The 262,725-nt window shown below is 45.1% G+C and overlaps 2 protein-coding genes and 1 long non-coding RNA gene across 6 annotated transcripts; 2 read left to right on the forward strand and 1 right to left on the reverse strand.

Annotated features, from left to right (window-relative positions):
• The first annotated feature begins 11,443 nt into the window (after positions 1-11,443).
• LOC137536113 (uncharacterized) lies at positions 11,444-14,105 on the forward strand. The gene is made up of 2 exons (XR_011024523.1): positions 11,444-11,763; positions 14,002-14,105. It is a non-coding gene; the product is annotated as an uncharacterized lncRNA (long non-coding RNA).
• Positions 14,106-89,251: 75,146 nt separating this feature from the next.
• On the forward strand, positions 89,252-174,642 carry ANXA11 (annexin A11). Its single transcript, XM_068255461.1, has 15 exons — positions 89,252-89,346; positions 137,403-137,482; positions 140,987-141,078; positions 143,306-143,800; positions 146,537-146,621; positions 149,483-149,577; positions 151,689-151,802; positions 151,888-151,978; positions 153,910-153,989; positions 155,528-155,584; positions 156,200-156,293; positions 162,898-162,993; positions 169,672-169,730; positions 172,007-172,129; positions 172,724-174,642. Exons 2-15 carry the CDS (start codon positions 137,431-137,433, stop codon positions 172,781-172,783), a joined length of 1,593 nt encoding a protein of 530 aa, XP_068111562.1. The 5' UTR covers positions 89,252-89,346; positions 137,403-137,430; the 3' UTR covers positions 172,784-174,642.
• A 3,878-nt stretch (positions 174,643-178,520) lies between these two features.
• PLAC9 (placenta associated 9) lies at positions 178,521-243,147 on the reverse strand. Of its 4 annotated transcripts, none has more exons than XR_011024312.1 (5): positions 242,942-243,147; positions 224,428-224,519; positions 195,525-195,648; positions 179,833-179,911; positions 178,521-178,703 (listed from the first exon to the last, which is right to left on the reverse strand). XR_011024312.1 is itself a non-coding variant. In XM_068255462.1 (5 exons), exons 1-4 carry the CDS (start codon positions 243,000-243,002, stop codon positions 179,892-179,894), a joined length of 297 nt encoding a protein of 98 aa, XP_068111563.1. In that variant the 5' UTR covers positions 243,003-243,147; the 3' UTR covers positions 178,521-178,703; positions 179,867-179,891. The 4 variants fall into 4 exon arrangements, 2 of the variants coding, with proteins under 2 accessions (XP_068111563.1, XP_068111564.1); XR_011024313.1 differs by having other exon boundaries at positions 179,823-179,911; XM_068255462.1 differs by having other exon boundaries at positions 179,867-179,911.
• Between the last annotated feature and the right edge of the window lie 19,578 nt (positions 243,148-262,725).

The following is a 262,725-nucleotide window of genomic DNA, read 5'->3' on the forward strand; positions in this document are numbered from 1 at the left end:
CCTGCCCGCCGGAGACAAAGCTCTTACCTCTGTAGAGGAATTCTTTAAAGCTATGGCAGTAATTTACGACGATTCGGACCTTGCTTCGACTTCTGAGTGGAAGCTCAAGCTTTTGCGTCAAGGAGAAGGTCCGGTCGAAGATTACGCGGCCGAGTTTAGGAGGTGGTCAGTTACGGCCAGGTGGGACACCTATGCCCTATTAGATCGTTTCTTGTCAGGACTGTCCGATGAGGTCTCTGATTTGATGTTAAGCCAGCCCGAGCCCAGAACAGTCGATGAGGCCATCTCAGCGGCCATCCGAATCGACCGCAGGCTGCGCTACCAAAAACAGACCAGGGGTAGTTCCCGTGTCAGAGGGGTATCTTACACTACGGTCCCAGTGACTCCACCTCCTACTATTTCACCTTCTCCCGTCTTGCCTCCATCCGAGCCGATACAGATTGCTCGGTCAAAATTGACCCAGGTAGAGCGAAGACGGAGAATGACCGAACAGCTGTGTCTGTACTGTGCTGAAGGGGGGCATATAGTACAGAACTGCCCTAACAAGCCGGGAAGATGCTACCGTTTAGGAGTGGTAGGGGGTAGCACCCTAGGTGCCCGGCTCATACCCTTAAACGAAAAACGTTTGCTCCTTCCCTATATGATTACATGGGGGGACAAATCTGAAGCCACAGAAGCCTTTGTTGATTCAGGCTCCGCAGCTAACTTTATGAGTTCAGAGTTCGCAGAAAAGTTGGGCATTCCGCTCACCTCAGTAACCTATCCAGGTTACTGCTGTGGACGACTCCCCGCTGCAAAGGGACCGTCCGCTGTCTCAGACACCAGAGGTGGAAGTCACTATTGGGGTTCTGCATAACGAAAGTCTAAGTTTCTTTGTATTACACATGACCACCTCCACAATTGTTTTGGGAATGCCCTGGCTGCAGCTCCATTCGCCACAGATTAATTGGGCTACAGGACAATTAACTAGTTGGTCAGACTTCTGTTCCCAACAGTGTCTAGGGAAGGTGACTTTAGGTCAGACCAAGTTGCATGTGGAGGGGGTTCCCGAGCAATACTCCGAGTTCTCGGATGTATTCTGTCCCAAGGCTGCTGACAAGTTACCTCCTCATCGCCCTTTCGATTGCCCCATCGATCTCCGTGCCGGTTGTATGCCCCCTAGGGGTCACCTGTATAATTTGTCCGGACCAGAGAAAATAGCGATGCAGGAGTACATTCGTGACAATTTAGCCAAAGGGTTTATTCGCCCCTCCCGGTCGCCTGCAGGGGCCGGGTTCTTTTTTGTTAAGAAAAAAGACGGAGGGCTGCGACCATGCATCGACTACCGTGGCCTTAATAAAATCACGGTGAAGAATCGTTATCCGTTACCATTGATAGACGATTTATTTACGCAAGTCACGAACGCTAAGATCTTTTCAAAATTAGATCTGAGGGGTGCATACAACCTGGTCCGCATTAGAAAGGGTGATGAATGGAAGACGGCCTTCAACACTCCCGACGGGCATTACGAGTACTTAGTGATGCCCTTCGGGTTGTGCAATGCGCCAGCCGTCTTTCAAGAATTAATCAACGAGGTATTCAGGGAGGTGTTGGGTAGATTTGTACTAGTATACCTGGAAGATATACTAATCTATTCCAACAACCTCCCCGAGCACAGGGTCCACGTTAAATTCGTGTTGGACAAATTGAGGCAAAATATGCTGTAAGCCAAGGTGGAGAAATGTATTTTCGAGGTGACCACTGTCACATTTTTAGGGTATGTGATCTCCACCTCAGGCCTGTCAATGGATCCTGCCAAGGTCACAGCTGTCCTGGAATGGCCACAGCCAGTGGGGTTGAAGCCCCTGCAAAGATTTTTAGGTTTTGCAAATTACTATAGGAGGTTCATAAAGGGATACTCCACGATGATTGCCCCTCTTACCAGTCTCACAAAAAAGGGGGCAGATACCAACCACTGGTCTCCTGAGGCTGTGGCAGCTTTTTCTCACTTGAAAAAATTGTTTTGCTCTGCACCCATATTGAGACACGTAGACACCTCTTACCCATTCATTGTGGAGGTTGATGCCTCGGAAGTTGGAGTAGGGGCTGTGCTGTCTCAACGCTCTGGGCTGCAGGGGAGGTTGCACCCGTGTGCCTATTTCTCTCGGAGGTTTTCACCGGCAGAGAAAAACTACGACATAGGCAACCGGGAACTTCTGGCCATTAAATTGGCATTTGAAGAATGGCGCCACTGGTTAGAAGGGGCAGAACACACGATTACGGTGTATACTGATCACAAGAATCTGGAATACATCGAGGGGGCTAAGAGACTAAGTCCCCGACAGGCCCGTTGGTCGTTATTTTTTACGAGGTTCAGATTTATTATCACATATACTCCAGGCACCAAAACATCAAGGCAGATGCCCTGTCCAGATGTTTCGAATTAGAGACAGCACAGCCCCCCGCTCCTGAGTCCATCATCCCGCAGAGGCTGGTGTTAGCAGCCACAGAGACCTGGGAGGATTGGACAAAGGTTTTGGGTCCCTTTCAGCAGGATGTCCCTGAGGGAAAACCGAAGGGGTCTTGTTTATCCCACTGTTTTTTCGTCTTCAGGTCTTACAAATGTTTCACGCCCATAAGAGTGCTGGTCACCCTGGTGCTGCCAGAACGCAGGATCTGATTGCCAGGTGTGCTTGGTGGCCTTCTATGGCAACAGACTGCAAGGAATATGTCAGGGAATGTGCGGTATGTGCCAAAAGTAAACCCTCCCGGCAGGCACCTGTCGGTACCTTACAGCCTTTACCCGCCCCGAGTGAACCATGGACCCACTTGTCCATGGATTTTGTGGGTGAGCTCCCCAGGTCTGAAGGCATGTCGGTCATTTGGGTGGTAGTCGACCGCTTCAGCAAAATGGCCCATTTCGTGCCTTTGAAAGGACTCCCCTCGGCCCAAGAATTGGCTGACCTATTCATCGTCCACATTTTCCGGCTGCACGGCATTCCGGAGAACATTGTGTCCGATCGGGGAGTCCAATTTATCTCTAAATTCTGGAGGGCATTTTGCCACCAAATGGGCATGAAGCTGTCTTTCTCGTCAGGCTACCACCCACAGACGAATGGGCAGACTGAACGAATTAATCAGTCTTTAGAACAGTTTTTAAGATGTTACGTTGCGGAGGCACAGAATGACTGGGTGAAGTTTCTGGCTTTTGCAGAATTTGCGCAGAATAATTTAAAGAGTTCTTCTTCTGGTTTTTCCCCGTTCCAGATTGTGACAGGGAGGTCACCCAAGTTCTCCCCTTTGCCAGTTGCCTCTTCTCCGTTCCCAGCGCTGGAGGATTGGCAGAGGTCACTCAGGGACAATTGGGGAATTGTTAGAGATAATTTGCAGAAAGCGTTCCAAAGTCAAAAGGGTCAAGCGGACAAGAGACGTTCCATGGAATGGAAGTTTCAGCCAGGGGATTTAGTCTGGGTGTCCACACGTCACTTGACCCTGAAGCAGCCTTCTGCCAAACTGGGCCCCAGGTTTGTGGGTCCGTTTTCTGTGACCAAAAATATCAACAACGTCACTTATACCGTTGATCTCCCCGCCAGCATGCGTGGGGTGAGATCATTTCACGTATCCCTGCTCAAACCTGCAGTCCATGTGGGCCCTACTCCTCCTCCTCCTCCTGTCCTGGTGGATAGTCATCCTGAGTTCGAAATAGAGAAAATTTTGGACTCTCGCATTGTCCAGAACTCGGTACAGTATCTGGTACACTGGAAGGGATATGGCATTGAGGAGAGACAGTGGGTACCGGGGACTCGCATGCATGCGGATGAGTTGAGGAAAGAGTTTCATGCCTTACACCCCGAGAAGCCTGGTAGGAGTTGTCCGGAGTCCACTCCTCGGGGGGGGGGGGGGGGGGGGGGGTACTGTGATGAAACGCGGAAAAGCCGCTGTCTCTCAAGGCGAGGCGGCTGTTTCCGCGTCCAGCATGGCGTCACAACGCGGAAAAAATGCCGCATGCCGCTTAGGCAGAGCGGCGGAATCCGCATCGAAGGCGGCTCCCGCACTCAGTTCACTGGATACATTGCAAGACAGTACTGGTGTGGCTGGGACTGATAGTCCACCAAGATTCAGACTTACACGCGCGCGAGCACAGAGGCAGAGTTTAAATAGCAGTTAGAAGGGTGTCGGCTGACCAGCTGGGTCAGCTGACAAATTCCACTGCTCTCATTGGACCAGCAATTAGGGAGGTCCTGGAAAGGTCCTAGAGTATATATACTGCTGGTTGTTCACTTGCTCTTTGTCTGGCGTGCGATCACATATGTGGAAGCACCCAGATCCGTAGTCAGATCCGCAAGTGTGCCGGGACCAGCTGGAGCTGTAATCCTACACTTAGCTAGATTTTGTTGATAGCTTAAAGTACTAGTTTGATTGTGATTATTTGTTATGACTTTTGCCTGCCTTGACTACCCTTCTGAACTCTGATCCTGTACCTCGATATTTCTGATACTCTGTTGCCGAACCCCGGCTCGTTCCTTGACTCTGCTTCTGCCTCCTGATTTTGTACCCCGATATATCTGATACCCCGTTGCTGAACCCTGCCTGTACTTTGACTCCGCCTTTGCCTCCTGATCTTGTACTTTATCTGTCCGTGTGTGTACGACTTGGCTTGTCCGACCTCGAGAGCCGACCTTACTGTTAGAGGCGGTTCCTCGCTCTGTTAGTGATCCTTCCTCCTGAAGGTTACTTCCAGTCTGTCCTTCCTACTGTCAGTCTGACTCCTCCCGTCTTGGAGAGCTCAGGTCTGCGGAAGGAATCTGTGCAGTACTCCTTGCCGCACTGAGGCCTAGTCCTCTAAGTGTTACTGTTACACCCAACACTACACTCTACTCAGGTGAACAGAGGTTAGCTAGTATATCGGATTATCAGTGATACTGCAGATCACGTATAATCTGGTATACATCTGTATTCCCAGTGATTCTGCAGATCACTGGTAATCAGATCCTCTCTGTGCTTCACCGATCGTTACACCTGGCTTTTAATTTAGCTGTAGGGATAACAGTTGTGCCTGGATGAGTAAATCTGTGAATGCATTTGTTTGAACATTTGCATGTGAGTGTGCGAAGGGTTAATTGATTTTTGCTGTTTCTAGCCACACCCCCTTCAGCACCTCCCTTTCCCTAAAAATTTATTTAATGTCCTAACTAGAGGCGATGTGCCTGGATATATGTATGTTTCTTCTACAGTGCAGTCGCTCGCTCTGAACTTCCTGATTCTCAGATCAGACAGGAAGTAGGAAGTAGTAATAGTAGTAGTAACAGAGCGGCAGCACTCTAGAGGAGACAGATGGGCTCTGTCTGACGGGACCTCTATTGCTTGGATCGCAATAGGTGAATGTGAGTCATCTGGTGCTGTCATTCTCCCCCGCTGCGGCTGCCTTCTCTGCTGTACTATCGTATTCACTGGAATGGAGGCTGCATGGTGGCTGTCTAGTTTGGGAGGAAATCGGTTGTTCGGTGGTGGGGGTGGTTATGTAATTCTGTCTGGGGAACGGCTTCCGGATTGGCAGTGTCCAAAGCTTTCTGCTATTGCCAGGCTGGAGATGCAGGGGGAAAGTGCTGCTGCTGTGATATCTTGCGCCCTCTTCACAGGGGTGCCCCAGCCCCTGAGTGCAAATGTCCCAGACATTCATCTCTCTCTCTGCATTTTGCCGCTGCTATTCCCTGCATTGTGCACCCACAGAGGAAAGCGGGCTGTTGCCCATAGCAACCAGGAGCTCGGCTGCCCCGGTGTATGCGGCATGTTGCTGTGCAGCTGCATCTTCTGATTCTATTACGACATGATGGGGGGGCAAATCAGTTACTTTGCTTAGGGCCCCATTTAGCCTTAATCCGGCTCTGCTCCACGCTGTGCACCATCCTCCAACACTTCCTATCTCACTGTGGAAATTCCAGCTGTGAAGCAGGGAGTGGCAGTTGGATGAAGCACAGTGCGGCACACCATAGCTAGAGGGCCCCATCCAGGTAAATTAACTCTCTCTGCAGCAGTCCCCTCCTCGGACACAAGTGGGTACCGTTTGGCTTCTCACAGAACTGTGCTCGCTCATCCATAATACGTCCAAAAAATTGAATTATTTTTTAAAATCATTTTTTAGGTTTTGTCTAAAGCCTGAGAACACAGAAGCATGACAGACTTTTTCTTTAAGTGTTTTCTTTATTCTTCCAAAAATCAGGAGAAGATTAGGATATCATGCAAATACACTACCGTAAATAATGCAAGCTCTGAAGATATTGTTCACATAATGCTGGAACATGGCTGAGGCATTACAAGGGCCTGTCTCCACTCATCTGTTTTTTCCTGTGCATCAGTTTTCCGTCATGAGTTGTCTGACAGTGCTGCATTGCTGTCAATTGTTTTTCTACATGTGAAAAATGCATTCAAGTGTGAAGTAGCCCATTTATTAACATTGTTTTTCAGTTTTCCTGTGCAGAAAATGCACAGAAAAATTGATGAGTGGAGACAGGCTCTTAAAGAGAAACTCCGACCAAGAATTTAGCTTTATCCCAATCAGTAGCTGATACCCCCTTTTACATGACAAATCTATTGCATTTCACAAACAGACCATCAGGGGGCGCTGTATGACTGATTTTGTGCTGAAACCCCTCCCACAAGAGGCTCTGGTACTGCGGTACTTTTGGCAGTTTGTTACAATGTAACAAGGCTCACAGACAGGAAATGGCTGTTTACAGCTGTCTGTTAAAGCCAGAACAGCTAGAAACAGCTACATAACCTGCCCACAGTAAAAATGTCACAATGTAATACATGTCAGAATGTGAATCTGGGAGAGGAAAGATTTTACAATGAGCAAACACTGACTAAATCATGTATACATAATTATTGTAAAAATGAAGCACTTTTTTTATTACATTATTTTCACTGGAGTTCCTCTTTAATAACATAATGGTATATTCAATTACCCAAGTTTTGTTTGAAGGGGGGGTTTCCATTCATCTTCCCATTTTCTTACAAAGTTGTACACTTTCCAGAGCTTAAGCTTGTTTTGTATGAGATATATTTGAAATTATGGAATATACAGTTCAAACTATGAAATTAGATTTACACAAACATTCCTATAGTACAGCCCTGGCATAAACTGAGAGCTAACTGTAGGCTATTGCACGGAAGCAGTAGATTTGGGCGCATGAGACAAGTGGACAAAAAGGGCGCCGCATTCACTTCCATTATAAATATCGTTTAATGGGCGCCGAACAGGGAAAAAAAGGCGCCGGAGATTATTAACGTTTTAACAAAGGCGCCCGGAAATTTTTAAGGATTTATAACTATGTTTGTGATGATTTAACTTTACAAAATGAGCCCTGTGACGAATAACGTTTATGAAGATACTAAATCACTATTTCTAAAACATTTCTAAAACATTATTATCCACCCAAAAAAATTATTTACATTTTTTTTATTTACATTTTTATTTATTAATGTCTGTAAAACATTATTATCCATAGGGGTCTTAGGTTTAGGCACCACCAGGGGGGGGTCTTAGGTTTAGGCACCAACAGGGGGGTCTTAGGTTTAGGCACCAACAGGGGTGGTCTTTAGGTTTAGGCACCAACTGGGGGGGTCTTTAGGTTTAGGCACCAACAGGGGCGGTCTTAGGTTTAGGCACCAACAGGGGGGTCTTAGGTTTAGGCACCAACAGGGGGGTCTTAGGTTTAGGCACCAACTGGGGGGTCTAGGTTTAGGCACCAACTGGGGGGTCTTAAGGTTTACGCACCAACAGGGGGGTCTTAGGTTTAGGCACAACAGGGGGGTCTTAGGTTTAGGCACCAAACAGGGGGGGTCTTAGGTTTAGGCACCAACAGGGGGGTCTTAGGTTTAGGCACCATTAGGGGGTCTAGGGGTTAGGGATAGGTACAGAGAGGGTTTTTTAATAAACGTAAATATAAGTTTCACTTTACAAACAGGGAAGATTAACGTTTTAAGAATTGCCGATCTCATACACATTATTTAGTGATTTATAAATTCTTAAAACACTAATTTGTAAACGAAATTCTACACAATATTTCTATAAACGATATTTCCATTTAACGTTTATACCACGCGCCCTTTTTTCCCCGACGCCCTTTTCGTACGTACGCTATTGCACTTAGGTTTTGCATTCAGGCCAGGCAGGAAGCCAATACCTTGTGTTGTAATTTTGCAAGGGTGTCATCACTCAAGGGTGCCCCCTGGCTGCACAATCTCTAAACATCACACCGACATGAAGGGAAAGATACAGTAGTCCTAAATGCATAATACTGCTTTCCTGTATTACTATCAATGTTGTTTTTTTACTTTGTACTATTTTATAGGAGTTATAGAAAATCATCTCCATCTTAGTTTTGGCCTTTTCTGATTTACTCAAGTACTCAGGGCAAATGAAAATCATGTTATCTTGTAAATCTGGTCTTTTGTTTGTTAAAGCCCTTGACAATAATTAAGTACTTAGTGGGCTCTGTGCTGACTAGTACAGTCTGTAACTCTCACCCCTTTTCTCTAGCCCCCCCCACCCCCCCCCCCACCACCACCAACCACCACCACCACAAAAATACACGCATATTCACATGCACACACACACACATTTTTCTTCATAGTTCAATAGTCACAGAGTCGATGTACTCGGATTGAGCGAAAGCTCTAGCTGCCGACTGGCCGCATCATACACCTGACCTGAAAGGGGGTGGAGTGCAACACAGTGTCCAACGGGGAACAGCTGATAACCGGTGGGGAGTGGTAAGAAATACCCTTGAAAGTATTTAAAGACACTGGCTGTAATGTGCATTGTGACTGTTGGTCTCTGAGGAAGCGGAAGTGCCGCGAAACGGCTGTTAGGCCATCACATTTTTGCTGCTTGTAGTTAGCATTACCGGAGTATATACAGTACATTGTTCCAACCAGTGGACTCATGTAGGTATGTCAGGTGTAAAAGGAAATTAGCATTTTTTATTTTATTTTTATCTAAGAAGAAAGAACAGCAAGTAAAAGTGTAGAGGGAAAACATGAAGGAAAGAGAACAAACATAAGAGAAAGAAGAGGGGGTCCGCACATTACGATCTATGATAAGGCCGTCACCCAAAGGGTCATGAATTTAAAAATTAAGACAGATGCTTAGTCAATGTCCGCATTCAAAAATAGGTAGAGCACAATAATAAAACATAAGTTATTTCCCTTAGGGCAATATATATAACAATATAATTATATCGTTTGTTCTGGATTTTTCATGAGCTGGCAGATGTTCTCTTTTTATAGATATCCAAACTTAATAAGATTCAATATTTGAGGTAGTACTCTAGATAGCCACAAGATGGCGGATAGCTAATTGTATATACTGATCAATTGCCAGATAGCTGTTATGATATCTTTATAATATTTTTACCCTTTTCCTTACGTTGATTTAATCTTCCACTTCTATTTTCTTTAGTTCTTATGGATTGGCAATCTGGCGGGAAGTCTATTAATTTACAGATATATGTGACTCTTCAGCCGCAATTCAGAGATGCCTACGTCATGACTTCCTTTCTATCACCTTATAGCGGGGTAATGCAGCAGTGTGGACAGCTATTGAGGGTCTTCAAACCTGATTTAAGAAGACCCCTTAGTATTATGGGGCAGACCACAAAGGCATTCTTGTATTAAATGAAAATAAAGTGTGTTCTTGCATACTGTGTGCTATTTTTAATTTAAACTTTTTGCAGAAAAGAATAAATAAAAACCTCCTAGGGTGATGAATATTTGGAAGACACCTAATTAAAATAAGCTTCTATGGTCCATTATAATTCAACCGCAGAGTTGCATGTACCTATGTGTGGTACCTAGGTGGAGATTGGCTACTTGTTCTTGACATGAACACAAACACAGGTACTCTGCAAAGGGGGGGGGGGGGGGGGGGGAGGGGGGAGGGGAATGGATTATCTCTCCTCCATCCTGCAGAGCAACTTCTGAGTCCACTAATCCCTCCCACCACCCCTTTATGTCAAGAGCTGTGTGGCCAGATATTGTTAGGCTTCACACTGCCTTGCTAAGTTGTTCTGGCAACACCATCCTGTATGTGGGAATGGTTAAAAGAGGCTTTAAAGCAGGGGGTACTATCTTTTCTTTATTTTTAAACTAACATTTAGGCTAATTTCAAATATGCTGTGGTTTGATTGTTGTCCTGCAGCAGGAGAGCCAGCTGCAGGACAATCACACTGCACCGCTTCCTGTTTAAATCACCCTGTGGCAGAGTGCGCCGACAAGGTGATTTGTGTTGCTCTGGTCCCCACTCAGTGATGTGCTCCCGCTAGACAGGAAGACTTTCACTAGATTTTGAATGATTGGCGCATGTGCGCCACACTGCTACTGCAACAATCTAAATAGATTGTTGCAGTACCATTGACTTCAATGCAATTGCATGTCCCCGGTACCGTTTTTACCCCTCGGCAACACACTGCATTGCCTCTGCATCATTGAAAGCACTTCTGTTGCATTGTGTTGCACCGCGGGTACTGTGGCCAGTCTCATAGAGACGAGCTGTGACAGGGAAGTGGCGGAGGGCAGTACCGCTACGGGAGGCAACGCGACATGTGTGAAAGGGGCTTGCTAAAAATGTGGGTAGTGAACCAGCAGATGAGAAGTGCTGAAGAAAACATGCTAAAAGTATTAGAAATCACCCACCAATATGGCTGAAAATAACATCCTAATACTAAAGCTAGTGCGTTTAGCGCACCAAGTAAGTTTGAATTTCCTTAAAGAGAACCTGAACTGAAAATAAAAAGTCAAAATAATTATACACAGGTCATACTTACCTCCCATGTAGTCTACTCATCAATCTCTTTCTCCTTTCCTGCGTCACATTTGTGCACTGTGATCAATGGAATTCTCTGTCCTCCATTTTAAAAATGGCCGTTACCCCATAACAGCTTCCTGGTCAGCACACATGGACATTACCTTGCGCATTCAGTTGTAACTGACAGCTGCTGATATATAACTGACAGTAACTGGTATATTTTAGTTCTGACAAAATCTTGTCAGAACTGGAAGGGATCATTGTTAGAAGAAAAGTGAGCTTCTGAGAGGAACTGACAGCGAGGTAAGTATGTAATATTCATTTGCAGGTACATCATGTGTTTATTTTAAATAATTTTACTCGCTTCAGGTTCCCTTTAAGTCTCACATGCATGACATATGTAGTTGGGTGGTCCAGTAAACTGTATGCAATGAAGGATGATAGTGTATTCACTTGTAGCAAGTTTTTATGCACTTGGAATTGCATCAGGCCTAAAAACTGCTCCAGCTTGTTGGAAATTAAAATAAGAAATATCTTTTGCAATCAAAATCAAATGTGTTTGGCTTTTGCAATCAATCAGCTAATCTATTTTTTTTAGCAGCATACAGGAGAGAAGCTGATTGGCTGCTGCTGTTGGGGTGGAGGGAAGATTAAACTGTCATCCAGTAACGGTTATTTCAGAGGCAATTCATGACCATGCTGCACAATTTTCTAGTTTATGCTGCGGCTTTGCTGTCCATATCCTATTTTCCTGTCCCATTGGATGATGCTGACATAATGACTTTTAATATTTCCACATTCCCAGCACCAGCTGAGATGGAGGTAGTCATTACAGATCAAAAAGATGAATGCAGAACCAAACGTTTCTATGTCCTGATGATGGTGATGATAGTACTACAGTATATACAGACTGTAGTGAATGCCTTCTTACACAGAAATCTATATTCTTACAGAAATCCTTTATTTAACGCCTAAAGGTGAGCATTACAGAAAAATATCAAAGAATGAATAGACTACCCTGTTAAAAGGTTTTCGGTGTATAGATAAAATGTAGCATCATACTTTACTAGGTTTTTATATTAACTTTATTACTTACCTAGGTGTTAGTCTACTTGAGGGGACCCAGCGGAAAATCTCATAGAACAATGGGCACTCTGTGCTACCAAGCGCTACTTTATGGAGCCAGCAGGAAACACTATTCACTTCACCAAGCAAATAGGTTTAGTAAAGTTTCATGAGTGGAGACAATAGCTTAAGAAGGCTGCATGCCCGAAGCCCAATGGCCAAAGGTCATGGAGTGCAGTTTTACAGTGTTTCCTGCTGAGTCCCCTATTTCTTAGAAACTAGTGGACGCGACCAAATTGCCATGAGCAGTTGGTCTGAGGCTTCTCACTGGGTAACCTCAACTAGATTAGCTCCCTTACCTGAAAGTTTTAGCAGTGATGGTAGCACCACTGGGAGGCAGGAAATTTGGGCGCCTGTGGCTAATGGACTATTTGTGTGTAAGTGCCTGATGTGAGTATGTCAGATAAAGAGAATGCAGGGTATTGACAGCAGACAAGTACATAGAAAACCGGGCAACCACTGATCAGGCTAGAGAAAATAATTTATGCCTGCTTCTGCTGGGTACAGGATCCACCTTTGCACCTCCAGACAACTAGGAGCCACAAACAAACCACTTCATTTCTAGTTAACTAGAGAATAAGACTATGAGTAATGTTATACAAAGAGGTGCCCAAAAGCATTTAAGCAACACCTACCTCCCATGAGGAATAATAATAATAATAATTGCAGTATTTGTATAGCACCTTTCTCCTGTCGGATTCAAAGCTCTTGCGAGGCAGCCACTACTCAGTAGGCAGTAGCAGTGTTAGGGAGACTTGCCCAAGAAACTCCTTACTGAAATAGGTGCTGGCTTACTGAACAGGCAGAGCCGAGATTTGAACCCAGGTCGCCTGTGTCAGAGGCAGAGCCCTTAACCATTACACTTTCCAACCACTGTAAGGACTGTATTGCACTTACAATGTGTTTGATTTAGGAATACCACTTTATCGGTGCATTTAATTGATACAGCACAACAAATAGGCAGACAAATTCAAACAAATGTATTACAATAAATAAAAAAAAAAGTTCATATCACGCAATAGGCCAAACCAGTTCATAAAAGTATCTTGTCTGTTTGGTTTGTTTAGCGGAGGTAGTATGTTTTATTCATTTTATAAAGTTGTTTTAGCATGTATGCTTAATTCTTGCGTAATATCCTCAACAAACACTTTAGTAGGTAGCAACGGGTATTTTAAATCTTAAGAGAACACAGAGGCATGTTCTGTGCATAATTACATGCCTCTGTGTCTCTTGCCGCCTCTAGTACCCTCGGGGTCTGCTAAGCTTCCGATTGGAGGAAGCAAAAATGTTAGCTGCTGTAAAGTGGACCCCCCCCCAAAAAAATATACTCTTTAAGAGAACCCGAGGCGGGTATTTTATATCTTAAGAGAACATAGCTGCCCGCCTCCGTGTGCTTCCTCCAATCGGAAGCTAAGCTTCCGATTGGAGGAAGCACACGGAGGGGGCAGTGGCGGGGACAGAGCAATTATTGACAGGCTAGAGGTAAATAGAAGGCTAGCAACAAGGAGATTGTCACTAGCCTGGTGGTTTTTTTTTGGGGGGGGGGGCTCAGCAGATCCCGAGGGGGACTAGAAGCGACAATACAGAGGCACAGAGGCATGTAATTATGCACAGAACATGCCTCTGTGTTCTGTTAAGATATAAAATACCCGCCTCGGGTTCTCTTTAAGGGTATATATTTTTTTTTTTTATTTATTTATTTTTTTAGATATGTTTCAGCTTTTCTAGCTCCTGATTTAAAAGCAAACAACACTTACACCCAAGAAGATGCTGTCACAAATTGCAATATTTCAGAGGAATTTGTGCATATGGCAGCTGTTACCAATAATACATTGTGTCACATTTTGCATCAGGCCTCAGTGGAGTTTAGCTATGGCTCAAAGAGAAAGAGCAAAAGTGTGGCCTCTTGCCCTCAACTACCAGCACATACTGGGACGATTATAAGCTTATACAACAAGGCAATATTCAGTCATCCACCAGAATTTACTGATCTGGCTTCAATAAAGAGAAATCCATGTCATTTTTACTCATTGCCTCACTTTAGACAATGAATTGCTCTTTACATAATTGTTTTCTCTGTACACATTTAGGGATTTTCCTTGGATTTCATCAATAGAAGATGACCAAGTGGTGGCTTGAGCATGCTCCTTTTGTGTCTGTCACAGGAAAACGATTAAACATAATTTGAATTCAATTTTCTTGTTTTGCTCAATGTTTTATGTGGACATTTTAAAGTGTACTAACAGGCATAATACGAAGGTAGAAGAGAACTGAGACAGTGATTAGTTTATGCACGGTTCTACAATGCTGTATTGACACTTAAAGGACAAATATCAAAGTTAACTAAAATTCTAAATGCCACATACAGTATATATATACAGTAATTACTAGCAAATAGCAATACAAAGGCTTTTTTTCTTTTCATTTTTTTATGTGAAGAAAATATGACCTTTACAGAGAACAGTTTTCACTGTGGGCATTACTATGGAGGACTGTGTCCAGCACATCCAGCATACGGAAACAGTCCTCACTGTCTGTAATCCTGTGACTAGAATTTCCTCAGAATGATAGGATGCAGAAATATGGCATCAATATAGTTTGTATATAACTCAACAGCTGTTCCTATGTCCCTGTCGGCCTCACACAGTCTAAAGTAAACAGAGTTTACAGCTAGGAAGAGCTCATTCTGAATGGTGGGTGTAAGCATGCAAAAACAGGTATAATGTACAGGCCATTCACTTCGGATCCTTTCTCTGTTGCTGAAAAATCTCTCAGCTGTTCTCCTATGATCTGTGATAAAACAGTGTGTGTGGGCAGGGCATAAACAAACAGTAAATTATTCCTCTGTGAACAGTGACAGAGAAGTGGCACCTATCTACATGGTACAGCTCTGGCCTGACGCCGACTTTGTTACAAAAAAGTTGATACACAAGTTTTTATTATCACACAGGCTGTGATCAGAGACTTCTGAAAAGCTTTCTATAGTTGCTGGCTAAAAGCTCTATAGGTATGAAGGGCTTACAGAATTACAGTTTCTTTGATAGTTCCACTTTAATCAGTGGTGTAGCAATATGTGATGCAAGGTTATGATCACACAAGTCCCCTGGACCTGAGGGATACACATAGGGCCCTCCTCCTGCCACTTCTTTATCTCTTTATTAGTGCTGTAGTGGTAATGACCCCCTATATATGTGCTTTTATTAGTAGTAATTATTAGAATTTAACACTACTTTTCCTCTGGTTACATCTCTCTCCCATAGGGGCTGTCCTTGGAAAGCCAGTACTGGTGCATTGTACCGTATATCCTGTGATTATTGTATATGCTGGTAGGGGGGCCAAATGTACAATTTACAATGGGGCCCATGGCTCTACTACTGCTACCACTGCCCTTATTTTTATAATATGATTTGAGCAGAAAATTAGCCAGGTATGCTGGCATTAAAGAGGAACTCCAGTGAAAATAATGTAATAGAAAAAGTGCTTCATTTTTACAATAATTATGTATGAATGATTTAGTCAGTGCTTGCTCATTGTAAAATCTTTGAAATCCCTGATTTACATTCAAAGCTTGTCCGTTTGTTCAAACTACCACCTCCTACTCTTCAAACACCACGAAACTACAATATCAGATCAGAAACCATATAACCTGTACATCTAGATACGTTATCTACATCATCTCCTGTCCCTGTCACCTCCAGTACGTGGGCCGCACAACCCAACCAGCACGGAGTCGAATTGGACAACATAAAAGAAACATACTTAAGAATTTCCCCCTGCACAGTGTATCTAGACACTTTGGCACCCATCACAATAATGACCCCAGCCTTTTCCAAATCACTCTTATTGAATGCATAAATCAATCACAACCGGATGCTTTCGATAAACTTAGAGTGCGAGAAATGTTCTGGATCCAAATGTTGAGGACCCTCGTTCCCGAAGGCCTCAATGAAATTCTTGAGAAAATACACTAAGCATAAATCATATCTATAACAATATATAAATTTTTTTTTTTTATCACGGTCGCCTCTTTTATCATCCTTGTTAGTTTTTACTACTTATATGTATTTTTTGCTGATTATTGATATTAGCCTACATTGTGTTTTTTACTTCTACCCCTTACAGAATACCACGCTAATGTCTGTTTTTAATACTACATAGATACCCATCAATAATTTTTATCCTTTGTGTGCCACGACATATTGCGTTTATCTTAAATCCCCTAAAGAATGGGGTTCTATAATACCAGCATTGCTAGGTTTGTTATCCCTCTATTGAACAATTTTATCAATGTGTTTTTCGGTTGTACTTTTATTGTGTGCAAAAGATTTATTAATACAAAACAAAATGCTGTTTTATATGTTGCCCACTAGATGGCACCAAAGTCCAGTTTCCCATATACATATATATATATACAAATCATTATCCCCCTACACCCACGCACTTAAAGAAAATACTGTTTAATAGAACATCAGCTGAGTATAGTCTTCACACTCATTTATTGTCCATAATCAGTTTTTTTCTCCCCTTAACAGTAAGTCCGCAGCCCAGCCAGATTTGCCCAACACCAACATGGCGGAGGGAGACCCGACGCATGCGCAGTATAAACGCGTGACGTCAGAAGGGCTTCCTCCGCCGACACGAATACTACCTTCAGGCTTACGTCAACAATACGCGTCCACATCCCGCACAGGACATCATCTACATGCGACGGCATGGTCGCATGAGTCAGGTGATCCCGCGAGGCGGGAAAATAGATGCCAGCCCCCGCACCCTGATTGGCTGATGAGCACCACACTGACACTTTTAAACAGCAAACCCGGGACACCATGGCAACGAGGCGCCAGGTGTTACCCGGACGTATTGCTGGTAAGTGGATCACATTAAGCTACACATATGATACGCTCTTAATAGGTGACACAATGTTCCTCTTCATGCTGCTCTCACTGAGACCCTGACGCTATGCTCCTTTATGCCTCTCCCCCTAACCTTACAGTCAGATCAACATTGCGCATATCACCTTTCCACCTATTTTGTGTCCCTTACACACACACCCCATTGGAATACTCGTCCCCCCCCCCCCCCTTTAGTTTTCCCCATCTTGCCCTGTATACACATATTCTCCCCTATATATATATATATATATATATATATGTATATTCCCCCATCCACACACATTTACTTTTTATCTTTTATTTTTATTACACACATCAGTATATCCCCACTTTACTCTGGGCCCCTCCTGCCCTCTCACTTGTTTAAACACCCACTTTTCCATTACAGCATAATAGCTTACATTGAGTGTTGCAAGCATTACTGCAATTTTTGAATATTTTGTGTATATATGTGTCTATCACCTCACACTTGTTTAATTTACATATGCATATGTCCGAGATCATATACCAATTGTGCCTCTTGTCCCCAGTTGTATGTACTCCGTTTGTTATTGCCTGAGGAAGCGGGTTTTACCTGCGAAACGCGTTGCGACTACCCCCCGGAGTGTACCAATAAATCTTTTTACTTCTGAATACACAGCTTGTTGTGTCTGCTTGTGGGAGGTAAGTCCACCACTGCCTCCTAAGCAATTCTTTTAAACCTTTTAATTACTGTTTTTACTCTTTTGGCGCCTCTGTTCTCGTTACGTTATACTTAACCACCCTGGCGTTCTGATTAAATCGCCAGGGTGGCTGCGGGAGGGTTTTTTTTAAATAAAAAAAAAACTATTTCATGCAGCCAACTGAAAGTTGGCTGCATGAAAGCCCACTAGAGGGCGCTCCGGAGGCGATCTTCCGATCGCCTCCGGCGCCCAGAATAAACAAGGAAGGCCGCAATGAGCGGCCTTCCTTGTTTTGCTTATATCGTCGCCATAGCGACGAGCGGAGTGACGTCATCGACGTCAGCCGACGTCCTGACGTCAGCCGCCTCCGATCCAGCCCTTAGCGCTGGCCGGAACTTTTTGTTCCGGCTGCGCAGGGCTCAGGCGGCTAGGGGGGCCCTCTTTCGCCGCTGCTCGCGGCGAATCGCCGCTCTGGCGATCAGGCAGCACACGCGGCTGGCAAAGTGCCGGCTGCGTGTGCTGCACTTTATTTGATAAAAATCGGCCCAGCAGGGCCTGAGCGGCAGCCTCCGGCGGTGATGGACGAGCTGAGCTCGTCCAGACCGCTCAGGAGGTTAATATCCACCCTTGGTGGAGGGGGATACCCCAAAAATCTTTTTCCTGTCTACAGAGAGCGACTTCTTATTCCTGAGTGAGGACAGGCTAAATTCCTCACCTGCCCATACAGTGGTTGCCTGGAGGTAACCCTGGTTTGTGAGTATATCACTGTACTCTTCTACATTTACCCATTGTCTTAACCTACTACACTATATTTGGCTCTCGGTTCTTCTTTTTACATATATCCATACAAGCCTGATTTACATTCTGACATTTATCACATGGTGACATTTTTACTGCTGGCAGGTGATGCAGCTACTGCTTGCTCTTTTGGCAGTTGGAAACAGCTGTAAACAGCTATTTCCCACAATGCAACAAGCTTCACAGACAGGAAACTGCCAAGACCATGGTCCTCAGAGTTTCTTGTGGGAGGGGTTTCACCACAATTTCATCCATACAGAGCCCCCTGATGATCCGTCTACTGATTGGGATGAAGTTCAATTCTTGGCCACAGTTTCTCTTTAAATGGAAGCACTAGCATGCACTAGATTTCATGGTAGAACTGTTCTACAATATGGCATGACTAACATGGCTGACAAACATGCAAGATGTAATCAGCAACAAACAGAACATACTAGAAACCAGAAGAATAAGGTTATACTGCTGTAGTTTAGACTAGTCTACTCATGAATTGGTGTAAACCAGCAATCATTTGCATCAAAATGGAATTCACTTATAATTACCAAATGTTTTCGGCCTGTTTTTAGACCTGGTCTAAAAATGTTTGGTAATTCTGACATGAACTTTGAATTCACAAAAGTGAAAGTGGGCATGTTCAGTCAGTATTTCCCGACAGAGAGTAGACCAGCTTGTCCCTGTTGGGAAGTTAGATTTGTCAGGAAAAATAAGCCTAAAGGTGGATACACACATCAGATACGTTTTTGGAAAATGAAAGATCACAGACCAATTTTACCCCCTTCCATGTAGTATGAGAGCATATTCTACACCAGTGGTCCTCAAACTAAGGCCCACGGGCCGAATGCGCCCCCCTGAGGCTTTTTTAGCGGCCCCCACACACAAAAGAGGTGACAGGGGTGTGGGGGATTGTATTTCAGTCTTCTGGGAAAGGTGGGTACTGGGTAGAGGGGATGACTTGTAACAAGCATAATAACATACATTTTGGTCAGTGCTATGCAGGAATATTATGGTTACTTTGGGAAGGGGAAAAAGAGGGCTGCACTGCATATGTTTCTACAGAGATTGTATGTGTATGGGTGAGATTGTGCTGCAGGCTTTGTCAGGCCATGGCTCACATATGACTGGCTATGTTAGGGTCACGATATCTGCACATGCCATGTAGGTGGCATAATAACTGCACTTACTGTGTTGGGGGGCGTAACATCTACTCTGGTTAAATGGGAGACATGAGGGCTGCCCATGTTAATAGGTGCGATCTACAATACCTAGGTTCAATGTAACGTTTTTCTACATCATTTTATGTATACTCAAGTATATACTTAAAGGAATACTGTAGGGGGTCGGGGAAAATAAGTTGAACTTACCCAGGGCTTCTAATGGTCCCCCACAGACATCCTGTGCCACGCAGCCACTCACCGATGCTCCGGCCCTGCCTCTGGTTCCCTCTGTCCTCGCTCCCACTGACGTCACCAGGAGTGTACTGCTAGGGCGCAGACCATAGTGGGCCTGCGCAGTACGCTCCTGGTGACATCAGCGGGAGCGAGGACACGGCAACGCAGGCGCAGTGGTTTTCAGACTTTAAAGTCTGAAATTCCAGAAGTGAACTGGAGGCGGGGCCGGAGCATCGGTGAGTGGCTGCGCTGGCACAGGATGTCTGCGGGGGACCATTAGAAGCCCCGGGTAAGTTCAACTCCTTTTCTCCCGACCCCCCTACAGTATTCCTTTAAGTATGTTGACCCAGCCCTCGGCCTAAAAAGTTTGGGGACCCTGCTCTACACAGTCTATTCTATTGAGCTGAACTCCCCATCAGATTAAAATCTTGATGAGATGCTGCACACAAAGATGCTGTACACATGCAACAGATCAGATCAGTATCTGCAAAAGATCAGTATCTGCAAATTGCGTTCATAGTCTATGATATCTGCAGATCATCATACACACTTTGTTTAACGGACATTCATCTGCAGATCAGATCACCAGGATGGATCTTCAGATCTGCAGATGATTGTCTGATCTGCAGATGCATGTCTGTTAAACAAGGTGTGTATGAGATCTGTAGATATCATAGACTATGAATGCAATTTGCAGGAACTAATCTTTTGCAGGAACTGATCTTTTGCAGATACTGATCTTTTGCCTGTGTACAGCATCTCTGTGTGCAGCATCTTGCAAAGATTTTTATCTGATGGGGAGTTCAGCTCAATAGAATAGACTGTGTATGTATGCTCTCATACTACATGGAAGGGGGTAAAATTGGTCTGTGATGTACCATTTTCCAAAGACTTTTATCTGATGTGTGTAATTAGCTTAATTGTAACAGAATCAATTTCATATTACATAAAGTGCAACACAAATAGTGAACTTTACAACCATAAAACACTTTTTAAAAAAAAAAAACCCACAAAAAAATAAATAAAAGTTAGTATAGGTTTAAGTGTCTCTGCTGCTAACATCCAGAGATTTACTGTGCAAGTTCATTTGGGAGAATACTGCATGAATCTGTATTTACCGAATACTTTAGACTAGGGCTGCTCAAATCCAGATCCGGGAGATACCCGGATAGTTTCTATCTGGATATCTCCCAGTAAAACTGTGCGGGGTGGGCGGGGAGTCAATCTTACCTGTCTGACGTCTTCTTCGTCTGTCCCTCAGCGCATCCACGCGCGTCAAGTGATTACAAGCACTTCCTCCTTCAACCCGGAAGTAGGTGTTTGTAATCACTTGACCGCCGCTTGGACTGCATCGTGGGAGGTGCCGAGGGACGAACTGAAGAAGACGTCAGACAGGTAAGATTGATTCCCCCGCCCACCCCGCACAGGTAACTGGGAGATATCCGGATAGAACTATCCGGATGTCTCCCGGATCCGGATTTGAGCAGCCCTGCTTTAGACTACCTTACCAACTGGTTTTAGACCTATTTTACCGAATGTCACTCAGATTTGCATTAGTGAATTTAAAAATAAGCACAGAAAAACCGCATGAGGTATTTTACCAAACCGTTTTGATTTACCAAACAGCCCTTAGTGAATTGAGGCCATATCTCAATACTAAATTCTCCTATAGATTCTCCTATGAACCTCCAGACTAAAAATCTACTCAGCAGCACTGAAAAGGCTTGGTGTTTCTTTAACAGTTTCACAGCATCAGAATTTTGTTTTTCTTACCCAAGCGTTATTTTTAGCTGCACAGAAGAAAACTGCTCAGGCATTTTTCCCCTGATGCTGTGCAAAGTATGATGGGATTTCTGACGTTGTTGTTCTCCTCCAGCCGTTTTGGTTCAAATTTTTAATTTTTTTTATTTTGGATTTGAAGTCTAGCGCGCGCAGCTGGGAGGGGTAATCAGGAGACCGGACAGTTGGAACTGTCTCATGTTCCCTGTCACCTCCTTTCAACCAAAAAGACGGCTGCCCTCATGAAAAAGATGGCTGCCCCCATGAAATCACAAACATTTGCCTGTTCTTTTAAAACAGGGTGGGTAAGAGATTATATTACCTATCTATTTTAATTAACATAACTAATGTAACTTAATGACAGAATTTTTTTTAGGCTGAAGTTCCCCTTTAATGCTGGGGATACACGGTACACTTCTGTACCGTGTATCGACCAGCTGATCCGGCCAGCTGATAATATTCAGCTGGCCCGATCAAGCCGCGACTCCCGCCCGCTCGATCCCCGGCGGATGGTGGACGAGCGGGGACGCGGCGGGCACACTGCGGGGGTCGATCCGGTGGCTAATTGGCCGCTGGATCGACCCGTGTATGCCCAGCATAAGGCTGGATTGGCTGACAATCTGACACATAGGCTGGATTTCCACTGGCGTGCCGCGTACATTTCCAAATTGGACGCGGCTCCCATGCTAATGCAAATTCGCTTTCAAATCGCAACGCACAGCTATGGGGATTTAGATGTGTTGTGTGGAAAACTGCAGCAGGCAGTGATGAAAATTTGGTGCAGCACGGTGGTGTAGCTGGTAGCACTCTTGCCTTGCAGTGCTGGCTGCAACCCAACCAGGCCACTATCTATGCAAATAGTAATACAAAGGCTTTTTTTCATCTTTTCATGTTTTATGTGAAGAAAATATGAAATTTACAGAGAACAGTTTTAACTATGGGCATTACTATGGAGGACTGTGTCCAGCACATCCAGCATACGGAAACAAACTTTACTAGCAGTAATCCTTTGAGTAAAAAAAGTGGCGTACCTAGGGAATATGACACCCGGTGCTAATTATTTACGCCCCCCCCCCCAAAAAAAGGAAAAACATTTTTTTTGATGGGAGGGAGGGTTGACAGGTTGGTGGTGGAGAGTTTGTTGCTGCAAATTTTGGGGTATTTTGGGGGAGAAGGAGTCATCAGGAAGTGGACCGAGCTGACTGTTAATCTCTGTACTCTATACAGTGCTGCAGAAGATGTCAGTGCTATATAAATACACAATAATAATATGGTAGGACATTAGACTATGGCTATGTTACAATTAGATTGTGGGGACATACGAACGAGGGGGATGCACAGGAGGAGAGGGAATAAAAAGAGCCTGGTGGGAGAGGAGAAATGGCAGGAAGACCTTTCACCAGGACTGCAGACATCACCAGTGCTGTTTGGCAGGGACATGCTGTTAAAAGAAGTCACTAAAATCTGAAGAGAGGAAAGGGTCATGGGGAAGACAACATAGTGGGAGGGGGAGCTGGGAAAAGAGATAAAATTACTTGCAATCAAGCTAATCTAAATTGCCTGGAGCTTGCTTGTCTGCTCACTACAGAAGTCGGCGGTCAACACCTGTATCACTGGCTTCTGCAACAGCAGACTGCCCTGCATCATTGATTAATTACTCTGATCAGGACTCTGATCAGGATAAATAATCAATAGTCCAGGGCACCTTGGTATTACAGCAGCCAGTGCACATGGCTACTAATGACAGGCAACTTCTGAAGCACTAAACACATCCTGCCACCTCTCCATGCTAATGTCCCTGCTGCAGCACAGCAATCATTCTCTCTACTCACCCTGCTGCTCTGCACATTCACTCGCTGCAAGCTGTGTACAGCGAGCGAGAGACACATTGCCCATGAGACAGGAAAGGGGAGGGGTACTACATCTAGTGCAGGAAGTAGTACAGTCCCCTGCACTGCCTGCTGATATTTCCTGAATGTTGCCCAAACTATAAGAAAAGGTCCCAGGTTGAAGAACACAGTGGTTGAGCACCACAGCGGCACCCAAAGCCATGGCTACACCTGGTGCTGTGAGCACCTGCAGCCCTATGGTAGGTACCCCACTGGAGTAAAATGAGTTCAGAATGTAACATCAGCTGCAGCTCTGTGTCCCCGAACCTGTGTCTCACCCTCTCTGCCTTGCAGGCTAAAGTAAACAGTTTACAACCAGGGAGATCACATTCTGAATGGGGGGAGGGGGGGGCATCCAAGTAGGAAAAAGTACAGGTCCTTCTTTTCAGATCCTTCTCTGTATCTAAAAAAAACCCTCAGCTGTTTTCATGTGATCTGTGAGAAAGTAGGCAGCGCAGAAACAAAATGTTAACCATTCCTCTGTGAATGCCTCTAGCATCGACGCTGACACAAATTGTTACAAACAGCTGGTAAACAAGGCATTTCTTTCACTCTGGCTGTGATGAGAGACCTCTGAAAAGCTTTCTATTTGTGCTGGCTAAAAGCTCTATAGGTACCATAGGTGGGGTTTACAGAAGAACAATTTCTTTGATAGATGTTCTTTAAAGGAGTCATCAGGGCAAAAGTAATAAAATAAGTGCTACTTACCGGGGGCTTCCTCCAGCCCCAAGCTCCCAGCATGTCCCTCGCCGCAGCTCTCCCCGCAGCCGTTTGCCGCAGCTCCGTCCCAATCCCCGGCGATGACGTCAAGGCGACCTCCAGGTCGGCCTGTACTGCGCCAGCGCGAGCGGCGCTGTCAATCACCACCACGTGGGGCGGAGCGGACTGCGTAGTCCGCTCTGGCCCACATGGCTGTGATTGACAGCACCAATCTCGCAGGTGCAGTACAGGCCGACCTGGAGGTCGCCCTGACGTCATCGCCGGGGATTGGGACGGAGCTGCGGCGAGGGACATGCTGGGAGCTTGGGGCTGGACAGAAGCCCCCGGTAAGTAGCACTTATTTTATTAATTTTGCCCTGATGACTCCTTTAAGGATTTCTATAGAAATGAAGTAAGTGCTGCCTGATCCTAATGACTTTTTGTCTCAGTGGGAGCCCATATCAGTTCAGGGGTACCAGCAGAGAGCTGTCGCTGATTGATCTCAGTCTGACAATTGATCAGATGAGTTTAAAAGCTCAGGGGCAGAATTATAAATTGCAGATTCCATTTCCTCAGTACATTCGCAGAGAGTTTGTTAGGAATTCCCCATCTGGTCATGTTTATAAAGGCATTTCCAAAACACGGACTCAGTTCCAACCTTTGGTTTTGCAAAATCTTCCACTGTATTTTAACATTTTTTTTTTATTCCTCTGTGTCTTCAATCTTCATTTTTTAAATTATATTGTTTGATTCCAGTCTCTTATATACATTGCTGAATTATGTCCAGGGCCCCAGTACTTTTCTGTTCTCTCATGAGTTACCACTCCTTAGCCAGCTCTTATCTTGGGGTTAATTCAGTACACATCTCTGAAGCCATGAAAGTCTGCTTTAAAGAGTCTGAAGCGAGAACAAATCTCGCTTCAGACCTCATAGATAGCAGGGGCATGTGTGCCTCTGCTAAAACGCCGCTATCCCGCGGCTTAACAGGGGTCCCTTCACCCCCAAATCCCCTCGGTGCAGCGGGGGAGCGCTTCCTGGTTGGGGCAGGGCTAACCGCCGCAGCCCTGCCCCACGCATGTCTGTCAGCGCGTATCTCCGCCTCTCCCCCGCCCCTCTCAGTCTTCCTTCACTGAGAGGGGCGGGGGAGAGGCGGCGATGCGCCACTGATAGACGCGACTGGAGGCAGGGCTGCAGCCGTTAGCCCTGCCTCCAGGAAAAGAAAACACACGACCAAGTTTGCGACCAATGCTTGCGGGGGTAGGTTTGGGGGTGAAGGGACCCCCGTTTAGCCGTGGGATAGTGGCGTTTTAGCAGGGGCACACATGCCCCTGCTAACTATGAGCTCTGAAGCGAGATTTATTCTCGCTTCAGAGTCTCTTTAATTCCTATTTTGTTGCCTCTACTTTATCTCTAAATTCAAAGATTTCACAACTATGAGAAAAGTTTTAATTTATTACCTTATTATTACATGAATTAACAATGTGCATAAGTTGTGCATAAATCAACAACAACAGAAAGATTCATGAACTGTTTACAGAAGCTATTTTTGCATGATTTAGAGACCAAGTTAAGATTTGTAGACATCTGATGTTTGGCTCCTCCTTTTAGTGCTTTTTATTAATGTGCTCATTATTATTCTGACCCCTAATTTAGTGATTCTTTTTTATAGTACCCTCTATTATAGTCTGCTCTCTCATACTTCCCTCAAACCCCCACAATGGGGAAAAATACCAAGGAACCCCTGCAGAGTACTCAAGAATCCCTAGGGTTCCAGGGAACTCTGGTTGAAAAAGTCTGTGCTAGTGGGTTCCAGGCTTAATAACAAAAAACACAACAGCCTGCTCCTTTCCCCCAAAGAACCCTGTCCACGTCAGTCATGGGGACATGGCTCCAAAACAAAAGGCTGCTCCAAATGTTGTGGGCTTATTGCATTGTGGGAAATAACAGCTGCTTACAGCTGGGTCCAACTACCAAAAAAGCAAGCAGCATCTCCTTCCTCTTACATCACCTGCCAGCAGTAAAAATGTCACCATGTGGTAAATGAATGTCAGAATGGAAATCAGGGAGAGGAAAGATTCTACAATGGGAAAACACTAACTAAATCATTTATATATAATTATTGTAAAAATGAAGCAATGTTTTTTATTACATAATTTTCCCTGGAGTTCCTCTTTAACCACTTGAGAACCACAGTGTTAAACCCCCCTAAAAACTAGGCCATTTTTGGCTTAATTGGCCACTGCAGCATTAAGGGCCGCACAACTCAGCACACAAGTGACCCCCCCCCCCTTTTCTCCCCACCAACAGAGCTTCCTGTTGGTGGGGTCCGATCTCAACAACCCAATAACACCCCCCCCCCCCCCCCCCCGGGTTTTTTTTTTGTTTTTTTTAAATATGTATATTCTTTTTTTAAATTAAATTTACGTATTTATTTATTATAATTTTTTCACTTACTCCCTCCCCCCAGCCAATCAGTGATGGCGATCGGCTGTCAGAGGCTTCAGCCTATGAGAGACGATCGCTCTCCTGTGTCGCAGTGCTGTACAAGCTAATTTGCCGGCGGCTTTGCCGTCTATCAGTCTCCGAGCGGCGACCCCCTGCTGGGAGACTAAAGGCGAATCGGAGCTCCGCCTACCAAGCGGAGATGTGCGCGCAATCTCCTGCAAAACAAGCCCCAAGGATTTTACGCCGATCGGCGTTAGGCGGTCCTGGGACTGCCGCCACAGCCACGCCCAGCGGCGTGACATGGTCGGCAACAAGTTAAGATTTAAATAGTAATCTGTGGGTAGCTATATATTCACTACATAACAAATTTCATCATATTTCAGCTAAAACCACATTACACTGTACTTAATTGCATCTGTTGCTCTGCGTGCTTTTGTACCGGCAATGTATCAGCTTACCATCACTACCCTGTATGACCCACCACTGATGCACATGAGATTTTCCACCATTCCTAGTCATGATCCTAATCATTTTTTTGCATTGAAATTGATTGAGCTTGTATCGAAATCAGATTCACAATTTGTTTGCTAATCTACTGCCAACAATTCACATTTTCACATAAGGCAAATTTTGCATTGAAGTCTATGGCCCAGGTTTTCTCCTTCATTGCGTTTTGATTCTGTTTTTACAGGGCAGGGGAAACAGCACCCCAATGAACCTAGACTCTGCCTGTCAGGTTTTTATTGTTTCTGTTCTGCCCTCATTGGGAAGAAAAACCCTTGCTTTCTGTTCTAGTGACAGTAGGGCCAGGGCCGGAATACCGACCAGGCAACAAAAGCAGTCGCTTTCAGAGTCAAAGGGGCCAAATCAGCACATAAACCAGCCCTCGCCATCCTGTCAGCGGTGGCTGGATGGTATAGTTAAAGGGACTCTGAGCAGTGCAGTAACTATGGAAAGATGCATATCATTTTAAAGCTCTCTTTCTCCTCTTTCCAATGATATATACATTGTCGCCCTATGCCTTTTAGTTTTCGCTATTTTCGTGATCGAAATCGCGGCCACGGCAATTTCGATCGCGAAAATGGCGAAAACTAAAAGGTGTAGGGTGGCAGTTATCATTGGAAAGGGGAGAAAGAGAGCTTCAAAATGATATGCATCTTTCCATAGTCACATTGTATTACACAGGACGACTTTTCTCCTAAGTCGGCAGCTCGATTCAATGCAATGAAATATAAGGAACCCAGGGGGATATAATTACAAACATCATGCTGGTAGGTGTGAGGTTGTAATTAATTAGTTGTGGGTATGCTTAAAGGCATACCCACAGGCACTGCTCGGAGTCCCTTTAAGGGTTCTGCCTCTGACACAGGAGACCAGGGTTCGAATCTTGGCTCTGCCTGTTCAGTAAGCCAGCACCTATTCAAGTAGGAGACCTTAGGCAAGTCTCTCTAACACTGCTACTGCCTATAGGGCGTGTCCTAGTGGCTGCAGCTCTGGCGCTTTGAGTCTGCCAGGAGAAAAGCACAATATAAATGTTATTTGTCTTGTCAAATGATGCCGTGCGGCTGCCTTCTCTGCTGGATTATCGTATTCACTGGGATGGAGGCTGCATGGTGGCTGTCTAGTTTGTGAGGAAATCGGTTGTTCGGTGGTGGGGGTGGGGGTGGTTATGTAATTCTGTCTGGGGAACGGCTTCCGGTTTGGCGGTGTCCAGAGCTTTCTGCTATTGCCAGGCTGGAGATGCAGGGGGAAAGTGCTACTGCTGTGATATCTGGCATCCTCTTCACAGGGGTGCCCCAGCCCGAGTGCAAATGGCCCAGCCATTCACTTCTCACTCTGCATTTTGCCGCTGCTATTCCCTGCATTGTGCACCCACAGAGGAAAGCGGGCTGTTGCCCATAGCAACCAGTAGCTCGGCTTGCCCCTGTGTGTGTGGCATGTTGCTGTGCAGCTGCATCTTCTGATTCTATTACGACATGATGGGGGGCCCAAATCAGTTACTCTGCTTAGGGCCCCATTTAGCCTTAATCCGGCTCTGAGTAGGGCATTAGGGCATCATTGCAGATTGTGCATATTACTTCCTGTTACCCTTCCTGAAGTCTGTTCTGAATACTGACATAATATATCCGCATATCAAAATGAGATTGACCGCATCTGCAAATGGTGCAAGGAGAACAAAACTGTACTTAATGCGGAGAAAACAGTGGACTTGGTTGTGGACTTCAGGAAACGCCCTCCTGCACCCTCCCCCCCCCCCCCCCCTCATCACCATTGAGGGATCTGAGGTCCCCAGAGTGTGAAGTGTTCGGTTCATAGGCACCACTATTACAAATGATCTGCGGTAGGGGAGAACACCAACTTAACCCAGAAGAAGGCTCGACAAAGGCCATTCTTCCTGAGACAAATGAGGAACTTTAGCATGCCCCGGGAACTGTTGACTTGTTTCCATACCACCACCATCGAGTCCATCCTCTGCTCCTCTATTGTTGTCTGGTACACAGACACATCCGCAAGAGATCGTCCCAAACTTCAAAGAGTCGTCAACATGACGGAGAGAATCATCGGATCACCCCTGCCCCCTCTGGACTTCCTTCACACCACCCAGCTGAGTTTCAGGGCAAACAAGATTCTGAATGACCCCTCCCCCCGACAGGCACTTTTTCAACCGCCTCCCCTCTCGTCGCTGCCTTAGAACTGGCTTGATCCGTGAGCACCAGGCACTCGGCTAAGGGAATCTAAAAGACACTGACTCAGATGAAATGATCGAAGAATTATTTGTGACCTAACAGTGGTCACTGTAGAAACGAATCAATCAATTATCAAAATACACTTTCCTTGCACATCAAAGGTCAAATAACACAATCTTCTGGTCTTGACTGCTGGTGCACTGGTAAAAGCTGCGGAAGGAAACGGTTAGTTGCACAGAAATTATAGTGAGCTACAATAGGTCTTCTCATACAACAATCAACCACTTTACAGCATATAGAATTCACAGCACCGATGTTGGACGTGGGCTGGGGATAGGACTGGTCTACTGAGCAATTCAGACCTGTATTGGATCAGTTCTCAGTCTCTCGCAACTAAGTTAAAGTTCTATTGCTCAGCAAAACCTTGGGGGAAAACTCGTGACAGTTCCCAATAGGGTACTGAGTAATTCACAGTTCGTTGGTTGGTCCAATCAGGACATTCACCTTGCTCCAAGATCTTATAGACTCTTTAGGTTGTATTTGTAGCACTCAATACACTCTCCTCAGAATACCTCCCCTTTAGATTGGGCTTCCCAAAACAACAAACAAAATAAAAGATAAAGCAAATAATCAAAAAGGGTTAAAGTAAACTAAAGATAAATAAAATAAAATATAAAGTGACCGATGCACCCCTTTATACCATCAACACCGGGAACAGTAAATTCGGGCGCCTGAGGCTAGTGGACAAATCGGGCGCCGCCAATCACTCCTATAATAAATATCGTTTAATGGGCGCCCGATAGGAAAAAAGGGCGCTGGAGAAAAATAACGTTTTAAAAGCGGCGCCCGGAGACTTAATGTTTTATTACTGCTTCTCATGATTACACATTATTTAATGATTTATACATTTTTAAATATTATTTTTAAACGAAAAACAGTACAATATTTTTTTTCAAACATTATTTTTAAACGAAAAACAGTACATTTTTTTTTTTTTTTTTTTTTACATTATTTTTAAACGAAAAAACCAACAGGGGGGTCTTAGGTTTAGGCACCAACAGGGGGGTCTTAGGTTTAGGCACCAACAGGGGGTCTTAGGTTTAGGCACTAACAGGGGGGTCTTAGGTTTAGGCACCAACAGGGGGGTCTTAGGTTTAGGCACTAACAGGGGGGTCTAGGGGTTAGGGGTAGGTACAGGGAGGGTTACTTAGGCACCAACAGGGGGGGTCTTAGGTTTAGGCATCAACAGGGGGGTCTAGGGGTTAGGGGTAGGTACAGGGAGGGTTACTTAGTAATTTTTTTTTTAAACGTTATTATACGTTTCAGTATTTAAACGAAAGATTAACGTTTTTACAATTGCCGATTTAATGCACATTATTTAATGATTTATAACTTTAAAAAACATTAATTTTAAACGAAATACAGTACAATACATTTTTAAACGTTATCCATGCTTATCGTTAAAAACCCGGCGCCCTTTTTTCCCAGCGCCCCTTTTTAACGTACGCATCAACACCTTCCCACTATAATAGGACTACTAATCCTATGTATGGTTTTCCTTTTGCAGTTGCATGTTTTCTTATTTGATTGCCTGGTTTCCGTGCATGAAGCCAATATACGTTTTGATGCTATTTGCTTAATTTATGTTTTCTTTTGCAATAAACCTTTGTTATTTTTTCCTTATTCCTGGTCTGAGTCTTGGTGTATTTCCACATTAGTGACAAACCTGCATTTCTTGCAATTCCTATGCACTGCATGTGATGTTTTATGTTACCAGTGCAGAGGTATCGTAACAATGGCTTAGGGTTGTCCCACAGGCCTGTACTCATCTGTCTGTGGCCTCTGGTATGGCTCAGGTGTGGGCAAGGTCTGCCTCCTCCGGCCTCAGTCTGTCCAACCTGCTGCCGCTGTCCTTACTGGTATGCACTGGTCTCTCTATGGCCACTGGGTCCCCTCCTACTGTCCGGGCGACTGCTACGGCCTCTCTGTGTCATCTCCTGCCCGCTCCGCACCACCAGCTCCTGGCATAAGTCCTTCTCTCTCTCCTCTCTGGCGTGCTCCCTCTCATCTCAACCTGTTCCCTCCGGCTACATCCTGGTCTCTCCGCCCCTTGAGCCTGCGCAGTAGCTCCCTGACTGGCCACGTTGGGTTTCTGGAAAGTTCCAGCAAATTCCCCTAATTTGCATATTGGATCACTTAGCAACAGTCTATGCGACCTGTCTTATTTTTATTGTCCCATCACATGTATGAAGATACACAGTCAGACCTGCATAGGCCGACGATCGTTTCGGGGCCACTCAGGGTCCTCCATGACGACAGTGTTTGATAGAAGCCTTGGGGCCCGGCACCAGCCTACCCACTGACGTGAGTGCGGTCTTTGTTTCATATGCGACCTGTCTGACGCTTACTCTCCCTCCCATGCAGAGCCGGGACAAGGTCCTCCAGCACCCAAGGCTAAGACACCAAAGTGCCCCCCTCCATCCCTCCACCCCAGCCATCACACACTGATTGCTATTAGACTAAGAGGCACCCCAGGGCCACCAACACCTTAATCTCTAGTTATCTGGCTTGTAGTCACTTCCATGCATCTCCTTTTCTTATTTCTTTCTGCTTCAAACACAATTAGGAATGACAGCTGAATGAATTGTGCGCCCCCTCCTACACTGCGCCCTGAGGCTGGAGCCTCTCCAGCCTATGCCTCGGCCCGACCCTGCTCCCATGCGCCTATTGGGTTCCATAGGCCTAGATACTCAGGGCTGCCATGTTGTGCCCATTTTTCAGAAGGCAAATCTGCAATAATATTTTGTAACCTTTTGGGGGTTGCAGAACCATCTCCACCAGAACCAACAGGCATAGGAACTATTTCTTCCCTCAGGCCGTCCTACTCCTGAACTCATTCACCCTCACAGGCATAGCCGGCCTTTGACCTGAGCGACCGCAGTGGTCGCTCAGGGCGCCGGCTTGCAGAGGGGCGCATGTGATGTGCATTCAACTGCCCTGGTGCCACTGGGGGTGATAGGGCGACGATTCCGGGAACCTATTGCTGAGTCTGTGTGAGCTATGCGTACCAGTAGCGCCACCACTCGCTCACAGGCGATGTCTGCGCTGCACACTAATCAGAGAGAGACCTGCTTGTCACTCCTGACTCCTGGCCATCTTCTGTCCGAAGCTATAACCATCACCATAAAAAAAATAGATGGAATACAGTTGGGTATATCAAACTTGGAGAAGGACTCAATGCCAAGCCGCGGCAGCTAAAGCTAACAAAATTTTGAGATGCATTAAAAGGGAAATAAAAACTCGAGATGCTAGCATAATATTGCCCCTGTTTAACTCTCTAGTAAGGCCACATCTGGAATATGGAATTCAGTTCTGGGCACCACATTACAGGAAAGATATTGCAGTCTTAGAGCAGGTGCAGAGACGAGCAACAAAATTGATACATGGGATGGAAGGTCTCACTTACCAAGAAAGGTTAGATAAACTGGGTTTATTTAGCCAGCCTGGCGGTGTGGACAAGCTCAGCTCGCCCATTACCGCCGGAGGCTGCCGTTTAGGCCCTGCTGGGCCGATTTTCATCAAATAAAAAGGAGCACACGCAGCCGGCACTTTGCCAGCCGCGTGTGCTACCTAATCGCCGCCGCAGCGCGGCAATGCAGTGCGTGCAGCTGCAAAAGTGCAAAAGAGGGTCCCCCAGCCGCCCGAGCCCAGCAGCGACCAAACAGTTCCGGCCAGCGCTAAGGGCTGGATCGGAGGCGGCTGACGTCCATGATGTCACTCCGCTCGTCGCCATGGCGACAAGGAAAGCAAAACAAGAAGGGCCGCTCATCACGGCCTTTCTTGTTACTTCTGATCGCCGGAGGCCGGAGGCGATCAGAAGTACGCATTAGCAGCGCCCTCTAGTGGGCTTTCATGCATCCAACTTTCAGTTGGCTGCATGCAATAGTTGTTTTTTTTTTTATAAAAAAAAAACGGCCGATCTTAATAGAACGCCAGGCTGGTTAGTCTAGAGAAAAGACACCTTAGAGGGGATCTAATTAACATGTATAAATACATCAGAGGGCAATATAAAAGCTTGGCGGATGAGCTTTTTGTCCCTAGGCCTTCTCAAAGGACTAAAGGACATGATCTGTGCATGGAGGAAAAAGTTTTAGCCATTTATTTAGGAAAGGGTTCTTTACAGTAAGAGTGATTAAGATGTGGAATGTATTGCCACAGGAAGTCGTTATGGCAAACTCTATATCTGCATTTAAAGGGGGCTTAGATGCTTTCCTTGTGTTGAAAGACATCCATGGCTACAATTACTAGGTAATGCCTAATGATGTTGATCCAGGGATTTTATCTGATTGCCATCTGAAGTCGGGAAGGAATTTCTTCCCATTTGGGGATAATTGGACCATGCCCTGTAAGGGTTTTTCGCCTTCCTCTGGATCAACAGGGATATGTGAGGGAGCAGGCTGGAGTTGTACTTTGTTCTCTGGTTGAACTCGATGGACGTATGTCTTTTTTCCACCCAAATAACTATGTAACTATGTAACTATGTGCATAATAAAAATTACAGCATAGGGACCTAAAAGGAAATAAACATTTTATTTAGCTTCTTAAAGCAGACCTGAACTCAGAAGAACCTCCTCTCTGTTCTAAAAGATAACCAAAAGCATAATAACCTTTAAAGAAAAAACATTGTTTTGTTACAGCTGATACACATCCTGCAATAAATCTGTAGTGCGTGTACTTTCTGCTTCCATGGAAGCAGATATAGGCTTAACATCCTGTGTTTACAAATTAGCTGCTCTGCCGAGGAAGCCCAGATTCCTGAGCTGACACAGCTGAGGGATCAAATTACACTTGTGATTAGTCACAGATGAGGGGGAATTAGACAGGCTAAACTATTTAACCTATTTTGGTTCCTGGACGTAGAAACTACGTCCAGGAACCATGCGCGCTACCGCGGCCGCTCCCTGCCCGCGGTTCGTTAGCCAGGCAATCAGTGAATCGGGCTATGGGGCCCGATCACTGATTCCTCTCCCCCGCTGAAAAAGCGACAGCTTCTCTCGGAAGCTTCGCTTTTTCTGGCTGTAACGTACCCCATGCGTCGCTCTAAGCGTGTGTTACACGCTTAGAGTGACGTCATGTAAACAAACTCATGGCCGCCATCTTGTGGCCAAAAAGTAAAACTACAACTAAAAGTAAAAAAAATAAAATTCAAACACACATTTACATTATAAATCACTTGTTTACATCCCACCCTCCTAAAACTACCCAAATAAAATGTTTAATATTAAAAAAAAAACATTACAATAAAAAAAACAAAAAGCATGTAAATATTTACACAAGGGTATAAACTTTTTAAATATCAATGTAAAGATGAAATACTTCTATATTTTTTTATTTTAAACTTGTAAATAGTGATAGATGCAAAACGGAAAAAATGCACCTTTATTTTCAAATAAAATATTGTCGCCATACATTGTGATAGGGACATAATTTTAACGGTGTAATAACCGGGACATATGGGCAAATACAATACCTGAGTTTTAATTATGGAGGCATGTATTATTTTAAAACTATAATGGCTGAAAACTGAGAAATAATGAATTGCTTCCGTTTTTTTCTTATTCTTGCCGTTAAAATACATTTACAGTAAAGTGGCTCTTAGCAAAATGTATCCCCCAAAGAAAGCCTAATTGGTGGTGGAAAAAACAAGATATAGATCAGTTCATTGTAATAAGTAGTGATAAAGTTATTGGCTAATGAATGGGAGGTGAACATTTCTCAAGTGAAAATGACGGAACCCGAATGGGTTAAATCAGGGGTCTCAAACGCAACTTACCTAGTGGGCCGCAGGAGGCAAAGACAGGATGAGGCTGGGCCGCATAAGGAATTTCACAATCGCGGCGCATCGCCGCCTCTGCCCGCCCGTCTCACTCCTCCTTCACAGAGAGGGGCGGGGAGAGGCGGCGATCCGTGCGGCGATTGACGTCAGGAGGGGCAGAGCTGAAGCTGAAAGCTCTGCCCCTTCCAGGAAATGGCGGCGGATTGCCCCCCGGGCGATTTGGGGGCTCTGCAGCCCTCGTTTAACGGCGGGGATGCAGCAGATTACTTGGGAGCACTGAAGTGAACTATAAGGAAGCTTTTGCCGGCGAGGGCCACAAAATATTGTATCGAGGGCCGCAAATGGCCCCTGGGCCGCGAGTTTGAGACCCCTGGGTTAAATACATACAGGGTACATTTCTCTATGTTTTCCTTCTGTCCTGTGCAAGAATTCAGGTCCACTCTAAGCCACTCATATAACTCTTAAAATCATAGCTGCAGTAATATTCAGAAACGTCTCCACCCTCTATAATCCACTGTTTGGGTGCCAGGACAACAAGTCAAAAAGAATACCTGTCTACATGCGCTTGCCTACAAGATACAGACTAGGGATTGTACTCACTTATGTATAGCTGCTTTGTGATATGGGATCTACAGTATTTCCTTTGGGGATGGGGTTAGCATCCATATCTGGACATACAGCTACCCCTGGACACAGGCCAATATTTAACCTGCTGAATGTAACGGCCATTCATAGCAGGGCTGGTGAATTTTAATTTTGAAACAAATTGCAGCAATCCCATGTCCAGTGCAGTGTTGTTGTTGGCAGGTAAAATATTTTTTCTCCATAAAGACTAACTGTTCAGGATCATGTCTGATATATATATATGTATAGTTATCCGGTACTGATGGGGCTCGGCTGATGATGCCGGATAAGTGTGCCTTCTGATTGCTTGAGACTTATTGTTAAAAATAGGCCTAGCTAATACAGTGCTATACCCCATTCTATATACATGCCATGCTATATACATCTGTACTTAAAGTTAAAATATAGTAATTTAAAGCAGATCCAAGATGAGAAACTAACTATAACAAGTAACTTGTCTATATATCTTATCTAAAGTTTAGATAGTTTACACAGCTGCAAACATCTTCAAAAGTTTATGATGTATTATTCCTGTGACACAATGAGGGCAGACATTTTCTGTTTGTCACATTGTCACAGGCTGAGTGCTGGAGATGCTACCAGCTTGCCTGTGTGTAAATTCAGTCCCCTCTTCTCCTCACTCCTACCCTCTGCTTCTGAAATCAATGGCTAGTAACCTCCTCCTCCTCCTGCCCAGACTGAGCTCCCATAAGCCCTTGCTACAGTGCCAAGGCTCTTTGAAAATTAGAGTATTAAAACAAAACAAAGAAAGTATTTGGCTTGAGAAATGCCCTGTAAACTATATGAAAGGAATACAATTATGCAATGAGTAAATGTTTATCTCGGATCCACTTTAATGTATATTGACCTTGGAGGAGCCGTGAAACCCAGACCACAGTGGTAAACTCCCCTAAAGACCAGGCTCTTTTTTTCATAATTGGCCACTGCAGCTTTAAGGCCAAGCTGCAGGGCCGCACAACACAGCACACGAGTGATTCCCCCCCCCTCCTTTTCTCCCCACCAACAGAGCTCTCTGTTGGTGGGGTCTGATCACCCCCCCTTGTGTTTATTTATTTTTCAATAAATATTGATGTTGTTGTTTTTTTTAAATTCTATTTATCTATCTTTATGTTTTTCTTAATCCTCTCATTTCCCCCAGCCGGCCAATCACTGCGATCGGCTGTCATAGGCTTCTGCCTATGAGAGCTGATAGCTCTCTTGTCCTCCAGGGGGACAGCTGGTCGCAGCGCTGTACTGTGTAAATAGACGATCACGCCGTCTAACAGTCTCCCGAGCGACAATAGCCGCTCGGAGACTGATGACGGGGCAGAGGTCCGCCCCCCAAGAAGGAGATGTGCGCGCACCCTGCGCGCGATCTCCTTCAGTAGCCGGCTCCAGGACCTGACGCCAATTGGCGTGGAGCGGTCTTAGAGTAGTTAAAGGACAGGTCCAAGAAAAAAAAAACCAGGATCTTCTTACCCGGGGCTTCCTCTAGCCCCAGGCAGCCGAAAGATCTCTCGATAGAACCGCCAGTGTCCCGGGGTACCCCGCCTGTTGGTGGCCCGGAAGCAGAAGATGCTGACCTGGCAAGGTCGGCATCTGCAACGGATGGGACACCGGAGCTGCAGCAAGGGACGTACCGGGTGCCGGGGATGGAGGAAGCCCCGGATAAGTCATTTTTTTGGGGTTTTTTTGTTGGATCTGTCCTTCAAGCACAGCAGAGCCAAGAAACCGCATAAGAAGTCAGCTTTTGCCACAGTGAGCACTGTACTGTGGACCATTTGTGCTGGCTGGTTGGGGTGAGGCATGTATTAAAAAAAACAAAAAAAAACCCGATATATATATATATATATATATATATATATATATATATATATATATATATATATATACTTACTGTATATATAGCCTATGCATGCCTGAACAGTTAACTCTGGGCATCTGTTTGCCCAGCATGTTCACATTTCACACTATAGCCCTGGCACTTATTTTTAGGCTCACATTATTGGTGGTGAGTCATGTGATCATCGAACCTGAAATAACCCATGGGCCATACTTAGTTCAGACATTTATTAGGACTTCCTCTATAGTGTGCTTGAAAAAAAAAAAATAGATGCAGCTATATTTACATTGTTGAGACAGCAACAGAAGAAAAAAACCCTGAAATAAAAAAAGTAAAATAAGGTAGAAATTTTAAATGAACTAATGGTTGTAAGGGTTGCATAAACTTTGTTAATTCGATTGGACCTTTACTATGACAAAAACAAATACATTTTTTGTAGATTTCTAAAGGGAATTCTCTAGCATGAGCAAGTCATAGAGATGGTACTGCACTCAACATTATGCTAGGAGAGCTCACTTCATTCAGTGGCATTGCTATAAATGTTCTATCCAAAATCATACATATAAATGAGCAATTTTCAGTGTGGAGACGAATGACACATGCCCTGATGCAGCTGTGGGACAACGTGGATACCAGATGGCATGTCTAACAACCGTTTCATACTCTGCACATCTTCAGAATCTTTGTTTACTCTTTGAACTGTATCTATTGAACTCTGTACTAGAGCAGGCAGCAGTTATGGGTCTGACACATTGCCCAGCTCCATGCCCACATGTACAGGGGTTGTACAAAATAATGGAAACACCTTGAAAATCAACAAAATATATTTTAATATGGTGTAGGGCCACCTTTTGCAGCAATTACAGCCTCAATTCTCCAAGGTATTCATTCATACAAATTGAGGATTGTTTCCAAAGGTATTTTAGCCCATTCTTCAGTTAAAACACCCCCCAGTTCTTTTAGAGACTATGGCGGCGGAAATCGACTTTTTACTTGAATATCTAAAGACGACCATAAATGCTAAATAATGTTGAGGTCTGGGAATTGTGGTGGCCAGATGAGATGCTCAACTTCATTAGAATGTTCCTTGTGCCATTTTTTAACAATTCTAGCTGTATGGATTGGGGCATTATCATCTTGAAAGATGACATTCCCCTCCGGAAGCAGTTCTTGAACCATAGGATGAACTTGGTCGCCCAAAATTCCTAAATAGTTTCGGATGTTAATTCTTCCATTAAAGGAAATCATTGGCCTGGCGGATTTACAAGAAATAGCACCCCAGAACATCACAGAACCCCCACCATGTTTTACGGTTGGGAGAAGGCATTCCGGATGAAATGTTTCTTTCGGCTGTCTCCAAATGTACACTCGGCCGGATGTCGGAAATAAGGTAAACGATGATTCGTCAGAGAAAATCACATTTTTCCACTGCTCGAGGGAGCACACGTGTGCCCTTACTAGGAAACCACGTAGGGTGTGCATGTATGCAGAGACGGAGTCCCAGAAGCCAGCAGGGGACAAGCGGAGGCCGCAGGGAGGTAATGTATACATTTGCATGGGGGGGGGGGCATTTACATCAGACGGGACAGCGTTTGGGGTTTCATCGTACTCATCCATCGTCGGGAAATTGCATGCCGTACTGCAGGGCACCCAATCAAGAAATATCTTGTAGCTTGCGTGATCGAGAATGCGACCATAAATTGGTTGCATTGTCGGTCGGGCCTGCACTTGGCGGCACCGATTTTAATCCAATTTGATTATAATAATTGAATTGGATGGTCGATTGGCCACCAAGTTGCCTGGTGTATGGCCACCTTAAGACACCCCTGACCATAAGATGCACCTACAGTAAATTTAGAGGGCAAAAACCAGGGTTAAAAATATACTAAGCCTGGTGCGTCCATGGTGCAGGGGTGTCTTGTGGAGCTTCTCGCCCCCAAGCTCCTGAGTGCAGTGACAAAAGGCAGGGATTGCACTGTAAGCTTAGTGCGCTAAGAATATCACCTCTCCAAAACAAGCTTTTTTTTTTTTTTAACCCATTTTATATCAATGCTATATTAATAAAATGAAGGACAGAACAGTTTGCTAGAAATAAGAGGTAATTGTCCACTGTGAGTGTGTGTGGGAGTTTATAATGAACTGTTTTCACATCATACAGAAAGATAGTCTCCCCTCTACGATATGCAGCTGTAAGATTTACTGGCTGCTCATGGCGGCAGAACGCCGAGACCCACGCTGAGGCTCAAGCCTCTGGGTCTCGGCCTGCCTCTGACATCACTGGAGAGCATGGCCCTCAGCTCCCATTGGATAAGAGGTGGATGCGCACTCAGTACGCGCTCCACCCCTGTAAACAATTACCACACGTTTCAGCTGATCTGCTGACACGCTCTCTGTGGATTGGTCACTTTGGTTTCCTTTAGTTCTGATTGGTTTAGTGCTAGTATAAATGTAAGGTGAGTGCCCTCAGTTATCGCCCATGATAGCCAATGCTGGGCTTGTTGCTGAGATTGTGCTCACACCAAGTGCTTGTCTTGCTGAATACTTGTGCCTGTCTCTTGTCTAAGCTTCTTCTAGATTGGATACCCGTTACCGCCCCGGCTTGTACCTGACCACGCTTCTGTATTGGATACCTTGTTACCGACCCAGCTTGTTGAAAGAATTTGCATGAACGCTGCCTGCATTGACCCTGGCCTGATTGACCTTGCATCTGTCTAGTGATTACTTCAGCCATTCCCTGTTACCTTGCCTTCGTCTGGATTGCTCCAGTCTACAGGCCTCAGGTGACTATTCAGTATACTGGATTACATTGCATTACTGTGTTTGCTGTTTTCTGTCTGCCAGTCTGTATGCTACATCTGCCTGCAGGGTATTGTAGTTTGTATTAGGCAGGAGCTTTCACAGGTGTTAGGGCTGGGTTATGTGTCAGCCATATGGGCATACAGTCTGACTCATAGCAGGTGACCAGGAAAGCCTGACAGTATCACGGGCCAAGTATCCCCTAATCAATGGAGACTAACAGGGGATCTCTACCATGGAGGACTTGCAACTAAAAATACTGCTCCTAACAGGGTCTGTTAATGCCCTCACTGAACAAGTTTCTGCTCAACAACAACAATTGACTCAACTGACCAATGCCATACCACGTACTGAGTTGTCTGTAACTGCTTCTGATCAATCAACTCTACCTGCTCCTTTGCTAAGATTTCCTATGGATCCTAAAATGCCTATACCCGAGAAATTTCCTGGCGCCTGATCTCAATTCAGCAATTTCATGAATAACTGTTTAACATATTTCAAAGTACGCTTTTAATCCTCTGGTTCAGAATCTCAAAAAGTGTCATTTATCATATACTTATTACAAGGAGATCCGCAGTCCTGGGCCTATGGCATACCACCTGAGCATAAAGCTTTATCTTCAGTGGAAAACATGTTTAGAGCCATGTCTGTATGATACTCTGATCCTGATGTTACCTCTACTGCAATTCAGAAGTTAAGAAACTTGCGACAAGGTCGCCGAACAGTAGAGGAATATGCCACAGAGTTTAAGCGGTGGGCTGTCTCAACTAATTGGAATGACTCTGCTCTCATGGATGAATTTCTGTTTGGACTTTCTGATACCATAAATGATATCCTTGTCAGTCATCCAGTACCTGCTTCTCTTGAAGTTGCTATTACTTTGGCAATTGGTGTTGATAGACGTGTCAGATAACGTCGCCAAAGGCGGCCTCATATATCATTTCCTGCTATCGTTCCTTCCAGTAATGCTACAACTTCTACTAAAGAACCGATGACTCTAGGTTTTTCAAAACTTTCACTAGCAGAAAAGAACCAGAGAAAGTCTGAGAAATTGTGCTTTTATTGTGGAGAACCTGGGCATGTTGTCCAATCTTGTCCTAACAAAGTCAGGAAGCCGGAAAATGCCAACGCTTAGCTGGAGTGGAGAGAATCCAGTTAAGCAATCAGAGTTTCTCTCCAGAGAAAGACCTCATTATGTTACCAGTTTCTATACTCAAAGTAGAAATTTTGTATAATTGCCAGGCCTTAATTGATTGTGGGGCTGTGGGCTACGTCATAGACATTTCTCGAGCGGAAACATTATCCATTCAGACAACTGTAGTGTCTGAATCGATACGCATTAGTGCAGTTGATAATACTTTGTTACAGCAAGGTCAAAGGTTAAGAATAACCAATGAAGTCACCTTACAGGTAGAGTCTTTACATTTTGAAGTCATGGAGTTTTACTGTTTGCGTTTACCTTCTTATCCAATCATTCTTGGGTTACCATGGTTAAGAAAACATAACCCAGTGTTTGATTGGTCTTCTGGTCAGCTGACTAGTTGGTCTATCCATTGACCTTGCATCTGTCTAGTGATTACTTCAGCCATTCCCTGTTACCTTGTCTTCGTCTGGATTGCTCCAGTCTACAGGCCTCAGGTGACTATTCAGTATACTGGATTACATTGCATTACTGTGTTTGCTGTTTTCTGTCTGCTAGTCTGTATGCTACATCTGCCTGCAGGGTATTGTAGTTTGTATTAGGCAGGAGCTTTCACAGGTGTTAGGGCTGGGTTATATGTCAGTCATATAGGCATACAGTCTGACTCATAGCAGGTGACCAGGAAAGCCTGACAGTATCACGGGCCAAGTATCCCCTAATCAAAGGAGACTAATGGGGTCTCTACCATGGAGGACTTGCAACTAAAAATACTGCTCCTAACAGGGTCTGTTAATGCCCTCACTGAACAAGTTTCTGCTCAACAACAACAATTGACTCAATTGACCAATGCCATACCACGTACTGAGTTGTCTGTAACTGCTTCTGATCAATCAACTCTACCTGCTCCTTTGCTAAGAGTTCCTATGGATCCTAAAATGCCTATACCGGAGAAATTTCCTGGCGCTTGATCTCAGTTCAGCATTTTCATGAATAACTGTTTAACATATTTCAAAGTACGTTTTTAATCCTCTAGTTCAGAATCTCAAAAAGTGTCATTTTTTATATCCTTATTACAAGGAGATCCGCAGTCCTGGGCCTATGACATACCACCTGAGCATGCTTTATCTTCAGTGGAAAACTTGTTTAAAGCCATGTCTGTATGATACTCTGATCCTGATGTTACCTCTACTGCAGTTCAGAAGTACCTTCTTATCCAATCATTTTTGGGTTACCATGATTAAGAAAACATAACCCAGTGTTTGATTGGTCTTCTGTTCAGCTGACCAGGGCCGGTGCTACCATTAAGGCAAAGGAGGCAGCTGCCCCAGGGCCCCAGAGCGTGTAGGGGCCCCCAGTGGCTACAAGAGGAAAAAAAAATTTTCAAATCGGCCTTATAGTTTTTGAGAAAATCGATTTTAAAGTTTCAAAGGAAAAAAAATACACATTTAAAAACCTGCCGACTTTAATGGTTAATAGCAAATCCAAATTAAATGCTAGAAACCCTAAATTTGCAGGATATGTTAACCTCTTGACGACCAGCTAACGCCGATTGGCGTAAACTGGTCGTCTGCGGGTTACCATGGAAACGGCCGCTTGATCGAGCGGCCTTTCAATGTCAGTTCACGTAGGGTGTCTCCGTGAACAGCCGAAGAGCCGCCGATCGCGGCTCGCCGGCAAAATGTAAACACGCGGGGAAGAAATCTCCGCTGTTTATATCACACGGCGCTGCTGCGCAGCAGCGCCGTGACGTAGATCGGCGATCCCCGGCCTCTGATTGGCCGGGGATCGCCGGCATCTGATAGGCAGAAGCCTATCCTATCAGGCGCAGGATGGAATGCCATCCTGCGCCGCTCACAGGGGGAGGGAAGGGGAAGGAGGCCAGGAAGCGCTGCGGAGGGGGGCTTTGAAGAGCCCCCCCCCGCAAGCGCAAGCAGCCGGCGGCGATCAGACCCCCCCCCCCCAGCAGGACATCCCCCTAGTGGGGAAAAAAGGGGGGTAGTCTGATCGCCCTGCTGCACTCCTGATTGGTGCTGCGGGCTGTAGAGCCCACGCAGCACCGATCACTGGAACTTACCCTGGTCGTCAAGTGGTTAAGGAGATCATTAGGAATAAGAGAAAAAAACAATTTTTCAAAAAGACCTTATAGTTTTTGAGAAAATCGATTTTAAAGTTTCGAAGGAAAAAAGTATACTTTGCGTTAAATGTCACTTTTAGTAGCAAACCTGACGGTAGTGTAATTTTACACGCATCAAACGAAAGCGCAATAAATTTCCTGACGGGGTTTCCAGGGGGTCCATACGCAGCTGCAGCCCTTTGGCCAGGGATCGCTATACAGCCGCAATATGGATGTATGAAGATCCCTGGCATTTTTTCCTATTTTCCCAAAAAAAATTTTATGTTTAGAGTGTGGGAATTTTTTTTTTTTTTAATTATGTGGGCTTCCCCCTCCTGAAACTTTTTAACCCCCTGTCCCCCATGCAGGCTGGGATAGCCAGAATGTGGAGCTCCGACCGATTGGGACTTCACACCCTGTTATACCAGCTGCAAAAAAGGTTCCCTAATGCCGATTTTTGTTCCGGGGTATATGTTGGTGGGGCCCCCCAGGTTTATTTTGCCTTGGGGCCCCATTGTTGCTTAAACCGGCTTTGCTACTTGGTCTATGCAGTGTAATGTTGAATGTTTACAAAAAGTGGTTTTAAGTTGTACTAAACTCATTGATTATAAACTGCCTAATGCTTACCAGGAATTTAGACAATCTAAATAACCCAAAATGGGGTCTTAACAGAGATATCTAGGGCAAGATTAAAGGAAGGTCGAGCCAGGTTCCAGTGCCTGAGTGCACTCATGACAATTTTATTAGGTTTGGACAATTTCGGGATCATTCTGGGATTAGGAGAGGAAATCATTGTAGACAAATGAAAAGGCGCAATAGATTTTGCTTCAAATTGACTCCAAATAGGAGGCTGGGTCACAGCTCTCCAATCAAGCAATTGAGGAAGTCTAGCAGCAAGGGGATAACTCCATAGATTGGGTAAACCAATTCCTCCAGATAGTTTATGTGTGTAAACTAGCCCTAACCGGGGTGGGGGTGGGGGGGGGGGCTATTATTCCAAATAAAATGGTTTATCTTAGCTTGGATAGGAGTGAGCTGTGATTTAGTAAGGGGGGTTGGAAGATATCTAAAGTAATATCTAAAGTAATATCAAACTTTAGACAACAGAACCATCTTACAGGCCAGATATGCAGCAGTTGCATGACTGCGAAGAAGGGGAGGGTCTCAGCGTGCATCAGTGGGGTGGATGAGGATCGGAGAAGCCTCCGAATCATCCAGAACATTGCTTTCCAACTGACTGCCTGCGGACCACATCCGGCCTGCCAGGCCTACTGCCAGGTCTGCTAGCCACCAGCTCTGTGTTGTATGTGTCTTTCTCGCCTCCAAGATCCCTTAAGGCAGAGCGGCAGTGGCGTGATCTTAGCCAACAGTAGGATGGCTGCAATGGGTCCATAGATGATGCAGAGTGATACACACTCCAACCGCATCACCCAGAACTTATTACTGGCCGTCTCAGCCAAAGCTGCTAAGGAAATTGAAGACTGGAGATCGGTGCTGGAAGTGTCAATACACAGGTGAACAGATTAACAAGACTGACATTAGGAATATCGGAGGGAGGAGATGCTCATTTTATTAAAGGGAAACTGTGTGGAAACTGCTGCCAGATCATGTGTACTTTGTGCGGAAACTGCTGCAATGTTATTTGTATTTTGGGGGTAAACACTACCAGATTATGTGCATTATGTTGGGGGGATTAAGGGATGGCTGGACTAGTTAGAACTTTATTAATTGAGGTTGGCTCTACATTATGTAGTGTGAAAAAGATTTGGCCCTTCATACCAGTGAAGGTGGACAGCACTGGTCCAGAGGTACATAAGTATCATAGGTATCATAGGTTTGCTTTGAGAACAAAACAAAATGTTTTTAGCTATGGAGCCCAGAGACTTGTACTTTTAATACTAATAGAAAGCATAGCTACTGGATAATGTAAAAGATTGCATAAACGATTTTCCTTACATTTTAGTTCATTTAATTTAGAAGTAACACATCAGTTGCAGCTGTTAGTAAGGACTCCGGCTGGGAGCACACTTGTCTGTGCAGAAAACCATGAGTCTTCTTTCATGTGTCTTTCTGCATTTTTCTCTGAGCTTTTCTTTTTTTTTAATATGTTTGTGGGTGCATGTAACATTTGTGTTTTACATGCGTATGCATTTTGCTTTTTTTTTCTTTACAATCTGCCCTGTCAACTATTGAAAAAATACAGTATCATATTTTTCTTTATAAATCGCATGTGAAACTCATGCGTTTTTGTGACCCTATAGGAAAGCACTGTAGGCAAATTGCATGTGATTCGCATGCAGTATCTGTGAAGAACCAACATGCTGTGCAATTCGCAATGTCATTTGCAGAGAGCTGCAATTTGCAATGCGGCCCAAAGACTCTCATTAAGTGTGATTTCACAAGGGGGTTTCCACTCTACGGCAAAATGCACATGATTCAAACAAGTGTGTTCCCAGCCTCACTTGATAAAGTTTTTTAGTTTTGATTAGTAGTAACCCAATCTGAAGGTGCCCATAGACACCCTAGCATAGTTCAGATGTAAGCTGCTCGACTTCATGAACTTATAGAGGGGAAGAGGACCACAAATACCACTAATGCCAGCTAACTAAGGCAGAGTCCCCAACCCTGTCCTCATGGCCCACCAGCATTACATGTTTTGCAGGAAACCACAAACATGCACAAGTGGGGTAATTAGTGATGCAGCAGAGCTGATTAACTACTGTGAATTTCTGCAAAACATGCAGTGCTGATAGGCCTTTAGGACAGGGTTGGGGCAAGTAAAAGTGGTTGTCTAAAGGTGGTTATACTTGTTTCAATAGTAGCCCAATTATAGTAATTATCAATAATCTCATGATAGTATTCAATAATTAACATTACATGTTTCACCTATGCTTTCTTTCTGCCCTGCCATCTTAGGGCCCGTTCTCACTGGGGCCATTACTGCAAAATACCGAATCGCTAGCGCTTTTTAAAGCGCTACCACAATACTAGTTGTATGGCAGTGATCTCATTGCCACCAATCGTCTGCGATTCGTGATTAGTGGCAATTGCAAAACGTGGTACATGCAGCATTTTTCCGCGATTCTAGAGCGATCTAGAGTGATCGCGATTAGAATGCTAAAAAGCGCTAAAGCACTAATCGCAATCACTCAAAAATGTGTGAGAGTGTACAGTGATTATACTGGTAAAATTATCAGAGCAAAACTCTAGCGTTAAGTGCTATGGTTTTGCGTTTGCCAGTGTGAATGGGCCCTTAGGATATAATTGTAATGTGCCTAACACATGGCAGTAACATTTACTGATTTACTGTATTTGAGATGTTATGTTATTTGTAGAATGATATTGCTTGATTATACAATATTTATGTAAATGAAGTGAATTAAATATATGCTGTATGTAACAATATTGTTGCCAATAATGACAGATGTATGAGGATCAGGCAGCGAGGAATCCAGGCAGATTTGATAAAGTTCATGCAAGTCCATATGCAATGTTATTCAACAGGCAGTGAAGGCTCCAGGCAAGGAGAGAGTTCATGCAAGGATCACATGCAAGGTCTGGGTTGCCTCTTTCTTTTTAATGTTTTCTCTTTTTTAATATGTATGCTCTATTTGCTTATTTGACAATTAATAAAAGTTTTTGATATTTTTCTAAAAAAGTTTGATTTGTTTTTTGCTTGGAGCATATGACCCGCCTTTTGCACCTCCTACATTTCTTTTTTTGTTTGAATCTTCGGGCGGTGCGATGCTCCAACTAATTAACTATTTACTGTGACCGGTCTTTGATCCACAGGGGGCAATACCCTACTTGTGTGGGCTAATTGGGACTAAGTCCCTGGATCTTTGCCCGGGTCTGCGGTCTGGTTGGTGGACTATTGGCGTGGGCATGCTGCGCTGGGACGCGCTGGTGTCGCAGGTGGAGAGGGATTGTTCCCAATCGCGGGGTGATAGAGAGGCCCATCAATTGATAAATGGGGGTTTCAGAAAGCTTACTAAGCTATATGAAAAAAAGTCCAGATTGTATTGGAATCTCAAATATAACAAAAAATACTTAGATGATCATTTTGCTCCTATGTGGTTACGCTTTCAGGTGTTCCCCCATAGAAGCAATATCTCACAGGAGTTTAAGGAGAAATGGGAATCAAATTTTGAAACATGTGCAGAGGTATGTCTGGCCTTGATGAGCGAGCTGGATGGAGGTGACCTGGCCTCAGTTGAAAAAGAAATTGTGAGGGTTAGTGGGTCTTTGGAGGCATTTCGGGAGGACCCACTGTACAAAAAACGAAATGAGGAATTAGAGAACCACATAAAAAAATTTAACAAGGGGTTGATTGTCCAACGGGATCAGAAATTGGTGAGAGATAAAACCGCCTACAAGATAGGGACTGCATATAGGTGGGGTGTGAGAAAGCAGGCTCCTAAACCGAGGGGAGGTAGACCAGGGGCCCAACCAGTGGAAACTCCGAATCAGCCTCCATATATAGAGGCTGATATTGTTGAGTCTGACTCATCGGTTAGCGGCATAAGTTCAGCCAGTTCGGCTAATACAGATCCCAAAAAGAATACCAATAAAGATCATTACACACGATCAAGGGCGGAGAAAAGTCAACCGAAAAAAGTGGATAAGGTAACTAAAAGGGGCCAAGGATGTGGTGGTGGAGGGGGGAGGGGGGAGGCAGGCGAGTCCCAAGCATCGCCCGGGGCAACGGGTGGCCTTGGGACGCTATCTTCTGCGTCCTCGTCCTCCTCTTTGAACTTGTAGACCCCACCTTTGGTGGGGGTCAGCAATTTATCTCCAAAAAGGTAGAGGTGTTGAATCCTGTTGGTGCCTCTGGAGTCCCACAGATAATTAATCTCACTGGCGAAATTTTACCCAATACTGTAACACAGATTCTGGGGAGAGGTCTAGGATTTTGCCCCACCAATAATATCGATGTGTTCAAAACAATTGTTGATTTGCACATGTTTGGGAGACGCATCCTTATGCAGTTTTTGAGACATGATTCTAGGAGGAGGGTCGCCCCCGATCCAGCCGCTCGTGAATGGTCTGACAATGACCTTGTGGCACTACGTAATCTGTTTGAATTACAAGATGAGGGGAACACTGGAGAGGAGGAGACATGGTCATGCCCTCCTCCACCTGGTGGCTATCATCCCCAACTACAAGAGTTTGGTTTATTTAATAGATCAAGGAGGTTCCCCCCGTTCACCTTGTGTCCGAACCTCAAGACATTTATCTCGGTTGTTGAGAAGGATTTGAGGGGTGTGGGTGGGGGGGTTGTGGGGCACAGCAATCTAAACGACGAAGAAGTATCTGTGCTGGCTGAATTGTCAGCACAGAATCGGTGGACTATTAAACCCGCCGACAAAGGCGGTAATGTGGTGGTCATGACCACCTTGGCATATAGGGAGATGTGTCTAGATATCCTCGGGGTGCGGGAGTGCTATGTGGGGGTTTCCCCGTCGAGGGCTGCACGTTGCCAGAGGGAACTTTTTTCCATCATTGACGACGCTGTGAAGCGTGATGTCATTGATGATGATGTAGGGACGTTTTTGAAGGTTGCAGATCCGATCACTCCCACATTCTACGCACTCCCTAAAGTGCATAAGAATCTGACTAAACCACCGGGGCGACCTATCGTCTCCGGACGTGGTTCTTTAACCGAAAAAGTAAGTGTTTATATTGATCGACATCTGCAGCCTCACGTTAAGTCCCTCCCCTCATACACGCGGGACACCCTGCACCTCCTCCAGATCTTGGATGGGATGCAGGTGCCTGTGGGGACGTTGCTTGTGGCCCTCGATGTGGAGGCCCTCTACTCGAGCATCCCGCACAACCTGGGGATTGACGCAGTCGACCTATTTTTGAGTGAACTTGGGTTGCAACATGTGCCTCACAATCTCTTCCTCTCGTCCCTCTTACGATTTCTATTACACAACAATATTTTTGTGTTTGAAGAGTCCCACTACCTCCAGGTGCAGGGCGCGGCGATGGGCACTACATGTGCTCCGTCTTACGCGAACCTGTACCTGGGGGCGTGGGAACGTGCCGTATTTTCGGATGATGGACTCTCGAGGTATCTGTGCCACGTTTTAACGTGGCACAGATACATTGATGACATCTTCGTTCTTTGGACAGGGGGTGTGAATCTGTTGCAGGAATTCGTGGTTCGTTTGAACACGAATGATCGCAATTTGAGATTCACAATGCAATGGAGTGCACTGAGCATTCCATTCTTGGATATAAGGGTAGGCATTGATGGACGGGGGTACCTCTCTACCCAACTCTATCGTAAGGATACCTCCACAAATTCATTACTACGGGCCGATAGCTTCCACCCTGATCACACGATCAGGGGGATTCCTATGGGTCAATATCTTCGTCTACGTCATAACTGCTCAGAGACTACAGATTTTAAGAGAGAGGCAGATGATCTCCGGGCACGGTTTCATGCACGGGGATATCGAGACAAACATCTTAAACGGGCATATCAACGGGCCCATGCGAGCAGCAGGGACACTTTACTCGGGTCGTCGGGAAATGCGAAACAAGGATCAGAAGTCCTCAGATTTTGTACCCAATTTTGTGTTCAACACACATCAATTCAACGCATAATTGATCGTCATTGGCACATTTTAACTAATGATCCTAAACTTGCCGGATTTGTCCCCGACAAACCCCAAATCGTTTTTCGCGGGGCACCGTCGTTGCGGGATAAATTGGTTGCGAGCCACTTTCGTGGCACTAACAGCACACACCAACATTGTAAAGCCCTAGGGACGTACACGTGCGGGGGTTGCACTATGTGCCGTTATATTCGAGTTGGAAAAACAGCGATGCTTCCCAATGGGAGGTGTTGGAACTTGTCACATTTTGTGAACTGTGGGACGATGCTGGTGGTGTACCTTCTGACATGCCCCTGTGGGGCGTTTTATGTCGGCAAGACGAAACGCGATTTAAGATCTCGCATGTCGGAACACATCACCAGCATCACCACAAAAAATCCTTCGGTTATCCCTACACCAGTGGCTCGGCATTTCAAAACGGCACATGGTGGTAACCCGTCGGGGATACGATTCATTGGTTTGGATCGCATCCATCGGACGATCCGGGGGGGTAATAGTGATCGCCTGCTGCTCCAAAGAGAGTCCAGATGGATCTTTGACCTACGGGCCACGGATCCTCCTGGACTGAATGAAAGCAATAGTTATTCCTCCTTTTTACCTGTTTAGTTCTGCGGCCCCTTTGTGTGACCTTAGCGATTCTCTGGACCTTTCCTCTCCACCGTGCGGCATGCTGGCGTTTGCCGGTGTGGTGTTCCCTTGTACAATTGATCCCAGTGTATTAAAGGTTTTTTCCTCTGTAAAGAAATATTGATTTCTTACTTTATTGAGATGGGGACTGTTTGAGTGCAGTTTCCCCATTGATTTTTTACTGGGATTTGTGAATCCACCAAAGTATTAATATATATGTATTTCTTATTCTTTATTTACACACACTCCCTGTGAGTCATTTAATGAGCATTTGTCTTGCGTTTATGGGCGGCATGACGACCGCTGCACTCCTCCATGAGGATGGTTGGGTCTGTTAGTCCCACATCCTCCTCATTTGACATCATGCCCCCTCCTGTGTGGGGGTTGAGTGGGAGATGTGTGCTGTGCGTCTGTGCGCTATGTGTTGCATGGTTTGTATGGCCGTGTCTGTCGCTGGGTGACGCGCCCGCCCCCCCTGCCCTCTTAGTGGATGTGGGCTTCTGCCTCCCTCCCTTCTCCTGATGGAGGATTGGGCCGTATGGGGCGGGCGCTTTGCATTGCGATTGGCCGGCCTAAGTATTTCTGGGCTGTTCGGGGACGAACGTGATGACTGTGCCACGCCCCCTTTGAGAAAGCCGGAAGTCCGGCGAAACATGTCAGGAACGCGTGGCTTGGCGTCCTGAGGCCGCTTTTACCCACCTCTAATGCCGATCTGCATCACCCGACTGAACCTCCCTTGGTTGGACATTTCCTTGCTGTTTGCACGCTGCACCATGCCTCTCTGGTCCCTAGTGTGACCTTACCCATGCAAACCGTTTGGCAACTTTGACAGAGCAAAGGGAGTCTGGCTCTGTTCACTGTGTCTGCCCCAGGCTGCATCTGACCTTGGAACTGTTTGCTGCAATATGGATTCAAGCTGAGCTGAGAGGACATTCAACACAGGGTATCGTATGAACGGCATATGTTCATTTGGACAAATCATCCATGTCCATGTATAGCTCTTGCATAGGCTGACTCTGCTTGCTGCCTTTTGCTTATGTCCATATAGACTCTGCTGTGCTTTGGCTTTGTTCACAACTGTACACCAACATATACCTACGCTTTTTGGAACTGTGGCTTGCATCACGGAGACAGGGGGACGCCCCTGTTCTTGTATCTCCCTCTTGCTTATATGGCTGTTGTGCATTGCTGAACTTTGATTTATTTATCCTGAGTTCCTCACCACACTCAAGGTTCCAGCTGGGGACACCAGACTCAAAATTACATGCTAGGTTTCCCCCCCTTTGCATGAGATATCAACTGAGCAAGTGCATGTGTTCTAATCGGCTGGCCAGGTGTGAATGTGTAGTGGGCGTGAGGTTGGGTATGGCTGATGGTGGGATGGCGGCCACTGGGTTGCCTCTTTCTTTTTAATGTTTTCTCTTTTTTAATATGTATGCTCTATTTGCTTATTTGACAATTAATAAAAGTTTTTGATATTTTTCTAAAAAAGTTTGATTTGTTTTTTGCTTGGAGCATATGACCCGCCTTTTGCACCTCCTACATTTCTTTTTTTGTCTGTATGTAACAATATTGTTGCCAATAATGACAGATGTATGAGGATCAGGCAGCGAGGAATCCAGGCAGATTTGATAAAGTTCATGCAAGTCCATATGCAATGTTATTCAACAGGCAGTGAAGGCTCCAGGCAAGGAGAGAGTTCATGCAAGGATCACATGCAAGGTTATTCAATATGCAAGGATTAGTTCAGGCTTACTTAGAGTGTCCAGTAACTTAGCAAAGGTCTGTCCAGGCAGCAAGCAATGGTTATCCAGGAAACAAGGCAGAGGTCAGTTCAGGCAGCAGGCAAGGGTTATCCAAGAAACAAGGCAGAGGTCGGTCCAGGTAGCAGGCAAGGGTTATCCAGGAAACAAGGCAGAGGTCCATCTAGGCAGCAGGCAAGGGTTATCCAAGAAACAAGGCAGAGGTCGGTCCAGGCAGCAGGCAAGGGTTATCCAAGAAACAAAGCAAGGGTTAATTACAGCAGACAGGAATCGTAAATACAAGCCAAAGTTCAAGATCCAGTAATATAAATAAGTGAGTGTGCACCCAGCAACTAGCCAAAGCTATGTTTATCATGAGCGATGACTGGGAGCACTCTGCAGGTTTAAATACAACTTTCAACCAATCAGTGGCCGGCCACACTCCGTACATCCATCTACACAGCGTTCAGCCTTCCTAGGTGTCCGCTGTAACATCAGCTGACACCGTGTTGTCAGCTGACTATTGCTTACAATTGCGGAGGGCGTATTGCGAATGTGTCCTCCGAATATCAGCCTGTACGGTTTGTGCCTCAGCAGTGACGTAATCAATGGGGAACAAGAGCCGAGACCCGGAACTGACGGATTCTGCCCGGGTCTCAGCGGAAACTTCAGGAGCAGGTGAGTTCCTTATAAATATATAGGCAACCTTCAATTACAGATTCCATTCCAGGAGGTTACTTTTAAGTTAAAGTTGCTTGTAAGTCATGTGTCCATGGGTTTCAGGTGCAGAGACTACTTCTGTAGAGTGGTGTTTGTCACAAGAGCCCCACTGGCCGTGAACACGCAAAACCGTCCGATCCGATTCTAGCACACAGATTGAGAGCTATGGACGCAATCTGCGTAGAATTGGCGGAGTTTGAGCGTCACGACGCAGTAGGGAGCCTGTGAGGTTACGAAAATACACTTTTACTCCAACCCAGGGGTAGATTTGCCACCATCTCTGTTTTCTATCAGCCCAGAGAAAACTGCTAACTGGCTATAGACCTGTGAAACAAACAACCGGTTAAAACTGTGCAATTCCTATCTATCTATCAAAACAGTAGCGTCCCTTCGGAAGTTTAGGTCTCGTCTGTGTATACTGAATAGAAGGTTTTACTGAGAGGTAAAGACCTTTTAAAAAGCCTTTATTTGTTACAATATAAATAATTAATATATACAGACAATCGTGAACAATTAAACGATGAGAGACAGTGATAACACAGTACATAAAAGAAAAAGGGATAAAAAGAACGAATACTTATGATTCTGTGGAAAGTCCGTTCGGGAAAAGACAAAGTTCCTTTGTTGCAGTTAGTTCGCAATATGGCCGAACCACATGGCCGTTGCTCCGCCTGCAAGATGGCCACTGCTATTTCCCCAAGCAGTGGCAGTCTTTTCGGTATGATGGAAAGTGGGGGAATTGGCTGGGGGTCCTCATGCAATCAGTTTTGAGCACTGACATTTCTGGGCGGAGTCTCAAGCTCAGCCCAGGGGCGTGTCAGGCAGTGAGTTCTCAGGGGAGGAACTTCCAGCCATCCACAAAATATGTCCAATTTCATACCCCGCCGGGGTTTTGTCGCACATGCAAACCGATTTCATATTCAGATTGGGCTGAGAATACACGTTCATAGGACATCAAACTTGCAATATTTGGGGCGCACGGGGACCCCATTATTCATATCTCAGCCCCTGCTCGGGTTACCTGGCTATGTCTAGTATCACCATATTCTACAGAATTAGGGAAACAAAATTATGTAATTTTCATATTCCTCCCATGGATGGTATTTGCAAAATGTGACAAAGTTATCAACACCATGCATTCCATACTCAGTTTAGTCGGTGCCGTCAAGACTGGGAGGAATGTAGGTGTCAATAGACCTCATGCTGTGCTAGCTTCCCCTGTTGAATAGACTCTGTTGGTATTTCAGCTCTGCCCAATTAGCACATTAGTGTCACCAGAGCTTTTCCGGGAGCCTTAACAGGATTTCTTGCTAAACCAGGTTGCTTTAGCCATATGCTAACGCAGGCCCATTCAGCCCTCATGGCAAAAGGGGGGGGGGAAGGCAGGAAGGAAAAACTTCTATTTTAAAAATAAAGAATGTCAGTTTTCCGATCACGGTTGCGATCGGACAATCGGCCGCGAATCCTCGGACGACTGGGCGTCGCCCGGCGTCACACCTCCCCCTTCCCGAGCTCTGCTCAGGGAGGTGTCAACAGGACGCCTTCCGTAGCAGCTATTGGCGCTGTTGGGTCGGGTTCCCCCTGACACCGCGACAGCCCATCAGCGTTTTGGTGTCGGCTGCCTGCTTTGTGTTGGATCGTAAAGTCGTACTGCTGCAATGACAGGCTCCACCGTAGGAGCTTGCCGTTGGTTCCAGCAGTACGGTTTAGCCAACTCAGGGGATTGTGATCAGTGACGATCGTGAAGGAGCGGCCGTACAGATACGACTGCAGTTTCTGTAGGGCCCACACGATCGCCAGGCACTCCTTTTCAGTTGTGGAGTAGGCTACCTCTCGGGGCAGGAGCTTCCGGCTCAGGTAGAGGATAGGGTGTTCATCCCCCTTTCCATCCACCTGGCTGAGGACTGCGCCGAGACCGTAGTCAGAGGCATCGGTTTGCACCACAAACCGACGACTGAAGTCTGGGGCCTGAAGCACAGGGGCGCTTGCGAGGGCCTGCTTCAAGGCCTGGAAGGCATTCTCGCAAGCGGGGGTCCAGCTAACAACCTTGGGGTGCTTCTTGCTAGTGGCATCGGTCAGGGGCTTCGCCAGTGTACTATAGGCGGGAACAAATTTCCTATAGTAGCCGGCGGTCCCCAGGAACGCCTGGACCTGCTTTTTCGTGATAGGTCGAGGCCATGCCAGGATGGCGTCCACCTTTCCCGTGTCAGGTTTCAGGGTGTTACCCCCCACCCGGTGACCTAAGTACTGCACCTCGGTCATGCCAATCTGACACTTACTCGGTTTAACCGTCAGATTGGCCATGGCCAGCCTCTCTAGTACCTGGGACAGGTGTTTGAGGTGTTCTTCCCAGGTGGGGCTGAACACCGCAATGTCATCCAGATACGCTACAGCGAACCCTTGCATTCCCTCTAGCAGGTCGTTCACGGCCCGCTGAAACGTGGCGGGGGCGTTCTTCATCCCAAAGGGCATCATCGTGAACTCGAAGAGGCCGAAAGGGGTGATGAAGGCCGACTTTTGCCTCGCGTCAGGTGCAAGTGGTATCTGCCAATACCCCCGGCTCAGATCCATGATTGATAGGTACCTGGCTGATGCCAGTGTATCTAGCAGCTCATCAATGCGAGGCATGGGGTAGGCGTCTGTAGTGGTGATGGCGTTCAGTTTCCTGTAGTCTACGCAGAACCGAGTTGTCTGGTCCTTCTTGGGGACCAGGACAACAGGGGCTGCCCAGGCACTACTGGACTTTTGAACCACCCCTAACTCCAGCATCTCCCTCACCTCTTTCTGCATGTCCGCCTGTACCTCGGGAGAGACACGGTAAGCGGATTGCCTGATGGGGGGATGGGTACCTGTATCTACCCCATGCACCGCCATACTGGTCCGCCCCGGGATACCGGAGAAGGTGTGCTGGTACTGGCCCAGCACCTTCTGTAACTGCTCTTGCTGGGCTGAGGCGAGCTGTGGATTGACGTTTAGATCGCCGTCCACATCTCGTACGTCAGCCAGCAGGTCTAACAGGGGGTCTGCCTCTCCCTGCTCTAACCGGCTGCACACTGGCAGCGCATACTGGGTCCTGTCATGGTGGGCCTTCAGCATGTTTACATGAAAGCTCTTCTGCTTCCTGCCCCCCATGTTCACTAGATACGTCAGAGGGTTTAACCGCTGCACTACAGTAAAAGGCCCCTCCCAGGCTGCTTGCAGCTTGTTCTGCCTCACGGGAAGAAGGGCATATACCTTGTCACCCACATCAAATGACCGCTCTCCAGCAGTGCGGTCATACCATGCTTTTTGTTTGGCCTGAGCCTGGGCCAGGTTGTTGGTCACTACTGCGGACAGGGACTCCATTTTGTCCCTGAACTTGAGGACGTAATCGACCACGGAGACATCAGTGGGGTCGCCCTTGCCCTCCCATGTCTCCCGCATCAATTGTAAGGGTCCTCGGACATTCCTCCCATACAGGAGTTCAAACGGGGAAAACCCGGTTGACTCCTGCGGCACCTCCCTGTACGCAAACAACAGATGAGGCAGGTATCGTTCCCAGTCCCCACCTTGCGACTCAACAAACGTGGTCAGCATTTGCTTCAGCGTCCCGTTGAACCGTTCACACAGTCCATTGGTCTGCGGGTGGTAGGGACTGGAGACAATGTGCGTCATGTGTATCTTTTTGCACAGGGCCTCCATGAGTTCGGACATAAACTGGGATCCCTGATCGGAGAGCATCTCCGCAGGGAACCCGACTCGGGAGAAAATGTTAAGTAGCGCGTCTGCTACCTTGTCCGCCCTCAGGGAGGAAAGCGCCATGGCCTCAGGATAGCGGGTGGCGTAATCCACCACCGTCAGGATGTACCTTTTGCCACTGCTGCTGGGAGTGGGCAATGGTCCAATTATGTCGACTGCCACTCTGTGAAAGGGCTCACCTATGATTGGCAGTGGACACAAGGGAGCCTTGCGGGGGTTCCCAGCCCGTTTTACCTTTTGGCAAACAGTACATGAGCGGCAATAGTTGGTCACATCGATCCGCATCCTGGGCCAGTAGAAATGACCCTGGATACGGTCAAGTGTCTTGTGGATTCCCAAGTGCCCTGCCAGGGGAATGTCATGTGCGGACTTCAGCACATGCCCCCGGAAGGCACTGGGTACCACAAGCAACTTGGTACCCACACTTGTTTCACCTTCGGTGGGCTGTACAGGCTCGCTGTACAGCTTACCACCTTCCCAATATACCTTGAAGGTATCTTCATTCGTGAGGGGCTCCGAAGCCTGCCTTCTGAGTGCCTCGAGGCTAGGGTCAGTCTGGAGTGCTTGCACAAATGCAGCACTCTCGCTCTCAGCCAGCTGGCCCGTGGCATATGCAGTTAGTGGCTGAAGGCTACCATCCCTGTGGTCAGAGGAGGGGGAGGAGGCCGGAACCTCTTCCACCTGCTCTGAGCCCAGGTTCTGAGCAGCGCGGCTGCGTGTTACTGCCAGTACAGGTACACCTTCAGACTGGCACATACTGGCATTACTCACATCCTGGCTGCATGCATGAATTACAGTGACAGGTACAACAACATTTTCATCACAAACAATCGGTATATCAAACACAGGTACCTGTGACACAGGTACTATTGGACTCGGTACCCCTGGACTGGGCACATTCAACCCACCTCCCCCCTGTTCTTGCCCCTTGGTGCAAAGTACCTTAGTGTGGGCGGAGAGTCCGTCTCCCTCCTGGCAGTCTGAGGGGCTTGGGGCAGGTTCATAATAGGACACAAGCTTGCCCAGGTCGGTCCCCAACAAAACTGGGACCGGCAGTTGGTCCAGGACCCCAACAACCTTCTCTTGAACCCCCACCCCCCAATCGATGGACACCGAGCCTGGGGAATGCGAGAAAGAGTGCCCCCCACTCCAGTGAGGGTAAGGTAGTTGTCAGGGAGGATATTTTCCGTCGGGACCAGGTGCGCACGCACCAGGGTGACATCCGCTCCAGTCTCCTCGGAGGCGTGGGTTCAGATCCCACCACTGCCACCACTGTCACAAGAGCCCCACTGGCCGTGAACACGCAAAACCGTCCGATCCGATTCTAGCACACAGATTGAGAGCTATGGACGCAATCTGCGTAGAATTGGCGGAGTTTGAGCGTCACGACGCAGTAGGGAGCCTGTGAGGTTACGAAAATACACTTTTACTCCAACCCAGGGGTAGATTTGCCACCATCTCTGTTTTCTATCAGCCCAGAGAAAACTGCTAACTGGCTATAGACCTGTGAAACAAACAACCGGTTAAAACTGTGCAATTCCTATCTATCTATCAAAACAGTAGCGTCCCTTCGGAAGTTTAGGTCTCGTCTGTGTATACTGAATAGAAGGTTTTACTGAGAGGTAAAGACCTTTTAAAAAGCCTTTATTTGTTACAATATAAATAATTAATATATACAGACAATCGTGAACAATTAAACGATGAGAGACAGTGATAACACAGTACATAAAAGAAAAAGGGATAAAAAGAACGAATACTTATGATTCTGTGGAAAGTCCGTTCGGGAAAAGACAAAGTTCCTTTGTTGCAGTTAGTTCGCAATATGGCCGAACCACATGGCCGTTGCTCCGCCTGCAAGATGGCCACTGCTATTTCCCCAAGCAGTGGCAGTCTTTTCGGTATGATGGAAAGTGGGGGAATTGGCTGGGGGTCCTCATGCAATCAGTTTTGAGCACTGACATTTCTGGGCGGAGTCTCAAGCTCAGCCCAGGGGCGTGTCAGGCAGTGAGTTCTCAGGGGAGGAACTTCCAGCCATCCACAAAATATGTCCAATTTCATACCCCGCCGGGGTTTTGTCGCACATGCAAACCGATTTCATATTCAGATTGGGCTGAGAATACACGTTCATAGGACATCAAACTTGCAATATTTGGGGCGCACGGGGACCCCATTATTCATATCTCAGCCCCTGCTCGGGTTACCTGGCTATGTCTAGTATCACCATATTCTACAGAATTAGGGAAACAAAATTATGTAATTTTCATATTCCTCCCATGGATGGTATTTGCAAAATGTGACAAAGTTATCAACACCATGCATTCCATACTCAGTTTAGTCGGTGCCGTCAAGACTGGGAGGAATGTAGGTGTCAATAGACCTCATGCTGTGCTAGCTTCCCCTGTTGAATAGACTCTGTTGGTATTTCAGCTCTGCCCAATTAGCACATTAGTGTCACCAGAGCTTTTCCGGGAGCCTTAACAGGATTTCTTGCTAAACCAGGTTGCTTTAGCCATATGCTAACGCAGGCCCATTCAGCCCTCATGGCAAAAGGGGGGGGGGGGGGAAGGCAGGAAGGAAAAACTTCTATTTTAAAAATAAAGAATGTCAGTTTTCCGATCACGGTTGCGATCGGACAATCGGCCGCGAATCCTCGGACGACTGGGCGTCGCCCGGCGTCACAGTGTTGTCACCCCATTTACGGTACAGACATACATAAATGGGTGGCAAAGCTGGATTTATACTTTTTTACACCATAGGCCAACTTTCTTGTGGCTCCACTTCCATTCCCACCTCCCATTCGTACAGCAGCTCCTCTCTGTTCGGTTCAGATGCCTTCAGTGTTGCTTCCTATTAGTAGACTCCCTTTTCCATTTTCAGCCTTCTCTTGCATATGCAGAAAACCCTCCTCCATATCCAGCTGCCTCCTTGGGCAGCAGCTGCCGAAGGCTTGGGCCTTTGTGGTTTTTCCAGAAAATCTGGCCCTGAGACTATTCCATCACTTTTATGCTGAAATTCAGGTATGTGGGGGTGCACTGGGCATGGGGGGCTCTGGGTGCTCAAACACCCCCGCCCTTTGTGTGACCCACTACTCTAGGCCCTTCCACCAGACCTCCTCCTTATTATGAGTGTGGAGTCTGTAGTGTGGACTGGACTGGGGTGTTGCAGCATACTAGCAGAAAGTAACTTATACTCACTGGTCGTTCGCAGATGCAGGGACCAAGGCAGCACAGGTGCCAACAAGTAGGAAGTTCCTCTAAACTTGGCTTCTCCATGGCAACCGTGCGCCGTGCATGTCTCGTAGCATTGTTGCCATCCTGATGTCATTACAACGGAGGCATAACTACCAAGGAGACAGAAAAGAGGAGGGGGTAATATGCGGCCACTGGTGACAGATCCAACTGACTGACACACCATTAAATGCAGTCAGTGCCTTTGTGACTGAATATGTGTGTCAAGCGAGAGGGGCTCAGAATTGGGACACTGGGAGAGTCGGGGAGGGGGGGGGGGGGGGCGGGGTAAGGTCACGGGTCACATGACACTGCAGGGCAAGGGGGTTGTGGAGAAGGTCCCCCACCACTTGTTGGTACTACTGTGCATTTCGGGGGGCACGGGGCCTTTTTAAAATTTGAGCACCCCCCACTTAAAGGGGTGCTATGTTGAAAAATGGTAAAATTTAAAATACGTGCAAACATAAACAAATAACAAGTACGGTACGTGTTTTTCCAGTGTAAAATGAGCCATAAATTACTTTTCTCCTATGTTGCTGTCACTTACAGTAGGTAGTAGAAATCTGACAGAAGCGACAGGTTTTGGACTAGTCCATCTCTTCATGGGGGTATGCTCAGGGATTTATTTATTTTCAAAAGCACTTAGTGAATGGCATTTGCTCTGTCCAACTGCCAAAAAACTGTGTAGTGAGTAGAGATGTTAGTAAACTGTTTGCTAGCGAATCTCTATGGTGAAATCCTACTTCCGGGTCGTTATGACCCGGAGTAGTATGGCTGCGCTGGGCCAGCTGTGCGTGTCTTTGATTGTGCGCCTGTTGCCGGACACTCTCTGCGCATGAGCGTGACGTCACTAATGACATCACGCACATGCGCAGAAAGTGCCCAGCAACAGGCGCAGAATCAAGGATGCACTCCGCCGGCCCAGCGCAGCCGTACTACTCTGGGTCATAGCAACACAGAAGTAGTACAGGGTGAGGGCGGGGTTCGCTGACATCTCTAGTAGTGAGCAGGGAAGCTGGCTAGCATCGCTTTTTAAATCCTTTTTGGGCAATATCTTATCTACAGTGGCTTGCAAATGTATTCGGCCCCCTTGAAGTTTTCCACATTTTGTCACATTACTGCCACAAACATGAATCAATTTTAATGGAATTCCGCATGAAAAACCAATACAAAGTGGTGTACAGGTGAGAAGTGGAACGAAAATCATACATGATTCCAAACATTTTTTTTACAAATAAATAACTGCAAAGTGGGGTGTGCGTAATTATTCAGCCCCCTGATTCACCTTTTGCTGCAATTACAGCTGCCAGTCTATTAGGGTATGTCTCTACCAGCGTTGCCCATCTAGAGACTGAAATCCTTGCCCATTCTTCTTTGCAAAACAGCTCCAGTTCAGTCAGATTAGATGGACAGCGTTTGTGAACAGCAGTTTTCAGATCTTGCCACAGATTTTCGATTGGATTTAGATCTGGGCTTTGACTGGGCCATTCTAACACATGGATATGTTTTGTTTTAAACCATTCCATTGTTGCCCTGGCTTTATGTTTAGGGTAGTTGTCCTGCTGGAAGGTGTACCTCTGCCCCAGTCTCAAGTCCTTTGCAGACTCCAAGAGGTTTTCTTGCAAGATTGCCCTGTATTTGGCTCCATCCATCTTCCCATCAACTCTAACCAGCTTCCCTGACCCTGCTGAAGAGACGCACCCCCAGATCATGATACTGCCACCACCATATTTGACAGTGGGGATGGTGTGTTCAGAGTGATGTGCAGTGTTAGTTTTCCGCCACACATAGTGTTTTGCGTTTTGGCCAAAAAGTTCCATTTTGGTCTCATCTGACCAGAGCACCTTCTTCCACATGTTTTCTGTGTCCCCCACATGGCTTGTGGCAAGCTGCAAATGGGACTTCTTATGCTTTTCTGTTAACAATGGCTTTCTTCTTGCCACTCTTCCATAAAGGCCAATTTTGTGCAGTGCATGGCTAATAGTTGTCCTATGGACAGATTCCCCCACCTGAGCTGTAGATCTCTGTAGTTCATCCAGAGTCCCGATGGTCATCTGGACTGCATTTCTGATCAGCGCTCGCCTTGTTCGGCCTGTGAGTTTAGGTGGATGGTCTTGTCTTGGTAGGTTTACAGTTGTGCTATACTCCTTCCATTTCTGAATGATCACTTGAACAGTGCTCCGTGGGATGTTCAAGGCTTTGGAAGTCTTTTTGTAGCCCTAAGCCTGCTTTAAATTTCTCAATAACTTTATCCCTGACCTGTCTGGTGTGTTCTTTGGACTTTATAGTGTTGTTGCTCCCAATATTCTCTTAGACAACCTCTGAGGTCGTCACAGAGCAGTTGTATTTGTACTAACATTAGATTACACACAGGTGCACTCTATTTAGTCATTAGCACTCATCAGGCAATGTCTAAGGGCAACTGACTGAACTCAGACCAAAGGGGGCTGAATAATTACGCACACACTACTTTGCAGTTATTGATTTGTAAAAAATGTTTGGAATCATGTATGATTTTCGTTCCACTTCTCACGTGTACACCACTGTATTGGTCTTTCACGTGGAATTCCAATAAATTTGATTCATGTTTGTGGCAGTAATGTGACAAAATGTGGAAAACTTCAAGGGGGCCGAATACTTTTGCAAGCCACTGTATAAAGAATAAAAGCCTTGCTGAGAATCCCCCATGAAGAGTTGGACTAGTCCAAAACCTGTTGCCTCTGCATGGCCCTGCTGTAATCTGATTGAAAACTATTAATAAATTAATTAGCCATAGGCCTCTTGCACACTACATGCAATTCCAAATGTTTTTATACGATCCGATATTTTATTCCGATTAAAAAACTTGGCAGCATGCAGTCCTTTTTTTAATTGGAATCAAAAATCGGATTGTATAAAAAATCGGAATCACATGTAGTGTGCAAGAGGCCTTAGTTTGATTTCAAGTTTTAGATTCAGGCACATTAATATAATCATAATGAAATTACTAAATTAATAGTTGTACTTGAATAAAAATAAATATACAAGAACAGTACCTAGTATATATATATATACCAGAACAGTATATCACACTAGAGCCACTTGTCAGCATTTTTCTGTAAATGCATTCGCGTACCAATGCATACTATAACGCAAACCAAAGGGCCCTAACTCATTCCTTCAGTAAACCGATTTTTGAAAGCAAATGTGTCCTGCATTACTTCCAATCAAACCGTAGGTGGTGCTATTTATCTTTTTTTGGCAATGATGGCATTAATTCACTAGAGCATCCATGCATAGTTTTTTTTTCATGTATATACAGTATATATATATTTATATATTTAGAGAATCTGTTTTGCTGACTATGTACACCAAATGGATAGCTATTATGCCTTGGGTTGCAGTGTATAGTCTTGATCGAGTGCCTTCCAGTACATTTTATCTGCATGGAGTTTGCAAGGTGTGTGACAGAGTGCTGATAACTAAGTAGAGATGGCCCGAACCTCCGATTTTCCGGGTTCGCAAACCTCCCGCGAAAGTTCGGTTCGCGCAAACTTTCACGAACCGCAATAGACTTTAGTGGGGAGGCAAACTTTGAAAACTAGAAAAATTTATGCTGGCCACAAAAGTGATGGAAAAGATGTTTCCTGGGGTCTAACACCTGGAGGGGGGCATGGCAGAGTGGGATACACGCAAAAAGTCCCCGGGAAAATCCGGATTGGACACAAAGCAGCGTTTTAAGGGCAGAAATCACATTGAATGCTAAATTGCAGGCCTAAATTGCTTTAAAACATCTTGCATGTGTATACATCAATCAGGGAGTGTAATTAGAGTACTGCTTCACACTGACACACCAAACTCACTGTGTAATGCACCGCAAACAGCTGTTTGCAGGGGCAAACTCAGGATTTTGAAGGAGAGGATTCCTGAAAGGTCTCCATCAACCACACACAATACAGTATTAATATGGTAGGACATCATGCCAAGTACACGCAATTTCCCATCCAACTGACAGGATCTGACAATTATTTCCTAAATGTCCGATCTGATACCGATAGACAACTGGATTGATTAGGAGCAGTTTGGATACAGATAATAATGAGGACAGCCAACATTGCTAATGAAGGGGAAAGTGAAGCATTCTCCCAGCAGGAGGTGGAAGCTGGGCTGTGCTCATACCTGACTTAAGTTCCCCAGAGCTGCTCCATTCTGAGCTACAGGATGCTTGCAGATATTCTGTTGTCTCAACTTGTGCCTGTCCCCAGACACTGCACCGCCCCTGGTCTGAGGGGGGATTCTGGGCAGCTGTAATCCCCCCCTGCATTTGCCTATGGTTTGCGTAGTGCCGGCCATGCTAGATTGGTGCGCACCATGGTCAGAGTGCAGGCCGTGGTGGTTTTCAAGCCCATATGGTCGCCCGGCTGTGGTAGCTCAATGATAGAACAACAGTGACTGCCCAGCTGATCAAATTTGGTCTGTCCACAATGAAGCAACGACCTTATTATCTTTGGTGTGCCACCCCCCGAAACACTCATATAGCCGGCGGTCATTGCTTCATTGTGATACGCAAGCCCCTTTACCGAGGCAAGGTAAGGATCATGAAGGGGAATGGGCACATGTACATGCCTTTTGTTTTGTTGTTGCAGCTGCAGTGCAGCCAGAAAAATTAGGCAGGCATGTACATGCACCAGAAAAATTATTATAGCAGCCGCTGCTAGCAGCGGCCTTAAAAATTCAGGAATCCGCCTGGAGTCCTGGACCCTGTTGGTGGTGGCAGAGAAGGCATTCAAGCAGCCTGTAGGCAGAGATGCTGTGTGGGGAGCGCCTTAGTCTTGGAGCAGGCAGCCAGTCACACGGCGTGCAGACAGAGATGCTGTGTGTGGGGACTGACTTAGTCTTTGGGCGGGCAGTAGCCCTCCGGGATCCATGCCTCATTCATTTTGATAAAGGTGAGGTACTGAACACTTTTGTGACTTAGGCGACTTCTCTTCTCAGTGACAATGCCTCCAGCTGCGCTGAAGGTCCTTTCTGACAGGACACTTAAGGCAGGGCAAGACAGAAGTTGGATGGCAAATTGGGACAGCTCTGGCCACAGGTCAAGCATGTGCACCCAGTAGTCCAAGGGTTCATCGCTGCTCACAGTGTCTACATCCACACTTAATGCCAGGTAGTCGGCTACCTGCCGGTCCAGGCGTTGGTGGAAGGTGGATCCGGAAGCGCTAAGGTAAGGCGTTGGACTAAGGAATGTCCGCATGTCCGACATCACCATGAGATCACTGGAGCGTCCTGTCCTTGCCTGCGTGGACATGGGAGAAGGATTACTGGCAGTGGTACCTTTATTGCATTGTGCTGTGACATCATCCTTGAACGCATTGTAAAACATAGTTGCCAGCTTGTTCTGCATGTGCTGCATCCTTTCTGCCTTCTGGTGAGTTGGTAACATGTCCGGCACTTTGTGCCTATACCGAGGGTCTAGTAGCGTGGCCACCCAGTACAGCTCATTCCCCTTGAGTTTTTTTTATACGGGGGTCCCTCAACAGGCTGAACAGCATGAAAGAAGACATCTGCACAAAGTTGGGTGCAGACGTACTATCCATCTCCTCTTGCTCTTCGTCAGTGACGTCAGGTAAGTCCTCCTCCTCCCCCCAGCCACGAATAATACTACAGGGACGTCGAGCAGCACAAGCCCCCTGCGACGTCTGCTGCGGTTGTTCTTCTGCCGCCCCCTCCTCCTCCTCCAAAGAAACACCTTCCTCATCATCCAAGTCTGATTCCTCTTCCCCACACGACTCTTTCACCTCCTCCCCCCTCTGTGCTGCTGCAGGTGTTTAGGAAACATCTGATTCTGATGTAAATTGCTCCCACAACTGTTCCTGCCATAACTGTTCCTCTTCACGCTCCTCCACAGCTTGATCCACCACTCTACACATGGCACGCTCCAGGAAGTAAGCGTATGGGATCAAGTCGCTGATGGTGCCTTCACTGCGACTCACCAGGTTGGTCACCTCCTCAAACGGCCGCATGAGCCTGCATGCATTTTGCATCAGTGTCCAGTTCGGGGGCAAGAACATCCCCATCTCCCCAGATTGTGTCCTTCTACTGTAATTGTACAGGTACTGGGTCATGGCTTTCTCGCAGGCGAGAGAACATGACCAGGGTCGAATTCCAGCGAGTCGGGCTATCACATATCAAGCATCTCATCGGCAAGTTGTTTCTCCGCTGAATGCCCGCAAAGCGTGCCATGGTCGTGTAAGACTGCCTGAAATGCCCACACCACTTCCTGGCCTGCTTCAGGACGTCCTCTAAGCCTGGGTACTTGGACACAAATCTTTGAATGACTAGATTCAGCACATGTGCCATGCAGGGTACATGTGTCCGCTTTCTCAAATTCAACGCGGAAATGAGATTGCTGCCGTTGTCACACACCACGTTGCCGATCTCCAGCTGGTGCGGGGTCAGCCACTGATCCACCTGTTTGTTAAGAGCAGCCAGGAGAGCTGGTCCAGTGTGACTCTCCGCTTTGAGGCAAGACATGTCTAATATGGCGTGACACCGTCGTACCTGGCATGCAGCATAGGCCCTGGGGAGATGGGGCTGTGTAGCTGGAGAGGAAATCGCAGCACCAGTAGAGTTGAAGTGCCACTCAGCCAAGGAGAAGGAGGAGGATAACAGCAAAGAGGATGTAGCAGGAGGAGAGGAGGTGGCAGGAGGCCTGCCTGCAAGCCGTGGAGGTGTCACAAGTTGGTCCGCTGCACAGCCACGTACTCCGTGCTTGCCATCGGTCACCAGGTTGACCCAATGGGCTGTGTACGTTATGTACCTGCCCTGACCGTGCTTGGCAGACCAGACATCCGTGGTCAGGTGGACCCTTCACCCAACGCTGTGTGCCAGAGATGACACCACTTGCCTCTCAACTTCACGGTGCAGTTTAGGTATCACCTTTTTAGAAAAATAATTGCGGCCTGGTATCTTCCACTGCGGTGTCCCAATGGCCACAAATTTACGGAAAGCCCGAGTCCACCAGCTTGTATGGTAACAGCTGGCGAGCTAACAGTTCCGCCACGCCAGCTGTCAGACGCCGGGCAAGGGGGTGACTGGCAGAAATTGGCTTCTTCCGCTCAAAGATTTCCTTCACGGACACCTGGCTGCTGTGGGCAAAGGAGCAGGAACTGCTCAAGGTCTGAGGCGGAGTGGAGGAGGGTGGCTGTGAAGGTGCAAGGGAAAAAGCGGCTAAAGATGCTGCACCTGAAGGAGGAAGAGGAGAAGGTGGGTGGCTTTTCTTTTGTGTGCTGCTTTTGCTCAGGTGCCTTTCCCATTGCAGTTTGTGCCTTTTCTCCATGTGCCTTCGTAAGGCACTTGTCCCTACATGAGTGTTGGCCTTTCCACGGCTCAATTTTTGGAGGCAGAGAGAACAGATGGCATTGCTCCGATATGAGGCAGATACATTAAAAAATGTCCAAACCGCTAAGCCCCCTGGGGTGATGGCACTATGGTGGCATCAGCAGCTGACATTGAAAGGCATGTTGGCTGGCTGTACATAGGTGGCGATACATGGCGCCGGACACTGCCACCAGCTGTTTCTGACGACGAGCTCCCCCTGCTTCTTTCAGGAACTTGTCTACTCCTACTCCTCTCTGACTCCCCCTCTGAACTGTCCCCTTGGTCATCTTGTCTATTAGGAACCCATGTGGTCATCATAATCATCCTGCCCAGCTTTGCTTGCCTCAGACACTGTCAAAACTGCACCAACAGCAGGTACTTCATCATCCTCCTCCTCACACATTACGTCCATAGTGTCGCCGCTTAACTCAGACATATGAGGTGGTGTAACTTGCTTAGCGCCTTCATCTGGTTGTAACAATAATGGCTGTGAATCAGTTAATTCCCCACCAATTAATTCCTGCGAAGTGTCAAATGCAACGGATGTGGTGCTTGTAGTAGTGCTGGTGGCTGCGGAAGATTAGGTGTTCTGTGTTAAATAGTCAACCACGTCCTGATAATCTTGGGAGTTGATGGGACGTGCCTTCTTCTGAGCACTGTACTTTGGGCCAGGGCCACACGAAATAACATCAACGCGACTTCGCACAGACCTGCCGGGTGACTTCCTCTGGGTTTCCCTCTACCTCTGCCTGTTTTGTCCATTGTGTTCATATCGGGGGGAATGAAGTGAAAGGTATGCACTGACTTGACTAATACAATGTGCAGTCACACAGGTGCAGTTAACAGGTATGCACGGAGTGGTATATCACACTGCGTGCACTTACGTAGGTAGGTGGGTGCACTAAACACAACAGGTAGGTATATGCAGTGATGAGGTGGGTGCACTGAACACAACAGGTAGGTATATGCAGTGATGGGTGTGACGCTTATTCAGACAAAACGCAATTGCGGTCGGTTTGCGAGCGACACAAATCATTAAACCGAGATGTGATGTGTAATCTCCCTCTGACTAGGAACAGCTGGGAGGTTTGGTCTTTGCTGAGAGAATCCCTGTAAAAGCCCTGGGGGGAGGTGTTAATTAGCTTGGACAATGCTTGTGTCCAAGAAGAATGTTTACTTTTAATTACCTCAGAGAGATGTCCATAGTCACCAAATGGTGAGCCTATTCAAAGGACACTTCCCTTACAGCAGGAGGTCTATTCAAAACCTGCTTTCCCACAGACTCCATGGCACCAATGGAGGGCAGATCTGAATGCATGTGTTGGATGATTTCTTGTCGTTATATGGAGACCGTGTATCGCACAGCTATGAAATTCATATAGTCTTATTCGTTAAAGTCTGTCCAACGTGCTGATATAACATTCATGGCAATATCTCATCCAGTTATTGCGGTATGAATCTTCTCAGAAACCTGACCCGCTGCCCTAGTCATGTCTGATATCATATTAATCTGTATTGTCCAACAAGTATGAATCTGCTATCCACCTAAATATGACATGTATTGTTTATGAGTTACGGCATTTTATAAGTTTAAGCCTAAATCTCTCCCCAAGGACTTGAACTGTGATTGGTTAGTAATTCAGAGGGGGCAGGCACGGCCACACCCCCGAGCCAGCTTCATCAAAAGCACATTGCCAGCAGGCAGACCTCAGTCCTCCAAATTCCATCTGTATGAGAGCCTGTCTGCTGCTAGCCAGAGGACATGTGGTTAGCGGCCATCTTGTTTGGACTTTGCTCTGGAACTGAAACAAAAGAACTTTGTTACTAACTGAACTGAATTGAAACCAGGAACTTTATGATTTTCCCAGAAAGGACATCTTTCCATGAATTAAGTATTTTCTCCCTTTTATTTTCATACTGTGTTATCCTTTGTCTCCATAATTGTTGACGTTAACGATTTTCTGTATTTATTAATTATTTATATTGCATTAATAAACCGACGCTATCGTCAGTTGTTTGTTCAGCTACCCTATTATTACAGAAACTGAACCCAGACTTCTGGAGAGACGCTACTTTTGTTGCTAGCTAGACAGAATAGAGTGTGTTTAAACGTTTTTATTTGTAGATCTAGGCTCAGCCAGTCAGTGAGTTCCTCTGTCTCAGAAAACAGAGGTGGTGGCAGTTATACCCTGAAATAGTGTGTAATTCGTAATTACCGTAACCCACAGGCTCCCTTCTGGTCGGTCTGCTGCCCAAATTCCAGGGGTTTCGGCGCACCGATCGCAACCACAGCTTGCATGGTCTGTGTGCTGAAACCAATTGGAAGGCAATTGGCGGTCCGGCCACGAGGGGTCCTGTGACAATGGGTATTACAATGTGCACCTGTCACACACAGACAGGTAACGGACAGGCACAATGACACTGCATGCGCTCAACTCATGTAGGTAGGTGGGTGGGTGCACTGTGAACAACAGGTAGGTAGGTATATGCAGTGATGGGTATTACGAAGTGCACCTGTCACACACAGACAGGTAGCGGACAGGCACAGTGACACTGCGTGCACTCAACTCACGTAGGTAGGTGGGTGCACTGTGAACAGGTAGGTACAGTTGTGTTCAAATTTATTCAACTCCCACTGAAATGGAGTGTTTTGGCCAGTTTGACATTGATTTTGATCATTTCAGTCATCTTGTTTACAATCAAATCAAAGAGGCACTTGTAAGTCAGACAAATATAACATAACATTTATAATGAAATAACTACAAATGTATTTTCTGTGCTCACATCCTTAACAGTTTTATTCAACCCCCCCAGTGACATTCATTCTTTGTACTTAGTACAACATCCTTTTCCAGTTATAACAGCTTTTAAACGTGAAGCATAGCTTGACACAAGTGTCTTGCAGCGATCCATGGGCCATGATCCATGTGCCCAAACAGTTCTAATTTTGTTTGATCAGTCCCCAGAACACTATCCCAAAACTTTTGTGGTAGTGTTCTGTGGACTGATGAAACAAAATTAGAACAGTTTGGGCCCATGGATCAACGCTATGTTTGGAGGAGGAAGAACAAGGCCTATGAAGAAAAGAACACCTTGCCTACTGTGAAGCATGGCGGGGGGTCAATCATGCTTTGGGGCTGTTTTGCTTCTACAGGTACAGGGAAGCTTCAGCGTGTGCAAGATACAATGAATTCTCTTCAGTACCAGGAGATATTGGAAGAAAATGTGATGCAGTCCATCACAAACCTGAGACTTGGGAGACGTTGGACCTTTCAACAGGACAATGATCTCAAGCATACCTCCAAGTCCACTAGAGCATGGTTGCAGATTAAAGGCTGGAACATTTTGGAGTGGCCATCGCAGTCACCAGACTTAAATCTGATTGAGAACCTCTGGTGGGACTTAAACAAAGCAGTTGCAGCGCGCAAGCCTAAGAATGGCACTGAACTGGAGGCTTTTGCCCATGAACAATGGGCTAAGATACCCGTAGATCACTGCAAGACACTTATGTCAAGCTATGCTTTACGTTTAAAAGCTGTTATAACTGGAAAAGGATGTTGTACTAAGTACTAAGAATGAATGTCACTTGGGGTTGAATAAAACTGATAATGATGTGAGCACAGAAAAGACATTTGTGGTTATTTCATTATTTTTATTGTTATTATTTATTGTATTTATAAAGCGCTAACATATTACGCAGCATGTTATGTTATATTTGTAGTAGATATATGCAGTACTGGGTATTACAATGTGCACCTGTCACACACAGACATGTAGCGGAAAGGCACAGTGACACTCCGTGCGCTCAACTCACATAGGTAGATGGGTGCACTGTGAACAACAGGTAGATAGGTATATGAAGTGATGGGTGTCACAGGAGCCCTAGTGGTCAGACCGCAAATTGCCTTCCAATCGGTTTCAGCACACAGACCATGCAAGCTTTGGTCGCGATCTTTGCGCAGAAACCGACAGAAATTTGGGCAGCAGCCCGACCAGAAGGGAGCCTGTGGGGTTACGGAAATACAACTTACACACTATTTCAGGGTATATCTGCCACCACTGGTATGGGCCAGTGGACCCTACCGACTGACTGACTGATCCTGCAAATAAAACGGTTAAAACATGCTGTATTCTGTCTAGATATCAACAATAGTAGTAGCGTCTCTCCAGAGACCTGGGATCAGTTTCTGTGTATGGCTGAATAGCAGGGTAGCTGAATAAACAAAAGACGTTTGAACGTCGTTTATTAATGCAAGATAAATAATTAATATATACAGACAATTAATAAAATCAACAATTATTGAAACATTAATAGCCAGTATGAAATAAAAAAGGAGAAAATACTTTGGGTTTGTGGAAATATGTCCGTTCTGGGAAAACTTGTAGAGTTCCTTTTGTTCAGTTTCAGCAAAGTTCAAAGTCCAAACAAAATGGCTACCACTTGTTCCTCAAAGTGGTAGCAGCTTTCAGGAAGGTGGAAAAATGGAGGAATGAGGGCCCGCCTGCCGGCCATGTGCTTTTAATGAAGCTGGTTTGGGGGTGTGGCAATGCCGGCCCCCTCTGAGTTACCAACCAATGACAGTTCATTCCCTCTGAGAGATTTTAGGGCTAAACTTATAAAATGCCGTAACTCATGAACGATACATGTCATATTTAGGGGGATAGCAGATTCATACTTGTCGGAAAATACCGATTAATATGACATCAGACATGGCTAGGGCAGCGGGTCAGGTTCCTGAGCAGATTCATACCGCAATAACCGGACGGGCTATGGCGATGAATTTCATATCAGCACGTGGGGCAGACTTTAACGAATAAGACTATATGAATTTTATAGCTGTGCAATATACGGTCTCCATTTAATAGGTAAGAAACCCTATCCCACAGGTTTTCATATCTGCCTTGTCGGTGCCGCTCCGACTGCTTTGTCATGGCCCCCTGGAGAGCCAGTTTCCTGGTTCTTTTCATGGGGCCATCTGGCTGTGGGGGGAAAGGAGCTGGTCCCTGCAGGGAATCTGGCCACGTGCGACATTCCTGAGGGGTGAGGCATTCCTGAGGGGTGAGGGGAATGCTTTGCTCACAGGGGAACAGATATCTGGATTAAAAAAAACCCACAAAAGTGTCGTTTTCTGATCGCTTGCACGACTGCACAGATCCGACAGGGAGTGATCAGGAAATCGACTGTGAATTCTCTAGATTCACCTGCGTTTTTTCACGGCTGTTCCGTGACACCTCCCTTTCCTGATGCTGAGCAGGGGTTGTCAGCAAGACATCCTCCGTAGCAGCCATTGGCCATAGTTCCCCCTGACACCGGGACAGCCCATCAGCGTTCCGGTGTCGGCTGCCCGCTTTGTGTCGTCCAACCTGGCTGACGGGTCTCGAGCTGCCGGCACGGCAGGAAAACCCATTGGAGCCTGCGGCTCGGTTCCCCGAGACAGGTCGCAGTCTGCTACCCTCAGGTTTGACCCGACATGGATCGTTCTGGACATGGCGTTTGCGCCACTGCGTTCGGATGGGGCGTCTGCCAGGACTGCTGTCAACGGGCAGTAGGTTGGTTAAGTCAACAGCCAGCCCCCGCAGGGTTTCCCTGCTAAGTGGCTGTGGACCTAAGGGAACCCCGCGGGAATCACTGGACCTTCCCAGCTCCTGACAGATGGCACATGCTTTGCAGTAGTTTGCTACATCCCTGTTCATCCTGGGCCAATAAAACTGTCTCCGAATACAGGCAAGTGTCTTGCGGACACCAGAGTGTCCTGTCAGGGAATTATCATGTGCGGATTTCAGCACATGTCCCCTGAGCGCACTCGGGACCACAAGCCATTTGGTATTCGCCTGCGGCTTACCTGTAGGGGGCTGTGCAGACTCGCTGTACAGTCTCTGTAAAGCGGCCCCGTCTGCGAGGGACTCAGAGGCTTGCTGCCTGAGCACCTCCAGGCTTGGGTCCCTTTGTAGTGCTGCTGTGAGTACGCTGTCAGTTTCAGCCAACTTGCTCATGTCACACAAGGCCAGCGGCTGAAAGGTCTCATCCCTGCGGTCAGAGGAGGGGGAGGAGGCCGGAACCCCCTCCACCCGTTCTCAGCTCGGGTTCTGAGCAGTACTGTTAGCACAGGTATACCTTCAGAATGGCACAGACTGGCATTACTCAAATCATCGTTGCAGGCATTAATGACAGTGACAGGCCTAGACACATTTTCATTACAGACCGTTTGTACATTAAACACAGGTACAGTTACATTTTCATCACAACAGACAGTTTGTACATCAAACTCAGGTGCCTTTGAAGCAAGAACTATTGAACCGGGTACCCTTGAACTGGGCACATTCATCCCACCTCCCCCTGGTGCTCCCCCAAGTGTATAAAGTACCTGGTGGTGGGTGGAGAGTCCGTCTCCTTCCGTGAGCGACAAGGCGGTCGTGGCAAGTTCGTAGTAGGACACAAGCTTGCCCAAATCAGTCCCCAGCAACACAGGGACTGGGAGATCGTTCACAACCCCAACAACTCTTTCTTGGACACCTACTCCCCAGTCGAGCTTCACTCTCGTGTGGGCTATGTGTAAAAGGGTGCCCTCTACTCCAGTAAGGGCAAGGGATCGGCTGGAGCTGATGCTCTCCTTTGGCACAAGGTGTGAGTGAACTAACGTGATGTCAGCTCCGGTGTCTCGGAATCCGGTGAAAACTTTGTCGTTCACTCTAACAGGCTGCTGCTGGTCGGTTCGGTCGCGGATTTCCTTTCCGCGGGCAAACAGAACAAAATCTGATGATCCAGGCTGTGGTTCGCTGGCGGGTTGCCTCTACTGTGGGTGAGGTACAGGTGATGCAGATGATCCAGGTGCTGGTGGTGTCTGTCTCCGCTCCGGACAGTCGAATTTCATGTGTCCGGGCTGGCGGCAGTAGTGACAGGTGACCTCTCCAGGGGCTGCAGGCCTGGGTGCAGCAGCTGCGCTGGGTGGCCTCTGTGGCTGACGGCTCACAGAGGCAGGAAAGTCTGTATTGGGCTGACCTCCTCTCCAGCTGGATGGGACAGTTCTGCGTGTATCAGACACCCGGGTAGTGGTAAAGGTCTCAGCGAGGTCTGCAGCAACAGTTGCTGAGGCAGGCTTGCGCTCCAGCGCAAACTGTCGTACATCAGCAGGGCAAATGTTCAGAAATTGTTCTAGGGCTATCAAGTGCTCCAGGACACCATAAGACCCTTTGGTGAGGCCTAGAGTCCACTGGCGGAGTGTGGTGAGCAAGCTGCTGACCACATCTCGGTAAGAATCAGAAGACTTTTTATGCCAGGACCTGAACTTTTTGCGATAGGCTTCGGGCGTCTGCTGGTATTTGGTAATGATAGCGTCTTTTATAGCGGCATAATCATTATCTTTTTCCGCAGGCAACTCCGCGAAAGCATCAAGTGCTTTGTAGCGCAGCAAAGGTGTCAGATGTCTGACCCACTGGTCTTGGGACAGACGATACTGACGGCATGCTTTTTCAAAAGATCGCAAAAACAAGTCAATGTCAGTGTCTTTTTCAATATTAGCAAATTTAAATTTTGCACTTACGGGTGATGCAGTTCCCTCAGCAGGGAGGCTGGGCGGTGAACTCCGACTGGCCTGTTGCACTTTTGCCATGTTTAGCTCATGCTGTCGTTGGAGCTCCTGTTCCGTAGCAGCCGCTTGCCGCTCCTGTTCCTCCCGCGTTTGGCGCTCTTCTCGTGCTTCTGCAGATTGGCGCTCCTCACGCATGTACTGCAGGTACTTGTCCAGGTCCGTCTCCATCAGCTGTCGTAATGCCTGCTGCATTAGCGGATCAGAACAAACGGACAGTCCAGTACTGGCCGGTTCCGGGCGAGTACTCTCAGGGACTCTGAGATGGGGGACCAAACTGACAGTCTCCTGCGTAACTGTTGCCGCATTGCCCGCAGGTTGCTCAACCTCTGTACGCTCAGGTTCTTCAGTCTCTGCCTCCCCTCGACGTGAGTCAGATGGGCTGGTATCCACTTCGGCGGACACTCCTGGCTCCCGCAGTTGCTGGGTATCCCATCTGGACAAGTCTGCTATCAGGTCCCGTTTTTTCTTGCGGAGGATGTCAATGCCCCTCGCTTTGCAAAGATTTTCCAGGTCTGCTAGGCACATGTTCTGGTAGTTCCCGGACATTTCCATGCCAAATAAAATAAAACTTTTGGGGAGGGGTACTGGCTACACAGTCTCTCTGTATATATAAAAAATATATTGCCTTCCAGCTACACCAAAGAATTAGTTCGTTTCTTGAGAGTGACAGGACCTTCTTTCTCTCCGGGCGATTCTCCGGGCGACAAAAATAATTATTGTTCTGGTTTCTTTCCTATGTTACCTTGACACTAGCTTGCTCTGATGTTAAGGGCTTACACAGATTATAACTGGCAGTTTATCTATTAGGCTGTTTGCCTATTGGTTAAATGTTTGCATGTTTTTGTATATTTTTCTATATATTGCTGAGGGGTAGTAGTAATTGATTCTCTTATGAGCCTTCGGGATAATTGTTTTACTGTAAGACTGGGGTGAATGTAATTTTGTATGCTGCTCTGCACATCCCTTTCCTCTGGCATAAATTTCCCCACAAAATGCAATCAGATTGGCAGCATATTTCCCCACAAAATGCAATCAGATTGGTAGCATATTTCCCCACAAAATGCAATCAGATTGGCATCAGATTTCCCCACAAAATGCAATCAGATTGGCATCAGATTTCCCCACAAAATGCAACCAGATTGGCAGCATATTTCCCCACAAAATGCGATCAGATTGGCAGCATATTTTGCCACAAAATGCGATCAGATTGGCAGCAGATTTCCGCACAAAATGCGATCAGATTGGCAGCATATTTCCCCACAAAATGCGCTCAGATTGGCAGCATATTTCCCTACAAAATGCATTTTGATTGGCAGCCGGAATACAGCCATAATTACCCAACTACCGTCAAATTTCCCCCATGCTGCAGCTGCTGAAATGTACATATTTACAGCCCCCCCTCGTTCTCCCTCATGCTGCTGCTGCTGCCACCGCTAACACACCTCACATTGGCGGCGAACAGGAGATAGGAGCCAGCCAGACCGGCGCATTGCAGCCGCACGGTGAATTCAAATGCAGGAAGTGACATCATCGGTCACGTCCAGCATTTAAAATCCCCCGCATGGTTGCTATGTGCCGGTCTGGCTGGCTCCTTTCCCCTGTTCGCCGCCAATCTGAGATGTGTTAGAGGCAGCAGCAGCAAGAGGATGGGGGGGAGGGGCTGTAAATATGTACATTACAGCAGCCGCAGCATGAGGGGAAGGGGTTTAAAAAAATAAAAAAGTCTTCTAAGCTCTGGGGACTCGGGGGGCTTTGTAGCTCTGCCACTGCATGGAGCAGGCGGCAGGGGGGCCGCAGCAGGAGGCCTGGCGGGCCGCCAGTTGGACAGCACTGTTAAAGTGTTATAGCGATTCCTAGTGGGTCCCAGGCCTAAGTGTAGGATGCACTGAATGATATCAATTAATCCAGATACTCCTGCTTTAAAAAAAAAAAAGAAAAAAAAACAAACAACTAACATCTCACAGTATAGCTGCTGTTAGGGCTTTACAAGGAAGAGATGTGACAGACAGCTGTGAAAGAGAACTTTAATTCAGTTATGTGGCGAATATAACAACACATACAGAACAAGCTGACAGTTCATCCACCAGTCTCGCAGCTTTGCATTTTTAGAGTTTTAGAAGTGCTATCAACTGCTAAGGGCCTGTTTCCACTACATGCAGATTGTGCAGAAAAACTGACTCCAATGAATGCCTATGGTTCTGTTTCCACTAAACACGATTTTTCTGATGCAGATTTTCCCATAGGGATTCATTGTAGTCAGTTTTTCTGCATCCATTCTGCATCCAATCTGCGTGTAGTGGAAACAGGCCCTAATTATTTGCTACGACAGTTTTGCACTATTCTACCTGTACAACCTTTTCAGAAATGCATGCAAAATTTCCTCTCAGAACACATGCAGATTACAATTGTGATGAAATAGGTTGGACATACGAAGAAAAAACTGTCCTAATTGCTTTGATAAACTTGGCCCAGTGACTTTTAGGCTTTGTTCACATCTAAAATCGAAAAGCCTGACGCCAGCCTACGATTTTGTACAAAGCGTTTTGTAAGCGCGTTTACGGAGCAATTCCGTTTTTTCACTTCCTAAAGTCAGTCAACTCCTTCACCCGGAAATGAATAAATACAATGGGCCTGATTCACAAAGCGGTGCTAACAGTTAGCACCCTGGTGAAAAGCCCTTTATCACGCCTAAACTCTGTTTAGGCATGATAAGTTTAGGTGTGATAAGTTTAGGCATGATAAGTTTAGGTGTGATACGTTTTTAGGCGTGATAAGTTTAAGCACCAACTGGGTTAGCACCGCAGTGCACAGCTGATCAAACGTTTTGCGCTAGCAAAGTCTGGTGCACTTTGCATAGAGTTTTTAATGGCGCTGCTTTGCGTGCGGGACTTTGCATGCGATCTAAACTTATCTAAACTTAGCATGCCTAAACGTATCATGCCTAAACTGAGTTTAGGCATGATAAAAATGGTTATCACGCCTAAAGTCTCTAACTGGGTTAGCACCGCTTTGTGAATCGAGCCCAATGTATTTATAAAAGTGTGAACACAATCGCCAGATAAAGTGATGTGTGAGCGTTTTCCTATACCTTCCATTGTAGCAAAATCGCCCAGAAAATGGTACATGCGGCTCTTTGCTGAGCGGAAAGCGGACGAAACACGCTGATATGAACTATTCCATAAGGATTCATTGCACTAGCGATTTCAGGGTGCTTTTAAAAATCGTGCCGCTCAAAAAAGAATGCAAAACGCCCTAGGTGTGAACAAGTCCCATTGTCCGCCAGTGGGGATCGAGCGGGCGGGGATCGAGCGGGGTCATCGTATCTGCTGAATATTATCAGCTCCTGCCATCAGCTGCTCAATACATGGTACAGAAACATACCCAGGGACGGATCTAGACCAAGTTTCGCCTGGGGCAAGGTCAGATTTTGGCGCCTAAAGGTCAGGTTTTGGCACCTAAACTGCCATTCATTTTGCCGCCTTTTTAAGAATTCAACAAACTGCGCCTGGGGCAAGAGACCCGCTTGCCCCCCCCTAGATCCGTCCCTGAACATACCGTGTATCCCCAGCATAACACTGCTATTTGGTCTGTCCATAGCTTCTAAAGCTGTGTACACACACGGTGTAAGTATTTGGACAACAAAAGATGCACTACTAATTGGCAGATAATCTTTGTAAAAAAAGTTTACTAAAGATCTCCAAAGATGGCAACAAAAGACATTTGTCTTTTCAATCTTTCACATCTATCCTGACATGTCTCGGTAAGTATCTCATCTTTTGTCCTAATGCTAGGTACACACAATGCAATTTTCTGGCAGATTTTCCTGCCAGATCGATTATTTTCAACATGTCCAATCTGAATTTCAATCGTTTTTTTTAAATATTTTTTTTTTATTAGTTTTCATAGAACTGAATGAAAAAGATGTTGGAAATAATCGACCTGGCAGGTAAATCTGCCAGAAAATTGTATGGTGTGTACCTAGCAGTAAGTTTGCTTTAAAGCCAATGTCAATTAAAATAGAAAAAAAAGATACCTATGGAGAGGGAAGGATCTGGGTCCTATAGAGCCTTCCTGTTTCCTCGGTCCAGCCCTGTCACTTTGTTGTTCCAATCTGCTGCCATGGGAGGCTTCGGAAGTCTTCAGAAACCAAGATACTCCAGGCAGGGCCGGGACGACACAGAGGCCCGAGAGGCTGCAGCCTCTGAGCGGCAGGTCATGATGGGGCGCTTTCAAAGACATTCCAATCCTCAGGCAGTTAAGGGAAAAAAAAAGTTTTTCCCCTTTCCTGTGAGAGACAGCTAAGGGAGGGGAGATAAAAAGCTCTTTGCACAGTTGTTCTGAAAGAGTGCACCTAATAAGGAGTCATACATAGTTTAGACAGTAAGATTGGTAGACAGTTCCTTGTTTGTTCTTTTAACTCTTCTTCGCTGACTTCTGTCAGTGATGTCATCCAGCTGCTCCCCCAGGAAGCCGCTCAGTCAAGCATGGCTGGCTGATAGAGAATGGAATTCTAACAAGGAGGCTAAAGGTATGTTTGGTGTGTGTGCATGTGAGAGAGCAGCCCTGCGCTCTTCCTCCATCCTGTACCTGTGCTCTGGACGTCAGGGAGACGGGCTGTAAAGGCTTCTGTGCTTCTCCCTACCGCCCTTCACTCCCAGTACTAATAAGGACCTGGACTTACAGAAATGACCTGCAGTGTCCTAATGCTGCCATGCTAGAGTAAAGGCAGCCATACATCTAGAGATGATGGGCAGATTTCACCAAGCAACAAATCTCTCTCTTATCCAATCTGATTAAAGAGAGATCTGTCAGGTGCCCATACACCTCAGACCAATTCCCCATCGATTTTAGCATGACATCTCTTGGGAATCAGACGAGTCCCCTGCTTCTGCTGTATCCGCTGCCACCCCCTAGTGTATAAATGTGCCCCCCAGTGTGTATTTATACATAACCTGTCCCGTGTTGCCCACCGTGCTGTGCCCATACGTCTTCCGCTCCTCCATTTGCGTTTCACACGCAATGGAACAGGAAGAAGCTGAAGACAGGACAGGTAATGTATAAATGCACACATGGGGGCACATTTATACATTTGGGGGAACAGCACCAGGGGTTTTGTCGCATCAATCACTCGCACCACTTTACAAAGTACATAGTCGTGTCACTGACTGTCCTCTGATGAGCTCACTTTCTAATCTGTGCCATAGTCATAATCTAATCTCCTACCATATTATTATTATGTATTTATAAATCACTGACATCTTCTGCAGCACATTACAGAGTACATAGTCATGTCACTGACTGTCCTCAGAGGAGCTCACAATCAAATCCTACCATACTTATAGTCTAATGTCCTACCATATTAATATTATGTATTTATATAGCACTGACATCTTCTGCAGCACTTTAGGCCTCGTTTCCACTATCGCGAATCCGCATGCGTCTTGCGTATGCGGATTCGCATAGACAATATAAGTGAATGGGCCTGTTTCCACGTATGCGTCTGCGGGAGCGTTTTATTGTGCAGAGAAAATCTGCACGGAACACCCTGCAGAATTCGCCTGCGTGTGGAATGCAGGCGAATCGCACACAATGCATTTAATAGGGAAATCGCATGCGTTTTCCCCATGCGTTTTTTGCCGCGAATTCGCATAGGTACCAATGTAAATTCACACAGGCAGTGACATGGTTAAAATCGCATATACCCTCACCTATGCGAATTCGCATGCGAATTCGCGTCAAAAACCGCATGCGGAATCGCATCCGCATGCGATTTCATCAGCGGTGGAATCCAGGCGATTCTGCACCGCAATAGTGGAAACGAGCCCTTCCAGGGTACATAGTCATGTCATTGACTGTCCTCAGAGGCGCTCACAAACTAATCCTACCATACTCATAGTCTAATACCCTACAATATTACTATTATGTATTTATATAGTACTGACATCTTCTGCAGCACTGTAGAGAGTACATAGTCATGTCACTGACTGTCCTCAGAGGAGCTCACAATCTAATCCCTGCCATAGTCATAGACTAATATTTTCACTCTAGGATTGTTTGGGGGAAACCAGTTGACTCGTATGTTTTTGTACCAGTATGTTTTGAAGATGTAGGAGAATATGAAGCATCTGAATGAAATCTGGGGGCACTTATACCCGGCTTCCTATATTTGGGGGAACCTATACCTGGAGTGATACTGAGGGCCCCTATACCTGTACCTGGCTACCTAACCAGGGGGCACCTATACCTGGCTACCTAAAACTCATAGCAAAAAAAGACTTCAAGTGATCTCCAGTACTGTGATGATTACTGTATGTGTGCCAAATGCAGTCCTGTGGAGCAGCTCACTTTGTACACCAGCCCGTAAAGAGGAACAATAACTGAGATGTGGCCGATGAAGGGGGGGGGGGGGGTGCACTTGGGCAACTCAGCCTCTGTTGGTGATAGACCTTGTCCCGGCCCTGACTCCAGAAGACAGACAGCTCTGTGCTGCACATACGTGAGCACGTGCTAACGCAGGTATAGTACAGAGCCGCCCGTCTTCAAGAGCATGCGGCAGGGGCGTTTCTAGGGTCCTTGGAGATTGGGGGCATCTGTGGGCACCAAATGGGTGTGGCCATGAGGTGAGTGGGCGTGGCCATGGGTGGGGCCAAATGTACATGAACTTAGCAGCGATGTAAGCTACAGATAACGGGTCTGCCCATCGAAATATTGGATAGAGCCCCCTGTCCTTTATTTAGATAATTTACAATCAGTATAGGCATAGATCAAAGATGTATACGCACATACAATTTTGATTGGTCAATCACTGACCACCAATTTTACCACCCCCGTGCAGTAAGTGGGCCAACAGACAATGAATTTTATGAACAGAGCTAAAATTGGCTAATCAAAATTGTATGTGTGTACCAGGCTTTACAACTAATACTGTACATACTGAAAGTAGCAGGGATCAGCATACAATACAGCTGGTTTACAATCAGTAAAGGCACAGAGTAACACCTTACACTGTACACACTGGAGGTAAATCAGCACACAGTGCAAGCACTAGAGAACAGCGTATACTGTACACACTGTAGGCTGCAGAATTCAGAACACTGCAGCTAGCGTGCCAAAAATCTAAGGATCACGTTGTGCGGCGCGCTTATCGCGCTGCACCGAAAAATGTATGGGCCATGAACCAGAATGTAGGTGTGGTAACGGGTGGAGACACATTTACATGTACCTAGCAATGGTGGGACATTAGATTAGGACAGTGGTGGCGACCCTTTTGGAGGCAGAGTGCCCAAACTGCAACCCAAAAGTCACTTATCTATCGCAAAGTGGCAACAACAATTTAAACTAATTACTGTACAAACGTTTTAACTCATACATGAACATTATGGAAAATCCAAGTTGAAAATAAACTGTGAAGATAAACAATTTCATCCATCCTACTCCTGAAAAATGTATTCAATTGTTTAGAACCTCCCAGTTTTATTTTCTGTTTTAAAAAGCTAAAAAAGTAGTTTTAATGCTATTGTCTCATATGATAAGGATTCAGCTTTTCCCATAGTCTCGCAGTTAGCAATCAAGTGACCCCCAACAAGACAAATTCAGCAATCATGAGGCCCCCAACAAGAAAAAATCAGCAATTGTGAGGCCCCTGACATGACAAATTCAGCAATCGTGAGGCCCCCGACATGACAAATTCAGCAATCGTGAGGCCCCCGACATGACAAATTCAGCAATCGTGAGGCCCCCAACATGACAAATTCAGCAATCATGAGGCCCCCAACATGACAAATTCAGCAATCATGAGGCCCCCAACAAATCATGAGGGCCCCAACAAGACAAATTTAGCAATCATGAGGCCTCCAACAAATCATAAGGCTCCCAACAAGACAAATTCAGCAGTCACGAGGCACATAAATAGACAGCATTTCACATAAATAGGCAGAATGCCCCCCTAATATGGTAGCCCCCCAAGTTAGGTAGTGAGTGACAGGGACCCCCAGGTTAGCTAGTGAGTGACAGGCGCCTCCAGTTAGGTAGTGAGCGACAGGGACCCCAGTTAGTGAGTGACAGGGACCCCCGATAGTGAGTGACAGGGACCCCCGTTAGCTAGTGAGTGACAGGGACCCCCGATAGATAGTGAGTGACAGGGACCCCCGTTAGCTAGTGAGTGACAGGGACTCCCGTTAGCTAGTGAGTGCCAGGGACCCCAGTTAGTGAGTGCCAGGGACCCCCATTAGCTAGTGAGTGACAGGGACCCCCGATAGTGAGTGACAGGGACCCCCGATAGATAGTGACAGGGCCCCAGTTAGTGAGTGACAGGGACCCCAGTTAGTGAGTGACAGGGACCCCCGATAGTGAGTGACAGGGACCCCCGTTAGCTAGTGAGTGACAGGGACCCCCGATAGATAGTGACAGGGACCCCAGTTAGTGAGTGACAGGGACCCCAGTTAGTGAGTGACAGGGACCCCCGTTAGCTAGTGAGTGACACGGACCCCCGTTAGCTAGTGAGTGACAGGGACCCCCGTTAGCTAGTGAGTGACAGGGACCTCCGATAGATAGTGAGTGACAGGGACCCCCGATAGATAGTGAGTGACAGGGACCCCCGTTAGCTAGTGAGTGACAGGGACCCCCGTTAGCTAGTGAGTGACAGGGACCCCAGTTAGTGAGTGCCAGGGACCCCCATTAGCTAGTGAGTGACAGGGACCCCCGATAGTGAGTGACAGAGACCCCCGATAGATAGTGACAGGGACCCCAGTTAGTGAGTGACAGGGACCCCAGTTAGCTAGTGAGTGACAGGGACCCCCGATAGTGAGTGACAGGGACCCCCGTTAGCTAGTGAGTGACAGGGACCCCCGATAAATAGTGAGTGACAGGGACGCCCGTTAGCTAGTGAGTGACAGGGACCTCAGTTAGTGAGTGCCAGGGACCCCCGTTAGCTAGTGAGTGACAGGGACCCCCGATAGTGAGTGACAGGGACCCCCGATAGTGAGTGACAGGGACCCCCGATAGATAGTGACAGGGACCCCAGTTAGTAAGTGACAGGGACCTCAGTTAGTGAGTGACAGGGACCCCAGTTAGCTAGTGAGTGACAGGGACCCCCGATAGTGAGTGACAGGGACCCCCGATAGATAGTGACAGGGACCCCAGTTAGTGAGTGACAGGGACCCCCGTTAGCTAGTGAGTGACAGGGACCCCCGATAGATAGTGAGTGATAGGGACCCCCGAAAGATAGTGAGTGACAGGGACTCCCGTTAGCTAGTGAGTGACAGGAACCCCCGTTAGCTAGTGAGTGACAGGGACCCCCGATAGTGAGTGACAGGGACCCCCGATAGTGAGTGACAGGGACCCCCGATAGATAGTGACAGGGACCCCAGTTAGTGAGTGACAGGGACCCCAGTTAGCTAGTGAGTGACAGGGACCCCCGATAGTGAGTGATAGGGACCCCCGTTAGCTAGTGAGTGGCAGGGACCCCGATAGATAGTGAGTGACAGGGACCCCGTTAGGTAGTGAGTGACAGGCTCGCCCCCTCCCTTACCTCGCAGCCAGCAGATCTCGATCAGCGCCGCGGGCGACCCGACCAGATAGAGCGGGCGCCGGACGCACCACGCTGTATATGCGGAAGTGATGTCACTTCCGCATATCAGCGGTGTACGCTACCTCCTAGCGCCCGCTGTATCTGGTCGCCCGCTGATCGAGGTCTGAAGCTCTGGCCGCGGGGTCAGCCGGGGGGGGGGGCAGCGGAGGCCAGGAGGGGACAGAGGGGGCCAGGAGGGGACAGCGAGCAGTGCCGGGCACCCCTGGGGAAGAGAACCGTGGCACCCTAGGACAGATTGGGGGCACGTGCCCCCCAAAATAGGCCTAGCGACGCCCCTGGCATGCGGATTCCCTGAAGCCTCCCGTAGGGGCACAGAGCAGTATTTGACCAATCGCGTGAACACTCCTAACAGGGGGGACAGCGCTGGACAAGGGGACCAAGAGAGGCACTGACGGCACTCTAGGACTCAGAGTCTTTCCTCTCCATAGGTATTTTTTTTTCAATTCGGTTACATTCACTTTAAAGTGTACCAGAGACGAGTAAACTTAACTTTCCTCCAGCCCCATCCGCATGGATCGCTCTCACGCTGCCATCCTCAGTCCCTCTTCTGTATTAGGGCCCGTAACTTCTGCCAGTCGCGGCCAGTCTGAGCATGCACAGTGCGCTCCCTCCAATGGAGAATATTACAGCGCCTGCGCAGTACAATTCTTCACCGGAGAGAGTGTTCTCCATCGGAGAGAGCGCACTGCGCATGCTCAGACTGGCCGGAGTTACGGCACCCCGTACCAGCATGGCCGGCCTTTGACCTGAGCGACTGGAGCGGTCGCTCAGGGCGCCGGTGCTGTGCTGTGATGTTGATGTGCATTCAACTGGCCCTGACCGCATTTGTACCTGCTGGCTGTGGCTGCGGGCTCTGGGTTCATCTGTGGCTGCTGGGAGTGGTAGCTCCGCCCCCTGGTGCCACTGGGGTGATGGGGACGAAGACTCCAGGAACCGGCTGCTGCTTCTTGCTGAGTCTGTGTGAGCCGTGCATACAAGTAGCACCGCCCCTCGCTCACAAGCGATGTCTGCACTGCGCACTGATCCGAGAGAGACCTGCTTGTCACTCCTGACTTCTGCCCATCTTCTGTCCCCAGCTACAAGCAGAAAAGTAAGATTTCCCAACTGCCTACCGGTTGGGGAAGGGGGGGGGGGGGGGGGGATTAAGTGCCTATATACGCTAAAGGGTTGACCTGCTTGAATACTATACTCTATTTATCTGCCTTTAGCTACACTAAAAGGGGGATATGTTTATATATACTAAAAGGGGGGGATATGTCTATATACACTAAAGAGGGGGGGGGGATCTGCTTATATACACCAAAAGGGATCTGCCTATATACACTAAAGGGGGGATCTGCCTATATACACTAAAGGGGATCTTGCACATGGGCCTGTGTGTGGGTGTGTGTGTGTGTGCGTGCGTGCGTTAGTGATGGGAATTCCGGCTCTTCTCAGAGAATCGGCTCTTCTGAATCGGCTCCCATTAAAGAGCCGGCTCTTACGGCTCTGAATCGGCTCTTAATTAAATATCACTAGACACCACTCAGAATCGGAGTAAAAGCCCCGCTCCCGTCTCCATGACAACTTCAGACTGCTTCTCTGACTGGGGCAATACCTCCTGCTACTGCTCCGCCCCATACACTCCTACAAGCTGCAAGAGGAGGACTACAACTCCCAGAATGCTTCAGCGCCCTTTATTACAGAGCAAAGCAGAGCTAAAAAGGGCGGCTGAGGCATCGGCTCTTCTCAGAGTGAGCATCGGCTCCTCTGATTCACTTCAAAGAGCCGGCTCGTTCGCGAACGACCCATCACTAGCGTGCGTGCACGCGCATGAAGAGGATACATGGGGGGGGGGGGGGGAGATGTGCCAAAATCTGGTTACGCTCAGGGCGCTGTGAAACCTACCTAAGGCTGGCCCTGCATACCAGAGCCAGCAAAGGCTGAGGACAGTGGGGTGGGAGCGATCCATGCAGGGCCGGGCCGAGGCATAGGCTGGAGAGGCTCCAGCCTCAGGGCGCAGTGTAGGAGGGGGCGCACAATTCATTCAGCTGTCATCACTAATTGTGTATTAAGCAGAAAGAAATAAGAAAAGGGGATACATAGCAGTGACTGCAAGCCAGATAACTAGATATTAAGGTGTTGGGGAAGTTGTGGGCCCTGTGGCCCTCTTAGTCTACCAGTAATCAGCGTGTGACAGCTGGGGTGGGAGGGATGGAGGGGCGCACTTTGGTGCGTCAGCCTTGGGTGCTGGAGGACCTTGTCCCTGCTCTGGATCCATGCAGATGGGGCTGGAGGCAGTCCCAGATATATAAAACATTTAAGTTTACTTGTCTCTAAATTAAAGCTACAAACACCCAACTACATTGCTACACTCTTAGTTCCCTATTATCACCTATGCTCAGTGGCGTAGCTAAGGAGCTGCGGGCCCCGATGCAAGTTTTGCAATGGGGCCCCCCCAAGCACTCTATACATAACAATTGATACGGCGCACCAAAAACCTGCCAATGGCAACTACAGTGTCAGAGGTGCAAGAAGGGGATGGGGGACAGTTTGTTAATAATTACCATTATTCAAAGCATCTATAGAAGTGATTATTATGAGCACAGGACCAATAGAGAGCTAATACTGTAGTTGAGGGTGGGCCTTTCGGGGCCCCTCTGGCCTAAGGGCCCCGATGCGGTCGCTACCTCTGCACCCCCTATTGCTACGCCCCTGCCTATGCTGCAATGCCTACAGGTGAGATTGGTGCGGCGGACAGGACTTGCACATATTTTCCATGTTGTCACACAAATCACCTGTCACAGTCCAAGTCCATTCATCCCTTCCCTCACATGAGCATTAGTGTTGTCCGGATCATGAACGATTCGGATCTTTGATCCGAATCTATTTTATGAGTCGATCATCCGAATCATCAAAATGAACGATTCGGATCGCAAAAGGGGCGGGACCAGGAGCGACACGCCCCCTCTCAGCGGGCAGCGGGGCCCTGGAAGCAGGGATCGCTCTGTTGGATGGGAGGCAGCCTTGCAGGGAGACAGGTAGATGAGAGAGAGGGGACATGGGTGCCACTGCCAGATATGTGTAGAGCTACTAGAGCACACATACTGGCTGAAACGTGCTGCACATTATAGGCTGTCTGTTCCGTAGTGCTGCACAGTGATCACATTGGAAGCTTTTGGCTCAGCACAGCTCAGTAACTTTGCAGACACTGTGATTGAAAGGCAATATAATCCTCCTGCACTCGGCACTAAACAGCTGCACTTATCTTCTGGGAATGCTTTCTTTCACTGTGCGACCTTTTCTTTCAAAGTGTACAGATGAACATATAGGTGAAATATATGTAAAGCATATGACTTCAGCATGTGGGTATTATTGTGCAAACATTTCTGCTCTCTGCTCGTCCCTCCTCCCTTCTCTGTCCACTCCCTGCCCTCTGTCCATCTTCTCCCCTTCTCTGTGTGTCCACTCCCTCCCCTTCTCCTGTCCACAGACCTGTCCTGCTGTTCATTTCACCCCCGAATGCTTCGGTAGTAAAATGATCCGAGATTCGGATCAAAGATCCGGATCTCTTCAATGATCCGATTCGAATCATCCGGATCATTGAAAAGATCCGAACTTCCCATCTCTAATGAGCATGTGTCATGTACGTACGTGTACAGGGTGTGTGTTGTGTGAGGCGGGACTGGTTGTGGCAGGGAGAGAGGGAGGGGCGGGCTGTGACAGGGAAGGAGGGGGGCGGCCTGAGGGAGGGAATTCTGCAGCGTGTGTAAGTGCAGCGCAGGAGGAGGGAGGGTACTAGAGATGGGAAGTTCGGATCTTTTCAATGATCCGGATGATTCGAATCGGATCATTGCAGAGATCCGGATCTTTGATCCGAATCTCGGATCATTTTACTACCGGAAGCATTCGGGGGTGAAATGAACAGCAGGACAGGTCTGTGGACAGGAGAAGGAGAGGGGGGTGGACACACAGAGAAGGGGAGAAGATGGACAGAGGGCAGGGAGTGGACAGAGAAGGGAGGAGGGACGAGCAGAAATGTTTGCACGTAATACCCACATGCTGAAGTCATATGCTTTACATATATTTCACCTATATGCTCATCTGTACACTTTGAAAGAAAAGGTCGCACAGTGAAAGACAGCATTCCCAGAAGATAAGTGCAGCTGTTTAGTGCCGAGTGCAGGAGGATTATATTGCCTTTCAATCACACTGTCTGCAAAGTTACTGAGCTGTGCTGAGCCAAAAGCTTCCAATGTGTTCACTGTGCAGCACTACGGAACAGCCAGCCTATAATGGGCAGCACGTTATAGCCAGTATGTGTGCTCTACACATATCTGGCAGTGGCACCCATGTCCCGTCTCTCTCATCTACCTGTCTCCCTGCAAGGCTGCCTCCCATCCAACAGAGCGATCCCTGCTTCCAGGACCCCGCTGCCCGCTGAGAGGGGGCGTGTCGCTCCTAGCCCCGCCCCTTTTGCGATCCGAATCGTTCATTTTGATGATTCGGATGATCGACTCATAAAATAGATTCGGATCAAAGATCCGAATCGTTCATGATCCGGACAACACTAGAGGGTACTCAAGCTGCAGGGCTGGGGCTGGTTAGACGACGCTGCACACTGACAGTAGTAGTCTCCAGGATCAGGTATGTATTCGCTATTTACGTGCGTGTAGTTGACTGTATAATATGTATTCTTTGGCGTGGTAATCATCCTAGCTAGTTCTTCCTAGAAAGCTATAGCGTAAAGTCACAGTGCTGATATGAAGTGACTCTGGGGAGGTGAGGAAGTGGAGTAACAGCAAGCCAAGCTCTGTATATGGACTGGCTGTGTCTTGCGCTGGGTTGCTATTGGCCAGTGCTGATTGTCACACGCTGCTGTATTTGGAATTCAGATAAAGAAAGTGTAAAGTCCTACGTTATTTATATACAGTAGAAAGTGGAGCTGTCGTCTTGCTTCCCTGTTTAGGGGCAGACTGTGCCAGGTTGCTCTGCGCAGCCCCTCTGCTAGGTTTACCCCAGTGCTGTGAAGTACTTGTAGTTATGTTGGATTAGGGCCATATCTCTTCACACCCACCCAGTTGAAACTGTTTATCGCAAAGGCAGCTCCTTCTGACTTTCTGGGTGAAAGCCTTGCTTTCCTGCCTTCCTTTTTACATTCACTTCTAAACTTGGGGAGGAAGAGGAAGTACGTAGCGTACTTTGCTTATCACTCCAATGATGGATACGGTATTTGAGTGGGTTGGACAGCGCACTGGTCTTAAAGGTGCCAATTAATGGTACAATTTTTTTATTTTTTTTTGTGGCAGATTTTTATTTTTGATAAGATCATTTAGATTTTAAGAAAATATTGTATTCCATTGATCCATACCACTAAAGAGTCCAACTTGCAGTAATATCATCTACACCAATTATGATCATATCTATGGAAAAATCCACCATGCAGAAGAATCATTTCTTTAGGCCTCTTTCACAGTGGGACGGTGCATTTGATGCATAATGTGCCCCTAATGCAACGCACTGAAAGACATATAACTTGGATGTTATAGTACATTCTTTAGCCTTGCGTTTGGTGCGCCATTTTCGTCGCACAGTGATGGAATGTAAATGGCGCATGCGTTACATAAAGAAAAATTACTGAGCATGTGCAACACACACAACACAGCAGATTTATTGATAAGCACACAGCATGCAGCACTTTCTAAATATTGCTACACGTTACACACAACGCAACGTGTGCACTGTGAATGTTGCACAGACTTAGTATTGGTGTGTGTGTTAATCCACGTTAAAACATTTTCTGACGTGCGACTTTAATGTCGCACTGTGAAAGAGGCCTTAAAGGAAACTATTGTTAATGCTATTACTCAGGATTGACTGGACTCATTTAACTTCTGTTTTTATACAGTATGATCTGAATAATCTTTATAAAAAATGATTGTTTGCTAAAAAGTATATAGTTAATTGGTACTTTAAAGGGGAACTGAAGTAAGAGGTATACGGAGGCTGCCATATTTATTTAATTTTAATCAATACCAGTTGCCTGGCAGCCCTGCTGATCCTCTGCCTCTAATACTATTAGCCATTGCCCCTGAACAAGCATGCAGCAGATCCGGCGTTTCAGACTTTAAAGTCAGATCTGACAAGACTAGCTGCATGCTTGTTTCTGGTCTTATTCAGAAACTACTTCAGAGAAATACACCAGCAGGGCTGCCAGGCAACTGGTATTGATTTAAAAGGAAATAAATACGGCAGCCTCCGTATACCTCTTACTTCAGTTCCCCTTTTAATGCTAGGTACACATGATGGAGTTTCCTGTCAGTTCGACAGGCAATCTGATGGGAAGTTGCTGTGTGTGTGTGTGTGTGTGTGTGTGTGTGTGTGTGTGTGTGTGTGTGTGTGTGTGTACATGTCCAAACTGCTCCTGATTGATAATGGGATAGATTTTTTTAGATCATTAACCTGCTGAGCGGTCTGGACGAGCTCAGCTCGTCCAGCACCGCCGGAGCCTGCCGCTCAGGCCCTGCTGGGCCGATTTGGCTCAAATAAAAAGCAGCACATGCAGCCGGCACTTTGCCAGCCGCGTGTGCTACCTGATCGTCGCTGCTGCGCGGCGATCCGCTGCATGCAGCGGCGAAAGAGGGTCCCCCCAGCCGCCTGAGCCCTGCGCAGCCGGAACAAAAAGTTCCGGCCAGCGCTAAGGGCTGGATCGAAGGCGGCTGACGTCAGGACGTCCATGACGTCACTCCGCTCGTCGCCATGGCGACAAGGTAAGCGAAACACGGAAGGCCGCTCATTGCGGCCTTCCGTGTTACTTCTGGCCGCCGGAGGCGATCAGAAGAACGCATCCGGAGCGCCCTCTAGTGGGCTTTCATGCAGCCAACTTTCAGTTGGCTGCATGAAATAGTTTTTTTTTTTTTTATTAAAAAAAAAACCCTCCCGCAGCCTACCTGGCGATCTTAATAGAACGCCAGGGAGGTTAATTCACAAAGTCGATCCTGTTATCCATCGTAAGCAGATTCGATAAGTCAGGAATTTGCACTGAGCGTACCTAGCATAAGGTGCTCATACACTGGCAGATGGTTAGCAGATTGATCTATTATGCTGGGGATACATGGTACGTTTCTGTACTGTGTATCGACCAGCTGATCCGGCCAGCTGATAATATTCAGCTGGCCCGATCAAGCCGCTCGACCTGCGCCCGCTCGATTCCCGCCGGCGGACAATGGCAGGGAATCGAGTGGCTGATAAGGACCACCGGTGGGGACGAGCGCGAATCGATACGCGGGATGCGGCTGGAGTCGATCCGGCGGCTAATCGGCCCATCTATGCCCAGCATTACAGTGTTGTGCACACAGATTTCCTTATCACACAGGAGAGGGGATGCTTCCTCTTTCTGTCTTTTATTTCGTGTCTCCTGAAGTGTGAACAGCAGAGTGTATTGTGGATACGAGACCTACAAAGTCATGGTATACATCACCCTCTAAGTTGATATGTAGTTTGTGGCCATTCACTTCAAGATTTCTCTTGTCTGTGGCCATGTTGTGTCCCTGGACATTTTCCGTGTGGATGACGATAGGATGTCTGCTAACCAGGAAGCTCATGTCTCCATGGTAATTGATGCTGGACAATACAATTGTACTTGACATATAAATATAGTTTATCTGGTGTCCCCCAGAGTGCATTAAAATGTGAAATGGATCCTCTATGTAGGGGGTCTAACCATTGCAGCTTTGTGCCTTCCACAGGTGTGTAAAATATTGATGTTATCTCCGGTCTGCCAAAACAAGCTAGCAGGAATTTGGATGCATGAGTTCTTGATGCTGGGGATTCGAAAAAGAAAAATTTTTTTACATACCTGGGGCTTCCTCCAGCCCCCTTCAGGCTATTTGGTCTTCCTCCGCTGCCTGTATCTTCCGCTACAGGTCTTGGTAATTTGACCAGTCGGCGCAGTCCGGGCGTGCGCGCTCCCCTGGCGACGAGAGTACATGCAGCCAGGCTGCTCATGCGCACTATGCCCCTACTGCCTGAAGTACTGAGACCTGTAGCAGAAGCTCCAGGTGGAGGAGGACGGCGAGGGACCGATTAGCCTGGAGGAAGCCCCAAGTATGCATACTTGCCGCGGTATACTACAGTCTGTGCATGGTAATCATGGGGGGGGCACAGTGGCGAGGGTAGGATGGGGCGGTGGTTTAACATACTCTCATACCTATGGGCGCTGTTACAGTGGATGGAACGCAAGAACAAAAATAAGTCTCTGGATAGTGCAGAGGCTTCTCCGATCCTCCTTGAGCCCTCCACTTCTGCATCCACTGAAAATATGTAACAAGAGCTTATCAAATATGCTGTTGTGGCCACCCTCCCATCCGTGTATGAGTGCATCCGTACTGGGCATTCTGGAGTACAGTCTACACCTGCCCAGATGAACGAAGCTGCCTGTGCATGGCTTTACCTCTGTGCGTGAGGCGCTTCATTCTACTGGGCATGTGTGTCTGTACACAAGAATGTGGATTATGGATACTGTACTTAGACAGGAAGGTGGGCAAAATGTAGAAGAGCCTTTCACAGCAGTGGTGGACCATTCATTGGATGTCCCAATACTTAAAGGAAACCAGAGCTCAAAAAAAAAAAAAAAATGTATACATACCTGTATTCTTCCTGCTTCCTCTAGCCCCATAAGCTCAGATCAATTCCATGCCGCCGTCCTACGCTGTCTGCAGCTTCTGTACCATGTCCCATCACTTGTCAGTCGCAGCCAGTCTGGCGTAAGAGAAGTGTGCTCTTTGCGTATCTCTCCAGCAGCGGCTGCAGACAGCGGAGGACGGAGCCATGGGAGCGATCCGAGCTTATGGGGCTGGAGGAAGCCCCAGGTATGTATAAAACTTTTTTTTTTTTCTTTTCTTGAGCTCTGGTACACTTTAAGTACAGTATTGAACTTTTACAGTTTCTTTCCTCTCAGGTTTGCTTTAACAATTTTAGTATGTGCAGACAGAATACAATTTATACTGTAAGGCTGCTTTCACAGTAAGATGTTACAGACGCACATTAGTGCAGCCTGTAACGCAACCCACCGCACAGCAATGAAAAATCAATGGGCTGTTCACAGTGCCCACGTTGCGTTGTAACGCAGCAAGTTAAAAGAAAGTGCTGCATGCTGTGCGTTATACCCGGCTAAGCCGCGTTAGCCTGTTTGCACATGCTCAGTGATGTTGGAGGAGGAGGTCTCCCCTCCTCCGCGGCCAGCCACATGGCTAATTAATATTCACTGCACTGTGACGTGCAGTGTTTACTTCTTGGAGCCGCCGCTCTGTGCGGCGATTGGCTGGCAGGCACCATGAGATGCAGATCACGTGGTCTCCGCATCGCACAGCACAAAAAAAGGCGCACCTAGAGCTGCATAACACCAGCACCACCAGGCGTTGCGTTAGGGGCACGTTATGCGACCTATAACGTCCCCTAAAACACAACGTCCTGGTTGGAGAGAAGCCTTAGTAAAGACCGCCTTACTTATACATATGAGTTTATGCAGTAGCTGCTTCTAAGACATCTATCAAAAAGAAGGGACTATGGTTTAGTTTAAAATTTTCACTCTGCAGCCAGTACTGTGCACAGAGCTGTATCGGCATGGGTGTGACTGGCTGTATAAGATTGTTGTAGGTTTGTTATATCCTTCACATTTATGTAATAGTAATTTGTTTGTGTCCAGTTCAGCTATAGTTCACGCCTTGCTGTAGTTGTTTCACAAAAGAACTTGTGTTACAATAGCAACAAGTTTAGAGGCCTACACCAGAGTATACTATACTCCCATGTGCTGACTTTGCTGGCAGTGCAAATGTTAAATATGTTGCGCTTTCATTGCATGTCAGTTCATTGCCTGTAATGCAAATAACGTTTTCTTTTCTGCTCAGGGTTGGGTGTAGCTGAGTTTTAAAAGGTGCTTTTATGACCTCACAGGAGGATTTTCCAGACTGAGAGGAAAGTTGACCTAGAAGCCATTTTTTTCCCTCTTAATTCATCCAAATATAGCATGGTGGCCTAACAGAGCTCACAGTGTACTGAGAAGTGGTTGATTTCCTGTGACTAGCTTGTCACAGCATTGTGGGGAGCCAGGCGGGAATGCGGGGGAAGAGACAGAATCAAGTTAGGACAGGTATGAAGCTGATTTCACTGCCGGAAGGGCAGTTATTTTCTGTGCAATAATTGGAGCATTACAGACCAGCTTGCACAAAGATGATATCTTACACGGTTTGCCTGGCTTAAACTTCTTGTACTTTGCACTTTTAAAGTAAACATACATTTGAGATAAAATACATTATATTTATATAATTTATTTTAATTCTTTTTTTAATTTATTTTTTTAATATGGGTTAGATTTGATAAAGAAAAGGACTTCAACAAGCATCAAGGAGATCAATGATTGACCAAAATGTCACCAGATTGGGCATGCTCCCTCTTATGGTAGAGCGTGTGAAGGCTGACCTTGTAGCATTCGTTCCCTTCCTGTGTGGTATATGCGAGATAAAAAAAAAATTAAAAAAAATTTTAGGAATGAAAACAAAATTGCCAATCCGGCAGGCTTATTGGGCTCCTTATGAGTTTAGCACGACTGAAGTGCATTTGGCTAATCCAGTCAGAAACCTCTTATTTGCATGCTTGTTTAAGGTCTATGGCTAGAAAATATTTGGTTGGTCACCATTAAGTAATTGGCGGCTGATATCGCGAGTGATAAAACCCTCGGCTGCTATCCCTCCCAAATGTTGTATGTATGTCGCCTGTGCATTAAAATACTTTACCTGTCATGGTGCCTGCTAGTGTCTGCCTTCCGCATTTCCGGGACTATTGGCATATAGCACCAATGTGCTAAAATCCCGGCAGTCATGGGGAAGATGGCAATATGGAAGTACAGTGGGACAGGTAAAGTATCTTAATGAACTAGCACAGGAGGACAGATGAAACATTTTGGGGAGACCTTTCTGGGAGTGGCGAAGTGGCGTCACAAGGCCAATTCCTGAAACATTTCATGCTAAAATCTATTGGGAATCGGTCTGTGGTTTATGGCAACCAGCAAATCTCCCTCTGAACAGATTTGATCAGAGAGAGATTGGTCGATCGGTCACCAAATTCAATTGGTGTATGGCCACTTTTAGAGGCAGAGGATCAGCAGAAAAGCCAGGCAGTTTTCATTGTTTAAAAGAAAATGTCAGCCTCTATATTTCTCTTACTTCAGGTGTGCTTTAAAGGGGAACTTTAGCCTAAACAAACATACTGTCATTAAGTTACATTAGTTATGTTAATTAAAACAGGTAATATAATCTCTTACCCACCCTTTTTTAAAAGAACAGGCATGTTTGTGATTTCATGGGGCAGCCATCATTTTCATGGGGTCAGCCATCTTTTTGGTTGAAAGCAGGTGACTGGGAACATGAGACACAGTTATAACTGTCCTGTGTCCTGATCACCCTTCCCAGCTGTGCACACTGGGCTTCAAATCTCAAATTCAAAAAAACTAAATAAAACAACACATTTGCACCAAAACAGCAGAACGAGAACATCAGAAATCCTATCATGCTTTGCACAGCATCAGGGGGAAAATGCCCGGGCAGTTTTCTTCTGTGCAGCTAAAAATGAGGCTTGGGTAAGAAAAACAAAGTTCTGATGCTGTGAAACTGTTAAAGAAACACCAAGCCTTTTCAGTGCTGTTGAGTAGATTTTTAGTCTGGAGCTTTACTTTAAGTGAAGGCTGTTAGCTGAGGTGGGCAGTATAGCGCCCAGATACTTTTATCTATCTATCTATCTCCGCCCATTTATCCTTCAGTTTCCATAGCAAAAGCAATTTTTGCCTACCTTTATTGCCCATTCACACTAGAAGTGCCTTTGATTAGCCTTTTTTTTTATCACTCCCATTCACTTTCATAAAAAAATTGCTGCGATATCGCGTACGCTAAAATCGAAGCAATTTTTCCTGCGAATTTTAGTAAAGTGAATAGGAGTGATTTTAAAAAACGCTTATCAATCGCAAAAAATGCTCAGAAAAGCGCTTCTAGTGTGAATGGGCCCTTAGGGCCTGTTCATACTTGCTGCGTTTGTAGAACGCGTATAAATTCAAAGAAACGCAAGTTGAAAAGCGCATGCGTTTTTCTTGCGTTTGAATGCATTTTCTATTGCGTTTTGCACAAACACGTGACCCAGAGGAAAAAAAAGAATTATGGGAACCGCAGAGGAAAACGGACGCTAAAAACGCAATAGTACGCGTTTTTGATACGCGGCCATAGACTTTCATTGCGTCAGTTTCTATGCGTATCGCACAGAACTGCGTGCAGCAATGCGGATAAGAAACGTATGCGTCTCATACGCATACATGTGTACTAGCCCATTCAAAAGCATTAGGAGCCGTTTCTATGCGTTTTTGGTACCAGTACGCGTTCCCTGAAAACGGCTAGGAACGCATATAGTGTGAACAGGCCCTTAGGCCTGGAACCCACTGAAATCCGCAAATTCAAAACGCAACCGCTAGCGTTTTGTCTGAGCGGTTTGCAAGCGGATTCATGGGCGTTTTCGGTCGCGTTTTGCAACAGTGTAATTTTTTGCTCAGCGGTTGTGTAGCGTTTTGTGTTTCGCGTTTTTATCCTGATTGGTCCTGTGAATTATTTTTAATTTTGTTAGTGTGCTGAACGGCAAAACGCTAGCAAAACCGCTCAGTTTAGGTTTTGCTGAGCGTTTCCGCTAGCGTTTCAATACTTAACATTGAAGCACTAACGCTCCCAAAATGCTGCATGTCCTGCGTTTGCGTTTCTGGGAAACGCAAACGCTCCTGTGGAAGTTGCCCCATCCATTAACATCAGCTGAGCGTTTTGGCAAAACGCTAGCGTATCGCAGCGCTGCCAAAATGCTCAAAAAAACGCTCTTGTGGGTTCCAGCCCTTAGAGCTTGTTTCCGCTAAGGGTGATTCCCTGCATACAAATTAGGCTGTATCCAAATTCGTATGCAGGGGAAAAAACGGATGGGCGGCAGCATTTTATTTCATTTATTGTATTTATAAAGCGCCAACATATTACACAGCATTTTATCACACCACGCCTGTACATTTGTGCATGGCTTGGCAAGAGGGATTCTGATGCATACTCTTATCTGAACAAGCCTGTTGGCACCATTGGGAATGGGGCTGTGGGCTTTAAAGCTATTCAGTGGAACACTTGCACCTGGGGATGGTGCTGGAACCACTGGCCAAATAGAGCACCAGGAAGACTCCATGCTATCCAGAGCCTTTTCTCTACTTGGGTAAATATCAACCCAAGAGTGAGTTTGCATAGTTATGGTTATTTTTAATTATCTCATTCTCATACAAATTTAAAGCTAAACTGAGACAAGGGGGTAAAATAATTCATACTAACCTGTGGTTTCTTCCAGCCCCATTAACCCCATTGCCTCCCTCACCGTCCTCCCGGGTGCCTCCTTTAGCCCGGTATTGGCCCCGGTAATCCACTTTCAGTTGCGTCACTTGTACAGAAGGGCCCAACTGACGCAACTGAAGGCAGAATACTGGGACCTATAGCAGGTGAACAGAGGCAACAGTGGTCTTGGGGCCGAAGGAAGCCCCAGGTTATTAGGGCTTTTTACCCCCCCCCCCCCCCCTTTGTCTCAGGTTCTCTTTTAAAGCAAACCTCTGTGGTGTTTAGGGGAGAAATTTAGATCTACCTACTACAGAGCTTTCCAGCGATGGAACCCCCCAAAGCACGCAGCCAAGCCCTTGGAAAAGGACGAGCATGACCGCATTGTGCAGGCGCAGGACAGCTCGCGCCTGTGCAATACCACGGAACTGCTGCTCAGGCTCAGCAGGTACACTTAAAGGACAACTGAAGTGAGAAGAATATGGAGGCTGCCATATTTATTTCCTTTTGAAAAATACCAGTTGCCTGACAGCCCTGCTATTTGGCTGCCGTAGTGTCTGAATCACACCAGAAACAAGCATGCAGCTAATCTTGTCAGATTTGACAATAATGTCAAAGGGCTGGTGCACACCGAGCGGCTTTTTCAGCGTTTCTGCAGCCGCTTGCGGGTGCGGATACGCTTGGTCAATGTATCTCAATGGGGTGGTTCACACCAGAGCGGGAGGCGTTTTGCAGTAATGCATACTCCCGGGGTGAGGCATTTTTTGGATTGCGGATGTGTGCAATTTTGGGTACCCGGAGTCTGAGTTGGAGTCTGATTTCATAAACTGAGGAGTCGAAGTTGTATGATTTTTGTACAAATTCCACAGGCCTGGTAAGTATTAGAAGTATCTGAGGAGTCAGAGCAATTTTGGGTACCCGGAGATGGAGTCGGTGGTTTCATAAACTTTGGAGTCGGAAGATTTTTGTACCGACTCCACAGCCTTGATTGTTACCTCATGTACACATTTATCTCACCATTCTTCAGGTATACTCGCACTTACATTCCTGGAGCTTTCTTTAATGGGTATTTGAAGTTATGTTCTACAACTGATTCAGTCAGCTTTCTGACTGCTGCAGTTTTAGCACACAGGATTGAAATTGAAATCGGGCAGAATGTCATTATTTTTATTGCTTGCAGTTCTGTGCTCTTAATTCCAGGCTGTTTGTTTGTATAGAGACAGCTGTCCCAGTAGCTGGACTACAAAGGGAATTGGGCCAAAGGTTACTGTCTATAATGACTGCTATAAGTGAAGCAAGGGCAATTACACCCTCTCCACACATACATCACTCATATCTGGATAGTATAATTTTTTATTTATTTGTTTTTTTTTGGCTTCCTGTAACAACTGCTTTTCACTGTAGTTGACCAAGCGAATAAAACGTTACCGTACTTTTAGCTACCCTCAATTTTTACATGCCACTGTAATCCATTTTTTTGAGGTGGGGGGGGGGGGGGGGGGTTAGTGGTTTGGTGGCTAATGAAAGCGTGACATGACAGCAGCCATGAATATGTTACATGCCAGGAGGAGATGAACACGTGAGTTGCATGGCAAATTCAGCCTTGGCTGTCACTCTCCATCTACTGCTTTTTTTTTTTTTTTTTTTTTTTTTTTTTTTTTTTTTTTTTTTCTTCCCTGTGGCTTCACTGTTCTTGTATTCCTGCCTCCTTTTCTTTTTTTCTTTACCCCAACACTGAATAGTGCTGCATTAATAGTAACATTCCCAGAGAGACTCTCTTAAGCCCTGCATGCACGCTAGAGAATTAAGTGTGTATGGCCGCTACCTGTTCTTGTATGGCTATGCGTTCTTGCATAGGAATAGAACACTTTGCTAGCCTGCAGGGTAACAACTTGTCTGTCAGCCTTGGCCCAGCCATGTCACCTGAGGGGTCAACTACCGATCCCCAAACAGGTAACATGCCTCGCATCTTTAGACATGTGTCCTGCCCATAGACTTGACTTCACTGACCAGCACAGCCATATGCATAACTTAGGCCCAGTTCACACTGCACAGATGGAAAAACTGATCCGTGGGAAATTCATGGCTGTGTTCTTTGGCAGAATTGTGAGTGAGCCCACTCCCTTGGAGGAGAAGCAGCCCCACACATGAATGGGCTCAGGATGCTTTACTTTTGGCATAAGGCAGGGCTGATGGTACCTTTCACTTTTGGGCTATCGGGCAAAATGTTTGCCTCCCTGTGCACAGATGCACTCACACCTGCCTGTCCTGAGCAAGCTCTGCACTGGTGGCCCCCTATTCATGCAGCTGAATCATCTTTTGGAGGTGGTCCTAGTGCTTGTTGGACTTGGGCATTCCAAAGCCTTCTTTACGACAATTGAACATCCCCTCTCCTTGAAGTTCTTTATGATCTGATGTATGGTTGAGTTAGATGATATTCTAATTCACTCAGCATGATAGAATGAACTCCAGCCTTGTTCTGGTCAACACTCTCTCACCTGTGTTAGCGAGAATATCACTGAAATGATCTCAGCAGCTTTTGGTGGCACGGCTGAAATGCAGAGAAATTATTGGGATTAAAAGACCACTGTAGTGAGAAGAATATGGAGGGAGCGATAATTATATCCTTGTAAACAATACCAATTGCCTGGCAGCCCTGCTGATCTATATGGCTGCAGTAATGTCTGAATAACACCTGAAACAAGCATGCAGCTAATCTTGTCAGATCTGACAATGTCAAACACCTGATCTGCTGCATGCTTTTTCAGGGTCTGGCTAAAAGTATTAGAGGCAGAGGATCAGCAGGACAGCCAGGCAACTAGCATTGCTTAAAAGGAAATAAATATGGCAGCCTTCATATCCTTCTAACTTCAGTTGTCCATTAAGTTGATTTTTATGGCAAAGAAGGACTTTGCAGTTAATTTCATCACTCTTCATAACTTTCTGTAGTAGATGCAAATCGGCATCTTAAAAACTGAAGCAGTACACTTTGTGAAAACCTGTGTCAGTCTCAGAACTTTTGGCCATGACTGGACCATTGCTTAGGTTTATTATGCTGAGTTCACACTTGATTGCAAAAAATGCATCACATTTTTTTTTTTTTTTTGCACATGCTTCTTTCTCTGTTTTTGCATTAAAAAAGCACTCTTTAGGCTGCTCTACAATACATAATCGGAAAATTCACACATTGGGCTCTATTCACAAAGCATTATCGCATTCGGTAATGCTGAAAACAGCTGATATTACGGATCACCTTCCCAAGTTACAATTCACTAAAGCTATCTCCGCACAGAAAATCACAGTTCCCGACTAGTGAGGTAGATTACCGACTTGTGTGGTAATTACCTCAGAAAATTTCAATTCACAAAGATTTGCGCATGTCATTTACCGGCCAAAAGTGTGTGTGTGGGGTTTTTTTTTTTTTCCCCAGCTCACAGCAGCCGTTAACTGTCTCTTATGTGTGGTGGATTTGACAGACAGCCTTTGGGGAGAGCCAGGCAGCCAATAGGGAGCTACACAGCCTGCTTCTCACTGTGATTGGATGCGACAGGGATGTTGGTGGGTCTTTGAGGCAGGCAACACACTTAACCTTCCTGGCGGTATAAAAAATTCCGCCAGGAGGCAGCGCAGCATTTTTTTTTTCTTATATCATGTAGCGAGCCCAGGGCTCGCTAAATGATAGCCGCTGCTCAGCGGCATCCCCCCGCCCGCTACGATCGCCTTTGGCGATCTCCGATCAGGAAATCCCGTTCAAAGAACGGGATTTCCTGGAGGGCTTCCCCGTCGCCATGGCAACGGGGCGGGATGACGTCACCGACGTCGGGCCGTCATTGGGAGTCCCGAACCACCCCTCAGCGCTGCCTGGCACTGATTGGCCAGGCAGCGCACGGGGTCTGGGGGGGTGAGGCGCGCGACGGATAGCGGCGATCGAGCGCGGGGCGGTGGCGGTCGGTGTGTTGACGCAGCTAGCAAAGTGCTAGCTGCGTGCAGCAAAAAAAAATTAAACAAATCGGCCCAGCAGGGCCGGAGAAAACCTTGGGGTTACCGCCAAGGAGGTTAACTGTTTTCTGCACAGAAAAACTGAGAACTCATGTTAACCACTTGAGGACTGCGGGCTTTACCCCTCTTAAAGGGGAACTGAAGAGAGAGGTATATGGAGGCTGCCATGTTTTTTTCCTATTAAGCAATACCAGTTGCCTGGCAGCCCTGCTGATCCTCTGTCAGGATACTATTAGCCATAGCCCCTGAACAAGCATGCAGCAGATCAGGTATTTCAGACTTTAAAGTCAGATCTGACAAGACTAGCTGCATGCTTGTTTCTGGTGTTATTCAGATACTACTGCAGAGAAATAGACCAGCAGGGCTGCCAGGCAACTGGTATTGATTAAAAGGAAATAAATATGGCAGCCTCCGTATACCTCTTACTTCAGTTCCCCTTTAAGGACCAGACCCTTTTTTTTCCATTCAGACCACTGCAGCTTTCACGGTTTATTGCTCGCTCATACAACCTACCTAAATGAATTTTGGCTTCTTTTCTTGTCACTAATAAAGCTTTCTTTTGGTGCTATTTGATTGCTGCTGCGATTTTAACTTTTTATTATATTCATCAAAAAAGACATGAATTTTGTCAAAAAAATGATTTTTTTTTTTAACTTTCTGTGCTGACATTTTTCAAATAAAGTAAAATTTCTGTATACATGCAGCACAAAAATGTGGACAAACATGTTTTTGATAAAAAAAAAACAAAAAAAAACAATTCAGCCTATATTTATTGGTTTGGGTAAAAGTTATAGCGTTTACAAACTATGGTGCAAAAAGTGAATTTTCCCATTTTCCAGCAACTCTGACTTTTCTGACCCCTTGTCATGTTTCATGAGGGGCTAGAATTCCAGGATAGTATAAATACCCCCTAAATGACCCTATTTTGGAAAGAAGACATCCCAAAGTGTATTTTTTACACATACCCATGCTGGGTGGGAGAAATCTCTCTGTAAATGGACAATTGTGGGTGTAAAAAATCAAAGAATTGTCATTTACAGAGAGATTTCTCCCACCCAGCATGGGTATGTGTAAAAATACACCCCAAAACACATTATACTACTTCTCCTGAGTACGGCGATACCATATGTGTGACACTTTTTTGCAGCCTAGGTGCGCTAAGGGGCCCAACGTCCTATTCACAGGTCATTTTGAGGCATTTGTTTTCTAGACTACTCCTCACGGTTTAGGGCCCCTAAAATGCCAGGGCAGTATAGGAACCCCACAAGTGATCCCATTTTAGAAAGAAGACACCCCAAGGTATTCCGTTAGGTGTATGGCGAGTTCATAGAAGATTTTATTTTTTTCACAAGTTAGTGAAAAATTACAATTTGTGAAAAAAACAATAAAAATCAATTTCCGCTAACTTTTGACAAAAAATAAAATCTTCTATGAACTTGTCATACACCTAACAGAATACCTTGGGGTGTCTTTTTTTCTAAAATGGGGTCACTTGTGGGGTTCCTATACCGCCCTGGCATTTTAGGGGCCCAAAACCGTTAGTAGTCTGGAAACCAAATGTCTCAAAATGACTGTTCAGGGGTATAAGCATCTGCAAATTTTGATGACAGGTGGTCTATGAGGGGGCGAATTTTGTGGAACCGGTCATAAGCAGGGTGGCCTTTTAGATGACAGGTTGTATTGGGCCTGATCTGATGGATTGGCGTGCTAGGGGGGTGACAGGAGGTGATTGATGGGTGTCTCAGGGGGCGGTTAGAGGGGAAAATAGATGCAATCAATGCACTGGGGAGGTGATCGGAAGGGGGTCTGAGGGTTTGGCCGAGTGATCAGGAGCCCAGACGGGGCAAATTAGGGCCTGATCTGATGGGTAGGTGTGACAGGAGGTGATTGATGGGTGTCTCAAGGTGTGATTAGAGGGGGGGAATAGATGCAAACAATGCACTGACAAGGTGATCAGGGCTGGGGTCTGAGGGCGTTCTGAGGGTGTGGGCGGGTGATTGAGTGCCCTAGGGGCAGATAGGGATCTAATCTGATGGGTAGCAGTGACAGGGGGTAATTGATGGGTAATTAGTGGGTGTTTAGGGTAGAGAACAGATGTAAACAATGCACTTGGGAGATGATCTGATGTCGGATCTGTGGGCGATCTATTGGTGTGGGTGGGTGATCAGATTGCCCGCAAGGGGCAGGTTAGGGGCTGATTGATGGGTGGCAGTGACAGGGAGTGATTGACGGGTAATCAGGGGGGATAGTTGCATACAGTACACAGGGGGGGGGGGTCTGGGGAGAATCTGAGGGGTGGGGGTGATCAGGAGGGAGCAGGGGGCAGTTTAGGGCATTAAAAAAATAGCGTTTACAGATAGTGACAGGGAGTGATTGATGGGTGATTGGGGGGGCGATTGGGTGCAAACAGTGTTCTGGGGGGTGGGCAGGGGGGGGTCTGAGGGGTGCTGTGGCCGATCAGGGGGCGGGGGGGGGAATCAGTGTGCTTGGGTGCAGACTAGGGTGGCTGCAGCCTGCCCTGGTGGTCCCTTGGACACTGGGACCACCAGGGCAGGAGGCAGCCTGTATAATACACTTTGTATACATTACAAAGTGTATTATACACTTTGTATACGGCGATCTGGGTGCTAGTAACCCGCCGGCGCTTCCGAACGGCCGGCGGGTTACAGCGCGAGGGGGGCGGAGCCAGTCGGCGGTGGCTGATTGCGTCACGAATGACGAGATCCATGCCCGTACAAGGACCGCCGCCAATTGTACATGCGGCGGTCCTTGCGGGATCCACTTGCCGGCCGCCTCTGTACAGTGGGCGGTCGGCAAGTGGTTAATCAATGGGCTAGTTCACACTTAATGTTTTTTGCGCGCAGAAAAAAAAACTTGACATTCTGCATGATGACACATTTTGTCAGTTTTCTCTATCAAGCACATCAGCTGCTGTGACAAAACACACGTGTTTTCCTGCCTGGAACCACACTTGGTGTGTAGAAAAACGCGTGCAGAAAACTGAGGGCTAGTTTCCACTATTGCAGTGCGGAATCGCCTGGATTCCACCGCTGATGAAATCGCATGCGGATGCAATTCCCCATGCGTTTTTTGCCGCGAATTCGCATAGGTGAGGGTATATGCGATTTTTTTAACCATGTCAATGCCTGTGTGAATTTACATTGGTACCTATGCGAATTCGCGGCAAAAAACGCATGGAAAAACGCATGCGATTTCCCTATTAAATACATTGCATGCGGCTCTTTTGTGCGTTTTTTTTTTTTTTCACCGCTGAAAAAAACACACCTCAACAACGCTACAGTGGAAACAGGCCCATCCACTTGCATTACATGTGCGAAACCACATGCGGATTTGCGATAGTGGAAACAAGCCCTGAAAAACAAGTGTGTTCCCTGCCTCAGTGTATCAAAGCAGAGGAAGCTGACAATTCTGCAGGCATCCCTGTGCATATTTGTATTGTAGCCCACAGAAGAGCTCCCCCTGGTGGGTGCGTCGCACATCTAAAGGGATGACAGTATGCACAAGACGGAAAACTAGAAGGCTGGTAAGTGACTTAAGTGCCCTTTTCCACTAGCAATCACAAACACCAGTTATGTGATTGCGATTTGCGATTTTCATTTGCATTGCATCATCATTGTAAAAATCGCTCCAGAAAGCGATTGCAATTTCCAAATCAAATCACTGTAGTGAAAAATACTTCTCGTGATTTCTATGATAAAGTAACAACCCTAGCGATTTAAAAATCACCAGCGATTTGCGATTAAGCAATCGCTCTAGTGGAAAAGGGCCCTGAGGCTTTGTTGACATTAGAGGCGTTTTTTGGAAAATCTAAGCGAGGACGTTTTTCCAAAAACGCTCAGAAAGCGCTTATACCATCTTGTGAGAGTAATGCCTGATTCACAAAGCTTTTTCTCCTGTTCTCACCTCATCTATGTTACTTTTTTAAGCTCCTAAAGAGCAAAAATATTATATAATTAAAGTGAACCTTAACTGGCCTGTATTTAAAAAAAAAAAAAAAAAAAAAAAAGCATGGTCCTAGCGCCTGTCTGTATTGCGCACCTGCGCAGTATAACAACTTGCGCTGGCACATTGTGAATCATAGTGTGTGCATGAATCGGCATGATTCACGCTTGTCATGCTAGTTTCCATGCCATACACTTGTGCGAGAGCACTCTCGCGTGATTTTTCGTGTAATTAGCCGGCTTCTGCACACTTTATGCACATACTCCCCTCTTGAGTCACTTGTGCGCATGCTCATACACTGAAGCAGAATCTGACAGGCGGGAGTACATAGTCAGAAGAAGGCATCCAGGGCTCCACGCTGCCCCAGAAGTAATCGCTCCCGTTCGCCGCCATGTTAGTGACGTCATTAAAACGAAACTATGCTACCAACTGAGAACGGGGATGAGCCAAGCGGGGAAAATGATTGGAATAGATACAATGATATGTGAGTAGAATGGGAAACCTTTTATTTCATTATACACTTCACAGTTAAGGTTCGCTTTAAGGTAAGAAAAGTAATATTGAAATTAAAGCGGATCCGAGATGAAAAACTAAATATAACAAGTGACTTGTCTATATATCTTATCTAAAGTTTAGATAGTTTACACAGCAAATCTATCTTCAAACAGCTTCAACAGTATATTAATATTTTTTCCTGTGATACAATGGGAGCAGACATGTTTTCTGCTTGTCACTATTACACAATTACGCACACAGGCAAGCTTATCTGTATCTAGGCATGCTAATCTGCATATTCTGTGAAAACTCCACTCTTATCTCCTCCATTACACAGGCAACTGATCTGTATCTGCACTGCAGCTCTCAGATTGTGAAAACTCTGCCTCTGAAATCTATAGCTAGTAACACCTTTTTCACCTGCCCAGACTGAAATCCCACAATCCTTTGCAAGCGCCAAGGCACTCTGGAGAAGCTGTGGGTGTGGTTTGTTTAGTTTATAGGAAATTAGGGTATTAAAACAAAACAAAACAAGTATTTGGCTTGAGGAATGCCCTATAAACTATATGTAAGGAACACAATTATGCAAGGAGTAAAAGTTCATCTCGGATCCACTTTAAGTAAATCGGGAGCAACTTACTTTGAGTGATTATTTTGCTTGTAAATGTACTGAAAGGTTAATTTTATTAAATAAGTGATAAATAAGTCATTTATGACAAGTTTTGTGAATAGAGCAGTAGTGAAATGAACCATTAAAGCATGTCGGACACAGTTTATTACTTAGCAGTTTTGTTCATGTGTGGCAGCCCTCCTTGTGTAGTATGAGAACATACAGTTTGGTCCTGCAGCAGTGGATAGTATGTAAATAGACTATAGTCTGTCCTCTTAGCCCACCCAAAGTCACTTTGGTGCTGAGTATGGGAGCTCCGGAGAATGCAGGCCTCAGGAATACACATGGAAATCTGTACAGAACACAGTAAATCCAGCTCAGTCTGTGGACAGAGCTTATGCTGAAGTTTCTGTTCTCTGCTTCAAAATACCAGGAATTCCAGTTCCTCCTGTCTTGCCACATGTAGGTGAAAAGTGTCATGGCAGATCAGTTCAGTGCGGGGAAACCTTTTGGAACCTGCTTAGGAAGGACTGCTTCTTTTTGTTCGGTAAAAAGAAAAGCACACTTTTTTTTTTCTTTTTAATCTAAATTTCATTTGATTTAGTGTGAAACGGCTGAGCTCAGCTGACTGGTGGTTTTGTGCACTGCCCATTAATGCTGCATACAAGCTGATGGTGCTGCCAGTCCCTAAAATTATCTAATCTGGATCTGTCAAGCCAGGTTTGCCTGAATACAGAGTGTTGCAAGTCATGAGGGAATCCAGAAATGCACTGCTATGTAGAAGTATTTGTTTATAAACACAGCTCTGTTTCTAGTAATAATACAACCACGTCATTGTTATACAATGTAATACACAGAGCTTGTTCTCCTGTCTTGCATGAATGTCTCTGAGACACCAACAGTAAGCAGACAGGACAATAGAGTCCTGGGTACCTCATCCTTCATAATACACTGGACCTGAAGCTGGGTATGTACAATCGGGCAGTTTTGTTTATGGTTAGACTCCCTTTTCCCTCTGGAATAATTGTACTTGGCATTTTTCAACAACCACTGAAATTCTCTACCCTCTGTACAGACAGACCTTAGACCTACACAAATAGTTAATAATAATAATGGTAACATTTGTGTAGCGCTTTTCTCCTGTCTGTCTAAGGGCTCTTTTCCACTATGAAATGCGATCGCGATTCCAATCGCGATCGCAATCGCGTTTCAATTTCCACCATGCGATTGCGATTGGGATTGAGCTACTATACTCATTATAGTCCAGCTCAATCGCATACAAAACGCGGCAGGACAACGATTGCGCTTTGACCAAAATCGCATCGCAATCGGATCGCACTAATGGAAATTGCTGCTGCAGTTTCCATTAGTTTAATGTACCTTGCGATTTGCGATCAGCAGCAAATCGCAAATCGCAGGCTAGTGGAAAAAGGCCCTAAGCTGGTTTCACAGTGGGACGTTAAAGTCCCACATTACAGCAGCCAGTAACGCAGCCTAAAGGTACCCATACACTCGTCAGATTAGCAGCTGATAAGCACTCCATCTGATCTATCTGATGCGTTTTTAGAACATTTTTTACTAGCATAGAATTCCAATAGATTTCAGCTTGAAATCTATTGAAATTTGATCGGATGGCATTTTTTTGCCATAAGATTTCCATTAGGGCCAATGCAAGCAATCTCATCAGATCGACCTACATTTTCCACCCTGCCAGTTCGATGGAAATCCATCGAAATCGGTCGATTGGCCAACCGATTTGCAATCAATTGATTTTGATCGGTCGGCCAGAAAATTAGCTGAGTGTATGGGCCCCTTTACTCACAGCACTGTAAAATCAATGTGCTGTTTCACAGTGCACACGTTGCGTTACATAGTAACGCAGCACGTTTAAACAAAGTGCTGCATGCTGTACGTTATACTGGGCTAAGCCACGTTAGACTGTTAGCAAATGCTCATTAATGTTGGAGGAGGAGGTCTCCCCTCCTCCTCAGCGGCCAGCCACATGGCTAATTATTATTCACTGCACTGAGGAGACTCGTGGTGGAACTGTCGTGTTGTAGGGATCATGAACGAATCGTTCGTTTGATCCGGATCTTTTTTGTGAGTCGAATCATCCGGATCATCACAATGAAAGATTCGGTTCACCGTGGATGTCTGTCTGGAAGAAACAGGAACATACAGAATGTACAGTACAGGGAAAGTCCTGTCTTGCTAATCATTTCACCCAGTCTGCTTCCCTAGTAAAATGATTCAAATGATTCAGTTCAAAGATCCGGATCTTTTCAATAATCCGATTAAAATGATCTGAATCCTTAAAAAGATCTGGACTTCCTATCACTAACCTGGAGCGGCTGCTATGAGAGCTGCATAACGCAGCTCTAGTGTTGTCCGGATCATGAACGATTCGGATCTTTGATCCGAATCTATTTTATGAGTCGATCATCCAAATCATCAAAATGAGTCATTCGGATCGCAAAAGGGGCGGGGCCAGGAGCGACACGCCCCCTCGCAGCGGGGTCTTGGAAGCAGAGCAGAGATGGATCGCTCTGTTGGAAGGGAGGCAGCCTTGCTCAGGGACAGGTAGATGAGAGAGAGGGGACATGGGTGCCACAGCCAGATATGTGTAGAGCACACATACTGGCTATAACGTGCTGCCCATTATAGGCTGGCTGTTCCGTAGTGCTGCACAGTGATCACATGGGAAGCTTTTGGCTCAGCACAGCTCAGTAACTTTGCAGACAGTGTGATTGAAAGGCAATATGATCCTCCTGCACTCGGCACTAAACAGCTGCACTTATCTTCTGGGAATGCTTTCTTTCACTGTGCGACCTTTTCTTTCAAAGTGTACAGATGAACATATAGATGAAATATATGTAAAGCATATGACTTCAGCATGTGGGTATTACGTGCAAACATTTCTGCTCTCTGCTCGTCCCTCCTCCCTTCTCTGTCCACTCCCTGCCCTCTGTCCATCTTCTCCCCTTCTCTGTGTGTCCACTCCCTCCCCTTCTCCTGTCCACAGACCTGTCCTGCTGTTCATTTCACCCCCGAATGCTTCCGGTAGTAAAATGATCCGAGATTCGGATCAAAGATCCGGATCTCTTCAATGATCCGATTCGAATCATCTGGATCATTGAAAAGATCCGAACTTCCCATCTCTACGCAGCTCAATCTGACGTCAAACTCCAACACCACCATGCGTTGTGTTAGGGGCAAGTTATGTGACCATAACATCCCCTAAAACGCAACGTCTTGGTGGGAAAGTAGCCTTAAAGCACTTGAGAGCTGCATACACTAAAGGTGGGTACACACATCATATAAAAAGTCTTTGGAAAATGAAAGATCACTGACCAATTTTCCCCCCTTTCATGTAGTATAACAGAGTAACCAAGCAGCTCAGGGTGACCCAAACAACTAGGAATGTATACGGGGATAAAAGGAACCAAAAAGCCCTCCTACTAAAAAAGCAAAGCTTGGTGTAATTTGCCTTCTTAAAACAGAAGGAAATTTGCAATAATTCAGTTATAAGTGAACATCTGTGGTTACCCACAATGCACTACCACTGAATATGCAAAATGAGAGCCATACCTGCACATACCTCCTCATCAGATAAAAATCTTTGCAAGATGCTGTACACATGCAAAAGATCAGTTCCTGCAAAATGCATTCATAGTCTATATCTGCAGATCGCATACACAGCTTGTTTAACAGACATTCATCTGCAGATCAGACAATCATCTGCAGGTCCAAAGATCCATCCTGGTGGATCTGATCTGCAGATGATTGTCCGTTAAACAAGGTGTGTATGAGATCTGCAGATATAGACTATGAATGCATTTTGCAGGAACGGATCTTTTGCAGACACTGATCTTTTGCATGTGTACAGCATCTTTTGTGTGCAGCATCTTGCAAATATTTTATCTGATGGGGAGTTCAGCTCAATAGAATAGACTGTGTAGAGTATGGCTCTCATACTACATGACAGGGGGTAAAATTGGTCTGTGATATTTAATTTTTCCAAAGACTTTTATCTAATGTGTGTACCCACCTTAAAGAGGATCTGTAACCTCAAAAAATCCCCTGGGGGGTACTCACCTCGGGTGGGGGAAGCCTCCGGATCCTAATGAGGCTTCCCACACCGTCCTCTGTCCCACGGGGGTCTCGCTGCAGCCCTCCGTGCTGCCGTGACGTAATATTTACCTTCCTGGCTCCTGCGCAGGCGTTTTGACGGCTGTCGGCTCCGAACTACACGGAAATACCCGATCGCCGTCGGGTCTGCTCTACTGCGCAGTACAGCGGACCCGACTGAGATCGGGTATTTCCGTGTAGTTCGGAGAGGAAAGCAGCCACAGCGCCCCCGCTGGAGCCAGCAAAGGAAAATATTGAAATTACAGTCTGGCCTGTCGCCGGCTGTTCAGAGGGCTGCAGCGAGACCCCCGTGGGACAGAGGACGGCGTGGGAAGCCTCATTAGGATCCGGAGGCTTCCCCCACCCGAGGTGAGTACCCCCCCCCCCCCAGGGGATCTTTTTCATGTTACAGAGTCTCTTTAAGGGGTGCACTTAGCAGGCCTCCCTGCAGTGTTAGGGACTCCTTACTGAATAGGTCACTAGTTTTAGCCAGGATTTTACCCCTGGTCCTCTGTCAGGAAATTGCCATTAACCGGTATGCTATCTAGCCACTATCTAAATGATTGATAATGGTAAAAGTCTATAAGACTTAGGTGGTGATAAACTGTTAACAACCGTATTTAAGGGTCAAGGTTTTAATGACTTGTAGTAGAACATTTTGTAAACTAGTGCACATTCAGTACACTTGCTATCAAGAGTTTCATTCTCGCCAGCTTGAACATGCAGAGGGAGAGGATTAGATACATAAAAAAAATGCTGCGTTTAACTGTCCTTCTCACCGTCCTCTAACCAACCATGGTAGAATGACAGCCTGTTTCCCTTCTGTTACCTGCTGATTCCTAGCTGGGATTTTTCTGCAGTTGGTTATGACATTGTTACAACATGTAGGCAAACCCATATCCACTTATCCCTGGTCCCCTGTGGACTGTCTAGTTGAGTCACCACCAGTCAGACCTTGCATGCAATAGTTTTCAACCATGCAGCTGCAAATGTTGAGCAGTCACCTATGCTGGCTGCCTGTTTATGCTCTTAGGCCTTGAACCCACTAGCAGCGCTTTTCTAAGCCTTTTCTGAGCACTTGTCATTTTTAAAAGCTCATGCTTATGTAAAGCTATGTGTGTGATCCCACTTGAGGGAAGTGATTTCCTCCATAGCATTTCCCCCATAGCATTGCATTAGCAAGAGCTTTGCAAATCACAAGCGCTTAGAAAAATTTTTTTTTTCCAGACAGCCAATCCCAATTGTGCTAATGACCAACCTAAAACTGTTGTCAGCTGACTCTTATTAGGGTAGTTTCCCTTTATACTCATTGTGATGCACATCCTAGTCTTCTCGCATGTCAACAATGCAATGCATACAGTCCATAGACTTTTATGCTTAAACCACAACCGTTACCTTGTGTGGTGGCCAGTAACACACCACAAGCACACCAGTTTAGAGGTGCATATACAATATTTTTGCAATTTTATATTAAGCGGACCCTAGACCAAATTCACAGTGGACATTGCGTTTAATGTGAACGCAGCAATGCAACAGTTCAGACCAGTGGCTGGGTTGAGTACAGTGAAGCACACAGTAAATAAAAGTATGCTTTGCTTCTACTGTCTCTAGTAAGTGCTTTTAGGGCAATTTGTACAAATAGTCTGCACTTAAAAAATCCAAAAAACGCCTCTGTCAGGAACCGGCACGCCTGCGTATACAGTTCCCGACTGCGGGTTTGACCAGATCAAGCGGGGGACAGCCTTATTCAAGCTACAAACAAGGCTGTGACCCCTAAAAAGCTCCTTACTGCCACCACTAGCGGTTTGCTAGACACGTTCACTCAGCTTTCGAGTGCTCAATACGCAATCTGCGTTTTCGTATTTGGGTCAGCTTTGTGCTTAGGCCAAACACGAGAACGCCACGCACGCACACACACACACAGTTGCAATCTTACAAGGTAGTGAAGCAAAACCACTAACAGTCGTTCCGAACGATACTGTTAGACTTCCCACTCGGCTGTCGAGCGCAGAAGTGCCCCATACACACAATGCAATTACAATTTCATATGGTAGTGTTGCTCAAGCATACAATTAGACATGGACTTATACACCACTACACTGCAGTCTCCTCTAGGCTATGAGTGTTAGTTTAGTACAGCAGAAGTCAAGCTTATTACATAATAATTTAATATTCCAGGAAAAAAGTGGAACAATGCAGAACAGAATATATACAAAAGATTACAAAAAACAAAATAAAAAGTTACAAAATTAAGAGTTACAAAGCTACACACAAGCAATTTGCTTACCAAAATAACAGGGATCAAGATAGACGAATCTTGGACTTGGGTTCTGTGGACGGACACCTTTCTGATTGGATCAAGAGCCAACTTAGCTTAGACCGGGAGTCCAGCTCCAGCTACCGTCAGGAGTAGACTGACTTTAGGTATCTGTCCCCGACTTTTTATAATGGAATATTTGCCTTGAGGCTGTAAGCCTGTTTGGGGGACGGGGGGGGGGGGGGGGTAGATTTAATTACATCCTCAGACATAATTTGATTTCCAGAGATCTAACATCCACATGTGAAAAGTGTACTATAGCACACACAACAAAAGACTTCCTTAGCCACCAATTTCCCCAGGCTAAAGGGTCTTTTAGTACATACATAAAGACTTCCCTAGTCCACCTTACAGGTGACAAGCACATTGTTGACAGTATTGGCCTGAATAGCCATCTCCTAATTAGTCTAGGTAGACAGTTCCTAATTACTGTCCAGGTTCCTTTGCCTATTGAAGGTGACTGGTCTATTCAATGAAGACAATGGCAGTTCCCTTGATCTCTGCCCTCAATGCAAATTTAATCTACTTACAGACATTATCCCAGTGACACCTTCCAAAAGCCAGACTGGCTGACATACAATCCCATATGATACAGTAGTAAACAGCAGACGTAAAAATGGGAAAATGAAAATATATTACTGTATTATCCTTAACAGCATCAGCACCCCAATATATCACCACAGCTTCTAGTGTGAATGAGCCCTAAATGCACTGTGAACACCACATAGGTGGTACATCGCAGCAAGCCACATTACAAAGAGGCTGTTGCACCATACTGCAACACACCACTGTGAAGGGGGCCTGAGGCCTCTTTCCCACGAGTGTATGTAGGGTAGTTGGGGAGTTCGAGTCAGAGCCATTTCGGGTACCTGGAGTCAGAGTTTGAGTCGGTCGTTTCATAAACTGAGGAGTTGGAGTTGGATGATTTTTGTACCGACTCCACAGCCCTGGAAATTGGTGCATTGTCAGTCGGAGATGCACTTGGAAGCACCGATTTTTCTTATGATTCTGATAATCTAATCAGATGGTTGATCGGCCACCAAGTCGCTTGATGTATGGCTACCTTACAACTTCTGAGGGTAGGGAGAGAGAAAATACATGAACTACTCTGGGACATTTAATAGGCTGCCACTGATTAGAGACAGTGAAACATTCAACCTACTTTGTAAATGTTTACATATAAGAGAAAAACGGTTTATCTCATCAGTTTCAAATCGCTTTTGCAGAGCGATTCCGTTTGGTCACTTCCTGACATCATTCAAGAAGTGAACTTTGACCCGGCAAACAATAAATACAATGTAATTACTCTTAAAAAAACGTGAACGCAATTGCCGCATAAAGCAATTTTGTGAGCGTTTAGCGCTCTTCCTATACCTTCCATTACAGCAAAATCACCCCAAAATGGAGCGGAGCACAAAGCGTACAAAACGCATTAATATGGACCTTCTCATAGAGAATCATTGCACAAGCGTTTTGTGGGAGATTTTGAAAATCGCCTGCGCTTGAAAAATGGCTGAAGATGCTCTAGATATGAACAAGCCATTATAATTGTAATTTCTTATCAGTGATGGTCACACTGTAGTCTGACTCAGACAGGAACTGCCACATACCTGATGTTTAATTATTTCAGGCAGAGAAAGAAAAAGAGGAACACAGCATAGTTCAGGCTTTCTCAACCAGGGTTCATGGAGTACTCTGCAAGGGTTCCTTGGAATTTCCACCCAATTGTGGGGGAAGTATAACAGAGCACATTGTAATAGGGGGTACTGTAAAAAGAAGCACTAAATTGGTGCTCAGATTAATAATGAGCACATTAACAGAAAGTATAGTAAGTGGCAGTGTAATAGGGAGTGGTGTAATAACAACCTCCTCTATTATTAAAGGACTTTCGAGGCCAAATGTAGAAAAAAAATTAAAAAAGTAATATAGCTGCATCAGTTTGGAAGGCACGGAGGACGCCGTCCGCGCCCTCCGTGCCGTTTCGCCGGGGCCCCGCCGCTCAGTAGCCCCACAAACTGATCCCAACCTTACGGCCCGGGTCGGGCTCTCCTGCCTGTACAAAGATGGCCGCCGGAGCTGGCTGCAGCTGCACAGTCCGCATAGCCGCGAGTGCAGCTGCGCAGCTACAGGAAACAGCCTGTTACGTGGATCGGGGTTGGCCCTAGAGCTGCGCAGCCGCACTCGCGGCTATGCGGACTGCGCAGCCGCGGCCATCTTTGTACAGGCAGGAGAGCCCAACCCGGGCCGTGAGGTCGGGAGCCGTTCGGGGGGCTACTGAGCGGCGGGGCCCCTGCTAAACTGCACGGAGGGCGCGGACGGTGTCCTCCACGACTTACAAACTGATGCAGGTGTATAACTTTTTTCAAATTTTTTTTTTTTTTTTTTTTTTTTTTTTTTCTTCATTTGGCCTTGAAAGTCCTTTGAGACCATGCCACTTGCAAAATAAATGCAGGGGTTCCTCAAGTTCAAAAAAATCATTTGCAGGGGTTCCTTGAGATCCAAAAGTTATTTTCAGGGTTACTGGGTAAAAAGGTTGAGAAAGGCTGGTATAGTTATTTGTGTTCTAGGCACTGTGCATACACGTTTATCTCATCTCGCATGTCGCCTCGGGTATGCTTTAAAAGAAAAACATTTTTAAAATGATCTATTCAGGTGCACACATAGAAAAATAAAAATTGATTTTGTAATGAAAGAATAAGATGCGTAAAGAGAACCTGTAACAAAAAAAGTTCCCCTGGGAGGTACTCACCTTGGGAGGGGGAAGCCTCGGGGTCCCAATGAGGCTTCCCCCCTCCCCTGTATCTTGGTATCCTCCCTCGACTTGCCTGTTAAGCGCCAATTTTTTTTTTTTTTTAAACCTTTCCTGGCCCCAGCGGGGGCGCTGTTGCGGCTCTCCGCATGGAGATGGGCGACAATAGCTGGTCTCTGTTGGGTCCGCTCTACTACGCAGGAGACTTGTACCTGCGCAGTAGAGTGGCCTGATCAGCTATTTCCGTCCATCTCCGAGTGGAAAGCTGATACTGCGCTGGAGGCAGGAAGGTAAATATTTACATCCCTGCTGTTCGGGGAGCATTATCGCCCCCGCTGTGGGGCCGAGGAGGATGGGGGAAGCCTCAATAGGATCCGGAGGCTTCCCTCTCCCGAGATGAGTACCCCCCCCAGGGGAGGTTTTTTTCGTTACAGGTTTTCTTTAAGGTAGCCACACACAACAGTCTTAGATTATCCAAAGACTGCTCCATTTAGGTACTGTACTAATACTCATAAGAAGTTATATTCCATCTGTTTCAGCTATTTCCTACATAATTTATATTGTATGTCCAAGGTAGAGACAGATGGTATGTAATTGAAAAGATTAAGGACCTGTTTCAGTCTCTTAGAGCATATTTTATATTCCACAGTATGAAGCAGAAACCAATTGCATATGATTTGGATGGATTCTTCAGTGCATTCATACTGCATACTGTACACATTGGTAGATTGCCCAGAAACTGATGTGTGTGGAAAGTCCTCTAATGAATAAATAAAGCTTTTTTAGCACTCGTTTCCCTTCCTGTGTCTGTTATTGTCTGTCTTGTGGTTGTGCGCCACAAAAAAAAAACGTTTCAGAAGATAAGATTCTACAGTACTTTTATAGTAAACTCCAAGGGACCAGGAAAAGTAGTTTACTATAGCAAATGTTAAGTATATCAGAATTGGTCATACATTGTATCTGTATACAGGCGCATTTGCTGGGAACTGAGGACATAGTTGACTATATCTAGAGTTTGCTATAATGAGATTCTACTGTATTAGACTCTTGATGGTGCAGAACTGATCATGGCTGTCACTTGAAATTGTAGATAATGTCATGATGCACTATCAGTCAGAAATGCAATTCGGGTGATAAAAGGTCCAACCTGAATGTAAATCCTAGTAGCTTCCTGCAGAACAGTGGTGCAAGCCAATCAAGACAAGTCATAAAAATACAGGGCTGCATTCTACTAGGCTTTAGGCTAGTTTCACACTGGGGTGGAGAAGAAAAGTAGTATTGTGTGTTACAAGGGTGATGTAACTGATACAGTACATGAAAAGCAGGCTTCACCGCATGTGTAAACACGCACGTGTCCAGTAATGCATAGCATGGTTCTTGTTACTCCAAGGGATTCTCGTTGCATCACCAATGCGCCGATGTAAACGTACCAGGTGTAGAAAAAGCATCATGCATGCCTCGACCGGTGTAGTCCAAAAGGAACAACAGGACGAAAGTACAGGCTGACATGTTTCGGACAGCAATGTCCTTAATCATTGGACTTTTTGGACTACACCTGTCGAAGATGGATCCTACTTCTGCACCTGACAATCTTGTTTCTACTGGCTTTCCAGCACCTTATGACAGGGTGAGTGAGTGTGGCGGTAACCATCTCCTATTTACTCTACGATGTAAACGTACCATTACAATTGTGTTTGCCATGTAATTGTATTGTCCAGTGCAACTGTAGTCTACATGACATTCACTTGGCTGCCAAACTGAACAGACAGTGAAAGCTGATGAAACTACAGTATATAAGATCATCGCAACATTTGTATAGCGCTTTTCTCCTGTTGGACTCAATGCACTCAAGAGCTGCAGCCACTAAAGGAGCGCTCAAGGGGCCACCCTTCAGTGTTAAGAAGTCTTGCCCAAAGACTTCTTACTGAATAGGTACTGACCATACCAGGATTTGTACCCTGGTCTCCCATGTCAAAGGCAGAGCCCTTAAAGCGGTATTTTTACCATAAAAATCAAATTTCAACAGCAACTGGTCTGAGTGTATTAAGTGATAAAGATGCTAATCCTGCATTCAAAACTTGCAACACTTTTTTTTCTGCGGTTATGGTTTGTAGTTCACATACTTTATGAGCACTGGCCCTAGTGCCAAAAAGTTGAATGCTGGGAGTTCTTTTTATCTATAATCTATTCCTCCTCTTCCATTTATTTCCCTGCCTAGCTTTCTTATCTGAAACACCTCTGCTCACTTGTGTTTACAAGCAAGGCTGAGGTGACTCAGCGTTTGGAGGATAAGACAGTGCAGTTGTTAGTATACACCTCAGTGGGAGTGTCTGAAAACTGTGGGAGGAGGGCAGCTAATGCATACACAATGAGCAAGAGAAGGGAGGGGGAAAAACAAGAGTCGGGGGGGATATGATGTCAGCATTAGCTTGGCAAGATGGGCACTGCCTAGAATAGGATTTTCTGCTTTTCCTTTATAAAATTCACAGGAATCAGTACGTGGATCACACAATACATCTGTTATGCAAGTAGAAGTAGTATATATCTACTTATATACAGTGGCTTGCAAAAGTATACGGCCCCCTTGAAGTTTTCCACATTTTGTCACATTACTGCCACAAACCTGAATCAATTTTATTAGAATTCCACATGTAAGACCAACACAAAGTGGTGTACACATGAGAAGTGGAACGAAAATCCTACATAATTCCAAACATTTTTTTTACAAATAACTGCAAAGTGGTGTGTGCATAATTATTCGCCCCCCTTTGATCTGAGTGCAGTCAGTTGCCTATAAACATTGCCTGATGAGTGCTAATGACTAGAGTGCGCCTGTGTGTAATCTAATGTCAGTACAAATACAGCTGCTCTGTGAGGGCCCCAGAGGTTGTCTAAGAGAATATTGGGAGCAACAACACCGTGAAGTCCAAAGAAAACACAAGACAGGTCAGGGATCAAGTTATTGAGAAATTTAAAGCAGGCTTAGGCTACAAAAAAGATCAACAAAACCTTGAACATCCCACGGAGCATTGTTCAAGCATTCAGAAATGGAAGGAGTATGGCACAACTGTAAGCCTACCAAGACAAGGCCATCCACCTAAACTCACAAGCCGAACAAGGAGAGAGCTGATCAGAAATGCAGTCAAGAGGCCCGTGGTGACTCTGGATGAGCTGCAGAGATCTATAGCTCAGGTGGGGGAGACTCTATACATAGGACAACTATTAGTCATGCACTGTACAAAGTTGGCCTTTATGGAAGAGTGGCAAGAAGAAAGGCATTGTTAACAGAAAGCATAAGAAGTCCTGTTTGCAGTTTGGCACAAGCCATGTGGGGGACACAGCAACCATGTGGAAGAAGGTGCTCTGGTCAGATGAGACCAAAATGGAACTTTTTGGCCAAAATGCAAAACGCTATGTGTGGCGGAAAACTAACACTGCACCTCACTCTGAACACACCATCCCCACTGTCAAATAAGGTGGTGGCAGCATCATGCTCGGGGGGTGCATCTTCAGCAGGGACAGGGAAGCTGGTCAGAGTTGATGGGAAGATGGATGGAGCCAAATACAGGGCAAACTTGGAAGAAAACCTCCTGGAGACTGCAAAAGACTTGAGACTGGGGCGGAGGTTCACCTTCCAGCAGGACAATGACCCTAAACATAAAGCCAGGGCAACAATGGAATGGTTTAAAACAAAACATATCTATGTGTTAGAATGGCCCAGTCAAAGTCCAGATCTAAATCCAATCGAGAATCTGTGGCAAGATCTGAAAACTGCTGTTCACAAACGCTGTCCATCTAATCTGACTGAGCTGGAGCTGTTTTACAAAGAAGAATGGGCAAGGATTTCAGTCTCTAGATGTGCAAAGCTGGTAGAGACATACCATAAAAGACTGGCAGCTGTAATTGCAGCAAAAGGTGGTTCTACAAAGTATTGACTCAGGGGGCCGAATAATTACGCACACCTCACTTTGCAGTTAATTATTTGTAAAAAAAAAAAATTGGAATGATGTATGATTTTTCGATCCACTTCTTACATGTACACCACTTTGTATTGGTCTTTCACACGGAATTCCAATAAAATTGATGCCTGTTTGTGGCAGTAAAGTGACAAAATGTGGAAAACTTTAATGGGGCCGAATACTTTTGCAACCCACTGTATGGCCTGGTGCACACCAGAGGAGTTTTTTGAGCGTTTTGAGTTTCTAAATCTGCTGCTAATGTTATCCTATGTGTCTGTGCACACGGGAGCAATGAGGTTTTGTAAAAAACTCCATAGCATTACAGTGGGAAGAGCTTTTAGAGGTTTCAAAAGCTCTTCCCATTGTAATGCTATGGGTTTTTTTTACAAAACCTCATTGCTCCAGTGTGCACAGACACATAGGATAACATTAGCAGCAGGTTTAAAAACTCAAAACGCTCAGAAAAACTCCTCTGGTGTGCACCAGGCCTCTGTGTTATTTATTTCTAGGTTAGCATGAGTGTCGCTTGTTGTTTAATCAGTCGACTATCCAGAATTGAAGCCGCAGCTTCAGCATTGTTTTTTTTCTCTATGCAGTACTACTATTCCAGTTTAGATTTTAAATGCATCTGATAGAATTATTATTATTATTATTTTTAGGTTTTTTTTAAGCATAATGTCTGGTACACACCATGCAATTTTCGCAATTTCCTGTCAGGTCAAATCAATTATTTCTAGCAGGTCTGATCTGATTTCCGATTGTTTTTCTGATCGAATTTTTATAGAATTGATCAGAAAAACGATCCGATATCAGATTGGACCTGTCAGAAATAATCAATTTGACCCGGCTATCTAAAGGGAAACTGCATGGTGTGTACCAGGCATTGTTTGTTAGTTATTTACGTATCATTCTGTCTGGAAAGTTTGGCAGCTTTTTGTTAAAGTTGTGTTTGATCCCCTAGCCAGATCTAGACATTTTCGGAAAGTTGAAAGTTACAGCTTTCCTTTGCACTGGGTTCTGAGTCAATGCGATGCCCCATTCCCAAGTTGGGGGGGGGGGGGTCCCCTGCCCTTTGCTGCAGAGAGCACAGTGGAGTTGAGTCTCCTACCCATGCCAGTAAGACAGAGAGGAGACTAGGGTGCATAGTTGTGCTGCTCCATCTGTAAGGAGAGACCCAGGGCACTTGACATACGTTTTGAAGACACAGATTTATGCTGCGAAGGAAGAAGACTACCTACCTGGTGTGCTGCTTGTCACGTCGGGTTCGTCCCGTACTTCTGCAATTGCACTTTCTGCAGCCAAGTCCAGGGGACACCCCTTCTTCAAAACCCCATAACTTGGAAACTGAGCATCATACTGACTTGGGACCCGACCCGGTGCAACAGAAAGCCGGGACTTTCAGCTTTCCAAAAATGGTCAGATGTTCCTGTGGGAGCAAACCGAACTTTAAAAGCTGACAAACTTTTCAGACAGGATAATACGTAAGTACCGTTTGTTCTAAACTGAAAATGACCTCTTGCATCAGCTTACAGATGGTGATCACCTCGCCACACAAGTCCTGCTGGCCGTGCACTACTTTCTTAGTTGGGACCACAGTCCCTCTTTAGTCATGTGGGCCCTGCAGCGACCTCTCCAGCATAGTATGAAAAGTTATGACTGATGTTGCTGCTCAACCAGTGGTAGCACCCTGCACTCTATCTAAACTGCTTATTATGTTTCCCACTGAGGAGGGGATCAGCACTTGGAAAATGTATTGCAACAGGTTGTTTACATTTTTAGTCAATTCACACTCACTCACTCACTCACTCACTCACTCACTCACTCACTCACTCACTCACTCACTCACACACCTGAATATACTTACAAAATCAAAAGGCTGATTCATGCATTATGAAGGCATTGCTTGAACTTGGACTTTAACACACGGGCTTTTCCTCTTGATAACTTGGCAGGTGTTATGCTAACCTATACTTCTGAGTCACATCATAAAAATGTGCCAGAGATTGCAGCAGTTCCACTGTTTAAGTCAATACACTGCTCATTTGTTGTGTAGGTGAACGGTAATGTGCCTGCCATGGTAAACTGTCATTGTGAAATGCAGGGCTCTGCAGCTGCTGGGTACAAAGGCCATCCTGACTATCCTACAAAAGGGACTGTTTTATTCTCATGTAGCATGTGACTTAAAGGAATACTTAAGGTAAAAAAAAAAAAAAGCTATTTACTCACCCGGGGCATCCCTCAGCCCCCTGAAGCTGGATGGTGCCCTCGCAGCCCCGCTCCGATCATCCTGTCCCCGCCGGCGGCTACTTCCGGGTTCGGCGACAGCCGCCGACAGGCTGGGAACGCGGCGGATTCTCTGCGTTCCCAGCCGCTATATCACCCTCTATGCTGCTAAAGCATGTATATATGTATGTATGTACGTATGTATGTGTATATATTGTCATTTCCAAAATGGGGTCATTTGTGGGGTGTGTTTACTGTCCTGGCATTTTGGGGGGTGCTAAATTGTAAGCACCCCTGTAAAGCCTAGAGGTGCTCATAGGACTTTGGGCCCCTTAGCGCACCTAGGCTGCAAAAAAAGTGTCACACGTGGTATCGCCGTACTCAGGAGAAATAGTGTGTTTTGGGGTGTATTTTTACACATACCCATGCTGGGTGGAAGAAATATCTCTGCAAATGAGCTTTTAATTTTTTTTTTATACACACAATTGTCCATTTACAGAGATATTTCTCCCACTTAGCATGGGTATGTGTAAAAATACACCCCAAAACACATTATACTACTTCTCCCGAGTACAGCGATACCACATGTGACACTTTTTTGCACCCTAACTGCGCTAAGGGGCTCAAAGTCCAATGAGTACCTTTAGGATTTAGGGCCCCTAAAATGCCAGGACAGTATAGGAACCCCACAAATGACTCCATTTTAGAAAGAAGACACCCCAAGGTATTCCGTTAGGAGTATGGTGAGTTCATAGATTTTATTTTTTGTCACAAGTTAGTGGAAAATGACACTTTGTGAAAAAAAAAAACCCAATAAAAATCAATTTCCGCTAACTCGTGACAAAAAATAAAATCTTCTATGAACTCGCCATACTCCTAACGGAATATCTTGGGGTGTCTTCTTTCTATAATGGGGTCATTTGTGGTGTACCTATACTGCCCTGGCATTTTAGGGGCCCTAAACTGTGAGGAGTAGTCTTGAAACCAAATGCCTCAAAATGACTGTTCAGGGGTATAAGCATCTGCAAATTTTGATGACAGGTGGTCTATGAGGGGCCGAATTTTGTGGAACCAGTCATAAGCAGGGTGGCCTCTTAGATGACAGGTTGTATTGGCACTGAAGTGCAGGAAGCGCAGGATGTTCTCAAATCGTGACCTGGACATGGCAGCAGAGAACATGGGCATGTGATGTATTGGGTGCGTAGACCAATAAGACCGCAATACATTCTTTTTGACTAGACCCACGTTAAGAAGGCCCCAAAAAATGTTACGTTCGGAATCTTGGAGTGGCTTCCATCGTAAAGGCTGGGCATAGTAGCTTCTTGGATTGGCGGTTGCGTATTGTGTGGCATAACGGTTGGTCTCGCCACAATTAAGTCGTACCAGCAGTGATCAGAAAAAAAAAAATTCTGCTACTGCGGTGGGGCGGGTGAGGGTTTGGCCGGGTGATCAGACGCCCGCAGGGTGGCAGATTAGGGCCTGATCTGATAGGAGTGCTAGGGGGTGACAGGTGGTAACAGGAGGTGATTGATGAGTGTCTCAGGGGGTTATTAGAGAGGAGAATAGATGCAATCAATGCACTGGGAAGGTGATCAGAAGGGGGTCTGAGGGGGATCTGAGGGTTTGGCTGAGTGATCAGGAGCCCACACGGGGAAAATTAGGGCCTGATTTGATGGGTAGGTGTGCTAGGGGGTCACAGGAGGTGATTGATGGGTGTCTCAGGGTGTGAATAGAGGGGGGAATAGATGCAAGCAATGCACTGGGGAAGTGATTGGGGGTATCTGAGGGTGTGGGCCGATCATTGGGTGCCCGCAAGGGGCAGATGATGGTCTGATCTGATGGGTATGATGGGTAGCAGTGACAGGGGGTGATTAGAGGGGAGAACAGATGTAAATAATGCACTGGGGAGGTGACCAGAGGGGCCTGGGTGGATATCTCTGGGTGTGGGCGGGTGATTGAGTGCCCGCAAGGGGCAGATTAGGGTCTAATCTGATGGGCAGCAGTGTCAGGGGTGACGGGGTGATTGATAGGTGATCAGTAGGTGATTACAAGCGAGAATATATGCAAGCAGTGCACTGGCAAGTTGATCAGAGCGGGTCTGGGGGGCTATCTGAGGGTGTGGCGGGTGATTAGGTGCCCGCAAGGGGCAGATTAGGCTCTGATCTGATGGGTAGCAGTGACAGGGGGTGATTGATGGGTGATTAGTGGGTGTTTAGAGGAGAGGACAGATGTAAACAATGCACTTGGGAGATGATCTGCGGGCGATCTGAGGGTGTGGGTGGGTGATCAGACACCCGCAAGGGGCAGGTTAGGGTCTGTTCTGATGGGTAACAGTGACAGGGGGTGATTGATTTGTGATTGACAGGTGATTATAGGGGAGGGTAGATGTATACAGTACACGGGGGGGGGGGGGGTCTGAGGAGGATCTGAGGGTGTGTGTGGGGGGGGGGGGAGTGATCAGGAGCCCCCGGGGGCAGTTAAGGGGTTAATCTAAAAAATAGCGTTGACAGATAGTGACAGGGAGTGATTGATGGGTGATTAGGGGGGTGATTGGGTGCAAACAGGGGTCTGAGGGGGTAGGCAGGGGGGGTCTGAGGGGTGCTGTGGGCGATCAGGGGGGGGGGGGGGGCAGATCAGTGTGTTTGGGTGCAGACTAGGGTGGCTGCAGCCTGCCCTGGTGGTCCCTCGATCACTGGGACCACCAGGGCAGGAGGCAGCCTGTATAATACTTTGTATACATTACAAAGCGTATTATACGCTTTAGATGCGGCGATCCAGGGGTCAACAGCCCGCCGGCGGCTTGATGTTGCTGGTGGGCGGAGCCTATTGCCGGTGGATGTGCGCAATCCCTGGCACAGAAGAGTCCCAGGGCCCGATGCCAATTGGCGTTACGTGGTCCTGGGCATGCCACTTTGCCGCCGCCAATCTACAGTGGGTGATCGGCAAGTGGTTAAGGTAGTCCAAGGGGTAGACATACACTTATTGATTTTGCAGTTAAATTCCCGGCAGATTTGATCACTCTGATCACATCTGCTAGAAATCCGTGCTGCAATATGTCCTATCAATTTTGAGGGTTTTTTTGTTGTTGTTAATGTACTAAACTATCCAACACGATGGAAAATTCGCAGCATATTACGCAGTGCTGTACAATGCATAAGATTACAGACTATAACAGGGCAACTGACACAAAACAGATAATAAGCAATAAGAATGCTTAGAATCAGAGGGTTAGTACCATAACGAACCAAGCAGGTAGCATTCTCCTTGACACTGTGAAAGTTTTCCCTCAACTTTATTTTGTTAAAAAAATCCCCAAAAACCCAGAACACACACATTACATAGCAAAGCCCTACACAGAGGCGCTTGGTCTAAACCACATGTGTCAAACTCCAGGCCTGGAGGGCCAGATCCATGCCAGTGTTTAGGATGGACTGAGAAAGAAAATGTGTTCTACCTGATGGACCACACCTTTCCTGATTCAGACCCTTTCCTGATTCAGACCCAATAATTCATTTTTAGCTGTATCAAAAATGTTTGAGGATTTCGGCCCTCGTAGGACCGGTTTGACATAACTGGTCTAAACTGAACCAGTTACTCCTTAATCCGCTTAACGAAGCGGGTCACACTTGCAAAACGCATTGCACTGTGCAGCATTCAATTAAGTTCTTTTTAGTCTATATTATCCTGTTGTAGGCGCCTCTGTTCTAATATTATCTGCAAGTTTTGTCCACCCTTGGCGAAGGGGTGTAGGCCCCCTTTTCTTCCAATCTACAGAGAGCGACCTCTTAACCTGAGTGGGGTCAGGTTTAAAACTCCCCACCGCTCTAATCAGTGGTTGCCTTAGTGGTAACCCTCGCTTGTGAGTATACTGTTATACAAAATACTCCTTTGCGCCATCCTAACATTCAACACTATTGTGAGCCCTCGGTTTTCCATTTTGTCTTTGTCTTTCTAACCTATGGTTGAAATGAGATTGTAGAATCAGGTCTACAGTAAACGGGCATATTTTTTTGCAGCAGAGAAAAGGTCTCCAGCTCATGGTTAGGACCAATTTGGCCACCTTGTATATTTAGCTAAAGTGGATATTTTGTATGTAGGTTTTTTTGATAACTCAGCCAATCTGAGGAAGGTCATAACATGACCATGAGTTTACATATACCGTAGGTATTGTTGTACTTGTGTATCTGGTTGCTATGAATTGCTGTATTCTGCAAATCATGCCTCCTCTTTGTACTGCTTTAGGGCTCGTTTCCACTATCGCGAATCCGCATGCGTCTTGCGTATGCGGATTCGCATAGACAATATAAGTGAACGGGCCTGTTTCCACTTATGCGTCTGCGGGAGCGTTTTATTGTGCGGAGAAAATCTGCACGGAACACCCTGCAGAATTCGCCTGCGTGTGGAATGCAGGTGAATCGCACACAATGTATTTAATAGGGAAATCGCATGCGTTTTCCCCATGCGTTTTTTACCGCGAATTCGCATAGGTACCAATGTAAATTCACACAGGCAGTGACATGGTTAAAATCGCATATACCCTCACCTATGCGAATTCGCGGCAAAAAAACTGATGTGGAATCGCATCCGCATGCAATTTCATCAGCGGTGAAATCCAGGCGATTCCGCACCGCAATAGTGGAAACGAGCCCTATCTGTGTGAATATTTGAGTTGCTGGAGAGTCCAAACACTGATTTGAATAATCGTGGGAGGTAAATGTTGAGGTATGTTGCATTCATTAATGGATTTTAATGCAGTGTCCCCATCTGTGAGAATTTCCATAACTTCCTGTTCAACACTTGCGCAGTAAGTGCCCCAAGGTTGTACAGTAGACACTGATCCTTGTGAAAGAATCATAATCTAAAACCAGGAAAAGGTTTAAAGTGCCCATACAAAAAACAATGTATGGGCAGATCGACCAAGAGACAGATCTCTCTCTCTGATAGAATGTGATTGGAGAAAGATCTGTTGCCTGCCCATACACCGCAGGCCGGTTCCCGATCGATTTCTTTTCTTTTTAATCTTTTTTTTTTTTCCTTCTTTTTCTGGTGTGGTGCTGTCTTCCCCCCCCCCCCCCCCCCCCCGTGCAAAATGTGCCCCGCATAAGAATACTTAAGAAGAATACCTGTCGCTCTGTGCTCCACCCTTGCCAGTGTAATGTAGGTGCGTGTGTGAAGTCACACGCCCACATATACGCCGGCAACCATGTGGGACGTGTGGATGGAGCACAGAGCCAGCAGCGGACACTGACAGGTAAAGTATTCACGCATGGGGCACTGGGGGGCACATGTTAAATTAGAGGGACAGCGCCGAGGGTTCCGTTGCATTCTTCGATTGTCCCAATATCGCACGCTGTTACCGATGTGCACCTGATTGAGCATGTCGGCACCACATCTTGCAGCATGTCCAGTTGAAACAGGCAACCGATTTCGATCTGAAATCGGTCACATTGTTGATCGGGCATGCTCTTGGTGGCACAGATTTTTCGTTAGATTATAATTGAATCGGATGGTCGATCAGCCACCAAGTGGCCTGATGTACGGCCACCTTAAGGGCTGGTTTACACTGCAAGAGATTTTTCTGAGAGCTTGTGCTCTGCACAGTTCTTAGTGTGTTTGTTTTAATTATTAGGGCTCAATTCTGCATGTCCACTCACTGCCCATACATTTCTATGAGGTTGTTGAAGTACTGCATTTTAAATGATCAGGTTAGTCTAAACTTGCTGCATGCAGGCTTTGCATTAATGTGAATGGCCAGTCTCTTTTGCAGTTCACCCTCTTATAACGTGTGCATTATGCAACTGACCATTGTGAACCTAGCTGCAATAAAATTACATATTAGATGATTGGTGCGTTACCTTGACTTTTTTTTTTTTTTTTTTTATTCGTCAGAATCTTCATCCACTGTTGCCTGCCCAGACCAGGTAAATAGTGGACAAGTACTTAGTGCAACCCACTTGGTAGAGCATGTGTTTATGCTTCCTTGCTCCCAAGCCCACCTTGAGCAGTGCTTACACCCTTCCTGTTGTGATTGCAAAGGGCACATGATGCGTTTTTACCCCTTAGAGTGGGATGCCAAGGAGCACTTGTGCACATGACTGGGGGGTTTCTTCTTCCCCTTTATTCAAACCTGGGCTAAACCACAAATTCTTTGGTGCTGATGGACTAAACTTCCTTATTGCCTTTAACTCCTGAGTTATGTTATGAAGTTTGCTTTCATAGGCTTCCTGTCATCTTCGCCCCCACCATTGTCACGTGCTGACCCCCAGAGCATAGACAAGATCTTGCTAGATATGTTATGGTGGCCATGCTTCACGTTGTGTACGAGCATGGCTGTAATGCCGGCTAAAGAGACATTTGCTGAATTTCCATTAAATTGCTGGATGCTGACTCCAGATCTGGCTTTCCAAGTAACCTAACAGAATTTTTAAAGCTGAATTGCAAAAAATATTTGTTTTATTTTTTGAATAGAATGGAAAATGTTGGAAGCTTGCATTGCTTTCTTAGTTCCAATAGGACCTCTTTGCTCTCGCCCCATTTCTGGACCTCCATGAAGGTTTGTGGATTTATCAGGAAAATTGGTGGTAATGTAGGCAGTATAGCAATAACGTGCCATGGATCCTCACTCTGCCCCATTCAATATACCGTGTATTTGTTGCCTCTGTCACTATTTAAAGAGGAACTGTAACCAAGGATTGAACGTCATCCCAGTTAGTAGCTGATACCCCCTTTCCCATGAGAAATCTTTTCCTTTTCTCAAACCGATCATCAGGGGGCTCTGAATGGCTGATATTGTGGTGAAACCCCTCCCCCTCCCACAGTAATGTCAGCACCATGGTGCTGACATCACTGTGGGAGCCTTGTTGCATTGTGGGAAATAACAGCTTGTTCTAATTGCCAAAAATGCATCATCTCTTTCCACAGAGATCACCTGCCAGCAGTAAAGAGGTCGCCATGTGATAAATGTCAGAATGTAAATCGGGGAGAGGAAATAATTCTACAATGGGCAAACACTGACTAAATCATTTATAAATAATTATTGTAAAAATGAAGCACTTTTTTCATTACATTTTCACTGGAGTTCCTCTTTAAGAGATTTCTCTACTTATAGGTAGCACAGGAAGTGATGCTATTCTCCCAGGTGGAGACACAAAACATCATAAGCGTCGTAAGAGGTTAGAACCTCTTGGATTGGTATCGCTATCTAGTATGGAATGGGGCTGTAATGTTGCTATGATGATAAATATGAATGTGTAGACTGCTAATGTAAGGGTTTGGTACCAAGAGTTAAACTTTTTAAAGTATTCCTTTCACAAACCTGGGCAGTTTAAACTGAACATATCTTAAGTCACTTGGGTTGAATAGTAAATAAGTAAAATGTATCTTTCCGTGTAAAAGTTATTATCTAGCATTTATTTAGTGCCGAAATCTTCTGCAGTACTGTACAGAGTATATTGTCTTGTCACTTAACTGTCTCACAATCTAATCCCTACCATAGTCCTATGTCTATGTATCGTGTATGTATCATAGTCTAGGGCAAATTTAAGCCAATTAAGTTATCTGTATGTTATTTGCGAGGAAACCGGAATGCCTGGGGGACACCCACCCAGACACAAGGAGAACATACAAACTGGGTGCAGATAGTGACCTGGCTGGAATTCAAACCGGGTACCCATTGCTGCAAGGCGAGCGTGCTAACCACTACGCCACTGTGCTGCCCTTGTCTCCCTCCTGGATTTTCCTGTTTATCCTTAGAGTGAATGGTGGCTTCACTGACCAGCTAGAAAACTTCAAAGCTGGATTTACTTTACTTTCACTTTTGTTATTTGTATTTAAGGCTTGTGTTACTGAAAGTTTGGCTGCGTTATGCTGGGTATAACATGTTCTATCACAGCGGATCTGCTTTAAGCTGGCCACTAACGGTCCAATTTCTAGCGAAAAATCGTTCGAGCGATCAGAAATTCTGATCGGACGAAAAATCGTTCACTACACCATCAACTAACCAATCATTGCTTTCTATCTATCACGACCACCAAGAAAATCCAAATTTTCGTTCGACGAAAATTCATTCGGGCGACATTTTTTTTCACTCGTTCATAATCGATTGTGTCCACCAATGGAGATTATTTACAACAAATCCGATCGGAATTTCTGATCGCTCGAACGATTTTTCGCTAGAAATTGGACCGTTAGTGGCCAGCTTTATAATGCGCTGTATCCATCAAGATACATTTTCCTTTTCCCTGACAACAAACAGCAAGAGAGACCTGAAAAGCCTGGGTTGGATTCTGAATATTTTTGTCATGTCCGATTTCAATTGAATCCACTAGCGGGCACTTATGTAGGCTCTTTATAGATTTGCATTGTGCCTGTCTGCATATGTAGCATATCTGGATCCGAAAAAGTTGTGCAAGATGGAACTTTATCCACTTGTCTCCACTACAGAAAAATGTGACAGTTTCTGTCCCTGTTGGAGATATTTCCCACCTCCTTGAAAGTGATGGAAATGATCTTAGGTGACATGGTTTTAACCACTAAATCCAGTGATACATTTTTGTTCCACTCCTTATGGTTCTATTTTTATTTGCATCTGACTGGTTTTCAAAAATGCTCAGGCAGTTTATTTCCTTCTTTACCACCATGGCAGTATACTGTCTCTGGTATTTTTGAAATTCTGGGACTAATTTAGTGATTGTAGCAACCTGATGTTAGAGTTCGCTGCTAGAAGCTTTCATAGTGACCTGGACTTAGAATGGCAAGAATCTGAAATAATGTTTGCTAAAAACTTTCTTTCTTTCTTTCTTTCTTTCTTTCTTTCTTTCTTTCTTTCTTTCTTTCTTTCTTTCTTTCTTTCTTTCTTTCTTTCTTTCTTTCTTTCTTTCTTTCTTTCTTTCTTTCTTTCTTTCTTTCTTTCTTTCTTTCTTTCTTTCTTTCTTTCTTCATTTATATGGCTCACAATGAGACAAGTCATTATTGTGGTTGTAAATTAAGATTTCCGTTTGTGCCATACTACATTACAGAAATATGTTACTATGTATGTAGATATGTCAGTAGTATATCTCAAACTTATTTCCCTGCTAATGCTGGAAGATTTTAAGAATGATCAGCTAATTTAGTCTGTGGTCAACTTTTTAACTGCTGCCTTTCTCTTTAGGTCTTATTCACACTAGGATTGTGGTGGCTGTGGGTTATGCCACAACTTGTTGCTAACCCACATTGGTCCCATTATTTACACAGTGTGGGGCAATGCTGCATGAAGATGGTGCCTGCTTTCGCATTAATGCATCACTGCAGCAGTGCGAGTGTCAGACATTGTTTTCTGTGCAGTGTCTGATGTCCTTAAGATAGCAGCTATATACGTATGATTGGGTACCGTCCTTTATAAAGTGAAGGATCAAAAACCTTGCCTAAGAGACTTCAATTACTGTATGGAAAAGGACTTAATTTCAAAAAACAAGGCGCAGTAGTGCAAATTTATCAAAACTTTGTCGAAAAACTTTATTGATACAAATGACAAAAACGTTAAAAAGGTTTCTTCAATTCCACATGACTGATCTTCATATAATTAATTGTATATCAAAAAAAAAAATCAATAATTGAAGCTGATTGGTAAGTGCTGTATTCTGGCTTGACTTGATTGCAACTTTAAATAGGTGTTGTATTTTTAAGGCTTTAAAATACAACACCTATTTAAAGTTGCAATCAAGTCAAGCCAGAATACAGCACTTACCAATCGGCTTCAATTATTGATTTTTTTTTTTTTGATATACAATTAATTATATGCAGATCAGTCATGTGGAATCGAAGAAACCTTTTTAACGTTTTTGTCATATTTGTATCAATAAAGTTTTTCTACAAAAGTTTTTTTGATAAATTTGCACTACAGCGCCTTGTTTTTTGAAATGAAGTCCTTTTCCATAAAGTAATTGAAGTCCTTAAGATAGCACCCAGGAAGTATATCAGACACTGCATAGAGCTCATAAACCCAAACAGCAGAAGGTTTAGGGCTTGCCTAAAGTCCCTGTACTGGCTGACTTTACAGAGCTCTCCTCCGTAGCTGTACTTGCTCAGAGCAGACCTTCAGAAGCACGATGGCTTCAGGATTATCTACACATTATGGGACATCATGGCAGAATTATTGTGGTGCCCTGGCACTCACCACTGCTAAGTAATGATATCCCATCCCAACCCTCCCTGTGGATACAAGTAGATAGAGGCGGAGATTAGCAGGCATTGACGCTAATGGAGGCGGAGCTACAGTGCTAAGCTCTGCCTTTCTGGGCAGCAAAATCCACGACCTGGCAAGTCCTGGATTTTTTTTTCCTGGGTTTTGGGGTTTTAAATACAGTGTTCTGCTGTGGGGATGAAGAGTTTTAGCTATGGTCATTGTGCAGAAGATAAAAAGAGCAATTTTTATAGGGCTTCAGAGTCTCTTTAAGCTGAATACTCACCTGCAGATCAGGGATCTTCACCGACGAACAATCATTCTCCAATCCAGCATCATTTGCGGCGTCAGAAACAAACGATCGTATAAACAATTGTTTACACAATTGCGGCAAAACCCGCACAAGTCTGAGGCAGGGAACACACTACATGCGTTTTTGCGCGTTTTGCCGCGAACGGCAAAACGCGCACGATTTTAGAGGCTATTGAAATTAATAGCCTAGCTCAGGAAACGCTGCGCCGCATGCGTTTGTGCGCGTTTGCGTTCGCGTTTTTTTCCGCGTTTTCTAAACGCACAGTTTTCTGCTTTTTTCCGCACATTGCATGACACTACATGCCATGCAAACGCAGAAACGCACGCGGAAAAACGCACGCGTTAGACGCGACCCCAAAACCCGACGGAAACCTGGGAAACGCAGGGGAAAACGGCCCTGCAAGTGTGTTCCCTGCCTCAGGATTGGAATGATTGTCAACAACTTAATTGGACATGTTGCAAGTTCAAAAATGATCATCGCAGCTGTTTGTCAAACGTCATTTAACAACAAATTTTCATTAAACGATGTTGTGTGATATCATGAAAGAAATGGCCTGCAAAAATAGTTTAGTGGGTATGGGCCTTACTGCAGACATGAATGTTTTGTGCTGGTTACTAGGTAGGCTGCTTGTATGTTTTCTGTGTGTGGGAGTGGAGAGTTGGCAGCTGCTGTAGCTATTTTCATAGTGATCACTCCCTAAGTGCATTTGGCCTAAAGGCAACTACAGGCTTTTTCTAAGCTAGATTGTGAATTCTATCTACCTTCTCTGTATCCTACAAACAAAATCAGGAAGCCTGCTTGTAGGTACAGCCTGTCCTGGAGCCACACTGGTCAGTGCTGCTCATACTTTATTGGCCTTTTTCTTTCTAGGCCTCTCAATCCTGTGTGTTTTGTGAATGTACATATTGGGGTTTTTTTATATACAGTAGTATCGCTGTCTCCTGTGACCTCGTGCAACATGGATGCAATATACAGAAATGATGATGGTATAAATGGAATTACATCTATTACAGACAGTTGACTGAGAACACATACAGGAATGATATTGTAGAATAGAAATCTACTCTTATGAGCCTACAGCTTAGAACATTGTGAAGATAAAAAATCCTTAGGCTGGGTTCCCACTTGAAGCTGGACCACTTACGGACAGTGGGAGCAGACAGGGAAATATCCATTCCGATGGTCATTTGGGGTCAAGCTGAGCCTGGGGTGGATGCGTTTTCAACCATAGGCTATATGGGAAATGCATCTGCCTGTCCTGGAAAATCGTGGGTGGCACAGAAGTGCCACTTACAAGTGTGAACTAAACAACCACCAAAGCAGCAGGACCATGTAGCACGTCTTCTGATTCACCACCTTTAGCAAGCTATAGTTTAGATAAAACGCGTTCTTTAAACATTGATTATTACTCTGCATACTTCAGTGTGGTACCGAGGTGATCCTACTGCATTGGCTACTATTTATAAAATAGCGACTGTTCACTGTCAGTTTTGTGATGTCTGCTGCAGGCCTTCTGGTGCCACTGACTAGTACTCTGACCTCCACTGGAGTCAAGGAAATCACTAACGTATGAAAGTAAATGCCAACCAACTACTAAAATGTAGTGCTAGGTTTTATTTCAGTGTGTTCAGTGTGAATTAACCCAAAATCAATATAATTGCGGGTTTTTAAAAATTTTTTTTTTTTTTTTAATAAACATGACCTCACAAGTATAGTAACGTCTATGAAATGGAGCAGTACCATATAACAATTAAGCGTAGTGAGGCAGTGGATAGGTAGATCAGTGACTTTAAAGGGATACTGTAGGGGGGTCAGGGGAAAATGAGCTGAACTTACCTGGGGCTTCTAATGGTCCCCCGCAGACATCCTGTGTTGGCGCAGCCACTCCCCAATGCTCCGGCCCCGCCTCCGGTTCACTTCTGGAATTTCTGACTTTAAAGTCAGAAAACCACTGCGCATGCGTTGCCGTGTCCTCGCTCCCGCTGATGTCACCAGGAGTGTACTGCGCAGGCACAGACCATACTGGGCCTGCGCTGTGCGCTCTTGATGACATCAGCGGGAACGAGGACACGGCAACGCAGGCGCAGTGGTTTTCTGACTTTAAAGTCAGAAATTCCAGAAGTGAACCGGAGGCGGGGCCGGAGCATCGGTGAGCGGCTGCGCAGGCACAGGATGTCTGCGGGGGACCATTAGAAGCCCCGGGTAAGTTCAGCTCATTTTCCCTCGACCCCCCCCCCCCCCCCCCTACAGTATCCCTTTAACAACTTAAAGAAAGCCAGAGACAAAAAAAAAAATGTATACATACCCGGGGCTTCAGCCTCAGGTATGTATAAATCTTTTTTTTTTTTTTTTTTTTTTTTTTCCCTGTCTCTGGTACACTTTAAAGTGGACCAGAGGTGAAAATAAACTGCTGAAATAAACAAAAACAAGGAACACCAAGAGCCCCAATAGTGTAATATGTACTGGTAAATTGTTACTAGATAGAGTAAATAATACTCACAAACCAGGGTTACCATTAGTCAACCACTGTAAAGGCAGGTGGGGTGATTTTGAATCACAGAGGTGCCTAGCTCTTCTACTACTGACCACATATGCTATTGCTCCGTTGTTATTGCCTGATGAATCGGGATCAAACCTGTGAAACGCGTTGCATATTTGGAGTTCATAAATAAAATATATTGACTGTCTTTACTACAGTCGTTGTGTCTACTTGGAGGGGGTGGGTCCACTGCTACCTCCTCACTAAGAATTTGGTTTTTAAGCTCATTTAGCTTCCTTTTATCCTTTTAGCGCCTCTGTTCTCCTGCATGATGAAATAATTGGATCAGTCCTCCTGTTCTTAAAATTTTTTTCTTTTTTTTAATCCATGGTTTTAGTTCATATTTAAACATTTACAAAGTGATTAAATATTTTGTTGTCTCTGCTTAAGGGCAGTCTATTAAGAGTCCCAGAGTTGAAGTACTTGAACTATTAACCTTTTTCTATCTCTTTCCTGCCCTCAGAAGTGGTATTCTGGCAGGAAAACTTTTATAGCTGTAATGTGCTTATCAGTGATGTTTACTATATTCCTGACAGGGTATCGAAAAGAGAGAAGCAGTCACTTGGATGCATGAAAATTAACTCTTTCAGGCAGCAAAATAAAAAAAAAAAAACTCCTAGTTATTAATGTTTTGCACTTTTAGATACAAGTGTTTATCTCATCATGTCGCCTCGGGTACACTTTAAAGTGGACCTGAACTCAGAACTTGCTCTAAAAGATAAGTAACAGCATAATAACTTATACAAAAAAAATGTGTTGCAGCTGATAAAAAATCCTGCAATAATTCTGCAGTCTACTTCCTACTTTCATAGAAGCAGACATGGGGTTAACATCCTATGTTTACAAATTGGCTGCTCTGCCAAGGAGATTCCTGTGCTGACACAGCTGAGATCAAATTACAGTGGTGATTAGTCACGGAGGAGGGGGTATTCTAGAGGCTAAAGTCTCTAAATGCATACAGGGTGATTTATCTGTGTTTCCCTAGTGTCCTGTTCATGAGTTTAGGTCCACTTTAAAGGAGTTATCAGTCAAAAAAAAAGTTTCACTTACCTGTTAACACAAAAGTTAACACATACGGTTTTTTTACGCGTTAGCCACTAACGCGTAAAAATGTATGTGTTAATGTTCCTGCACCAGCGGGGATGCGTAAAAATGTGCGCAATGCGGCCGCCGACCCCGAGGTTGGCAAAAACTGAACTAGCTGACGGAGGGGGACCAGAGCAGCCGTGAGTGACTACGAATGCACAGGATGGCTGCATGGGGCTGGTAGAAGCCCCAGGTAAGTGAAACTTATTTTTGCCTGATAACTCCTTTAAGCTTTTTACATGGCCCCCACATCCTCCTCCTTTTTTATTTATCTATTTTTTTTTTTTTTCATTCTATGATCAGGGTAATTCACCAGGTGGGGCTGTTTTTGCGTCTGTTTTTTTGGTCAGTGCGGTTTCAAATTAAATCTCTGAACAATTCCACCAAAAAGTACATTTACAAATATTCTGTGAAAAACTGTTATTTTTAATTCAGTAGACTTGTTGCTACTGTGACATGGCAGTGGAGGTTAATGCATATGTCCAGTGAAAATCAATGTTTAAATTAAGAACCTGTTTTATTTATCTGAACTGTAGCTGGGTAGGGTTGTGAATCAGAAGTGGTACTGGAGTGATCCTGCTACACTTATCATTTGTCATTTTTTTTTTCCTTTATAGGTCATATGCCTTTATATCCTTCTTAGATGCTGATCGGTATAATTACTGACAGTTGGCTGTAATCAGCTTAGCACCAGGTTGTGCCGAATTCACTACTGCTTATGCATTTTGTGTGTATTTGACATGACCCATTACATTAATGTTCTCTCTTTCAGGTGCTGAGTGGCAATCACATATAAAACAATGAGTTATCCAGGTTATCCTCCAATGGGTGGCTTTCCCCCTATCCCTACGGGTAAGGGACCTTCTTCTGTATATTTTCTATTGGTTTATGTAACATTATTGTTGTTTGCATATATACCCTGTTTCCCTGAAAAGAACACACCCCCTGAAAGTAAGTGTCCCAGGAGCCCTAGTGGTCCGACCGCACATTGCCTTCCAATAGGTTTTAGCACTTTGACCATGCAAGCTTTGGTCGGGATCTTTGCGCAGAAACGGACAGAAATTTGGGCAGCAGCCCGACCAGAAGGGAGCCCATGGGGTTACGGAAATACAACTTACACACGATTTCAGGGTATGTCTGCCACCACCACTGGTATGGGCCAGTGGACCCGACTGACTAGTCCTGCGAATAAAAACTGGTAAACACACTCTATTCTGTCTAGATATCAACAATAGTAGTAGCGTCTCTCCAGAGACCTGGGATCAGTTCCTGTGTATGGCTGAAAAGCAGGGTAGCGGAACAGTGAATGACTTTGATAAAGTCTTTTATTCACGGCAATATAAATAATTAATATATACAGACAATTATTAAAATCAACAATTATTGAAACATTAATAGCCAGTATGAAAAATAAAAGAAAGGGAGAAAAAATACTTAGTTCCTGGAAAGATGTCCTTTAGTGGGAAGAATCATAGTTCCTTTGTTTCAGCTCAATTTAAAATCCAAGCAAAATGGAAAATGTCCTTTGTTTCAGTTCAGACAAGATGGCCGATCAAGATGGCCGCTAGCCATGTGTCCTCTGGCTAGCACCAGACAGCTCTCATATAGATGGAATGTGAAGGACTGAGTTGCCCGGGCAGCTCATTTCTTTTAATTGAGCTGAGTTCAGAGGCGGACTTCCAGAGTCAGCCCCTGGGCCGGATTATGGTAATCACATCTGGGCAGGGGCTTTCACCAGCCCCATAACCCTGACATTTTCTGTAGGCCGACCTACGCGGCCGGCACACAAATAATTACATATTCATATTTCTTAGACTAGGCCAGTTCATATGATACCAAACTTGGGCATGTTTGCATGCCCGGTTAAAAAACGGTGGAATCCCCCGAGTTCTGGTTATGCCAGTGGCCCCAATTTAATATCAAAATACTCACAAGATCCGGACCAGCAGAATGATATAAATTTCACATTTCTCACCTGAACGGTATTGCTTAAACATGCTCAAAATCCTAAACTCCATGCTTTCTTATTCTGTCTATATGGCTCCGGCCAGTCTGGGGGGAAAGCAGGTTTTGAATAGTCCACTGCTGGGATTAGCTTCCTGAACACAAGGGTTTATTCCTGCTCATTAGCATATCAAAAGAGCCATCCTGCAGTTAAGCTGATGCTATCTCTCTCTGCTGAGAAAAGACTGCAGATGCTCCTACACAATCAATCCAGATATAGCACGTCACTGGCAATCTGTGCAATAAACCGATTGCGTTTGCATTCTCGTTTCTCACGGCTGTTCCGTGACAGTAAGCCCTAGCTGAAATTTCGAGCATGCTTGAAATATAAGCCCTACCCTGAGAGTAAGCCCTAGCGACAGTTACTGTAGGGAAGAAAATTAAAAGTACCACAACTTATTATTGTGTACTGTATACAGTCTTTTCCGTCCCCCATCTCTTCCTGGTGCCCCTGTGATTTCCTCTGTCCCCCATTGCCCATCCCCTTTGCCACTCTCTCCCTGTGTCGTCCAATGTCTCCCAGCTTTATGCCAGTGTCCTTAGTGCAGCTTTAGGCAACTTGTGATTCTGTTGGAGCTGATGGTCTCAAGGGCAGGACCAGGACTCCATCATCCATCAAAAAAAAACAAAAAAAAACCACATATATAAATAATTGAATACTTGCTCTACATACATAACATATATTGCAATGTCCACGTTTTTAATTTCAGTGCGTTTTTATATAGTAAATAAAGAGGAAACGGTTTCAGGCATATTCCATTTTGGAATCCCTGTGTCTTATGCCAATCCTGATGTCATTTCCTCCTTTACTCTGGGAGGAGGGTGGCCAATGCAAACACAGACAGTCTTCAGACACTCCCTCCCAGCTCTGCAATAGAAAGTGCTTTGTCATTGTGTCTGCAGCATCTTAGCATGATACAAATTGGCCAATCAGAGAGGAACAGAGGTGTGGGAGGGAAAAAGGCTTCATACAATCAGGCTGCATTAGTTTAAGTCTGAGGGGAAAGTAAAGAAGCAAAAATAAAAACCCAGCATGCCCTGCAAATTCCTTTGTGCGGTAATGTACTAAATAAAGGCCAGGTACAGCCTTTTTATCAACAACAAAAGTAAGAGTGATTTTTTTTTTTTTTTTTTTAACACTTGGATTGCCTGTTAGCATCTTTATTACATGTTTACCAGATAAAAATAAATAATTGATTTTAGAATTTATGCCTGACAGTTATGCTTTAAATGTTACCTTTGTCTCCTGAATTATTTTCTAATTACACCCAGATCTTCATATTAAGCCATCACTGGCTAGAAAGCCATTTATTTTTATTTATTTTTTTTTGTATTGTTTTTTAAACCGGCATACAATTGATCTGCCACGTTGTACCACTTGGTCTTGATCCAGTTTCAGACTGCTGCTTATTCTTGCTTTATATCAATTGATACAGTAGAAAGACATGCAGTAGTCAATCCCCCATCGCTCTTCCTCCCCACCTGCTCAACGAAAAGTTTTTAAAGTTGCATCCAATCATGCTTCAGTTGAGACAATGATCATTTATCGATTATTTTGGGGTTAGTACGTCAGGATAGACTAGTGATCGCTTTAGCTCTAGTGCTAAATGTCATAATGGAGTGGGTTTTTTTTTTTTTTTTTTTTTTTTTAACATTAAATTTTCAGGCAGATATATGACAAAATACATGCTGCTTCATTATATACTTAAATGCTGTAATGCTAGGTACACACTATGAGATTTTTCTGGCAGATTATTTCCAAAATGTCCGATCTGTGATTTCTGATTGGACATGTTGAAAATAATAGATCTGACAGTAAATCTGCCAGAAAATCTTTTAGGCCTGGTGCACACCAAAAAACGCTAGCAGATCCGCAAAATGCTAGCAGATTTTGAAACGCTTTTTCTTCTTTTTCTGTAGCGTTTCAGCTAGCATTTTGCGGTTTTGTGAAGCGTTTTTGGTGTAGTAGATTTCATGTATTGTTACAGTAAAGCTGTTACTGAACAGCTACTGTAACAAAAAACGCATGGCAAACCGCTCTGAAGTTCCGTTTTTCAGAGCGGTTTGCGTTTTTCCTATACTTAACATTGAGGCAGAAACGCATCCGCAATCCAAAATCTGCAGCAGCCCGGGAGTATGCGTTTCTGCAAAATGCCTCCCGCTCTGGCATGCACCAGCCCATTGAAATACATTACCCTAGCGGATCCGCACCCGCAAGCGGATCGCAAACCGCAGCAGAACCGCTCTGGTGTGCAATAGGCCATAGTGTGTGCCTATCATAAGAATGCAGTTTTATTTTTTTAGGAAACTGAAATATGAAGCTGAATGAATTATTTTTCTGCTAATTTACAGGTAACAATCCTTGGGGTGCCCCCAGTAATCCTCCTCCTGCTGGGCTGAATATGGGAGGCTTCTCTGATCAATACAACCCTCAGCAGTACATGGTATGTGCTTACATACGTACAGATATATTATGTATTGACCTAGCAGTGACACCTTCCGCAGCACTTAACATATGTGATTGTCGCCTAGTCTTAAGCTGGCTATACACTAGGCCGATTACCCGCCGATCGACAGCAGATTTGATCACTGGGATCGAATCTGCTGTCCCATCGTTCACGCTAAACGCTAAATTTCAATCTATTTCGTCCAGAAATAAATCGGTCGCTCCGTGCGGAAAATTACCGTCGCTCGCCCGCGGGTAGGGAGCGCATTGCTAGCAGCGTACGATCGACGCAGGTATACATTACCTGAAGCTGGCTCCCGGCATCTTCTTCGCATCACCTCCCGGCTGGTATCTTCTCCGCATCACCTACGGCATCCGGCATAACTTCCTGTGTCCCTGCAGTGACAGCGGAAGTACAAATAGAGGGCGCTCTATTTGAACTTCCGCTGTCACTGGAGTGATAGAAAGTTATATGCGGATGCCGGATGTCGTGATGCAGAAGGTGATGCGGAGAAGATGCCAGTCGGGAGGTGATGTGGAGAAGATGGGACTTCAGGTAATGTATGTGGGGGTGGGGGGTGGGGGAAGGCGCCAGCGGCAGCTCAGCAGATGGTGAATCGGTTTCAGGCTGAAATTGATCCACAATCTGTTTGCAGTAAAAACAGCCATACGATCCGATCCCTCTCTGATCAGATTCGATCAGAGAGGGATCTATCTGTGGGTTGAATCTGATGGCAAATCAACCAGTGTATGGCTACCTTTACAGTCAGATAGGGCATTGATTGTATGTCTGTAGAGATTTTCTTTCAGATCTGTCTTGTTACATTTACAGTCTTGGCTTGCGTAGATGCATCCAATTTTGATTGCTCGGAGCCCAATGTACACAAGCTAGATTTTTGGCAGAGACAGTTGTCGGCTGTCTCGGTGGGTTTCATGTACCGTTTGTACACAGTTTTACTCTCAGGATCACAGTGAGGTTTCAGTTGTATGTTTGTATAGCCTGCAACTAATCATGTATATTGCATTCAACATTATTTTGTTTCCCAGTGGCAAGAGGTCTGCAGCTATTCCCACTCTATAGAAGAATTAATATGCATGCCTGGCTGAGCCAAAAATGCATATTTCTGTTGATTAATTTTCACAGTGGTTGTATTATCTTTGTACTTGACAGTTATGCTGGGAATACACGATATGTTTTTTTGGTCGATTTACCGTTCGATCGGCTTTCTATTCATTTTTCCGCTCGTTTTCCCGCTCCATTCTCATCTTTTCTTATCACTTTCCATTCACTTCTATCAGAAATCGAGCGGTAAAACGATCGGACATGTTGGACACTATTTATCGCACCATCTATCTGCTGAAAAACGCATGGTGTATTCCCAGCATAAGTTTGCTGTGCTGGTGCTTGTACAGTGATAGATGGGCACCAGATGTGGCTTGAAGAGCAGATAGATGAGATCAGATAGATAGTATCCTTCCACACACTAGGCATATATTTTTAATAGATTTGAGCATGAAATTTATTTTAAAAATCCATAGTTTTTATGTTTGTGGTGTTTGATGCAGTGCTGTGGGCTGTTGATCTGTCACTGATCAGTATGTTCCATACGGTGCAATGAAATATTCTGTTTTTTTTTTTTTTTTTTTTCACCTGCATGTGAGCTGCCATCTTACTTACGTTTTCAGGGCCCTTTCACACTGGTGCGGAGCATTGACGGCAAATTGCCGCTATGCTACCGCAGCCTAATGTAACCCAATGGGGAAAATCCATACTTCGCACGTTGCGGTACACTGCGCAGAAAGTGCAAAATGTAATGGTAGCGCAGAACTACGTTACCGTACGGGACACGTGGTGATCTGCTTTGGCCCGGAAGTCATGTTAGTCTATGCCGACGCAGGGTGTTTTAAAAAGTCTGTCACGGCGTGCATTTATACAATAAGCTTCCGTGCACTTCCACATACCCTAAGCAGGAAGTGACCGCAAGTGCGCATCACTTCCTGCTTGGAAGACTGCCAGACAGGGAACACGTGTACCAACGCAGTGTTCCCTGAAGGCCTGTTTTTGGCGGTGCGCCGGGCATGCCACACCGCAATGCTACCTCCAATTTGCAATGTGAAACCAGCCTTAGGTACCTACATAAAATGGCCATATTTCACCTCAGCATATTTTCAGAAGATGCACCTTTCTAGTTATGACCATAACGTAACCACCTTCCATTTATCAGGCAGGACCAGGCTTCCCACAAGCTGGATTTGGAGGAGTGAACCCACCACAGGCAGCATATCCTCCAGCATCAGGTGGTTTGTATCCATCTGTTCCAGGCAGTGGCTTTGGAGCGCCGCAACAGCCTCAAGCTCCTGATTATGGCATGTTCCCTGCTCAAGGTGGACAACAACCTGGGATGCCTGGATTTAATGCAGGATACCCAGGACAGCAACCAATGCCTGGGCAGCAACCAGGAGGGTTCCCTGGACAGCAAGCAGGAGGGTACCCTGGACAACAACCAGGAGCATACCCTGGCCAGCAACCTGGTGCGTTCCCTGGTCAGCAACCTGGAGCCTACCCGGGGCAGCAACCTGGAGGGTACCCTGGGCAGCAACCAGCAACATTCCCTGGACAGCAACCAGCACCAAGCTATCCTCAAGCTCCAGCAGTGAATCCGTCCATGCCACAATATCCATCTCAGCCATCTGGAACACCCAATATTCCTCCTCTAAAGGTAAACAGAATTTTTTTTTCTTATTGCTAACGATAAGACTGTCCAGTTTACTTACCTGCCATACACTACATGATTTTATTTAAATTTTTTTACTTGGTTTTGTTTTTTTTTAAATGTATTATATCTTTGATTTGATAAAGCTGTTTAATCAAATAATTGATTTGGACTGGCACATTCCTCATGCGCTGCTTTGTATATATTTTTGAACAAAGGAAATAAAATACAAATTTATTTTTTTTAAAGATAAACTGCTACTCAAAAGAAAGAAGTGTAATTTGTATGAGTCATGCATGAATGGGACAAGCAGGAGATCTAAGTCTTGAATAGTTTTGTAAAAAAAGAGAGCACCTGTGTGGTGCAATACCTTTAATTCAGTATGCAGGATCTGACTTGACAAAGACACACTGATGTGTAGAAACGCGTCGTCCTTATCACCCGGCACACGGAGCTTGCCTGGACTCCAGACCTACCAAGTACCCTTGTTGATGTCCTTCGCTGGCCATGGTCCACTTACGAGGAGTGGAACATTGAGCATGTGAGCTACGCTTGCAAACTTTTGCAATGTTGAACGTGCATTTCTTTTGCAGATTGCAAACTGAATTAAATCTGTTGTACCATAGAAGCGCTCTCTTCCATCTACTTTTTTCTGATACAGACAGTGCTGAGAGAGCTGCACTGGATGCTACCTTCCCTCCTATCATTGACTGGCAATGGAGGACTGATTCACTTTGGACATAATATCCTTTAGTCCTGGTTGTAACACAGAGCACGCATATATTTGTCTATTGAATAGTTATGGATTGCCTCAGTTGGTACATAGCTTTCAATGGAGATGGCTTCATTAACTTTTGAAATTCACTGGTAAAAAAACAGAAAATGACCACTACTGCTCTATTGGTTTACGATTTAACATGGACTTCTGTTGTATAGGGTATAGCTACTATTTTCTCTGTAGAATTTTGCACCTGCCACAATTGTGATTTTACTTGGCTTCTATTTGTATCTGTTTTTAAAGTTTTTATATAAAGTTTACATGACTGAATTAATATTTGTAAATATGTTTTAATTTATTTATTCTTGAAGAAGTTGTAAATGTTGTTTTGTTCTGAAAACTATGTAATATTGCATACCACTGTTAAAGCGGATCCGAGATGAAAAACTAACTATAACAAGTAACTTATCTATATATCTTATCTAAAGTTTAGATAGTTTACACAGCATTTCTGGCTGCATACAGCTTCAACAGTTAATGATTTATTCCTGTGATACAATGCGAGCAGCCATGTTATGTTTGTCATCATTACACAGGTAATCTGCAACTGCATCCCCACCCCTCAGCCTGTGAAAAATGTACTCCCCTGCCTCCATCTCCTCTTTGCCTCTGAAATCTCTGGCTAGTAACCTCCTCCTCCTGTCCAGACTGAGCTCCCATAAGCCCTTGCTAAATGGGTCTGAGTGCCTTGGCGTTTTGGAGAAGCTGTGGGCGAGGCTTGTTTAGTTTACAGGAAATTAGAGTATTGAAAAAAAAAATGTGGCTTGAGGAATGCCTTATAACCTAATATGAAAGCAATGAAAGTTCAGCTTGGATCCACTTTAAGCACAACTTTAATTCTGATTGGCCAATCGCTGACCAATTTCACCATCTCCATGTAGTGTGAGGGTTTACCTACACAATCTGCTCATAGTATTCAATACATGTTGACCCTACATGGAGGTGGTAAAATTGGTCAGTGTTTGGTCAGTCAGAATTTAAAGTGTGTACCAGGCTTTAGTTTTTGGTCAGAGTTTTATAGATCATGTCTGTTATCTTTTAACATTATTTACTCCTAAAGGTACATCCGATAGACTGTACACACGCCCGATTTGACATCCGAACGACGGGTCGTTTGGACAAATCTGACGTGTGTATGTACCTTATGACTTTGTGTTCTGCTGTAGTAAATCTGATAACTGCATGATCTAATGGTAGGTACACACAATGAGTTTTTTCTGGCAGATTGTTAGAATAATCGATCTGACAGTAAATCTGCCAGAAAATCTCATCATGTGTACCAGGCATTACGCTGAATACCCACAGAAAGACAGATTGTGTAATGCTGGCCATAGACAGTACGTTTCTTATCAATCGAGTCGCTGATGGCTTGATTGATAATATCCGACGTGTCCGATCACCGCGGCGGATCGATTCTGTGCTTGATCGCGCGAAAAAGCAGGGACGCGCCAGCATCGAGCCAGCGGCTCAATTCCGGCGCATAAACGTACCGTCTATGCCTAGCATAACTCCGCTGGCGCATGATTGTTCCACAATCTATCTTTTAATATTGGATATTGGAAGTGGCGTGTGTAAAGCCTCATCTCATGGTACAATTTTCCGTCAGATCGGATCTATTAGATCACTTCCAACCGGTCCAATCAGATTGCGATAGATTTTGGGTACTTATCAAAGCAAAATCTATCTAATAGATCCATCTATCTGATGGAAAATCGTACCCTGTAGATGAGGCTTAACATTGGGAAGCATACGATCATTCAAATTAAGCAATTTCACCCTCCCAGCCAATAACTTTATAATAATTTTTAAATACATATTTTTAATAACTCGAACGATCGTTCTATAACCAATTTTCATTAAACAATAGTTAACGCAATGTTGCACAAAACTAATGATCATTGAGCAATACCTTTCATTAAATCTTGCCCTTTACAATGACCTTTACAATGCTGTGCTTTCTTCAGGTTTGCAGGGGCACCATTACTGATGCTCCAAACTTTGACCCACTCAGAGATGCAGAGGTGCTGAGAAAGGCCATGAAAGGGTTTGGTAAGACTATAACATGGGCTATAATCTACTAGCAAAATATGCCTACTTGTTTAATAATGTGTAGGAAATAAAGTGAAGTCTGTCTGTCTGTCTGTCTGTCTGTCTGTCTGTCTGTCTGTCTGTCTGTCTCTGTCTCTGTCTCTGTCTCTGTCTGTCTCTCTGTCTCTCTGTCTCTCTGTCTCTCTGTCTCTCTGTCTCTCTGTCTCTCTGTCTCTCTGTCTCTCTGTCTCTCTGTCTCTCTGTCTCTCTGTCTCTCTGTCTCTCTGTCTGGTGGCGGGGGAGGTGTCTGTCTGTGTGGTGTGGCGGGGGAGGTGTCTGTCTGTGTGGTGTGGCGGGGGAGGTGTGTGAGAGAGTGTGTGTGGGTGGGGTGGCGGGGGAGGATAAGAAAGTACTACTTTTTTTTTTTTTTTTTTTTTTTTTTATATATACAATTTGCATGTTTTAAATTTTAGCTTTTTAGTTTCTCGTTGAGCTGCAAATTACTGAAATAGTTATGTTTCAACATTTTTAACTAAGATCCTTCATTTTCAATATCTCACTATTGGATAGTGTGGAAAAACCTTTCATCATGGGCAGACAAGTTTTTGAGAAGTGCAGATCTGTTTTAGAAGACATCAGAGATTACAGTGGGCTAACATGTCCAAGTTGAAGTACTTGTCCAGGTGTCCAGTAATGCTAGGTACACATCATACAATTTTCTGGCAGATTTATCTGCCAAATCGATTATTTACAATGTGTTTGATCTGAATTTCGATCGTTTTTTGTTTTTGTTTTTTCTCTTTTTATTATAGATTTTTACTGAACAAAAATTAATTGAAAAACTATAAAAAAAAAAAAAAAAAAAAATCGACCTGGCAGGTAAATCTGCCAGAAAATCGTATGATGTGTATGTGTGTGTACCTAGCATAAAGGTGGCCATACACTGGTCGATTTGCCATTAGATTCGACCAAAAGATAGATCCCTCCCTGATCGAATCTGATCAGAGAGGGATCGTATGGCCACCTTTACTGCAAACAGATTGTGAATCGATTTCAGCCTGAAACCGATCACAATCTGTTGAGCTGCCGCTGCTGCCCCCCCCCCGCATACATTACCTGCTCCGCCGGCGCGAGTCCCCTGGTCCACCGCTGTCTTCTCCTCCTGGTCCCGGCATCTTCTCCACATCGGCTCCCGGCTGGCATCCGCGTATAACTTTGTCACTCCAGTGACAGCGGAAGTTCAAATAGAGCGCCCTCTATTTGTACTTCCGCTGTCACTGCAGTGACACAGGAAGTTATGTCGGATGTCGGGATGCGGAAGCTGATGCGGAGAAGATGCCGGGACCAGGCGGAGAAGACAGTGGTGGACCAGGGGACTCGTGCCGGCGGAGCAGGTAATGTATACCCGCTGTATTGCGTCGGTCGTCGGGCATTCGAACGCCGCTATCGACGCACTCCCGACCCGCATGGATGGAATGACAGGAGACGAGGGGAATGATGGATTTCAGACGGAAGTCCATCGTTCTGTCAGCGGTGTGCACAGCGATTTCACGGCCGTTTCGATCACTGTGATCGAAACGGCCGTATTTCGGCGGGAAAATGGTTAGGTGTATGGGCCCCTTAAGACTGAGGTGTGATCGGTTTACAAAGGCCCTGATTCAATAACCTGCGGCAAGATTGCTATGCGCAGGGCCATTGGGCCTCCAACATTTTCCACTTGGTTATCTCGTATTTACCTGGTGGTGTTGCTTTAACCATTTTGGAGAGTGACCATCCCTAGGAACCTAATGTACCGAATTGCTGACCACTGTTTTTCTGAAATGATTGGTATTCTCTTTCAAGTCGTCCTTAGAGGTTATTATAAATTGAGAGCTTTTTAAAAGTATACAGTGGGATGTGAAAGTTTGGGCAACCTTTTTTAATCTTCATGATTTTTCTGTATAAATCGTTAGTTTTTACGATAAAAAATGTCAGTTAAATATATCATGTAGGAGACATACACAGTGATATTTAAGAAATGACGTTTATTGGATTTACAGAAAGTGTGCAATAATTGTTTAACCTCCTTAGCGGCATACCGCCGGCTGTCCCCAGGGGTCCCCCAGTATAACTTTAACTTATTCCATGACTGTAATAGCTTCAGCTAGAACTAGGCTAGCTCGTAGTGGTGGCCGGCATCTCCCCGATTACTGTTGATTCCCCCCCCCCCCCCCCATCGCCCGCTAATTGCATTACCGCTCCTGGATCCAGCGATCGTGCAGCCTCCCTGCACATCTCCGGTCCTCTCTATGGGGAGGATCGGGTCTGCACATGACGTTGCCGACGTCATGACATCATGTTTGATCCTCCCCATAGAGAAGAGCGGAGCTGTCCGGCAGGGCTGTGGAGTCGGAGCAATTTTGGGTGCCTGGAGTCGGAGTCAGGAAAAAATGCACCGACTCCTAATGAATTTAAACTGTAATTAAAATAGAAATTATAATAAAATGTTCTATTTCTCAATAATCATAAATTTATATATACAGTCATAGCTGTGCTTAGTCCACAAAAATGAAATAAACCAAAGTTAGTTACTTGTGCTGCTTCAATAAAGCAATCCCCGTATTTTTAAAGTCAGATATACATATCTGATTGTGACTGTACAGTATATATGATGTGTACACAGGAATCTCTTATATATACTAAATAACATCTATGCTGTAAGAATAAAGCCTGATGTGTAGCTATGTCACTAATAGAGATGGTCAATGAGATGGAAATAATTCTGCGTTGATGCTGATTTATGCACTCTTTGCTCATGAAATCAAATAATTTGATATGTTGGTAAAATTTGGATTCACACTGGAGATTGTTACTGATGTTCAATATGAATCTTTAATCGTTAGGAACGGATGAAAAGGCAATCATTGAATGCCTGGGAAGTCGGTCAAACAAACAGAGGCTTCAGATCAGCTTATCCTTCAAAACCGCCTACGGAAAGGTAATTTTACTACATCTGCAGTATTCACACACTTTCTGCACGCTTGTGCAGGCAGGGAACACACTTGTCTTTCAGTTTTCTGCGCGCATTTTTCTGCACAAGAAGTGTGAATCAAAGTGCAGTTTAATCATGGACAGCCAGACCCTCTGCAGAATCACAGCGTAATCATGGACAGGCAGAGGGTTTTGCTGTCCATGTGTATACTGCAGAGTGTCTGCCTGTCAATGATTACACTGTGATTCTGCAGACACTACAGAATTGCAGTGCAATATAAGCATGGACAGCCGGACACTCTGCAGAATTACAGTGCAGTGTAATCATACACAGCCAGACACTCTGCAGAATCACAGTGTAGTGTAATCATGCACACCTCTAGGGGGTACTTACCTCTGGAGGGGGAAGCCTCTGGATCCGATTGAGGCTTCCCCCGTCCTCCAGCCCACGGTGGTCTCTCTAGGCCCCTCCGAAACTACAGCCGACAAATTGTCAGGCTGTGGCACAAGCACAGTAGCGCCTGCAATATTTACCTTCCCCAGCACAGGCGCAATAGCGGCTCACAGCTCGGATCAGGCAGAAATGGGCGATCCCAGTCTGGTCCACTCTACTGCACAGGCGACTTGCGCCTGCGCAATAATGCAGACCCGACTTGGATCGGCTAGATCGGCCTGATCCGAGCCGCTGCTGCGCCTGCGCTGGAGCTGGGGAAGGTAAATATTTACATGGCCGCCATTCGGAGCAGCCTAGAGAGACTACCGTGGGATGGAGGAGGCTGGGGGAAGCCCATATCGGATCCAGAGGCTTCCCCCTCTCGAGTTAAGTACCCCCTAGGGGCCCCTTTTTTTCAGTTCAGGTTCTCTTTTAGTGACTTTAAAGGAGGGATGATCGTCAGTGCTAGTATCTTGGGTGTTTAGAGAGTGGCAGTTAAGAAGAAAAAATTCAAGCGATAAGGACTATTCTGGTCAAAACAGGCTGATGAACGAGAGGGGTAATAGGCGATAAGCATGCATAGTTGCAGCAATAGAAGGGCAACAACACAGCAAATTACAGCTGAATTCAATGCAGGTGCATCACAAATCCTATCCCAATGCACAAAAAGACATTGTAACTTTGCAAAGGATGAGCTTAAAGCGGAACTGTAAAGTTATTTTAGACACATAGTTTCACTTACTTGGGGCTTCCCTAAGCCCCCAGCAGCCGCCCTGTCCTGCCTGAGCCGCCGTTCTCCCGCCGCCAGCTCCGTTCCGTAGACTTCTAAGTCGACGCCAGCGCAGCTCTGCCACGTGCATCTTTTCATCGCGTTCCCCTTTGCAATAGCGGGGACGCGATGAAAAGATACACGTGGCAGGGCTGCGCTGGCGTCGACTTAGAAGTCTACGGCACGGAATGGAGCTGGCGGCGGGAGAATGGCGGCTCGGGCAGGACCGGCGTGGGACAGGGCGACTGCTGGGGGCTTAGGGAAGCCCCAGGTAAGTGAAACTATGTGTCTAAAATAACTTTACAGTTTCGCTTTAAGCAGCATCACAGAAAAATAGGAAGAGACACTTGTTGTGGGCCCTTGACACCGTGCTCGGTCAGTTTTAAATTGATTTGAGGAACAATAATCAGAGTTTAACCTGCTTCTATGGTCAGCTAAGTCCCCTTACCTATTGAGCATTTGTGGGATGAAGTCAGAAGATCACTTCAAAGCTTGGAAAAGCCACCATCCAATCTGACCCAACTTAGAGCTGCCATTATGTCAGCACAGGCCAACATTTCTCAGCAACAGTATCCACATCTTGAATCCATGCCAACAATATCGGCTGTGATCGCAGCTAAAGCTGTACCAACTTGTTATTAGAGGGGGTCTCTAATTTTTTGGCCACTCAGTTAATTAATAATTTGTGTTAAAAGGCTTATGTGAAAGCTGCAAAGGGCAGCTTTAAGGGCATGCAGTATACCTAACTGGCATTGCAAGGAAAATAAACCAATAACCTGGGCTATTGCTGTCTGCATCAGCATTTTTGCTTTGAGCTACGATACACAAAATTGCCATATTCTGGCTCATCTGGCTAATTGAGGTTAGCAGTACATGTGTGGAGGTGTTTGACTTCTTTTCTACCTTGTTCCAACAGGACTTAATAAAAGACTTGAAGTCTGAGCTTTCAGGAAACTTCGAGAAAACAATCCTAGCGATGTTGAAGGAGCCACGATTATATGATGCATATGAAATTAATGAGGCAATTAAAGTGAGTGCTATCCTCTTTTTGGAAGTGGGTGGTATTCTGTGCATAAAAACTGGTCATTTATTTCTTATTTTGTTCTTTTGCCAAGGGTGCTGGTACAGATGAGGCATGTCTAATTGAGATACTCTCATCCAGGACAAATCAACAGATACAGGAAATCAACAGAGTTTATAAAACAGGTGAGTTAAAAGTACTTCTAAATATAGTAATATGACATGTATGTGCAGCAGAGTTCCCTGCTTTCTAGTAGTCTTTACTGAAACTGTGGCTTTAAACTTCATGGGTTCATTCTAAGATCTGCAGATTCTTGGCTTCATATGACTTCAGTGTAACTATGGATGTGTGTTTAAAGAATTTGCATTTTTATTTATTTTTATTTTGTCTGAATGTAATGGATTCATTTCGGTCTAAAATATTGTATCACCTCTGTTACCAACTTTGCTAGTGAATTCAGGACTTGCCATACTTTTTGATGTCCATAAAATTTAGCTAATATACGGTATATGGAAATGTCATGCCGAAACATTATGTACCTCCTGATGTACAAATCTATATAAGCTGTGTTTTTGAACGTCTTATTTCTGCGAGTGCACATCGAGAGGCACTGGTCTCAAGCACCCATTATGTAACAGGCTTCCGGACTAGTCCTATATAATAAAACCTAACCTGTCCCTGCGTCCATGGGTTTTTTGCTACTGCGCATGTGCGCCGCATGGACAGACGTTGGGCCAAGAGGACAGGGCCAGAAGGGGCGAGTGCGCAGCGCGCACGGGGGATTACTGACAGACCTAGCCCGTTTTTAACCACTTGCCGACCGCGTCACACGATCGAAGAGGGTAGGAGGATGCCGCTGCACAGCGGCTGTCATGTAGCTAGCGCTAGGCTAGCTACATAATTTAAAAAAAATAAATAAATAAAAACTAGTGCTACGCTGCCCCCTGACGGTTTTAATTGACCGCCAGGGAGGTTAATGATTCTCTCAGACTTAGTTCACAATATATGCAGAAAACGACTTTTTTTCCGCATACAGGTCTTGATTTACTAACCTGGCAGGCAGTGAAAAGCAATGTTACCAGCCTAATTTGCCTGGCCTACGTTACCCAAGTCAGAATCAGTTCCTATTCGTACACCACTGTGTACAGAAATAAAGGGCATGACATTTTGGAAGTCAAACTTAACTAGTTGCCGATTGCGCCACGCCGATGGGCGTGGCCACGGCGGCAGCCCCAGGACAGCCTAACGCCGATTGGCGTAAAGTCCTGGGGCTTGCATTTGCGCAGGCGAAACCGCCGCTTAATTGTATTGTACAGTGCTGCGATATGCAGCAGCGCTGTACTGGGGACAGCCGTGTGACACTGCTGTCCCCCTGGAGGAGAAGAGAGCGATCGGCTCTCATAGGCTGAAGCCTATGACAGCCGATCGCCGTTATTGGCTGCCTGGGGGGTGGGAGGGACGGAGGGAATCAAATATGTAAAAATATACACTAATTTAATAAAAAAATTATAACATAAATATTTATATAAAAAAAAGAAACACTGCAGGGGCGACCAGACCCCACCAATAGAGAGCTCTTTTGGTGGGGACAACGCTGCTAACAGTAATAGCGTTGTTCCAGATCAGCGATCCCCGGCCAATCAGCGGCCGGGGATCGCTGTCACATGACAGGCAGGAGCCTGTTAGAGGCTGCACAGGACAGATCCGTTCCTGTGCAGCCTCGGATCTCCGGGGAAGGGAGGGAGGGAGGGAGGAGAGGGAGAGGGGGGAATCCTGCGGTGGAGAGGGCTTTGAGGTGCCCCCCCGCCAGCCACACGCAGGCAGGAGCGATCAGACCCCCCCAGCACATCATCCCCCTAGTGGGGAAAGAAGGGGGGCGATCTGGTCGCTCTGCCTGGTGTTTGATCTGTGCTGGGGGCTGTAGAGCCCACCCAGCACAGATCAGCAAAATCAGCACTGGTCCTTAAGGGGGGGGGGGGGTAAAGGCTGGGTCATCAAGTGGTTAAATTGCACACAGAAATATATTGTAATTCAGTGCATTATGTGTTTTTATGAGGGCAGTTACTTGCAGCAGGAATATATAACTGGTAACTTACTGTTACTTTTTCTTTTCCAGAGTTCAAGAAGACCCTTGAGCAAGCATTGAAGAGTGACACATCTGGCCACTTCCAGAGACTGCTAGTGTCATTGGCTCAGGTAATACCACACTCTATATTGCGATGTAACTTTACCCTTTTCTTGTTTTGCCCCTCATTGAAATGATGCACCTGTTTGCCTTTGCCTGAAGTCTTTACGTGCACACCTGACAAGATGATTGAGAGAGAGACATTGAGAGCCCCAAATAGTGTAGCATGTTGATTCAGTCAAGTCTATACAAAAGGAATATATGTGATTATACTTCAAAAATTAGGTTACCATTGGCAACCATTATGATGGCAAGTGAGGAGATTAGACACAACCCCACTTGGTTTAAGATTGTCACTCTCCGTTAAAAAGAGGGTAGTACCCCCTCCACCTGGGATGGACTTATACACAGCATACAGAACAGAGGCGCCAGTTCAGGATAAATTAGTTAACCCCCTCTGTCTGATTCTTTCCAGATTTTAGGGTCTGAAAGCGATGCAATTTTTTTGCAGGCTTTTATACTCTAAAACCGAGTAAAAGTCATGCTGCTAGAGAGCCTGCAGCAGCTCCAGCACTTACCTCCGTGGGATCCAGCGCTGCAGTTCTCCTTCTGTCCTCTGGGTGGCACTGTAACCCTGTAGTGAAATCGCTATCGCCATGGCGACAGATGGTGATCTCACCTGAGAGATACAGAGACTCCAAGGACAGGAATGAGAATGGGCTGCCAGCATCTGGATCTCCCTGGAGGTGAGGGAAAACACCCGCTGCGGGCTATGCTCTGCACAAGGCTCCCGGCTGCTACCAAGAGTCATGCTCTGGGTTACCGCTTCTGGCTTGTTTTTTCTACGCCGAGATAACTGTGATAACCGCCAAGGAGGTTAAAAACAGTTTAAAATAGAAAGGTAGTGGTGGACTTTCCTCCCGCAAGTAGACACCACAGTGTGTATCCACTGAAAATGATTCTTTATTCAAAATACTCTTTATGCAAGTAACATAGCAAAAAACATAAATCTGTGGAGTGTGGAGTATTCTGAATAAAGAATCTTTTCAGTGAATATACATGTCTACTTGGGAGGAGGCAAGTCCACCACTACCTCCCTGTATTAGTTCAAATGTGCTTTATTTCGATAATGGGTTCTAAATTTTTGTCCATGAAGGGTAAAACTGACCATACTTGCTACACTCGGTGCATGCAGTGTAAATGCCCATACTGCTGACAGTGGGGAAGGGTTGCACCCTGCCTGCTTACCTCTTTTAGACTTTATCTTTTAGGATAAGTAGATGACTGACATTTTCCAGCCTTTTCGCTCTGATACAGAGACAGTCTTCTGTTTCTTTGTCCCATACATTTGGGGACTGCAGTAAAATCACTTGTATTTTTCAACAGTGGCCTTAATTCACAAATGAAGGCTATTCTCACTCATTTGCTCACTTACCTGGTCAGGTCGGCCTGCATTTCAAGAAGGACATTTTCTTGAACTTATTTGATAACTGAAGCAAACACAAACAGGAATGGCATTCCTCTCCTGAAATAGTGTCTGTGTCTTTTCATGTATTGACTCAGGAGGCTGGTATAATTTCAGAACTTGCTTATTGTGTCCTCTGTGCAGGGAAACCGAGATGAGGGCACCAATGTGGACATGTCCCTGGTCCAGCGAGATGTACAGGTGAGCCTTATTCACACAGCATGAGCAATATCCCGTTACAACATTAATGTGTCAGTGAAAACTCTGCAGCTTTATTGGCAGCATACAGATCTGTAAGTACATTTCCCTGGTGTTACATCATAGGATGGTATGTTAACATATACGGTAAATGACCTGTGCATCATAAGCACTGAAAAGTAGCCCTGAAGAAAGTTTACCTTTGAGCCATGCTTCTTTCTTGTACTGTGAACAGCTAAATGCAGAAAAGGACTATATATATATATATATATATATATATATATATATATATATATATATATATATATATATATATGTACATTCAGAGCAACAATAATTCCTTTGAGGAACTGGCGGTCGTATGTTCCCTTACACCCTCTATAACTTTCTTTTATTGCACATAATTACACATCACAGTGGTATAGATGTGGTGATGGTAAATCTAGACTTCTGTATTTCAAACCTTTCTACCATCTTATACATTGTGGCACTTGGAGTCAGTAAAGGTGCACTTTTTAACATTGACCTTTAGTTTGGTATAATGCCTGAGTATTAATGCTGTAGAGAGAAAATGACGTACGTACATACAGGTTATTAATGCATTGGCGGTGTGTTTAGGAGCTGTATGCAGCGGGAGAGAGTCGCCTGGGGACTGATGAGTCCAAGTTTAATGCAATCCTTTGTACACGCAGCAGAGCCCATCTGAATGCAGGTAAGAAGTAACTACTGTGTCAGGAAATACAAAGTACCACTATTCTCACTTATTAAACGAGCCGGAGCTAGAGCATCACAAGGTTATTTTAGGTGGCGGTATATGCAGCACAGGACACTAGATCAGCCAGTTGAATGCTCCAGTAGACAATACAGCTGTATTATTAGAATTTATCTTTGGATGTGAAGAATGAAATATGGTTGCACATCTTTTTAGTGTAAATTAAAACTTGGTAAACTTGTCCGTGTTCATAAATTATGTAATTTTGTCTGTGAAGATTAACTTCTCTCAGCAGCTGCAATACTTCCCATCTTCCTAGCATCACCCACTGTACATTTTAATGCTGACAATACAGACCTATGTGGACACTGGTGGATGGAATAACTGCTGGTGGTCGGACAACTGACCTGAGAGGGATATGGAGGCTGCCATATTCATTTCCTTTTAAACAGTACCAGATGCCTGGCTTTCTGTTGATCTTTCGTGCATCAGTAGTGTCTGAACCGCCCACCTGAAACAAGCATGTGGCAAATGCAGTAAAACTTGAGTGAAACATCCTATCTGCAGGTTTGTTCAGGATTTATGGCTTAAAGTAGCCATACATCTAGTGATTTTTGGCGGCCGATTGATCAAGAGACATATATCTCCCTGATCGAATCTGCTGGCTGCCATAAGCCACAGGCCTATTCCTAATCTATTTCAGTATGACATCTTGTGGGAATCGTGCTTGTGATACCACCGCCCTGCTAACCAATGCAGGTTGCCTGGCTGTCCTGCTGATCAACAGCCTCTAATACTTTTAGCTATGAACCCTGAACAAGCATGCACATCAGGTGCGTTGACTGAATTCTGACTGGGTTACCCACATATGTTGTTAGTTTTTGACAGAGCAGCCAATTTGTAAACAAAGGATTATAACACTTTGTCTGCTTTTATGAAAGCAGAAAGTAGAAACACTGCAGATTTAGGCTGGTTTCACAGTGGGACGTTAAAGTCCCACGTTACAGCAGCCAGTAACGCAGCCTAACTCACAGCACTGTAAAATCATTGAGCGGTTCACAGTGCCCACGTTGCGTTTTATATAGTAACGCAGCACGTTTAAATAAAGTGCTGCATGCTGTACGTTATACTGGGCTAAGCAGCGTTAGACTATTTGCACATGGTCAGTAATGTTGGAGGAGGAGGTCTCCCCTCCTCCTCTGCAGCTAGCCACATGGCTAATTTAATATTCACTGCACTGCAGAGACTCCTGGTAGGACTGTAGTGTTGTCCGGATCATGAACGAATCGTTCATTTGATCCGGGTCTTTTTTGTGAGTCGAATCATCCAGATCATCACAATGAAAGATTCGGTTCACAGTGGATGTCTGTCCAAAAGAAACAGGAACATACAGAATGTACAGTGCAGGGAAAGTCCTGTCCTGCTAGTCGTTTCACCCAGTCTGCTTCACTAGTAAAATGATTCAAATGATTCGGTTCAAAGATCCGGATCTTTTCAATGATCCGATTCAAATGATCCGAATCCTTAAAAAGATCCGAACTTCCTATCACTAACCTGGAGCTGCTGCTTTGAGAGCTGCATAACGCAGCTCAATCTGACGTCCAACTTCAACACCACCATACCCTGCGTTAGGTGTGTAAGTAGCCTTATAGCAGGATTTTATCAGCTGTAACAAAAATGTTTTTCTTTAAATGTTTTGCTGTTGCTCATCTTTTAGAGCAAAGAGGAAGTTCTGAGTTCAGGTCCGCTGTAAAAGGAATAAAAGGAGAACTGGAGGGAGAGGGATATGGAGGCGGCCATAATTTTTTTTCCCCCTTTTGAACAATACCAGTTGCCCGGCAGCTCTGCTGATCTATTTGGCCGCAGTAGCGTCTGAATAAGACCAGAAACGAGCATGCAGATAATCTTGTCAGATCTGACAATAATGTCAGAAACGCCTGATCTGCTGCATTCTTGATCAGGGTCTATGGCTTATGTTTTAGAGGCAGAGGATCAGCAGGGCTGCCAGGCAGCTGGTATTGCTTAAAAGGAAATCAATATGGCAACCTCCATATTCTTCTCGGTTCAATTGTCCTTTTAAATGTGGCATCCGACATCATCCTCTTGTGTCAGGTTCCTTTTAACTCACTAGATCTAAGCCCAGCTTGATGAGACCATTTTCAGGAATGAGCAGGAAGTATAAAAGTGCAATAGATGATACACACCCCATTGCTTTTTTTTTTACTTCCGGAGAAAGCAATAGTTATGACTTTTTTTTTTTTCTTTTCTTTGCTGAGCGTCTCGCATTTAGTTGGAATGTTTGTACAGGCAGGTCTGACTGCCATCGATCTGTAGCAGTGTCCTGTTGGTGCTTAAAAGCATACATGTACTTGTGTATAAAGGGAGGAGCTGAGACTTATGCTAGTCAGGGTGGGGCATTCAATGTCACAGCCATAGACTACAATTGATCTGTCCCCTGACTATGGAAGCCCTAATATTAGCAACTGGATTAGCAAACGAATAACTATACTTGCTACGCAAGTACAATAATGCTTTACAGTATGCTAGTCAACAGAGGTACAGACTAACCAGCAAGCTCATGGTGAACCAGAACTCCTAGGAGTGTGTAAGGGGCTACAATGGTCCAAACAGACCTCTTACTAAAATGCTATGAACAACAAGTTTTCTTTCTTACAACAAAGTATTTGCAATAACTCAGGATGGAGAAAGCTCCGAGATGTCTCCTAGTGCATCACTACTGAAATATGCAAATCAACCATTGTTGCCCATAGCATTTTAGTAAGAGGGCTTTTTGGACCATTGTAGCCCCTTACACCCGCTAATGAGTTCTGGTTCACCATGAGCTTGCTGGTTAGTCTGCACCTCTGGGTTTTTCAAGTCCTACTCCATAAAGCCACATTAATCCATGCCATGCACTGATGAAGATCAATCCGAAACAGTCTGTATGCATGTTGGATTATTATGGCTCTGTACAAATAACAAGCTGACACATCATTGCACTCCAGCGGTTCTGGAGGTGTCTAGTCAACAGAGAAATACTGTACAGCGGTTACCAATCCAGCCCTGCTGATCATTCAGATGATGAACATTACAGCCAAGCATGTAAAATTAATACTTTGAATCACTAACTTGCAACAATTTTATGAAAAAATGTAATTCAGTATACGGTATGTGTTCTATGCAGGAACAGTGTCATATCCATGGGATGAGTATTACAAATACTATCAAAGTTGTCAATTATCAGGTTTCAGATGGGCAGATTTATAAAGTGGTGATTAGCTTAAATTACCACTTTATTAAGCGCTCAGCAATTTTCAGCAATTATCAAGTTGTATAACACGCTTAATGCATAATCAACATTTGTACAAAGTTTAAATTAGACTGAGCAATACTTAACTTTATACAGTGTATCACTAGATGATATTCGCCACTTTCATCTTGGCACATGCCATAGGTCACAATTAGACTGTGGTGTTTGAAGCAAACACCCTGCTGAACACTTTGCTGCAGATTACCACTTTATAAAGTAGCTGTATGTAGCTGCAAAGAAATCCTATGGCTTTGTGCTGTTTCTTTTTCTAACATGAAAGTAATAGTGAAATGCAGGAGCTTTTTAGTCTGTTTTATAAAAGATCAATAGCCCATTCTCAGAGACGGCATCTGTAGTACATAACTGGACGTACACCAATTTCTCCTTGCAGCCACAACTAGATGCTATATGTTTATAGAGAGACAAGACGTGGGCACAGGAGTAAATGTGCAGACTGGCCTGATGTCCACCCTTGTAAAACATCTGACCTCTGAAGATGTGGTTTACCACCAAAAAAATGGCTTTAAAGTAGGGAGGGACATGTGCCTTTGGACCTTTCTAGTAAAGCGTAACTGTCAAAAATAATTGATTTTTATGCTTATCTGGTAAACAAGTAATGAGGGTGCTAACCAAGCAATCCAAAAGTTAAAAATCACTCTTATTTTTCTTCTCCATAAAAGATCATTTTCCAGTTTTCCTGGCTCTTATTTGTTACATCTGCCAAACAAAGGAAGTTGCAGGGCATGCTGGGTTTTCTTTTTTTCTTCTTTACTTTCCCCTCAGACATATCTAACGCAGCCTGATTGGCTGAAACCTCTTTTCCTCCTGTTTTCCCCTCCCACACCTCTGTTCGGTCTGCTGATTGGCTAATATTTCTCATGACGAGACAATGCACTTTCTAGTGCAGAGCTGGGTGGGAGTGTCTGACACTGGAGGAGGGTGGGCAACGATATAAAGACAGAGTAAGGGTGGAAATGATGGAAAACAATTTTCTTTGTGTTTTTTTTTTTCCCTCCTTATAGAAAAATCACTCAAATCAAAATGTGCACGTAAATATGTTATGTAAATAGAGCAAGTATTTATCTACCCAAGGAGAGGGAAGGCTCTGGGTCGTATAGAGCCTTCCCGCTCCTCTCCTGATCCCCTTGTTCCAGTGCTGGCTCGCCCGGTAGCAGTATTTGACTAAATTAGTCAAATACTGCTTTACCCGGCCAAAGGAGGCTTCAGAAGTCTTCAGGGAGCCAGAGTGCTCCTGAAGAAGGGCGGCCCTGTACTGCACCTGCGCAAGCATGCTCTCTAGCACGCTCACGTGTGTGCAGTTTGGAGCCGCACGTCTTTGGGAGGACACGGCTCTCGAAGACTTCCAAATACCCTTTCGGCGGGAGATTGAAACGGGGGGAGCCAGCACAGGATAGAGGGCACCGAGAGAGGAGACAGAAGGCTCTATACAACCCAGAGCCTTCCCTCTCCTTAGGTATTTGCTTCATTTTTTTAAAAATGCGGTTCCCATTCACTTTAAGCACTAGCGATTTTAAAAGCGTTTGCTAATGCAATGCTATGGGGGATTTTTACAAAATCCCATCGCTCCAGTGTGAACACACACATAGGATGACATTAGCAAGAACTTTTAAAATCACAAAGCGCTCTGAAAAGCTCTTGTAGTGTAGACATAGCCCTGAAATCCAGTCTGTACATTTACTCTTTTGTGCACGTCTTGCTTTTAGTCTGAATTGGATTTCAGTCATTGAGGTTGAAAAAGGGTGACAGTCCGAAGCAGTGCATTGTAGCTGCCATTCAGTTGTTATGCTTTGTATTGACTAACAAATTATCGTTGACTGATGGACGAAAACTCTTAAGTCTTCTTGCTATAGCGTTTTTTGACTTTGTTGGCTTTATTAATTTAATGAGAAATGGGAACGATTTATTGCATGGTTTTCTTGTTGAATTGTGCTGCCTGCCTGTCCCAGCATTATGAAATAGGAATACAGCTTATAGTAAAGGAGGCAGTGAAAATGGGTGAAAGCTACTGGTTAAAAGTTATGAAATGCAAATATGCCACTGCTTGCTGTGGAATTATTTCAGTAATCTGTCTGGAAATGTTCGGTAAAGTTTCTAATGTCCCTGGAAGCTGTCCAGAGGCGCAGCAGTGTACCAACATTTTTGCAGTGGTTTGAAAGCTGCCTTTACATATTTTCAGGTTTTTTTTTTAGCTTGTGTCCGCCTGATTGTTAATGTGTGATCCATTGTTTGTGTAAAAGGATTTAATGCCTTAAAGGTAACTTGTGCTAGAATGCCTGCAGTGTATGTACAGACGAAGGTAAATCATTTGCCTAATATCCTTAGGTCTGTAAATAAATCCCATTTACAGACACAGTGTTTCCCTAGTAAATATTTCTAGAAATACAGAAATGGTAGGCCCAAATCTGCAGGAAAATTCTACAGGTCAGAGAGTTTTCTATACTTTGCTGTTCATAGTGAAATGAAGGGTTTCGGACTAACAGGATCACTTATTAAAGGCCAACTCTAACCACAGATGTTCTTGTAGGCACTACAGAGGCAGATCTGGGATTTATGACCGTATAAGCTACTTGATTAGCTGATGTCAAATAACATTTAACACAAACCTGTGTGGGGAAAAAATATAATGGATACTTAGAGAAACTGTAACCAAGGATTGAACTTTATCCCAATCAATAGCCGATACTACCTTTCCCATGAGGAATATTCAACTTTTCTCTAATGGATCCATCAGGGGAGTTTGTATGGCTGATATTGTGGTGAAACCCCTCCCACAGTGTGATGTCAGGAGAGTTTGCTGTCTGTTAACTTAGTTGCATTGTGGAAAATAACAGCGGTTTCCAACTGCCAGGAAACCAGTGTCTCCCTCTATGTATATGCATCAAAAACCCTTTTAGCCTATTGCAATGTTCTTTTCTAAATGCTTCAGAATGTTTTACCAATTTCTTGAGCTCATTCCTACTGTACCCCCTTTCATTAGTAGGTCTTATTTCTTTCACCTTGCTGCCAACTTACCTATGTTGCCCATCTATAAACCTCTATAAACTCATTTATGATATTTGACAAATGAAAAATCCCTACTTCTTGTATTGGATATGATTTGTATTACTGTATTGATGTTTTCTGAAATGACATGAGTAAGATGTGTTTTTAGTAGTCTCCAATTCCAATCTTGACCCGAGAGGTTATAGTAATATAATTTACTGTACACAGGTTTAGAGGTTTATCGCATAGAATATCACATGTCATGTATGAGTTTATTATTTCTTGTCTTAGTTTTCTATGAATACATGAGAACATACAACCGGGACCTGGAGAAGAGTATCTGCCGTGAGATGTCTGGGGATCTGGAGAGTGGCATGCTTGCAGTGGGTAAGTGGCTTCCCTACTTTCACCCACATTCAGCTACTTAGTGCTTCCAGTAATGTTGCAGAACCTTGAGGCCCCTTTTACACTTGCCTTGCAACTGTGCATCACATTACCCTATTTTACCGCAGGGTAACACAATGACCATCCAAGGCAACTTATCGCGTAACATTGCGCCGGAAGTTCCCGATCGGCCGACGACCCACCGCAAAGTCAACGGTTTGTTACTGTTGGACTTCCGTGGTGACGCAGCGGAAGTCATAAGTCAATGGGCGATGCAGGGATTTTAAATATGTTGCCTGCGGCGGTGTGATTCGGAACTATGCAAATACGATCGGGAAACCCAGAATTCCCAGTGACTACTTCCTATCCAGCAAGGAGTAGGGCAAAGGGGGAGCAAGGGAGCGGCACCATGCCATATGACCATGTCGACGTACTCCTCCAGAGCGTCCTATGAATGCAGTTTTATGTGTTGAAATGGGGCGAAGCAACCCAATGGCCAGCTGTAACACTGCCCTAAGTGTGCAGTCCAGTCATCCCCAGTCTATTTATGAATTATTTTGCATAATTCCGTTTTATTTGCATATTCTAGTTTGCTTCCACATAGTTTTCTCTTCTTATTGCTTCTGGTAGTTTTATCTTCCGTGTTTACTGTTTGTTGTATGTTTTACACTAGTATTTCTTATCAAATAAGTCAGGTTTGTAGATATTAATGAGGTGTATATCTTTTGTTTGATTATTTATAAGCTTCCTGAAGATGCCTGGTAATTCTGTCATCACATTACCTCAGATCCATTTTGCAGTGTTGCAGTGACCTGTTCAGCAGCATTTATAAAGCCAGCACTTTACAAAAGCAATGAACATGGTGATCATTTACCGTGTGGTAATTTATATTTATAGTGTATCAGTGGGTGTGGTCCTAGCTGCAGCAATTTTTTTAATTACCATAACATCCAAAAGTCAAGAATAAGGAATATTTCTTAATTGGCTCTCACCAGTTGGGATTATCAAACTAAAGGTTATAGCAGCTGATTTGGTTAACCTGCAGCTGTGATAATTGTGCAGCCTAAACCGCAGCCTCTTGTTAAATGGATGTTTTTACCAACTCTACTGGAAAGATAACGCAAGTCCACACTTCTAATTGACCGCCTTCCCCTAAACAGAAGCTTAGCATTTTTCTATCTTCTATAGTTTTTGAGATATTCAAGTTTTCATAAAGGTCAAAAGTTTACTCAGCCCCCCCACAGCATCACAAAGGTTGAGTGAGGCTGAGTGAACTTTTGACCTTTATGAAAAATTGAATATCACAAAAACTGTAAAAGATAGAAAGATTATTTTTGCAGCACAAGTGAGCACAGACACAGCAATATCCAAACATACCAGTTTCATGTCTGTAGGTTGTTGTACGGGGGCTTGGTGATAGTATTGTTTTGAAGAAAATAAGTGCTATTATCTTTAAAGAGACTCCGTAACAAAAATTGCATCCTGTTTTTTATCATCCTACAAGTTCCAAAAGCTATTCTAATGTGTTCTGGCTAACTGCAGCACGTTCTACTATCACAGTCTCTGTAATAAATCAATGTATCTTTCCCCTGTCAGACTTGTCGGCCTGTGTCTGGAAGGCTGCCAAGTTCTTCAGTGTTGTGGTTCTGCTATGAATTCCCCATTCCAGGCCCATCTATGCACACTGCCTGTGTGTTATTTAGATTAGTGCAGCTTCTCTCTGCTCTCTTATCTTTTACAAGCTGGATAAATCGTCCTCTGAGCTGGCTGGGCTTTCACATACTGAGGAAATTCAGACAAGGGCAAAGCTGTTTGCAGGAAGAAAAGAGCAGCCTGAAACTTCAGTGCATGAGAACAGGGGGAAAGAAACACACAAATGATCTCTTGAGATTCAAAAGGAAGGGTGTATACAGCCTGCTTGTGTATGGATGTATTTTGTATGTGTGGACATACTATACATCAACCTACTTCCTGTTTTGGTGGCCATTTTGTTTGTTTATAAACAGACTTTTTAAAACTGTTTTTAACCACTTTTAATGCGGTGGGGAGCGGCGAAATTGTGACAGAGGGTAATAGGAGATGTCCCCTAACGCACTGGTATGGTTACTTTTGTGAGATTTTAACAATACAGATTCTCTTTAAAATGAAAGCCGCACAAACCTACATTTTTGCAGCACAAATGGGCACAAATGTAGCACTAACCAATCATGATGGAATTTTTTATTTGTGCTGATGGTAGGGAGGCCAGCTCACTGAGCAATTTTTTTCAGTCCTTTGTGTTTTGCCACAGAAATTCTGCTGTGCTTCATAGTACTATAGCTGGATAAACCTGCATTGCCAGTCTCAGTCACCACTTTCACAGAGCTATGGATTATTCTTTACATTTATACAGCATTGACATCTTCCGAAACACTTTACAGCATACACTGAATAGTTAGTCACTAACTGCCCCTCAAAGCATTCTAATATCCCTACCATGCTCTAAAGGTAGCCACACACTAGTCCATTTTTAGTGGCAGATTCAATCATATATAGATATATATGCCACATGGTGCACTGAGTAATGATTATACTAGTTAGTCCAAGAATTGGAATATTGTTTGTGGTGTAAAATGGCTGACCTACAATGGAGACACACAAGTAGTACAAGGGGATAAGGGTACCGGGATATGCAAGCTTGCAAAAATATACTCTAGCTGCTACTCACAAAATGGCAAGTGCAGTGCAATGTACATTGCCTCACTGATATTGACAAGAAATATTTGTAAGAACACGTTTTAACTAGTTGGCCAATAAATTGGATGATTTTTACACCGGTGCTTTGCTTAGATCGTACAGCGCCAGTATAAATTGTATTAAAGCACATCTTTGCAGTTTTGTTTGTTACATCAATCATTAGGTGATATCATTTTCTCGAGCTGGTTTTCTAAATGTCGCTTAATGTTTTTATATTTAATGTGTGATTTCTTCTGCATGCATTGCTGCTCTGTTGAATGTGTCACACTATATACCTATGTTTTTGTTCCTGCAAAATAAGGTATTTGAGACTTTACTTAGTGTATAATATACATACCGCTATGCTGACCTGTCACCTGTTTTTCCCTTACAGCGTTTTATCATTTGTGATGCTTTCCAAGAATGTATTCACATCTCATTTGTTGTGGCGTGATATTTTCATATATTATACATAGCAATATTTGACACATTTATGTTGGTTTAAAGTGGATCCGAGGTGAACTTTTACTCATTGCATAATTGTGTTCCTTTCCTATTGTTTATAGGGCATTCCTCAAGCCAAATACTTTTTTTGTTTTTGTTTTAATACTCTAATTCCCTATAAACTAAATAAACCACGCCCACAGATTTTCAGAGAGCGTTGGCAGTAGCAATGGCTCATGGGAGCTCAGTCTGGGCAGGAGGAGGAGGAGGTGTTACTAGCCATTGATTTCAGAGGCAGAGGGGAGGAGGGGGGTTAGTTTTTTTTCACAGGCTTAGTGATCAAGATACAGATATAAGATATAAGTCTGCCTCTGTGTAATGTTTACAAACAACATGGCTGCTGTCATTGTATCACAGGAAGAAATTATCATTTTCTATTAAAGCTGTTTGCAGCTATATTTGCTGTTTAAACTATCTAAACTTTAGATAAGATATATAGATAAGTTACTTGTTATAGTTAGTTTTTCATCTCGGATCCGCTTTAAGGTTAACTTGAGGGCTGCTGAGGGTTCGTTTTGCTGCTGTTGTCATTTAGGTTCTTTGGTCTGACTCTTTATACAAATCACCTCATTGGTAGGTGGTGACTGTTTTATGTAGAGCATTACAATACAGTACTAAGTAAGCCCTTCAGTCAGTCAGCTATATTCCAGAAAGCCGTGCTGTCCATCTTCCTTTTCCATTTCAAGTATAGAGAGCACAGAAACAGGGTAATGTAATACACAACTAATCACTGTTGGGAGAAAACACACAAAATAATCGGACTTTCCATTTACAGGGTAGAAGCTACACTGGGCTATTTCAGGAAAAAATAGGCAGGTAGGCGCATCACCCATTTCCCAACAACAAGACATTTTATTGCTGAAATTGAGGACCGCAAAGACTGAGTTTTTAGGGGTGTAGGTCATAGTATTCTGTTAGGTAGAGCAGAAAAAAAGAATTCTAAATGACTACTTAGTTCTTAAAGAGGAACGGTCACGAAAATCTTAAAATTTAAAACGCATACAATTAAGAAGTTCTTTTCTTCCAGAGTAAAATGAGCTATAAATTACTTTTCTCCTATGTTGCTGTCACTTACAGTAAGTATTACAAATGTGACATTACCGACAGATTTTAGGCAAGTCCATCTCTCCATAGGGGATTCTTAGCATGGCCTTTATTCTTTACAAAGATATTCCCTGAAAAAGATTTATACAAAGATGCTGGCCAGCCTCTGTTTTCGCTGCACACGATTTTGGCAGTTGGACGGAGCAACTGCCATTCACTAAGTGCTTTTAAAAATAAAGAAAACCCTGATAAGAAGATGGGCTAGTCCAAAATCTGTCAGTAATGTCAGATTTCTACTACTCACTGTGACAGCAACATAGGAGAAAAGTAATTTATGGCTCATTTTACTCTGGAAGAAACGTACTTCTTATTTGTTTATGTTTACATGTATTTAAAATTTTAAGATTTTTGTAACAAATGCGAATAATCTCCGTGATCAGCGCACAAGGCGTGCGCTGACACGGCGGAAATCCTCCACAAGCGTATGAAGGGGGGAACCGAGCTTTGGTGCAAGCACCAGTAGAGGGCAATTCCCACCGGCAGATGGCGCTGTGGAGTGCAGACGAGTACAACCGCTGCACGGCCACAGATGCCAGTGTGGATTGTACAGATCAAGACAATGCGGTGCTGAACAGCCCTTAAAGAGAAAGAGCACAGGTACAGGATGAATGTGTGTTCACCAATCTGGTCGCGACCCTGCGACGGTGAATACACATCAGCAGAAACAAGAGTAGGAACGCGATCGCGAGAAGGGCGATCGCCAGAAGTGACACAAGACCGATCAGAACAGAACACGAGAGGAGCAAAGGCACAGCAAACAACAATGAGAAGTAACGAAAATAACAAACGCTAACTAAACACGAACACCGCACTCATTCGCAACAGCAAACGCGTTTACAGCGCGGTCTCCGCGTGTTAAGCACAACAGAGACAAGCACGCCTAACTAACCACCGACAGACAAACACATAACAGAGAATGCGAGCGCTTGCTTAAAGGGATACTGTAGGGGGGTCGGGGGAAAATGAGTTGAAGTTACCCGGGACTTCTAATGGTCCCCCGCAGACATCCTGTGCCCGCGCAGCCACTCACCGATGCTCCGGCCCCGCCTCCAGTTCACTTCTGGAATTTCTGACTTTAAAGTCAGAAAACCACTGCGCTTGCATTGCCGTGTCCTCGCTCCCGCTGATGGCACCAGGAGCATACTGCGCAGACCAAAGACCATACTGGACTTGTGCAATACACTCCTGGTGACATCAGCGGGAGCGAGGACACGGCAATGCAGGCGCAGTGGTTTTCAGACTTTAAAGTCTGAAATTCCAGAAGTGAACCGGAGGCGGGGCCGGAGCATCGGTGAGTGGCTGCGTGGGTACAGGATGTCTGCGGGGGGCCATTAGAAGCCACGGGTAAGTTCAACTCATTTTCCCCCGACCCCCCTACAGTATCCCTTTAACTGTTACCTCACCGAGCCTACAGCAAGCTTTCGTATCAGACAAGACAGACAAACGGAAAACAGGAATAAGCTAGGAAGGATCCACAGCCGCTACCGCTAGGGGCTAGTGCGATCCAAGCAAGACAGGCAGATGAGATAGCTGGTAGCAACCGCTGCTCCAGCTATACTCCAGGAAAACCGAACAGAAGGATCCACAGCACTAGCGCAAGGCTAGTGCGATCCAGGCAAGACAGATCAGAAGGATCCACAGCACTACTGCTAGAGGCTAGTGCGATCCAGGAAAACAGAACAGAAGGATCCACAGCGCTAGCGCAAGACTAGTGCGATCCAAGCAAGACAGATCAGAAGGGGCTACCGGTAGCAACCGCTGCCCCGGTTAGCACCCAGACAAACAGAACGATTTCCTGTCGACCACCGCTGGGACAGGACAATCCCAACAGACAAACAAAACAGATATACACTCGAACTGCACTAGGGAAACTGCCTAGAGCAGTCCCAGGAATTACTCTAAGATAACTTTGACAAGATATAGCATGGCTGACACTCTAGTAGTGTTTCAACAAACCCTGAAGGAATGACCAGCAAAGGATTGTAGGTGATCCCAACCTTTATACTGCCAGCAGCTAGATGATTTGCATAACCAATGTATGCAAATCCCTCAGCAGCAGAGCAGGTCTGGAACTTGCAAGACAAAGCCAGGTCTCTTATCCAGAGACCTGCATCCCTCAGACACAAGGAATGGTGAAACAGCTGTCTGCCTGTGCAGCCAGCTGAGCGGATCCTTACAATTTTCATGAAAGAGGTCCTTTATGGAGCAGTTTGTTTTTAGTTAATTTGGAATATGAATACTGGGGTTACTGCCTGTAAAACAACACTTATTTAACACTACAGTTTTTTTGTGCACTTATGTGTTTTCTGGACACGTGTGTACTGATGCAGAAAACTGAAAGTGTGTTGTGTTTTCTAGTGAAGTGCCTTAAAAACACTCCAGGATTCTTTGCAGAGCGACTCAACAAGGCAATGAGGGTAAGTCATAGAAAGTAAAATGATATTATTATTTGGTGTGATCGTTCACATAAATACAACGGACTGGAGGATCAAACTATTCTCTACTGTGCTGGAAGAACTTAATTATCTTTACACCAGAGACATTGGGCTCTATTCATAAAAAAATTGCAGTAAAAAAAAATCTTGCAGGGAAAACACTGCATCGGTATTTTAGACTTTTGTGTGCTAATTCATAAAAAAAAAGTTTACAGTTGCGATAAAAGGGCGGGGAATTCCCAAACTAGGCTGGCGGTAAGCTGGCGTAACATGAAAAGCTGCTTGAGTTGATATATTTTCTCTGTGCAGAGACAGTTACAATAAGAGGCAGCCCCAACTTCCCTTTAGATGTGCATTTTTTTTTTTTTTTTAATAAACTGCCTCTGTTTGCCCTGAATCTGCCTCTTAGTAATTTTAAACAATCTATTTCATTGCCACAGCTTAGAAGAACTTCAAGAAATGTTACACATGCAGGCTTTCTGATGTGAAATTTATCTGAAAACAGGTACCCAAGAGGTTAAAAAAACACAGCCTGGGTATTCCAGAAAGCCTTTTTTGTTTCCTCCTCTCTGCTGCTGCCTGGGAGATCTATCCCCATTAGCTTGGCTGTTATCTGCATCCTTATCGCCTTTTCTAAACAGACAGTATTCTCCGTCCCATTTCCGCCTGCTCTAATCTTTATGAATTGACATGTAGTGACGTGTTGAGATAATCAATGCATAAGGCTGTAATTTCCCGCACTGCTCAGGAATGTCAGCTTTTCATGCGGAAACAGCCTTTATGAATTGAAACTTTGCTAAATGGTCGGTAAAGTCAGCTGTTTTGAGCATTACCGCATGCGAGAATGCTTTATGAATAGAGGCCATTGTGTAAACCTCACATACCTATAGAGCTATTAGCCAGTAACAATAGAAGGCTTTTCAGAAGTATCTTATCACAGCCTGTGTGAAGGAAATGTCTTGTGTATCAGGTCACTGCTTCATGAGTCGGAGTTGATACCAGAACTGTACCATGTAGATAGGTGCCACTTCCCTTTCATTATTCCATGAGGAATGATGTACAGTTTGTGTATGCCCTGCCCTCACACTCTGCTTTTTCACAGATAGTTTAAAAATCTCTCAGCTGTTTTCATACAAAGGAGAAAAGATCTAAAGAGAAGGACCCTTACTTTATTCCTGTTTTTGGATGCTTACACCAGCATTTAGTAACATTGGCGTAGTGCTTTTGAAAACGCTAGCAACTCCAAAGTGCTGCAAGTGGGTCCCAGGCCTAACTCTAAATCTTTCCTTTCTGCTGACTGACAGTAACCCCCAACCCTGTAAGCTAACCTTACTGACCAAAAAAAATCAGCCATATTTCGTATAAGATTCTATCTTCTATTTAATTGCTTGGGCCTGTGGTAAAGGCAGAGGGTCTCGGGGGTCCTGCATTGTGAACGGATTAGGTTTAATTTACCTTAAAGGTGCACATACTTCAGACTATGTATGGGCAAATCGACCAAGAGACAGATCACTCTCTGGGAATTGACCTGTGGTATATGGGCAGGCAACAGATCTGTCTCCGATGAGATTTGATCAATCTGGCCTTGTGACACTGCCTTGACACCCTGACGCTGTCTTCGCCCCTAATATTCAATGCAACCCCCCAGTGGCACTATACAATACCTGTCCGCATCCACCACCTACCCGCTGCCTCGGGGTTCCTCCAGCCATACACTCTACCCATGTGGTTGCTGTTGTAATGTCTGCTCCAAATTGGTCACATTGTCGACCAGGCATGCACTTGGCGGCATCAATTTTCATCCGATTTGATTATAATAATCAAATTGAATGGTTGTTATGCCACCAAGTTGCCTGATGTATGACCACTTTTAAACCTTAATTCGGGATTGGATAGAACAAAAATCTGTTCAAGAAACTCTACAAGGTTAGTGTTAGGGACGGGTCAGAAATTAAAGTTAGATTTAGGCTAGTTCTATTGGTGTAAGATAAAGGGAAAGTCATTTAGTGGTTTGTTTTCATGAAGAAACCTGCAACTCAGTAACTTATATCCCATTATCACTCCCTGATATTTCTGTTAATATGTTGTGTTTCTAGAATTTGAATTCATAAGTGTCAAACTACCTCTTCAGTGTTTTATTGTGCTAATAGTAGTGATGTAAGCAACATTTGCTGAACTATGTTCTACACATTACCTGGCGAGCTTCTTGGCGGTTTTCATGCACAACATGTGATACTTCATGTTTTGCACACATACAGGGTGCCGGCACAAAGGACAGAACCCTGATTCGTATCATGGTGTCGCGAAGTGAGGTAGATTTGTGGGACATTCGTCAGGAATACAAGAAGATGTATGGCAAATCTCTATACACTGATATCACGGTAAGGACTGTTCTTTGCTCTGTCATTGTAAAGTATGAAAGTTCTCCAGTGTGAAAAATAGTGGGCATAAGAGGATGGCTTAAAGCCTCTATCAGGTTGTGGTTTGGACAACAATGGTGACAGACTGATGTTCTATCGTTCTCCTACTCTAAACTGAAAAATTAAAAAATCTGGGTGGAGTTTGGCCTTAGCTGCAATAATGTGCAGCTTACAAATCCAAAATAAATAAATAAAAAAAATTTGCCAGGAGTTTTATGTACTTTTAAAGGGTGATTTTGTAAGGAAGTGCTGTGAACAGCAGGTAACTTTCTCTGTTCTTGGCAAACGCCCAGTCAGCTGCTCAGGAGTGTGCCTCAAGGTTGAAATTCATGTGGGCAAGGTAATCATTTAATCTGTTTTTGTTGGGGGTTAAAACTTATATAATGGTGCTGCTAACAAAACTGATTTATACTTGTTATAGTCAATAGGAATTTTTAATGATCGATGATATATTGTCGTTGTTTTCCTGCAACCATATGAAATGTTTTGTGAACAGATTATTGTAGAGATAATCATTGCCTCAGTTTCCAGAACTTTTATTCTCTTGTCTTACAGGGTGACACGTCTGGAGATTACAGGAAAACCCTGCTGAAGTTGTGCGGTGGCAGTGATTAAGCGTGCGTCTCTCATGCCTCTCCTCCTGCGTTCTTCTCACTTTTTGTTCCTGTCTGTTTTCTTCTAATGGCAAACCTGTGAGATTTTGTAGCATTTGTAAACTGATGTTGTTGCGTGGTTGCAAGAAACACAATAGTGCAGGCTAGGCACGCCTCCCACTGGATAAAGGCCTGGAAAGTACAAATGTACCCCTTGTAAGACGACTGTGAGAGCCACCGTTGCTGATCTCCCTCTGATATGCTTTGTCTGGCTGTAATAATGGTTACACACATGGCAATGTATCGCCTCTACCAGCAGTTCAGGTGGTTTATGAAGGAAATGTGTGGTGAAGAGCAGTGGCGTTCCACTGCAATGTGTTTCAACATGTCATATGCATGTCATATGCAACCAACATCCATTTTTTTTTTTTCTCCACAAAGAATAAAGCGCTACTGCACAATTGCTTCATGAAACTACCTGCACTGTGTGTGGCAGGAGTAGGTCACTCGGCTATGACAAGCAGGACAGTCTAATAACACCTGATCTGCATACTCCTTGCAGAGTGGTTTGGAATATATTTTATCTAGGAAATTTATTTGTTAGGTCAGCAATGACCAATTCCACATATCTAGCATGACGTATACTTTGTCTGTGATACAGGGCTCTGCCCTCCCCTCTGCTGCCCCTCATCCCCTGAGAGTACCTAAGTAATGCTGTAATGCTGTTGGACATGCTGTAAATTTGTGGCACGGTGATTTGAAAACTGCGATTTGGCATTCAAACAAAATCCTTCATTCAGTAACACAGTACAAATAGTAAAGTATGCAAAATGGCCATCTATAGCAGCCAGATTTCCAGATTAGATTTGAGCAGGTTGTTAAAGTTTGAATTCAATATATTTTCTTTGCATTACCTTGCTGAGTAAATCCAAAGAAGGCTTAAAATCTCCTATCTACAAATGACAAAGTCAAGTCACTGAGTATAAATACAATACAGAGTGAGATGTTTCACTTGAACATCCCATTGTATTATGAACTATATTGTTTACAATAGCCTGATATTTCTCTCTGGGTGGTGTGCCTAGCCAGGAGTAAATCGCTGGCATTCCTGACTAGTGTCTTTTTCTTCCCTTTACATTTCCCTATAATGCTTTTCTGTTTTGTTTAGTAGTACTGGTAGCTGGGATACTCCTTGGGTTAATTCCAGGTTCTGGTGTAACAATATGTGCCATAGTTCTTATTCTGGTCCACCACCTTTTAGCTCTGAAATGAAAGCAAAGATCTTTATCTCTTATTTAGAGATTCGTTTAAAAAGCACTCTGCGACGCATTATACGAATGTTCTGCTGAAGTTTTATCAATTCTTGTAATTCAAATTGAAATTCTTTTTTTATCCCTGGGTTGTAAGACCAGAAGAGCCTGCATCAAGATGTGACTTTGTGTACAGTTTGAGAAAGTAGAAATTGCCATCAAAGTTTCATACAATTTCCAGAACCTGCTTAATCCTTGTGATGTTTTCAGCCAAGCATGGTCCTGTGCAATAAACTGAGCCAGTGCTAGTATGGTTGGAGTGACTCTGCAGTAAACCTCATAGGGAACAGTTACCCAATCACAGCACCCTCTACAATTTGAAGTGCTCTAATTGGCTGGATAGTGTGGGCATAGTTATTATTACAACCTACCGTATTTTTCGCCGTATAAGACGCACTTTTTCTCCCCCAAAAATGGGGAGAAAAAGTCCCTGCGTCTTATACGGCAAAGGCAGGGAATCCCCAACTTAATAACGCCCGCCGTTCCGAACCGCCGCCATGTTGGGGATTCCCTGCCTGCTTTCCCCATGCCTGCCCGAGTCTCCTGGCCCCCCGGATGGAGTGTTAATAGCAGCGGCAACTTACCTTTGGCAGGCTCCCGCGCTGATCCTATAGCATCGCGCTGCCCCCCGCTAGCCTCCTCTGCCTCCCCCCTCTGTATCTGGCCCCCCCGGGTGAAGGAATAAGTATCGGCAGCTTACCTCCGCAGGGCGCCCGCGATGACTGCAGACGTCCGTCTTCAGGGCACTTCTCGCTCTAGTGGCCGGCTTTGAACTGCGCGTCATCAGTTCAAGCCGGCCACTAGAGCGAGAAGTGCCCTGAAGACGGACGTCTGCAGTCATCGCGGGCGCCCTGCGGAGGTAAGCTGCCGATACTTATTCCTTCACCCGGGGGGCCAGATACAGAGGGGGGAGGCAGAGGAGGCTAGCGGGGGGCAGCGCGATGCTATAGGATCAGCGAGGGAGCCTGCCAAAGGTAAGTTGCCGCTGCTAGTAACACTCCATCCGGGGGGCCAGGAGACGCAGGTGGGAGGGAGGAAGGCTGGGGGGCACTGGAGGACATAAGGGGGGCACTGGAGGACATATGGGGGGCAGTGGAGGACATATGGGGGCACTGGAGGACATATGGGGGGCACTGGAGGACATATGGGGGGCACTGGAGGACATATGGGGGGCACTGGAGGACATATGGGGGGCACTGGAGGACATATGGGGGGCACTGGAGGACATATGGGGGGGCACTGGAGGACATATGGGGGGCACTGGAGGACATATGGGGGGCACTGGAGGACATATGGGGGGGCACTGGAGGACATATGGGGGGGCACTGGAGGACATATGGGGGGGCACTGGAGGACATATGGGGGGCACTGGAGGACATATGGGGGGGCACTGGAGGACATATGGGGGGCACTGGAGGACATATGGGGGGGCACTGGAGGACATATGGGGGGCACTGGAGGACATATGGGGGCACAGGAACACACATGAGGACACACAGGAGGACACGTGGGAGGACACATGAGGACACAGGACACATGGGGGGCACAGAAGGACACATGGGGGCACATTAGGACACACAGGAGGACACATGGGAGGTACAGAAGGACACATGGGGGGCACAGGAGGACACACAGAAGGACACATGAGGATGTGGGGGGCACAGGAGGACACATGAGGACACACAAGGTTATGTACAAGACGCTCCTGGAATATGGACGCACCAGGTTTAGTATTTTTTTTTTTCCCTGGTTTTTGCCCTCTAAACCTAGGTGCGTCTTATATTCCGGAGCGTCTTATACGGCGCGAAATACGGTATCTGAAACCTAAAAGTTGTGGACGGTGTGTCAAAAAAAATGTATATATAATATTTTGACATAAAAGGTTATTTAATTATGGGATCCAACAGTTTTCCAGCATCCAATCATTTGACATTTTACACTACTAACCTTTCCACCTCAACTACCTTTTACTGCAAATTGATAAACCACTGATCAGTAAGTTGCCTTTTTAGCAGTGGGAAAGCTGTGTCAGCTTCCATTTTTCCTGTAGTGCTGTTTACCCTCATAGTGACTGTAAAGTCATGTTAAAAGTGGGCTTTGGGTTAGGTAAAGTGCTAGCTGTGACATTGCCTTGTTTAACTTGAGGTCTTACTCCATTCCTGCAGATCTGGCTTGTCATGCATCCTCCTGCATGTGTGTATTAGGCCCTGACATCTGTGTAATACTAGGTGTGTCATGTGCAGGATAGATGCTTGTAATAATTCCAAAACTTTTACATTAGTTCCCAGAATTTGCATATACAAGCTGAGTCCTGCAACAACACCACAGAACATCAAATTGTGGGTGTCACGGCCAGCAATTATTGGTACCATCATGTTCTCTAAGCTAATACTAATTTTTATAATAGAACTTTACAATGGATGTAAAGAGAACCTTTTTGATAAAGTTGTTCAGAAAGCCAGCCTCATGAGTATGCACCTTAGTTGCCCTTGATTACCATGTGCCCACTTCTGGGAATCTGACTAGTTAATGCTTGAAGCTTTGCCATGGATGGTACCTCAGTGCAACAGGGAACTATATGCATTAAACCCACAGCAGGCAGTGCAACAGAGCAATACAGCTAATGCTAAAGACCCCTGAAGTTTGTGCCCCGGATTTAGGGGCTTCTTGGGTCAAGCAATCACCTGACATTTACTGGTATTCTTGAAAAAAAAAAAGCATTTTGGATAGTTATAATTACTACATCTTTGGTGAAACTGTTTCCTTATAGTTTTTTTTTTTTACTTGTAGTTGGATTTAAAAGTAAACCTTTTAATTAATTTGCTAAAATAAAGGTCTGCACTACATCGACTATATGTGCTACATGCAATAGATTTGCTTCCTATTTTAATATCAAGAACCAGTGTCCATATATTTAGAAATGTGTAATCTGTCTTGTAGTTTTTGAATATAACCAATTAGCTTTCGGTGTGTGAGGTGCAGTTCCAGCCCCTTCATTGTTCATGTTTTCCAGTGGCAGTTCATCATGTCATGTAAACGTGGATAAAATAATCTTTATACATGTTGCCATAGGAAGCTTACTAACTATATATATATATATATATATATATAATTTTTTTTGTATGTGTGTGTGCACCCTGCTTCACTGGCTTATTTATAATGCCATTAGTACATTTTCAGCCTGTAAAAAATATTTGTTTACATAAAACAAAATGATACACAGGTGTTCCCTTATTACACACCGATCTTGATGTTAGTGATGGTGAATCTATTGTTGCGCTTGTTGTGTGTAACCTTCAGAAAGAAAGAGTTGAAGAAATGATGCCACAATGTGCCTATATTTTTCTGACCTTTTACGTAAATATTACACTGATGTACAAATAAAATGTTCAATAAAAATCTTTTACAATTTAAACACTGAAGTTTCATATTCATGTTTGCCTTGCAAACACTTCAGAGTTATGTTTTCAGTGACATGTTAACTTTGTTTTCCATGCTTCTAGCAAACTAAATGTAATTCTTGCAGTACAGTGTAATGTGATGACCTAAACAACCTCGCTGTCTGCCTTATTCCCCTCACCCCAACACAGCAGGTTTGAACTGCCCAAAATTTCTAAAAAGTGTCCTTAGAACATAGACTGCTGTCTAATCTATTGCAATACAAGGAAATGTTTACTATCATTACATTTTTAAGGCGAACTTACATCTAGCGATGAAGGGCAGATTCAACGAAGAGTCAGATCTCTAATCGAATCTGATTGGAGAGAGATTTGTCAGCTGCCCAGACACCGCAGGCCGATTCCTGCTGGAATGCAGCATGAAATCTTGTGGGAGTCGGCCTTGTGACACTGCCTTGTTGCTCCCGGGCACGCTGTCCCTCCTATTGTTTTATCTCGCTCCCGCCCCGTGCCATTTGCAGTTACACTTTACCTGTCACACCACCTGCTGGTGTCTTCTGTACTTCCACATTTTGGCCCCATGTGACTACCGGTGTAACAGCATGTGGGGAGCATGTGACGTCACACATGCACCCCGCATGCTATAATGATGGTAATCACCTGGGGCCAGAATGTGGACAAGAGATGTAAAGTGTAACTGCAAGGGGCACGGCGTTACTAACTTGCACCCGATTAAGCATGTTGGCTCGACATCTTGCAGCGTGTAAGCTCAGGCATACTTTTGGGAGCACCGATTTTATTCATTTATTTTTGTTAATCTGCTTTGATAACAATGAAATTGGATGGTCAGTCGGTGGCCAAGTCGCCTGATGTATGGCCACCTTTAGTCTTACAAGATTACAATGATAGCTGTTTATCAACTGTTTGTTATGCATCGGGCTTTCTTGTTTACCTTTGTTTGGTTGTAAGCCTATTCTTAGGAAGAAAATTAACAGCTTCTGGTCAGTCCTCGTCTCTCTCATGGCAAATCTGCATTGAAAGTACACTCGTGTTTTTAATATAAAGTGATTCATATATTTAATAAAAGAATGACATTGCACATTTGTTCTTACAGAGCACCAGAATACAAAACTTTCTATTTATTAAAATATAATTTTGTGCTTGAAAAAGTGCAAGAAAAAGTGTACTGACGGCTGTGATGGTTCCTGAGACTTGTGTTATCTTCATCTGGAATCTGCAAGAGAGAATGATCTGATTAAGGAGACGTTTGACTCATTGTACTTTATAGAAATGTAAGCCTGTAATTTACCATACAAATGTAGTTTTCCTGTATGGATTATTTCAGTATATATAACATAAACCATTTTACCTTGTCAGGTTGGGTGATAGATGAGCCAGAAAAGCACAGTGTGAGGTAGCTGAGATTACTGAGCATCTCAACACAAAATAGAACTAAGAAATGGAGGTTTGGGTTTGTGGTTCACCAAGCAGTGTACTGCTGGCCTGGATGCAAGTAGGCATATTGTTAAGGGGGCACTACAGCAAAAAACTGTAAAATTTAAAATATGTGCAAACATATACAAATAAGTGCATTTTTCCAGAGTAAAATGAGCCATAAATTACTTTTCTCCTATGTTGCTGTCACTTACAGTAGGTAGTAGAAATCTGACAGAAGTGACAGGTTTTGGACTAGCCCATCGCTTTATAGGGGATTCTCAGGGATATATTTATTTTCAAAAGCACTTAGTGAATGGCAGTTGCTCTGTCCAACTGCCAACAAACTGTGTAGGGAGCAGGAAAGCTGGCCAGCATCATTGTTTAAATCCTTTTTCTTGATAAAGAATAAAAGCCTTGCTGAGAATCCCCTATGAAGAGATGGACTAGTCCAAAACCTGTCACTTCTGTCAAATTTCTACTGCCTACTGTAAGTGACAGCAACATAGGAGAAAAGTAATTTATGGCTCATTTTACTCTGGAAAAAAAAAGTACTTCTTAATTGTATGTGTTTGCACATATTTAAAATTTTACAGTTTTTCACTGTAGTGTCCCTTTAATCATCAACCATATAAGGAAAGACACTGAAGCAGAAAGGTAATCCCCCCCCCCCCCCCCTTTCCTCTTCATTTTCTATGTGTGTTTTTTTATGTTTGGAGCTGTTGGATTTGCGAATACTTATTTCAACAGGAGCACTAGGTTCATAAAAATACCCAGAAAACTTGGGACACATGAAGCAACTTGGTCACTGCCCAGAATTTTTTTTTATATTACGAATATGGAATCTTGTAATCCTACACAGATAACCTGCACAGTGTAAAGACAGGACACACAGACTCGCAACAAAGCAATACTTCACTTATATCAACCTTCAAACTAAACGTTGATCTGCGTATGACACACCTCAGGAGCAAGGACTACTCTCCTCTCAATTAATGGAAGATGTTTCTGTAAGAAGAGCAAGAATGAAAAATAAGAGCGCTAAATAGAAGCATAGCCTCCATAGGTTCAGTCTGCACTTTACACATTTTTTTTTTCTTAATAAAAAATAAGTAGCTTAAAAACTAAGTGCAAGGTGTAATTTTCCAGTAGCTGCACAGGGACAGCGCGGTAGTGGAGCTCTGTTGCCACGTCATCTGCAATCTGACACTAGCAAACCACTATTAGCAGCATCTACCACACAAAAGCCCAACTTTGATGGAGCAGCATTTGACGAGATTGGAACACAATACCTATGCAAATGGAGCAGCAGGTTTAGATGGCAAGCTAATTGGGTTAGTGGGAAGTAAAGCTAAAAGATGAGCAGAATGATAGTGAACAGCCCTGTCTAAATGTAAAATAGAAGCAGCCCACCAGGGAAAGTGGCAGAGAAATGAGCACTAAGCACACCGGTACGCAATCCCTAAGACCCTAAAAGGCATAAGACAAGATATGAAAGCTTTAAAGGGATACTGTAGGGGGGGTCGGGGGAATATGAGTTGAAGTTACCCGGGGCTTCTAATGGTCCCCCATTGACATCCTGTTCCCCCGAAGCCACTCCCCAATGCTCCGGGCCCGCCTCTGGTTCACTTCTGGAATTTCAGACTTTAAAGTCTGAAAACCACTGTGCCTGCGTTGCCTTGTCCTCACTCCCGCTGATGGCACCAGGAGCATACTGCACAGTCCCAGTATGGTCTGTGCCTGCGCCGTGCGCTCCTGGTGACATCAGGGGAAGCGAGGACACGGCAACGCAGGCGCAGTGGTTTTCAGACTTTGAAGTCTGAAATTCCAGAAGTGAACCGGAGGCGGGGCCGGAGCATCGGTGAGTGGCTGCGCGGGCACAGGATGTCTGCGGGGGACCATTACAAGCCCTGGGTAACTTCAACTCATTTTCCGCCGACCCCCCCTACAGTATCCCTTTAAGATGCACAGCTGAAGGCAGTGAATTCACTGCCTGTCGGCTACTCAAATGCAGACATTTATCTCCCACCAAGCATTCCCCCCCCCCCCCCCCCACAGCAGTCGCATCTGAGTGTTAAAATTTGATGTATTTAAATTTCACCCGAATGGCACTTGTGGCCGGCAGATGGGATGCTGAACTGCCTGCTCGACAAGCACACAGTTCAACTGTGTACCTGAAAGAGACCTTTGGGAGGCAAAGGAAGACCTACTGTTTTAGTGGCTGGATAGTGTACTGGTTAAAGGACACCCGAGGTGAAAATAAACTAATAAACAATTGTATGCATCTTCCTTCTCCTAAAAAATGACTGAAGATATTCCACAGTTTTTTATTTTATTACTCATAACTACCGAAATGACCCTGATCAAAAGTTAACATATTTGGCCAGATAACTTGCACACATCTTGACACAAACTGGTTTTGATAGGCATTAAAGTTAACCATCTTTACCTGTGATCTACAATTGAAGAGAAATCAAGAGCCCACTATGTTGTAGTATGTCAAGACAGATTGAATAATTGAGACCGTGAGATGGTAATACTCACAAACATGGGTTACCGCTCAGGTAACCACTCAATAGGCAGGTGAGGAGATTAGACCTGTCCTCACTCAGGATTAAGAAGTCGCTCTCTGTAGATAGGAGAAAAAGGGTAGATCACCCCTCCACCTGGAGTGGACTTGAATATACTGGTTGGTGAACAGAGACGCCAGTAGAATAAAAGTACATACATTTTTAAAAAAAATTGCTGGGAGGAAGTGGTGGACTTGCCTCTGTTAAAGCAGACACCAAGGACTGTGATTAAATAAATAAATACACATTTATTGATGATACCCCAAGGATGCAACGCGTTTCGTGGGCACAGCTAGAGGTGTAGCGAATGGTTCGCCGGCGACCGGTTCCAGGCGAACTTAGGGGGTTCGCGTTCGCCTGCACCAGGCGAACTTTTACGGAAGTTCGATTCGCCCCATAATGCACTATGAGGGTCAACTTTGATCCTCTGCATCACAGTCAGCAGGCACATTGTAGCCATTCAGGCTACACTAAGCCCTGGAGCCCCCCCCCCCCCCCCCTTATATAAGGCAGGGTCCGGCAGCCATTAGCCTCACTCGTGTGCCTGCTAGAGAGAGGAAAGGGACAGCTGCTGCAGACTTTTTCTCTTAGGGACAGATTAGTTAGGTTCTAGGCTGCTTTGCTTGCTCCTGACTGATTATTATTGCTTTTAAAGCACCCAGCAACAGCTCTTTTCAGAGCTCAACCTGTACATTTTTTTTTTCTGTGTGTCAAACTGACACTTTTGTTGCATGCACAGCCTTGCTAATTGATATTGTGTGTGCCACTGCCAGCAGCCCAGCACATTCAGTGACTACCTGTGTGTGTGACAGGGAGCTGCACATTGTACTACCCAGTACTGCATAAACCCCAGTACCTGTTGTTTACTTAACCCACCTCATCACTGCATATACCTAGCTTTGTGTTGAGTGAACCCAGCTCACTGCATCTAACTACCTGTTGTGTTGAGTAAGAACCCACCTGGCCACCTCACTGCATCTAACTACCTGTTGTGTTGAGTGAGAACCCACCTCACTGCATCTTAATTACCTTTACTGTTCAGTGAACCCAGCTCACTGCATCTAACTACCTGTTGTGTTGAGTGAGAATCCACCTGGCCACCTCACTGCATCTAACTACCTGTTGTGTTGAGTGAGAACCCACCTCACTGCATCTTAAGTACCTTTACTGTTGAGTGAACCCAGCTCACTGCATCTAACTACCCAGTACCTGTTGTGTTTACTTAACCCACCTCATCACTGCATATACCTAGCCTTGTGTTGAGTGAACCCAGCTCACTGCATCTAACTACCTGTTGTGTTGAGTGTGAACTCACCTGGCCACCTCGCTGCATCTAACTACCTGTTGTGTTGAGTGAGAACCCACCTCACTGCATATAGCTAGCATACCCCCGAGATGGACAAACCAGGTAGAGGTAGAGGCAGACCCAGAGGAAGGCCACCAGGCACCGGCAGGTCTGTGGCTGTGCGAGGTGGTGTTGCTGTGATTTCGTGCGGACCTGCCCCAAAATACAGTGCTCAGAAGAAGGCACGTGCCATCACTTCCCAAAATCGTGAGGAGGTGATTGAGTATTTAACACAGAACACCTCATCTCCCGCAGCCACCAGCGCTACAACAAGCACCACATCCGCTGCATTTGACACATCGCAGGAGTTATTTGGTGGTGGTTGTGAAATCACTGATTCTCAGCCACTACTGCAACAACAACAAGAAGGCGCAGGTACACCCTCCTACGTCTGAGTTAGGTGGCGATAGTATGGACGTAACGTGTGTGGATGGGGATGATGGTGGACCACCTGAAGTTGGTGCACTTTAGGAGGTGTCTGAGGAAAGCGCAGCTGGCCAGGAGGATTATGATGACGATTATACGGATACCACATATGTTCCCGGTAGAGGAGATGACCAGGGGGACAGTTCAGAGGAGGAGTCAGAGAGGAGTAGGAGGAGACGACTCCATGATAGAAGCAGAGGGAGCTCGTCCTCAGAAACAGCTGGGGGCAGTGTCCGGCGCCATGTATCACCAGCTGTGGCCAGCCAGCCAACATGCCCTTCAACGTCAGCTGCTGATGCCACCCTAGCGCCATCACCCCAGGGGGGTTCAGCGGTTTGAAATTTTTTAACGTGTGTGTCTCAGATCGGAGCAAAGCCATCTGTTGTCTCTGCCAGCAAAAATTGAGCCGTGGAAAGGCCAACTCTCACGTAGGGACAAGTGCCTTACGAAGGCACCTGGAGAGAAGGCACAAACAGCTATGGCAAGAACACCTGAGGAAAAGCAGCACCCCTCAAAAGACAAGCCACCCTCCTTCTCCTCTTCCTCCTTCAGGTGCATCGTCTTCATCCACTTTCTCCCTTGCACCTTCACAGCCACCCTCCTCCACACCGCCTCTTCCCTTCAGCGGTTCCTTCTCCTCTGCCCACAGCAGTACCCAGCTGTCCGTGAAGGAAGTATTTGAGCGGAAGAAGCAAATTTCTGCCAGTCACCCTCTTGCCCGGCGTCTGACAGCTGGCGTGGCGGAACTATTAGCTCGCCAGCTATTACCATACAAGCTGGTGGAGTCGGAGGCTTTCCGTAAGTTTGTGGCCATTGGTACACCGCAGTGGAAGATACCAGGCCGCAATAATTTTTCACAAAAGGCCATACCCAAACTGTACCGTGCAGTTGAGAGGCAAGTGGTGTCATCTCTGGCACACAGCGTTGGGTCAAGGGTCCACCTGACCACGGATGCCTGGTCTGCCAAGCACGGGCAGGGCCACTACATTACATACACAGCCCATTGGGTCAACCTGGTGACCGATGGCAGCAAGCAGGGAGTACGTGGCTGCGCAGAGGACCGACTTGTCACACCTCCACGGCTTTCAGGCAGGCCTCCAGCCACCTCCTCTCCACCTGCTATCACCGCTTCGCTGTCGTCATCCTCCTCCTCCTCGGCTGGTGCCGCCATCTCCTCTCCAGCTACACAGCCCCAGCACCCCAGGGCCTATGCTGCATGCCAGGTGCGACGGTGTCATGCAGTGTTAGACATGTCTTTCCTGAAAGCGGAGAGTCACACTGGAGCAGCTCTCCTGGCTGCTCTTAACAAACAGGTGGAGCAATGGCTGACCCCACACAAGCTTGAGATCGGCAACGTGGTGTGTGACAACGGCAGCAATCTCATTGCTGCGTTGAATTTGGGAAAGCTGACACACATACCCTGCATGGCACATGTGCTTAATCTGGTCGTGCAAAGATTTGTGTCCAAGTACCCAGGCTTAGAGGATGTCCTGAAGCAGGCCAGGAAGTTGTGTGGGCATTTCAGGCGCTCTTACAAGGCCATGGCACGCTTTGCGGAGATTCAGCTTAGAAACAACTTGCCGGTGAGACGCCTGATTTGCGATAGCCCGACTCGCTGGAATTCCACCCTGCTGATGTTCTCTCGCCTGCTAGACCAGGAGAAAGCCGTCACCCAGTACCTGTATCATTACAGTACAAGGACACAATCTGGGAGGATGGGGATGTTGTGGCCCAACAACTGGACACTGATGCGAAATGCATGCAGGGTCATGGAGCCATTTGATGAGGTGACCAAACTGGTGAGTCGCGATGAGGGCACCATCAGCGACTTGATCCCCTACGCCTACTTCCTGGAGCGTGCCGTACGTAGAGTGGTGGATACAGCTGTGGAGGAGCGTGAACAAGAAGAGTTAGGGCAGCAGGAGTCGTGGGAGCCATTTACACACGAACCCGATGTTTCCACAACACCGGCGGCAGCACAGAGGGGGGAGGATGAGGAAGAGGAGGAGTCGTGTGGGGAAGGAGAGGAGTCAGACTCTGATGATGGTGATGATGAGGAAGGTGTTTCTGTGGAGGAGGAAGAGGCGGCGGAAGGAGAACAACCGCGGCAGCCATCACAGGGGGCTTCTGCTGCTCCACATTCCCGTGGTATTGTTCGTGGCTGGGGGAGGAAAAGGAGTTGCGTCCCGTCACTGAGGAAGAGCAAGAGGAGATGGAGAGTACGTCTGCATCCAGCTTTGTGCAGATGTCTTCTTTCATGTTGTCCAGCCTGTTGAGGGACCCCCGTATCAAAAAACTCAAGGCGAATGACCTGTACTGGGTGGCCACGCTACTAGACCCTCGGTACAGGCACAAAGTGGCAGACCTCTTAGCAACTCAACAAAAGGCGGAAAGGATGCAGCACTTGCAGAACAAGCTGTCAATGATGCTTTACAATGCATTTAAGGGTGATGTGGCTGCACAACGCAATCAAGGTACCACTGGCAGTAACCCTCCTCCTCCCAAGTCCACGCAAGCAAGAACAGGACGCTCCAGCGATCTCAGGGTGATGTCAGACATGCGGACGTTCTTTAGTCCAACTCCTCGCCATAGTCCTTCCGGATCCACCCTCCACCAACGCCTGGACCGGCAGGTAGCCGACTACCTGGCCTTGAGTGTGGATGTAGACTCTGCGAAAAGCGACGATGAACCCTTGGACTACTGGTTGCGCAGGCTTGACCTGTGGCCAGAGCTGTCCCAATTTGCCATACAACTTCTCTCTTGCCCTGCCGCAAGCGTCCTGTCAGAAAGGACCTTCAGTGCAGCTGGAGGCATAGTTACTGAGAAGAGAAGTCGCCTAAGTCACGACAGTGTTCAGTACCTGACCTTTATCAAAATGAATGAGGAATGGATCACGGAGGGCTACTGCACGACCGAAGACTAAGTCAGTCGCCACACACAGCATCTCTGCCTGCAGGCCGATTGACTGCCTTCTCCGCCACTACCAACAGGGTCCAGGACTCTAGGCGGATTCCTGAATTTTTAAGGCCGCTGCTAGCAGCGGCCGCTACACTAATTTTTCTGGTGCGTGTACATGTGCCCATCCCCCTTCATGATCATTACCTTGCCGCGGTGAAGGGGCTTGCGCATCACAATGAAGCAATGACCGCCGGCTATTTGAGTGTCTCGGGTGGGGGTGGCACACAAAAGATAATAAGGTCGTTGCTTCATTGTGGTCAGACCAAATTTGATCAGCTGGAAAGTCACTGTTCTGTCATTCAGCTACATCAGCCGGGCGAGCATATGGGCTGAAAAGCCACCATCACCTGCACTCTCGTCATGATGCGCACCAGTCCAGCACGGCCGTCACTACACAAACGGCTGTTTGCAGTCACTGCATACCTTTCACTGCATCTGTGACTGCACATTATCCCTGGCAGTCAGTGCATAACTTGCACTTGAATGGATACACTTGTAAACAATTTAAAAATACAACCATGTAAACTTTCAAACAATTTAAAAATACAACCATCTATCATTTTCAAAAAATGTAAAAAAAGGGCAAAAAAACTTGCCCTTCGTAAAACATTCTTGGCAAATGCTTTCGACTTGGTTTGTCTTCCGCTGGCTCAAGGGTCCATCTGACCACAGATGCCTGGTCTGCAAAGCACGGTCAGGGCAGCTACAGCATGGGTCTCAGCAGGCTCCCACTTCGGGCCGGAATCCAACCTTCATTCCCCGCGGTGACAATGGCAGACTTGCCCTCCATAACGGATTCCCGTTAAAGGATTTAAAGTTAATTCATTTCAATTAGGGCCGCAAAAGGTCCTCCTGAGTCCTGTATTGTTATTTTTGGTCACTACCTCGGGGCGGGCGTGCATGCCTGCCTGCCTGCCTCCCTCCTTGCCTGGATGTGTGGTGGTAGACGTTGATCAGGCTCCAACTCCGGAACGCAATACAAGAGGGAGCTCGTCCTCAGAAACAGCTGGGGGCAGTGTCCGGCGCCATGTATCGCCCGCTATGGCCAGACAGCCAACATGCCCTTCAACCTCAGCTGCTGATGCCACCGTAGCGCCATCAGCCCAGGGGGGCTCAGCGTTTTGGAAATTTTTTAACGTGTGTGTCTCAGATCGGAGCAAAGCCATCTGTTGTCTCTGCCAGCAAAAATTGAGCCGTGGAAAGGCCAACTCTCACGTAGGGACAATTGCTTTACGAAGGCACCTGGAGAGAAGGCCCAAACAGCTATGATTGGCAGGAACACCTGAGGAAAAGCAACACCCCTCAAAAGACAAGCCGCGGAGAACAACCGCGGCAGCCATCACAGGGGGCTTCTGCTGCTCCACGTTCCCATGGTATCGTTCGTGGCTGGGGGGAGGAAGAATGGATACACTTTTAAACAATTAAAAAATACAATTATCTAAACTTTCAAACAATTTAAAAATACAACCATCTAAACTTTCAAACAATTTAAAAATACAACCATTTATCATTTTCAAAAAATTTTAAAAAAAGGGCAAAAAAACTTGCCCTCCGTAAAACATTCTTGGCAAATGCTTTCGACTTGGTTTGTCTTCCGCTGGCTCAAGGGTCCATCTGACCATAGATGCCTGGTCTGCAAAGCACGGTCAGGGCAGCTACAGCATGGGTCTCAGCAGGCTCCCACTTCGGGCCGGAATCCAACCTTCATTCCCCGCGGTGACAATGGCAGACTTGCCCTCCATAGCGGATTCCCGTTAAAGGATTTAGGCTGCATTTCCACTTGTGCGGTGCGAATCGCCGCGGTAAAAATTCGCATGCGGATGCGAATTTCGCATGCGGGTCCATGCAAATTTTCATGCGAATTCGCATGGATGACGATGTATGCGAATTTAACCATGGCAATGCTGGTGTGCTCTTCCATTGTTTCCATGAAAATTTGCATACCCAAACCTCATGCAAATTTCCTATTAAATACATTGTATGCGATTCGCATAGTGGTATGCGAATTCTGATGGATCTGCCATGCAAATTTTTTCTGCACAGAAAAACGCAAAGGAATCCTGACAAGTGGAAACAGTCCTATTCACTTGTATTGCTATGCGAATTTGCATGCGAAAAACGCATGCGAATTCGCGATAGTGGAAATGGGCCCTTAAAGTTAATTCATTACAAATACACAGCAGGGTCTCGAAAGTCTGCCTCCTGTATTGTTATTTTTGGTCACTACCACGGGGCGGGCGTGTATGCCTGCCTGCTGCCCTCCTTGGATGTGTAGTGGTAGCCATTTCTCAGGCTCCACACCGGATTCCATCCCTCATTAACCGGGGTCACAAATGGCAGACTTGCCCACCTCCATATGATTCTCGTGAAAGGAATGTGGTGTCATCTTTGCCCGCCATAACTGGTTCTCGTTAAAGGATTTAAAGTACATTCATTTCAAATACACAGCAGGGCCTCTAAAGTCCTCCTCCTGTATTGTTATTTTTGGTCACTACCTCGGGGCAGGTGGGCGTGCATGCCTGCCCGCTGCCCTCCTTGGATGTGTAGTGGTAGCCGTTGCTCAAGCTCCACACCGGATTCAAACCCCTCATTCCCCGGCCATTAGCCGGGGTCACAATGGCAGACTTGCCCGCCTCCACAGGATTCTCGGTACTGAACAAGTACACAGCAAGTAGAAAATGTAATTTAAAAACAAAACGTAAGCTTTTTAACAATGCCATGGAAAGTTGAGAAGGAAGTCACACATTACCTGACATCACTGAGTGAGGAAGAGCAATCTCGCCATGTTGCACAGTAGTCCAGCATCGCCGTCACTACACAAACAGCTGTTTGTGGTGCGTTACACAGTGAGTTTGGTGTGTCAGTGTGAAGCAGTACTCTAATTACACTCCCTGATTGATGTATACACATGCAAGATGTTTGAAAGCACGTTAGGCCTGCAATTTAGCATTCAATGTGATTTCTGCCCTTAAAACGCTGCTTTGCGTCACATCCAGATTTTTCCCCGGGACTTTTGGCATGTATCCCACTCCGCCATGCCCCCCTCCAGGTGTTAGACCCCCTGAAACATCTTTTCCATCACTTTTGTGGCCAGCATAATTTTTTTCTATTTTTCAAAGTTCGCCTCCCCATTAAAGTCTATTGCGGTTCGCGAACTTTTCCGCGAACCGAACCTTCCGCGGAAGTTCGCGAACTGAAAATTGGAGGTTCGCGACATCGCTAGGCACAGCCCACTTCTTCAGGCAATAAACGGGATAAACAACTGTAAACAAAAAAACAGAAGACAGCGACATTGCTATAAATTCTCTACCTTTGTTAATATTCCCCTTTGCTAACTATAACCTACCCCACTCCCTACCTTCTAATTTGATCCTTTTTAATTATTCACTGTTTACCACTGCAAACTCACCTATTCCCCTCATATAGTCTTGCAGTTTACTTCAGACTCCAATCACACATTGCTTGTAGTTTATCCCAAACCATACTAATAGTGAGCACTAATTTTACAATACTATCCTTATTACACTAATTGTAAATACGTATGCAAGTTTGTAGGGCAACTTTTATAGCAATGTCTCTGTCTTCTGTTTTTTGTTTACAGTTGTTTATCCCCTGTTTATTGCCTGAAGAAGTGGGTTGTGCCCGCGAAACGCGTTGCATCATTGGGGTATCGTCAATAAATGTGTATTTATTTATTTAATCACAGTCCTTGGTGTCTGCTTTAACGGAGGCAAGTCCACCACTTCCTCCCAGCAATTTTTTAAAACATTTTATGTCCTTTTATTCTACTGGCGCCTCTGTTCACCTACCAGTATATTCACCTGTGATCTGTTAGTATGTAATAAGTGGGTGTGTATAAAAGGTGAATGGGTTTCTGGACTCCTGACAGACCCTTTCATTAAGATTTTTAATCCAGTACTTCACTGATGTTTTTTTGATTCTAAGTCATAGGAAAATGTAATTTGACATTTATCAAACAGGAAAGGGATATAAGAAAATATCCAAGGGAATCAGAATGCCAAACACAAGTGTTCAAACTCTAAACATTAAATATTATGGGTTTTGTTGAAATCAAACCACGGTCAGGTAGACCAACTAAAATTTCAGCCACAACTGCCAGAAAATTTGGTTGCGACATAAGGATAAACCCACAGATAACTTTAAGTGAAATACGTGACTTTGAAAAAATATGTTGTGTGGCAGTTTTAAGATGCACAATCAGGAGGCTATTGAACCAAGATTGGCTGCATGGTCAAGCTGTCAGACAAAAAAGCCATTACTACACAAATGCCACAAAGTATCCTGCTTACTGTATGCCAAAGAGCACAGAGATATGCCTCAAACCTTCTGGCACAAGGTCATTTGGAGTGATGAGACTAAAATGTAACTGTTTGGCTACAAAAACAAACACTACAGTCGGAGAGAAGTCAACAAGGCCTACGATGAAAGGTACAACATCCCTACTGTTAGGCCTGGAACTCACTAGGAGCGCTTTTCTGAGTGCTTTGTGATTTGAAAATCTCTTGCTAATTTAATGCTTTGGGTGTGATCCTACTTGAGCGATATTTTTATAAAAATCCCCCATAGCATTCCAAGAGCTTTTTTTTTCAAATCACTAGCACTTAGAAAAGGCTGCTAGTGGGTTTGAGTCCTGTATCATGATTTAGGGATTTGTGAACTACAGAGGTAAAGGAAATTTGGTCAGAATTTGATGGCAATATGAATGCAGTAAGTTATAAAAAAAAAAAAAAAAAAAAAACTAGAGGAAAATTTGCACTCATTCGCCAGGAAGCTGAGCATGGTACCTACTTGGACATTCCAACATGACAATCATCCAAAACACAAGGACAAGTTAACCTGTCATTGGCAACAGCAAAATAAAGTTGAAGGTTCTGGAATGGTCATTCAGTCTCATGACCTCAATGTCATTGAGCCATTCTGGGGAGATCTCAAACTTGTAGTTCATGCAAGACAGTCCAATAATTCATAGGAACTGGAGGCTTTTTTCCAGGAAGAATGAGCAGCTTTACTGTTTGAGAAGATGGAGAGCCTCATCCTCAACTACCACAAAAGACTAGAGGCTGTCATTGATGTTAAAGGGGGCAATCCATGGTATTAAGAACTGGGGTATGTAAAAGTTTCATCAGGATCATTTGGGTAGTTTGCGTAGTGATTATTATTTAACTATTTGCCGACTGCTCCACGCCAATTGGCGTGAGCAGTGCGGCAGTCCCAGGACCGCTCCACGCTGATTGGCGTGAACGGTCTTCTATGGGGCTAGCAGAAGATCGCGCGCACGCGCATCTCCTGCTTGGGGGGCGGAGCTTTGCCCCGCCTTCAGTCTCCAAGCGGCGATCGCGTTTCGCCATCAAATTATTTTGGGGACAGCTGTGTGACACGGCTGTCTGCCTGGCCCACAGGAGAGCGACCGGTTCTCCATAGGCTGAAAAAGAGTAAAAGCAGTTGTTTACAATAAATGGCTTCAGCGAACCACTTACCATGAGTGAAAAAACTTTGTGTTACCATTGATATTCTCTGAAAAATAGTTATGAAATCCTTAATTCTGCCAGGGTATGTCAGTTTATTAACACAACTGTAAATAAAGCAGCGGTACAGATTAATGATTTGGGCAGTAGATTCAAGCAGTGCTGGTCAAGTTAGACAATCTAGATTGCATCACTTGTAAATTATCACTTTTTTGGTCTCTAGATCATGGTGTGATACAGTGGTAATCTGAGAGCTATGTGGATTGTGTTTGTGGGAATACATTTTTGGAAATAAATTTAGAGCCCAGATTTTAGTGGATTAATGTAATTAGTTTACTTTTTGCAGTACTTGCCTTATAAGTTATAGCAAATCCAAGAAGATGGAAGCATCTGGATCCTGCACAGGCTTCCCCTGTCCTTCTCGACCCCCGCCCCCCCCCCCCCCCTCCCCAATCGCCGTCGGCCAGGACCCTCTTTTAGTTTGTGCAGGCTAAGGGCTGGTTTACACTGAGGTTTTGTTGGCATTAAACATGGCGTTTTAAAAGTAACGTTTTTAGGGATCTACTGCCATCCTATGCAAGTGAATGGGAGCGTTTAGTAAAAGCTTTTGCAGGCTTTCATGAAAGCCTGGCAGTTGATCCTGGCATCTCCTCTCAAAAGCAACATGCAGCTTATAGAAGATGTTTGGAAGCCACTGAAAGTCAATGACAAAAGTCAAAAGAAGGTAGATCAGCGCATCACCAGGCTGCCTCTGATTGCTAAACCTACAGAAATGCGCTCCAGAACAACAAACGTACCCAAAACAGAAGCTGTGCATATACGTTAACATTACATGCAAAACTATTAGATGGGAGTAGCTAGCCACAAAAAAAACTTAATTTATGTACACATCGAACAATGGACAGCACTACTTAGGCCAGTGTGCAAGGATTACCAGTAGACAAAATACACACCCTGCATTCAAATGAGATGCACCTGACTACCACTTGAGGATGTTAGTTTCCATAATAGCTTGCATGCAAATGATCAAGTACTGGACCCTCCCACCACGATGAGGTCATCCTTGGCTGGGAGGAGCCATAAACTGTAAATTCTGCTTTTTTGGCTAGCTGCTCCCATCTAATAGTTTTGCATTTAATGTTCATGTATATGCACAGCTTCTGTTTTGGGTACAAGGTGCATTTGTTATCCCGGGGGGCTCAGCGCATCTCTGTAGGTATACCAATCAGAGGCGGCCTGGTGATGGGCTGATCTACCTTCTCTTGACATTTTTTGTATTTTGAATTTCACTTCATGTTGCACCCAGGTTATCCATATGCATGGTGTTAATTTAGTTAGAGCTAGGGACCCTCCCAGCCAAACATTACCTCCTGGTGGTGGCAGGGTTGAGTACTTGATCATTTGCTTGCAAGCTTTTATGGAAACTCCTCCAGTGGTAGTCAGGAGCATCTCATTTGAATGCAGGGTATGTACTTTGTATACTAGTAGTCCTTGCACACTTCATGCTGGTAGTCATATGGATACAGTCTGTCCTAAGTAGCATTGTCCATTGTTTGCTGTGTACATAAACTGAAAGTCAATGAAAGCCCATAAAAGCCCAGCCATTCATTATGCTTCCTGCAAAAGCCCAGAAAATGCAATACTCTCTTTAACCCTCCTGGCGGTCTAATTCATTTCGCCAGGAGGGAGCGCAGCAGTTTTTTTTTTTTTTTTTTTTGAAATCATGTAGCGAGCCCAGGGCATCTCTAGCAAAGTGCTAGCTGCGTGCAGCAAAAAATAAAAAGTAAGCAAATCGGCCCAGCAGGGCCTGAGAAAACCTCCTAGCGGGGCTTTAACCTTCCTAGCGGGGTTACTGCTAGGAAGGTTAAAGCCATTAAAAGCCCCCAAAAGCCATGAAAAGCTTAGCTGTTGAACGCTTGGATTCTTGGAAAAAAAAAAAACAGCGTTTGAACGAGATGCTGAGCAGCAGCTCAGCAGAAGCCTGTGTGAACCAGCCCTATACACGCACAGATGCGGATCATCTGATCCATCAAGGGAATAAATCTTTATTTGGACACAGTATGTTTGCTCATATGTTGACCTATGTAGTTTTTTGGATTTAGACTTAACATTGCAGTGTCTATTTCAGTGTTGCAATGCCTCCCTAACGTCGCTCCGTATCGTTTCAGTGTGAACGAGGTCTAAATGTTCCCAAATCGCTGCTTAAACTATTCCAAGGCCAAATTGTGAAAGAATGTTTAGTCAGTTTTTTCATGTGGTGGTGGTGGTGGTGGTGGTGGGGGGGGGGGGGGGGGAGAACTCCACCCAGAACAGTTTTCCCATTTCTCCAAGAAGAATAAACGCCATTTTCTGTATGCTGCATAGCGGCCTGTGAACGGAACATTTCCAGACTGCTTTCCAGGCAGCTCTCCACTTGTCACAGACATGCTTGTGTGAGGAAGTTTCCCCTCTGGGATCTGCAACAGCAGCTCAAACCCAGCACAGGATTAACCTCTGCCACAGTTTCAACAAAATAGAAAATGTTCTCTGGGTTAGAACATCAAACTTGTGTGAGCTGAACAGAAACAAGGTAGACATAAATAAATCCTGGTTTTAGGCTAATTCAATTACTTTTCCAATTTGCCAAAATCTATTTCCCAACATATCCAATCAATCAACTTTCAGTTGATTTCTAACTTTTATCAATCAAAAGTGTAATTGGATATGTTGGTAAATCTCCATGCAAGCAGTGGCCACACACAAACACACCAGTGTTGGAAGTGCCATTAGAAAATAATTTAATTGTATTGTAATTCATGTTTTATTTTGTCTGTTGCTCCACAATGCAACATATGTAGTGTAAATGGACCCTTAGATCTATATTTTTCAATTTCCTGTCTAGTGAATGAAATTTTAAAGGTTTATTAAAATGTATTTAACTGTTTTAGCAAACAGAAGGACACAAAAGGGATAGAGGAGGTACAAGAGGAACACAATAATTGAGGGGAGAACCTCTACAAGATGGCCCCGCACCATGGACACACCAGTTGTAGTATATTTTTTCCTCTTGGTTTTTGTCCTCTAAACCTGGGTGTGTCTATAGTCCGGAGAATTTTATATTTCTAAAAATACAGTATATATAATAGGGAGATTAGAAATCGGTGGCATTCTATCACCTTAGAACCGAGTTCCCTGCCTTGAGGACAGGGTTGGGGAACACTGCCTTAGAACACTTTTATTTAGAAAAAGGAGATCCATTTATTTCAAATCTACATATTGAAAAAATTAATGGAAAACCTTAGTTTGGCTTTTATGCTTTGTTTTATGCACAAATAAAACGAATCTATTCTACATTAACGAGCTGTAAGGAGGGAGGGACAAAGTTTGCCACTAGTCAGTCAATGGATTAGTGCAGATGTTGAATTATGTGCTTCTATTTGTGCAGTATATTACTATTTCAAATAGGATGGTGTTTCTGGTCAGCCTGTACTACAAGGTATGCTTGCCATAGTAATAGAGCAGTGCAAGAGCAAACTAAAGCCACCTTTCCATGGGCAGATGACCTGTGTGCTCAGCAAGCAGTTACCAAGCAGCAGTAAGCAGTTACCAGGCAACAGCAAGCAGCTTTGAGAGTCATTTCACTGCCTATCAACTGTCCGTGGAAGAGAGGCCTATGTTTTTAAAAGTCTTATCTGTTGCAAATTGAAATGAAAAAAAAAAAATAATCCTAGTGAATTACAAAAAGACTTGTGTTTTATGACCGTTTTATAATGAAGGTAGAATTTCCCTTTAGGTGTATGGAGGTTGTTGCATTGTTTTTGCTTAAATAAATCTGTGAGACTAATACATCTACTAACCTTCTTCAAATATATCCAAGAGAGGACCTCCAGGGTTTACCGAGAGGGCCCATGAAGATCCGGAAAGCGTGTCCAGCAAAGAGTTCACCTCTGAGTACAGGTATTCCACAGTTTTCTCCACCCTCTGCCGAAAATAGAGACAAGGTCAAATGGGATTACTTCTGCTGCTGATTGCTCTAGTCAATAATGCGGGATTATGCACATTTTGTATGCAGATTTTTTCAACTTTAAAATGGACCAATTGAATCCCGTCAAGGATGAAATTCGACTGGTCCGTTTTCAAGCTGCATAAATTTCTATAGAAAGTTTGCACAATCCTACATCAATTCTTAAACTGCAATTATTTGCATCTTGTTTTTCGGGATTGGTCACTAGTAGAGAAGGTCCACAAGAATCAAATAATTACAGCTTGCATGCATATTTAATACAAACTGCATGCAGCGCCAACCAGATGCACTTTCTGTCAATTCCGTTTGGCCCATTTCCAACTTGCATTAAATTTGCATACATGCTGGAATTATTAGTTTTCAATGACCATCTCTACTCACAATAATATGCTAAAGCTGGAAGAGATCACAGTAATGGTGGCTACTAATGATCCAATCTTTATCATCCAATTTTACCATTTCTTTGTAATATAAGGGAGTGCTTAAATCATCCATTCAATATATATTCGCTCAATTTACTCTTATACTACATAGATTCTGTAAAATTGGATGAAAAAGATTGGTCATTAGTGGCCACCTTAAAGGGAACCTGAAGTGAGGAATATTATTTAAAATAAACACACGACCTAGCTGCAAATGAATATTACATATTAACCTCACCGTCAGTTCCTGTCAGAAGCTCACCATTTTCTTCTTACAGTGATCCCTTTCAGTTCTGACAATATTTTGTCAGATGATTGCCTGTTAAACAAGGTGTGTATGATGATCTGCAGATCTCATAGACTATGAATGCATTTTGCAGGAATGGATCTATTGCAGTAAGAGATCTTTTGCAGATAATGATCTTTTGAATGTGTACAGGCATCTTTGTGTGCAGCATCTTGCAAATATTTTATCTGATGGGGAGTGCAGCTCCATAGAATAGACTGTGTAAGTATGGCTCTCATACTACATGGAATGGGGTATAATTGGTCTGTGATCTTGCCTTTTTCAAAGACTTTTATCTCATGTGTGTTTGCAGCCTAAGGCTCAACACACACCATACAATCTTGGTTGTTCAATCTTACCACTTTCATGTAGTATAAGAGCTTATCCAATCAATCATTTAAGGTATTTTCAATCTGTTGGCCCTTGTACTACATAGATTTGGTAAATCTGTACAACTAAGATTGTATGGTGTCTGTTGAGCTTAAATGCTCTGCCAATGTAAATGGAAGGGACAGATTCCACTACAGCGATTGCGATTAGGGATATTGCAATTGTGGGACATGCAGCATTTTGGGAGAATTTCTATTCTAATGAATTGTATAGGAGCAAGGAAATCGCTCCCAAAATTGCTTGCAAAGTGCTATCACAAATCGCTAGGTGGAAGGAGAATGGCATAATTTAGAGCATATGCTTGTTGGAAAAAGTGAGTTTTGATGGAGTGCTTCAAGATTTTAAGGTCTTTTTTCCCACGAACTGTTAGGCAGTAAAATGCATCTCAAACTCTCACAACTTTCCATTGCTGCCTGGTAACTGCTTGCCGAGCACACAGTTCAACAGTCCATGGAGAAGAGGCGTAAGGCCCCATTCACACTTGAGCATTATGCCGGCGATTTCGGCAAAACGCCCAAGTGCTAGCGCTTTTTAAAACGCTAGTGCAAGAATACCCTATAGGCTCATTCTCACTTTGGTGTTTTGCGTTAATCGCCGGCGATTAACGCAAATTGCCAAATGCAAATTTGTATCCTGCACCATTTTCTGGCAATCGCGTTTAGTGCTGTTGAAGCGCTAAAAGCGATCGCGAAAAAAATCACCAAGTGTGTGTGATTCCCCTAAATTTCTACTCATACAGGCTGTGTACAATGAACAAAATATTACTGGATAATGTGCATGTTGGATAGCATATTGGTAAGGTTGTTGCCCCTGATGTGGGTTTTGAGCCCTTTGACAAGGATTTGAATTCCAGGTCAAGCCATTATGTAAAACAATGAGGTTTCTGGGCAAGGCTCCTTAATGAACCTGGTTGCCTGTGGAGTGCACCTTCAGGCCTCTTTCACAGTTGCACATTAAAAAAACATTTAATGCAGAATAACTCGCTGCAATGAAAAATCAATGCCCCGTTCACAGTGCACACGTTGCGTTGGTGACTAACGCTGCACGTTAAGTAAAAGTACTGCATGCAGTGCGTTATACATGTTATTAGCTGCTTTGGACTGTTTGCACATGCTCAGTAATGACTTTTCATTGCCTGTATGCTCTACTGTATGTGACTGTAACGGGGCATTAAGTTGCGTTGCGACTTTTTTGGGGCATTGCGTTGTAATTTGCGTTGCAACTTTGTCGCATCAAAATGCACTGTCCTGCTGTGAAAGAGGCCTAAGTGGTTGCAGCTCTAGTGATTTGAGTTGGTTAGGGAAAAAAAGCGCAATATAAATGTTCTGTGTCTTGTCTATTAACTTGCCTGCATTACCTTTTGCTGTTCACTCACTATTAGTTAAACCAGGACTATAAATTCTCTTCCTGATAATAACAGGTCAGAAAACTACTGTATGGCTGTGAAAACACTCCTGACAGCAGGGGAATGATAAGACGCTTAACGGGATACTGCTAGTGTTGTGTTATCTCTTGCCTTAATAATTCTCTCAGACTTCGTTCACAATATATGCAGAAAACCACATTTTTTTTCCGCATACAGGTCCTGATTCACTAACCTGGCAGGCAGTGAACAGCGATGTTACCAGCCCAATTAGCCTGGCCCACTTTACCCCAGTGAGAATCAGTTCCTATTCGTACACCATTGTGTACAGAAATATAGGGCATGACATTTTGGAAGCCAAACTTGACTAGTTGCTGACCGCGTCACGCCGATGGGCAGCCCCAGAACCGCCTAACGCTGATCGGCGTAAAGTCCTTGTGCTCTGTTTTGCAGGAGATGTAACATGTACAGCGCTGCGATCTACAGCAGCGCTGTGCAGGGGACAGCCTATTACAGCCGATCGCTGTGATAGGCAGGCGGGGGAAGGGAAGGTAATTTTAAATTATAAAGAAAAACATACCTTTAATAAAAAAAATACAGTAAATATTTTAAAAAAACAAACCTGGGGGTGATCAGACCCCAACAGAGAACTCTGTTGGTGGGAAGAAAAGGGGAGGGGGTGTCGGAATTCTAGCGGTTTTATTTATGCAGGAAAAACTGTCATATGTGGATGTTTTAAGTTTCAATGTTCTATGCAAAATTTCATTGTAAACTGTAAAGTTGGGGTACTTCTTTAATATATTGCTCTGAGACATCTCAGCATTTTCCAGGCTGTGAATCTTATAATATTATTTTGGTTACAGACGCTAAAACATTCTTGTTTATGTTAGTGCGCGTCTGTGGCCTTGACATTTGAAAGATGCTTCTATGTGAAGACTGGAAAGAAACACGTTTAAAAGTCAAATTACTGCAGCAATCATATATGTACATTTTCACAGTTATTACACATAAATATTAATAATCTAAATAATAATCAATACAGTCCTTCCAAAGAAATAAATAATTATTGTTAAACCCTATAATTACAAATAATAGAATGTATTACTTTGAAATACATTTAAAAGCTGGATTCTGCCAGTGATGCTTTGGGTCTGTGAAACTTTTTCGTGGGATTGTTTTGGTTATGGAGGATTGTTGTCATGTACTACAAGGCCGTTACAGCCAGCAAGAAAAGATAACATTTCCCAGCCAGAGAAAGTCAAAATATGAAAAATATAAAACAATAGAAGGGGTTTTCGCAGTTATTTAAAGATGATGAAATGCTGACATCTGCCAGTTGAAGTTATATTTATTCATAAGAAAGGCAAATCTATAGAACATGATTTTATATTATTATATTTTAATATGCAATTATATCTTATATGATTAATTGTTTTAAGAAGAATTATATAATAAGCTTTATATTTAAATAAGTATATTAGAAGCCCTGTATGTTTCAATAAGCCCTAAATTGCTGTAGACTCTCACAGGTCTGTGTTAGTATCAACCTGACCAATCTTATGTCTGGGAAAGAACAGACACATTCCAAACTAATTAGCAGAAGGACACATTATCAGAAATGCGTCATAAATTACATTGTTTACTGTTTGGAAGTTCAATGTCTGGGTCAAAAAATTCAACCAACAGACATGACAAATGACCTCATCAGAATTTATAAACAATAATATTATGATTTAGGTATTCAAAACATGATAGAGCATTAACACAGAAGTTTTGAGCCAATCAGAACATGGGAATTAGGGAAAGTCCAGATTAGACAGCCATATTGCATCCAATCACTATAAAAGTAGGAGCTGAAAGCTCATAGTTTGCAGAAGCCCAACAATCACCTGAGAAGACACATGAGGCAGAAGCTACCTTTCCACACGTGGTTCTAGATGCTGAAGAGATGACAGAGAAGGGGTAATATGCTTAATATTCTGGTGATTTACTTTAATTTTTCAGCATTAAGTTCTGTTAAGATGTTAGTAAGAAGGTTTTTTTAGAAGCTATTTTTTATGCTATTTTTTAAAGAAGATTACTACAAGTTTTACACAGCTACTAGATACACAGCTACTGATACAGATGAGATTACTTTGGTCTTATTCTACATAACACAACTGTTTTATTCTTTTTTTGAATGTGCTTAGAAGATTGATGATCGCTTGGGTATAAAGGCCATGATGAGATGGAATACTGTTAGAAGGAAACACTACTTGGAACTGTTCATATTTTGTATATATGCTGTATGATAAGCAAATACAATTTTATATAAAATCATATACTGAGTGCTCTGATTCATGTCGAGGTACACCGTCAATCTATAATTACTGTTATAGAGGGTTCAGACCCCGCTATGCCGGATTTATATGATAGCAACGCTTTAACCTTCCTGGCGGTAAGCCCGAGCTGAGCTCGGGCTGTGCCGCGCAGGAGGATTTCTCAGGCGCTGCTGGGCCGATTTGCATATTATTTTTTTTTTGCTACACGCAGCTAGCACTTTGCTAGCTGCGTGTGCACTCCGATCGCTGCCGCTCCGCGCCAATTAGCTGCTGCGCCGCCGCCCCTCCCCCCAGATCCCGTGCGCTGCCTGGCCAATCAGTGCCAGGCAGCGCTGAGGGGTGAATCGGGGACTCCCTTTGACGTCACGACGTCTGTGACGTCATCCCGCCCATCGCCATGGCGACGGGGGAAGCCCTCCAGGAAATCCCGTTCTTTGAACTGGATTTTCTGATCAAAGATCGGATCGAAGTGGGTGGGGGGATGCCGCTGCACAGTGGCTATCATAGGGCTCGCTACAAGATTTAAAAAAAAATTTTTTAAAAACTGCTGCGCTGCCCCATGGCGTTTTCTAATAGACCGCCAGGAGGGTTAAAGGCTGGTCCTTTACTGAGTTAGAAATCATGAAAAACGCAAGAACCGCTCATGTTTTTGACAGGGGGAGGGGGGAAATCACTTGTGTGCTGTATCGTGTGGCCCTGCAGCTTGGCCTTAAAGCTGCAGTGGCCTATTTGACACAAAATGGCCTGGTCTTTAGGGGGGTAAAGCCTGTGGTCCTGAAGATGTTAAAGAGAGCCAGAGGTGTGCTCAAAAAATGAAAAAAATAAATAAAATAGGCTACCTGATCCACGGGGCTGAGCCGCAATGGCCCACTTTCACTTTATAGGTCACGATGCTGCACTGAGAGACTGTGTGTCTCTCATAGCGCGCAGGGAGGCGGGGGAGCGGCAGGAGGCACGGTCAGGGAGATAGAGCGGCCCAATGGCAGCTCTGGAAACCCTGCAGAAACGCCCCTGGCGGGCGTTTTGACCAGAGAATTCCTCTCCCCTGTGTTCACCTTTGAGTTGGTAACAAATAACTTGGGGGGGGGGGGGCAGAGAGCAGCGGGTGGGGGAACACAGAGCCATGTCATTGAGCAGGCAATATGACTCTGTCTCCCATCTGTCCCCCGAAGATCCACCTTGGGTTCTCTTTAACTGCATCAGCATTATTTTTTAGGTAGCTTCTTAAATAGACGTTTGCATCGTGCCTTTCTCAGTCATGTGACTGTAAGTATTAAGAAAGTAGCCACATAAAACTGTCCATACACCAAAGGTAGCCATACATCTAGCGATGATTCGACCAAGGGACAAATCTCTCTCTATTCGAATCTGATTACAGAGAGATCTGTCGGCCACCTATACACCACAGGCCGATTCATGCTGAAATCAATCCTTTCTCAACCTTGTGATGCCACCTCGCCGTCCCGACGTGATCCCTCTAATATCCAATGTCTCCCCCGGGGCCATACATGCGTCTCACGCGTTAGCCAGCGTACGCGTGAGCAAATGACATCACACACCCACGCTACTGTGGCAAACACATGGGGCATGTGTATGGACAGAAGACGGAGCCCCGAGCCAGCAGCGGACACTGACCGATAATTGGACACCAGGGGGGGAGACATTGGGCATTGGGGGGGACAGCCTTGGAGTTTCCTCACGTTTGATACTAGTCCTGATGTTGTTCGCCGCGCCCCCAATCAACCACAATGGCCTGACATCTTGCAGCATGTCCAGTTGACCTACTCGACCCAAAATTGGTTGCATTGTCAATTGGGGATGCACTTGGTGGCACCAATTTTCATCCAATTCAATAATAACAAATCGGATGGTCTATTTTCTGCCAAGTTGATAGATGTATGGGCACTTTAATAGACTTTCATCAGATAAACAATCAATATCTGACAGATTTCTATAATGTACCTGGATTATCTCCTTACATCACTACAAGTTAAAGAGGAACTTGATGACTTATAGCAGTATATTCAATTATTTATAATACTTTTATGTAAATTATCCTGGTTTCAATATCAGAAACATTTCCTATATATATTGCTGTATATTGGTATGTAACCCACCCTTCCAATGTTGTTTAGCCCAGGCCATTGTTTCTCAGGCTGTTGCACACCGAGCAGTTTTTCAAGCGACCCGCAAACCGCTTCCGCCTTGGAAAAAGCTTGGCTAATGTATTTCAATGGGCTGGTGCACACCGGCAGTTTTCAGTTTTTAGCAAACCGCAAACGTGGGTCCTGCAGCACTTTTGCGGTTTGCAGAAGCGTTTCTGCCTCAATGTAAAGTATAGGAAAAGCTCAAACTGCTCTGGAAAACGCTAGATCAGAGCGGTTTTCCAGGCGTTTTTGTTACAGTAGCTGTTACAGTAACAGCTTTACTGTAACAATATTTGTAATCTGCTACACAAAAACGCTCCAAAAAACGCTAGGCATGTTTAGAAAACGTCTCTAAACATGCCTAGAATCGCTCTGAAATCTGCTCCAAAAACCTCTAGCGTTTTGAGGATCTGCTAGCGGTTTTGGTGTACACTGGGCCTCATGACTCGCCAACGGTGCAAGTTTTGCAGGCAATCTCACCTATGCACAGGTGGAATAATTGGTGTCTACGCGAGATGGATTCCATGTAGCTGAGACACTAATTAACCCACCTGTTCATAGGAGAGGTTGCCTGCAAAACATGCACCGTTGGGGAGTAACAAGGACAGGTTTCAGAAGCACTGATCTAGGCTGTTTATTATGCAGGATTCTTCTCCCACAGCATTCTGGGAGACCAAGTGTTATTTCTGCTAGCTTTAGAACACACCGTAAACAAACATTCAACAGTGATGCATCGGACAGCAGTAAAGATATTGCCACCTGTGACAGCACCTAGGTACTGAAATCACACTGTGGGAGCCTTGTTGCATTGTGGAAAATAACAGCTGTTTCCATCTGCCAAAAAAGCAGCATCTCCTTCCACAGACATCACCTGCCAGCAGTAAAGATGTTGCCATGTGATACATTTCAGAATGTAAATCAGGGAGAGGAAAGATTTTACAATGGGCATATACTGACTAATTTATAAATAAATATTGTAAAAAAAAAAAAAAAAAGTATTTTTTTTGATTATGTAATATTCAGTTAAGTTCTTTATTAAGGTGCCCATTTGATCACTCTGAATCTGCTAGTAATCGATTCCTTTAACATGTCAGTATTACCAAATTTTGATTGATTTTGACTTAAAATTGATCAACCGTTTTGGACAGGATGGAAAATTTAGGTTGATTGGGGCTGAAGCATGAACAGTAGTCTATCAGCAGCTCATAGCGTTTACTGCATCTAACATCAATATACTGTAATCATGGTACATATGAAAGTATATGGAATAGCTTGAACTCCATGCAAATTTCTCATGCGTGGAAAAAAAATGATGGAATGCAACAAATTTTCCAGATGTGTTTGCGATTTGCGTATAATGTATCTCAATGTAAAACGCATGTTTAGGTGCATTCCTTTTTTTTATTGGCCCAAAACCGAGAGAAGGATATTGCCCCGTGTACAATCGCATAATAGTTTTAAAAAAAATGCTTACCCTGTCCCCTGTGCAGTCAAAATGGGCTCTCATAATCAATAAAGCCTATTATGTAACAGGTGGTCACTAGGTGGTGCTGTTATTCTACAGAAAAGAACTGCGGTATTTGCAGTGTGTCACGCTCTGTTCCCGTTTAATTGTTGCTATGTGCATTGCTCATTGGTTCTGAATTTACAATGACACTGTTGCATTTGATTGTGTATTCCCTTAACACATACAGTACCAGATATTTCACCATTGGATAATAAAACCGAGCATTCTAATACACATAACTCAATCACAGCTGGTGCTGATTTGTGAGGTGTTGCAGTGGTAAGAGCTGTATCACACCAAAAGTGCTTTTCTCATCACAAATGTTTTGAAAAGCGCTTAGCTAAGCTAAAAGCTAAGAGCTAAGGACACGGCCCACAGTGGGAGTGACTGCGTTATCTGGAGGTGCGTAGATTGCGTTATCTGGAGGCGCGTAGATCAAACGAGCAGCGTAGGTCTTACTAGGACCGTCCTAGCCACCCAGACATCCAACACACTGGGTAGAGTCCGATAAAACTCTATGCAATGATGTACAGTCGATTCTTGTGAGTGCACCTTTTTTATTATTAAAGTGGACCTGAACTCATAACGTCCTCTCTGCTCTGAAAGATAAGCAACAGCATAATAACCTTTAAAAAAACATTTCTTTGTTACAGCTGATACAAATCCTGCAATAGATCTGCACTGTTTCTACTTCCTGATTGATGAAAGCAGACATATTGTTAACATCCTGTGTTTTCAAATGAGCTTATCTGCCATCTCTGCCGTGGCAGTCATGTGACACAGGATAGATCAAATTACAACTTGTGATTAGACACAAATGAGGTGGAATTAGACAGTCTAAACTCTTTAAATACAGTGGGATGCAAAGGTTTGGGCAACCTTGTTTATCGTCATGATTTTCCTGTATAAATCGTTGGTTGTTACGGTAAAAAATGTCAGTTAAATATATCATATAGGAGACACACACAGTGATATTTGAGAAGTGAAATGAAGTTTATTGGATTTACAGAAAGTGTGCAATAATTGTTTAAATAAAATTAGGCAGGTACATGAATTTTGGCACTGTTGTCATGTTATTGATTCCAAAACCTTCAGAACTAATTATTGGAACTCAAATGGGCTTGATAAGCTCAGTGACCCCTGACCTACATACACACGTGAATCCAGTTATTAGAAAGAGTATTTAAGGGGGTCAATTGTAAGTTTTACTCCTCTTTTTAATTTTCTCTGATGAGTAGCAACATGGGGGTCTCAAAACAACTTTAAAATGACCTGAAGACAAAGATTGTTCACCATCATGGTTTAGTGGAAAGATACAGAAAGCTGTCTCCGAGATTTCAGCTGTCTGTTTCCACAGTTGGGAACATATTGAGGAAATGGAAGACCACAGGCTCAGTTCAAGTTAAGGCTCAAAGTGGCAGACCAAGAAAAATCTCAGTTAAACAGAAGCGACAAATGTTGAGAGCAGTCAGTCAACCCACAGACCAGCACCAAAGACCTACAACATCATCTTGCTGCAGATGAAGTCACTGTGCATCGTTCAACCATTTGGCGCACTTTACACAAGGAGATGCTGTATGCGAGAGTGATGCAGAGGAAGCCTTTTCTCTGCCCACAGCACAAACAGAGCCGCTTGAGGTATGCTAAAGCACACTTGGACAAGCCAGCTTCATTTTGGAATAAGGTGCTGTGGATTGATGAAACTAAAATTGAGTTATTTGGGCATAACAAGGGGCGTTATGCATGGAGGAAAAAGAACACAGCATTCCAAGAAAACACCTGCTACCTACAGTAAAATATGGTGGTGATTCCATCATGCTGTGGGGCTGTGTGGCCAGTGCAGGGGCTGCACCAGGGCTGGATCTTTCAACAAGACAACAACCTTAAACACTGCTCAAAATCCACTAAGGCATTCATGCAGAGGAACAAGGACAATGTTCTTGAATGGCCATCTCCAGACCTGAATATAATTGAAAATCTGTGGTGTGAGTTAGTGTCCATGCTCGGAAGCCATCAAACCTGAATGAACTCGGGATGTTTTGTAAAGAGGATGAATGGTCCAAAATACCTTAAACCAGAATCCAGACTCTCATTGGAACCTACAGGAAGCGTTTAGAGGCTGTAATTTCTACAGAAGGAGAATCTACTAAATATTGATTTCATGTGTTTGTGTGGTGCCCAAATTTAAGCACCTGCCTAATTTTGTTTAAACAATTATTGCACACTTTCTGTAAATCCAATAAACTTCATTTCACTTATCAAATATCACTGTGTGTGTCTCCTATAAGATATATTTAACTGAAATTTTTATCGTAACAACTAACAATTTATACAGGAAAATCATGACGATTAACACGGTTGCTCAAACTTTCGCATCCCACTGTACATACAGGGTGGATTTCTCTGTTTTCCTTCTGTCCTATGCAAGAGTTCAGGTCCACTTTAAATCTTTTAGCATTGTTTTATGCTTAGGTGGCTCGATTGTTTTGTGTTTGAGGTGAAAAGGTGTTCGTGCTACTACACAAGCAGGACTACCACTAACATCGATTCTGGATAAGGCGGGGGCAGTCTAGATGACCCCAAGGTACTGCTGATCAAAGGGTGAGTGCCCCTTCTATAGTGTGAGGTGGGGTGTCACTCAAGGCCTGTGAATTGATCCTGCTATAACATTTTGATCGGTGGTGGACTCTTATTAACAGCCTGTGGACTGATGATGTGTTATAGTTGACAATGAAACTCCCAGAGCGGTATTGTGTGTTGTTTTACTAGTACTTGTCTGATTATACAAGCGCACCACCAGTTTTTATTGTGTTCCCTATTCATTTCCAGAATGAAATTCTGTGGGCTTCTAAGGAGAACAAGGAGCACACTATCGTGCATTAAAGGGGAACTGAAGAGAGAGGTATATGGAGGCTGTCATGTTTATTTCCTTTTAGACAATACCAGTTGCCTGGCAGCCCTGCTGATCCTCTGCCTCTAATACTATTAGCCATAGCCCCTGAACAAGCATGCAGCAGATCAGGTGTTTCAGTGGTTCAGACTTATAAGTCTGATCTGACAAGACTAGCTGCATGCTTGTTTCTGGTTTTAATCCGATACTACTGCAGAGAAATAGACCAGCAGGGCTGCCAGGCAACTGGTATTGATTAAAAGGAAATAAACATGACAGCCTCCATATACCTCTCTCTTCTGTTCCCCTTTAAGCTTTTTTTATTTTCAAATCATTTAACCATATTGCACTTAAATTCTATGGGCCAGCCAACCACAGTGTTGCTATAGGGCCCGCGGCAGCCCTACGTCACAGGTGGCCCGCCGCCCTCAGCTGAGAGAGGACTTTTTTTTAAAATTTTTATTATGATGCCTGCCCCCCCCCCCACCTATTATGAGCAGCGCGAAAGAGCGGCATATAGAGCAGGCTCCGGCGGGAGGTCCAGCAGGCTCAGACGCTAGAGGTCCATCTGCCCCCGGGCTACGGTGTCTCCTCTGTATGCTGCTCGCATTGCGAACAGCATATAGAGGAGACACCGTGCTCAGGGGTAGCTGTACCTCTAGCGTCTGATTACCCCGCCGGAGTCTGCTGTATATGCCACTCTCCCTCACTGCTCATAATAGGAAGGGGCCCCCCAATGTGAGGCAGGGAGGATAGGAGTCGGGCCCCTACCCCACTAAACTACCCGTCTGCCCACCCGGCTACCTAACTGCTTACCCTCCCACCCGGCTACCAAATACCTAACTGCCCACCCTCCCACCCGGCTACCTAACTGCCCACCCTCCCACCCGGCTACCTAACTGCCAACCCGGCTACCTAACTGCCCACCCGGCTTCCTAACTGCCCACCCTCCTACCCGACTACCTAACTGCCTAACCAGTGCAGTGCCTGCACCGCAAATAGCGTGTCAGCCTGCCCAAACACCCTCCCTCCAGGTAATTAATGTTAGCCCACTATAGACCTGGCTACATTTACTGCATTTTGTGGGGAAATCTGGTGACAATCTGATTGCATTTTGTTGGGAAATCTGTCGACAATCTGGTTGCAATTTGTGGGGAAATCTGCCAACAATCTGGTTGCATTTTGTGGGGAAATCTGCCGACAATCTGGTTGCATTTTGTGGGGAAATCTGCCGACAATTTGGTTGCATTTTGTGGGGAAATCTGCCGACAATCTGGTTGCATTTTGTGGGGAAATCTGCCGACAATCTGGTTGCATTTTGTGGGGAAATCTGTCGACAATCTGGTTGCATTTTGTGGGGAAATCTGCCGACAATTTGGTTGCATTTCGTGGGGAAATCTGCCGACAATCTGGTTGCAATTTGTGGGGAAATCTGCCGCCAATCTCGTTGAAATTTGTGGGGAAATCTGCCACCAATCTGGTTGCATTTTATTGGGAAATCTGCCCACAATCTGGTTGCAATTTGTGGGGAAATCTGCCAAAAATCTGGTTGCAATTTGTGGGGAAATCTGCCAACAATCTGGTTGCATATTGTGTGGAAATCTGCCGACAATCTGGTTGCATATTGTGTGGAAATCTGCCGACAATCTAGTTGCGTTTGTGGGGAAATCCGCCGACAATCTGGTTGCATATTGTAGGGAAATCTGCCGACAATATGGTTGCATTTTGTGGGGAAATCAGATTTCTCCACAAAATGTTTGGGTGGGAGGTCCGAGGTCCGTGGGGTTGGAAGGTCGTGGGGGGGGGGGGCATTTTTTTTTTTTTGCTATGGGACCCAGTCATTTCTAGCTACTCCCCTGCTATGGGCTGTTTAACACGAGAGAGAATGGTTTTCTAAATCAAAGCACTGCGTGTAGTATCATGTTTAAGGCCTGGAACCCACTACAAAACACTATCGCTAATCGCAACAGTTTTTAATGAGCAGTTTGTAAGCGCTTTTATGAGTGATTGCTGCCGATTTTGGTAGCATTTTTAAAAAGTGTCAGCTTTTTGCCAGCGATTGTGTTGCGATTAGGGTTTTTAATTCTGATTGGCCCTTTCAATTAATTTTAATTTTTGACAGTGTGCAGTAATGTAAAAAACGCTAGCAAAATCGCTCTGTGTAAGTTTTGACGAGCGATTATGCCAGAAGTTTATATACTTTACATTGCAGAAACGTTATCGCTAAATGCTAAAAAATGCTGCATGTCCTGCGTTTGTGATTTTGGTAATCGCAATCGCTCAAGTGGCATTTGGCCCATCCATTAACATTAGCTGAGCGTTTAGGAAAATCGCTAGCATTTTGAATCACTCCCTAAACGCTCACAAAATTGCTCTAGTGGGTTTGAGCCCTTAGTGATTGAGTCATAAGTATAGAAAAGCAAAATCGCTATGAAATGCTTAGAATTGTGATTGCTACTTAGGGCTTCACAACAAAAATGGCTGATCGCATCATTGCTGTGCATCTGTTCACACATTTTCCAGGGATGCGTCATTTTCAAGATTAGTATTGAAATAACACTCATGCAGGGCCAGTGCTTTCTTGGTGCATGCTGGTCAATTGCCCAGGGCCCAAGCTCCTTAACCACTTGACGACCAGGGTAATTTCCAGTGATCGGTGCTGCGTGGGCTCTACAGCCCGCAGCACCGATCAGGAGTGCAGCAGGGCGATCAGACTACCCCCCTTTTTTCCCCACTAGGGGGATGTCCTGCTGAGGGGGTCTGATCGCCGCCGGCTGCTTGCGCTTGCGGGGGGGCTCTTCAAAGCCCCCCTCCGCAGCACTTCCTGGCCTCCTTCCCCTTCCCTCCCTCTCCCTCCCCCTGTGAGCGGCGCAGGACGGAATTCCGTCCTGCGCCTGATAGGATAGGCTTCTGCCTATCAGATGCCGGCGATCCCCGGCCAATCAGAGGCCTGGGATCGCCGATCTACGTCACGGCGCTGCTGCGCAGCAGCGCCGTGTGATGTAAACAGCGGGGATTTCTTCCCCGCGTGTTTACATTTTGCCGGCGAGCCGCGATCGGCGGCTCTCCGGCTGTTCACGGAGACACCCTCCGTGAACTGACATGGAAAGGCCGCTCCCATGGTAACCCGCAGACGACCACTTTACGCCAATCGGCGTTAGCTGGTTGTCAAGAGGTTAAAGGACACCTGAAGTGTGAGGAATATGGAGGCTGCCATATTTATTTTCTTTTAAATAATACCAGTTGCCTGGCTATCATGCCAATCCTCTGTCTCTAATACTTTTAGCCATAGGCCCTGAACAATCATGCAGGATATCAGGGGTTTCTGACATTATTGTCAGATCTGACAAGATTAGTTGCATGCTTGTTTCAGGTGTTACTCAGTCACTACTGCAGCCAAATAGATCAGTAGGGCTGCCAGGCAACTAGTGTTGTTTAAAAAGAAATAAATATGGCATATTCTCACTTCAGTTGTCTTGTAAATTGAACTATAACTGTGGTAAAAAGAAGATTTGATACTCAACCGCGTGCCCTTACTAGGAATCCACGTGGAGCGCATGTGTATGTACAGCGGAATGCGCCCGGAGCAGCGGAGGAACAAGCGCAGCCCGAGGACAGGTAATGTATACCTTGCATCAGGGGGGGACATTTATCATTAGGTGGGACAGCGCCGGGCGTTTCGTCACGTTCGTCAATCATCGTGAAATTGCATGCCGTTCCCGCCCCGCACCCAATCGAGCAAGTCGGCCAAACATCTTGCAGCATGCGCGATCGACAATGCAACCAATTTTTGTCCCAAAATTGGTCACATTGTCAGTCGAGCATGCACTTGGCAGCACAGATTTTCATCTAATGTACGGCCACCTTAATCATTCTAAAGAATGTGTAGTCTATTTACTTCCTTCTTTTCACGCATGCGCTATGCACACAACAGTTAAACAAGGTGTGTATGAGATCTACATATATTTCTTAATGAACAATAGTCTGCAGATCTGATCCACCGGGATGGGTCTGAAAGATTGTGAGAAAAATACAGTATCTTTTGTTGCTATCTTTGGAGGTCTTTTGTAAACTTTTGTAAATTTTTTATAACTGTTACTGTATCAGTAGATAATCTTTGAACCATTGTTTTCCTAAGACTTTTATCTCGTGTGTATACCCAGCTTTAATGCTGGGAGCACACAATGCAATTTCCTGCGGAAATTGGGCGATTATTTCCGACATGTCCAAACAGTTTCCGATCGAGAGGGATTGAATTTCCGAAGTAATCATCAGAAAATCGGGAGCAGTTTGGACATGTACACATGCTACAACTTCCTGTCCGATCACCCATCGATTGGACGGGAAATTGCATTGTGTGTTCCCAGCATTAGGTACCCATGCAACTAGCGATTTTGGTGGCTGATCAACCAAGAGACAGATCTCTCTCTAATCGGAGAAAAATCTTCTGGTCACCATAAACCGTAGGCTGATTACCGATGGATTTCAACATGAAACCCCGCCTGGTTTCGGGCTTTACAGCAGTCATGTGGGTCCAGAATCCAAAAGTACAGTGGGCCATAGCGGACGATGTGACAGGTAAAGTACAACTGCACGGGACACTGGGGGGGGACAGCAGTCAGGAGTTTCCATCGTCGTTTGCGATTATTGCACGCTGATATTGCCACGCACCCGATCAAGCATGCCTGCCTGAGATTTTCCAACATGTCTGATCGATACAGGCTAACAAATTCGGCCTTAAATTGGTTGCATTATTGTTTGGGCATGCTCTAGACCGGCACAGATTTTCATCTGTTTCAATTACAATAACTGAATCGGATGGTTAATCGCCCACCAAGTCGAGTAATCCATGCAGGGCCGCCATCAGGGGGGGACAAACATCACTACAGTCACGGGCCCCAAGCTCCTAGGGGGCCTGGGCCCCCCCTCTGACGTGCAGCACCTGTTCCATGTGTCACCAGGTCCCGCTCTGGTCTCTCTCCCTACTTCTCTGCTCCGTAGTTAGAGCAGGCTACAAGAAAATGGCCGCCGATGTCCACAAATGCACACATCGGTAGCCATTTTCCTGTACCTTTGCTCTAACTACACTGGACTGGAGCACCGCAGCTACAACACCAACGTTTATCTATGCCCTGACCCAACCTCCTGTCAGCAGCGGCAGCCAGCTTCAGGGCGATGCTACAATCAGAGCCGGGACAAGGTCCTCCAGCACCCAAGGCTGAGACACCAAAGTGCGCCCCTCCATCCCTGCCACCCGAGCCATCAAACACTGATTGCTATTAGACTAAGAGGCGCCACAGAGCCCACAACCTCCCCAACACCTTAATATCTAGTTATCTGGCTTGCAGTCACTGCCATGTATCCCCTTTTCTTATTTCTTTCTGCTTCAAACACAATTAGGAATGACAGTTGAATGAATTCTGCGCCCCCCTCCTACACTGCGCCTGCTGGAGCCTCTCCAGCCTATGCCTCGGCCCGGCCCTGGCTACAATGTGAGTGCAGCATGCTGGGCACTCACGTTTCTCCCCTCCGCACCCTGAAGCTGGCCAACCAATAGACAGGAGGGAAAAGCTCTGCTCCACGCATCTCCTCCTTTCTTCAGCCACAGACGCAGTGTATACTGCGTGTAGCCACGCCCCTAATCCCGCCCACTGCCAGTCAAGCCTGATGTCAGGCTGGACCATGCTGCTGGCCCCTGACTTTAGAAGCTGGCCAGTCTGTGGCCCCCTGCATCCCCCCTGACGGACAGCAGAGCAGGAGAAGAGAGAGCCAGCTCCAGCCAGAGGGACAGGATGGAATGTGAGGAGCACAGCAGACATGGCTGTCATGTGAGCATGTGAGAGAGCTGTGTGAGGAGCCCCCCTCCCCCCTCTGATGACAGGAGAAGGTATCACTATAAAGTGCTTGTGTGTGACTGCCCAGCTAGTCTCTGCTCCCATATGCCCCATCTCCCTGTCTCCCTCCCTCCTCTTGTATTCCTCCTCCCCATGCTTCAGCATGCCCCCCTGTCTGTCTCTCCCATATCCACTGACTCTCCTCCATTTCCCAACATCTCTCCTTCCTATCTACCCATTTTCTTCCCCACTCTCCTTCTGTACCTCCTCTCTTCTGTGACACTCTCTCACTTTCCTGATCTGTCTGTTATCTTCTACTGTCCCTCCAATCAATCTACCTGCCTTCTCACTGCTAGGTTTTTCTCACTTATCTCTGTCTCATTATTCTTATGTATTTTAGCATTGACTGTTTCCGCAGTGCTGTAAAGTAATCGTCTTGTTACTTAAAGGGAAGATCCGTGCAGGAAATAGAAAACAAACTGCACTTACCTGGGGCTTCTTTCAGCTCCTGGCAATCGATCGGTGCCCTCGCCACAGCTCCTGCGTCTTCCGGTGTCCAGCGGTGAAGAAGCCGACCTCGCCGGGTCGGCTTCATGTGCAGGGACGGATCTAGGGGGCGGGCAAGCGGGTCTCTTGCCCCAGGCGCAGTTTGTTGAATTGTTAAAAAGGCGGCAAAATGTGGATGGGGAATGGCAGTTTAGGCGCCAAAACCTGACCTTGCCCCAGGCGCAACTTTGGGCAACTTGGTCTAGATCCGTCCCTGTTCATGTGCGCTCCACGGCGGGGGGGTCAAGTGGCCATCTGGTCTCTACTGCGCAGGCGCAGAACTACTGGCTAGCTATACTGGGGTTAACTATACCTGGATACCTTCTACAGGGGGAACCTATACCTTGCTACCTACCTATACTGAGGGTGAAAATTTGGGGTGTTGTGCGATCATCTATCATTCGAAATGGGGGGGGGGGGGTCGGCAGGGGGCCCAGGTCTGATGATGTGTGAGGGGCCCCAAAATTTCTGATGGCGGCCCTGAATCCATGGGCACCTTAGACTGCAGAGGTAGATGTTGTCCATAGATGAGCAGATGGCTGCACATTATCACCTCCTGCAGGATCACTGGCAGAGCTTCGGGGATGAAACAAGTGTAGTTGCCTCAGCAAGTTATAAAAGGCTTCACAGGTTATTTCATTGGAGTCATCATATATTAAAATTATGGATATCCTATGTAAAATAGTTTCTAAATATCAGTAATTGTGCATGATCTGTGCATCGGGCAACACGGTGGCTTAGTGGATAGCACTCTTGCCTTGCAGCGCTGGGTCCCTGGTTTGAAGCCCAGCCAGGTCAACATCTGCAAGGAGTTTGTATGTTCTACTCGTGTCTGTGTGGGTTTCCTCTGGGCACTCCAGGTTTCCTTCCACATCCCATAAACATACAGATAAATTAATTGGCTTCCCCCTAAATTGGCCCTAGACTATGATACATGCACTACACGATACAGAGACATATGACTATGGTAGGGATTCGATTGTGAGCCCCTTGGAGGGACAGTTAAGTGACAAGACTATATACTCTGTACAGCGCTGCGGAAGATGTCGTCGCTATATACTACTATACTAAATAATAATAATGATCTTCCCTGAAACCTAACAAGCTACAGTCCTGTCGGCATTTGGGTTTCTGTAATTCCAGGGGAAAAAAACAGCATTTTCAAAGGGGGGGATTCCTGAAAGGCCTCCCTCAGGCCCTCACAATCTATATATAGGTTACGGCCAGAACCCGGAGTGTGGCCACTTCGCGTTCTGGCCGGCCACTTCGGGTTCTGGCCGGTCAATGTGCGAAGTGGCCGCTGCGCTGCGGCCAATGTTAGAAATGGAATGTTTCCTGTGAAGATTAATGTATTTTCTTGTCCGTCTCTGGCCAAATGTAGCAAAAGTTAGTTAATTTAATGAAACAAAGCCGGCAGCAATGTAACGGGTGAAGCCGCCGGCTTCCGTTCTCTCTCCTCCCCCTGCCTCCTCTCCTCCCCAATACTAGCAGCCGGGGTGTCCCCCAGAGTCGTTCGTCGCAGCAGGCAATCCTGCCATTCCTGCAGAGCGGGTGCTGGCAAAAGCGATGTCTGCAGCCTCCCCGCTCTGCTTCCCTGCAGCCACGAACGACTCTGGGGGGACACGCGTGTCTCCAAGCCCCCCCCCCCCCCCCCTACCCCGGCTGCCCATAGGAGAGAGAGAGAGAGACAGGGGTAGGAGAGAGAGCTGAAGCCGGCAGCTTCACCCGTTACATTGCCGCCGGCTTCATTTCATTAAATGAACTAACTTTTTCTACATTTGGCCAGACGCCCAAGAAAATACATTAATCTTCACAGGAATCATTCCATTTCTAACATAGGCCGCAGCGCAGCGGCCACTTCGCACATTGACCGGCCAGAACCCGAAGTGGCCGGCCAGAACGTGAACTGGCCAAACTTCGGGTTCTGGCCGTAACACATAAAATCGGATGTATGTGTGTGTGTGTATGTATGTGCCACGATCACTCAAAAACGGTGTGACCGATTTGAACGAAACTTGGTATACAGATCCCTTACTACCTGGAATATGTTCTGAGGGTCTTGCGTCCCCACTACACACCTGGGCGGAGCTACAAACAGCAAATCAGATTGCATCCATTCATGTCAATGGAAAAAATGGAAAAGGCTGCCATTCTCACAGTAATCAAGTCAGAGTCCCCACACTTGGCACAGGTGGTCACTTGGTGACCGAGGCTACAAATCCAGGAAAAGTGGGTGGAGCATAAAACAGCCAATCAAATTTCAGCCATTCATTTTAAATGGGAAAATGTAAACTGCAGCCATTCTTACACTGTTAATCGCAGGGTTTTCAAACTTGGTCACTGGTCATTTGGTCACTGAGTCTTTGGGTGACTGAGGTCCAAATTCAGTAAAGGGGCAGGGCCACAAACAGCCAATCAGATTTCTGTGGTGGATAAACTGCTTCCATTCACACATTTTTGATGCCAAGAACCTGAAAGCTCACAAACTTGGTCATTGAGTGACTGTGTGTCAAGGTTACAAAAAGTGGGCGGAGCCAAAAACAAATTTTACTGGGAAAATATAAACTGTAGCCATTCTTACACAGTTAATGGCAGGGTTCTCAAACTTTGCACAGTTGGTCACTGGGTGAATGAGATTAAGATTTTGGAAGGTAGATGGAGCCAATAAAAATTCACCTTTCGATTTTCAAAGGGAATATTTAAGCTGCTACCATTCTTATACTGTTACTAGCAGATGCCTCAAACCTGGTACAGTTGGTCACTGGGTGATTAGGGTTCAAATTCAGAAGGGGGTGGAGCCACAAACAGCCAATCAGATTTGTTTATTTTTCAATGGGAATATACAAAGTATTGATATCAAGGACTTGATAATTGAGTGACTGTATGTCAAGGTTAGAAAAAGTTAATTTTTTACATGGCAGGGTTCCAAACTTGACACAATTGGCCACTGGGTGACTGGGATTAATATTCAGAAATCTGGGTGGAGCCTAAAACAGCCAATCAAAATTCACCTATTATGAGAAAGAAAGAAGAACCGAGAGCCCAATATGGTGTAGTATGTACAGGCAAAAGGGGGTAATTGAAAAGAGTATAAATGAAATACTCACAAACCAGGGTTACCTCCAGGCAACCACTGTATAGGCAGGTGAGGAGATTAGCCTGTCCCCACTCAGGACTAAGAAGTCGCTCTCTGTAGATATGAAGAAGATGGGGTATCCCCCTCCACCAAGGGTGGATGTTAGACGTATAGTATACGAGAACAGAGGCGCCAACAGGATAAAAACACTGTTTAAAACTTATAAAATTGCTTAGGAGGCAGTGGTGGACTTACCCCCTACAAGCAGGCACAACGACTGTGTATTCAAAATAGGTTCAATTTATTGGTACACTCCAGGGTTAGCTTGCAACGCGTTTCGCAGGTCAAGCCCGCTTCATCAGGCAAATACAGGAAGGAGTACACTATTGGGGGTAAGAGGCAAACATTTGTGTATGACCGGACATAATATACCATATACACTGTATCAGTATAAAAATTAGTGTTGAAACATGATAGTAATGATGATCACCATCATTATTGTAAAACATTGTACAGTCAAAACATATTCTAATTAGTGAAGTTAAATTGTGACAAAAAACAAACGGGAAGTGGCCGGGAGCAAGGAAGATGGGGGGGGGGGGGAGGAAAAGCAGGGGGGAGGGAAGGGGAGAGTGGGTAAATGATAACGGGAGGGAATTGAACCCGGGGGGGGGGGGGGGGGGGGGTTGGTTTTTTACTTAATGTGTGGGGGGGGGGAAATGCATATACATTATACCTTATGTATATTACATGGTTCGTTATTCACGCTCGCCGCGATAGGCACCCATGCGGGTGAATGTATCCATACTTATGTATATGCGCATATGCACAACTGATACTGATTGTATCCATACTCATGTACATGTGCATCTGCACAAAACTTTGCCAGTAATCCATGGGGTACTAGTAGTAAGGGTCACTGGGGGTAAGGGAGTATATGCAGTTAGATATATCGCACAGCTAGGGGTCAATAACATCAAAAATAGAATCACTTACCAGCAGTATGTCCGGGTAGAACCTGGTGTGATGTATGATATGTAATAACTGTATTTTTTGTTTAATGTATTTTGTTCCTGCTTTGTTTGTTTGCTGTGATTGTGTTACTGGAGTCGGGTGGGGGATATACTATTGTTCTATTGTGTGTTAGCAGACTGGCCTTATCCTTATCACTTGATTACATTTGAGGTGTGTTTGTTGACCATCCTAACTTATTGTCTGGTAGAGAGAGAGAGAGACACAGTCAGTTTGGTGTGAGACAGCTGGGTGAAAGCTGTATGCTACTCTGTGGATGTAACTTTGCTTACAAATGCTTCAGAATAAAGTGTTCATCATCGGATTCCATGTCTGCTCCCTGTTTATGGACAATCCTCATGTCATATCATGACATATTGGTGAGCAGTGCTGGGACAGAGCAGACTTTGGAAGACCAGAAGCATGGAGGAGATGCTGCAAGAGCTCAAAATCACTACCCTTCGGAAATTATGCCGTAAGAGGGGCTTACAACCTGATGGCCTGAAGAAACCTCAGCTTGTGGAACTTTTGATGGAGAGGATACAAGCCGCCAGTAATGCTGAGGCACTGAGTGAAAGTGGACATGTGCAGACCGATGAAGGCTTGGAGGAACAGTCTCAGGAACAGACCCAGGAAGGTGTTGCCAGAGGTGAGGACATGCTTCACACATTGCTCAGAGTGCTGAGTGAGATGATAGCACAGAATGTGAACAGATCTCATGGGGGAATGTTACAGCCACGTATGGACACTGTCAGACTGTATTCCTTATTCCCCATGTTTGATGAAAGTAAAGAGGAAGTAGATGCCTATTTAGAAACCTTTGAACTGATATGTGAGACACATTGTATCCCAACCAGTGAGTGGCATCGCATTCTGTTGGGAAAGCTGACTGGCCGGGCCAGTGACACTTTTAAATCGCTCCCTCTGGAGCAAAGAATTAACTTTGTGGAAGTGAAACGGGCATTGCTGGCTCGGTATGCCAAAACTCCCGAGACATACAGACAGTCTTTACGATCACTGTGTAAAACCTCACAAACCTCTTTTACTGAGTTCGGAGTGAAGCTGCATCATGTATTTAATCAGTGGATTCAGGGCAGTGGTGTCAGGACTTTGGAAGACTTAAAAGAACTGTGTTTGAGGGAACAATTCCTGAGCTGCTGTCCTCCAGAGCTGAAAATGTGGGTGCTGGATCGGAACCCTCCAGCAATGAGGGAGGCTGCAAAGCTGGCCGATCAGTTTGTGGAGAACCGGTCCCAGGTGTGTCATCTTCCAGAGGATTCGTGTGTCTGTGAAGCATCCAGGACAGCATCTTGTGTAGAGCCCAGGCCCACCACTCCAGAGAGGAGTTCTGCCACTTCAGCTGTTACAAAGAACAAGGTGAGGAAGTCCTGTTTTGGCTGTGGGTCAACTGAGCACCTGGTAGCAGCATGCCCACATGTCATCAGAGACAATGGAACTGCTCAGTTTCCTCAGCCCACTGATGGTAGAAATGTGGCAACTAACTCCTCAGGCATTGCCCCACTCTTAAGAACAGTAGCGGAAAAAGACAATGCCCGAGGGATTAATTATGTTCGTCTGTCAAATAATATCTTGACCACTGACTCATCTGACTGTGCCCAGTCCCACGGAGCTTGCAGGACAAATTCCAAGGTGTACATTGGACACTTGGGAAGCCAAATCAGCAAGTGGGAGTTGAGGCAAGTGTTTTGCCGCTATGGACCTGTGCGCCATATCTGGGTCTCCAGGAGTCCACCTGGATTTGGCTTTGTGGAGTTTGAAAATCCAGAAGATGCAGCAAGGGCTGTATTCGAATTGAATGGACAAATTGTATGTGGACATCGAGTCAAAGTTGAACTGGCATATACAAAAGCGAGAACAATTAACTATGAACTCCCACCTAGGTTGAGAAGGAGCAGGTGGACAGATTTGCCACGTGCCTGTACCTCAGTCTCACCCAACTAATGGGATCACCTGGGGGTCCAGGAATGTAAGGGGGGAGGAATGTGATGTATGATATGTAATAACTGTATTTTTTGTTTAATGTATTTTGTTCCTGCTTTGTTTGTTTGCTGTGATTGTGTTACTGGAGACGGGTGGGGGATATACTATTGTTCTATTGTGTGTTAGCAGACTGGCCTTATCCTTATCACTTGATTACATTTGAGGTGTGTTTGTTGACCATCCTAACTTATTGTCTGGTAGAGAGAGAGAGAGAGAGACACAGTCAGTTTGGTGTGAGACAGCTGGGTGAAAGCTGTATGCTACTCTGTGGATGTAACTTTGCTTACAAATGCTTCAGAATAAAGTGTTCATCATCGGATTCCATGTCTGCTCCCTGTTTATGGACAATCCTCATGTCATATCATGACACCTGGCGCCTCAGTGGCCAGGCACTACTGAACTGCCGTTTAAGTAGTAGTGAGGAACGCCCTCCATTTGATTAGAATATGGGGCGGGTACTGAATTTCCCGCCTTGCGGACGTCGCGTCATTACGCAATGTACGCATGCGCAGACATACTGCTGGTACCCGGACATACTGCTGGTAAGTGATTCTATTTTTGATGTTATTGACCCCTAGCTGTGCGATATATCTAACTGCATATACTCCCTTACCCCCAGTGACCCTTACTACTAGTACCCCATGGATTACTGGCTAAGTTTTGTGCAGATGCACATGTACATGAGTATGGATACAATCAGTATCAGTTGTGCATATGCGCATATACATAAGTATGGATACATTCACCCGCATGGGTGCCTATCGCGGCGAGCGTGAATAACGAACCATGTAATATACATAAGGTATACTTTATATGCATTCCCCCCCCCCACATTAAGTAAAAAACCAACCCCCCCCCCCCCCCCCCCCCCGGGTTCAATTCCCTCCCCTTATCATTTACCCACTCTCCCCTTCCCTCCCCCCCGCTTTTCCTCCCCCCCCCCCCCCCCCCGTCTTCCTTGCTCCCGGCCACTTCCCGTTTGTTTTTTGTCACAATTTAACTTCACTAATTAGAATATGTTTTGACTGTACAATGTTTTACAATAATGATGGTGATCATCATTACTATCATGTTTCAACACTAATTTTTATACTGATACAGTGTATATGGTATATTATGTCCGGTCATACACAAATGTTTGCCTCTTACCCCCAATAGTGTACTCCTTCCTGTATTTGCCTGATGAAGCGGGCTTGACCTGCGAAACGCGTTGCAAGCTAACCCTGGAGTGTACCAATAAATTTAACCTATTTTGAATACACAGTCGTTGTGCCTGCTTGTAGGGGGTAAGTCCACCACTGCCTCCTAAGCAATTTTATAAGTTTTAAACAGTGTTTTTATCCTGTTGGCGCCTCTGTTCTCGTATAAAATTCACCTATTGATTTTCAAGGGGAATATTTACATTGCTGCCATTCATACACTCTTAATGGCAGAGGGCTCAAATCTGGTACAGTCAGTCACTGGGAGACTGGGGTTTCAATTCTGAAAAGGGAGCGGGCAAAAAACAGCCAATTAGATTTGTTTAATTTCAATGGTAAAATGCAATTTATTGATGCCAAAGACCCCACAGCTCATAAACTTGGTCATTGAGTGACTGTATGTCAAGGTTAGAAATGGTGGGCAGAGCCAAAAACCACTAACTTTTTACATGGGAAAATGCAGGGAGTGCAGAATTATTGGGCAAATGAGTATTTGACCACATCATCCTCTTTATGCATGTTGTCTTACTCCACGCTGTATAGACTCGAAAGCCTACTACCAATTAAGCATATTAGGTGATGTGCATCTCTGTAATGAGAAGGGGTGTGGTCTAATGACATCAACACCCTATATCAGGTGTGCATAATTATTAGGCAACTTCCTTTCCTTTGGCAAAATGGGTCAAAAGAAGGACTTGACAGGCTCAGAAAAGTCAAAAATAGTGAGATATCTTGCAAAGGGATGCAGCACTCTTAAAATTGCAAAGCTTCGGAAGTGTGATCATCGAACAATCAAGCGTTTCATTCAAAATAGTCAACAGGGTTGCAAGAAGCGTGTGGAAAAACCAAGGCACAAAATAACTGCCCATGAACTGAGAAAAGTCAAGCGTGCAGCTGCCAAGATGCCACTTGCCACCAGTTTGGCCATATTTCAGAGCTGCAACATCACTGGAGTGCCCAAAAGCACAAGGTGTGCAATACTCAGAGACATGGCCAAGGTAAGAAAGGCTGAAATACGACCACCACTGAACAAGACACACAAGCTGAAACGTCAAGACTGGGCCAAGAAATATCTCAAGACTGATTTTTCTAAGGTTTTATGGACTGATGAAATGAGAGTGAGTCTTGATGGGCCAGATGGATGGGCCCGTGGCTGGATTGGTAAAGGGCAGAGAGCTCCAGTCCGACTCAGACGCCAGCAAGGTGGAGGTGGAGTACTGGTTTGGGCTGGTATCATCAAAGATGAGCTTGTGGGGCCTTTTTGGGTTGAGGATGGAGTCAAGCTCAACTCCCAGTCCTACTGCCAGTTTCTGGAAGACACCTTCTTCAAGCAGTGGTACAGGAAGAAGTCTGCATCCTTCAAGAAAAACATGATTTTCATGCAGGACAATGCTCCATCACACGCGTCCAAGTACTCCACAGCGTGGCTGGCAAGAAAGGGTATAAAAGAAGAAAAACTAATGACATGGCCTCCTTGTTCACCTGATCTGAACCCCATTGAGAACCTGTGGTCCATCATAAAATGTGAGATTTACAAGGAGGGAAAACAGTACACCTCTCTGAACAGTGTCTGGGAGGCTGTGGTTGATGCTGCATGCAATGTTGATGGTGAACAGATCAAAACACTGACAGAATCCATGGATGGCAGGCTTTTGAGTGTCCTTGCAAAAAAAGGTGGCTATATTGGTCACTGATTTGTTTTTGAATGTCAGAAATGTAGATTTGTAAATGTTGAGATGTTATATTGGTTTCACTGGTAAAAATAAATAATTGAAATGGGTATATATTTGTTTTTTGTTAAGTTTCCTAATAATTATTCACAGTAATAGTCACCTGCACACACAGATATCCCCCTTAAATAGCTAAAACAAACTAAAAACTACTTTCAAACATATTCAGCTTTGAAATTAATGAGTTTTTTGGGTTCATTGAGAACATGGTTGTTCAATAATAAAATTATTCCTCAAAAATACCGTACCACTTGCCTAATAATTCTGCACTCCCTGTATAAATTGCAGATATTCTTACACTGTTAATGGCAGGGTTCTCAAACTTGGCACAGTTGGTCACTGGGGGACTGGGATTAATATTCGGAAAAGTAGGTGGAGCCTACAAGAGGCAATCAAAATTCACCTATTGATTTTCAATGGGAATATTGAAACTGCTGTCATTTTTGCACTGTTAATGGCAGAGGCCTCAAACCTGCTACAGTCGGTCATCAAGTGACTGGGGTTCAAATTCACTAAAGGGGTGGAGCCACAAACAGCCAATCAGATTTGGTTTTCTGGATAAACTGCTTCCATTCACAAAATGTTGATGCCAGGAACCCAAAAGCTCACAAACCTGGTCATTGAGTGACTGTGTGTCAAGGTTACAAAAAGTTGGTGGCGTCAAAAACAGATTTTTTTGGGGGAAATTGTAAACTGCAGCCCTTCTTCACTGTTAATGGCAGGGTGCTCAAACTTTGCACAGCTGGTTACTGGGTGACTGGGATTAATTAATAATCAAAATTCACCTGTTGATTTTTTAAGGGGAATATTTAAATTGCTACCATTTTTACCCTGGTAATAGCAGATGCCTCAAACCTGCTACAGTTGGTCATTGAGTGACTGGGGTTCAAATGCTGGAGAGGGGTGCAGCGACAAACAGCCAATCTGATTTGTTTAATTTCTATGGGAATATACAAATGATTGATGCTAAAGACCCCAAAGCTCACAAACTTGGTCATTGAGTGTTTGTGCGTTAGGGTTAGAAAAAGTGGGCGGAACCAACACCAGTCAAATGCATACCCGGGCAACGCCGGGTCATCAGTTGGTGGAGACAAATACAAATTTCACTGGGAAAATGTAAACTGCAGCCATTCTTACACTGTTAATGGTAGGGTTCTTAAACTTTGCACAATTGGTCACTCAGTGAATGGGATTAATATTCAAAAAAGTGAGTGGAGCCTACAAAAGTGAATAAAGCTTCACCTATTGCTTTTCAAGGGAATATTTAATTACTACCATTCTTGCACTGTTAATGGCACAGGCCTCAAACCTGGTACAGTTGGTCATTTGGTGACTGGGGTTCAAATTCAGAAAGGGGGTGGAGCCACAAACAGCCCATCAGATTTTTTTCATTTCAATGCAAATTATTGATGCCAAAGACCACAATGCTCACAAACTTAGTCATTGAGTAATTGTGTGTTAGGGTTAGAAAAAGTGGGTGGTGCCGACACCAGCCAAATACATACCCGGGCAACGCTGGGCAATCAGCTAGTACAATATAATAATATGGTAGGACATCATGCTGGGTACAATTTCTCATCCGACTGACAGGATCTGACAATTTTCTAAACGTCCGATCTGCTCCTGATCAACAACAGTATCGATCAGGAGCGGTTTGGATACAGATAATGAGGACAGCCGATACTGGTAATGTAGGGGAAAATGAAGCATGAACACAGCGGGGCACAGGGCTGTGCTCATACCTAACTGTTAAGTTCCCCAGAGCTGCTCCATGCTCTGTACACGCGGTGCTCCATCCAAAGTCAACTGTAGCAGAGAAAGAAAAGGGGGAGGTGCTGTGGGCTGCAGGACAACTGCAGATATTCTGGTGTCTCAACTTGTGCCTGTCCCCAGGCCCTGGTCTGAGTGGGAAGTCTGGGCAGCTGTAATCCCCCCCCCCCCCCCCCCTACGTTGGCTTATGGTAACCTTCTCAAACCCTACAGTTCTCTTCGTTTTTAAAAGCAGAGACTTACCTCCTCTACAACTTCCAAACGGGTGTGGAGCTTGTGGTGTTCAGCGCACCAGTCCTGTCTGTCTCTGCGAATGGAGCTTACAGGCTCAGAAGCTAAGGATGTAAAGAGAAAATGCTCATTACAGACACCAATGCTTATTACAGATACCAAGATTATACCTACTTATTTATAAAATCGTGGATTGGATAGTAAAATGTAATGTCATTCACATTCCAGCGCTGGATCCCCGTTAGCCATCTACGACCGATGGGTCAGAGACTGCTCACTTCTGCCACTGCGGTATGCTTAGGCAATCTCCGTACTGCCCATTGCTGAAGCCTCTCGCAGCAGCAGAAGTGAGCAGTCTCTGACACATTGGTCGTAGACTGCTAATGGGTGATCCAGCGCTGGAATGGGGGACCGTAGGACCCAGAGCCTTCTCTCTCCTCCCCTCCTCAGATGAGTATCTGTTTTTTGTTTTATTTACACTTCAGTCTCCCTTCAATAATAGTTTCCTGCATTAATCTTCTCTGCTCACAAATATCTCACATTGGGATATCCCTACCACATGCATACACAGTAGTCCCAGTTAAGATACCAACTTATCTTCCACTATGTTTTTACACATTTGATGGAACCCCCCAGAGGAGACCATACAGCATAAAAAAATACTAACTCCATACAGAGTGCGTCATTAGTTTTATTTAAACCTAGCAGTGTAACGATTGTGGAACGTTCTCCGTGATCAGCGCACAACGCGTGCGCTGATACGGCGGAAATCCTCCACAAGCGTATATTTGCAGGCACCCAGCAAAAGGTGCTACGCACCCGTAGAGGGAAAATTCCTGTCGGCAGATGGCGCTGGGGAGTGCAGAGGAACCAATCCTCTATACCTCCACAAATGCCAGACAGGAATTTGTACGAAGCGCAGAACGCAATCGCAAGAGAGGCGATTGCGAATGAGAATGAGCAAAGGGACAGATTGTATGTGTGTGCGCCAATCTAGTCGCCACCCCGCGACCGCGCACACACAACAGCAGATATGAAATAGGAACGCGATCACGAGAGGTGTGATCGCCAGACGTGACCCAAGGCAGATCAGAACAGAATATGAGGTTAGCAAAGGCACAGCAAATAATACAATGAGAATAACCAGGAAAATAACAAACGCTAGCTAACCGCAGACACCGCACTCATTCGCAACAGTGCACGTGGTTATGCGCGGTCTTCACGTGATAAGCACAATAGAGACAAGCACGCCTAACTAACCATTGACAGACAAGCATGAAACAGAGGACGCGTACGCTTGCTTAACGGTTACCTCACCGAGCCTCCAGCAAGCGTAGCAGACAAGACAGACACACGAAAACAGGGACAAGCGAGAGATAGGATCCCCAGCGCTAGCGAAAAGTGGCTAGCGCGATCCCAGGAGACAGAACAGAAGGATCCCCAGCGCTAGCGAAAAGTGGCTAGCGCGATCCCAGGAGACAGAGTTGCAGAACAGAAGGATCCCCAGCGCTAGCAAAAAGTAGCTAGCGCGATCCCAGGAGACAGAACAGAAGAGATAGCTGGTAGCAACCGCTGCACCAGCTATACTCCAAGAATAGAGATCAGAACCATTTCCTCTCGACCATCGTTGGGACAGGACAATGGCAACAGAACATACAAACAGATAATACAATCCTAACTGCACTAGGGAAAACCTGCCTAGCGCAGATTCAGGAATTACTCTAAGCTGAACTTCAAACAAAGAGCATGGCTGACACTCCCGGCAGGAGTGTTACACAGGACAAAATCCTTATGAATGAACAGCGAAGCATTGTGGGAAAGACATAGTACTTATAGTACACGCCTCCAATGAATGTGGCCAGAGTCCTGCAGCATGCAAACCTACACAATGGTCAAAAGGCTGGCTGCCTGCACAGGCAGCTGAGCAAATCATCACAGTACCCCCCCCCCCTCTAGGGTCGAATTCCAGACGACCCTCAAAACTGCTATTAGCAACAGACTCAAACTGAAGACTCATGAAGGTCGGGGCAGCCCGACAAGGTCCAATTCCAGAGTCAGTCCACCCGAAACCGACCTCATCGGAAACAGAAGCCACCGAAACATGCCCATCAGTACTACCAGTCTCAGTATAACACCCATCAGGACTGTGACCGCCGGAGAAGAAGCCATCGACACCCTCCAGACAATACCCACCACCTTCCAAGGAGCGTCCGAAAATACCAAACCTGCCACAATACCTGTTCGAAGTGTCCCTTACAACACAAAAGCCACCGTTGATCTTATCCAGGGGACCAAGCAAAATTTCTCCCGGAATCTCCCAGAACCTTTTGAAGCTCCACAGAGATCCCAAGAGGGCAGAACCATCACCAGGCTCACATGGAGAATTACCAAGAACCCCCATGGAACCAATGACAATTCCGGATTCAGAATTACGAGGACACCCATCAAGATCAACACTTTCAGGGACCACTTCTGGGCATGCAAGCAGGCAGGCTAAGTCAGAACATGTCTCCACCGAGAAAGCATCTGAGTATGCTGGTAACTGAGGCACACTTGGGCTTTCTGGGTCACAGAGCACATTTGGGTACACCAGCACAGGAGAAACCTCAGGACATGTTGGGGAACTGCCAACCTCAGAGTCCGACATGAGGAAACCAAAACCAAGACCGGACAGAGAATCATCACGAGCAATGGTCTCAAGCACTGGACTTTCAAAAGAAGACTCGGATTCAAATTCGGAAATTTCTGTGACTGCAATATCATCATTGACTACACATGACTGAAGCTCCACCAGAGCTGAAAAGGTAGCCAGCAAGGCAGCAATGCCTACGGAAGAGGGCAACACCTCAGAAGGACTTGGGGGGCAGGAGACATCTCCTACAAGTTCTGCACCCTTTGGGAGGAACTCGGAGACCTCCAGAACATCATTTTTCAAGTTTTCTAAGAAGGATTCTGAACTATCCATGTTACAGGGCAAAACTGGAACTTTATTTTGTGGACAGGGCAGATGTCCCAGGAATGGTTCCACCATAACCTGAGACTGGATCTCATCATCATGAGGGGAATGTACAGGTATATTTACTGGAACACACACTGACTCCCTAACTTCATTCTCACTGTACCCAGAATTCTGTGTGGCAGTCAAACTAGCTTGTAACTCCAAAACTGCAGAAAAACAGGTAAAAATAGCAGCAATACCTAGACGAGCCTCTAGGGGCAGGGCAGGAGATATTGTACAAGGCAATATTGACTCATCCAGAGTACAGGGTGGAGAGTCAGAACCTCCCTCAGAGCAAGAAAGGGGCTCACAAACGTCAGTGTGAAAGGAAAACATGTTTTTATTCATGGTACAGGGCAGGTTCAGAGAAAGCGTCTCTGAATAAGGCAAAGAGGGTTCAGCATCAGATTCGCAAAACCGAAGCGCTGTCTCACTCTTAGATTCGGCTAACAATGTCGAATCCGAGGAATCAAAATGCAAAACCTGCGAATCAAAATTCACTTTAGGTTGTGAAACTGACGCTTCTATAGCGCAAACCTCCGCGATCTGCGGAGCAGACTGCAAGGCATCTAGGACCGAAACGCTGGAGCAACTATCCCCAGGCAACGGGCCCTCACAGGTGAGAACAGGGTGAGACAGAGACTCATTTGCAGAAGAAATAGCGACATTAACAGGATAAACTTTATTAGGCATAATAATTTTACTTTTGATGCTGCATAGTCGAGAAATTTTCCCATAGCAGGGTCACAGACGGAAGATCTCAAAGATCTGTTTCTAAATGACAAAGGATCCCACACATCCTTGAGGAAACCGGCAGACTCATGCCGATCACAATCTGCAGGAACATCCGAGAAACAGGCATCAGATCGCACAGATTCAAACTGCACACTGTCAGGAGCGAATCCTTCAGGATTCGCACAGGAATCAACCACAGCAGCACACTCATTCATTTCAGATTGCACAAAGTCAAGACTCACATGCTTTACCCCAGAAAGGCAGGAACAATCATCCGGCAACAATGTCTCTTTATTGGAATCAATTGGTTGGTGTGTGTGCAACTCATCCAAAATCGTTTGCCATACATAGATCACCAGATCCACATCATCCTTTTCACATTCATCGGAATCAATCAGAAGGTACATTGAATCACGGGGCAGCACGGTGGCGTAGTGGTTAGCGCTCTCGCCTTGCAGCGCTGGGACCCCGGTTTGAATCCCAGCCAGGGCACCATCTGCAAGGAGTTTGTATGTTCTCCCCGTGTCTGCGTGGGTTTCCTCCGGGTACTCCGGTTTCCTCCCACATCCCAAAAACATACAGATAAGTTAATTGGCTCATCCCTAAATTGGCCCTAGACTACAGTACTTACACTACATAATACAAACATAGACATATGATAATAGTAGGGATTAGATTGTGAGCTCCTTTGAGGGACAGTTAGTGACAAGACAATATATATATACTGTACAGCGCTGCGTAATATGTCGGCGCTGTATAAATACTAAATAATAATAATAATAATAATAATAATCGAGACAAGCATTCAAGACATCTTCGCTTTTTGCGATGTAAAAATCGCAAAAGGCTTTCCAATCAAAATCGAATTCTTCCAGCAAGGCCCCAATATCCCAGGAAGCAAATGGGGGTTCAAACAGGCCAGTATCCAAATAATCTCCATAGGGGTGGAGTTCAGGAACAAGAACAGATTTTTTAACTGCTTTAATGTAGTGTGCGATCCTACCTATAGCAGGATCCACCTGAGGTTTGGATTGGGGCAAAAAAGCCGGAGACGGAACAACATCATTACAAACATCAATAGGGAGTGTTTTATTCCGATGCTTGCGTTTTTTAGTTTTTCTCTTTTTAGCCACTTTGCATGTCTGCTGTTTAAAACCTGAAGTGGCAACAGACACATTGAACTGATTGTCATACTGAAAAGTTTTGCATGGAAGGGAAAGATCAGCTGACTTATCAGCAGCTACACACTCAATCAGAGCAGGTGGTAAGCCAGGCAGTTTAAACCAGTGAGAGAATATCACTGCAAGCAACTGATACAGATTACCATTCCAAGAATTGATTTTTAACAGATTATACGCCCAGGTGAACAAACCGTCTTTTAAGAGCACATAGGCAAACAGAAGAGCCGACGTGGACGGATCAGAAATCTGAAAGGTGGGATTCAGACAAAATCTCACACATTCAGAAAGAAATTCCGCCTTTGGTCTCTGAATTTAGCCTTTTAAAGCTCTTAAAGACACAGGACCCAAACTCGACAAAATCGTACAAATCAGAAATTCCGTCTACACTGGGGTTTTGGGTTGGGCTGTTCATACTGTAACGATTGTGGAACTTTCTCCGTGATCAGCGCACAACGCGTGCGCTGATACGGCGGAAATCCTCCACAAGCGTATATTTGCAGGCACCCGGCAAAAGGTGCTACGCACCCGTAGAGGGAAAATTCCTGTCGGCAGATGGCGCTGGGGAGTGCAGAGGAACCAATCCTCTGTACCTCCACAAATGCCAGACAGGAATTTGTACGAAGCGCAGAACGCAATCGCAAGAGAGGCGATTGCGAATGAGAACGAGCAAAGGGACAGATTGTATGTGTGTGCGCCAATCTAGTCGCCACCCCGCGACCGCGCACACACAACAGCAGATATGAAATAGGAACGTGATCGCGAGAGGTGCGATCGCCAGACGTGACCCAAGGCAGATCAGAACAGAATACGAGGTTAGCAAAGGCACAGCAAATAATACAATGAGAATAACCAGGAAAATAACAAACGCTAGCTAACCGTGGACACCGCACTCATTCGCAACAGTGCACGCGGTTATGCGCGGTCTCCACGTGATAAGCACAATAGAGACAAGCACGCCTAACTAACCATTGACAGACAAACATGAAACAGAGGACGCGTACGCTTGCTTAACGGTTACCTCACCGAGCCTCCAGCAAGCGTAGCAGACAAGACAGACACACGAAAACAGGGACAAGCGAGAGATAGGATCCCCAGCGCTAGCGAAAAGTGGCTAGCGCGATCCCAGGAGACAGAACAGAAGGATCCCCAGCGCTAGCGAAAAGTGGCTAGCGCGATCCCAGGAGACAGAACAGAAGGATCCCCAGCGCTAGCGAAAAGTGGCTAGCGCGATCCCAGGAGACAGAGTTGCAGAACAGAAGGATCCCCAGCGCTAGCAAAAAGTAGCTAGCGCGATCCCAGGAGACAGAACAGAAGAGATAGCTGGTAGCAACCGCTGCACCAGCTATACTCCAAGAACAGAGATCAGAACCATTTCCTCTCGACCACCGTTGGGACAGGACAATGGCAACAGAACATACAAACAGATAATACAATCCTAACTGCACTAGGGAAAACCTGCCTAGCGCAGATTCAGGAATTACTCTAAGCTGAACTTCAAACAAAGAGCATGGCTGACACTCCCGGCAGGAGTGTTACACAGGGCAAAATCCTTATGAACAGCGAAGCATTGTGGGAAAGACATAGTACTTATAGTACACGCCTCCAATGAATGTGGCCAGGCAATTTGCATGACAACGTATGCAAATTCCTCTGCAAGCACAAGCTGCAAAACTGACAGAAGCTCTTCTTTCCAGAGTCCTGCAGCATGCAAACCTACACAATGGTCAAAAGGCTGGCTGCCTGCACAGGCAGCTGAGCAAATCATGACAAGCAGTCTAAAAGCACTAGTCAAGAATGCTTCCTTGGTTGCTATTGGTTAACAATAGTTGCTGTTAGCTAATAATAGTTGTTAACTTTTACGTAAACCCTCATTATTAGACTGTTGACTTTAGTTTGCTGTTTTGTAAGATTTTAAAGTCTTCTTACCTGAAGAATTTTCACACAGAAAGATTTTTCCATTAATAAATCCTTCAATTCTATCTGAACAATATGGAGCATACTGAAGCAATAACTGGCAGACTGCTCTGGAGCTAATTCCTCAGCACTTGTGGTAATTTCTGGTGATCTTGCTTTGCTGGGGGCACAGACTGTGTGGTGTCAGACACAATATTTAAATTACACAGAGATACATAGGTTTGTGCGCAACTGGATACTCCCAGTGACTACAATTTACAATGTTCTGTAGCCAAAGTATTACAACATCTTGACTGGAAACCACTGCAAAATATAACGGATTATGTGATAAGATAATGTATTGCAGATTGTGTTTTTACAAATGGACATCAGATGGATGAGGCATCTTATAGAACAGTTAGAACTTACAACATGCTGCATATCCTGTCAGCACCTTCTTAGGCACCTTCTGGCAATCCTCTCAACTAAGATCACCAAAAAACAAAATCCAGATCCAGTGCAAAAGATCTCCTGATTGATGTTGCTCAAAAAACTATCCACTGGAGAAATGCTGAAAAGTCCTCCAAGTAATAACTGGAAAGGGAGAACACCATAGGAAAGCATACCTGTACTTAAAACTGCCCATAGAGACGGAAACCCAATGAGAAAAACCAGTAACAACCTAACATCAGATGTAATGGGCACCTTGGCCAGCCTAGCACCAACACTAAACCTTTTAAGTCAAACAAAAATATGCACAAAAAATGGTGCTGATTAAAGGGGTTCTCTGGAAGTTTTAAAAAAGCAAAAACTGCCACTTACCTGGGGCTTCTACCGGCCCCTGCAGCTGGAATGTCCTCCTCTGATGCGCTGTTCCCCGCCGCCGGTGTAATTTATTCGTCTAACTAGATGAAAAGAAGTGTGGCTGCGCGGCCATGGCCGCTTACTGCGCAGACGCAGTACAGGAAAACTTCGTACTGCGCCTGTGCAGTAAGCTGACGCGCGCAGCCACACTTCTATTCATCTAGTTAGACGAATAATTACACCAGTGGCGACGGCGGGGAACGGCCCATCAGAGGAGGACGGTGCCGGACATTCCAGCTGCAGGCGGCTGATAGAAGCTCCAGGTAAGTGGCAGTTTTTTTTTTTAAACTTCAAGAGAACCCCTTTAAGGGAGCCCCCCACCTTAGTAAAAAGGCCAAAGACCCAGTAAGCTTCTTAAAGGACATCTGAAGTGAGAGGGAGATGGAGGCTTCCATATTCATTTCCTTTTAAACAATGTTCATTGCCTGGCTGTCCTAATGATACTTAAATACTTTTAGCTTAGACTCTGAACAAGCATACTGTTGTTTCTGACTGAAGTCTGGATTAGCTTCATACTTGTTTCAGGTGTCTGATTCAGACACTACTGAACAAAAATATGAGCAAGACATGCAACTGGTATTGTTTAAAAGAAATGAAATATGACAGTCTCCATATGCTCACTTCAGGTGTCCTTTAAGTTGTGTTGAAGTGGTGGGAAAGCCCAAAGCACTTTAGCCAAGGAATATACTCAGAAGACCTGAAGCCAATTTAGTAAAGTTCTCAGGACAGTCCTTCTCTCTTCCACTAAATTGTTGTTTTTATTATCCATCTTAATTACACATTCGTTTGAAGCAGGTAATGGTGACAGAATATCAATTAATTCATTACACAAATGTTTTACTTTGCACTAATGAACAACCATGACACATGAAAGTGTACCAGAGCTGTGAAATTAAAGATTGTATACATACCTGGGGCTTCCTCCAGCTCCACCTCCCTCCCCGTTCGCTCCCATGCCACCGTCCTCCGCTGCCCGCAGCTTCGGGAACCAGGTCCCCACACTTGCGTCAGAGCCAGTCTAACGTAAGAGAAGAGCACGGTTTGCATATCTCTTATCTCTCCAGCAGCCACTGGACAGATACACAGATGGTGCACTTCTCCTGCGTAGCTGGCCGCATCTGACGTCCGTGACGGGACCCAGTTCCCGAAGCTGTGGGCAGCGTAGGTTGGCGGCGTGGGATCGACCGGAGCGGATGCGGCTGGAGGAAGCCCCAGGTATGTACACAATCTTTTTAATTTTACAGCTCTGAGTTTGTTTAAGCAACTTTCTGCCATTGCATGCCTATCACGCTGGAAGCTGGACAGCCTGTGGGGTAACAATAGACTGCAGGCCGATTTTAAAGGTAGAGCTGGGAGTGAGCAATTGTGTGTCAGCATTCAGTATAGAGGCAGTGGGGGTGAATTGCCTGGTTTTGAGAGGTCCGGAGCACACCCGCACCTCCCTCTAGTTATCGCATGGTGGTTTGGGGGTCCCGGCCAGTGAGAGTGTCCATTGCCCCCAGCTGTCGTGTGAACCAGTGTTTGTGGTTTTAAATTCTTTTTTTTTTTTGCAGCTTCCAGGATGGGGGTGACAGGTGAGTGGTTATGGAGGGACCCCTGTGGGAGGGAAACCTGCACGGGGCAGTCCTGCTAGCGACATAATCTATGATTACGTCCAACCGAAGCCTCCCACCTGAATGCTGCCTAATTTATGCAATTCCTGCTAGATTTAGAACGGCAGGCAAAGAGTGTATAACTGTGCACCTGATTGGCTGACAGGCGCCTGCTGACCAGATAAAGGTAGAAAATTGCTAGAGCTGGGAGTGAGCAATTGTGTGTGTTGCAGTTAGCATTAAGTATAGAGGCAGTGGGGGTGAATTACCTGATGGTGAGAGGTCCGGGGCCCACCTGCACTTCTCTTTATTATCGCATGGTAGTTGAGGGCCCCGGCCAGTGAGAGAGTCCGGGGCCCCCAGCTGTCGTGTGAACCAGTGTTTGAGGCCGATTTATTTGTCGGACAAGGAGAAAAGGGTTAGGGGTGTTTCCAAAAACATACTGGCCCTGATTTGATAAAAATTTCTCCCGAGTTTTTTCACAAGAAAAGTATATTACTTCTCTTACCTACTTTTCTGTACAATTCACTTGCAGCAAGTGTATTTTATACCCTCTTTCCCCAAAATTAAGACATCCCCTGAAAGTAAGCCCTTGCAGAAATTTCTAGCATGACCGAAATATAAGCCCTACCCCAAAAGTAAGCCCTAGCGACAGTAAGGGGAAAAAGTATGGCAACTTATGTCCCTACTGGAGCCGATGGTCTCGCGGGCATGGCTCCGTTATTGGGCCAATCACTGCACTCGGTGCTACTCAGGGGGTGCAGTGATTGGCTCTATAATGGAACCATAGTCCCACATGCAAGACCATCAGCTCCAGTAGAAACACACGTTGCCATACTTTTTTCCCCACAGGCTGAACAGAGGGGACACAGTGGCATGGAGCTGGAGGAAAGAAGAGGATGCTGGGGGACATTGGAGGACACGGGACAGTGCAGCATGGAGATGGGGGTAAGAGGAGGAGGATGCAGGGAGACCCCATGAGGACATGGGATAGAAGAGAACACGAGTACAGAGTGGGATACCAGGAGGACACTAAAGGTAAAAGGGGGGCCTAGGCAACCAAGATGTGGACTCAGCAGAGAAAGAGGTGGCACAGTGGGGAAGGCAGAAGGACACACAGCACAGGAACTTGTGTGTTCATTGAAATATGACATACCTGAAAATAAATCCTAGCACATCGTTTGGTGCAAAAATTAATATGACACGGTCTTATTTTTGGAGAAGCATAGGGGAAGAAATGAGAAATCATTTTTTTGAGATAAACTCACAAGAAAGGTTTATTGAATTGGCCACTGTATCATACTCAATTTGTCCACTGAAATCCATCATTAAAAATCCAACCCAGTCTACTGACTTTGTGCTATAATCATGCTAAAAAAAAATCAATTGATCAAACAAATTTGCAGAATTTTTTTGCTTCCAGTGAGCAACTTTTATCTTGTGTGTGGGTAGTTCTCGCTTGTCTTGTGTAATCTGTTGTCCTCGGCTTATGCTTATCCTATCACATGGCCTCCAGCTGGCCAGGAACACTGTAAACGCTTTCCCGCTGTCATCTGATAGTATCTGCACGCTACTTTCTAGTGCTATGTCGCTGTTAATGGCCTAGTTAGCTGAGACTTATGCTTTTATTGGAGGTGAATATCTGGTCACTGACTCCTTGTTATGTAAACTGTTTTATTCTCGTTAGCATTTCATTAACATTAGCAAAAGAGCAGCAATATGCTGTCTGTCCAAACTGCATGAAAAATAACATTATGAAGAGCTCCGGCTGTAATGTATTTCATCCTTCCAGCTGTTGCTAAGCTCTACTTCCCATAGTCCGCAGCTTATCTTGTTCCAAAAGTGCTGAAGTCTTGCAGGTGGCCAATGCGAATCTCATACAGCCTCTTAAGAACTGAGGCCTACATTTACAAAATCTGTTGTGATATTTTAATGGGTTTAACTATATTGTGACGTTTAAACAGACCTCCATACCAATTTTAATGTTTTCACTTTGACTGTGTAACGATTGTGGAACTTTCTCCGTGATCAGCGCACAACGCGTGCGCTGACACAATGGAAATCCTCCACAAGCGTATATTTGCAGGCACCCAGCAAAAGGTGCTACGCACCCGTAGAGGGAAAATTCCTGTCGGCAGATGGCGCTGGGGAGTGCAGAGGAACCAATCCTCTGTACCTCCACAAATGCCAGACAGGAATTGTACGAAGCGCAGAACGCAATCGCAAGAGAGGCGATTGCGAATGAGACGAGCAAAGGGACAGGTTGTATGTGTGTGCGCCAACCTAGTCGTCACTCCGCACACACAACAGCAGATATGAAACAGGAACGCGATCGCGAGAGGTGCGATCGCCAGACGTGACACAAGGCAGATCAGAACAGAATACGAGGTTAGCAAAGGCACAGCAAATCATACAATGAGGAGGTGCAGAAAATAACAAACGCTAGCTAACCGCGAACACCGCACTCATTCGCAACAGTGCACGTGGTTATGCGCGGTCTCCACGTGATAAGCACAATAGAGACAAGCACGCCTAACTAACCATCGACAGACAAACATGTAACAGAGGACGCGAGCGCTTGCTTAACGGTTACCTCACCGAGCCTTCCGCAAGCGGTCGTAGCAGACAAGACAGACACACGAAGACAGGGACAAGCGAGAGATAGGATCCACAGCACTAGCGAAAGTGGCTAGCGCGACCCAGGTACAGAGTAGCAGAACAGAAGGATCCACAGCACTAGCGGAAAGTGGCTAGCGCGATCCCAGGAGACAGAACAGAAGGATCCACAGCGCTAGTGAAAAGTGGCTAACGCGATCCCAGGCGACAGAACAGAAGGATCCACAGCCCTAGCGAAAAGTGGCTAGCGCGATCCAAAGAGACAGATCAGAAGAGATAGCTGGTAGCAACCGCTGCACCAGCTCTACTCCAAGAACAGAGATCAGAACCATTTCCTGTCGACCACCGTTGGGACAGGACAATGGCAACAGAACAAACAAACAGATAAACAATCCTAACTGCACTAGGGAAAACCTGCCTAGCGCAGATTCAGGAATTACTCTAAGCTGATCTTCAAACAGAGCGTAAGGCTGACGCCCACCAGGAGTGTTACATAGGACGAAATCCTTATGAACAGCAAAGCATTGTGGGACACACACAGTACTTATAGTACACACCTCCAATGAATGTGGCCAGGCAATTTGCATGACATGTATGCAAATTCCTCAGCAAGCACAAGCTGCAAAACTGACAGAAGCTCTTCTTTCCAGAGTCCTGCAGCGTGCAAACCTACACAATGGTCAAAAAGCTGCCTGCCTGCACAGGCAGCTGAGCAAATTATCACAGACTGTAGAAAAATCATTTAGACATACAATATATCTTGGGCAGTGTGTCCTTTAAAAATTGGTACTCTTGTGATGCTGCCAATAACTAAATCTTTTTACAAATATTGTATAACTAAAATATGTTTTTTATAGATGTAATATATGCCTGTAGCTTTGCCACTACCCTATTGGTCCACATCTCGGGCTGTTGAAATACTTCATTGGTTGGTGTGCAAATGGGGTGTGTCTGAGCCTTCTGACTGCAGCCAGATGCTTTGCTAGATTTCAGACCATGCTCAGGAAGATTGTACAGTTGCTACATGTAGGCACCTTGCAATCTTTATGCACTGATACCAGTTGAGTAAACAAACCTTTATTTATATTAAGAGAGCTGAAATGAAAAGATTATAGAAGTTACCATTCACTTTTTTCAAGAGCGGAGCCCCCTTGCAGAGGTAATATCGTGCAGATGAATGGCAATGCTCTGTGGGTGTTAGATAGTGTAGCTGGAAGTATAGTTAGTGTAGCTTGTTAGTAAGTGTAGATGGTGGGGGCAGCAGTGGTTAGTGTAGCTGGGCAGTGTAGCTTAGAGACAGCTTGGGGGGAGAAGCTCCACAAGCCACCTCTGTACTATGGATGCTCACAGGTTTAGTATTTTTCCCCATGGTTTTTGTCCTCTAAACCTAGATGCGTCCAGTGGCGTAGCTAAGGAGCTGTGGGCCCCGATGCAAGTTTTACAATGGGGCCCCCCATGCACTCTATACATAGCAATTGAAACGGCGCACTAAAAGCTGCCAATGGCAACTACAATGTCAGAGGTGCAAGAAGGGGATGGGGAATAGTTTGTTAATGATTACCACTATTCAAAGTATATATATAAATGATTATTATGAGCACAGGACCAATATAGAGCTAATACTGTAGTTGAGGGAGGGCCATTCGGGGCCCCTCTGGCCCAAGGGCCCTGATGCGGTCGCTACCGCTGCACCCCCTATTGCTATGCCCCTGGATGCGTCTTATGGGCAAGAGCACCTTACAGTACCAAAAATACAGTATATATAATCAATGCCTAAACTGCATCTAACTAGTGTAATTCATACGTATCAGTTATAAATACATGAGTTGGCAACACTGAGCTCTATAGCATCTTCTATGATCCAGGCAATTAATACGGGATCACTGCTGTCATTTTACCTCCTACATACAATAAAGCAGCAGATTATGCAACAACAACAAAAATACCAATACCAGTTTACTGCAGACAGAAACTTTCTTTTCACTTCTAGGTTTATTCCTTCCTATGAAATCTGGAATATTCTTACCAATCTTCTGAAAAGACATCGGTCTCATGTCGTTTTTAGATGTATTATTAGTGCTACAGTTTTATGAGCATTCCTTTCTCAGACACATTCTCTTGACGGTCATTTTGGGAGAAGTATTAAAATATCGTCTGGTTAGGAAGGTTCTTGAAACCCGGTGGGATTTGGCAGATAATTCTTCAGATTGCTATTTTAGCTTTTAGTGCATAAAGCTTCACATAAACACATTATATTGACCACAAACTTACGAAGGTTATAGGAGAGCTGAGAAGGCTGGAAAACCAATGTGGCTGGACTTTCTCAACTTTTTCTTATACAGTAAATTTCTAGCAGCCCTGAATTTATTAAATATATATTGACTGTGCATGTACACGACTGCAATAGCACTAACTCTATATGCTTTCAGCCATCCTCTAGCCTAAAGGGGGTTGACACTAGACCAGAAAACTATTTTTCGATCCACGGATATTTCAGAGATCCTATGTTAAATGAAGGATTCGTTCAAACATGCCAGCATGTCCATTGGGTTTGGAGTCCGTTCTAATCGTTGCAGTGCAGGAACCCAAACTCACGGAATCCACAATTATTCCAGACACTGTATATGCTGCAGATGCTCATCGAAACAATCAAAGCCGATGAGAACAGCCGCTTGCTTTTTACGTTTCATTGGATTAGGATACCCTTTTGCCTTCTGTCAGCTCCACCTTCTTTCGTCTTCTACCACCTTCTGTCTGCTTTTGTATCTCCCTACCACTTGAGGCCACCCTCAGGGACATGTGCCGCTATACTGCTGGGAACCCTGGCAGAAAAAGAACCACTGCCCCTTCTTGGATTGAAACAGGCCAATGGGAATCATCCCTCCCCTGGGAGGATTCTCATTGGTCCATCACTTAGTGATCCAATGGAAACCATCCCTAGGTAGGGAATCCTTTTGGTCTGCTTCAATTCAGTGGAAAAAAAATGACAGCCCCTGGATCTTGCACTAAAAAAAGGTGTGGAGTATGGTACACACATCTGCTTTGTGTCCCATCCCTGCTGGTGACAGCAACTGTGCATGTGCACTCAGCTTAAAGAGGAACTGTAGTGAAAATAACAATGAATAAAATTGCTTATTTTTTTTACAATATTCATTTATAGAATTAGTGCTTGTTCACTGTAAAATCTTTCCTATCCCTGATTTACTTTCTGAAATATATCACTGGTGGGACATCTTTAGTTTTGCCAGCTGGTCTATACGAATTGTTTGTTACTGAGAGTTCTATGCACAGAGAGAGATACTTTTTGCATGGTAGTTGGAAGCAGCCGGACAAGGTTCACAGACAGCAACCTGTCAGGACTATGGTCCTGACATCACTGTGGGAGGGATTTGTCACTATGGTGCAATAAAATAGTGCTACAATTGCATTTATCCAGGTAGAGACTCAGTCTTTTTCTTCTATTGCTGAGGACTATGGTCCTGACATCACTGTGGGAGGGATTTCACCACAATATCCGCCACACAGGGCCCCCTGATGATCTATTCGAGAAAAGGTAAAGATTGTTGTTGGTGTGAAAGGGGGTATCGGCTACTGTTTGGGATGAAGAGCAATCCTGGGTTACAGTTACTCTTTAAAATACCACTTTCACAAAAATGTATTTTCAAAAGCCACTACTGAACAGCAGTTGCTCAGTCAAACTGCCAAAATAGTGTTGCATTCTGTGGATCAATGGGTCATAGGGATTATTTGAGCCCAAGCGCTTTGGGGACAGCTTACTACATTTTAGGATGTAATATTACAACAAGGTACAAAAGTGTAATATGTAACTTTACTGCTTGTTTGGAATATTACATAATATTTTTTAGTTTTGACTAACATTTAATTGTTATAAACTTTTATACCCATCGATTTTTGCACAAGTGTTTTTATGCATCTGAATTTGTTAAATATTGTTACTTGAAGCCTATGTACATATTTTGGGTTTTTTTCCTACAATCTTTTTTTTGAAAATTTTGTAACCTAACAAAAGAAAAAAAAGGAAAATATATAAACAGAAAAATAGTATTGCCTTAACACAGATGGAATCAACATGAGATCTCAAAGCATCGGGATTATACTACTACATACAATCTTATAAAATAGTCACAAGTTACAAATCAAAAACACAATATGTAGAAGCACCATTCAGCCACAGTATAGAAAGAAGGTTTTAGGTAGAAGCACAAAATAATCATAGAAACATGTTCTACCTCCACTACACTTTTTATTTGTACCCCCTCTCCTGCTCCCCTTAACATTGACTCTAAGCTGGGCCTCTCTTCCTCCCCCACCTCCTCACTCCACCTCCTGACGTTCATACTTCTCAGGAGCCATACAACCTCCAGTGATAAGTGGGCTTCTGGAGGCATCATTACAGCAGTACAGCCTCTCACTGGACATCCTTATTTCTTCCATCCTATGAGTTCCTATCCCTGTTCTAATGTGCTCTGTCTAACTGCAGCCTTTCCTAATTGCACAGTGGCTGTATTATCTCTGTTATATGATCTAATCTTCTCTCCTCTGTCGGGCTGAGGCAGTCGAGCTGGAATGTGCTGCTTGTGATTGGGTAGAAGCTATACACACCCTCTCCAGGCCCCCTGCACACTCTGTATGACTCACACACTGACCTACTCTCAGTGTATCACTTGCTATGTCTTTTGTTTGTAAACACTGCATAAAAATGGCAATTACAAGCCAGGATTGCAGCAGGGAGTGGCAGAAACAGCACAGAGGGGCCCAGGAGAACCTAATGAATAGAATGGTATGCTTTTTATTGCAAGAATTTTAGAGTACAGATTCTCTTTAAGTATTTACATATTTTTCAGTATTACACCATCACTGTTATTGTGGCAATTACAAAACTGGAGGGTTACTGGAATTAAATCTCCACACAGCTATTTAGGTTGCATGAGATATGGGTGATTGGTGTTCAGGCAGGTGCTATTCCTTCCTAAAATATGGAAATGTTGTTGCAATTTTAATGCAGACACTAATCAATGCCAGTTGCAACTGTGTTTGTTTGGTCTAGTTTAAATCTGCATACAAATCAACATTTGCAGCAAATTGGAAAAAATAATCAGTTCATTGATTATTTCTAGATTTGGATTAGGATATCCAAATACAAAAGCAGAGATGTTTAAGAATATCCTTACAGGATGGAGCAGTATACTGTCATACACAATATTCAGCATCCCTTATATCTGGTCTCTGCAACATGTATGGCTAGGTGTATGGCTAGGGGAAGGAGAACCCTCACAAATCCATATTAAAAAATGATAAATATTTGTTTTAAATGCATATAGATTCCATGGACATCAACTAGTCTAGGTTATAAGTCATTGCCCGTCACCTGACCATCATCTAATCTGTATTGATTTGAACTTTTGACTGTGTAGGATGGCAGCACATACCTGATTTCAGTGGACATCAATAATTGAGCAGTTTGGAAAACCTTATTTGATAGCAGTTGTTTTCCCCCAGTCACATTGTCTTCTTGGCACTCCCCCTTCCCTCCTCCTCTCTTCCTAACTTGACAGCACAACAAGCTGAGCACCCCAACCACTCTGCTCTGTCTGACCAGTATTAGCCTGAATCCAAATAGAAGTGATTCTGTATGCTAGTGGTACCATAGAGAAGTGCACTTCAAATTTAAAAAACATCATCTGATGTTAGTAGTCTTTATAAATAAGCTTGCTGGTACCCAGTGTGTGGAGTGTATAGGACATATGGTACCCAGTGTGCTGGGTGTACAGTTCAGATGGTACCCAGTGTGCCGAGTGTACATGGTTGTGACTGTTCCTGCTGCATCTGTATGCTAGTGGTACCATACAGAAGTGCAGTTCAAAGTCAAAAACAACATCTGATGGTCGCAGTCTTTATCAATAAGCTTGCTGGTACCCAGTGTGCTGATTGTACAGTACATATGGTACTCAGTTTGCTGAGTGTACAGTGCATAAGGTATTCCAGAAACTATCTACACGGAGTTTGTATGTGGTCCTCGTGTCTGTGTGGGTTTCCTCCAGGCACTCTGGTTTCCTCCCACATCCCAAAAACATACAGGTAAGTTAATTGGCTTCCCCTAAATTGGCTGTAGACTAAGATACATACATTACACCATATAGACATAAGACTATGGTAGGGATTAGATTGTGAGCCTCTCTGAGGGAAAGTTAGTGACAAGACAATATATACTCTGTACAGCGTTTCGGGAAGATGTCGTTGCTATATAAATACTAAATAATAAGGTACCCAGTGTTTAGAAAGTACTGTGCAAAAGGTACCCAGTGTGCTGAGGGAACATATGTTTATCCTGTTCTGTATGCTAGTGGTACCCTAGAGAAGTGCAGTTCCAAGTCAAAAAACATCTCATGTTAGCAACTTGGTTTAACAGAGCCGTTATCAAACAAAATAAGATGTCTATATTTTTCTTTTAAAATCAGGACACAACTATTGCATTTATCCTATTCATTATCAAATAAGCTGCAAATGGTCAGTATGGTGGACTATTTCAAAAACAGCAGAGGTAAAGCAGCAGATAACATGAAGAGATAAAGCAGTGGTCAGTATGACACAGTGCCAGATACCTGAGCAGACATGAGTAGAATTACCTGTCAGGCTTCCATTCAGCATCACTAGCAGTAATAATGTGCCACGGATTATAATGTGCATGTTGTCAGAGCAGACACAGTCTATCCAGCAGTCTCTTCTCTCCAGTGCAGTCCTGTGTCCCTGTACCAAACAGCCGGATCACGCTGGGGCTCAGAGGGAAGGAAACTGCTGCAGAACTAGTGGTGAGATAATTTTTTTTTCACATTCTCTCTGTAACAGCAGAGCCAGTGATCCAGCAAGCTGGCAGAATTCCAGAGAGACTCCCAGGCTCCCCCCCCTTTGTATTTATACACACAGGGCGTGCATGGAATTCAAAGGCCAGTATTTAACCTTACAGGAAAAGTGGGTGAAAAAAAAAATCCATGGCTTTAACCCCGTCCATGCCTCAGGTATAAGAAGACAGGACATGTGGAGACAGGGCTGCAGATGGTCCAGAATTTTACACTACTTTAGTCATACCTAGCCCAGTGTAACAGCTGGAAAGCCACATGGTGCTTGTTTAGCTGAAAGCAGATATTTCAATAACCAGAGATGGATACCTATAGCCCAAGTAATCCCTGTATTTCCGAATATTGCAACCTTGCTAACAAACTTTTTCTATCTAAATGTTTCTGTAAGACAGTATAAAAGTTAAACACCCTGCACAAATATTTTATTGTTCAAATGTGGCTGTTTAAAGTAACATAAAAAGCACAATCTTACCTCAGGAATGCTTTGGTTTTGTTTAAACAAGTGCAGAGTGCAATTTTGGAACTGCTGTTCCAGTCATCTAGGTGTTTTTGTATAGCTTTTAGAAATCTCAGACTTGGCCCCACACACCCCTTGCAAGATAGTGGGACTGAGAAAAGTATGGTGTTCTCACAAGGACATTTGTCCCCTGTAAATTAAAGGTGAAGCTGTGCAGAAAAGCTATATTATAGGAGGCTTACTTCTGAAAGACTTTTGAGGAACTGGAGGCAAATTATTCTTAAAACATTAAGAAGCATACTGGAGCAAAATTGTATCAGATCACAGCACAAGTTACAATCTTAACCAGTTTTAAGGGAACCCTAGGTGGGTTTTAAGAATGCTATTAGGACACAGAGGCTGTTTCTGCATACAATGACCAGCCTCTGTTACTGTGCCCCTCCCTAGGCACCCCCCCCCCCCGCACTCTGCTGTCCCCCAGAAAAAAAATGCAGTGCCAGCGACATGCAACGTGTCGCTAGCAGGCTGTTAACATCCATGCTGTCATTTACCGCCCCTCCCCGCCTGCGTCCCTTCCCTCCCCACCTCTGTAAGTTGATTGGAGACTTTTGTTTTTTAATTGCTTGAAAAAAACACGAAGTATTCCTTTTTTCAGCAATTAAAAAAGTAATTTACAGTAAACAGAAGATGAGAAATTATCTCCATGGAGAAAAAAAAAATGAGCCAATTTGTTTTTTTCTCCTACGGTTTATTTTAGGTGATATATTCATATCATAAATAAAATGTATTTTGAGCCACCTGCAAGCAAGAAAATAATATTTTTGACAGTACTTTTTCACCTTCTTTTTGGTACTTTTTCAGAGTGCAAAAGTTATTTTAATGTGAACCCAAGCCGAAGCTTGGGTTCTAAACAAGCTCTTACCCTGCAGAGAGGGAAGCTCCTGGATTTTATTAAGGCTTCCCTCTCTAGTCGTCAGCCCCCCTCCCATATTAATGGCCGCACTGTAGCCTCACAAGCTTGGCTGCTTATGCGCAGTATTATGGAGCCCGCGGCTCTGGCTTACTGCGCATGCGCTGGCGAGCTCAGTCGGCTATTGCGTGTCCATGTACACGGAAGAGATGAGTTGCGCAGTCCCGATCTAATTAGCGACAATGCATTTTCTCTAATCTTCCAAGGGGCCGCTCTCAACGATGGGGGGCATTAGAATAGAGAGGGAAGCCTCAATAGGAGGCTTCCCTTTCTCTAGGTAAGTATCTGGCTTTGTGTACCCGAGCTTTGGCTCAGGTACACTTTAAACAGAAGATGAAAAATTATCTCCTAGGAGAAAAAGTGAATTGGATCAGGCGCAAAGTGAATTGAATAAGAGCCATCATATATTTAGTTAAATTAGAAGGTAAGCGATAAATACCGTAAGGGCTACTTCACAGTGCTCAGTTGCCTTGCAGCAGCGCTGTCAAACTGGCGGCCCACGGGCCGCATCTGGCCCGCCAGGCCACCTGCTGCGGCCCGCTCGTCTTCCTGGGATGCAGGCATGACTTGCGCTATGGGCGCCATGCCTGCTCCCTCTTATTGTGGCCTCTCCTGTGTCCCAGCTGGCCTCTCCTGTGTCCCCGCTGCCGCTGCTGCCCCCACAGCTCAGACCTCAGATCGCGGCGACTGAGGTAAACAGAGTGCGCATGGTACCCGCACGGAGTACGTCACATGCGGAAGTAACATCATTAGTCACTCCCGCATGTGACGTTCTGCCGCAGCGGGTGTCATGCGCGCGCTCTGCTTGCTTCTTCAGTCGCCGCGATCTGTGAGGTCTGAGCTGTGGGGCAGCAGCAGCGGCAGCGGGGACACAGGAGAGGCCAGCGGGGACACAGGAGAGAGAGGTAACGGGCTCTCTAACTGGAGGGGGCACCTGTCACTAGCTGGGGGGGCACCTGTCTAGCTGGGGGGGACACCTGTCACTATCTAGCTGGGGGGGCACCTGTCACTATCTAGCTGGGGGGGCACCTGTCACTATCTAACTGGGGGGGCACCTGTCACTATCTAACTGGGGGGGGCACCTGTCACTATCTAGCTGGGGGGGGGACACCTGTCACTATAGCTGGGGGGACACCTGTCACTATAGCTGGGGGGGCACCTGTCACTATCTAGCTGGGGGGGGCACCTGTCACTATCTAGCTGGGGGGGCACCTGTCACTATAGCTGGGGGGGACACCTGTCACTATAGCTGGGGGGGGACACCTGTCACTATAGGTGGGGGGGACACCTGTCACTATCTAGCTGGGGGGCACCTGTCACTATCTAACTGGGGGGGCACCTGTCACTATCTAACTGGGGGGGCACCTGTCACTAACTGGGGGGGCACCTGTCACTATCTAGCTGGGGGGGCACCTGTCTATCTAGCTGGGGGGGGCACCTGTCACTATCTAGCTGGGGGGGCACCTGTCTCTATCTAACTGGGGGGGCACCTGTCACTATCTAACTGGGGGGCACCTGTCACTATCTAGCTGGGGGGGCACCTGTCACTATCTAACTGGGGGGGCACCTGTCACTATCTAGCTGGGGGGGACACCTGTCACTATCTAGCTGGGGGGACACCTGTCACTATCTAGCTGGGTGGGACACCTGTCACTATCTAGCTGGGGGACACACCTGTCACTATCTAGCTGGGGGACACACCTGTCACTATATAGCTGGGGGGGACACCTGTCACTATAGCTGGGGGGACACCTGTCACTATAGCTGGGGGGACACCTGTCACTATCTAGCTGGGGGGGGGCACCTGTCACTATCTAGCTGGGGGGGCACCTGTCACTATCTAGCTGGGGGGGCACCTGTCACTATCTAGCTGGGGGGGGGACACCTGTAACTACCTCAACTGGGGGGGCACCTGTCACTACCTCACCCGGCCACAGCATCACCGGCAGCCCGGCCACAGCAGCACCGCAAGGCATTTCAGCCCACACATCATCCCCAATCCGGCCCAAAACACTATTGCCAGGCACAGCAGCCAGTAGAGGAGAATTTAGAAGCCAGGTGAGAGGTGTCTACCATATTAAAGGGGCATTCTGCTTATTTATGTGAAATGCTGTCTATTTATGTGCCCCATGACTGCTGAATTTGTCATGTTGGGGGCCTCATGGTTACTGAATTTGTCTTGTTGGGGGCCTCATGATTTGTTGGGGGCATCACGATTGCTGAATTTGTCTTGTTGGGGGCCTCAAGATTGCTGAATGTGTCTTGTTGGGGGGCCTCATGATTTTTTGGGGGCCTCATGATTGCTAAATTTGTCTTGTTTGGGGCATCATGATTGCTGAATGTGTCTTGTTGGGGGCCTCATGATTTGTTGGGGGCCTCATGATTGCTGAATTTGTCTTGTTGGTGGTCACATGATTGCGAACTGCGAGACTATGGAAAAGCTAAATCGTTATCATGAAACAATAGCATTAAACCTACTTTTTTAGCTTTTTAAAACGGAAAATAAAACTGGGAGGTTCTAAAAAAAACAACCACATTTTTCAGGAGTAGGATGGATGAAATTGTTTATCTTCACAGTTTATTTTCAACTTGGATTTTCCATAATGTTCATGTATGAGTTAAAACGCTTGTATGTAGTTTAAATTGCTGTTGCCACTTTGCGATAGATAAGTGACTTTTGGGTTGCAGTTTGGACACTCGGCCTGCAAAAGGTTCCCCACCACTGTCCTAATCTAATGTCCCACATTGCTAAATTCATGTAAATTTGTCTCCACCCGTGGCCACACCCGCATTCTGGTCCATGGCCACATTCATTTTTCGGCGCTACACGCAACGGAACCCCCGTGGTTTTTGGCGCGCGTACTTCCCCGACATCTTAAATTGCATTTTGTGGTAAGTGCTGCCAATCTAATTGTCCTTTAATTGCATTTTTTTTCCTGGGGGGGGGGGGGGGGGGGGCTGTGAATTCAGCATTCTAGATGGCTGGAATTAAATTTTCCCCCAAAATATTAATAGCCTCAGATATGTAGATGAAACAAATATGATGCCAGAATAGGAAGAATAACTGAAGATTCTGTTAGTGATAGTTAAAAAAAAAAAAAAAAAAAAAAAAGCTGGCTTGCTGCTCAACATAAGTACTTTTAATGTTCTTGGCCAGATTTTTTGTATATGTTAAATATGTATTATTTTTCTCAATTATTTATACAATACAATACAATAACATTTCTATAGCGCTTTTCTCCCATAGGACTCAAAGCGCTTAGGCTCTCTCAGATTCAGTAATTAGTAGGATGAAGTATTCACACAACAAAAGTTATATTTCTGCAAATGCCAGACTGAACAGGTGGGTTTTCAGTCTGGATTTAAACACATCCAGGGATGGGGCTGTCCTGATCTGTTGAGGTAAGGAGTTCCAGTGTTCTCCTCAGGATCAATCAAGTGGGCGGGCCGCCCGGGTAAAATCAATTACCGCCCGGCTGGCTGCGTTCCCAGCTGCCATCACCACGTGGCCGGCTATCGCTGCAAAAACCAGCGCTACTTCCGAATCTGCACAGAGCAGCGCTGCAGAGTAGCAAATTAGTCATTACCGGTAGCGTAGCGTGTCCGTCCCTTTCCTGCACATACAGGCTCCATTAGCAGAGTGAACGGCGGAAGCTTTCACTCACCGCTCCTCGCCGTTCGGGTTCCCCTGCTTGCCTGTCACCGGCTCACATCTATGATGCCCTCTAGTGGCGAGACGCCACTGCATAGTGTCATAGATGTGAGCCGGTGACAGGCAAAGCACGCAGGGGAACCCGAACGGCGAGGAGCGGTGAGTGAAAGCTTCCGCCGTTCACTCTGCTAATGGACCCTGTATGCGCAGGAAAGGGACGGACATGCTACGCTACCGGTAATGACTACTTTGCTACTCTGCTCTGCCGGGGGATGTTTGAAAACTCGGGGGGGGGGGGGGAGGGGACGAGGAGAGGGGGCGGGACATCTCAGCTCACTGCACGGTAAGCAGGTGACAGGCAAAATCAGGGGAACACGAACGGCGAGGAACGGTGGGTGGATATTTTCATCACTTGTGTGATTTTTTTTCCCCCATAAATTGTAGATGTAAGGTATACAGTTGAAAGATCTTTGATTAGCTTCAGAATTTTTTTTTTTTACACTGTCTGTCTTATGAACATTTGCCTTCTCTTTATATAGCTATACAATTGGAGATCCCAGTGAGTTGTAGTATATACTTACAGCACAGTAGTCATCTGGTGTAAATAGACAAGACAAGACAAGACAAATAACATTTATATTGCGCTTTTCTCCTTGCGGACTCAAAGCGCCAGAGCAGAGCAGCAGCCACTAGGGCGCGCTCTATTGGCAGTAGCAGTGTAAGGGAGACTTGCCAAAGGTCTCCTACTGAATTAGTGCTGGCTTACTGAACAGGCAGAGCCGAGATTCGAACCCTGGTCTCCTGTGTCAGAGGCAGAGCCCTTAACCATTACACCATCAGCCAAATAGGAGGAGGAAAACCAGTCAAATATTATTCTGGATAGTTTAAGTTTCTCTCAATGGTCTTTGAGGTTGAGAATCAAACCACATGTCTCATTACTTGTCCTTTTATGTTATGACTGACATTTCAGTTTTTTTTAGTTTAAAGAAACTGATCTAACAGTTCAATTGAACTTGCATTGTTATAAAAAAAATCTATTAATTAATCCACTTGCTGTATGTTCAATTATACTAATTATACTAAAGATTGCATACAAACTGCACAATGTAAGCAATATTGCTTTTCCTACTCAAATGCTGCTCAATGGAATGGTGTTACAGCAGAGATGTTTGATCTCTGCAGTGCTCGTATATTAGTGAATTTACCTGCAGAACTTTAAATTAGAGCCCATGGTTGTGTTACAAACTGTGCCTCAGTGGAGCTCACAATCCAATGTTCCAGTCTGATATCTCCACTACAATCTAGGTGAAGGAACCAATTACCATATTAGCATGTTTTGGCATGTGGTGGTAAACAGAAGTGACCCAAGGAAACATGGGTAGCACATACTTGGGCTGTATTGTCTCTATGGTGATGAGACTCTGGATTCCTGTATTTTTTGGAAGTGCTTGATCTCTTTTGGGGATTATGCAGTGTTCTCCCCAGGATCAATCAAGTGGGCGGGCCGCCCAGGTAAAATCAATTACCGCCCAGCTGGCTGTGTTCCCAGCTGGCATCACCGTGTGGCCGGCTATCGCACGCGCTGCTCCCAAATCTGCACAGCGCTTCCCAGCGAGCTTGTACAGTCATTGGCTCAGCGGTAGTAAGAGGCGGGACCAGCGCCTGAGGCTAAGCGAACAGTCTGCAGAGGAACGCATAGAGGTTGTCATCGGGCACAGACCCTACTGTCAAGCCTGTAAGTATCCGCCGTCTACCCCCCCAATGTGCAATGTGCCCCCCGCCCTATACTTTACCTGTCCGTGTGCACCGCTAGCTCCGTGATGCGTGCCCCACGTGGTTGCCATCGTACACATGGGCGCATGTGTGGGACATAATTAGTGCATATTTAATTTTCCACACCGCCAAATTTCCCCGTGCTGCGGCTGCTGCCCCACCCGGCTACTTTTTCATGCCACCCGGCTGGGTAAAAATCCTGGGGAGAACACTGGAGTTCCAAAACGTAGGGGCAGCATGACAGAAGGCTCTGGGACCAAAAGTTTCCAAGTGGACTCTGGGTATGACTAGATTATTAGAACCTGTGGATCTGAGAATGCGGGGATTGCTACGCAGCTGTAACATATCGTTCATGTATCCAGGGCCTAGATTATTCAGGGATTTAAATGTCAGTAGGCCGATCTTGAATAGGACCCTCCATTCTATAGGTAGCCAGTGAAGGGAATGCAGGACTGGCGTTATGTGGCAGTGACGGGGTTGGTTGGTTAGCAATCTGGCAGCAGTATTCTGTATCAGCTGTAGGCGGTACAGGGCCTTTTTTGGAAGGCCAGTGTAGAGAGCATTGCAGTAGTCCAGTTGGGATGTGATGGGGACTAAGGTTGGCAGATCTTCTGGGGGTATGAGGTGCTTGATTTTTGCAATGTTCTTTAGGTGAAAATAGGATGATTTCACCACAGCAGAGATTTGAGTTCTGAAGTTTAAATCCCCATCAATTAGAACTCCCAGGCTACGCACATGATCAGAGCTGCGTAGATCCGTGCCTCCTATTCCCAGTGGTGAAGACTGCAAGTTAAGTTGTTTTGTTATCATGCTCTGCCCTCCAATCAGAAGGACTTCAGTTTTGTCTGCATTTAGTTTCAGCCAGTTGTCATTCATCCATTGCTGTAGTTCACGTAAGCAGGCGTTTATAGTTAGAGTTGGGTCTGTCACACCAGGCTTGAAGGAAAGATATAGTTGGGTGCGTCTGCATAGCAGTGGTATGTCAGGCCATGTTTTTGGATTCGTTTTCCCAACGGTAGCATGTAAATCGTGAAAAGCAGGGGAGAGAGGATTGAGCCCTGGGGCACCCCATACTTAAGTGTTACAGGGGTGGACAGGAAGGGCCCCATAGACACTTTGTGGGTTCTGCCACTCAAGAAGAATTGGAACCACTGAAGTACTATGCCATCAATGCCGCAGTATTCCTGTAGCCTGTTTATCAAGATGTCATGGTCAACTGTGTCAAAGGCTGCAGAAAGGTCTAGCAGTATGAGGATCGAGCACTCTCCTCTGTCTCTTGCCATGAGCAGGTGGTTGCATATTTGGATGAGGGCAGTTTCAGTGCTGTGGTGTTTCCTGAAGCCAGACTGGAATGGGTCATAACTGTTATTTTGTAGGATTCTGGCTTCTAGCTGGAGGTAAACAGCTTTTTCAATTAGCTTGCCCAGAAAGGGGAGGTTAGAGACAGGTCTGTAGCTGGTCATTGCATCTGGGTCCAGGGAGGGTTTTTTGAGGAGAGGCCTGATGATTGCTTCCTTCAGTAAAGCAGGAAATATCCCTGATTGTAAGGAACAGTTAACAGTTTTGAGGAATACCGGTACGAACAGGTCGGGGCAGTTCAACATGAACTGTGTTGGGCCAGGATCCAGGTCACAGGTAGTTAGGCTGACGTGAAGGAGGATGCTTGATGTGACTTCATTCATCTTCCTCCCATATACTACCTTACCATTTGACTTTACTCAGCTGATTTGCTATGAGGCCTTTAAATAAGATCTTAGCTAAACAATTAACTTCTGAAGTCACATAATTAGTTAATTAAGGTCTACCTGTGTGCAACTTAAAGTGGATCCGAGATGAACTTTTACTCATTGCATAATTGTGTTCCTTTCCTATTGTTTATAGGGCATTCCTCAAGCCAAATACTTTTTTTGTTTTTCTTTTAATACTCTAATTCCTTATAAACTAAACAAGCCACGCCCACAGGTTTTCAGAGAGCTAAGGCACTTTCAGACAGTAGCAGGGACTCATGGGAGCTCAGTTTGGGCAGGAGGAGGGGGAGGTATTACTAGCCAGAGATTTCAGAGGCAGAGGGCAGGAGGGAGGAGGAGGGGGGATTAGGTTTTTTTGCTCAAGATGCAGATAAGCCTGCCTCTGTGTAATGTTTACAAACAACATGGCTGCTGTCATTGTATCACAGGAAGAAATAATCATATTCTATTAAAGCTGTTTGCAGCTAGATTTGCTGTGTAAACTATCTAAACGTTAGATAAGATATTTAGACAAGTTACTTGTTATAGTTAGTTTTTCATCTCGGATCCGCTTTAAGAGTCACATGATCTGTCTGTATCTGGGGTGGGGCTCTTGGCAAGTGTTTACACTACAAATGCACTTGTAACAAATGAACTTTGCCATCAAGCAAGTTGTTCTCAGAAGAGAATGTTCTTGACTGATGTGGGGATGGAAAAACAAATTTTTGCCACAAGCGTAGATAACGGGCACGAGATAATTCAATGTTTATGTGCATACACATTTTCAACAATATTCTTGGTTTTGCTAACATGATATGCTGTGAAAACCCCGTATATATACTGTATTTACTGCAATTCTGATACAAAGTGATTTGGGGAAAAATGAAAGATCGTCCCTGATATAACACAGGATTGTTAGCACTGCAACTCTAGAAGTGTGGAGTTAATATACTGTGTATGTTAAAAGAAAAACACAATGTGATAGAAGAGATAATATATTTGATTTCATGCACATCTGTGCATGTCATGCCCTATAATACACAGCACAATATGATTTTATGGTTTCCTGAAGCAGGAAGGATGCAGATGGATAAAGGAATTAAAATTCTGACATCACTCAGAAAGCGAGTGTGAGGCCACTACATATGGACACGATATATATCACTGGGGATTCACACTGCTTTTCCTGTTATGTGTTCTCTGTCAGACTATGTAGCATTATCCTCTAAAGATGTGTGGTCTTGTAAAATAGCCTGTAGTGTAAAGAGGCAGTGTGATGCTTGCTACTGCCACCTTTCACCTTCCCCTTGTGTTACAACATGTGTGACAACTCAGATTCCCATAACTACAATGTAAACACCTAATCTCTGTCTCTTCCGCTAAACATTACTTGTAGAGGTGATATAGTTCCTGCTTAGTATGAAATCCCTGTCTGGCCATTGCCTGCATATATTTCACATTGTCCTAGTAATTCTACATGTGGGCTTTGTATGCCCTTTTCTACTAGGTGTATTGTGATATGAAAAGCATGCGCTTTTCCGGAATTCAAGTTCCCAATTCCCAAGCGTGCATGCATTGGGATTTTTACCTAAGCGCAATTACACTGCTAGCTGCAGTTTTTTGCGACTGCACTTAGGTGTAGTCTGAGGGAATGCTTGAAAAGCGCATGTCCCAAAAATCACAATTTTGCAACACATAACCACAATCGCATGAAAATCTTAACACAATGCACAGGAAATCCCATTTGCAGTGGAAAAAGGCTCTTAGGGCCCATTCACACTTATGCGATTAGTGGGCGCTAATCGCTAAAGCGCTAGCGCTTTTTAAAACGCTAGTGCTATAAAACAGTATAGCAGTTTTCTCACTGCTGCGATTGGTACCAATCGCGGGCGTTTTGCGATAAGTGCCAATTGCAAATATGTTTCTTGCAGCATTCTGGAGGGGATTCTGGAGCAATCGCGGTACAGTGCTTATAAAGCGCTGACCACGATCGCTCTGGAATCGCGGAAGTGTCCAGTGATTGTTACCGCGCTAATCACGGTAAAATCACTTGCACAAAACGTAAGCGCAAAGCGCTCCTGTTATGCCTTTTTAGATGTGAACGAGGCTTTTTCCATTGTTTACCTTTAGACCAGTCATTTTTTTTTCACCATAGGTAGGCCGCCTTTAAAATTGTGACTTAAGTTACTCTACCTATATTTATTTTTGCTCTCCTCAGTACTCTGTAATTTATGTGGATTATTGCAGATCTGTATTATTACACTGATGTTTAAGCAGTCTCTGGAAATTGTGATGCCCATTTCCTCAAGAAAATACAATAGCTCACAAGTAATTGTTTCCTGGTCCATGTATACACAATGATTATCTCAATAGCTTGCCTGTTTGAGAAGCTGTATTCCCTAGAGAAGGCGACTGGCTATTTTCCATGCCTTCAGAGATGCTGGAATCCCTCCCAGCCTTGTGAACGTAGTGCTGGATAAGGGCTTTGTTTTGGAATCCGAATTCTGTCTTTTAAGAGCCACACAGGCTGTTTCTTGTTAATCCTCACTACACATTTCTCCTCTGTCGCTACATAATTGCTTTTTACTCTATTACTACATAACAGCTGCATGATCTATAAGGAAGGATGGAGGTCAGATATGGAAAACCTTAGGGCCCGTTTCCACTCTCGCGGAAACGGCCGCGAATCCGCAGAGTTTCCCCGCAGGCAAATCGCGCGGGGAAACTCTGCCATAGGGGACAACGGCGCCGCCGGCCGAATCGCTTGCAGTAGCGATTCGGCCGGAAACCCCTACAGAATTCGCGGCGGAGGCTGCGATTCCCATAGCCGTGCATGGCACGGCTGATGGGAATCGCCTGCGATCCCGCCCACCCGCTCAGTGCCGGCGTGCGTCTACGAGACGCACGCCGCACTAGTGGAAACGAGCCCTTAGAAAAGGTGTCTGAAATGATGAATGTTACTGCAGTGCAGATGAGTTGTGCCAACACAATGGGTTTTCAGGAGTGATGGCTATTATATAGATAAAGAGGAGTTTTAACCCAGGATTGAACTTCATCCCTGTCAGTAGCTGATACCCCTTTTCCATTAGAAATCTTTACCTTTACTCAAATAGATCATTAGGGGGGTCTGTATGGCTGATATTGTGGTAAAACCCCTCCCAAACTGTGATGTCATGACCATGATCCTGACAGCTTCCTGTCTGTGAACCTCATTGCATTGTGGGAAATAACAACTTTTTCCAACTGTCAAGCAATATGTCCCTCTGTGCATAGAACTCTCAGCAATGAACATTCTGTACAGATCACCTGGCAGAACTAAAGATGTCACCAGTAATACATTGCAGATCATGGAGAGGAAAGATTTTACAATAGGCAAACACTGACTAAATAATCTATAAATCAATATTCAAAAAATAAGCAAGAGACATGTAGCGCAGCCTGACAAAGGAGATGTATACCTTCACAAATTGCGATTAGCATGTGCTTTACCTATCTTTAATAAGGAGCTATAATACTGAAGACATCTGATGGTGCCTTTCTCATCTTCTAGTAATTGAATGTTGGCTCATTGTGCTGCTGAAGCCAAAACAAGGTTCATCAACACAGAAATACAGGTGTGCTTCCTATTCACATTACTCATGTTTTTGGTGCTCAATATAAGTTTTTGCTAATAAGGTCACTTCTGTATCTGGGTGTAGGTATGCAGTGACTTGGACTTTTAATAGTTTAACTATTCTGTCACTTAGGTCACCTCCCTTTTACTCTTTTATATCAGTTCTCCAGTCCCGTTAGTTAGTTTTTTTTCGTGGACAATTGTCCAATGTCTAAAGATTTTTTTAGGGAGAGTAACCAGCAGATGCTACAGAACCCAAACCCAAGCAGAGATACATGAACCTTTTCACCACTGGCCTGCTTAGTGTTTGCCTAGTCTGGTGACCTATTTTTGTGAGCATTAGTTCTATTGGTAAATCCATTTATCTGAAACAATGGATTTAGTGGGACCTGGTAATGTTGTTCTTTTGTTTTTTGTTTAGGTCTTTTGCAACCTGAAATGCTACAGTTCTCAAACACAGCTGCTGGCATGAATATAGCAGACAATTCTGGGCTGTTATTAAGAAATGAAATGTCTCGGCCACATCACTGGCTTGATGCATGCTAGTCCCTCAGCAGCTCATCTGATAACCAATGCTATATCGATCTGCTGGGTGAATGATGACAGAACATAAAAATAACACTAAAGTATCAGGCAAGGAGAGGTCACGGAGAAATCAAACTTGTCTGCTTTAAAGTAATGATGGATAATGCTGTGAATACACAGTGAGTTTTTTCGGCAGATTTATTGTCCAATAGATTTTCCAATCGATTTTCTGATCAATTTCCATTCACTTATATTAGAAAATCAATTAAAATCAGATCGGACCTGTCGGAAATGATCTATCGAGCCATCATTCTGCCAAAGAAGAATAGACCCCTAATCCGTAGAACTAGGCTTACATGAAAATAGGCGTTCCTACATGAATAGGCAATTCATTGGAGAGGATATTAGCATAACCTGCAGTTTTCATACCCTAATAATACATCTATACTTTAGACTTTCCTTGGCTGAAATTGTTCCTGTTTGTTTCATAAGGAAATATAAATTATGTATAGGTATCCTCTGAGATCATTGGCCTTCTCTTCTGCAATGGGCCAGGATGGATGCTTCCCCAAAGTTTTGTTCTTTGCCGAAACTTCAAAGGATATTCCCTCACAGCATTGTGCTGCTCTCCCGTTAGCCCCATCTCCTCTCCATAATGCAGAACATGCTGCTTGGCTGGGAGCAGAGCAACATGTTTGTATTGAGATTGATCCAAAACTGCGCTCCAAAAAAACCTTCATAGATTGCTTTAGGTGACAGAATTTGTGAGTGCCAAGTGAAACAGGTTCTCAGCTTGTTTGCCATAGCCAAGTATCTAACCCAGGGCATACAGTCAAACACACACAAGGAAACCACAGTGGGAGCTGACGTGCCTAATAAACTAAAAGGATTATTTAACTGTTTGCATTACATATTTGAGTCTTAAAGCTATGGCATGAATTATAGATTTGGCTAATGTCTGTGCTGGTACTCATCTGAGGAAGAAGCGGGGATAATATGCAATTTAATGCAAATCTGTAAGTTTAAAAATTAATTAAGATGCCTACCCGCATACCTCTGGATATTCCACAGATTTCCTTATCCATCTTGGAGCCCACCGCTGCTGTGCAGAGTCCCTCTGAACACATCTGACAAGAAATTGTTGGATATACAGTATTCCCATGGCGGCTCTCCCCTCTGTGTGTGAGTGCAGCCATATTGTGCAGGTGCTAGTATGGCCGCGCCTGCGCAGTAGAACAAAGCCACTCATGAACAAGTGTGTGGGCATTAGGGTTGTGGCTGTGCACAGGGAGCCAGGTCACAGAGATATATCTGAAAAGCTCTTGTCACACCAGCAGTGATCTCCAAAATGGATTGGGAATCCTTTGGACCATCCAGAGGCTTACCTCTACGTGGTTAAGTAACTTTTTTTTTTTAACTTACAGGTTTCCTATTTCCTACTTCCTATTTCAATTGTGTAACCATGCTAATGAAATGCCCCTATATCAACAATTTAAAAATTAAAATGCATAAAAATATATTTGCAAGTACTTTAAAATTAATTTAAAAGTTTGAACCATATGTTCATTTCAAAGTATGTAATGTGGTGTCGCCGCATCAGCTGGGAAGCAGGAGAAGCTGCACATAGTAAAATATTGGTGATTGAAGTTACCTATATTTTACTATATACTACACTAAACCTAACCCTGACATTTCCAATGTTGGTAGTTAACCTTAACCCTTAACTCTCCAAAGTTGGTGCCTAACCCTAAGGGTTACAAAGATTTTAATTGCTAATACAGCACTTATCTTTCTTAGGATCTCTAGCTTATGAGCACTAGAACTGTATTCTTGTTATATACAGTCTGGACATCAAAAGTTTTGTGTCCAGCACTCAAAATGGAGATGGGTGTGTCCTGTGTTGAGAATGACCCTGTTGCCCACCAGGGTCTTTAAAAGCCAATTTAATGTCAATTGCCCTTATGATTTAAGTGTTAAAGTGAACCTCCGGACTAAAAATCTACTCAGCAGAACTGAAAAGGCTTGGTGTTTAACAGTTTCACAGCATCATAACTTTGTTTTTCTTACCAAAGCATCATTTTTAGCTGCATTTTTAGCTAAGCTCCACCCATCAAAGAAAAAAAGCCCGGGTTTTTTTTCCCTTGATGCTGTGCAGAACATTATGGGATTTCCTATGTTGTTATTCATGTTGCGTTGCAACTGGGAGAGGTGCTCAGGACACAGGACAGTTGGAACAGTGTATCATGCTCCCTGTCACCTCCTTTCAACCAAAAAGATGGTTGCCATCACGAAATCAAACATTTGCCTGTTCTTTTAAAACAGTGTGGGTAATAGATTATATTACCTATCTATTTTAATTAACATAACTAATGTAACTTAATGACAGTATGTTTGTTTAGGCTGGAGTTACTCTTTAACAAAACTTTTCTCATGAATTCCCCTATTCCAATATGTTTTTTACTAAGGTTTCTCACACGAAGTTTGGTATTACTTCTTAACCTATTTTGTGTTTAATCACTTTTTCAACTAACAGATGATGAACAAGTATTTTGTAGATGAAATGAACATTTTCCTGAATTTCCATTTTTCTGAATTGAATGATGCCCTTCTCTTTTCCTACAATCTGTGGAACGAGCTTTGGTTTGTGAATCAACTCGATAGGCACTAAAAGAAACATTGCACCCCCGACATCTCTTTTACACATGCAGAGATTAAACTTGCTAGTTTAGAATAGAAAATGCTTGTAATGTAAGATCTAGCTTCCCACAGATTGCTGAAATACGCAGCAGTACACAAATAGATGTTTTTAATATTCTGTTTACCAAACAAGTACTGCTGACATGGCTGGATGTTAAATTTGTGTTTTGTGCCAACTTTACAAAAACATTCCAGGCTGAAGACTGAACTAAATATTATTAAGAAGCCAATATTAACAATTTTCCATGGAACAAACAGTAGACCTGGCACCGATTGCAATAATCCAAGTTTTCTTTAATCCAGCAGGTACATGCAAGACATAAGGAGCAAGTGGATAGCCGGCCTAACAGCCGTTTCGCAGGTTACCCTGCTTCTTCAGAGGCACTAAGACAGGGCACACAGGTATCAACCCCAATATATACACACAGTAAGGCATAAAGATCTTACCTCTCCATTCCGCAATGCTAACGGACGCGCCCGCCGCGGCCGCGGCTAAACGCCCCCTTCCGGGAACGCCCCTCTGACCATGTCTGGCCATTCACAGCTCAGCGGGCGCGACCAATCAGCATGCGCCCGCTGCCGGCTGTAAACCGGCCAATCGGGCACAAGCAGGATGAAGTGCTGCGTGGGACAGAAAACCTCACAAGAGGTAATGGTTCCTATGACAACCTAAGTACGCCGGGCGCAATTCCAAGCGGCGTAATCACGGATAGCCGTCTGTGTCAATTGCCACCTGGAACCCCATACACCAGCCCACGCAGCTAGTCAGCATAAATATACTGTGCATATAAGGAAGAACTCTACATCATCATATACAAACATATGAATAAAAAGACAAAATGCACAGGACTAAACAAGGAATGCCCAACAGGTACATCCCTCAATGCTACTAGGCACTATTAGTCCATTGCTTTCGCAAATACGTGCAAGTTGGTAAAGTCAGAGTTCCACCAGACAAAGCTATGAGTTGGGTTTAAGATTCCTGACCAGGGGTTACCCATTACCCTTGGTTGTTTCAGCCTTTGAGAAGGCAAATAAAAAACCTAGAACTGAACTCTTGATTAGGAAAAATAAAATTAAAACAAAGGGGGAACCAAGTGGGGGGGTACCCATGATCTTTGAATATTCCCCTATGGCAATGAGACTGAGGAATTCCATTCAGAAAAACTGGGGAGACCTACGTTCTAAAGTTACCTGTGGAAAGCTCCCTGAGAGACCCCTGATTACCTTTCGGAGGGCACGAACTATCGGGGATGCTGTAGTAAGAAGTGAGTTTAGAGAAGAGAAGAAATCTAACTGGTTAACTGATTTGAGACCCAAGGGTTGTTTCAAATGTGGAAACTGTAACCACTGTGCCCACTTTGTACAAGGGAAACGTATCAACTTAGGGGGGGAGATGATCCCTATTAGAGATTTTATACATTGTCGATCAACACATGTTGTTTATGCAGTTTTGTGCTCTTGTAATCGTTATTATATTGGGATGACAACCCGGCTCCTATGTACAAGATATCAGGAACATGTTAATTCATTGAAAACTAAGAAAGGTGCTGGTCGAATGATCAAACACGTGTTGGAGGAACATGGGAGTGAGAGCTCCCCCTTAAGATTTACAGGGTTGAAAGTGGTCGACCAGCCAAGGAGAGGTGGTGATTGGGAGAAACTCCTCAGACAAGAGGAGGCCAAACTGATATCTAAGACAAGTGCCTGTGGACGATTAGGGCTGAATGAGAGAAATGAACTGTTCTGTTTTCTTGAAAAATATTGATCCTCACAATAGGTCCTTTTTAGGATCTCTGCTGTTTTGTTTGTTGTGTTTTTCTACCTAGCTGATTGTCTTGCCGTTGATACTCATATATGCCTCATATATGTTGTTTTTAATTATGTCTGTGTTTTTTGTTTTTGTTTCAGGGCACCAGGATTGTGGTTCCCCCTGTGGCTGACATGGTAACTCTGAAGGGGAGAAATAGGGTGGTAAGCCCAGGACAATTGTTGTCTATTGTTGATCTCTCCCGAGGTGATACATGTCTGGTGGAACTCTGACTTTACCAACTTGCACGTATTTGCGAAAGCAATGGACTAATAGTGCCTAGTAGCATTGAGGGATGTACCTGTTGGGCATTCCTTGTTTAGTCCTGTGCATTTTGTCTTTTTATTCATGTTTGTATATGATGATGTAGAGTTCTTCCTTATATGCACAGTATATTTATGCTGACTGGCTGCGTGGGCTGGTGTATGGGGTTCCAGGTGGCAATTGACACGGACGGCTATCCGTGATTACGCCGCTTGGAATTGTGCCCGGCGTACTTAGGTTGTCATAGGAACCATTACCTCTTGTGAGGTTTTCTGTCCCACGCAGCACTCCATCCTGCTTGTGCCCGATTGGCCGGTTTACAGCTGGCAGCGGGCGCATGCTGATTGGTCGCGCCCGCTGAGCTGTGAATGGCCAGACATGGTCAGAGGGGCGTTCCCGGAAGGGGGCGTTTAGCCGCGGCCGCGGCGGGCGCGTCCGTTAGCATTGCGGAATGGAGAGGTAAGATCTTTATGCCTTACTGTGTGTATATATTGGGGTTGATACCTGTGTGCCCTGTCTTAGTGCCTCTGAAGAAGCAGGGTAACCTGCGAAACGGCTGTTAGGCCGACTATCCACTTGCTCCTTATGTCTTGCATGTACCTGCTAGATTAAAGAAAACTTGGATTATTGCAATCGGTGCCAGGTCTACTGTTTGTTCCATGGAAAATACTGATGTGTATGGGACCTAGAGCACGTAATGTTTTGAACCAGGATCCAGTGCTGTATTCCAGTTGTGGTTGTGTGGCAGCCCTACTTCTAATCCTTTTCTGCCAATATTAACAACATTAAATTACATGTGATTTTCACAGCATTTAAGTATAGCATGTTTTTATCTATTTCTTTACCAAACTAAGTTTCTTTTAAGAGAATGCATGTAGACACCATGCTCGTTGCCCACTCATTACCAAAGAATCTGCCTTAAAGAATTTTTGAAAGCTGCTATGTTTGGCAACCTTTTGACATTTTCAGCTGCCTTCCAGGTTCTGCATCTGTGTACATAGTGTTGGAAACCTTAGAGACTATGCAATAAATAAATTCACTGCTAAGGAAAAATGTTTGCATTTAATTTACCATTTATAACGCCTACTAGAGAAACCATGGTGGAGCTTGTAATGCTAGGAATACACAATGGGTTTTATTCGGCAGATTTAGACAAATAGACAAGACAAATAACATTTATATTGCGCTTTTCTCCTTGCGGACTCAAAGCGCCAGAGCAGAGCAGCAGCCGCTAGGGCGCGCTCTATAGGCAGTAGCAGTGTAAGGGAGACTTGCCAAAGGTCTCCTACTGAATTAGTGCTGGCTTACTGAACAGGCAGAGCCGAGATTCGAACCCTGGTCTCCTGTGTCAGAGGCAGAGCCCTTAACCATTACACCACCAGCCAACTGCAATTTATCCGATCGTTTTTCCGATCAATTTCCATTCACCTCTATGAAAAAGTTGATCAAGAAACGATCAATTGAAATCAGATTGGACGTTTTGGAAATTATCTATTGAGCCATCTATCTGCCAAAAATCCCCATGGTGTATTCCCAACATTAGAATTTGTGCTTGGGAAGATGGAGCCTGCAAGAAGGGTGTCCGCTGTACGGTCAGTTCCAGTCCAAATTATTTAACTTTTTGGAAAGGAGGCAACAATTCCCACTCCCTAGCAAAGCACTCTGTTCTCAGTGATAAAGGAAAGGGTCTCTCTCTCTCTCTCTCTCTCTCTCTCTCTCTCTCTCTCTCTCTCCCTCCTTCTCTCTCTCTATCTCTCTCTCCCTCCTTCTCTCTATCTATCTATCTATCTATCTATCTATCTATCTATCTATCTATATATATATATATGTGTATATATATATATATATATATATATATATATATTTCAATGGAGGTGTCATTGAGTAGAAACAATGAAACAATAAAAAGATAAAAAATAGATTTAAATGTAACATTAAACTGTGGGATAGCTAAAAAAAAAAAATCATTTTTAGGAGGAGGAGGATAGATACAATTGCTTTTCTCATCAGTTTATTTTTACCTCGTATGTCCTTTAACTCTGTTCCTTTGTTATTACAGTAGAAA

The sequence above is a fragment of the Hyperolius riggenbachi genome, chromosome 10 (assembly GCF_040937935.1).
Source record: "Hyperolius riggenbachi isolate aHypRig1 chromosome 10, aHypRig1.pri, whole genome shotgun sequence".
Classification (NCBI taxonomy): domain Eukaryota; kingdom Metazoa; phylum Chordata; class Amphibia; order Anura; family Hyperoliidae; genus Hyperolius; species Hyperolius riggenbachi.

Excerpts from the sequence above, each read along its gene's own strand:
- ANXA11 (XM_068255461.1), top strand. The coding sequence starts at position 137,431 with ATGAGTTATCCAGGTTATCCTCCAATGGGTGGCTTTCCCCCTATCCCT. Across the intron at positions 137,483-140,986 it reads CTTTCCCCCTATCCCTACGG|GTAACAATCCTTGGGGTGCC; the intron begins GTAAGGGACCTT and ends GCTAATTTACAG. Across the intron at positions 172,130-172,723 it reads CTCTATACACTGATATCACG|GGTGACACGTCTGGAGATTA; the intron begins GTAAGGACTGTT and ends CTTGTCTTACAG.
- PLAC9 (XM_068255462.1), bottom strand. The coding sequence starts at position 243,002 with ATGCACATTATAATCCGTGGCACATTATTACTGCTAGTGATGCTGAAT. Across the intron at positions 195,649-224,427 it reads GTTTGGAAGTTGTAGAGGAG|AGGGTGGAGAAAACTGTGGA; the intron begins GTAAGTCTCTGC and ends TATTTTCGGCAG. Across the intron at positions 179,912-195,524 it reads CTTGGATATATTTGAAGAAG|AAACATCTTCCATTAATTGA; the intron begins GTTAGTAGATGT and ends CTCTTCTTACAG.